The 205883-nt window shown below is 41.5% G+C and overlaps 11 protein-coding genes, 1 long non-coding RNA gene and 1 other non-coding gene across 28 annotated transcripts; 8 read left to right on the top strand and 5 right to left on the bottom strand.

Moving 5' to 3' along the window:
• Positions 1–23287: 23287 nt before the first annotated feature.
• On the bottom strand, positions 23288–24804 carry foxq2 (forkhead box Q2). The gene is made up of 2 exons (XM_075484536.1): positions 24337–24804; positions 23288–23653 (listed from the first exon to the last, which is right to left on the bottom strand). Exons 1-2 carry the CDS (start codon positions 24802–24804, stop codon positions 23288–23290), a joined length of 834 nt encoding a protein of 277 aa, XP_075340651.1.
• Positions 24805–31141: 6337 nt separating this feature from the next.
• pias4a (protein inhibitor of activated STAT, 4a) lies at positions 31142–38535 on the top strand. The gene is made up of 11 exons (XM_075485168.1): positions 31142–31188; positions 32839–33220; positions 33360–33444; positions 33547–33588; positions 33780–33870; positions 35957–36085; positions 36394–36499; positions 36581–36654; positions 36757–36917; positions 37738–37889; positions 37992–38535. The coding sequence occupies exons 1-11, from the start codon at positions 31162–31164 to the stop codon at positions 38264–38266; spliced, it is 1524 nt and encodes a 507-aa protein (XP_075341283.1). The 5' UTR covers positions 31142–31161; the 3' UTR covers positions 38267–38535.
• Positions 38536–42838: 4303 nt separating this feature from the next.
• On the top strand, positions 42839–56367 carry map2k2a (mitogen-activated protein kinase kinase 2a). Its single transcript, XM_075485167.1, has 11 exons — positions 42839–43718; positions 43984–44194; positions 44959–45105; positions 45256–45333; positions 45752–45803; positions 51252–51376; positions 51962–52175; positions 52366–52430; positions 52514–52575; positions 54416–54461; positions 54561–56367. The coding sequence occupies exons 1-11, from the start codon at positions 43630–43632 to the stop codon at positions 54669–54671; spliced, it is 1200 nt and encodes a 399-aa protein (XP_075341282.1). The 5' UTR covers positions 42839–43629; the 3' UTR covers positions 54672–56367.
• A 3586-nt stretch (positions 56368–59953) lies between these two features.
• zbtb7a (zinc finger and BTB domain containing 7a) lies at positions 59954–81341 on the top strand. Its single transcript, XM_075485166.1, has 4 exons — positions 59954–60098; positions 68925–69488; positions 70381–71261; positions 73221–81341. The coding sequence occupies exons 2-4, from the start codon at positions 69003–69005 to the stop codon at positions 73654–73656; spliced, it is 1803 nt and encodes a 600-aa protein (XP_075341281.1). The 5' UTR covers positions 59954–60098; positions 68925–69002; the 3' UTR covers positions 73657–81341.
• Positions 81342–89345: 8004 nt separating this feature from the next.
• Positions 89346–114745, top strand: tcf3b (transcription factor 3b). Of its 9 annotated transcripts, none has more exons than XM_075485153.1 (21): positions 89346–89857; positions 92691–92787; positions 94530–94602; positions 99229–99302; positions 99985–100057; positions 100603–100643; positions 100875–101007; positions 101383–101429; positions 106984–107083; positions 107198–107298; positions 107394–107517; positions 107661–107719; positions 108086–108161; positions 108352–108413; positions 108614–108811; positions 109495–109603; positions 109760–109907; positions 110129–110182; positions 110736–110977; positions 111065–111216; positions 111305–114745. In XM_075485153.1, exons 2-20 carry the CDS (start codon positions 92713–92715, stop codon positions 111208–111210), a joined length of 1935 nt encoding a protein of 644 aa, XP_075341268.1. In that variant the 5' UTR covers positions 89346–89857; positions 92691–92712; the 3' UTR covers positions 111211–111216; positions 111305–114745. The 9 variants fall into 9 exon arrangements, with proteins under 9 accessions (XP_075341268.1, XP_075341267.1, XP_075341270.1 ...); XM_075485152.1 differs by having other exon boundaries at positions 89347–89857; positions 107201–107298; positions 109492–109603; XM_075485151.1 differs by having other exon boundaries at positions 89349–89857; positions 108617–108811; positions 109492–109603.
• Positions 114746–115081: 336 nt separating this feature from the next.
• LOC142400336 (cytochrome b-c1 complex subunit 10-like) lies at positions 115082–118136 on the top strand. Its single transcript, XM_075485165.1, has 3 exons — positions 115082–115225; positions 116899–117035; positions 117678–118136. Exons 1-2 carry the CDS (start codon positions 115164–115166, stop codon positions 117017–117019), a joined length of 183 nt encoding a protein of 60 aa, XP_075341280.1. The 5' UTR covers positions 115082–115163; the 3' UTR covers positions 117020–117035; positions 117678–118136.
• Positions 118137–118242: 106 nt separating this feature from the next.
• mbd3b (methyl-CpG binding domain protein 3b) lies at positions 118243–125251 on the top strand. Of its 6 annotated transcripts, none has more exons than XM_075485160.1 (8): positions 118305–118333; positions 121032–121097; positions 121687–121846; positions 122191–122328; positions 122517–122607; positions 122717–122894; positions 123625–123780; positions 123974–125251. In XM_075485160.1, exons 1-7 carry the CDS (start codon positions 118320–118322, stop codon positions 123773–123775), a joined length of 798 nt encoding a protein of 265 aa, XP_075341275.1. In that variant the 5' UTR covers positions 118305–118319; the 3' UTR covers positions 123776–123780; positions 123974–125251. The 6 variants fall into 6 exon arrangements, with proteins under 6 accessions (XP_075341276.1, XP_075341275.1, XP_075341274.1 ...); XM_075485159.1 differs by having other exon boundaries at positions 121029–121097; XM_075485161.1 differs by lacking the exon at positions 121032–121097 and having other exon boundaries at positions 118243–118333.
• Positions 125252–125622: 371 nt separating this feature from the next.
• On the top strand, positions 125623–140216 carry LOC142399973 (unconventional myosin-Va). The gene is made up of 31 exons (XM_075484535.1): positions 125623–125649; positions 126297–126407; positions 126771–126939; positions 128105–128249; positions 128320–128476; positions 128581–128724; positions 128860–128941; positions 129048–129155; positions 129231–129343; positions 129444–129712; positions 129814–129895; positions 130761–130901; positions 131063–131194; positions 131318–131401; positions 131512–131628; positions 131724–131821; positions 131923–132009; positions 132216–132530; positions 133697–133853; positions 134039–134278; positions 134361–134570; positions 134686–134779; positions 134895–135043; positions 135128–135271; positions 137684–137761; positions 138025–138114; positions 138213–138345; positions 138430–138727; positions 139141–139315; positions 139423–139503; positions 139591–140216. The coding sequence occupies exons 1-31, from the start codon at positions 125623–125625 to the stop codon at positions 139750–139752; spliced, it is 4392 nt and encodes a 1463-aa protein (XP_075340650.1). The 3' UTR covers positions 139753–140216.
• On the top strand, positions 135757–136406 carry LOC142400332 (uncharacterized). The gene is made up of 3 exons (XR_012772925.1): positions 135757–135829; positions 136149–136254; positions 136327–136406. It is a non-coding gene; the product is annotated as an uncharacterized LOC142400332 (long non-coding RNA).
• unc13a (unc-13 homolog A (C. elegans)) lies at positions 140097–185071 on the bottom strand. The gene is made up of 41 exons (XM_075485146.1): positions 184732–185071; positions 179450–179479; positions 179267–179366; positions 177978–178095; positions 176075–176198; positions 175920–175990; positions 175643–175691; positions 175028–175057; positions 173482–173677; positions 169431–170249; positions 168798–168891; positions 167647–167693; positions 167382–167460; positions 165827–165901; positions 165492–165711; positions 164794–165021; positions 164418–164559; positions 163427–163596; positions 163164–163279; positions 161626–161789; positions 161330–161483; positions 161071–161139; positions 160663–160752; positions 160270–160404; positions 158508–158641; positions 158230–158315; positions 157656–157782; positions 157419–157515; positions 156621–156764; positions 156442–156519; positions 155819–155896; positions 154898–154986; positions 154659–154805; positions 154286–154409; positions 150992–151021; positions 149714–149770; positions 149499–149579; positions 148796–148943; positions 144186–144278; positions 143644–143803; positions 140097–143551 (listed from the first exon to the last, which is right to left on the bottom strand). The coding sequence occupies exons 1-41, from the start codon at positions 184751–184753 to the stop codon at positions 143263–143265; spliced, it is 5304 nt and encodes a 1767-aa protein (XP_075341261.1). The 5' UTR covers positions 184754–185071; the 3' UTR covers positions 140097–143262.
• A 940-nt stretch (positions 185072–186011) lies between these two features.
• hmg20b (high mobility group 20B) lies at positions 186012–190812 on the bottom strand. Of its 3 annotated transcripts, none has more exons than XM_075484321.1 (9): positions 190773–190812; positions 190316–190469; positions 189353–189553; positions 189027–189147; positions 188772–188824; positions 188599–188665; positions 188189–188404; positions 187735–187867; positions 186012–186591 (listed from the first exon to the last, which is right to left on the bottom strand). In XM_075484321.1, the coding sequence occupies exons 2-9, from the start codon at positions 190394–190396 to the stop codon at positions 186579–186581; spliced, it is 885 nt and encodes a 294-aa protein (XP_075340436.1). In that variant the 5' UTR covers positions 190397–190469; positions 190773–190812; the 3' UTR covers positions 186012–186578. The 3 variants fall into 3 exon arrangements, with proteins under 3 accessions (XP_075340436.1, XP_075340438.1, XP_075340437.1); XM_075484323.1 differs by having other exon boundaries at positions 187735–187861; XM_075484322.1 differs by lacking the exon at positions 190773–190812 and adding an exon at positions 190679–190764.
• A 1664-nt stretch (positions 190813–192476) lies between these two features.
• Positions 192477–199732, bottom strand: LOC142400330 (elongation factor 2b-like). The gene is made up of 13 exons (XM_075485145.1): positions 199623–199732; positions 198171–198385; positions 197144–197325; positions 196797–197011; positions 196409–196587; positions 196182–196287; positions 195706–195958; positions 195357–195552; positions 194881–195247; positions 193998–194351; positions 193720–193902; positions 193417–193549; positions 192477–192842 (listed from the first exon to the last, which is right to left on the bottom strand). Exons 1-13 carry the CDS (start codon positions 199623–199625, stop codon positions 192649–192651), a joined length of 2580 nt encoding a protein of 859 aa, XP_075341260.1. The 5' UTR covers positions 199626–199732; the 3' UTR covers positions 192477–192648.
• Positions 196035–196102, bottom strand: LOC142401027 (small nucleolar RNA SNORD37). The gene has a single exon (XR_012773047.1). It is a non-coding gene; the product is annotated as a small nucleolar RNA SNORD37 (small nucleolar RNA).
• Positions 199733–205883: the final 6151 nt, after the last annotated feature.

Raw genomic sequence — 205883 nt, 5'->3', positions numbered from 1 at the left:
ATATTGCCTAGCTATTTCTTTCCGACCCTTTACTGTTAAAGTTAACAAAAGTTAGCCCCCCCCCCCCACACACACACACACACACACACACACTCCTCCAGCAAGAGTTGCTGTATAAATCTGTCGAGCGTTATTTCGTCATAGCCTCTAGGCTTTGACCTCTTTCGCATCTTTGCTCCTTGGATTCAGACCAGGAAAATCAAACTCTCCGCTCACACACCAGCTCTCGCATACGAAGGCTAATGTTTCACGCCTTGCAAACTTCTTGCATGAAACTTGCCGCTCGCTGATGTCAATCCCGCTCAGCCATCCATCAATGTCAGAGTGTGTATGGATCAGGAGATGCATTGATAGGTTGGTGCCTATTGCAGGAGCAGTATGGATGCAATATGGCAGCTCGCGCGGTTAGATGGAGAGATAAGATTCCATTGTAACCGGTCGTGTTTTTTGGGGGGGTTTTTTTGGTGGAAAGCGAGAAATGTAAACAGTTTACAGACTTTTTTCAAGTTTTTATTTTCTTTAGTTATAAAGTGGACACCTTTGAAATAAGCACGTTATAAGTATGCCCCAATGTCCAGCTTGAGTTAGAGGCCACCCGTTGTTATATGTGCGTAATGTTGGAGCCCCCACACAAAAGCCCCCAAACACCCAGAATTGAATCAGCCCGACTCTGATAAGTTTCCCAAATACTATTTATTGCAGTTATTTTTGTTTTACGTTAGTTGCTGTGCACGCGCTCCTTATACTAAATGCGCTTGTGTGCCTGTAAGTTTGCAAAGTGTGTCGCCAGCTATGGCCGGCAGCCCTGTCTTAGTCGCTCTGTAAACTCTGAGCACTGTTACCAAGAGTGAAGCGTTGGCATTTATACCGCGGTGTTATGTAAAAACGACCCAGAACAAAAATACCCAAACAGTCCAGGAAGTGGCATCGCTTATCATTTGCAAATTGCATAAAATAATCCCCTTGACCACTGTTTACTAACTCTTGGGTCACGGCCATCCATAACCTCGCTGATGAATAGTGATGTCGGTGGCCTTGGCACACAGCTCCTCTCCCACAGTGGATGACCCTAAAAACTGTGTCTTCGCTGATTGGCAACAGGGGGATGGTGGCTTTTTGGCTTGTGCCATCAGGAGAACAGCAGTGTCCGCTTGGGTTAATGTCCCTGTATTGATCCCAGCAACCACTGCTATCGAAAATGAATTACCGAAGCCCGCACAGCAGCGAATCCGTCATCTGTGCTCAGCCAGCCGGCCAGAGCAGCTTATTGGTCGCGGTGGTGATGGATGTTAACTTTCATTGCTGGCTCCGTGCTCCTAATTCACCGGGGTTTACAACCCAAAAACAGCGCGTTGGAAAGTTTTGCACTTTCACCCACAACTTCAACACTTCCCATGGCACCAGCCCGTCTCTCGGGGGATTTTGGTATCTGATCGGCCTACATCAGATGGGTCAACATGGGCGTGGGGAACTGATCAAAAGACGTTTGTCAATTTCAAAATCAATCATTTTTTCTCCTCTTTGGTTTTGTTGATGGGATCGTTCATTAGGGAAGCGAAAAATGACATTTGAGTATTTGAATGTATAAAAAATAACAACAAAAACAAAAAGGAAAACAGCTCCCTCCCTCAACACACACACACACACACACACACACACACACACACACACACATAGGCTAATCTATGTATGTGCCTAGAGCTTAGTTTAATTTGTGTTTTAATGTAGTCTACTGTTCTCCGATAGGCTACCTAAATAAGCATATCCTATGGCGAATACAATATAAAATATTAACTGTGTCAATATCTGCGTCGTGAATGGGCGATGGTGCACAGACGTGGTGATTTATTTCATATTAACACCAGCGGCCGAGGAGGTGGCCTTAGCACCACGTTGGCATCGACTTTACACACACACATACACACACGCTTAAAGTGTGATGATTGTAAGCCGCGCGCTTTAACGTGCTTGTTAATAACAGCAAATTATATGCTTAAAAAAAAAAGTTGTAGCATTTCTTTTATTTTTAATGTTGTAGTCTGCGTTGATGAGGGCCAAAGCTTTTGTTTTGTTTTGTTTTTTATCTCAAAGCTGTCGTTTGTTGATCAGTTAATCAGTGCTGAAGAGCGCCGCTCAATGTTTTTTTGGAGTCTCGACGGTGCCAAGAAGTCCACCCAAAGTTCGGTCCGTCCAGTTGTGCGTATGAACTATCTCGGCGGGCATTTTCACGGCCGGAAACGACCGCACAGATTGAGCTCTTTCAGTGTCTGTGCGTCTTTTACTGCAATTAATGTATAGATTTATTTTAATCAATTGTTACTGACTATTATTATTATTATTATTAAATATTTATTTGATCTATTATTATAGTGTTTAAAATGTTCTCTGTAATACAGTAAAACTGGCTTTCCAAGTCATTTTTATGCTGCAACAAATATCTCTCTCTCTCACACACACACACACACACACACACACACACACACACACACACACACATCTCTGATTACAGTTTTCTTCCCTCAAAACTAAAGGAGGAAAAAAGAAAAAAAACGTTTAAAAAATCTTGTATGATCTAATCTGCAGACTGTATCCTAATGAGAGTGTTTTCTGCTGGCTAGCTCTCCGAAGCTTGTCTATTTTCCCAGGAATCACTCGATAGAGACAGACTAATCTTTTCATGACTTCTTGAATGACTCCGTGGCTGATGCATCACGCTTAATGTATTCTAAAGTATATTTACTTGAATCTGGCTATTGGCAAAAGTTAAGTAGCAGTGTTTAGTAATGTCGCATTGATCAAGCCGCTGAGCAAGTCAGCGGGACGGGGGAGCTACGGCTCTCAACCCAATCCACACACACACACACACACACACACACTGCTGTGGCCCTCTTGGAGACAAAACTCCCAACGTCTGCCTTGTTTGTCCTTGGCTCTATATACTTTAAGTAAACAAGCGCGCGCGCGCGCGTGTGTGTGTGTGTTATAGAGATTTACATGACTAGAGGTCCTCAACATTCACAAATACGCGCACAAAACTCATGAAACTCTTAATTTAAAAAGGGGGGCAATGTTGTTGTTTACGCACTCGGTTATGTTTTTTTCCGCCGCATATTCGCAGAGGAAAAGTCTTTTATTTCTTAGTCGCATAGAACTTTTAACTCGTCCAACATTTGCTGCAAAGTTTGAAAAGGCTAAGCCAAATCAATGTTACCCTGCATTTGGAATGTTCCGTATTTGTCCTGTTAAATCTTTAAACGGCAGCCTACTGTTAAACAGCGTGTTACACAGTCGGAGCTCTGCAGCCACATATAAAAGACCCAAATGTTAGGGGAGGAAAAAGAAGAAAAAAAAAGAGGAGTCACTTGCACATTGAATCACTGTTTGTAAAGCGTTTGCCTGCAGTTTGTTAAGGAATTAGTGTGTTGCCATAGATTATTATTTAGGTGCATTTGCATTTGAAAGCGCCTATAGAGGACCATATTGATCAATAGCCCTGGTGCCATATCGATCTATCCGCAGTCTTATCGATTGGCAGGAAGAATTGGACGCACATTTCCTCTCTGCTCTTGGTTTCACTCAAAAATGAAAATCCACTTATTTAGAAACAGAGGCTTACATACATCAGGCCTCTGCGGCCATAAAGGGAAGGGAAAAAATAGAACAACAGGTGCCAAAGCAGGCCCGGCACGCCTTTTCCAAAAAAAAAAAAAAGAACAAACTAATCAATAATCAATGTGGTTCGGTTCTATTTTTTCTTTTTTTTTTTATCTGCGATGAATTTAGTTGAATCAGTCCAATGAAATGCAAAAAATAATCTGCGTTAGTGTTTAAAACAAAAAGGAGTCAACAGACTGCGTGTTTAAAGCTTCCTCTTTTCTTCTTTTTCTTCTTCTTCTTCTTGTAAATGTATCACAGTCTGCACATTCCTGCAATTTTCCAGTGAATCTCTTATCCTTCAAAAAGCTATCCGGGTTCAATTATCCGTCATTTGAGCAAATTGGAAAAAGACAAATGCGCTCGAACAAACGTTTCCGTCCGTCTCTGTTGTGTGATCTATTGCAAAGAGGCGCAATTTGAAACAATCACGCAGAGAAAAAAATATATTTTGTCATAAAGGTCGTGGAGGCTCCGCGGATTTATTTGAATTCTGACAAGCTGTTAGCGGCAGAACCATCAGTCAGGTGTGTTCACATGATGTCACTGCAATCAATAGAGCTACTAATCACAAACACGTTCAATAGACTTTCGATCCGATCGGGCTGGATTACTAAATGTTATACGGATTAACTTCTTACTTCTTCTTTTTATTTATTTATTTATTTATTTATTTTCTCTTCACTTCCAACTTACACTTTAAGGCCCCGGTGAGGCGGTTAGAAGTTAGTTGTGTGGAAAACAATAACAAAAAAGGTCTAAAACCAATAAAATAAAGGCAAATCTAATCTAATCTAAACCTGAATATCGTTACATTTCACCTCATCTCAGTATGTTGTTTACAAAGCAGAAGCCTGTTCTATATACATGCAAAGATTCATCATCATTTACAGGAGGATCAAACAGAGTAGAACAAACAATTCCATAAATAAAACAACAGAAATGAAGAGGCACAGAAATTACATCAAAAGTCAGCCTCAAGCTTGTTCAAAACGAATTAATCTGCAGAGAAGTGTGTGTGTGTGTGTGTGTGTGTGTGTGTATTTTTCTATTGGCTTCCACATTCCTACTGTGTGTCCATATGATTTGGTAATAGATCCGTCATTAAATTGATCAGAAAATAAACTGGCTGCAGATGGAACAGATGCCAATGAACTGACGTGCTGCTGGTTTCACTTTTAATGTTTTACATTCTTGTTACAAACCATAAACTGTCAGCATTTGACTGACCACATAAGTGTGGTGGAACGCTTGTAAGCTTTATGCATATGATATGAATGCAGCTATCTAACTGGAGGCTATTATACAGCAAAATAACTCCTATCTTCCAAACATGTAAACATGCATATGTTGTATAAGGAACATTTCTGGTTCGTTACTTATGTGCACACTGTTTTTTTTCTCCATTTTCTGCGCTTTTAAATTGTGGATTAGAGGGATCATAGTCCATACTGTAGCCTATAGGCCTGAAATATCTATACATTCCCTTTGCTTCCTAGGCTGCAGATTAGAATGATTATAGATTATAATGTGTATGCATTATCTCACAAGCTAGTTAAAAGCATTATTCATTGTTCTTCTCCCACTGCCCTCCTGGTTTTAAACCGCACAGCTTTTTCCCTCTTAAGTACTGCTAACGCTGGATTTATTAGGCTTAAAGAATAGCCGACACATCTTCCTCAAAGGGGATCAGACATTAAGTGTAGATCAAAAGGATAAGGTCTTAAAAACAGAACAATGCTTCGTGCACAAACCTTTTTTCCCCCCACTTATTCCCTCATGCATGTTAATTCAGAGACTGTACATCAAACCACTTTACATTTGTGTTTTGAATTATACTCGTGCATTCACTCACAGCAAGAATTCTCATGCATGACAGAGGGGTTTGCTGAAATACCTGCATTTCATTGTCATAAATCTACCCAAAACTGAATAAGATGAAAAAGTTTTCACAGTAATCCTGCATTTCCAACAGTGAAAGCAGGCGTTGTTGACCTAAAAAGTAGTTCAAATGTGGTGCTTATAAACCAAAATATGCTGGGAGATATAAGTTATTTCTTTCATTCTCTCTTTTTTTCTGTGGAGACTGAAAAGCGGAGGCGTAGTAGCTACATTTAAAGTGCAGGCTCACTCTGCAGTGCTTTTGTATTTTTCACCGAGACGGCTCACTGTATGAAACAGTGACACAGCTTGAGGGAAAGTGATAGACGGCTTGGCTGGATCTGTAACATTCAGACACACAAAACAGAAACAGTGACCTACTAGTCATTCTAGCTCCAACATCAAACAGTTTTTTTTTCCTTTGTTACAACTGAAACAATTTTTTTTCCACCTTTTTTTTAGATCGAATAGTTGGTTTTACATTCCAGTATCTTTTTTTATATTCATCAGCCAAGTTGTAAAAGACCACCTACAAAGCATGAAAGGAAAATATGTATCACTGTATCATAAATGTGGAATCACAACTGGCTTTTGCTCCCCCCTGCTACCCATGTATACCCCCCATTTCTCTTCCACCCAACTACCCACCCTTCCCCTTGTGAAACTCCCACCCTCCACACCCGATAGAGCACCCGTTGCTAAGCGACAGAAGGAGAGAGATGGATTGAGGAGACATAGTCAATCAATTCTACAGAGAGAGGGTGAGAGAGGAAGGGAGGCAGGGGGAGACAGAAAAAAGAAGGGGGGGTGAAGAAAGAGGGAGAGACGAAGAAGGGAAAGAGAGAGGAGAGGAGGGCAGAATGCAGAGTGATTGCAGTCGCATTGAGGCTTCAGTTAGGGCTGAAGACGCTCTTTTGAAACATCTATCTTTGTTAACTGTAGAGTGCCTCTGAAAATAAATCCATCTCTGCAGCTGTCCACCCTTCCATCTTTGTCCAAGTGCTTTGCTTTAATACTTTTATCACCACAAATTACAGTCTGCACAAGCAGCCAGAGTTTAATATTCCCTCACTCAAAAGAGAGTTAATTGTATATTGCAAGCGCTCTTTCTCCCCGGGCTTCCTCTCTTTCTCCATTAGTCATTGCTGCACGCACACGCACGCATTCACACAAACATGCAGATGCCCAGCAATACCACATGCCCCCTGTGTGTGTGTAAGTGTGTGTGTGTGGAGCTGGGTGTTGAGCGCATCGACTGAGTATCGATCCCACCACTCACCTCCCTGCAGTCAGCTCTTGTCCTACATAGCATGCCCTGTCTGATTTCTCCCTTAATGGCTTTTATCCAGCTCCAATCTTTATTTAAACTGAAAAGTAGGAATTAGCACCCACTTCTACCCCAGTCTCTCTTACCTTTTCTTTTCACCATCATTCCGGAGTTAGTATCGGCAACTATCGGTCCATTGACCCGTCTTCCTTCCTCCCCTGGCTATGACTGCCTCCCCTCTTAGAAATGTACAGTACAGCATTTTTTCCCCCATTTCTTCTGGGTTCTTACTGTTCTTTATATGTCTCATATACAATTAATAAGCAGCATGTTGCCTGTGCCGCAACTGATACATACTTCTGATATCGATAAATCTGCCTCGAGCCTTGTTGTTTCATTGAGACTTTGGTCTATTAAATGTCAGAAAATCATGTGAGATGCCCATCTCAAGCGCAAGTTGATGGCTTCAAGTGACTTCCTTTTTGTCATTATTCAACTAACAGTCTAAAATGCAAGTATGTTGAGCATATAAAAGTGTAGGACATGGAAAAGCAGGACAGGTTCATTTTTGCAGGCGTGGGAGCCAAAAAAATCCCTTACATAGTTAAGTGATTATCAAAACTGCTCTTTAATATTGTCTCTGTTATTTTTTTCTAACTGAATATGAGGTTAGGGTAGGTAAACTCTTGTGTAGAAGTTTCATCCTAAAGAGAATTCAATGTAAATGATGAGAATGACTTCCTTTGACTTAAAAACCAATGTGATTTTAGGGTGACACTTGTCTGCTATGTCTGCAGCTCTGGCTCCATGCACACTGTTATTTCTGCATTGTTTGAATTGAATGCCATTAATCAATCATAAACGGAGTCATGAGAGGAGTCAAGTTATTTGGAACATTTATATCCCCACTTTGCATTGTCATAGCAACAGGGCAGACAACTCAGCCATGGAATGAGCTCTGTTTATTCTGCACAGACTACTTTTGATATTGATGGTCTTTCCTTATTGTGATCAGCCAGCCACAGCCTGGGGAGGAACCCGCTGCATGCCATCATCCCTTTCGATTTGATTTGATTTGTTGCACATATGATGGGAGAGACTCTTATCTTGGCCAAGCAGAAACAAGCCATACCAAATAAGACACATCAGACTATCTGTGCTGGCACACACAATAGGGATTAATTGATCTCCTAATACCACATATAAATCAATCCCTTCCTTCCCCCAGTGAGCTCTCTGGCCAATTGGACAGCCCGCTATTTGATCAACAAAGCATCTCCAGCCAATGGGAGGACGGTTGGAGCTTGACTGACAGCGGCACAGGAGCGAGCCCGAAAAGAGAGTAGGGAGAGGGAGTCCATCAGAAAGCCATTGGCAGCAGGAGTGTAAGTGCGGGCTGTGGTGTAGTCTGTGTTGAGTATACAGCAATCCACAGAGAGCACCAACAAGCACAGAGGTGGAGCAAAGCTGCATAAGAAGGCAGAGCGTTGCTGCGATGCTGAGCTATAAGTGCGATTTAGACTTCCACATGCAAACACAGAGAAAGGGAGCACTAATTTTGTAATGATACACGCTGACAAAGACCAATAAAAACAACACTTAACTGTAAAAGAATAGTGAGAGAGCGACATATAAAAATGAGAGTGTGTTTGCTCTTGATCTTAAGGATTACACATCCTCGTAAAATCTCCTGCCAGCCACTCCAAGCTCCATTGCTGGTCAAGACATCAGCCATTTTCTCACTGTTACCCCATCTTATCTCCACCTTCGTTTGATCCATCTCCATTAGACTCTCCCTTATATGGCCCGGCTCTGCTATCATTCTCATTCCTTCACTTCTTTTTGTACCTCTCCCTCCCAATCTTTCTCTCATCAGCACCTTGGCATTTCTGTCATTCCCACAAACACTGCTTTCCTCATACAGCTCATATAATAACAGGCTAAAAATATGCCTTCTTTTTCTTTTTTTTTTCCCGTTCTGGTATTGATTTTGCCCGTAGCATTGTCTATGGAGAGTAAGCAAGGAGAAAGAACTGAGGGCGGGGTAGAAAAATGAAGTAGAAACTACAGGGAAAAGAATTACTTTCTACGGATGTGGTAAGGCTCTCACCTTTCCTATTTTACTTTAAGTGGAAAGCCATACTCTACTTTACCTCTGCACAATACCTTTCAATTAGAAGGTAACTGCATTCAGTTAGGTGCTCTCTTAGCCATTTTCACCTCTCAGCATCACAGAGCACCAACGCATTCACACACTACGCATTGAATAATAACTCACTGAAATTAGAGAAACCTTACCATTGCAAATATGGTCCAGATCAGCTTTTCAGGGAAAATGGTTGGCTCTTTTGGCACTGGTGTGTAATGGGAATGGAGAGAGTTGATCAATAGGCTATTGATCGTAGCCGGCCAGAGTCTGGGGAATTGAGAGTGAGAATAGAGGGGAGTTAGAGTGGGGGTTGGCTCCAGGTTGAATTTTTAAAATGCTCTATTTCAGAGATGACAAATAGTCTATTTGAAAAGGCAGAGACAAAGATGGAGGGAAAGGGAGCATCAGAAGGAGATGGAGAAAGAGTCTTTGCTTGCGTTGCTCTCTGAGCAGAGAACTGAGACCTCCCTGTTTCCCAGAAGTTTCAGGGTTTTAGACGAGAGATGCTGAACTACAAAGACAAAGGGAGCAGGGACTTCTCAGGCTACAGCAGCTTGTGTGTTTTCTGGCTGGAAGAAGAGGAGGGGGGGGGGGGGGGGGCTTATCATAAAAAAAATCCTTCTGCTCTACTGTAGGAGACAGTGTTGAAAAAGCCTGCGGAGAAATGCTTCACATCCAAAATGCTGCAATTGATGCAATCTAGAGTTTTAATTTACATGAATATATATGTTGAATCTGAGTGTCATGGCCACATCTTTACACCTGCTTTTTAAGCCAAGTCAATATCTAAATTCTGATTTCACACCCATATATATCTCACATTTGTTCCACATGTGAGCGAAACATTCAGCATTTTACCGGAGAACGTGAACATCGCCAAACTACGCACCACACACTCACACACCCTTTAAATTCTGTTTCACGTATGTTAAAACCACTTAACAAATACACAGTGTGGTGGGGCCTCCTGCATTTGCTTGGGATAACATCAGGTTGATTATTCACTCAGTTAACAGAGATTTGAAGCACAAAGACTCACAAAGTTTTGCCTGTTTAAAGCATTTGGGGCCGAGACCAAGGTCAAGCTGCAGTAAGCCAGTTACTGCATGAAAAGAGGGCTCTATTTAAAAGGTTATTAACCTTTATTTGGCTAACACAGTGAAGATTTTACACGTCTTCCAAAGGTTGTCCCTCCATAATAATCTAACATGACCATATAAAGCTATGCATGCTACACATACATACGGAGGCTTGTTAACATGGACAAGCATGCATTTTTTCTGCGTTTTTCTCAACTCTGCTGGCAATGGAACACAGTTAGAGCACTAGTCTTTAAACACCCCTGAGAGGAACCTATACCTCAGTAAAAATTCCGTTGTAAATAATGTATTGAATGCAAACTTAAGGTCCACGGGGAGATATGGATAGCCTCATTACTCTTTTAGTTCACTGGCCTTTTGCACAGTCCGCACAGCTCTCAACAATCGACTCCAGAGGCTCCCTCTCTCTGTTTTGATTTAAAGATGCTTTTACCTGCGGATATTGTTGTGGATATAGGTATTGTTTTTTATTTCTTACACACCGCCTTGAGGTTTGAAGGCTGTTAACTCATGCACCCACCCACATGCTCTGCGCCCTGTTGAGGCTGCTGTATGTGCGCGTTAGAGCGTGTGTTATCTGTGCCGGTAGTTGAGGTGAATGTGCGGCCCACGCCTGTGTGCCCTGTCCGGGATGCATTGATCTCGAAGCAGGATGTCAAACATTTTAACGCTGATCTCGTCCTTGTTATTGCCTTGCACAGCCGGGTTGTTAATGCATTAAAAATCATTTGTCCCTATCTTTCCAAACTTATCTCACCTTACTGCCCTGAGCAACACAAGAATACCCCTCCGTTGTAGCTTACACACCACTCCCACCCCCCTCCCTCCAGCCTTTGTCTCTATCCACGTCCCTCCATCCTCTGTCTCAATCAATCTTTACGACACCCGGTTGCATCTCACTAATGTTTCCGGACTTGACCGTATCCCCGTTGAAAAATTCTTAATTAAGCCCGTTCTGTATGTTTACCGTTGGGCAAATTACAATCTGACAGGGCTAATAAAACATTGGCGAGAGAAGGGCGAGAGGACCATGTGCTATGACCCTTACCTCTTTCACCTGTCTCTATCTCCACCTCAGCTTATCTCCCTCCATCCCCACCTCCTCATATCTCCCTATTTTCTACCTCACAGGCTTTCAGGATGAAAAGGAGGGGATGGGAGATAGATATAGTCTTTTTGCAGCAGTTGGTGAGAGTCTTGTATCCATCGCTGTCAGTGTGATGGTTTGCTTTAAATACTCCGTTGCCATTCAACCTACTTGATTCTCATCTCTGATTATTAAGATTCATGAACCTGCCTGCATGTCAACTCTTGCAGATATGAGTCATACATCTGTGTTCACATCAGCATCTTTCTTCATTTAGGTATTGACTCATGTGGTGTTCTCACATTTTGCAATCTATAGCCGCACAGTGTGTGTATTGTAACTCTATTTCTGCACAGTTTTGTCTGGTCACTTGAGAGCAGCCATTTGCTTTATGCAAAAGAGTGATGAAGAGGGAGCATGTCAAGAGGATCGCCTCAGCTGCATGGCTTAGCACTGAGCACTAAGTGGCTCAAAAAAAGCATTACGGAGCCTAGCAGCCACAAATAAAATGACCTTTTAACGCACACGATGTGCAGAACCAATGTGCAAGGAAAACAAATAATGATTCAAACCAAACATTTTTTACAAAGCCTGAGAACCTCTCTGTCCTAGATCGATACTACACTCTTATTCTACACAGGTTTTCAGTATTTAGAATGTTAATACTGTGGCGGTGACAAAAACACTGTACACCAAAACATATTAGAGTGTGTTCTCATTTAGCTGGAAAAACATGAGGAGAAATTGTCAGTGGTGGTGAGAGCACCGCTGGGATATTTGCAAGATGAGATAAGATAAACCTTAGCCATCGCAATTATGGCAAAATCCATCTTGCCAGAGTCCAAGCTATCTGTTTGTGGCTGACAATCAGCATCTTATTTGGGCAGCTAGAGCTGGATTTACGAGTGAGGACGGTTGAACGAGGTGATTTCTTTTCAACAGTTGGCTCCACTGGCAGAACTTTGTTAATCTGATCAGTTGAAGAGCATCTGTGATGGGTCACGGGATAGATACATCCAATCGCATGCTGTTTTCTCAATGTGCCGGCTCTTCCAGACGGTTTGTACCGAGGATTTCCACGAGGGTTCTGAGTAACAAAAGGTAAAGTGACCCCAGAATGTGGAACTAAAATTAAGGCTTTACAAAGCTGTACTTTTGTTAGCATTTTCTGTTGGTTATAAAACCATATGATCTGTATGTAACCTTTAACATTTAAGAATAACATTGTCAAGCCAACACCAGCAGAATTCAGAAGCTATTCACCTTAATATAATGTTATGAGGCAACATGTGTCACATCCATTACAAACAGGGAAGGCCGGTAAGAGTGGTTCTTAGCAGTAATAATGGAAACAGCAATCACATGCTAAACCCATTTCAAGAAAAGTTTTGTAAAATGCAACTAAAATTTATATCCATTATTTCTTTATTCATCACAACCTTTATATAACAGACAAAAGTGCGGAAAAGATTTTCTGGGTTTTCATAAACCAACTTCATTGGGTTAAGCCTGTAACATACTCCAAAAAAAAAGAAAAGAAAGCTGGAATAGATTCGTGTTAACCATTGTGCTACATCCCTGTTATACTTTTTAATTGTTTGGAGACAGAGGATACTGATAGTTACAGTTGAGCAGAGCAATCTGTACTGATCTAGGAGGCCAATCAAACTCACACCCTGTGTATATGAAGCTATGCTGATGCAAGCAACACATATGCCAGGGGCACTGACGCACCCCCACAAGATCACAAATACTGGCTTTTTTTGTTTGTTTGTTTTTAACAGCTTGGTTGGTCTTTCTTGTTTTTGGCCAGTAGAACCTTAATACGGTTTCCAGTTACATTTTTGGATGCAGCAGTGGACTGTGACAACATACTTCTAAAGCTGTGTGGCTACACTGATCATGGCTGCGTGGAAGTTTCTCTTGTGATGCCACCTGAGGGCAACAGTGGTTTCTGTCTTTGGACATTACCCACTGAGATTTCAGAGACTGAAATTACAGAGTGCAACACAATGTAGTGAGCAATAAGCCATCCTTGCTTGAAAAGACATAGCTTTTAATAGCTTTTCTTTTTATACCCAATCCCAACACCCTCACCGGTCACTAGATATTCTGCTGATGGTAGAATCTTCCAGAGAAGTATAACATGCCAATTCTATTAAGTCTTTCTTTGCCACTCTCCCAACTTTTTAGTGTACTGTTGTGTCAAATTCTAGCATCGTTTACATTTTCTAAATACACCCAATTTGGCTGGTGATGACACCGAAAGGGATTTATTTTTGTTATTTGCGTTTTACAAGCTTTTAAGTTTCTATAAACCCCTTATAAAGCATTGATTTTCTCTTTTCTGTCGTGAAACCGTGACGATAGTTTTACTTTTAACCAATGAGTATGACTGCGAGGCTAATGGTTCCAAAAGTTGAGAACAACATTCTGAGTTTAAAATAAAAAAGGGGGATTTAATCATCTACATAATATTATTACAAGATTCAAATGATGTGGAGAAATCTCTGCAACCAAGGGACAAAGATGCAAATCACTGCTAATTGTAATATTTTGGCTTTCAGGTGACACTGTGGAAATCATTGCATGGACTCAGGAACTTCTCTGAAAACCATTGCGAGAACACAGTTTCTACATCTACAAATGCAAAGTGAATTTCTACCATGTAAGACATAAAAAAAGATCTGGGCCTGAGCTAATTTAAGATGGACTGATACAAAATGGTTTGAAAACTTAGAGTTCTGTTTGGAAATTGTGGACGTCACCCTTCGGCTGAAGAGAAGAGGGACTGCACAATCTAATAACAGAACATCATTTGAAATCCAGTATTTATGATGGTAAGTGATCTGCATTAGTGCCATGGTATATGCAACTTGCACATTTGTCAAGACACCATTAATGTAAACAGTATATGCCGATCTTGAAACAACATATGCTGCCAAAACTGTGAATGATCGAATCTGTATATTACAACAGCATGACTTCATATCCAGATGCTGAAATGTCCAGCCTGCAGTCCGGACTTGTAACCTATACGACGAAGGAGGTTCATAACTGTTGAACACCAGAAATCATTTATGAATCAAGAACGGGAGAAAATGTAGCTTCATAAACTACATCAAATGGTCTCCCCAGTTTTCAAATGCTTTTTAAAAAAGAGAGATGACGCAACGCAGTGGTAAACATGACTCTGGCTTGGCTTTTTTTCAACATGTTGCTGACATCAAACTCATTATAAACATTTAAAAAAAAAAATCTCCATTTTATATGGTATGCTGTTTTTAGTTAAAAGCTGGTAAAGCATTGCACTCATCTGAGGCTTGTTTAAGAATTCCTGCTCATAAAGAGCTGTGTTTTTAAGCAGCATTGTGATGATGGGGAAACCCTACATCAGAGCTCAAGAACCAAGTCTCAGATGTCAAACTGTTATTTTAAACAAAGAGGAGCTCTCTCAATGTCAAACCATTGCTAGATGGAGGCTTTATAAAAAGGGCAGTGCATGGAGCTCTAAAACGCTGTGGAAACTGGGTCAGTTGTATACAATGCACGATCAGGCAGACCAAAAGCAGCCACACCATCAGAAGATCAATACATCAAGCTTTGTTTACTGAGAGATAGAAAAACAACTTTATCACAGATACAGAATTTGCTAAAAAAAAAAAGGAGTTCAAGAGTCCAATCAGCAAATGTACTGTCAAAAGAGAGTTCTCTATCAGTAGTTTCAGAGGACAAGTTGTGTCTCTAAACTGCTCATCAGGAGGGTAAACAAACACGTGGTGTGAGCTATAACATACCCGAATTTCACCGTGAATAATTGGGGGGGGAAAAAGTTCTCTTTACTGTTAAATTTAAGTTAAGATCTTTGGGGAAATTAATTTGAAGACCAAAGAGCACCTTAGACTTTCCTCCATAGTCCCCTGATGTCGGCCTCATTTAGCAATTATGGGGCTCTCCCATGACAAAAAAGACAAACATTTCTGACATCCCAACAAACTATTTGGTTCATTTCGGATCGTGTTGGTATAACATGGGTTTTCACGTTTGAATAGAATAGAATAGAATAGAATGCCTTTTATTGTCACTATACAAGTACAATAAGATTAAAAGCATCTCCTTTCTCAGTGCAGACATGAGCATAAAAAAAAATATATAAAAAATATAAAATATAACAATCTTAGACATAAAAAAATCAAATATAGTACAAAAGGGGTGGGGGTAGGTGCACAGAGATATTACTATCAAAAGTGCAGCAGTATACCCACAGAGAAGCAGTCATGTTCATTTGTCGGAGGTTAAACTTTTGACTTTTGGTTTTGCGGCTGACTTTATTTTTGATAAAACATTCTGTATTGAAATTGAAACAAATGCAAAACAGCAGTATCTTCACTTGTAGACCACTTGACCTTTGGACCACACTGTATGTAGATTGAAAGTAAATTATCTGTGCTGATAGCCAATCATATAACACTCCTAAAAACTTTCCTTATACACCATATGTCAAACCTGCCGAATCCAGCTTTATTATACTTTATTAGATCAAAATGAAATCCAATCAGACATGTAAACCGTTTCAGAGCTACACCAAAATGTGCACCTGTGACATGGGGCTTCCTTCAAGGGGTAAAAAGTTTACAAAGGTATGAACAACAAATACTGAGGAGCACAAATGGAATGAAGTGGCCATCATTGAGCACGGTAACTGGTTTTTCAGAGTGAATCAGTGAGATTGAATAGAATAGAAAAATACTTTTTTCATCCCCCAAATGTGGGAATTTCAAATGGATGGACATTTGGACAAGACAAGACCAAAAATTGCAAATCTTGTGTGTTCATGTTGATGTCGCCGACATAGCCTGACTGAAACAGTGGTGTGTGTGTGTGTACGGGAGTGACAATGTATGTCAGTGTGTGTTCTGTCGTCTGTATGTTACACTGCAGCACCTGACAGGTGCAAAACCCTGTGGGATGGCGCTGTTGTGTCTTACACTTGGCTGCACATTTACAGCACATCTGAGGTGTAACAAATCCATCCATGACTGCCAGAACCTTTCAGAGAGCTTCTGTGCCTGTGAACAACACATCTTCAGGTTTCCTCACCTCAGAGCTGATGTGCGTCTGACACAAAGACACGCACAGATGAAATGTACCTTCTCACACAAGTGTGTGACTTGAGGCGGGAAGTTATTTGTTAAGAAGAAAAAAAAAAAGTGTCCAAGAATCAGCAAGGTGTGTGTCTGTGTCTCTGTGGCGTCTTTAGAGCGTTTAATCAGAGGAGAGGTTGAGGAGAGTGCCAGAGTGAAGAGTCCTTGAGCCCTCTCTCTTTCTGTGTTGACACCTCTTAACCTCAGTCTATCATCTCTCACATTCACACACTCCACTTCTATTGACACTCGCTACCCTGCAGCTCTCCAAAGACCCGAGGAGAATCCACTACAGTGATTGTCTGTGCGAGGGGAGCCTGCAGAGACAAGGGGGATTATATAATGCACAGGCATAAAGAACCATAAGTGATCGGATTTAGCGGCTGTTTGACTTCTTTTCTTGACAATCCTCAATGGGCAAAAGAGGAAAAAGATCACAGAGGGAATGACATCTGAAGGATTTGAACCTGTCTTTCAGGCCTTGAAAAGAAAAAAAAGAAAAAAAAACCTGAATCCTCAATATGCATCAATTTGTAAATGAATTTCTCCTTCCGTGTTTTTGTCACACCAGGAAGGGCATTGGATCTGTGTCCACCACTGTCACTGGCCAGTGTAAGTGGGGTCAGGAGCTCAGGGTCAACTGAGAAGAGGTCAAAGGTTGTAGAGCAGTGGGTCTTGTTAAAATACCTTTTAGCCTCCTTCAGGGATATTATGTAATGGCTCTGGGAATAAGTTAGGCTCCAGGTTGGCTGTATTGTGGTGGAAGTCAGTGATATATGCGATCTACTTTATGCCAGATGTATATTCATTACCCTTTTTAAAAAATCAGAATGCAATGCAAGCGCCGGAAGGTCAAGAGGGCTCACATGTAAGACGTCACATTTATGTGTTTTTTTCAAGTATCTTTGCTTTGGAGGAGGTATCTTCTAAGGAAAACCCCTTTGAGGGTTCTCAGCTTTGTCTGGAGGGCCTTTTTTTTCTGTCACAAATTAAAATCTTTAAGAGGTCCTTATGCAAAACAGGCCTTTTTTTCTTCAGGGTTACAAGCGAAGGCTCACCCTATGAGGTTAGGGTAAAACTGGGTTGTGCTGATCAATATATTGGAGTCATTTGAATATCGATACAATGAGAGCACTGTCTTCAATCTTAATTTTTAATAAGGTGATAATAAGTGTATTAATTTTCATAACTTTTGTTCAATAACCTTGAGATATGAGCGATGGTGGCCCATTTTGCACAGCGAATATGCATCTCCCTCTTCTGTGTTGCCATTGATCAGTCCTACACCGTTTCTCTCCCCCCTCGCTTTGTCCTCCAGACTCCTTCCCCTCACACCCTTGCACTGTAAAATTCATCCTTATTCTCCGCTTCAGCAACCTAACTGTGCGCACTACCTTTTATCAGTCCAGAACTGTTAAATTAATAAATTGATATTGACGAGCTATCAGCCGTGGGGATAAATTATTTGGGAGCAGAAGGCGAGGGTCACATGACTTTTAGTACCCACGATTCTGTAATTATTCCCCATGAGAAGAATCGTGGTGTGGTGCATTGCCCTTCCCCCTCTGAAATGAACCGACATGCATACACACGCACACACTATCACATGAAGAACTATAAATTTCCTCACATACAGTAGATTGCAGGGGCCATGGGAATACTCACGATCATTACTACTATCATAACCGTCATGATACAGGATGTTAGCCTGCTGCTGATTGCATTTTATCATTACAATTTGCACAAAACTGAGCTGGGAAACCAGGAGCCTGTAGAAGATGTAGCACTGAATGCAAATTATACTATATTGAGCCTTGCATTGCCGTGAGCATTGAGCAGGCTACCTGCTGAAGTACAATATAAAACAGCAGGATGAAGCCCCTGCAGCTGATGGTCTCATCTCGGTAACAAATACAAATAAGAGGTGCAAACTAGATGGGAGGTGAGCCCTGCAGATGAAAGCGGCAGCGAGCATGTCAGAGTGCCAATCATGAGAGTGTTCTTGTTGCCCTCCGGCCATCGCTGACCTTTTGGCCCTGGCCAAGGCCTAAATGTCAGAGGTCACCAATCAGGGTCATCGGGGATCACTGCAAGACCCTGGCCAGGGATGCATTGCCATGGCAACACTCACTATAAGAGAAGAGATGGGGGTGTTATGCATTCTGTATCCTAACATCATGCACATGGATACACACGTATACACATCAAGTTGAGCATCACTTGCAGCTGTTTTTGGACAAGATCCAAAGGCATGAACACTGAGAAAACTGACTGGTTTGTCACATCCTCACCAACCCCTTCAAGGTTGATGGGTCCCCGAACGTTGAGCAGGTAGATTCTGTTTATGAAACAATAAAAAAAAAGTGCGGCACCACATATGCAACTGGCACCGCTGAGAGCGAAAAGGTGAAGGATTATTTTGCTTTTTTTTCCGCTGCATCAAGAGCGCTGACCATTTTGGAAACAGTTATTAAGTCTCTCATTTAGACTTTTGATGAGGCTAAATATGAATGTTTCAAATCTGAGTCTGAGTCTGAAAACTGGCCAAACTGCCTGATCGATGGAGGGCAATGGTTGTTCAGTTACGACTAACAGGTGTTAAGCTGTTACTGACTGAATTTGTATGTTTTTTCAGGCGGAAACTGAGAAAAAAAATAGCCTAAGGGGTTATAGACTTATGGACCTATTTTATCTGCTATGCACATGTCTGCCTTACAGCTCCATTTCAAGGGTCCATGTCAGTGCGGATCTCAAGTAGGACGATCCATTTGGAAATTATTTTTATGAATGAAAATAGAGCAAAAAATGTATATTCATAGCCAGTTCAGATTAGGACTTCTGCTCATTTAGAATAAATGTTTTATGCTCAACCAGAGGCCACGCCACAATATCCAACACACTATATTTTAACCTGAAAGCGTGATCATGGGGTAATAGTTTAATTAATTGGCCAAGTAACTGTAATGATAAAAGTTTTCCATTCACTTGAGTTGAATGGTAGAAAACGCTGCTGAAAATATTCGCTTGCACCTTGCGTCATCTAGTGGTGGAATCACGCTTCCTCCTCCTCCCCCTTCTCTTCTTCTTCCTCGATGCTGCCGCTCGGTGCGGAGAAAGAAGAGGAAAAAAACCCCACTAGTCTGCTTTTGTCCCCGGGGAGCTCCGGTCGATGCCTCGTCCCACCATATGTCTGATCGCAGCTGCCAATCAACAGGTCAACGCGACCCCGGGGAGGCAGAAACTGGTGGGGAGAGATCAAACAGTGGACCTCGGGGATGACAGATGCAGATGAAAAAAAGGAAGAAGAAAAAAAGGCAATGAAACATTGCTTCAAAGGTGGCAACGGTGCACTGGGAGGCAAATTATTGTTAACAGTAATCTGCAGAATAGCGCCTCGCATTCTGATCGATTGACTATTACGGAGCCTTTGAAGCCGAGGTAACGCCAGGCTATTGTTCATAGTGGGACCCAACCAGAAAATAGTGGCTGGTTTTGGTTCAACTGTGGCGCTTCTTAAGCCTTAAATACTACTTGCCTCTATGCAATCATGCTTTCTAATAGACCTGCAATTTGGGCTCCGCCAGCCCTCAGGCCTATTGAAAGTTGCTCATCTGCAGCCGCATCACGACGAAACTTCTGAGACAAATAATTAAATGTAGTAATGTAATGTAGTCCTGCTAACACTACCCAGTTCTACAGTTCAGCTCAGCCTGTTTTACAGAGAAGCATTTTAATAGCAATATTTTTTTTTCTTAGAAAGGTACTCAGAACCCTGTCAGCATTGCAGAACATTTATCGTAAAATTTGTTTTATTTTTTTCTCGGACAAATGAATTTCTAAAAACATATATATAGATATATAAATATATATAGATAGAAAATTAGTGAAGGACTTGAACGTTTGAACTGGCATTATTTCTGCTGGGTAGCCCCCAGAACTCAAGGAGATCTCATTTCTTAAAGGGTTTAAAGTGTTTTTTTAATGTTTAAACTAGGTACAAAATCCTTTTTTTCTCATTTTGTTCAAGCTTTCAGGTTTGTTTCTTCTTGAGTTGAGATCATAAATTGTGAAAAACTGGCCCGACTTAATGTGACATTAGTCAATGTGTTGAATTAATGAGTCATTTAGACAAAATCAAGGACAGTGCAGGGATACTACAGTGAGTTATTCCCTTCGACTAATTAACTGAGCTGAATGGTCATTCAAAATGTAATTCGTATCACACACAGCACACACATACAACAGAGGTTACAAACTGAAATCCAAGATCCACCTTCACCCAAATCAAAGCAAAATCCCCTCTTTCAAGTGTCCCTCTTTCATCTGTTTACACATACAGGTTCAGGCTGTGCTATCTGTTGTCTGTGGCGTCTCCTCTCAGATCACAGAGTTACATGCAAGTTAAAGGGAATCAGCTTTGGAATGCTGCTGTAAATGTGGTGTATTAAAACATGGCCATAATGTTTCATCGGCAACTCAGCAGGACTGATCTTCTTAGCTCACTCTCTGCTAATCAGCAAAAAATCTTTTGGGCTTTAATCTACGGCCCCCCAGCACCCCTCCACCCATCTCATTAGATTAACAAAATAACACGCACGTATGAATGCACACACACACAGACACACAGCTCTTGACCTCAATCTGATTCCCCTTAAAAACAAAAAACAAAAAAAACAAAAAAAAGGTGGCAAGTTATAATTTGGTGTGATCGGGATGTTGTTTGTGATGTTTCAAGACGAAAACACTCAAAACATTTGCTCAAGTGCCTTTGTATCACCCCAAGTGCACATCACTTACCAGCTCATATCCTTAACATTTTTCTATTTGAATAACTATGTTTAGTGTGTGTTTGCCTTTGCAGAAAAATGACCATGTGTGTGAATTGGGCACCACGGAGGTGTTTGTACGCCTGTGTGTGTGCGTGTGAGTGTGTGTGTGTACAGCAAACATATGCAACCAAATTAAAGCCGTAAAGCTGGTGAATTGAAGAGGATTTCACGCAGAGACCTGTTCATGGGAATTAAGCAAATTAGGTCTTCAATTAGCCGCTGACATTGAATAGGAAGATTTGGCGAACAAAAATTAATTAGATGGATTTGTCATTGTTCTAATGAACATCACCAAATACTAAGTGTTGTTAATAACACCTGCTCTCTCTGCCTTTATCCCTCTGACATATTGTTTGTCTATTCAGAATCTAATTTAATGTCAAATACTCCCTTATTCAAATATTCAATAATTTGCAAATAAGAAGCCCACATGAGCTGAGACAAACAAACTTCAGAAAAGTCAATGTATGATCTAATCCTCTTAGGCTGCAGCACTGTGGATGTAAATGCCAACCTTTCCAAGTCAGAGAGGAATTTCACTATTGATGTAGAGGCAGATAGGTGTGGATTTCCGCTTTCAAAAAATATCAGGCACTAAAGGCAAAAACAATATTTTTCCAAGCACTGGTCAGTTTTTAGATTTTTGCATCCATAACATCTTCTGTCGGAGCAAATTTGAAGCTTGTAAATAGAGGATTCCAATAGAAATTTGTAGAATCTTACAGCTTGTGTCTTTAGAGGATGTTTTGGAAAAATTTGTTGAACTGTTGGGCCAGAAATCTGCACTTCAGTAGCACTTACATACACCAAAGCCTCCATTTTTGGTCCCTTTCTTCTTTTGATGACTCTGTTCATATTTAATTCGGACCTTGATCTATGGAATATTCTATTCCTTTTTCAAAAAATTGGGTAAATTGATTTTTTTTGTATTGGTTATCGGCAATATTCATCGGTCCAATGGAATGATTAAAATAAAAACAGAGAAATCAAAATCTGTGAAAAACTTTGACTCTAATATGTCCATATAGCAAAAAAGGAGTTTTGAAGCAGCCTTTAATTGGTGCTTAGATTTCAGTTTTTGGGATGGGATCGACTTTGATGCACATCTAGCAACATGGTATCAAACTAAATGCAAGAGAACCTATAATATAAAAAATAATTGTCTTAATTATTTGGGAAATTTTCATGAGGATTTCTATCTATTAAACATTTATTCCTTTCTACCTGTACTGCCTCCCCTTAAACAGTTCCATTTATAGATATTGATAATGTTTCTGCTTCCATACTGTACTCACTGACTCTGGCTGTTTGTTTATATCGTTTCAACAAATAAGTTGAACCTATCAGTTATATTTATGCATATCCTTTAAAAGCCCTCCCACCCCTCTCCAATAAATCAGTGCTTCCTTCCCTCCCTCTCTCCCTGCCCCCTTCCCTTTCCTCTACTCCCTTCATCTTGGACCACCCGTGGTCCCCCTCTTTCTGCAGCAGCGACTGCAGATTACACAGTGTGATAAGCTTCCTATTTCTTGATACTATTTGGGATTGCTGAGATTATCTGGCCTCATTTCCATAGGAGTCCTCTTTGGAAAGCCCAATTTAGTCTCTTAAAGCACAAGATTTTGCATCCCGACAGATTTGATTAATTAGCATCTAACACCGGGTGGTATTTTAGCAGTGGGCTCACTTTTAGCTAAATCTGCACACATGGGCAAGCCCCCACACACATCTTTGTCCAAGTGTCTTCGTGAGGACTTTATGCTGACATAATCCATACCTTAGACACTTACCCTAACTTACAAGTGAATCCTTCACCCCAACCCAATTCTCAACTGTACAAAAATCTACTGTAGAATTGATGCAGATGATGAAGAAAAACAACACACATAGTGTTAGATTCAGTATTTTTGTGAGATTGTGACAAAATCTTCAAAAAACATTCAGAATACAAAAGAAAGATGTGCATCAGCGTTAAAAGATTCATACATTTTATTGTATTTAATCACTAAAAGTCCTGAGTTGAGAAAGAATGTAATGTCATTCTGACCAAATCAACTACAGTTTTAATGTCACCTAATGATACAGTGATAAAAAAAAAAATTAAAAAAAAGATTATCAAACAGAAATTCTTGTTCAGAACTCTAAGTATTTTTATACCTTAGCGATACAAACACATTCAGGGCACAGAGGCATTTAAGCTCAGGTGGAGCCCCACTTGTGGCTGAATGCTGGACCATGGCCAGTAGAGTCTGGGCATCAAGCAGGAGAGTGCCGGGACCTGAGGACAGCACCAACAGGTTGTTCTGTTGGGGATTGTGATGGGATGGTAGGAGGAGGTCAGGGAGCGAAGGCGGAGTTGTCCTGCCATCCTGCGTACCCTCCGCCGCGCCCTCCGACATTGGTAGTCCCCTTTAGAAAAGTCTTGATAGTTTGCTGGGTGAATTGCCCAATAGTGGCCTTTACCGTTGTCACTTCGGCCTGCTTTGATGAAGCAGTCGTTGAGGGACAAGTTGTGGCGCACGCTGTTCCTCCAGTTTTTATCCTGTTGGAGCGATTAAAGACAATAGGTCAGGTTAAGACAAAAGTCTAAAGGCAAACAATGGGTGTCACCAACTGAAAATTAACCTAACAGGCCGCTAAGTGTTATTGATCACCTTCAGGATGTTCTGTTGTGGGCATCGGGCACCGTTATGTGCTATGAGTGCATATGATCGCAGTAAAACACGACACTCTGAATTACCTTTTTAGCATGTCAACCAGTGATCTGCTTTAATCCACCAGGCTACATCCAATCTGTTGTAGCACCTGGTGAAGGCAGAGGCAGTTTGCGACCTAGCAACAGGATTACTTTATTCGTGAATTTGCCAACAAGGAGATCATCTACTGCCCCTGTGAGCTCCTAAGAGCCCAAACAGATTACCTGAGCCAACCAGGTTGCTTCGCCTCAGAAAACGGTTGCTACGAATTCTCCACGTTTACGCCTTTGCGCAAACATGCTTTGTCATTTTCTGTCCAATGACTGGCCTAACCGAATTTCCATCAATAGAACATGCTTCATTTCGTAGATCCCCCAGACACAAATCATTCCTCTGTATTGTTAATCGTGCTTCACATCATCACTTAATTTGAACTTCTTTCTTCCTTCATACCCACAATAAAGCTTTCGATTTTACATGTGAATTTCTTGCTGCCATATAAACAGAGTAAGACAAGGCATGTACGTACCTTACTCTTGAAGTAAGGGTAGTGGTCCATGATCCACTGGTAGATGTCACATAGCAGCAGTTTCTTCTCCTCAGACGCCAGAATTGCCTTGGAAATGAGAGCTATGTAAGAGTGGTTGGGTTTGTTCGTAGATTTTTCTAGACTGCTGCTTGTTGTGGTGGTGGTCACTTCTTCCACCTCCTCCCCTCGTTGCTCTTCATCCCCCTCTTCTTTACTGGCTTTGCTATTTTCAGTCTCTGCTTCTGACTGCTGTTGACCATTCCCCTGTTTCTCACGGTTGATCCTCACCTTTTCGAGTTTAGGATTCTGATGATTTTGCACGTTGTTCTCTGTCTGCTCTGCCGCATGGCTTTCTGTTGCTTCTTCCTTAGAACCTTTGACTCTATTGAACAGAAGGTAGTCAATAGTGAAACTCAGTCCCAGTCTGTCTCTGCTTCCATTGCAGCTGCTTCTGCTCTCCGTCGTCATTTCTGCATTAAGATATTTCAGACTCATTGCAGAGCTTTGTTTGGTTCCACGCTGAAAATGCCTCTTCCAAAAGTCTTCTTAGAATTGTGACAAAGTGGTTCCCAGCATGGCTTTTTTCCTTTAAAAATAGGACCCTTAATCAAACTAATGCCTCAATGCCACTTGACTCTCGCCGAAATCTTACTGTTTACACGATCACAGATAAGATGAGCCTCTAAACTGTTGTTAACCTTGACACGCTCACGTCTGACACAATCACAACCTGTGGAAATGACGTCAGACTTCAAGGCTAAATATGGCCACTTTGTTTGTCGAAAAATTTGTCGTTAGATGTGGGGTTTTTTTCTCTCTCTGGTAGACCTGCTGCTAACAACCTCTCTCTAGGTATCCAACAGCCTTTTTTCCTGAATCAAAGAATTGTGCTTCACGGTTCTGAAGGTGTCTATTTATAAGACCGTGAATTTATCCCTTCACAGAAAGGGGCAAAGAAGGCACAGCGGAGGTCCAGGTAGGGGGTCTCAATTGAGGCGGATTATTTTTTATTAACCTAAGCAAATCTTTGTAATTACGGGAGATTAAACACTGAAGATTTAGTAAGACATGGTGTGCCAAGGATGAATGTTATAGAATCAAAGACCTTTTAGATGCCGAAGTTAGCCTGTTTAGGATGCTGTCCAAAGAATTACTTCAGCTACCATAGAGCATAATTAATGGGTCAAGTTCAGTGACTGGGAGTTCATTCGTGCCACTTTATCGAAGAGAGCACAATAGTATTTTGCTGGCACAAAGAGTTAAAAGCAAACATTGTGACTCATTAAGATTGCTAAATTTCCTGTTTTTGTCAAGCACCTTTTGTAATTCAAATCTCAGGGTTACCTTCATTACAGATTTTACCAACAAGATATCATTGTAAAGATGTTGTTTGTTTGTTTGTTTGTTTTGCATTAGCAATAAGATAATGGGCATTTTTCATTTGCAACACAGACATTTGTTTTTGTTTTTTTCACCTACCCAAAGATAATTGGGGATATAACTACTTGTTAAAATAAACAGCTTTTAATTCTACTACATGAGTCTTTGATTCTGTGTGATATTTTACTGTTGATTTACTTGAAAAACGCTGATTTTATGCCCCCCCGTTATAATGTTACAGCACCCTAAATGACCAAAATTCTTTCAATCAAACTTTAGCGAAAAATTCAGTATCTTTTACAGATTTTGAAATGAAATAATAACAGCAGTTACTTATATCTCTTCAATTCTAAACACCAAAGACTCCACTGTCCCTTTTTAATGATCACTTTATACTGTTTAGAATATTTAACTGTAATAGAGTAAACTTCTTTATGTTAAAGTGTAGAGATCAGAAATTTACAACTCAAAATCTTTTAATGGTAATTCTGCATGGTGCCAGAAGTTGAGGATGTCTCTTTAAATAAAGATATTTAACTATGGAATTAAAGCCATTGTTCTTCATCTGCTTTTAAACTGAAATGTTTAAATTGTTCTTTAAATCATTTTACCACAGTACCTACATATTATCTATCTGGTCTAGAAAGCACTTGTTTGAATCTGTGTCACACTTGTGTGCATGAAATGTTTAAATCCAAGATGTCACTTCATAGATTAAGTGCATCAGTTTCAAAACAATGTTCCAAATACACTATTTATTTGTCTCTCTTATGTTCTGAAGTCTCTTAGCTCTGAAACAAATAAAAGTCTGATTTTAATTGTGACTGTGTCCAAGCAACCTTTACTGATCGACTTATTAACTGTGTAGTTGTGGAGATGTCAAGAACCCCCAAATTACATATAATTGACCCACACCATGTGCATTGTGTATTCACTCGCCGTGTACAATAGCACAGCGTCTAGATAGATCCGCTTTGTTCAGTCAGTTTAATAGAGGAGGTGAATTAAATCACGTTCAGTTCAAATCATGGTCCATGTTGCCCTCTTCTGTTTAAATAATGGAACAAGAAATGTATGCACAACGCAGAGCACTACTATTTGCTACCTTGTAAGCTCTTTCATTATCTTGTATTTTTTATGTAGGCTTTTATTACGGTGGCCGGGACCCGCCATTGCTGCAAATAAAAGTAACGGTGCAAACAAAAACAAACTCTACTGCAAATAAAAGAAACGCAGCGGCAAAGAAAAGAAACACTGACACGGCAAATAAAAAAGAAACGCCGCTGCAAATAAAAGAGACGCTGTAAATAAAAAGAAACGCCGCTGCAAATAAAAGAGGCTGCAATACAAATAAAAAGAGCCACAACGGAAGTGGATAATCGGGGACTGCTTTTGCCGATGCACCTGTCACGTGTCAGGAGAAGTAACTTTGAAGAAGAAACTAGGTGTAATCACTGGGAAACGAATGAGAAAGTAAGTGCAAATGTTAGTGTTTAATGTCGCTACGTGTGCTTTTTGTGTTATTTGGTTAGACTTTGTAGCCCCAAGTTTAAAATTTAACTGGAGGATGCTCGTGTGTTGTTATCTTCGGTTAAAACGGAGAGACCACTAACAAGAGGAGAATCGAATTCGGTAACTTTACTCTAATATGCAGCAAAACACAGATATTATGTAGGCTACCACCACACGCTCTCACTCTAGAGCAGTGTCTATCCCAGGCAAAAACAACTAAAAAGTAACAACCATGGATGTAATATGGTAACAACAGGTACTGACAGCCCGGAACGAAAACACATCCGAGTGGAAACAACTGACGGCTACATACTTCCGGCAGCTTATTACTGTCGTTGTTGTTGTTATTATTGTTGTCGTTTTTGTTGTTGTTGTTTTTATCATTAATAATCATGCTAACAATAATCTAAGGCTCCAGTAACAATAGCTATTTGGATGAATGTGAAGTTGAAGCTCTGTGGGGTGGCCAGGGACTTTTGAGAAGGTACCATAATGTCAGATTGAGGTACAGAGAGTCCGGAACAAAAACACATCCGGGTGGAAACAACTGACGGCTAAAATGTTAATGCAATTGAAGTCCAAAGCAACCTAATGATACTTGATTTTTTTTGTTGCAGATCATAATGTACTGTCCTATTTGTGGACACCACCAGCCTTCGAAACCACTGTTTTGTTGTTCATGTGGCAAGGGCATCAAATTCCTGCGTGATGTTGATGACAAACCTGGCACAAGTGAGGGTAATGTTTCTTTTCTTTTTTTTTTTAAATAGGTTTAGGTAATGTACACTCTATATACTTTATGAGTATGGGTGAGAACACTGTATGTCTCTCTGTTCTTTCTTATTGACGATTGATTGGATTCTTATTTGAAGCAGAGGCTCCTGGAAAAAGTGCACTGGAGTCATTTCAGACTTTCCGGAGTCTAAAACAGAAGGAGAGACAAGCGTGTGTCAAAAAGAAAAAAGCACCAGCAAAAGACAACCTGAAGGTTGTGAAGGTAACTTACAGACAGACAGTTCATTCTGTCATGTATTTATAGTGTCACTGATCTAGTTAAGTCGCCATTTCAATGTTTCTATGTAGATTTCAGTAGGCCTTATGCGGCTGAAAGATGGTGGACTTAATCCTGTAAGAGGAACAGTACTTCCCCTTTTGGTGCGACCAGAGTCGGATGCTGGTGAATTGCAGAGAGCTGCTGAGCTAAAAATGAAGGCCTTTCACAGCAACTTACTTGGTGGCCCCTATGTACTGCTCTACCCTGACGGTGCAAAGATAAGCAATATACCAGGAACAGAAGTACCTTTCACTTTGAAAGAGTACAAGGAGGCATTGGGAAAGGCCTACCAACGCATCACACTGTACATTTGTACAGCTGAAGATTTCTCTACGTCTTGTAAGTAATTGTGAAAGAATTGCCAACCAACAAGAGCTTTTTAAAATTATTTATTTGTCAAGAAAAGTTGTCTGTTGTTCTGAGTAGTCTAAAATCATCTTATATCTGTTCTTGTATTTCACAGCTCAGGAAACTAACTCTGAATCCAACTCATCAGATTCAGAGGTGATCATCATGGATCCAAACTCTGCAGAATTCAATGCAGCTGACACATTACTGAGTGCTACATTTGTTGTGTCTTACATTGCTAATATAAATTTTGTCTGAAAGTGATAATGTTTCTAGATTTTACATAGAAGCCATATTTTCGCGATGAAACATGCTAAAATAGCATTTTAAATTATGGTTAATGTTGCAGTGTCCTGGCCTACACATATTTTACAAATGTAAGAAAATAACTTTATTTAGTGCAGATCCCTGCAAAGTCATGTTTTTCACTGAAAGTCATAATGTGAGTGATCTTTCCCTGTGTCGCAAATCACACACACTATCAGGCAGAATAATAGAATTCAATATTTGTGTTCAAATTTGTTCAGCTCTAGTTCTGTCGATCAGATTTGAAGTGCTCACTGACATATTGTTTTTAACTTCCAGATATGGGAACCTACAGATGGAGAGTCAGACACTGATTCAGCAGCTCCGGTAATTGTGGCTCCTAAACATATTCTATCGTTTACACTTAGCCTTGTCTGAAAATATGTCACACAATCAATGTCTTAAACTACATAAAACACTGTGTCACACTGACCTTGACAATGACTTAAAATACTTTAACATTCCAATTATTTCCAGAGTGTCTTACAGGACAAGGATGCAGAGACCCAAAGATAAGCTATGATCTTGGGTTAAACTAAGTGTCAAATATTAGAGAAAGCACTACACATGAGGGAAGACTTTATTGGGAATTTTAATTTTTATAATCAAAATGTTACAAAATGTTTTCAAGTGCATTCAAGTACAGAAATTTTTGAGCACCACATTTTTTTCATTTTTTTTTTTACAGCACCACACTCACACAATGATGGGTAGAAATCAATAACAATAAATAAGGTGACTCCAGGAGGTGATATCCTCCCCCCCATACACCCGACGATGGCAGTGTCGTCTTATTAGTAAATTATATAACTTAATCCAATATACCATAAGGAAAACCCTTTCATACTCACCTTTGAGGTACGTGATACATTGCCTCTGGTTTACCAGATGGGCACCTGGATTGGTGAACAGGACGAATGGTGTGAGTATTCCAGTACAGCTTGTATTCATCCAGCTCTTTCTGCAGGACTCCCAGGAAGCAGTATCGTACCAACTTTTTGTGTGCAGGGCTGCCATTGAAAAGATGCCTCTCTCTCAAGTCACTAAACAGATCCCTCCAAAATTGGCTCCTAGATAGAAAACACAGATTTTACTCATCCAGGTCATCATTCTTCAAGAGGACATAGGATTTGAGAAATAATATAAATGCATACAGCAAATACAATAATCCAGGGTCAAGTAAAACATAAATGAATTAAAAGTGACAATAATCCATTAATGAAAAATAGGAGGCAACGTTTAAATTTAATTATAAAAAAAAGCAGAAATAAATGTTAGTCTGTACTTTTAAGTTGTGATTTGGTTGTGCATTTATAACCCACAAACAGGTGTTTAAGCAGCTAAAGTACCAGAATCTTACTTTTGCTTTATAACTTTTAATTGTAGATAATGTGAAGCATAAATAACCTTTCCCAGGAACCACCAAAGCTTTACTTTTACTAAAATGTATTGAGATTTCACGTCCAAAATTAAGCCCAAAGGAAACACACTACTTTATTACATGATACTGCAATTTCCTCAATTGATTTTTCTGTTTCCATGAGGCTTTTCTTTGCCCAGATATCAGGTGCTGTTACAAAAGCAGGGCTGGATCATCGGGGGGATTGTACATTTTCCTTGACACATTTTTTTTCAAATTCCCATTCAAGATGATAAAACGTGATAGTTGTGTTTTAGAGAGCATTCGGTTCCCATGCACTTTTGACGTGGAGTTGCGTGTATTTGCGATTATTTAATCAGACGTTTAAACTTAATTGTGAACATATCACAAACAAAGCGTTACCTTAACATCGGACGGCTGGGTGCAGAACCTGAAACGGAGTTTTTGCTTGAAGTGGATTTAAACGGACCATCCGACCTAATCCACTTGACACCCCATACTTTACATTCACGTTGAATTTAAACGGTCTTTAAGACATGGGGTCAAAATATCTCAAGATTATAAAACTGACAAGTGATTCTTTTCAAATTACCGTCACACGTGGTTTCATTAGTGAACACTGAGGCCTATTAAAGAAAGCAGACCTGTCTCTGAGTATTTTTTTAAAAGGTATACTGTATCTTTAAAATATGATAGCTCCTCCTATTTTGAACGTCCAGATTTCGTTGCTGATGGAGATTTCGCGCTGATTGGCTAAGATTGCACGTCAATCAAAGCCGTCTTAGTGTTTCATTGGTGAAAGACTAGCCGTCATTTCTGACTCTCGCGGTACTGCTGCACGAAGATGGCGGCCGAACTGGTGGAAGCGATGGTAGGTAGAGCTTGGATGGCTTTTGCTTGATGTGAGACGGGCGCGGGAGTGTGAGTTGAAAGTCACACCGGTTGTGGGATAACTGGAGGTGGTATATACGTATTGTTAAGAGTATATACCCCTACAAATGTGGTGTATTGTAAACACGACGAAACGAACTAGCCTGTAAGGCTAATGTAGCTACCCTGCTAGTTAATGTTAACCAGGAAAGTGCGTTGCTTCAGCTAGCATCATGCTCTGAAGGAAGACAGAAAATGAATGATGCCACTCTACAAGCATCTGGGTGTTTGCTGCTAGCACACCTCCTGGTGTGTCACCATTTGACGCTATTTCGCTGACAATTATATATGTCTTTAGTTAGCCGCTTTGTTTTTGAAGCTGTGCACCTGTCAAAATGTTCATTAGCCATTATTGAGTACCGACAGTCCAGCCTGAAAAGAGGCTAGCCTGCTGATAGCGCTATGGCCATGTTCAACAGACTGAAAAGACGTAAGTGATACTGACTTTATGGCACAGTTCGTTCATCAGAAGACGAATGATAAACATAGAGCTTGTTGTGCAGATTTGATCTGGATACAACACAGTTATCTACTGATGTCCAAGTGAACACAAGCAGACAAAGTAGAGGCAAGTCAAAGGTTCAGGATTTTCCAGCCACAATAACATTTGGTGTTTGGCATGCGCTCAACTTTACTGCTCCCTTTTAAACTTAAACCCTCAGGCAGTGCTGTTTTTTCAAAAAAAAAAAAAGTATTTTGTTTTATTTCATTGTCTGGTGTGAAGATGAATAGATAGATCCTTTATTGATCCCGAGGGAAATGGAAGGGTCAGCTGCTTTATGTACCTTTTGTGGCCTGCTTTTACATGAACTACTCCACTTACTCTAGAAGTATTGTATTAAGGTTGTGCCTTTGTATAGATAAACATTGATAACTGCGCATTTAGGGTACTTTTTCAAGAATCATTATAAGTGTTTACTTATCATTCGATTGTGTCGACTACACTTTCACTGTTTTCAGGCTATAAACATCTGTGCTTGTTCGTCTTCCGTGTATATTTTGGCTGTTAGCTGCATACAAACCGGTTAATCGTTATCGCAGTACTGATGCAGCTAAATGACATTAGTGATTGCTCAGGACTTAGTTGACATGTGGGCTGTTGTGAGTGTCGACTGTTACATGTAAATAGGGCTGTCATAATCATGAAACATTTTTTTGTTTGCTTGAAATACCACATCTCTGTGAGGTTTAAGTTAATGGTATACGTATAGTCCAACAAATTGCTTCATCCAAGGCTTATCTTTGTTATCTGGCTCAATACCAGAATCTGCCTATATGTGGTGTTTTGCCTAGCAGCAAGAGTATGATCGGATGCGGAAATTAAAACCCCTCAAGAGAAAGACTTGGTGTTGTTTAATTTCATTATTTAAAATCCCTTAACTGCCGTCTCAATCAGCTATAGAAAATCCAAGTAATCTAAACAAGTAACTCTGTAGCAATTTAGGGCTTTGCATTTCAGTTGAGCATCTGTACCACAGTTGAGATAAAGCAGTTGAAAACACGTGGGCTTGTTGGTTCGGTCGTCATGTAGTTCTCCACATTACCTTACTTTATTGTCTCTGCGATGCTTTTTGTCTCGTCTTCCCTCTAGAACATGGTCAAAAGTTTCCGGGTCTCAGACCTGCAGACACTGCTAGCCTCAATGGGTCGCAGTAAAAGTGGGCTGAAGCAGGACCTTGTGGGGCGTGCATTGAGGCTGGTGCAGACCGAGTACAGCCCAGAACTGCTCAAGAATGTCAGGCAACTTTATGAGTCACGATTTCCCAAAACCTCTGGTTGGCTGGCGGCGCGGCGTCCAGAAGGTGTCCCAGTTGCATACTCATCCCTCAGCTCCTCCCCCACTGCCACCTCTCAGGGCGCAGACTACCTCAACGGCATTTCCAAACCGCTCCCCGCACCTGCAGCAGAGATCAAGCTGGTCCCACTGCCCTTCTACCAAACTCTAGAGACACTGCTGCCACCAACAGAGCTAAGTGAGTCTGGACCATTTGTTGGTTCTTTGCTCTTGTTTTTAGATTTAGTAAAAATGGTTATTTTGCTGCTCTTTGTGTTGTTTTTATCATGGTTTTTTTTCCTGCAATTTATTCCATTGTTTTTATCTTTTTTAAACAGTTGCCCAGAACAATGAGAAACTGCAGGACAGTCAATGCATCTTTGAATTAACACCGACCCAAGCAGACCAGATCAGAAATGCAAGGTGAATTTCAAAATGACAAGATCTGCATTTTTCATTCATCCTCTTTTTATTTACATTTTTTATATCGATGCTTATTTAATTTGTGACTGTTTACGTTCTTAGTGAGCTTCGTCCAGGAATCAGGTCAATCCAAGTGGTTCTTAGGTAAGTATCCGGATATTTCTCAATCCTGTTGTCTGGAATGTTGTGATGCTGTCTGTGACCTTGATAACATTTTCTCTTACACACACACACACAGAAGGAAGGAAAAAGTAGTTTCATTCACACTTATTCTCCATTGGCCAATTGGTCATTTATTTGGTGCCATGCTTTTTCTTTCTAATCCCTCTGTACAGAATCTGCTACTCAGACTCCATCGGTGTTCAGGAGGACCAGTATCCTCCCAACATTGCTGTCAAAGTCAACCAGTCCTACTGTCATGTGCCGGTGAGTTGATTCACTCAGATATGTGCCACACTTTCAGATTATAGACTAGACTAAAACTTTGTTCATTTTTCTGTTGTCAAAGAGTTTCCTCAGTCAAGAGGTACACAGTTCGCTCATCCGGAAGAGCATACACATTATGTATTAAAGAGGAGTCTGTGACACTATGGCCCAGGGTTAACTCCAACCTTTGGCCTTTGCTGGATGTTACACCAAACTTGCCTGCCTGCCTTAAACAGGCTCTATGTAATATAAAGCCCACAAATAAGTAATTTAGTGTCATTTAGTGCATAGCCACTTCTCCTGTATGAAAATCAAAGAGGGGCTGAAGAATTCTCCAGTTGCCTCTTCACACGTGTACTTCACATCAGGTGCTGGGTTGTTGTCCCTAATGTAGATCTGTGTAGAATAAGGCAAGAGAAAAGATAACCAAGTTCACACAGATGTTGGTTTGTTAACGTGAATGTATCAACAAACTAGCAAGACTTGTTTGCAGAAAGGTTTTTGTTTTTTTTTCCAGCTGGTAGTCGCTCCGAGGCTTACAAACTGTTGTGGTGGGAAGCCTAAACATCCACACAAAGGTTTGCTTTGTTTTGTTCACAAGGAGTGTTGTCAACAAATCAAACCTGAAAGACAGCAGTTTAAAAATCAATGTTGTGAAAACAGGAAAGGGAATTGGGTAGTTTCTTGTGTTTTAAAAGGTTGCTATTGAAGGCAACCACACACTTTTGATGTCAGTTTCCCACCAACACGAGCGTTCTTCAGTTAAACCGTGTTGCTTGATGGCCTTTGGTTTCTGTGGCAAATCTCCATGACTTGTTTGGGGAGAAAAAATAAAGATAACAAAATTACTCTGAGCCATTAATAAACATTAATAAACACTTATTTAGCTGTCTTATTACAGATTTACTTATTAATGCAGACAGTAATCTAATTCATTCCTTTTTAAATATACAAGAGCTTCTTCTCACTTTGTCAGATATTCCATTTTCTGCTTTTTGCTTGAAGTTTTGGACTGATGTTGGAGTGATGGCCAGCTAAAATAAACTGATGATATGACAGCAGGCTCTGAAGCCCTTTTCTCAAATATCTTGTACTGTTATGTCACCGCCTCTTTACACTGTCATCACTCGCCTTTATTCGTTCGTGCTGTGCAAACATAGGCTGTCTCAGTTTTTGCGGGCTGATAGCACACTGGCGTCGCAGTATTGGGGATTTGACCATTGGTGACTGGTGCATTATGTTCTACTGGGCCAGCTCTTGCCTACACAGCTGTAGATTTGGCTTTGTGGCAACTACATCTGGTGGCTCTGTTGTGCATCAACTTTGCCCCTTAATTCCATCTCTGTTCCCTGCAGTTGGACCAGTAAAGCGCAGCAGTCCTCCATTAAACAGGCTTCCAGGAACGGAGTTAAAGACTTTATATTCGACTGGTTTCCGACGAACAACTGAGAAAATATTGAGTGTCAATAGTATGGTTATAACTAAACATCCTGCAGGTAGACTTACAAATTATACTCTTATATATGTGTAACTAAAAAGGATTCCTGCAGAAAGGCTGAGGAGTCCACATACGAAATGACCTGTTCACCTTGCATTCGAATGTCAAAATAAACACTGGACAGATGAGAACAAGAATTTTCAAACTCCTGCAAGGCTTCTTTTGTTTGACATGAAAAAAAGGAGAATAGCTGGTCATTGTTACAACTGAGTGACCTCAGGGTCAACTTGCCATGCATCCATGGACAATCAATGGGGCAAAAAAAATAAAATAAAAAAATTTCCACCACCCATCGAAATAAAAGCGCCTCGTATACTGATCGGTAGTCTCTGTTCTTCTTGCACTTAACTTGCACGCCTACACAAAATTCCCCATGGCTCTCTGTGAGCCACAGAAAAGATAAGAGCTGCCGGATGCCTGCTGGGAAAATAAGACTTCCCTCTTGAGGGGGATTTGAAACCCCATCAGTATTATTGAAAAAAGTTTCGATTGTGGGTAAATCGGGTATGTCGTTTTGGATGTGTTTAAGGTCATTTCTGTTTCTGAGTATTTGACTCGATGTTTAACATTTCCATTGTGTGCTTACAGGGATATTACCCCTCTAATAAGCCTGGCGTGGAACCCCGTCGTCCTTGCCGCCCTGTAAACATCACTCCTTGGTTGCATCTCTCCAATATCACCAACAGAGTCACCGTCACCTGGGGAAACTTTGGCAAGGTCAGAGACAGAATCATCTCATAGCTGTATCTTAGGGCAAGGCGTGTGTTAAAACTCTTCAGTGTGTTGACTTGCAATTCTGTTATGCCGTTGGAAGACTGAAATATTGGATTGTGGACTGAGGAAGATTGCTTAAAGGTTGAGAGAAATCACGTGGAAGGGTTTGCACAAAATTTAAAAAATCTCACGTAAACTATGACTTGATTTAAAAAGGTTGCAGTTTTAGAATTAAAACTATTGATGCTCAGTTTCTGACGGCTACCTTTTTGAAAATTAAAGCTCAAAACGTGTGAATACTTTTCTTTCAGCGCTATTCTGTGGCCGTATATTTAGTGAGAGTCTTCACTGCAGCAGATCTCTTCAACCAGCTGAAGCTCTGCTCTGTTGAGAGCGCGGAACGCTGTCGCGAACGCAGTAAGTGAAGCTTTTAACACCTAACGTTCCAGTTGGTGCGTTCAGGGCTCTGATTTGTGTTTTCTTACAATTTATCCACAGTCCAAGACAAACTTCGTTTTGATCCGGAGAGCGAAATTGCGACTACGGGCCTCAGAGTTTCTCTCATCTGTCCAGTGAGTCTGTCTGCAGAAATCTACAAACCTCATATGTTTAGAAGTGAAGAATTCAAAATGACCGATGTTTTAATGCTACATCCTGTACCTCTCATGTCCCAGCTGGTGAAGATGCGGCTCGGTGTACCGTGCCGAGTTCTGACTTGTGCCCATCTTCAGTGTTTCGACGCAGTCTTCTTCCTCCAGATGAATGAGAAGAAGCCCACATGGACTTGCCCCGTCTGTGACAAACCCGCACCATTTGAGCTGCTCACAATCGATGGGTAAGGAGACGTGCTCTGACTCGCCCTGCTTCTGTAACACAATCTCACTTTTTTTTTTTTTGTAATTTGTAATTTGTAATTTCATATAACCGCGTGCTGTAACTTTTTATAATCAAAACGACACAGATGCCTTCAGAGCTTTTTATAAACCACACACCAAACTATTGTAGTTTAATTTTAAAAGGCTTTAATGTCATGTAAAGAGTTTTGTTGCAGCTGTACCTCGCAGTCCAAGACTTCTGATCCTGTAAATGACTTTGTTTGTTGGTTATTCAGTCTCCATGTTATAACGGTGTTATAATGTGGTGAACCATGTAATCATACACCTTGAGAGCTCAACATGTTTTGCAAAGTTGAGACCTTTAATCTGTCAGAAGTGTTTGTAGGTTCTCTCTATTCCTTCTTTTAGCCATTACATCACTTAAAAATAAAAAAAAACTATGAAGTGAGCTGCCTGAAAAATCTGTGATGGACTGTATTTATCCACAACAATTTAGGCTTTTAAGTTCCTTTCCATTCTAAGCTCTTATGCCTTCAGTTGGACTCTCTTACTTTTCTAAAGAATGACATTTTCTCTACATAGGAAACAAGAAAGAATAGCCGTCTTTATCCCAATTGCCTTCATAGAGCTTTACTAACAGTTATTATTCCATTGCACGTTCATGGATAGTTGTAGAAGCGTTCTGTGAGTGAATACAGTCTGCAGGCAGCAGGAGTAAGAAAAGCAAAGAATTTGAACTCGTGCTGACTTCTGCTTGTGAGCTGTATTCGAGGGATATCTGCTTTGTGATGTGTCTCTTACCTCCACTGTGTATTTCAGGCTGTTATCTGAGATTCTGAAAGAGACGAGTGAGGAGATTGAGGAGATCGAGTACTTAACAGACGGTTCCTGGCAACCCATCAGCGATGACAAGGAGCGGGATAAAGAAAGAGAACGCAGTCACACACCCGAGTACCGTGTTGTTGATATATGTGAGTGTTCAAACCCTGTCAGTGGTACCCTCTTCTGAGGAGGAGGTGCAGTTGTACTTTACTTTTGGCGATCATGTTCTAAAATGAGTTGTCCTTGAACAGGCATTCCTGAAGCAAATGGTCATTCACCGGCCCACAGCAGCACCAGCCTGTCGGGCAAATCTGGTAGCGGCTCTGTTGGGATGTCTGGAGTCACAGGAGGACCTGCGGCGGCACCGGGAGCAGGTGTAGTGGTAGATCTGACTCTGGACTCCTCCTCTGAGGAGGAAGGGGGCGGGGCTGGAGGGGACAGCGAGGACACAGAGGACAGCGCCGACAGTCCTGCCCCCAAGAGGGGCCGATACAACTACGACAAAGACCTGGTCACTGCGTACTGACCCCGCAGCTCTGTCCCCTCATAGACTGACACGCAGAGACAGAGAGGCAGGGGGCTTAAAACTTGAGGACAGGAACACGGTAATCCACTAGATGCAACAAACCCTCCCTTATGCCCAAACATCAGAGCCTTTTAGCAGCTCTGGCTTAAATCCAGACAAAACAAACACATACTCAAACCTGCTCTGTCAATGAATCTGAAGTATAGAGTGATGAGGATTCCTCTTTTTACTGTACACCACTGGAAGCAGCTTTTTTTTTTTTTTTTTTTTTTTTTTTTTTTTTTTTTTGGGGGGGGGGGGCAATTGTCACCTTACAGAGAGTATCTATACTGTCCTGCCTCTGCTAAGGAGGCTGAATGGGTTGAGCACCCCACCACCACCACAACCACCACCCTTGCTACTCTCTTTCCAGACTATTCCTCTCCATCCCTCTTTGTATAGACTTGAAATGACAGGCTCTTTTAGCCACGGGCGCTCATTGTTTGCATCAGAGCTTTGTCACGTTAGTGATGAAACAGGCAGATTGAAAAATGGAGGCTCCTCAGTAGTTTTTGGTCGAAGGTGAAAAACAACAAATGAAATGGCCTGAAAAGATTGGAAGGACAGAGATACCTGGAATGTAATGGAAATTCTACAATTCTATTGTTTTCTTTTATTCAAAGCTTGAAAGGTGTTTTTTTTTTTTTTTTTTTCAGGATTTCACCCTCTTAATTATGAAACGGCAGAACACGTCGGCGTGTGACGCCTTCCATTTTTATTTTGTCCTTGGATAAAAAGCACCTACCTCAGTCATAAAAACTTTGCAGACTGACCAGGGAGTAGCTTTGAAAGAAGTGGAGGACAGAAGAATTGACAAGTCTTGAAGCCAATTTTACACTGGAGATTGTTTTCCTACGTTTTTTTTTTTTTAATACATTTTAATTTCATTTGTTCCATTCATCTGTGTTCCCTCTGCAGCAACAACATGTCTGAAGGATAGTTAGTTTGCGGATTACCAGGTTAAGTGTAAATGATGTCAGCAAGGGAGGAAACGTGGCCACTCTGTAAGACATTACTGAAATTATTAAAGATTTATCAGGGGTTGATAAATCCATGTGGACATAACCGATCACAATTACTATATGGCTCCTGTGCCAAGGCAGACATTTTAAAAAAATCCCCTTCCAGGAGATGGTTATGAGGTCGTGGTACCTGTTTTTCTTTGTTGTTTGTTTGTTTGTTTGTTTGTTTGTTTGTTTTTCTTTACTTTTAAGCAGAGGAAATTGGGGCCCATTGTTTAAAGGCTAACTAAACTGGCCAGTAGGTGAAAACTCGGTAGGAGTTTTACTCGATTCGTGATTTTTGAGGAATGAACGGAGCAGGATTCAGAAATGCTGTTAATCCTTTTACACTGCGTTACAGTATCCTCATTTGAGAGAGTCGTATTTATTTAATTGCTTCACATTCTCTTAACAGTTGTTTGTGGTAGTGTACATAACATTTGGCTGCAGCTCCGTAACTGTTGATTGCAGACATCAGGGCACCCCTGCTGCTGAGCGTTGGCATGTAACTGATCCAGGCTCACGGCTCTGCTGTTAGTGAATGCTGCTTTTCTTCTCCTCTGAATGGCTCCAACCTGGGTCAGAGCACCATTCAGAGTGTGTTTTTTTTTTTCTTCTTTTTTTTTTTTGGCTGCAGTAGGTTCAACACAGCTGACACAAAGAAACGTAATGAAGTGTCGGTAAGTGCAACCCCATCGAATTTAAAGTCACTGATTTGATTACAAATGGGCCGGTTTGGAACAAGCAGACGTGCTTTGTCCAGGAATCGCTCTCAGCTAACTCTCGGCGTAGAAAAGGTCGTATCTATTCGCTGGTATTGAGTCGAACTTTAATTGGTCCACGCTGTAGGTTAGTAACTCGTATTCCTCCCCACTTGAAATATCATTGTAAGTATGCGATGGATGCTCTTGATTAGAAATGCCGGCTTCGGATTCGTTTCACGATTAAAAACGTGTTGCTAGAGCTTCCAGCACTTTCCTTTTGATACTTTCAGATGTTGATTTATTTGAGAAAAAAAAAACCTTTGTGTAGTAAGTAGAAATCAAGGATCCGAAAAAACAACAGCCCTGCTCCACTTTTAGAAAGCATGATGGGTTATAACGCAGAGGAATTCTGTACGGTATGCTTTCCGTGCATCATCCCCTCGTTACGGTTGGATCAGAAAAGATTCTGGTTTTCCTTTTTTCGCCTCGTGTACAAGGGAATGACATTTACTCATCAATCTAGGCCTTCTCGCATAAGTACATCCTGGGACACAGCTCATGATTGGAAAAAACAGATGGAGTTGAATCACGTCTACCGTTTTTCTCCCTTCCTTTGATATGTATAAATCGATACAAATAACGGTTTGAGAATCCACACAAAACTGATGGGACTTGACCTGTCAAAACCTGATTAAAACCTTCTATATAAGGAGCTTTGAAGCAAAAATAGGTGTAAAGAACTCTAGTGATTGCCTCTAACAAGGCAGTTTGAATTTGGAAAAAAATGACACGATATTTTTTTTTTTTTTTTTCCGCTATGTTTAGATTGATCATTATCTGAGTGGGTCTAACCTTTTCATTGCCTTGTGGCTAAAGATGAGGCGGTGCAGGTTGCTACTGTGGAACTGAGCCAGATACATTTGCAGGTAGGTTTGGGAGCTAGCGAGAGCTAAGAGTCTGGTCTTTGTTTTGTTTTTGTTTTTTGTTATTTTTTTGTAGTGACATCTCTTATGATAATGCATAAGGTAGCATGGGCAGAGGCTTACAATCCATGATGTACATGTTTTGTTTGTTGTGGTTTTTTTTTTACATGTTCATATTAAAAGACAATAAAATTTAAATAATATTTTATTAAGCCTTCAATTGCCTCCAGTTGTTCTTGTAGGCAAATGGACAATAAGAAGCTGTTGAGGGCAACGGCACTGGAACGCTGATGCCACTGAGAACTGGGAGGACTGCTCAAAGTGTGGATTGTCATGTCCTGTACCGAACGCTGAGATCTGGGGACGCATTTGATGCCTGTTGAGGATGAAACTGTAAAATTTGAAATGATCGTATTCTAACAACTGTTATTGACGTGTTGAAATAATTAAAATCGGTTCTTAAAAACCTGCCTGCTCGTGTATTTTTTTTTTTTTTTTTTTTTAAATGTGAAATTGGTCAGTCTTTGGTTTTACACCACTCTCCAGTCAGAGTGGCTACTTTCTCTGTCACTTATTGTCTTGTGTCAGGATGATGGAACACACCCATTTGTCACAGTGATCACTGTCTTGCTATTAATAGCATCAAATTTCAAGAGAGGCGTAATTGTTATTTTCACTTTGGGCAAAAATGTTTGAAATACTGAGACGAGCACACTCGAAACCGCTTTAAGAAAAGTTATGTGAATAACACCTGTAAAATTGTCTTAGAAAAAGCTTAATTGAACAAGGATATCAGCAAATGGATTGTTTTGTAGAAAGATTTGTAAAAATAGAATTGAGGCAGCAAGTCTTAACCTTTCAGTGATCAGTGTAATAGTCTGGGGGACAGATTTTGCCGGTCCAAAATTTCTCCATCTGCAGCCTTTTCTATACAGAAAATGTGTTTGCAAAGCACTCTGGATTAGTTGGCAGACATTTGTGTATAAAACTGAGATCGATTTGATATTTATTTTGGTCTTCTGAGTTTTTGCCAGAAAAAAAAAAAAAGGCCACGACACGTTCAACAAATGCAGTGTAATGCAAAGCGTTAATGCTTTGTATTATAAGCTACAGAACAATTACACTTTGAAAACTCTAAATTTGATTTCAGGAAATATCCGAACAAGTTTAAACTTTTTATTTTGTTGCGATCAAATTTTCCAACAGAAATATTTCAGAGGATACAATATTATTAGAATGGATTCCCAAAGAAAGATAGTTGGCCCAAGATGTAAGAACGTGTCATGGGAGAACACAGCGAAAATATTGATGATAATAATAGTAATACTACAATAATGTATATATATATATATATATATAAAATAACAAAATAAGAGTAAAAATAAAATAACATACATATACAGACATATATTGACAAGACAAGAGGAACTTTATATCTTGAAGCATTAGATGAGGTGAGAGAGCTAGTGGGAAAAACAATTTACAGCATGTTTTTTAAAGAGTAGAGGTGCTACGCCAGGTGTCAAGGGTGCTATCATTAGCACCATTAATCCAAGCTGTTGAAAGCTCCACGTATATGACGTCCAAAAAAGAGAGAGAGTCATCGACTGGGTGCTCAGAGAATGAGGTGCCTTCCAGCGGGTTGCAGTCATTTTCAGTCCAGCAAAGATGACTCGCTTTTTGAGTTTACGAACAAGTTTAATTTAAATGCTTTGTGTTTTTATTTTATAAAACTATTTTTTATTTTTATAAATTAATGGTACTTCACACTGGTTCTGTACTGTTAAAGATCTTCAGTTCCCTCTGGTCGCCAGTGGGTGGCAGTAACGTACCTTGCTGCGTGTGCATCAACTGACATTAAATGCATAAAGCTGCAGAGAGTGGCTCAAACGGTTGGTTGAACTGGGCTTGCACATCGTTAAAAAGAAAAAAAGAAAAGTTTACCGGAGCTGTTATAAACAACACACGTCGTACATCCCTCGTGGGATTTATTTTATTTGACATATCTCGTATGAACTTGGCTGACAGTTTCAGTCTCGCGCTATTTATGCAGGGCTCATACTCCCTGTGGGTGTCGTACAGGTTTGGTGCTGTATGTGCTGCAGGCAGCTGTAGTTTCCTGTATTGAGGCTCCAGCGGTCAGTAGCAAGCCCTGTGCATTTCAGAGCCTCGCGCACTGAGCTGAAACACGGAAAGATTACTGTTCGGACCCTGTAGGGATTTTAGCAGTCAGTCTCCTGGTGTAGCTGCCGGTAAAACCGAGGCGCACAGTGGACTTGTAGAAGCTGAGAGGCGAGCGGGCTGCAGCACAGACTGAGAGACGCAGAGCACGATTTTTTTTTCTAGGAGCTAGCACTAGCTACTAGCTGCTAGGTGGCTAATGGGAAGCAGCAGCAGGTAGATAACCCAGAAGAAGCCGGATAAAAGAAACGTGTTTATTTAAAATATATTAGAAAAAAAGACTTTTAAAGGGCTTATTGGCATGATACCTTTGACCAAATTGGCAAACTGACATGCTACCGAAAGTACATTAACTTTGCTAACGCTAGCTAGCATCCTTCCCTAGCCACCTGAAGCGAATCCTGTTGCTTTTACAGACTGACTTTAGAACAAGGAACAGGTTAGACCAGCAGCTGCCCAGCTCTCTGCAGAAAAGTGTTTTATTGGGAAAGTCTGTGAGGCTAGGTGTTGTTATAATGGCTCCCAAAAGAAGACCCGTTCCCCTGAACATTACGCCCATTGGCGAGGGACAGGCCACCTCCAATACCATCGATGCGGCATCTGAGTAAGTACCACTACTGTAAGTTTAAAATAAGTTGTGCTCGTGTTACACAAGTAAACTTTATCCAGAGGGGACTGCACAAAATGGTGTTCACGAGGATTATAGCCCAACAATTGAGAAGATTCTTTTCGTGTATGTTCATGCATCATGTTGTTCCATCCGTCATTGCTGTGTTTTGGACCCCAAGGCTGTTGCAGAATAACCAGTGTTTCATCTCCCTCCGCCTGTGTACTTACCTTTATTTATACAAATGTCTCCTCCTTCAAAGAGCCAACCTCGAGGCCTTACAAAAGAAGCTGGGTGAGTTGGACCTGGATGAACAACAGAGGAAACGACTGGAAGCCTTTCTTACCCAGAAAGCTCAGGTCGGGGAGTTGAAAGATGAAGATTTTGACCCTATATGTGAGCTCGGTGCCGGAAACGGTGGAGTGGTCAACAAGGTCCGCCATAAACCTTCGGGTTTGGTCATGGCTCGAAAGGTGAAGCTTGATGGTTTTTGCACTTGACCAACATGCATGAGGCTCCTTTAACTCATCAGCAGGAACCATGTATTGCACAAAAATATGGAAACAGAAGAGGTTCATTTTAATCTATTAAATATATAATGTGAGCTTTAAGTTATCTGAAAACAACATCTAACTAAAAACAGTAGTAGCTGTTGTTGTAGCTAATACATATTACTTTTTTTATTTTTTGCTTTTGTGATGAGTAAGAAAACTGATGATGGAGAAATAGCACATATATCTCGAGGTCATGACTGCAAATGTGGCAGAGTCATATTGGGTTTATTTTCCTACTGTAGGGTGTCTGGCCTCATGTTGAAAATAATTAAACGTAAAGCTACATATGTAACAATGAAAACCCCCACCCCCCCCAAAAAAAACAAAAACTTGCCTGAGCAGTCGATTTGATGATCACACTCTGCTGCAGCAACTCAAGCAAGCTCAGGCTTGAGGCTCTCGAGTGTTAGCATGTGCTTCAACATGTCAGTTGGGTTTTTCTTCCCTAGAAATTGTTGAGATGCTGAGAAACGACTTGGAAATATGGGAACTTGCTTTTTTTCTCGTAAATTGTCATGAGACATCTTCAATGCAGATTGATCAGTGTGTGTGCTGACATTGCTAATACTAGTCATAATCTAGTTTGGCTTGACGCTGTTTCTTAACTTTTTCATTCATCCGTGACCCCAAATTGAACAGCGTTTCACTTTTCTTTTTTTTTTTTTAACCTTTTTCCTCCTCAGTTGATCCACCTGGAAATAAAGCCTGCCATCAGAAACCAGATCATCAGAGAGCTGCAGGTGCTGCATGAATGCAACTCTCCCTACATTGTGGGATTCTATGGAGCTTTTTACAGTGATGGAGAGATCAGCATCTGTATGGAGCACATGGTAAGAGACACAAACAGCCATTAATGGGATTGGGAATAAGTGTTTTAATAACAAGAAAAGAATCTTATACAGCTGTGAAAAGCATGTATTCTCAACAAGCAATGTGTAGTTTATCATCAGTCCTATAAAGTCACTTTTTGTTCTCTACAGGATGGCGGATCATTGGACCAGGTCCTTAAGGAAGCCAGAAGAATCCCAGAAGATATCCTTGGAAATGTTAGCATAGCTGTATGTACATTATTCATGTTTCATGAATATTATTATTATTTTTTTTTTGTACATTTTAAAACTCTCAAAGTTTAGTTTTACCAGAGATTTTTTTTAAGTATTGTTTCAAGTATTTTAAACGTCGTTGCTGAATTAGGTGCTCCTGCAAAGATTTCTGCTTAACATTTGAGATTAATATATTGCTGCATTTGCATTGCACAGTGTGGGTGTGTGAGCCAATGTGAGCTGTCCAGTCATGCAGTAGGACTCGCCTTATCTTGCGCCCTTTACTCTTGCATTATGTTTAAAGTGTAATTGTGGAATCACCAGAATGTTAATTATTTATTGTTATCAGTACAAGAGAAAGCCTCTTGTGTGTGTGGACTCTACGTTGTGCCTTGTGTGAACTTGTTTTAAATGTTGTGTCTCTGGTTTTCAGGTGTTGAGGGGATTAGCTTATCTGCGGGAGAAGCACCAGATTATGCACAGAGGTAAGAACACTCTCTGGTCTCAGGCTGTGTTTGGTATCACTCACAAGCCTATCTAGTCTTTATAGGGAGCTAACGGAGAGACGGGGATATATGGCTGCTGATGTATTTCGGACACTACTGGAACGCAGCAGTCCTTCATAATTAATTTGTCCGATTTTCAGTACCATCAACAAACGCCAGCAGGGTGGGTATGTGCCAAATCTGAGGTGATGGACCAACACAAGTTTGGTGTTTTTGATCGAGTGCATGTTGGAATTGGCTTTTTTTTTTTTTTTTTTTTTTTTTGACACAAACCTGTACGCACCTCTGACGTTTTTTTTTTTTTCTTTTTTTTACTCCGTCCACCTAGCAAGCAAGGAGTGGGCGGCTGTAGCTCAGGAGGAAGAGCAGTCGCCCACCAATCGGAAGGTCGGTGGTTCGACTCCGGCTTCCTCAGGCTACATTTCGAAGTGTCCTTGGGCAAGACACTGAACCCCACGTTGTGTGTGTATAGACATAGACGTGCTGTATGAGTGTGTGTGAATGGGTGAATGTGGCATGTAGTTAGAAGCTCTTTGAGTGGTCAGCTAGACTAGAAAAGCGCTATACAAGTACAGTCCATTTACCATAAATGCATTTTAGGCCTCAACATACAAACTTTGAATTAAAGTTACAAGTGGTTCCAGAAAACACAGAATGAGGTGTTAATATTCTTGTGCGAACACATACGCTAAGTTGACATTAGGTGAATGGCGGATGGTGGACTTGAAGGAGAAATGAAGGCTTGTGACACAAACAATCGACTTGAAGGGTGTTGAGTGTACGAAGCAGTTGAGGAGGAGGCTTTTTGAGGAATTGTTGGTGGACTTGAAGGAGAAGGAATTTGCGGGTACGCATCATCAGTAGTGTACCTCTGGGTCATGGGGTGTTTCGGCCTTAACACTATACACCCTCTCCAGAGGCGGCCAGCTTCAGGGTGATCAGTCCTGAGCTTGCGTCCCAAGCCCAATTAGCCTGTTGGCAGACATCTCAGGGCACTATGCATGGCAGGGGCGTCCAGTTCCCTGAGTCAGGCCTAGGCTGGCTGACCGCATACCTCGTGCTGCACTACTTGGGGGCCCAACTGGGGTTGTTCCTCTTCAGGCAAAGCCATTGGCTGCTCCTTTCGGCTGCCTCTGATGCGTCTTTGACAGCTGTGTTTGCAGGCTCTGGCCCCTAAGTCCCATGTCCCTCAGAAGTTTGGTGGCAGATTTTCCCACAAAGCCTCTGCACCCAACCTCCACTGGGCGGACTTCGGTATTCCAGCCTTGATGTCGAGCTTCTGCAGCCAACTCGGAATACCGCAGGTGTTTCCGCTCGTATGCCTCCTCTATGGAGTCCTCCCAGGGTACAGTGAGCTCGACCATGTATACCTTCTTTAGGGAGGGTGACCAGAGCACCAGATCAGGCCTCAAGGTGGTAGTGGCGATCTCTGATGGGAAAACCAGCTGTTTGCCAACATCTGCCAGCATCTTCCAGTCGTGTGCTGGGCACAGCTGGCTCCTCTCTGATGGTTTAGAGTTACTCCTGGCAGCTGTGGCCCCTTCACGGACAAAGGCAGTTCCCCATGAGGTTTTAGATGTTGGCAGCGGTAGGGAATTGATGCTGGATCGTTTTCCCTCCAGTGTGGAAGCAAGGCTCTTCAAAACTTGATTGTGGCGCCAAGTGTACCGTCGCTGGGTGAGGCTGGTTTTGCACCCTGTGAGTATGTGTCGGAGGGAGGCTGGCTTGGCGCACAGGACGCACGTAGGGTCTTCACCAAAACACTGATGGAGATTAGTTGGAGATGGAAGGACAGTGAAAAGCAATTGGATATGTCAGAACTAAATAACAGTTTGTAAACAACCGTCTTCAGTGCCACGGTGGCCCAGTTGTTGTAGCTTGCGTGTAGGTATTTGAAAAATGAGCTACACTACAGCATATCCCAGGAATGTTTATGGTTAGGACTGAACAATTACGGTATTGGTAATTTACATTTCCCTCAAACTTCTTTCTGCAGCGTTTTATGTCGGTGCAAAAGGAAACTAAACTGGAGATCAGTTAGTTGCTAGCAGAATTACTTGCTTGTGATGATACGCATTCATACTTTAACACAAATTTACTGTTTTGAGACATTAATATTTTAGTAGGTCTGTTAAATCTAACGAGAAATGCTTTTGCAGGGAATGATATAAAAAAAAAACAGGGTGATGTGTATTCACCATGTATGGCCTTTTGAGTCCATTATCCATGAGCACAAAGAGCAACATTTGTGGTTGCACTCTTAAGTGGTATTTTATGACATTTGCAGCCTCCGTAGCATTAATGCAATCTAAATACTTTTATCGCTTGCTGGGGGAAGCATGATGATTCCCAATCCTTCTAATAGTAGTGAAGTTTTGTCGAGACAACCAGCAGCAGTTCTGATCATGTTACATTACATTTGGGTGGTAAAAAGTCATTAAAAAGAATAAAAATTACCCTGCTCTTCTCTGGTCACTTCTTAATGGAACTCTTGTTACTTGGACAATTGGTGCAAAAACACCGACTCCAGTTCTGTGACACAAACCATTTGACGCGTCAGGTTAGCGCATTTTAAGTAATTACACACACTGGATTGATTCCAGTGTTCCTCTGGCCTTTTTTCATTCAGGTTCATATAAACTTTCTTCGTTTGTTTTCCTAGATATGCTCTGTTTCGACTTTTATTTACCGCGCTCACCACAATGCAAGCTATCATGTGGGAGTGTTGCCATGTTCCTGATCAAAGACGTTTGTAGCATATTACAGCTTTGCATTCAAACTAAATCACAAGTCACACCTCGGTGAAGTCGAAGGCCGGGAGGTTTTTCCACAACACACCAGCGAGGAGTCATGGGTGTGCTGTTTTGAGAAGCCCTGTTGAAGGGAGCGGTCAGACGGGCATGGTGCAGGACTGTGAAGTTTGACTGTGCTTCAGGGTCAGTGGTACTCCAGGATGGAGTTGTCTGAGCACAGGCGGTAATTACAGCCTCTCAGATGTGATTATAGAGCAGCCGCGCCCTGTTGACCCCTCCCTCTGTGTCTCCCTCCATCGTTCTCCCACTCTTTTATGCCTCTTTTTTTCTCAGTTACTCTTCGTATGTCCTTGGTCAGTAGAAGAAGGGGGCGGTGGTGTTACACACACCACAGAGGACAGATTAAAGGGCTCAGCCTTTCTTTTTTCCTTTTTTTTTTTTTTTTTTTTTTTTGAAGGATGTTTTTTGGTGATAAATGTGGTATGTGGAGGACTGGGCTTCTCTATAACAGAGGCTCAACAAAAGCAGTGGGGGTGGGGGCTGTTGTGTGTGTCACCTGCAGCTCTCATGGTCGGCTGTAGTCTTGCTCTGAACAATTCTGTTGTATGCAAAAAGTGTTTTATGTAACCTCCAGTACGGTTGTTTTTGGCTTAAAGGCGGGGTAGGGGATCTTTTTCTGGAACATTTTTTTACGTATTGCTTGAAATACTCTTCACACCCTCATTGCAACCAATTAATTAAAAGTTTTGACACAAATATGAAAAGTTTTAGTGGCCTCTAGAACGTACAATCTAGGAAAAACAGTATCCAATCATTGTGAACGGACCGTTCACAATGATTGGATTCTGATGCCGTCTATCAAACTGCAATCTGCTCCTCCCTCCCCCTCCTTCCCCCTGTGCACGTACCCTGCTCCGTGAACGAAGCTTGGCAGGAAGCTAAACTAGAGCCAGCTTGACTAGCACCTAGCATTATTAAACGTATAGTTAGCATAAACTAAATACTAAATACGACAACGATCGATGCTTGCTGTCAGAACAGCGCTTGTGCACCTTCGTGCGCGTTCATGTACTCTAGAGGCGTGCCTTCGGGGGGAAAGTGAAGAAAAGGGTTGGGACTTTTTACCTGTGTATTTTCAAAATGCAGCTTCGCTGGACTCAAAATCCAGGATCTCCTACCCTACCTTTAAATGGGAAAAACATTGCATCATTTGGACATAGTCGCATGTAATCTCATTCATGTACATATCTCCACTAGTTGTTCCGTACAGGAGCTGAAACAGTATTGTGGAAATGTTTTGGGCCCTTTGGATGTTTAGATTCTTACCCGTTACATATTGCCACCAGGGAAGCATCTGATTGGTCCCCAATGCATTTGTAGCATGGAATTTCAGTTCACAAAAAAAAAAAAAGAGGAAATATTGCTCAGTATCCAAGATGGATGAACAACAGCCCTGCCAAGCACCTCAAAATTATGTATCCACTATGTACTCTACTTACATGTGCATGTAAAATTATGCACTTTTATCAGGTTGTCCTAAAAAAAAAAAAAAAAGATAGTTGTTTACTAATTAATACGAAACTTAGTATTTTTCATTGGATATGAGTTTGCTACAGCATCGCCACCAGTCTCGCCATCTTCGCCGAGCTCCTGCAGTTGCCCGAACTTCCAGCCCTGCTGCAGGCAGACGGGCTCACAGCTCCGCTCCTTCATTAACAGCTAAAAACATGAACACAACAAACGCAGAGCTGGCTGCCGTTGCGGCATACAACTTACTTGAAATGGTTTTTTATTGTTCTCATGACAACGTGGTCGGAAACAGTTAAAACTGCGCAGCTTGTAGTCTGCCTGCGTCTGTCCTGCGAACTGCCGAATGCTCCCACTTCACCCTTTGAAATATGTCGTATTTTCCAGGTAAATGATCGTTCAGGCTCTTTTGTGATGCAAAAATTAAGATGGGGAATCCAGCCTTTTGGCTGAGAGGTGAAACGTGTTCATGATCCAAGAAGAAGTCCAGTTGTCCTTATTCAAGCTCTTATGATTACCATAATTGGGAATCTTCATCAACGTCTTTTGCAGACTTCACCTCAAACAAAAAACGAGACTCATGGAAGCACTGAACAGCATGACACCTAAAATCCACTGATAAACTGCATCACTTCTCAGCTTTCCTTTTAAAATACAACACGAGTTTGGTCATTTCTGTAAGTTGTCTGTTTATGACCAAATGGTTTATTTCATTGCTATTGTTTACAATCAGGAGAACCAGAACTGCGAAGGGAAAATGTGGAGGTGGAGGACTTTTTGTTAAAAGCATTTTATGCCTCTCGAATTGTCATTTTTTCCTCTGTGCAAGTATTTTCCTTGTTATTGGTAGCAGCCACTGTCAACACAAGCCAACATGCATCTTGGAGAACTTGGCGCAGCTTATATGAAGTTAGGCGCTAAAAACTATTCATAGCAATATTTTTAATTACAGCCTGTTTTACTGGCTAAATGTTTGGCACGGCACTGTGGTATATTACCAGAAAAGTTGCAAGATGTTTGATTGCTGCTTCTTTAGTTATGTCACCTCCCTTGCACTGCTCAGTTTTTTGTGTTTTTTTTTCTCAGTAGAGTATGAAAGTGCGAGTTTTAAGTGTCTCTTGTTTGTTTGTCTCCCCCTGCCATATAGACGTGAAGCCCTCCAACATCCTGGTCAACTCTCGTGGGGAGATCAAGCTGTGCGACTTTGGTGTGAGCGGCCAGCTCATAGATTCCATGGCCAACTCCTTTGTTGGAACGCGCTCCTACATGTCTGTGAGTCAGCACTGCAACGCCTGCGCCCCCACCCCTTTTCCTCTGGCCCTATCCCCACTTTCCTTCTTCACTCCTCTCACATGGCTCTTGTTCACTGGTTCTGCCCTCCGCCTTCCTTTCCTCTGCCCCTCCCTTACTCAACCTGCCAAGAAGCGAGGGCTGTGCCCAGGAAAGGGCTCTTTGGCAGTTAGGGAGACAACTGTTCTTGCGTTCTCGTTATTCTATCTCCCCAATCTTAAACACCTGGTGGATACAGTGCCACAAGCTGCTTCTTTCTCATCCTTTAAAGCATCGCTGGAGTAGAGGTCCTTTCCCCGAGATTGTAATTCTTAACACGCCCATACACGCACACACCTGTCCTTGTTCACCCTTCTGACTAAATCTGCTCTTCCTTTCCTGCCAAACCTCTTTATTCTGTCCTCTTGCCCTAACCACACCTCACCTCTCCATAACCCCCCCCCTTCCTCTCCCCTTCCCACTTCTCTCCTCTACTTCCTGTGCTTTTTTTTCCCGCACACACTCTCGCCTTCCAGCATCTTGGCTCTACCTGCTTTCTCTCTGATGTATTTGTGTGTTTCTCAACAGCCGGAGAGACTGCAGGGCACTCACTACTCAGTTCAGTCTGACGTATGGAGCATGGGGCTGTCCCTGGTGGAGCTGGCGATTGGCCGCTACCCCATCCCCCCACCAGACGCCAAAGAGCTGGAAGCCATCTTCGGACGTGCCGTTATGGATGGGGCTGAGGGAGAGCCTCACACCAACATGCAGAGACCTAGACCACCTGGCAGGCCTGTTAGCGGTATGAAATGCAAAAGAATCGGATGCAGAGTTAGCAGTAACGATTTTTTTTTTTTTATTCAAATCAGGTTTGGAAGATAAAAGCCTACACACTTGATTGAATAAAAAATTTTTAAAAAAAAGCTTGTCTTACATCTGATTTACAGTAATGTTAATTAAAATGATGTCTGTTATATGCAAATTCACCACAGGACATGGGATGGACAGTCGACCTGCCATGGCCATCTTTGAGCTTTTGGACTACATTGTGAATGAGGTTAGAGAAATAACTGGTTTGGAAATATTAACACTTACTTTCAGTTCTATTTCTGATGTTTGATTCTTGCTTCTCTTCCTCAGCCCCCACCGAAACTGCCGCACGGTGTCTTCACCAGTGACTTCCAGGACTTTGTGACAAAATGGTGAGGAATCCATAGTTCTCCGGCCTGCTCTTAAAATCTGAGTAAAACGGAAATAAATGATTTCCCTTCTGAGTCCGTCACGTCACAGAAAAGTATGCGAAGCGTTTTTCCGACCTGATAGACAGATCTCGGGTCAGCTCACGTGAGCCACACTAATGGGTCAAACTGAGCTTGTTTTAACCAAAGCAAACTCTCAGACGTCAAATCATGAACACATACTGACGATATTAGATATTTCAGTCCCCGTCAAGCTTTGTTGCCAATGTTGTCAGATGGTGCAGCTGCATTGTCAAGTCCTGTAGATAATTCGAGCCTCGGTGCAGCGTGACCACATCAGCGATGGAAGGAGAGACTCAGGACTGCAGTCACAGCATTGCATCCGTCCATTCCAACGGTCTCCAGTTTGGAAAACTAACAAATGAAAAAGGAGCCAGGTGTTGGCCCCAGTTTATCCACCAACCAGTTGCTGCTGAAACTTTTAGTCTTGGAATCGGTGTGCAGCCTAAAGGCTGATTTATGCTTCAGACGCAAAGCCTCTGACGCTTGGACGCAGAGCCTCTGCGATCGTCAAAATCTTGACCACTCCCCCACGCAGAGGCTCTGCGCGCGTTGTCATGCACCTCAGAAAAATCCTGACTACGCGACAGATGCACGCAGACCACCAACGGAAGTGCACAGACAAAAGCGGCTGTGAATGGTCCTCGGTGTGCCTTTCCGGTTGTCTGTGTGGCTTCCTCCTTTGCATTTTCGCCAACTCCAATAAAAGAAGCTGTTCTTCTTCGATGTCGAGCAACTCCAGATCCATATCTTGCATACACTTTTTTTTTTTTTTGAAAAATAAACACTTCCGCCAGCGCCCCCGAAGTTCTCGTCACTGCCCACCGAAATTCTCGCGAGGGGAAACTGCTGTGCGTCCAGAGAAATTCCAGACCGAGGTTGCAGAACCATAACATGAAAAGTGGTTCGCGACCAGAGCAAAGCAACACGTCAAGACGATAGACGCAGAACTATAATCCGCCCTTGAATCTACGATGTGCACTCCAGGGATTGGGTGCCCGTAAAATTTCATAATGACCACGGTACATGTGGTTAACCTGCTCCTTTAATTCACCGGCTGCAAATCTGAATGTCTCAACTGGTGTGTCGCCAGATCTGCGATGGTACCCCATTTCAGCCTTTAGTTTTTTAACTAAATGAGTTAATTTATTTATTTTTCACATATTACTTAAGTGGACAGTCCAAGTTCTGCAATATCTGGCATCCAGGCAATACTCCTGTTGAGTCAAGGAAGACCTGTTAGTTAGCTTGCAGCTAATCTGAAGCTAATCCACTCTAGCGGAGTAGCTTTTATTTGTAACACTGTATCAGTACAATTATACAGCTTTTTGCTAGTCTTTTATACTCAGTTCCTCTGTGTTCTAGAAGTGTACAGAAAATTGCTGAAAATCAGTTTAACAGCCCAACACAATTTAGAAAAAACGGTTTAGTCTTTTAACATGTTTTAAGTAACTATTGTCTAACATCTTTCCATCCAAATCTCTGAATTTGCTTCCCTCATGTAAAACAAAATGGCATCATTCTGAATATAACATGCTTCAAATTTCCACAAGACTAAGGTGCATGTAGTGGACTTCCCAACTACTTTGGATGTTACAAAATCCTCTTGTTTGCACTGTTTGTAAACCTAGAAGTGAGCTTATTCCATGCATATGTTTTACTGTACACTGAAAGTAAAACGATCAAGTAACAATGAGTAAAATACTTTCTTTATAGTGGATATGAATATCAACAAGAGAAATGGATGTTTGATTCATATGTTTGGTTTCCTCTGTGTCTGCAGTTTGATTAAAAACCCAGCTGAGAGGGCAGATCTGAAGATGCTTATGGTGGGTAACTGAACAATTTGCTTGAACCGAGCAAATTTATTTGTTGAACCAACATTGACGGTACTTCCATTGCAAACACAAGTTTCCTTGTGGTTTCAGAGTCACACGTTCATCAAGCGAGCAGAAGTGGAAGGAGTGGACTTTGCCGGCTGGTTGTGCAGAACGATGGGCCTCAACCAGCCCAGCACTCCCACCCGCACCACTGAGTGATGCCTCCCCTTGCGCCCTCAGCACTGCCCTCACACATACATATACTTTGCGTACACAAGCCACACCACACTTTCTGGCACTTTTTCCATCTTGCTCTTGGGTAAAATGGTTTTGGCTTCCCTTTCATTTATTTCTTCACCAGCAGCAGGGCCCATTTAGTCATTGTATCGTAAGACCGCAGCTCCACCACAACAGTGTCTCGAGCAGCCACAGCTCATGTTTTCACACTGGTACAGAAAATGTAAAGCACTGAAGGGCTGCCACTGTGTCAGCAGAACATGCATTGACAAACTTGTTTTGTATTGTTGAATATTCTGTGTTTATCTTTTCTATAGTGATGGTTGGTTGTGGCTTGTGGGGTCTTTTATTAACCTGCTGAAGAGATTTGTCAGGCGGTAAATGAGAGGGAAATCTGAGCGCATTACTTATTCGCAAACTCTGTATAGGTTTACTGGAGGTGAGTGCAACTATTTTGATTGAAAAGCAATTTTGTCTGAATTATTCATGCTAAAATGGTCTTGGCAGAGACCTCTCAATCTCCTCCAGTACGATACTGTAGTTCGCGAGTGGAGTGCAGGACAAACGTTTAAGAAGTCGCGTTTACTTTTTGGCAAATCAGCGATCACTCTGAAGATGATTTTGTGTAAAGTATCGCAAACCAAAGGGGACACTCGTGGCTACTAAAGTTTGTCAATGGTTGGTCTTTTTGAATTCCTGAGCAGTATATCGGTGTACTTTTGAACGTTCTAAGTTTTCATTCAGTGATCTGCATACCGGTTGTGTTGACATGCTTGTTTTCTTTTTCCAGCGTACATTTGAATTCACGTCTTGCGCTGTATGTCTCACATGAGGAGGAGGAGGAGGCATATCCTGTGGAGGCCTAATATATGCTAGAATGTCTTTGACATTGAGAAAACAATGATCAAAATGTATTCATGGGATGATATAGCATGGTTTATTATCTCTCTAATACTGTATGTGTATTTTATTTCCCGAGATCACGATGGGGGGGGGCGTAAGCTGGTGTTTTTATCAAGCCTGAATATCTGCGATGTCGATATGAATTTTCAATCACGTTGACTTTTTGACTTTTTTTTTTTTTCCCTCTCTCTCTTTTTCTTGTTGTTCTGTACTTTCTCCTAAAGCGTATTTGGTTATATTTTCATCGTACTGCTACGTGTGGCGCTCCAAGCTATTTCTTGGAACACAAGCAACCTTAGGGGGCTTGCTTGTGGAAAAAGACTTTGGTTCAAATACTGTTTAAACTCCCTTCCATGGGATTTAACCCAATTAATTTTGGTGAAAAATGCGGACTCAAAGTGAAATGTCAGATCTGCCAAAAGGTACAAAGAGTCCGACTGAACATTTTAACCCAGGTCAGTGTTGGTCACATGGTGGTGGTGTTACCTGCTAGCCTGCCGTCTTGCTAGAGCCCTTGTATTCTCTCTGCTTATGGCTGCCCTTTCTTATTCCCTCCCCTCCGAAATGTGCATTCGTTAAAAGCAAATGGATGCGTTGTCACTTGTATGTGTACAAAGCTATATACAAAAACAGGAGTACTATTTTGCAGTCTTAATATACAAATTTTTGATTTATGTAAAAGACAAGGAGAAGAGTCATTTTATGATAATATAAAATGTGTTGGATATGGTTATGTGTATAAAAAAAATTTAAATAAAACTTATTTGTGAACGTATTGCTCTCCCCACCAGTATGAATCCATACAGTTTGCAGATCTTCTGTGAAACTTCAGTTGAGTCCACCGTGTTTGAATCATTGATGTTGTCAACACTGCTATAACTTTTGTTCAGCCTGGCTTGTGAGGTCTTCTGCTTTTTGTTTTTAACCAGGAATTTGGGGGTTAAAGCCAGGAGGATTTACCCTAAAACCCTCGAGTAACATACAGTCATTCCAGTATTTTTATACCAAATTTGGTCAATCTTTGTGTAATCTTAGGAAAAAAAAAAAAAAGCCTCGAGTATTCAGACATTTGGAAAAACAAAAGTGAAACAAACTTGGAACAGGGAAATATGCCCGTTACAGTTAACAATCGAACAAGAGAAACAAAGCATCCCAAATGGATCATCAACTTGTAGCTTGGGCCGTGTATGATTTCAGACAGCAAGCGTCAGTGAGCATGTCGGCGGAGTGTCCGCGTGGAGCCCACAGGTGCTAAAAGACGATACACCTTGGACAGGTGGCCATCACAGACGAACATGCATATTCGGTCATTTCTCAAGTTTTCAGGGTTCGGTCGAAATCCTCTGGGAGCAGTGCGCTCGTGATATTAGATTTGGTAACATCCTGACTATGCGCTTGGATTACGAGTGTGCAACCTTCTTGTGTTACAATTTAAAGACTATTGACGAAAAGTTTATTCCGTTTCCTGCCAACTGAAAAGATGTTAACAATGCGCTCGTGGATACTCGTCTGTGATTGGCGGATGTTCAACTGACCGGCGTGGTCCCAACGCACCACTCAACTCATTAGCGCTTGTAACCATAACAACTAATAGCGCCAGTCAGCTAACATTAAATTAACGTTGCTGGCACATTTTAGAGGCAAATAACAGCTGAAAACTCCGTATACCTAAAGAGGGTGAGTAGAGTTCTTAATGCTTTTTAAATCCATTTATTTTAATTTCCTGTCTCTGTACGCGTTATGCTACACTGAGAACACGAGGCAGGCTTGATTTTTACATTTAATTTACAATCGAGACACTTTATGGACACACTTATTGGGGTGCATTTTAATTGTGTTTTCCCATCCTTTTGTTATTTGGCTCTTGCAGTCAACACATTGCCGAATAAATGAGTTGAATTTTGGTCTGCTACAATAAAATTAAAGTGTCATTCACACGAGTTTTTTTTTTTTTTTTTAGTTATAAAAAAGTGTTCACTTTGACCTGGTCAACCATAGTATGCTCCCTGACTTTAGTCAACACCTTTGGCAGAATATTCTTCAGATCCAGGAGGATCAGTTGGGTCATCAGATTATGACCCATAGTGAATAGTTAAAATACTGAGACTGAAAAGTCTCGGTGAAGGGAGGTACATGCAAATTCACGTTGACATGTTCCCTTGTAAGTAGTACATACATAGAGCCAAAGAGGGTTGTGCTTAGAAACAAAACATTCTGTCTGAGTGTCAGGGTTGAGTATTATTACACATTTACAACCACGAGCACTTATTTCTCGCTGCTGACACATAGGTAGGCCAGCAGTTGTATACACATCTGCACACTCATACTAGATATATCAACCATTTGTTAGGGGGTAATGTGGCCGTGTCTTTACGGGGATTGTTGTCTACTGTCTTCTCTTTCGGTTAGAATTAATCAAAACCATCATTCAGACAGTAATGACAAATGCAGATCACATGTGGGACGTCTGGCAGGGAAGTGGACCAGTTCAAATTGGGCTGAAAGGCGACATTGCTATAAAAATATCTGACATCATCTCAGACAGCCTCCCACCGAAAAACAACTCATTTGGACTTTGGATAATTTGGTAAAACTGAAGAGAAGGCACCCTGTAATGTTATGTAGTTCATGAAAACATATGTAGTTTGAAGTCTTCATGTCACTCAAGCACAGCTTACCCACCTGCATCCTCTTCATTTAGCTTTGCAGATTATAGCAACTGCGGACATCAGAAGTCCACACAATGGAGTTCAAGTGCTTTTCTGAGAACCTAAGTAAAAGAAACCCCATTGTGCCTCTGCAGAGACAGAGCTGAACAGCGCCCTCTAGGCAGACAATGTGTCACCGCCTGTTCCTGCTAAACAGCCCTCCATTCCCATGCATGAAGGCAGGCCAGTGTCAAGATCTGCTGCACCATGGGACTGCTGTGGCTACCTGCGAGACTGAAGTCAGAGGCTAAGTGTGTACAAGCAGCAACATTCTGCAAAGCATATCTTCAAATGTATAATTGAAACATTGCTGAAAAGTGCAGACAGGCGGTGAATTGCACAGCATTGGTTCATATGACTGTGAAAAACAGTCACTTGCAAAAAATTGCAATTTATCTGTGAATAGTGTTTGTATAGCTTTGAATTAAATAATAACACTTAATGATTATTTCATATTTATTATTTACATTTGATCAAATGCTTAATTCAAGTTACTTGTGTAACTTGAGGGATTGTGTTTCTTGCGTTGCTTTCGTTTTAAATGCACGACCACACTGAGGATTTCGCTCTTCTAATGCAAGATGAGCCTACGACTCAAAATGTTCGTCTTCAGGAGGCAGTGTAAGTAAAAAAGGAAGCGAAGTCCATTAACCATGCGTCAGCATTAAAAAGGAAACTATTTTACTGTCAGAAAAACAGTAAAACCTCAAAGAAAAAAGTAGAATAAAAAAAAAACAGACATGCAGGCATACATTTCTAAAGATGAGTTATTCAGTGTTCTGCAAATGTTTCTTAAAATTGCTTTTGGTGTAACTACAAATATATATTTTTTCCAACGTAATCTGATTGATTTAAATGACTTATTGTTGTAATCTGATTACCTGACACAGATTATATGTAATCTGTTTCTGCCAAACCGTGGTGGTGGTGCAACTTAACTATCAAATAAATCTTGCTTTCCACCCCCCCCCCCCCCCCTCCTCCTCCTCCATGGTACAATGGCTGGCTCACAGTCACTGTGGGGGCGTACGGATGGGCAGTTGGAAGTGGCGCAACATCAAGTGTACTGTAAATTTGCACATAGGAACTTGCCATTCCCCACAGTGGGTAAGGAACTTTTCGATTGAGTAATGTCCTCACCTGTTGGAGCTTGGCAGGTATTGTGAAGAGAGAAGTTGCGGAGCCAGACTGTGTTCTTGGGGGTTGCTGGCAGCCCCTACTGTATGTGCTGGAATGTGCCAAGACTTGCTTTTTGGGGTGGGACACCATGACCTCAGGCAATAGGATGGGTGGGTGCGACTTTCATAGAAAAAGGAAAGAAGTAGCGAGAGATGAGGCGGGTGAGGAAAGACAATACTTACAACTCCGTTTAGCTTTTAAGCATACGTACCAGTGTGTCCATATGGAGGAATGACAGTCACTGAAACTGCAGAGTGGGCAGACATGGGTTAATCATTTGTGTCATATCTGATACAGTTTTTGACTTTTACAGCCGTCCACTTTATGGTGCAAAGAAATTTCCACTTTACTTTTGCTTCACAGGGGGAGGAGGGGGAGAGGCAAAGGGTGAACGCTGTGTCTTTAAGAGAGAGAGTGTGAGTGTGTGTGGGAGAGAGAAAGGGAGGGACCTCTTTGCCCTCCAGAAACCAGGAAGGGAATTGAGTTGATCTGCTGCTGCTTGGTTAGCGCATACGGGGCTTTAAGCTGCACAACAGTGAGAGGGAGATAGAGAGCTCCGGAGAGGAGGAGAGGAGAGGGCTGAGCTAACCCACAACAAGCACCACCACGGCCATCGCAGGTGAGCTAAATGCACCCTGTCATCCCCCCTCTGTCTGCCCTGGGCCTGTCGAACACAGGGGGAGCAGGGCAGAAGAGGACAGGAGAGAGGGAGGAATGAGGGAGGGGGCCAGAAAGGAGAGCAGGGTGGGGGGGTTGGCCGGAGAGGAGAGGTGGGTCGCAGCAGTCCCTAGTCAAGGTTCCTCTTTTTTTTTTTGAAATTCTTCTTAAAGTACTTCCTCTGTACAGCTTCTTTCCCTCTGGGGAATCTTAAGATAAAGTTTATTTGATGTTTTCAAGGCATTAACTTTTCAGGCAGGTGGAAGCACTTACAGGAGGTGGGGGCAGGAGTGGAGGGGTTCTTGAGAGAGAGGGGGGGTGGAGGGGTGTACTGAACGAAGAGAAGGAGGAACAAAAAATAATTATATTGATACAAGGCACATGCAATGACAACAACTTTTCGGGACAGCAGTGACAGAAAGGCTCAGTACGGGGAATGTTGTGTTCTGTGTGCGCAGGGCATGTTGTGGTGGTATTATACTATTTAGAATGGAAATAAGTCAATTTAGGTCAGGAGTTTTAAGTATGTCTGAATTGTCTCAAGAGTGTAAGCTGAGGAAGGACTCTGTGTGTAATGTTTCAGTACTCCTGAAACAGTTGAAGCTAAATGTATTTTGTTTTGGTTTTTTTCCTAGCGAAGCTTTGCCCTGTTTGATGGCTGGTCTGTACTTTAATACCTGGCAGCCTGCTAGCAACATACTGTAGTGTATAATTCAGTCCTGAGTGCTTACGTTAGAGCTGACTTCGAGATAGTGGGGGTGGTAAGGGCAGAAAGAGTTGGGACTCGTAGTCCACAGTGGGGGCTGTAAACCAGGTCACATGGGGTTTCAGAACTCTGTATCCCAGAGTGCCTTGCCCTCGGCCATCCAGGAAAGGGAACAGCCGCCAGCCTATCCCAACGAGGAGGTGTGGTGAGTGAGTTGCAGACCGGCCAATGAGAGGAGGGGATGCGGAGCTGAGTTGTGGGCTGAAAATAGATGGGGGTAGGGTGGCGGTGGTGGTAGATGGGATGGGATGGGATAGGATGGGGGGGTAGGTGTTTGTGTGGGATCAGGCAAGGGCTTGCCTGCATGACTAGGGCCACTCACAAGTTTCCTGTCTGGTAATGCTCTAGCCCTGCCCAGAGACATAGGCAGCAGAGCTGGCCGGCAGGCACAGGGAGGCAGATAGAGCCCGCTAAACATTTACTGCCTATTTGGTAAGCACATACACACACTGTGTCTTTAGACTGTGACTGAGAGACAGACTGGGGAAAAAAAAAAAATACCACTGCATGTTGTTGGTAAAGGAGGGTCTTGATAGAGTTCAGAGTTCTTGACCCAGTTGCAAATAAAAGAGGGAATGACAAATAGGTCAGTGCAGATGGTAAGGTGCTGCATGAAACACTGCTCAGTGAAACGCCCACTGTGTTGAAGTTTTTCTTCACATTATGAAAACTTTCTTTTTTAACTCTGGAAATTCAGGCTAATTGTGCTTTTGCGTTTTCTTTCAGTGGTTTAGTCTACTGTGATTAAGGGGCATTGTTGCTATTACTAGTTGTGTGAGAAGATGGAGACATCTGCACATCCTGTGCTGTTGCTTTTTTCAGGGCATTAAAATGACACCACGAAAACCACCAAATCGGATAGTTTGCTAGACTGTGGCAGACGAACCATGCTTGTAGCTGACAGGATACAGGTGGGGTGCTGAGTAATAGTTTGAGACAACTCACTTAGTGACATCTCTTCTTAACAAGGAGGAGAATATGTGACACATCTTGCGAATGCCCCAGTTCACTGGTAGCCCCAGCTAAGTCCATGCAATGGTAAAATAAAACTTTAGCTCTGGTAACTTTGTGCACCACTCAGCTTATTCGCATGCAGATTGATTGAAGTTTTTTGTAGCTACGCACACCACGGTCAATCTTATGACAACTTTTCCTTTGGGGTGCTCACCCCCCATCCTCAACAGCATCTTGCAGAAAGCAGATAGTGATCTCGCCTTCCATGTAAAACGCTTGTTGTTTGGCTCATCGTTTAAAGACTTCACAGCAGCCCTGACTGCACTCCTCGATAACCAGATGCATATTTTTTTTGGCTTTGCATACTTGTTAAACTCGTTTTTTAAACGTGCGGGCACAGAGAGGGTAAAAGAAGAGCACAGTACATGAAGACGCCCAAATGCTGGGAAAGTGTTCACAATGCTACTCAGAAGGAGGCAAGAGATGAAGTTATTCCTTTTTTTTTTTTTTAAATCAGTTCAGTGTCACAAAGTATATGAGCTACAGTAAAGATTGTCTGCTACATGTGCTACACTCTTAGCCCTTTCTTATGTGCCACTATGAAAGAAAAAAAACAGTAATTTCAACTACATTCCAGCAAGAGGTTAAACTAGGACGCCATATGTGTTTGTGTGAGTGTGTTTGTGTGCGCACATGCGTACACGTCAGTGTTACCAACAATAGACTCCAGTGGAATTGCAGGGGACTTCAGTGGCTGTGGGCAGGTCCAAGACACCACCCATCAATTTGGCGGTGAGGCTGAATACAGTTTGATATTCCTGTATGTTTGTGCCTACACCACTATGGCCTGAAACTAGCAGGTTCAGGCAGCCTGAGAGGACAGGTTTCGTTATGTCGCCGTGGCAGTTTGAGGCTTTATTTTGGGTTTAAAAGATGGCTGTATACAATGTATTACATGTAGCTGTCAGATTATGCTTGCTCATAGTTTTTTTTTATGTGGTTAAATGATCTATTGTGGCTCACGCGGTGGAATTCGGTTGTATTTCGTAGCAAACAGCGGTGCTGTGCTGCTGTTCTACACACAAATGTGCATATAGGTTGTAACATTTTCTTACAGTTTGAATCATTTCATCAGCCTCTTCCTTAGTGAATGCAGCTTCACTTCCCCCTAATGTTTGGTTCCCCTGGTCAGCTGCTTAGTATACCACAGCTTCCAGCCTGGCTAGACAGACAGACCCCTCTCTGTTGTTTTTCTGTTGTTGTGCTGAAGACTAGGGGGAGTAAAGGGGCTTCTTCTGTTCCCTTCTGGGACATTTATTATGGAGAGGCCAACACAACCTGATCAAATTAGAGTAGGAGAGTGAGGTCTGGGATGTTTTTCAGAGAAGGAATAAAACTTGAAATACAGGTCATTGAGGTTTTTCCAGGGTATTGGTGGGAAAAAAAACATTGATTAGTATAAAACAGTGGGATTTGCGGGAGTATTTTATTGTTACAAAATAACAACAAATGTTTATTGTTATATTGACATGAAGTATTATAGCGCAAAGCTCCTTTTAATTTAGAAGAAAGGCAAACCAGTCAGTGACTTGATATGTGACCAATTTGACAGGCTACGTTTCTGTGAAGTGACTGGGTCTGCAGTGAAACAAAAGAGAAGATGGGTGGGTTTGCGTTGAAGGGTGGCAAACAGGGGAAGGTGGGTGGGTCGACGCAGCTTTGCGTCCTCAGCAGTGGAAAGGGGAAGTGGGTGATGTGGTGGATACTATGCTGTGCAGTCTAAGACAGAGATGGAGCAATGATGAGATGAGAGCGACAGATGAGAGGAAGGGGGGGTGAGGTGGGTGGATGGGGGTCAGACAGTAGGGACAGAGAGATCGAGCAAGCAGAGAGCTGGTCATCTGATAACAGAGCGGGTTCTGTTACACGCCTGCCACAGACTCACAGGAAGTCCTCTTTCCCTGCTGGACTGCGCATGCACAGAGTGGGGCAGCTGGGCCACACTGGGCTGCAGACTGACCAACTGGCGAGCTGTTTTGTTATACTTCCTGGTTGGTAACATGTGCTAACTGATTCAACCAAATAGTCAACTGGGCACTAAAATGTAACTGTAATAAAATAAAGGAGGAAAATGAAGTAGTTTAGAAGTTAAAGCTTAATGTATATATATTTTTTTAAAAAGGTGATAAGGCTGAAATCATGTGTATACGTGGAGTTACCACAGAAGCAGGAACACGCATATTTTCTTTGCATCGTGTACATATGGACGAGAAAATGTGAGAGTAAATGTAATTACAAGCAACATCACATCAAACCAGAGCCAGAAATGACTATTAAAGTTGCCAAAGCAGTAATTTACTTATGTTGTTGATTCCAGTGTTTTTGTTTATATTCTTCTGCACTTTTCATGTTTGCAAGCTTATGTCCATAAAGAGGCTCTGAAAGTTATACTAAAATTCTCAAACAGATTGAGAACTTTTCTTAGTTGCAGCAGCAGCTGTCTGGTGGCACAGAACATACTGTAAGAACACCATAAACCCCCCCAGCCAGTTTCCTCAAATTAAACTTTGCCCAACCAGAGGGCCTTTCCTCTTACTGTGGCAGGTTACACCAGGTACCTGAAGGAGATGTCGTGAGTTTATCATTGACATCTGAGCTGGATTCCTTGGCCGCCATGTGCTCAGGAGTTATGAGTGAGCATGTAAGTAAGCTTAACGCCCTGCCTCGCCCACTACCTTTTCTCTGGCTTTGTGTCTGTGTTTTGGCAGCACTTCCTGGTTAGTTTCTAGTGAAAGCTGCCAGGGCTAGACCAGCCCTTGCAACTTTAGTTTTATCAGTCACTTGCCCTCTTCCTGCTTCACTCCCAATATGTCCAATCAGGTTTCCTTCCACTACTGGCGGCAATGAGTCACTGAGCCGTGGCACTTAGTCAAAATCCACATTTCCGAAGAACTGCCACCCCCCTCCCCATTTTACTTATCTTCAAATATCCTCTCGGTCCAACCTTGAACCTACTTGACCTGAGCAAGATGATTCTCTTGCAACCAGTGGCGAGCTTGTTGCCAGAGAAAAACAGTTGAGTTACTTTGTGAGATGAAGACGAGGGAGGAAAGAGAAATAATAAAGAGATTGTTATGCAAGCATAGACGAGATCAGAGGGCCCAAAAATTCTTTTACTTTTATTTTGAGGTTTTATTCAGTTCTGGTGTTGGTGTTAATGTATTTGCTAGCATATGAGTTACTGAATGCATGAAGTAACATTTATTTCTTGTAAACGTTGTAAGCTGATAACACTTGACAAGGTGTTTGTTTTAGAATCAACAACTGCTCTGTGTTCATTGACTGCTCCACTAACAGGTCAGGGAATGGTGATCCAGGTATATTTGCTGTCTTAGTTCTCTTAAAGTTGGTCTTTGCATAGGCAAATCGCACATTTTCTTGCTTTTAAGTTTAAGGAGTTAGAAAGTGAAAGATGTGTAATGGTTATAAAGGACACAGGGAGATGGAATCTTTGCTTTAGAATTCTGTCACTTCAAAGGGTGCTTTTCAAGGTAAGTTCAGATTGTTATCTGTTCTGAAAAAGAATCTTAATAATCCATTTATTTCCTTGTCGAGGAAACATCTGAGGTTATACAGGGTTAACACGGTTTGCTCTGTTGTATTTAGGTATGACTGGTATGTGTTAGGCAAAGATAGAGATACTTTGAGAGTGGAAATTCTGGAGACGTTCCTTAGATGATACATGTTAGCCAAAATAAAAACGACTCTTACTAATTCCCACCACATCCCGTTGTCCTGCTCTACTCTGTGAATGACGAGCGAGTTTGGTATAACTGTCTCAGCAGATGTCGACACGTGCTCTGTGTGGTCAGCCGAAATAACTGCAAAACAGAAAGTGCTTTTACACGAGACCGTTGATCCTATGTATGGGAAGGGGCAGAGGGACGTTGAAGGTGATGCGGGCGGAGAAGGGATAGGTCGGCCCTGTGTTAAAGCAGTTTGACTTGCAAAGCAGGCCTGGGCGCTCATGGACTGAGCATTGAGAGAAGGCCTTTTCCTGAAAGTGGAACGCCACAGACACGGACAACTGCAGTACTGCTTTGTGCTGGGCTGCCGGCCTTGTCACCCACAAGCATGAATTAGTGATAAGGAATGTTTCAAGCCAAGAGGAGGTGTCAGGATCAGGTTTGTGGCACTGTGTTTCCTTATTCCTAGTGTTCTTTGCAAGTTTATTTAGGGACAGGTGGCTCCTGTATGCAGTGTAGTCCCTCCATGCTTCATTGGCACTGAAACAAGTTGTGTATGTGCGCATGTTGATGCATGTGTGTTTGTGTGTTTTATCTCCTCTCAGCTCAGAGTCTTTACCCCACAAAGCCGTAACCCAGGGTCAGCTGTGTACGCTAGGGGATGGTGTGCAACGCAAGCTTGCAGTAATGCCTGCTCCCATGCAGGTGCTGTAGAGCTTCGTGTTAAAGAAAAGCAGGTTGGCTCGGGTCTGCATGGCCTGACAGAGATCTGTTTCCACCTGTGAAGGACATGACCGGTAGCCATGTGGCCGCCCTGTCTCTTGCTGTTCCTTCCTTCTCACTCTGCTCTCCCTGACTCCCGTGTCATCTCTCTTTGTCTTTGCCCTCATCTCCCCTCCCCTCCCTCAACGTATTCAGATGAGAGGTTGGGTAATAAAATTTGCACTTGCCATGCCTGACAGTCTGTTCTCAGGAGAGCTTTGTAAAAGTCTTTGGCAGTGTTTTCAAGACGTTTTTTTTTTTTTTGTGGTTAGTTGCCTGACAAAACTGAGTTAAGAGAAATGTGGAACAATTAGACATTTCACTGTGAAATAAAACAGCTGTGTATTTGCGTTACCATGGTTAGTCGAACGTGCAGGCTTATATCTGTATGTTGTCTCCATTGTAACATTTGGCTGAATAAAAATATTCTCTGACCCATTTAGTGAAGGATGAGAAGCTGAAACAAACATCTGCTCCACTCTCCTGCTTGCCTAATGGCAGAGGTCAGGGTAAACCTAACTCTGACCTGTGGGCAAATATGACATGTTGCCATATCGCAGGTGCAGAGACGGATAGGCACTTCTTTGTAAAGGGCAGAACAAAGCACAGCATTGGAGAAAAGAAGGAAAAGAAAGATGTTAACGCCGTTGAACAAAAGAGGAGGGGCAGCCAGGTTAGGCAGGTTTGGTGGTGGGTTGTCACGCACAAACATACCAAGGAAGATTGATCTGAAGGAGTGTTTCGAATCTTGTCGAGAGCAACACATTTAACGCATCCCTGCAGTGTTGCCCCCTGCTGGGTCTGCCTGGCAGATGGAGAAGGGGGGAGGAGAGTTGGACAGTGGGGATGTCCCATATGTGTTTATGTGCGTGTGTGCTTTATTGATGTTTCTGTATTCATTTGTGTGGGAGTGTTCTGATAGACAAATTGAGGATGGCTTGTTCTAGCGAAACCCCCCTCCCACTCCGAAGGGCTTCAGTCGATCATTTTAATCCCACCACCACCACACATACACACGTGAGCGAGGGGACAGGACTTTTCTGAAACTTGGCACACAGGACAGGGTGGGGTAACCAGCTCAGACCAGATTGACAACCTCCCTTTTTAATACTGTTCCCTTGCAGCTTGTTGCGTGTCCTCTTCCTCCTCCTGTGGAGTTTTTCCACAGGGTCTGCTCTGGCAACCCCCCCACCCTCTCCTCTCCCCCCTTGTTCCTCCACCTCCCTTGCTTCTCTCCCTGGTTTTCAACTGACACAAAGTGCCTAGGCTGCTCAGCCCAGCTCCCAGCATGCACTCTGATCCCCACAGCCCTCTGCTTATCTTTCCTCCACGACCTCTTACTTGATTTCTTGCACAAGTGCATGAACACACCCATCAATGTATTCATGTATACAAGGAAACAGGCACCCAGACACCTGCACACACATATGTGTATATAGTACATAAATATCTTCACACAATGATTAACCTTCTTGTTATATTTTTGCCTGGCTAAAAGCCTGAGCAAATGCATGGTGTGAGCTATTTATTCAGAAACTAATTTATTACACTTTATCTTTCTGTAACTCCTGCTGTATCAGTCGACCTGTTTTAAAATAAATTCTGAGCAGTTGTGATGTGCAGAACTGTGGTGTTACCATATGGCTTTTTTCCACTTACCTAAGACACTGTCTCAAGGCTCTTGAGTCCAGCTGAAAGGAGTCAAATGCAAAATATTCACTGTGAAGTTCAGTTGCAGGTCAGACACACAGATGAAATTAAGCTACTTTCTTACAAGGCAAACTGGGCCTTTTATTTTTTTGTTTTTCCTTTTTTTTTTTTTTAAAGGAACATGTGATAAAGGGTTTTGTTATGGATGGTTTGGTTATGAAAGTATATATTTTCATCAGAAATGTCAGAAGTTTTTTGTAAATTAGAACAGCAGAAGTTTTTGCATTGCCAAGAAATAGAGGATTAATGACAAAGATTCATTTATGGACTGAAATCACCACATTGTATAGCTGGATGGAGGTCATAAGGGTGTAGTAGTCACAAATATAGATGGGAAATTATGTTCATATCAGACCAATTATCAGTATTCATCAATCACCTGCATGCTGTATGTGTAATATTATACAGCTGTTGTCATAAATCTTTTTTATTGTCATTGCAGTTTTGAAGATGTTGCCAAAATAACATTTTTGAATATATTTCTTGCATGTTTCTTCAAAGCTCATTGTCCAGCTACTTTTATCTGATGACTCATAGATACTATTTGGTAATCATCCTGATATGTTCCAACTTTGTGTAAATGTTTGCAATTTTTTCCAGAGATACTTATTCTGCCACAGAGAGCTAGAATCTGTGCGCTTACACTACCTTCCACATGCTTCATATTTTATTTTTCAATTGTGACCTACATGAAATTTAGTTTACTTTGCATACTGGTACATATTTCAGAGACAGTAAATCAATATTCCCTTCTCTTACTGTACCCACATAAAAAAAAATATATATGAACTGATGTGTTATTGATCCTTTCCTTGTCTCCTTTCCCTTTCTTCAACTATTCTCCCCTCAGAAAGGCAGACGGACAGACGGCAGGACGGATACACGGGTGGGGGCTGTGCTAGGCGGCTCGGCGGCAGGCTGGTGGAAGATGTCGTCAGGAGCCGGCGGGAGGGGCGGAAGGAGACTCAGGGGGACAGCGAGTGGTGGAGGAGGGGGAGGGAGAGGAGGGGCAGGAGAGGCAGAAGAAGGCCCTGTGGGGATCCCTTTCCCTGAACACAGCGCAGACGTCCTGGGAAGCCTGAACAAGCAGCGGCTCAGTGGGCTGCTGTGTGACGTGCTCCTGGTTACCCAGGACCGGGAGTTCCCAGCTCACCGCTCTGTCCTGGCATCCTGCAGCTCCTACTTCCACAAGCTCTTCACTTCAGGGGCCGCCGCCGACCAACAGAACATCTACAACATCGACTTTGTGGCGGCAGAGGTGCTGGGAGCTTTGCTGGACTTTGCCTACACAGCCACATTGACAGTCAGTCACAGCAGCGTGGCTGACATCCTTGCTGCTGCACGCCTCCTGGAAATCTCACCCGTCCAGGATGTCTGTACACACCTGCTGGACACCAAAGTGCTCTCCCCGCCGGTAAAACACTATTAAAAAGCTATCAACACGCGTTAATAGTTTATTTGCAGCATGAACAATCCTGAATCTGAACAATCTGAACATGGGAACTCTGAGTAGATGTTTTGTTGAACTGGATTGATAATGTTCCTCTGGCTTATTCATAATAAAAATGGGGTATACAGTCATCGTGCCATCCACCTCATTAAATAGTCAGCATACCCAGGCTTACATCATGGCCTTTATCAGTGTCTCTCACTATGCCAAACACACACCCACAGCTCGGGTTAAGTTCAACACTTACTCATGCTGAGCCAACAGCATTTGTGGAGAGACAGCATGCTCTTTCACAGACCAAAGACACAGCAACTCGCAGCTCCTCTTCAACACAATCAAGCATAGCTGTGATATGCTGTGTCCGAATACATAATACCAGATATCATGTGATAATCACTCGTCAGGCTCTAATATCACAGTTCATAGTCCCACTGGGTCAATTTGTCCAGTTATCTGTTGTTACATTTAATCAAACACACCATTTTCTACAAGTTAGGGAATGTACCAGTGAAAATATTACATAGGCCTCTTTTGTATAAATTGTCATGTGTTTTGCTAATTATTTATTTTTTTCTAATTATACATGCCTATATCCATGAGCCTAGTGGCCCCTTCGGTGCACACACAGGATACTGTAATTGTGATCTGTCCGTGCTGAAAGGCCTTACAGTTGGACATGAACGTCTCTCTGAGTTAGCCTTCCTTAGCTGATGAGTTTGGCTCATTTTTATTTTTTATCATGTTTTTTCCTCTTTTCTACTTTGAGACTGTTTGTTACTTTCTGTTTTTTGTTCATCCTTTCGTTACTCTGAACCCCTCTCACTCACTTTCTTTGTTCACTGTTATTTTTCTCCAGGCGGGTAGTGAGCGAAAAGATGGAGATGAAGATGCAGAGAGTAAAGGCAGAGGAGGCAAGGAGCAGGGGAACCGGGTGCGGGCCCGGGAGTATCTGGAGTACTTCCAGAGAGGGGCACACTGGAGCAGCAGCTGCAGCACGCCGGAGCTCAGGGACCTGCCCACACACCTGCACTTTAATCATGGTAATGGGAGCGCCCCTAGCAACGGGGCTCCTGCTGGCCCCGGTGAGTACTACTCCCCTCTGGCACTTGCCTTGTCCCAGCCCCAAGCACAAGAACCAGAGGAGGAGGATGAGGATGAAGAGGAAGATGAGGACGGAGAGGCGGTGCAGGGCAACGGAGCATTCCTGGGGTCGTCGTACTACCCTTCATCTCAAAACGGTCACTTCTACCTCCCCTCTGAGTCCCGGCAAGGGCAGGACACAGAAGGGGAGGATGGCTGTAGGGAGGTGATGGTGAGGGAGAGGGGTTCAGCCAGTGCCCTCCTACAGCAAATGATGGACTCCATCGAGAGGCAGAAGGAGCGCGCTACAACCGGAGAGGAACAGGGAGATGGGGACGATCCCGACATGGAATTTTACTTGAATTATTTTAGCAGCACACAGCATGAGGATGCAGCTTCTGCTGCTGTAACACAGGGAGTGCCGTCGCCATGGTTATCACGAGGCAGTACAGGCCAAAACAGAGGAGGAGGAGAGAGGGGGGTTGGCGAGAGAGGCAGCGGGGGTGGAGGAGAGAGGAAGATGCGCTCTAAGGCCTTCCAGAAGTGCCCCATATGCTCGAAGGTCATTCAAGGTGCAGGCAAGCTACCCCGCCACATCAGAACGCACACAGGAGAGAAACCCTATGAATGCGCCATCTGCAAAGTGCGCTTTACCAGGTAAGCCCATTTGATGAAGGGACTACCTCATGTCACATGTACTAACAATCTTGGACCTGGCAGTGTAGGCAACCTGCCCAGCAGTGAGAAACACCACAAAGCCAAGTACTGGAGTATTAGCACTAACCACCTTAGCTGTGCATTAGAGGCAGGGGAGTTTGTTTCCAAATCTTTACCTTGTTCATGGACTGACTGCTCACTAACCAGATTTGTATTTTATTTTATCAATTCCACATTGTTGTCAAGTGCCTAGTCATAATGACATGTTGAATGATTCTACTCTGAGAAAGGGGGCCTGATTGTTATAAAATTCAGTTTTATGCTGACAGCCCACATGGCAAAGTCCTGGAATCTTAACATAGGGGTCCTATAAAAGAAGGCTGTGCCATGGTAGTGTTATCTAGTAGACAGCTGCCATAAAGTGCTGTGTTCTGATACAGAGGGGGATTGCAGGCCCTAGATGGTGCTTTGTGCTCCAATACAGTAATGTGAACTTTTGATCTGTGATTATGTTGATTATTGCCCACAGCGGAGTATCTACACCACCCTATCCTTTCTCTGTGTCACTCCTTTACCATTCGAATGAAATCTGCCATGTGTCACTTAGAAACCACAAAAATGTGGCTTGCCATCATATGAGGACTTTGGTGCACACCGTTTCCTCGTATTCAGTCGTCTTTCCCTTTCCCTGAAATCATCCCTTTAATTAATTGATTAGTTGGATTTTCTGGAAATAGATACAATAGTCTTGAAATATACAGAAACCTTATTTCATCATGGCGGGTAGGGAAGACCAATCCAAATTAACCCTCCAGCTAAATTTGGCCCGTCGTGGGAAGGGGGCATTGTAATCTTAATCCTGTTTGATCAGGGTTAAGGGTTCGCCTTGCACAGTAAGAAATCACTCCTGTCCTTTAAATAATTCACGTCTGTCAGTGTGCCACGTTGTTCCGAGTCTTCAGTCTGAGCATATGTGTGTTTCTCTTCACCTACACACATGCTCCTTTGTTATTTTTCATATCTGGAGCACTGTTTGCACAGACCAGCGAGGGTTGCTTGTGTGGCAGCTAATCCACTTACATGACAACTTACATGGCATGTGTGTGTTCAAATGAAGTTGTCTAAACTACACTTGTTTGTTTAGGAGCCCTCTGCCCTCGTTTTAGAAAGGTTAGATGATTTAAGAGCTCGGAAGCTAGAGAGATAGTAAGGGCTCAAAGGGGGGAGGGAAGGACAAGAGTCAGATGAAGGCCAAGGTGGCCTGATAAAGTTTAGTGGGCGACTTCAAGTTAAAGATTTTCCAGAAAGTAATAAGATTAGGTATGTAACATTTTGATATAACCATAATGTAATTGTTGTTGAACTCGAGATCAGCGTTCCTTAAATGTGACCCATCCTCATCCACATAAAATGTATCCACGTTACAACAGTCAAAATGTGGCTCTGAGAGATCAAACTAAGCTTCCGAATTGACTGTGTTTTCCACACTGATTTATATTTCGGCACTTCTCGGCAATAGACTCAAAAGTTTGTTGACCTGTCAGTTATTATCCTGTTGTCCTCGCATGAAGGTTAACAGAAATAGTAAAAATGCCAACTGACACGGCGAACATTGAGCTTTCGTGTCGCTCCACCATTGTGCTCGTGTGTACAGTCACATAGATAAAAATATAAAGTTTATGGCCTCACCTCGGTTGGACCCGTTACCATCACAGAATTGGAGGAGATCCAAGAGATGACTGTTAATAGGAAATTAAATCAGCCAAAGCGCATTAAATTGAACGCTGTATGTGAGAAAATTAATTTAATTATATATTCGTTTGTGATGTAGCGAATGATTTCCTATTAAGTGATAAAGATGTGAATGTGTATAGTCCGATAATAGGAATTTGAACCTCAAGTGCATTTGAATTTTTTTTTGTCTGTATTCTCATTCAATGTTTATTTTTCTCTCTCAAGACAGGACAAGCTCAAGGTTCATATGCGGAAGCATACAGGAGAGAAGCCTTACCTGTGTACACAATGTGGAGCTGCCTTTGCTCACAACTACGACCTGAAGAACCACATGCGTGTACACACTGGCCTGCGCCCCTATCAGTGCTCAAGCTGCTTTAAGACTTTTGTGCGCTCGGATCACCTGCACCGCCACCTCAAGAAGGACGGCTGCAACGGCATCCCCTCCCGCCGTGGCAGAAAACCTCGGGTGAGAGAGCCAGGGCTCCTGGAGGCCCCCCAAGGCCTGCTGAGCCCCGGCTCCGACACCGGGCCAGAGCCTCGTACCATCAGGGGAAGGCGACGCTCTGAGGCGTCCCCAGCAAGCGAGCTGGAGGGTGCCGCTGGAGCACTTGCACACAGTCCTCAGCTGCAGGAGCTAGCAGGGGAGGCAGGGCCCTGAGACTGCAGGCTCCACAAGAACACTGCTGGACACCCCAGTCACTCTGCATGGCCTGTGAGACAGGCCAGCAAACAGAGGAGAAAAAACATGCAAAGGCAATTTAGAAAACAAAAAAAAAAAGACGAAACAACTAACTATTCCTCTATAAACCAAATCAGGGTGTCACAAAAATCTAATCTTTATATTTCTTTCTCCTTTTACTTTAGGAAACAGAGTAGTCTTGCAAGCACTTGAGTTGGTTTATTTGTTAAAGAGCAAAGAACGCTTCAAATCACACACCCATGACATCCACTTTCTGGGCCATTTCTTTCTTTGTAATAGGGGTTTTATACATTGGCATATGAGCTTAGGCAAATGTATGATAGATACAAAGAAACTGAGCAACTATGCAGTTGATTTAAGATTTTTATTGGTTTTGTCCTCACAGCCTTCAAGCTCTTAGAAAGGTGACTGTCATGCACCTTCTGGCTGCTGTACGGGTGAAGCGAGGACAAATCCTCCCAGTGATTTAAAAAAAAAAAGAAAAAAAAAGACTTTTTCTATTCTTTTGCAGGTCTGAAATGTACAGTTACCATAGAAACAAAATTGCCGCAATATGGTATATGCAAGGAAAACTCACCACAGTTTTGATGCAACAGTTTTTCTTCTATAAATGTTCCAGAAAGAATCAGGCAAGGGTTTGATTGAAGTGTTACTTACTCTAAAAAAAAAAAAACTAAAAAAAACTGCATTTTAAAAATCTATAGTTTGTCTTTTTGAAAAACAAATTCTTGTCGAGTCAAATCCAGTTTAATGGGGGCTCGCCATTCGCAGGATTAGGGAATACGAGGGGTGGAGGGTTTGTGTTTTTGAAGCACTACCATTGTCAATGTATCTGTTGGCTTTACTACGTTGCCTCTTATCCCTCACAACCCTGCAATGTCAGCATTTTTTGTTTTTCCTTTTGATTTGTCTTAATTCTTTTTATTTTTTGGTTCCATTTTGTTGACTGCTTTGGGTACTTGACACTTTATAATTGTATACATGTGTATATATATATATAACAGGTGGTGATGTGACATTGGCCCCCTCTTGCTGAGGTGTACTTACCAATCACATTTTTTCCTATTAGGCTTGATGTCATATTTCTCACAGAGTGAAGCTTGTGGGTGAATGAAAAAAAAAACAAAAAACTGTGTGAATGTTTGATGAGAAAAGAAAAACCATTTAGTCAACCCATCTGTCCTAAACTTAACACTTGATATGTACAGTTCCTGCCCAAAGGATTAGGATGTCGAATGAATGAATGTGCTTAACTTTGTGCAGTTTTTCGGAATCTGTCCTTGTGCGACAAGGCGCGGGTAGCATTTAACCAACCGCAGGTTAAAGGACTGGCAGGGAGCGAGAGTGACAAAGAGTACGAAGAAGAGATAGATGAGCACCTTTTTTCTATGTTTGCACAGCTTTACTAAAGATATCCAACAGAGCTAGTGAGGGGTATATTTAAAGGTAGTGGGTTGGTGTCGGGGAGGGAATGAAAGGCGGTTTATGTATCATTGTTATTCCATTCATTTTGCCCAAGGGACCACACAACCATAAGGCAACCTGTATGATGAAGAGAGCAATAAATACCTGTCCAAGTTGAGAGGCCAAATAGGAGTGCAGCTGCAGCTGGTTGATGGGGGAGGGGAACAAGGGAAGGGGAGGGGGATCTCACAATGTCTGTTGCATTCCAAAAAAAATAATCTCCCCCAGCTCAGCCACGTTTCCAGGCAGGAGGGGATCAAATCAGGCCTTTACTCTCCCTCTCTCTGCCTCCGTAGTCCTCTAATGCCCCCGAACCCGCCTGGAGGGGATATTATTATATTAGAGCTTGGTGTTACTGTGTGGAGGACGCCTGGTGCTGGCAGTTTACCGTGGGAGTGTGTTTACATGTACATGTGCTTTGCGTGCATGCGTGCGTGTGTGTGTGTGTGTGTGTGTGTGACAGCCAGGGTCCCTCTGGCCACATCATCATTGTGTGAGTCAGCCACAGCCTGTTCAAACATGCACCCTGAGCTGCCAGCCCCTAGTGCACTTTCTCTGTCTCACACACACACACACACACACACACACACGCTTGGTCCAGGTATCCTGTAGAGAAGTGGAACACATCAGAGCACAAGTATCAGTCTGAAAATTGTCAGTGATTCCATCGATTTTGGGTTTGTTAGTCTTAAAAAAAACAAAAACAAGCTGTCTTACTCCAAATCCAGCTTGTTTTGTTGTGTTTGTTTGTTTGTTTGTTTGTTTGTTCCACATTATCACAACAAGCCTTTGAGTCTGGGTGGTATGCACATGATCCCCCTCCTCGCCCACTTAGTTAATTCCATGGTAGTGCTGTCAGTCTTATTACACCTTGATTGGTAAGAGGCAGGTTGTGAATGCACTTTGTTACTGGGGAGGGTAGTTTTGTCATGAAACGGGTACTTTGAAACAAATCGGTTGTAAATGAGATCAGTCCTTTTTTTTCCTGTCTTTGTTGTTGAAGTTAAGCTCGTTTTTCAGCTTCAAAAACAAAACATGGTCCAATAAAAAAACAAAAATGCAAAAAAAAAAAAAAATGCAAAGGATCAAACCAGGATGTTATACAAGTTTAGATCGCCACAAAATAATCTTGGCAGGTTCATTTACACACATTTGGTTTTTTAAAAAGACTAATCCATGTAACTGAATGCACTTGAAGTTAGCAGTTAGTGATTGTCTTCATGTCTTAATGTAAAGTTGGGGGACAAAAAGGAGCAGGTAGACGCAGAAGAAAAAGAAGAAGAAGAAGAAGAAGAAGAAGGGGCAGTTTGTGTGTGTCTGTATGTGTGCATGCATGCTTTTCATTTTTGTGTGCGTGTGCACAAGCATGCACTGCTGGCTCGCAGGCTGCAGGGCTTCAGGACAACCCTGGATAAACAAACTTTGCGTCTACTCCATCTGTTCGCCAGCTACTCTCAAAACTATGTGTGTTCTCAGAGGAACCACAGTGATAATAGGTCCACGGTACCACAGAAGCAAAAATGCCATATTGTAAAAGAACACATTGGAAAGTTGCCCGCTTACTTTGCAGCCCTTTTGATGTCGCTTCTCAAAGCTCTTTGTTTACCCTTCTCGGTCATTGTCAGGGGTTGGCTACGTCTCGGGAGTTTGAGTTTCTATTTTTGCTTCTTCGTTACAGTAACGGCCGAGGTTGCTGTTGCACGTTTTTTTTGCTCCCACGTGCAGACCAGTGTAGGCTGGGTGATCTAACGTCTGACTGGTTTGTGATCTTTATGAGCAGTGGTACTCGGCGTGGACTGTTTCAACCCACTTTTTCTTGGTGTGGCAGAATTTTCTACCTGACAAAGAGTGTGAGCCATCTTCATTGGACCTTAAATGTTTCCCCAAATGTTGTCTGTTGATTAACCAAAGTTTTTTTGTTCTTCTTCTTCTTAGTCCACTGTAGACAAGAGCTGTTGAAAGTATGTCTGTTATTTAGCCAGTGTGGGCCTCCTTGACTAAGCCACACACAGATGCCCTCCTCTTGAATACATATGCAGAGAAATGTGTGGAATGATACGGATATTTACTTGAGTTTGCGTCCTCTCACTATTAGTATCTTTGTGGAGAATAGAATCCGAGGTTTAAGGAGGCGTAGCTTTATCTGTCTGTCTACATTTGTTTTTTCTTAAAATAACATGTTGTGCTACAGCTGTTTTTTTTTGTTTTTTTTTCTCCAATTTTTCATGGCTGTAAGTGTGTGTGTGCGAGTTTGTGTGTTTGCAAGTGTGCGTCTGTTGGGGGTCATGGTTTTGGGATGCTGTGCCAGGAGGGTGGGGTAAAAGGGTGCTTGGGTGGGGTTATGGATAAAAAGCCTGATAGCACTGGAAATGGTGCTTTAGCTGAGAGAGCAACAGTTTGCACTAATGTTAAAATGTCCTCGTCCTGCTTATGGGAGAAGGACAGGAGACCTCAGAAAGGCCTGCGAGTTTCCATGAGCACAGAGCTGTGTGGTCAACACTCAATGGTCTCATAAAGAGTCCATCCAAGCCCTCCTTTACAATAATCATGTACAGTATATTAGATATACAGACATCCAGAAACAACAAATACCAAAGCAGAAAAATTAAAAGGCTTTTATTCACATCACTGGGCATTTTAAGCTACCAATCTTATGTTTGATTACCAGAGTTTTATTGTTTAATCTGACGACTGTTGAAGAGATTCCCGGTGTAGAAATCCTTTTCATCATTCTTTCCATTTTAAGAGATATTGCAAATAAACAACATTTAGACAAACGGTGAAGCTTATCTGCAAACATTTCAGTTTTTGTGATCCGATGGCTGAGATGTTCCGTGTCAAGGCGACAGAGATACTGTCACTGATTCTTTTTTTACGTTAAAGATGAGAGTTATGCCATACATTCAGACTGCTGGCTGGTAACTATTGTGTAAGAACAGCTTTGAGCTGAAAGGCTGTTCGTGATTTGGATCTTTGTCGAACTGCTTAACTTCCAGTTTACTTTCTTAGAAGGTTAAATGATCTCAAATTGAAACGGACTGTTACTTTGTGGCCTTGTCCGGGTGGCGCTATGCTTGTCATGTTACATGTTTCCTGACTGTCGTATTGTGCAGTGTGGGGCTGAGGACAGTGCAGCGTCAAGGGCATCAGTGTGCCTTAGGAATTGGAAAAGCTCATTGCTTTTTGTCAAATTATTTTTACTGGAAACATTTTTGCTGCATTTCTGATTTGGATTGATGGAATTAGCTTTCTTAAACAAATGAGCTGTGTCTCTTATCACCCTCCATGGCTCCACAACTGGTTTGTCTCCAGCCTCAGCCCCAGACTAAGGTTACTCTGACACAGGCTACACTGAAGCAGTCTCCGAACTTGACTGCAAATGTTTTTGTTTTTTTCCCCCCCAAATTGACCTCGACATGTTATTTTTCCTGCACTGTTATCAAATATCCTTGCTGAATCTATCTGAGAAAGCCGCAAAACAAAGAGTGAGATACCACGGTAATTGTAATAATCAAACAAAGCTGGATTGGGTGACTGTTATTATGGCAGCAGGAATGGACTGCTTGCTTTGCTTCATCATTTCGCTGCACACCTGATTTCTTGTGCCGTTTTCCATCAGGCTGTTGAGCCACAGCAAGCCGAGCACAGCATATGCAGTACGGCACTATGCGCAGCGTGGCTCTGGCACTTCCACAGGCAGCCCTGGGTCCTTCAGAGAGGCAGGCTTCTGTCTGTTGGCTGCTCGGAGCCAAGAGAGGACAGTTTGCACTTGGAGTCTTGCTCAGTCTCTGGGGGGACAAAGGTTGGCATACAGGCAGGAGGATTAAACACGGGTGGTTGGGGAAGGCTGAGTGTTGTTTTCAGGGATGCATTTAGGAAGCCCGGCTGATGGACTGTTTGCTGAGCAATGGTTCAATGTTGGTTCGCCAAACTAGGAATTGCATAGCCACAATAAGAAATGTAATTCAAAGGAGGTTACCACGGATTTCCGTAAATGCAACGAAGAGACTGTTGCTGATCTCTTCTGTTATTAAGTACTACTCAGGTGGAAAATACACTGCTATGCATTGGGTTTAAGTATCTGCTCAGTTTATGGTGTCTGCCTCTGTGTTATGTCTGTCTTTTCCTGTCCGGTTCGTACCAATATTTAACAAAATAGCCCCTCCAAAAAAAAAAAAAAAAACGACGCAAACATTTCCATTGTTGTAAGGTGGCTTTGGCCAACCTTTTTCTCCACCTGTTATTGATCCAGTGAATTGTTTGTCGGAGGAAAAGAAGCCACTTGGGAGTCTTATTCAGAGGGTAATGGTTTTGAGAGGGATGGGAAAAGCACAGGGGGAAGGGTTGTATGGTCTCTTACTCCCATCGCTCTCCCCCTCTCTCAAGTCAAGTCTCCATCTTTGCTGCAGACTGGCCTTTGATCAGAGATCATACACCCCTCGCAGGGGAGCTGACGAGAGGGAGCGGATGAGCTACAGAGGATGAGACACTCAGTTTATAGTCACCTGAAACCAATTTTAGGATACATTCCACAATTTCATACTGTGATTCCCACTTTTTTTTCGGCACGTGCAAAGAATGCGAGTCTGAGGCTGCGAGAGGAAACGGTCCACATTTTGGTTTGTCCAGCCTCACTATCCCTCTAATGTGTGAAAGACAGGCATGTTGACGGACAGCTCAAAGGGTCCCCCAGCGTATCGCTATAAAACTGCCTTTTTTTCAGCTTCTGCGATTGTAACAAAAGCACTTTGCGAAAAGGCCATCCTGAATATTTTTGTCCGCTTTTATTTTTTGTCTTTTGTTTCTTTCTTTTTTTTCGTCCCAGTCAATGTTCTTTTGTTTCTGGTTTTTCAGTGCTGGTGATTATTTAAATGCAAAAAAGAAATAAATAAGAATTATGTTTATCATTGAAACACAAAAAGAAAGAAAACTTGAATATTTGGTATCTACGATGAAGTTGACTCATGCTGCCACCTCATCTGGACAAAAACAAACCCATCTCTGTCATACTACCATCATAACTGTTATGCAGCCCACTGCATAGTCACACAATGGTGGTGGGGGTGTACAGGACGAACCCCCTTTTCTGCTCATTGTCTTAGATCTTGTTTAGAGAAAAGTCATTTTGATTTTCTTCAAAAACAAACTTGTATAACAGTTGCAAAGCTTTCTGAGAAGGCTGCCTGTGCTGAATGTTAAACATGCAGTGTTTGTATGTGCTGCGGATTCTCTGAATTCACACCCCGACCGTGTGGGGAACGGCTGGATCTGGTATCCATACAGAGCTTAAATGATTATGAAATGACCGTAGCTTACAGTCGCAAATCAGTGCAGAAATGTCTTTTGGCCTTAACGTCCATGACAAATAAATCATGACAGCGGTAGAGTAATACTGATCATTGTAGGCGCTTCAGTAAATGGTTTAACTTGGGAGAAAAGAAACAGGCTACTATTTATAGATTAAGAGGTAACTGTGATTATTATAAATTATTAAATTTAGAGATTCTTTTTTTCTTCCCTGGTAAACAGTTTTAGAATGGCAGAATGTGACCCAGTTGTTAAATCTGGACATTTAGATCTACACTGCTTCACATAAGGCAAACAAACTGCTGACCTACATGTTTCCCTCTTTCTGTATTTTTCAACCTATTTCTTGTTGCTGAGCTGTCCACATCCCTCTCTGTGTATCACAAATGTATCCAAGTGGCAGAATACTAGCTCACTACTCAGTGAATGGACTGCAGCCATACCGTGTAACATACTGTAAATGGATGTTTATACCTACAGAGGGCAGCAGACTGTTTTCCCCTTACGTGAGTCAGTGTGGATATTTAAATAACCCTTATTTTTGAAAAGTTGAATATTTCTTTGCATAGTTTTTTTTTTCTTCCTTTTGTTGGTCTGTATCGTTTGGAAGCTGCAGGGGTTAAAATTGGTGATTTTTGTTTTCAGAGAATTTGCACTTTTATGGCTATGGAAAGTAATAGTATTGTATATGAGACCACTAAATCCACGCAGTCTAAACCATATAATTCCATTTTGTGTCCTTTTGTTTGTCCCTTTTTTTTTTTGTTGTTTTGTTTTGTTTTTTTTAAATATATCCAAAAATGTCTGGCATCTGGTTGTCTGGTTTAAAGAATATAAAAAAAAATCTTTCTATTAAAAAAAATGGTTGCAAAGTTTTGTGTGGATCTTTGTTTCTTAACATAGTTTGAGTGGTCTTTGCGACCTTTTTGAGCCGTGACACCCCCACAATGATCCCGTTACTGGCCGCGACCCCAATTAGAGACTTCCTGACGCACTCTGTCACCTATTCTTGAAATAAATTATACAATATTGCCCAAAATGTATCAGTTTACATGATATTCAAACCTTTTTTTATTTCTCAACAATGTCGTGACCCCCAGAAATTGTCTTGTACCCCCTGTGTTGTAGTTCTAGTGTTCACCGTGTTGCATTACTGTGTCAAATAAGCTCATAAACTGCAGAATTACAAGAGTGGCTGACATAACAAAGCCCCTTTCATCACAGTAACATCAACACCACCAAATCAAACCCCCCAAAAAAACCAACACGATATAAGCTTTACAAAGGTATGTAATCCTTTAGAGCAGTATTGTTACTCTTGGGGATTACATGATTTTGATGAGTTTTTGTTTTCTGGACTCGGACATGAGCTCCCTTTTTTAAGAAAAAAAAAAAAAAAACAGTTTTCTAGATTAACCAGAAGATGGCAGTATTATCTCTGCTATAATCCTTTGAGGAGGCAGGAATCCCGTCTCTTGCATTCACCCAATTCAACTGTTTATCGAGCCTGACAGCACGACGTGTGCATTTCTCTGTCATGCGTGTTCATTAACACTGACGTTCAAAATCATACCTCGGGAGAACCAAAAATATAGGTAAATAAATAAAGCGCAGTACAGGCGATTAAGAATTTTCATCACTGTGTTTTGGCCCAGTCTATAGTTGGATCTGATGAGCTTTGGTTTGGTTTCAAAAGATACTTGTGTGGAGGTGAGGCCACCTATGCTGCCTCCGGACTTCTTCTGATTCGCAGTCCGGAGGCAGACTACAACCACAGGCTTGTTGTCACCCTGTCTTCCTGTTTGTCTCAGCCTGCTCCCCTGAGGCGATCCAGCGGGGTGACAGAGGTCATAGAATAGCTCATTAACCCCACCCCAACAGCCCACACATTGCTGCAGTCTTCAGGCCTTGCCTGCACACACACACATTTTATAATGCTCCACTAATAGCGGCTAAGTCGACTTAAGCCCGCTCTGTATGAGTATGCTTTCAGTGCTGCAGCATGAGAAATACATGCGTCTTTCATGTAGCATTGCTCGTCCTGATAAGTGGGGAATGCTGTCATTTTGATTGTTTGCATGAAAAACAGCCACTTTGACTTTTTCTTATTGTAGAACCGACTTTCAACACTTAATATGTGACAAAACCACACTGAGCTGAAGATGGTTTATCCAGCCATCTTGAGCCTGTTGTCCAGATGTTTTTGGGCTCCAGGTCATTAATTGTTATGTTTAGAAGGTGTCTAAAAACACAGTGGGATATGGTGTTATTTTCCATGTTCAGACACCATTGTTGCAGTCAAAACATATTGGATAAGAGGAGGAGCAGCAGCACTTCGGGGGCCAGGAGATGCCTGGGAGCTGTTGTCTGGCCTCTCTTGTGATATTATTCCCTCAGTCTGTGCATGTTTGCATGCACAGAATTTGTGCGCGTGTACACATGCATGTGCAACTATTTCTGCTTGCATGTTGTGCACATGAGCGAGCATCATTAGCATGCACACTAAACGAGCCTCTCGATTCCCGAGCGTTTGGAGACGGGCTGCCATAAGAAGGGGAAAAAAAAAAAGGCAACACTCACATTTTAGCCTAAGCTTCACCATCACATACCCTTCTCCTGGGATATAAAATGCCCCTGCCTCTGCACGCCGTGGGACATGAGTTTCATCCAAACTAGCTGCCGTCCTCAATAAAGCCCACGTGAGCAATCTCTGCAGTATAGATTTCCAGTCTCTCTCGAGGTATATTTTGCTCAGATCAGGTGCTTAAATTGCTCAATATGACAACAATTAGGGAGTGTGGAAGACATGTGTTCTTTCTTATGCTGATAAGGGACATTGACCCTTAACCTGTGCACCCCTGTCGTCCCCCTCACCACCACACCCCATCCGTCCCATATGCCCCCAGCCAACACAACACCCCCCCCCCCCACACACACACACACACACACACACACACACACACACACACACACACACACACCTCACCCTGTTCCTCACTCTGTCCAGCTCCCATCAGGAGAGATCGAGGGGGGATTGGACAGACTTGGAGCCTTGCCTCTGGCCATCTCTCCTCCTCCCCAGAGAGCTGAGGACTGAGGTGCCTTTAAACCACTGCGGCAAAAACCCTACCAAAACCCTGCAGTCATTAATATGCAAAAATGCAAATGAGTAGGTAATTAAGAACCGGAGCTCTCTGGAGGCTCTTTGATTGCTAATGAATTCTAATCTGCAAAGAAAGGGGGGAGGGGAGGAGAAAAAGAGATGAAAGAAATAGAGAAAACAACGAAAAAGAGAAGCTTCAACCTGCGTTTTTTCATAACCATAAGTTTTCATATCTGATTTCCCTTCCCACCTGAGAGCTATAATCTAAATAATTAGCTCAGGTAACAGACACAGCTATCTGATAATAGCAATGCAGCTTGAGAATATTTCGGGAATTTTCAAATGTGTGATGAACTACCGTCAAAACATTGCATTTGACGATGTATTTGTTGTTTGTTTTTTTTCCAAGCAAACCCCTCGAAAAAAGAAGATTACACAGATGATGCGAGTATCAATAGGCAGAAATCTGCTTGCAGTGGACACATTGGAGTCACCTTGTAGATATAGCTAATTAGATGAGAACATGACAGGCATTCAGACACTTCTGACCAGCAGCTATCAAAGAAAATAAAAGGTCAGATATCTCAACAGTGTGTTCTTTGCTGCAATAGCAGCTGTGAGCTGAAGTAAAGGAGATGTCATTTCATCACTTTTGTGAGCCATAACACATCCCCACTTCCACTCTAACTCATTCACCCTGTCACTCTCTCGCACACACACATGCACACGCATGCACACACTGCTGTTATTGTTGTTGCACTGCTCCCACGACACCAACAATCTCCGCTTCCCTCCCCCACACAGGCTCGCATCTATCTCCCTTTCACTCCCTCTCTTTCCCCTCCTGTCCTGGGCAGCCCTGACATGCCTACTTCAATTGATTTAGAGTCAATTCAGCCTCTGATCTGATTGTTATCATGTGACTTTTCGCACACCTCCCTCTCGATATATGACTACTGTATTATTTTCAGAGTGGAGCAGGAGATTTTTTTTTCCACAGAGGTAGCCATACTCCTCTCTTCTTTCCACTTTCCCTGTTTGCTTGCGACTATCTGAGTCTTATTCATTTCATATTTCCAACTTCCTTTTCATCTCTTGAACCCTCCCTAAAAAAATAAATAAAAATAAAATCTACCTCAACCATAGTCCCCAATCTGCTTTTTTTCCACACCTCTACTGCCGGGTGGTGGGTGTCTCAATTGTCCAGCTTTGTAAACAGGAAGCCGGTGTTCTGTTCAGCGTACCTGAAGCGTGGGTGGTAGAACAAGGGTACCCATACAACTGCACAATAATGGGAATCCAAGATGGTAGGGAGGGGTCCCATAAAATCACCAGAGAGAACAGAGGAAGGCAGGAAAGTCATTGTCAAATGAGAGCAGACAGAAGCCAAAAAACATTGTTGATTCAGCTTTTCCTTTAGTAAATAGATTGTTGATTTGCTTTTGTGTTTGTTTGTCTGTCTGTACTGGATCCTCTCTAGAACTGTGGTGTATGGGAGGATTAATGTCACGGACAATCCCTCAAACTCATTTTCTTTTGAACCGTGGAGCTTGGTGGGAATTACAGTTTGAGGATAAGGGAGAAGGACACTGCATTTTCCACAGACAATGGTCCCATTTGTGATGAAGTGAAATCTTGGTTTGTCGTGTTCCTTGTTTGAATTCAGATGTGCTCTTCTAACTTGTTCCAAAACAATTGGTGTGTTTCGCTTATGTTGTCCAACTACCGCTGAGCAGGGATAGCATAACCTTGTGGGTTATTGTCCTCTTTAAAAATCACCCTCCCCACACCTCCCTGTTGTTTAACATGTTGGAATTCTGTGTGAGTTTTGGTATTTTCCTGCCAGGCAAGCTGTAATAGGGAGAAGAAGCTGGACGGGAGTCAGTTTATCACGAGCACAGAGAGCACAACAGATAGATTCCCCCTGTCTCCTCCCCTTCAGCACAGATAGACTCGGAGCATGGGCACTCAGCCAACACTATCAATCTATCCGCTCCTACCCTCGGCCTCTAACTCTTATTGGAGGACAGCTTCCAAAGGGGCAAGAAAGCATGAATCATAGCCCGGCTATGAGAAGCTGTTACGCCTCTAAATACATGTGTTGTGGCTGAAAATCACTCGCCATTAATGACAGTCTGGCAAGTGATTGTCGCAGCCCTGTAACAAAGTTGCAGCATTTAGGAGGGGCTGAGGCTCCACAGGGAGAGGGATTGTTGGTCTTGGCCTAGTTTTCTTGTCTGATCAGAAACCTGTGCACCTCTGCCCTTCCCCCACCCAAACCTAAGCCTCTACTATTACAAGCTGAGAGGGGCTCTGTGTGGAGCGAGGTGAGCAGCTTGCCTCACCACTGAGCTCAGTGTGCGTCGTGCGTGCCGCCTATATAGTGCATTTACAGGCTTATCCTTGTGTGTGATATAACCCGGTGATGTGTTCTAGCCTGCATGACAGGCTTCCTACGAACTATAGCAGCTATCAGACTGCTATTTGACAGGAGGTATGAGCTGCCACATTCAAAGGTTGCCTATGTCATGATAATACGCTATGATGCAGGATTTCCTCCTTTGTTTGCTCTCTGCCAAGCGTTTGTTGATTTAAAAAATAGATCCAAAGAGGATTACGCAATTAGTGCACGTTATTACAGATCATCACAGGCAGTTGTTTCTTTTTGAGAAATTATGTAATTCAACATACATGTACATAGACAGAATATTTTAGAAGTATGCACAAATATATGACCGTTTAGTACCAATGTGCCAAACATATGCTAATTATCCGTGTGCATCTGTTATTAATTACAGATATGAAGCTGGGAATGGCTCGAAGAAATCGTCAAGGGCCCGTGTGACACCACTGCTACCAATTCAGCCTTTAAGCATCCATTGTACTGTGAATGTATTTCAAGATTATAAATGACATATTTGTGCATTTGTTTAGTCCTTCCTGCATGATGACGCCACGTGCTTTGAGGTTACCACGTGACAGATTAGCCATAGTTACTGTGAAGAGTAAAATGCAATTTGAGCATAAAATGGAGCTTTTAGGGGTCACTATCTGTTCTTTTATGTCCAAGACAATTGTAAGACAAACTAAATAGTGGATGGCAGCGCTATAATGTTGACATATTCCAGGCGGAACCAGTTATTTTGTAACAGCTGAATATAAAATTGGATTTCTCAGTATCAGGAAGAACACATTAAATCAGCTCTTGGCTTAGCTTAAAGCAGAAAGTGGTGCCATCCCACTGTAAATCACTTACATATAAAATGTGTATGACGTTAACGGTCCGAGAGAAGATAATTTTTCAAAACACATTTCATATGTCGCATTGTCCAATCCTCAGCCGCCTGTTCAACAATTTGTCTCTGTTCAGCCATGTGTCACCGTTGGATGCAGTGTCTTCACTAAGGTGAAGATCCTCGGTCTATATGTTTTTTCAGGTCTTTTTCTTCCGGCCCCCTCCCTCTCTTCAGACTGGCTGCCCTTGTACATGCTCTCCATGTCAGACCCAGCTGTTACTACAAACTACTTGGAGAGCTTACAAGCCTCATTGCAAATACTGACAACAGCACTATTCTTACTCAAGGCCTAACGTCGATTGGAAAAAGCAAGAATATGAGAGATTCTTCTGACTCTTCTGACAAGATGTTCGTTTCCCTGAACAGATGTTTCCATCTGTTCAAATCTCATCTTTTGGTAAATACATTCCAAGATACAGAGATTCTATATAGGTGTTGCCAGACAAAAAAAACTCAAGATGACCATCTGTTGATCATTGACATTACTTTTTTTTTTCTTCTCTCTTCTTCTTCTTGTCTGTACGTCTGTGAGTGGCATACCTGTGCACGTATGTGTAACCAAATGTGAATGTGTGCATGGTATGTTTGTGAAGGTATTTATGGCCCATATGTGCGTTTGTTCCTCGCTGTAACCCCATTACATTCCTAAGACGGTCCACAAAACTAATTAATGTTCTGTGCCAAGGCTTTTCTTTCACCCACGGGACACTCAATGGATTATTTACCTATATGTCCTATTGACAACAAATCCCCCTTCCCGTGCTTTAAGGCTTCAGGGTGGATAATAACACTAAGACGCTGTGTATAATTTGCATTTGCCATGTCTTACACTGATAGAGCTCACACCCGAAGCATGGGCATCTTGCCCATACTGCAACTCACATGATAGCCTACTAGAGTTGCTTCAGCTTTTATAAAAGTTGATAAGCGATGACTCTGTGTTGAGAAAAAAAAAGGAAGTGTTTTCTGTGCTTGAATTTCTTTTTATCTATTTTTTTTATATAATTGCTCTTTGTGTTTCTCGATAATATTACCCAGAAGGTATGTGTATATGTTATGGTAACTAGACGGGAAAACAGAGAAGGGTCATCTAAACTTCCCTCCTCTTTGACAAGGTTTGCCCTCAGGTTAAATACAACAGCTGTCTAACACCTACATACACTTTTAAAATGCAAGGATATTGTGTGCTTTCAGGTGAGTGCAACAACACCGGGAGAGTGTTGTGCAGGTTGAATAAAGGCACAGTAACATATTTAAGAGGGTCATCTAAACTTTTTCCATTTTAAGCGTGGCGTCATAATCATGATTGCTGAACCGCATGTTAATTTCTAACATAAATCTAATGGCCTTGTGCACCTCATAAAATGAGAAATTTAATATTGCAGGCAAATTCATGCAGTGTGTCCTCACTGCTTGAACTGTTTTCCCTGAACTATTTCTCTTGCCCATCTTCTCTGTGATCCTATACTCTGCCCTCCCTCTTCTCCATTCTGCTATGGAGAAGGCAGTTACTAGGGGTATGTTGGTCTTATGTTTGCCAGTTCATTCCCAAACGAACAGAGTAAATGAAAGGCAACACAGAAACTGGAATAAAAATAATTGTTATTATTATTATTGTTCATTCACATTTATAATGTATTTATTTGCTGTTAATGTGACATACATCTGCTGTTTAATGCATTCCCATTTTTTTTTTTTTTTTGCTATTATATGGTATTAAGAATATTTTGAGCCTGGGGACTTTTGGTCTGACAAAACGAGCATTTAATTTTTTAAACTCTTTTCTGAAAGTTAACTATACTTTATTATTATTTCATTGGTAGCGACAAGTTTGTATTAATGATGGAGGTTTTTTTTTCCTGAACAGTCTCTGGAAATGTCAAGGCAATAAGGAAAAAGAAGTGTTTCTTTTCGCATTAATTCGTGTATAAAGAAATAAACAACTAACTAACAGAAGAACTAACGAGCTAAATAAACAAATAACGAAAAATACCCATTCTATAACGTACTCTTGTAATGATATAAACAAATAGCTAGAACTTGAGCTAATATCACATACCGCACAGCAAAACATATGATAAAATAAATAAATTATGTTTTATCTACTAATTGCTGCTGTTGCTTTTCTCAAAACAAATAAAAGTAATAAAACGAACGACAAGTTGGGAATTTTACTCTTGTGAAAAAAATGACAAGAAGACATACCAACCCAGATAATAAAATGATGTCAGCGGGCATGTTGGAGCCCCCCTAAGCCAGCCTCCCAGAGCACACAGGGAAAGTGAGCGTCATGAAGAAGGAGGAACTACATTGGATTTCCTGCTTTATATTGGCTTTCGTTGCTGTCAATCGACCTTTTCTACGTTCCTATTGGTTGAGGCCTTTCGCATTTATCGTGCCATCTCGTCAAGCTGCTGCTGTGTAATCGCAGGTAACTTTCTGACTGTAGCCTTCCGCTGCACGACCTAGCGCTCATAGCGCTCATGCATTTTGAAGCCTGTTCATACAGTACTCAATACCCACGGTCAGAAGCAGATATTTTTGTTTCTTCGAATATCGGAAGGCGTTAAAGTAGCATTTTTTTCTCAAGAAAAACACCACGTCTCTCAAAGGCGTTTGAAATCGGACACCACTGGCGTTGAGGCCCTCACTTTAGCGCGGAGGGATACGTTGTTGCGTCTGACAATGTGGACGGAGGTGGTGAAGATGTCTACGAGAAGAATGAAATCATCTCAGTTGTAACAACAAAAACGGAAGACGCGAGATTAGTTACTATAATAGAATTGTTTGCACACAGACTTGTTACATTGAAGCAAACACGTGGGCGCTGCGTGAAAAGCAGGCTTCCCCGGACAAAAGGAAGGCATCTACTGTGCTCCAATGCGTTTCATGCAGTGAGGTCGAAATTCTCTTGAAGTTTTATGTTTTTCCCCTCGCGAGTCTCCGCTTTTCTTCTTACTGTTGGATATCAGACACTTGGAGAGGAGAGGTAAAAACACACTCGCACACTTCACGTTTCGGGGGAAGTTGCATGAATTCGATTGGTTTCATTGACACACATTTTGACGCTTGCAATTGTCGAAAAGTTTTCGGGAATGTGCGGTTAAAGCGGGGGATGTAAGTTTTTGTCTGGTTTGAGGTGGCGAGCCAAGTGTGTGTTGGTCTCCGCATCGACCACGGAGAGGAGGAAATTACTCCTTTGTTCTGCAAAAAGGCTCCATTAACGTTAAATGTTAGTGCCGCCTAACAAGCCTCGGTTTGTTTTTCACCGTGTGTCTCCGCCGCTAGCTTGAAGCCAGCAAGTGAATATATTAAATCTTAACGTTGTGTAATGTTGGCGAGCATTTTAGCTAAACTTTGTGAGGACGACCTGCGTGTATTTTCCGTACAGACGTGAAGCAAACTTTCCATAAATCCCCCATTGGTGGCCCTTAAAACGTTACTTTATGGAAGTGTCTGGGCCACCAGTTAGACTTATTTTATTGCACATTTGGCAGGAAATTCCTCATGCTCCAACCCCCACCGTCTCCTCCGCAGAACTCCCTCATAATGCACGACTTGAACCCTAATAATATGTGAAAGACTGGGTTCAGAGTTTGCTGTTCAAGTTTGGAGACTCGCTCCTTTTCTGGACGGTCTCGGCCGTTGCACTTGCTTTGCACGGGGAAGACACAACTATAGATTATGCTTTTTGTTGGTGTTGAGGATGATGTCAACATAGTTAAAAATAAATAGAGAATGGGTTAGTTGTCAGCAATAGCTTGGCCCTGAATGTGGTGAATAGCCTCTATCACGGTGCCCTACATGGTTACTGACCCTGTTGTTAACAGTTTGACCCAAAGTGTTTATTTGGGCTTTATCTATATGGGGGTTTATTTTTGTAAAACATATTTACTTACCACGCAGATTTGAAGCAACAGTTGAAACTGTATTTTCTTTCGGCACTTGTTTTCCAGTAGTAGCGTTGAGATGAACACTTTCCAATCATCATCATGTTGGTTTTTTTTTAGTTTTTTTTTTTTTTTAGTTTTTCTCCTGTTTTATTTAAATGATTAAGAGCGGATACAACATGTGCATACACACACACACTACTTTTCTTTTACATTGCCAGTGGTATCATCAGCCACAGCCATTCTCAAAATGACTTATTCCACAGATGTTCAAAATGCACTGACACAGGCATCTGAAACTCCAGTTTCTTCTCCTGAATGTATGTCAAACATTGGGATTTAGGTGTAAGGCGTCTGTTACGGCTGCGGTTTGTTTTACTAGAAGTGGAGACTCTTTTGTGGGGAATGACCTGTCTTCTCTGCCTTTTGTGGGGTGACAAAGGCCCCCCTAATCTGCCCGCTTCAAATATTGATCCAGCAGTTGCTGAAGATGCCATTTTGTTACATAAAGCTCCTCTGTGTGCTCTGCTCCATTAAACTCATGGGTAGATGATGTTTTTTTTTTTTGTTGTTGTTGGGAATGGTAAGTTTATGTCAGTGGTATGTGTGGCCTGTGGTGTCCTTCATAGGTCATCTTATCATAAAGTTTGGGATAGCAATGATAGTTATGTTGGTAGTCTATTTACAACTTGGACCATGTTTTGAATGTACTTCCTGATACTAAAGTTAACTTAGTTTCACTTGCCTGAGTTGACTAGAATTGGACTGTAATGTTTTTAACCCTTTTAGGTGGAGAATGATTTATTACTTTGTTTGCTTTTTACGTAGTTTCAAATTGGCACTATTATTTCTTAAAATAAATCTAAATGCTTTGACTTCCCTGTGCTTTAGTGCTTGTGTGTTCACTAAGAAATGCATCTGTTTTGTTTCTTTCTGTCTGTTTCCTATCGCATCAGTCTATGCAAGTTCTGAATTACAAAAGAGGCTGTAAAAGCACACCACCTGTTGGTGTCCAAGTGCCTCTATTCTTCCACTAGCTCCCTGTGAGGCTTGCAGAACCACCGCTCAGCATCAGACAGCGGCCTTGGGCTTGCACTGGAATGCAAAACGCTGGGTAAATCCAGTATTCGTGCTCACTGTGTCTTTTGACAAGCTCCTTTCTGAGTTGACATATGGTAATTCGTTAATGACGTGTTTGCATACAGTCATTAGCTCTGCCTTTCACCCCCATTTCCTTGGGCTAACAATAGTCCCAATTATGTCTGTAATTGTACGAGTATTACATTCTCTTTTATGTAGCAATGATCGACATATGGTTGTGTTAGTTGCCAGGGTTGCGTAAAATGAAAGACAATTTTTAAGTCATTAGTTGGTTGTGATTTGACTAAAGGCAGAGTATTCATCAATTGGTGGCATGTCTTCCTCTGCCTGGATGGCAAGGCTGTGTCTCAGAGGAAAATAGCATTTCCAAGTATACGGGTGTGTTGTTTTTAGCAGCAATGTGTTGTTCTATCCCTCATCTGTCCATAATTCAGCCTTGTGGTAATTTGAGGTGTATTGTTTGGCCTGCTGACAGACATGTTTTCTACCTCTCAAACAACATTTGCGTATGACTTTCCTGCACAATTTTATGAGCAGGTAGAGAAAAAAATCTGACTAATTAGGCATGAGAAACTTTAATTTTTCTTTAAAGAACAATGCAGACATGCTGCTGTTGCACCCTGGCATAGGTATCTAATGGAAAACAAAGAACCTTTTTTCTTTTTAAACGTGAATCTTCTCATGGGTTACAATAAGAGGTGTGATGTAGCAGATGTAGTTTCAATCATTAGTTACCATCATCATCTTTTTTATTATTTTTAAGTAACATGTGACTTCTCGTTGTGCTTGCCAGTACAATTAAAATCCTGTATTTGCAAATTTCTCTCGTAGGGTTTATTAGAGACTGAAGGGTATGAACGAACAGCAGCAAAGAATGGCTGCAGTGGGAACTGACAAGGAACTCAACGACCTCCTGGATTTCAGTGCGGTAAGAGAGTGGGAGAGCAGTCTGGGTGGTTCTGGGTGGCAGTGGTGCTGTAAGTGGGTGGCTTTGCGATACAGGTCTGTATGTGCAGCAGAAAGATGGAGGTCTGACTAGAAGAAGGGGGTAAGGGGCAAGGGAAGTAGCTTAATCTCTCAATCTGAAGACATTTTGTTGTTTAAACTCAAAATGTTTACATTCCTGGCAATCGGAGGCAGTGCTCATTATGTTGAGGTGTAACGAGTAAGGTGCTGCTATACCTCAGGGTGACAGGTGAAAATGAATTCAGGCTTCAAATATAGGTTACTCAATTATGTAGACGACGCAGGGATGCGGGGCCCTGAGGAAGAGGATCATGGTACAATCGACCAGCATCCGATATAAAATGTAAATAGTGAATCAGAAACAACTGCAGGCAATGGTAGAAGAAAAAAAATCACCAATGTTTGTTAACAGGATCTTCGGAGAAAATATGATGCTGTGTGAACTGGGCTGAGCAGACAGCCTCTGCATTTGTTTTTGTCATGTTTTTAATCTTTAGTAAGACATTTTCAGTTGTTTTCAGAGTGTTTCTCTTGACATTATCTTCAAAGTGGATAGAGGTGTTCTGTTCAGCTTTTTGTTTACCTGCGTTATATTTTGTTGTGAAGGCTTCGGCAGCTTCCTGCCGACATAGCCCCAGTGGAGCTGCGTTAGTCTTCCATCCGAATAAACTGAAAAGCTGGTATGCTGAAATTGCCAGCTCTGGATTATTATTTGTTGTTCAACATACAATTTTTAAATTGATAAGGAATATTGGTCGGCACGTTTTAGTAAATTTATTCCCAGCTGTATACATTTGCAAGAGAAATTGACCTTAATATGAGTGTTACTCAGCGTTGTGGAGCAAGACTATTGGGTAAAAGTCTGTTATAGTTACTTGCACAATGATTAGTGAGTATTGGTCTTATTAACCCATGAAAAGTAAAACATTTCTTGATGTGAAAGGGGTTTGTGGGAGGCTCTCATAGATAGCTCAGTTTGTTAGAAGAGCTCAGGTTGACCAGCTGCCAGTTTATATCACAAATGTTCAGTTTAAATGCACCATTGATAATTGAGTGGAAAACCCTTGATCATTTGGCTAATGAAATTCTTCCTACTAGTTTAATTGATGGCTGGTCACAAAATGGCATGCGGAATAAAAAGAAACCAAACATGATTGTAGGAAATGCAGTAAAATGTGTTTGAAGCAAAGATGGCTTCTACTCGGTTGATTGACAGATTGTGTTATAGTGTCCTAGTTACAAAAATCTCAGTATCGGTGAACGGTGCCACATAGCAGACATGGTGACTACACCATAGCCTCGTGGTAAAGCCCACAGTGGCTCATGACATCATCGTTAATTCAAGTATTGAATACTGAGTTTCGATATGTCTGAACAGTCTAATTGTGAAATTCTTTGCATCTGGTTTGGGTTGACAGTGTAATTGCAGAAAAAAAATCTATATTTATGTGATTCTTTATATCATTATGCTTCTCTTTATGTTGGTTATTCAAGGTGATATCAACTTTTCTTTTTCTTTTTTTAATTAACGAATAGTTTAGATCTTACTTTAGACATATTCAGAATTGAAATGTCTTAAAGGAATTAACACGAACACAACTGAACGACATGTGTGTCATGTTTGTTAATGGTGGAAATGGGATGTGTGAAGTGTGCCATCCCTGCCTTTGTTAGTTATGGTACCCCTATGCTTTTGTCTTGTAGATGTTCGCGCCTCCAGTAGCCAATGGGAAAAACAGGACAATGACACTGGCCAGCACTCATTTTGGTGGATCAGGTAAGCTTTTTAAGCCTAATCTCAGCACATGTATGTACTTTAGGTCGTAGCCTCTCTAGGTTATCTGTACTGTGGTATTTGTTTTCCGATGTGATCTTTAAATGTACTTAACTGTGGCTGCTTGTGTAGGCAAATTAGGATAAACAAATATAATAATTTCAAGATCATCTAGGGTCTTTAACTGTGAAGCTGAATGCAAAACAGATCAAGCACTTGAAAGGTTATCTCACCAAATTCAGACGCATTTCTTTTTCTTTTTCTTTTAAACTTTGTCATTTTTTTTGCTCTGGTTTTGAGATTTCTGTCATTGTCTGGAACAACAGGGGTGCAGAGGGCTCCACAGAATTGGATTTGTAAACACTTGATAATAGTTTATGAGAAGCAACACTCTGGATAATCCAGACTGGTAAAGACATTTTTATTTAAAAAAAAAAATTAATCATTTTTTGTAGCATTCTGAGCAGCTTCAAGAGGATTTACATTTATTGACCTGCTACAACTCGCTTCAGTCCTGTTTAGCTGTTTCTTTAGACTTTACTTCTCATTTTAAAGTGCAAAATAGCTGCACATAACACACTTGAGCACCTGAAGGCTCTGAATGAGCATTTCTCTCTTCCTGAAGGTTATTAGTAAGTCGTGTTACTTTCGTTCCTCTATCACCCTTCCAACCTGGCGTGTGAAATCGAGTCACACTCCCAAGCGTTCCCCAGAGTGAGAACTTGGCCACTGAGGAACAAAGGCAAAGAAGGGGGCTTATGGACTTGAAATGACTCCCCCACCCTGAAGTGTAAAATACTCCTCCCCCAACACGGCACAGGGCTCTTACCCCCACTGATCTGCAGGAAATGGCTCGGGTCTGAGACAATGTCCCTCACCCCCAGCTCACAGCCTCTTAAACTGGCCCAGCATGCAGTGAGTGGCCAAAGTGGAAGAGAGAGCTTGTTGAATAGAGGGATCAGTCTGTGGAAGGCTAGATTCTGTTTGTTTCTATTACAGCAGGCAATTACTAAGCAGTGAGGAGTTAATTCCTCCCCCTCCTTGTGTCCTAAAGTGTGGCCCTCGGTCATTGACACCCATTATAATGTGATACTTAAAGCTGTCAACTTTAACTTTGGGAGAGCCTGCAGGTACTCTTTAATAGAACCAGAGTCTAAATGCTAACATGTGCACACTCCAGCCAAAAAATGTCTTTATCATAACACTGAAGGTGAAAAGAATACCGTTACTTGAGGAAGAAGATTATAAGCTTCAGGATGCATTTCTGTGGTAAAATGGGTGCAAATGTGTGTTTTATTTATTTATTAATTATTTTTGGAAACACTACCTAAAATATGCTCCTGCTCAAAGTGATATATCACTTGAAGCCGTGATACCTATTTATAGTAGAAATGACAATCGAACAACAATGTCCATCTTTGACGTCATGTAGGGAGCTGGTATATTCAGGAACCCAACAGCGCGGGAACGGTAGCAAGCAGCCTAGTGGCCCACCAGACCACCTCTATTCATCAACACAAAAGTGCTCAGAGGGGTGCTAATTGCATTAGGCGTCCTTCTCCTTTCCTCAGTGGCCGGAGAGCGCACGTGTGCTCGTGTGTGTGTGTGTGTGTGTGTGTGTGTGTGTGTGTGTGTGTGTGTGTGTGTGTGTGTGTGTGCTGGGAAGTGTGTGTCAAGTAGAATGAAGAGGATAGGCAAGGAAAAGAGTATTGGCAAGATGTGTGGGATGTCTGAGAAGTAGGGGAGGCAGAGTGTGACGGTGTGTGGTGGGAGTTGGCCAAGCCCACAAGCCTTCAGGCAGGCGTCCCCTCTGTCACCTCTGCAGCTGCTGGCAACGTCTCCAACCCCCTTTACAAACACACTAACACAGGAGTACATGGGACGCGACAGGCTCGCTTCTTGTAGATCACAACAAACACTGAATTTACACATGTGGTCTCTTTTGGTGGCTAACTTAATCGCTCTGCTTTGAACTTTTGCCCACTCACTTGTTCGTTTGCATCATTGTCATGTCATTCTCTGGGCATTGGTTAGAAAAAATCTAAACCCTCGGAAAGAGGGAATCTGAAAGGCGAATGGCTTCCTTCTTCAGCTAAATTAGATATTTTCAGACCCTGCAGCCGTTAGAAAGCTTTTGTAGCTCAGAAAATAAATGTTTTTCCGGGCTTTGGATGTGAGGCAGTATTTGTCTTGCCATGTGAGTACATTGACACAAGCCTGAAATCTGGAGAACCTGTTGTATTAATGCCAACGCCGAATTTTACATTAATGTATCATTTGTAAATATTCCAGGGTGTTCGTAGTATTTGGATTATTTGTTAACAATTTGCTTGATGAAACATTAGATGTTTAAGTTACAAGTGGCATAATTTCTCACAAATGGTGCTGATGAATGTGGACAATTATTGTAATATATAAATAATTTGTTACAATACCCTATTTATTTATGATGAAATCGTCGTAAACCTCTTTTCTACATCTACCGGAAGCCAGAGCAGAAAACCGTTTAAAGAACTTACGGTGTTGTGTTAGCATAGATATGCTAGTATCGCATTGACTGGTTCTTATGGCATGACACATGAGTTGATGGCTGATATTTACAGTATGAAAGCTCGAGTTTTTCTGAGTATTATCTTGACATCAAAACAGCCATAATAATAAAATGCTTAGCTATGAAATAAGAATGAAACAAAGCCAAGATCAGGATGATATTTTTTCTTTTTCTCAGAATTCAGATTGTTTAGATGGAGTTGATCAATACGATGAGGTGGTTGAAAACGTGGTGCTAAATGTATTTTTGCCGGTCAGAATAATTGATGTAGATGTACTTTGTGACCTACTTTGAAAAGAGCGTTACTTGCTTTTACAGCTAAACTTTAAAATGTTCTTAACTACTTGTGTAAGATTATTAACATACTCTACATAGAAATATCTTTGAGGTAGAGGCATGTGTTGTATGTGACTCCCAAGGATGCAATATACAAAATATTACTTTGTAAAGCCTTTGGTGACAGTGATCTTATCTTTGATTTGACATGTGACAGCAGATTAACAACAATAGGAAGATCTCGCTTAGTTGGGGCTCTCGTAGGCGTCAGCGTCACCTCTGCAGCTCGCCACCTTGTTTTAATTGCTTTCGAGTTAATTACTCCAGTAAGTGTGAAACAATGTTGTCAGACTTCCCCTGCACAGCCGATGCTTTCACTCTATCCTCTGCACCCCTGTTGGCCAAATGGAGGCATCATTGGTGGATGACTGACGCTTAGAAAATAGCTGTGAAAAAGAAGTTGCTTGTTTACCTCGCAGGCCAACACAGTGCAGGTTATTGTTGACAGAGATAATGAGATTTCCTGAGCTGCTTAATACTTTTTGTTCAATTAGGTGTGGTCTACGTGCAAATTTGTGGAAGCGGAAGAATGTTATGCTAGAGGCGATGGGCTCTTTGACATCTCTCCTCTTAAGTGGATACTCATCTTGCTAATTTGGTATTACTGTATTTCTCCGGGCACTCAGCTTTTTTTTTTTTTTTTTACTGAAATGTCTCCATACTATGTCTGTCATCCTTATTTAGCTGTGAGCTTGTCAACAGTGTCCTGTGCCATTGGACATGGTTGACGGTGGTGCATCGTTTTATTAGAGCTGTGGCTTTTCAGTGGGGCTGATCTGACAGTGGGCAAGGCTGATCTTTTGAGGTCCCCTCTCCTCCCTCCTTGCATGATTCTCCATGCCACTGGCATCAGCTCCATAGATCACGGCTGTCGCAGCGTGTGTAGGTGCTTGCACCGCTCTGTTAGTCTCATCGCTCATTCTCACTCGTCAGCCAGGCTGCTGATCTCACCCAGACCTCTCTCACTCTCGTTCTCCTCTCTCTCGTCTCCTTGCTTTCTCCTTCCACTTGCTCACTCGGTTGCTTTCTCACACACATTTTTTTAATTAGGCAGAATCAAAGGCGAAATATGAATATTCATAAGGAAACTGCATTAATATGCACAATTATGCAAATCAGCATGCAATTAAGCCTTGTGTCTCCAGAGAGCCTGGATAGCATTAGTGCATTAGACAGGGAGAAGGGGATGATGGGGGTATTTTGGAGTTTTCTGCTCCACTAGTCTTTGGCTGTGTTTTCTTTGTGCCACACATCAGTTCTTTCTCTACCTAAATCATAGAGGTTCTGTTTTAGGCTATATTCATTTTGTTTTAGTTTATTTGTTTGTGCCAGATTCACTGAATATAATTCAAACGTGGCTTCGATGACGTTTTTAACCTCATGGATTGCATTAAGAGGTAAATTGTTAATTTTCTGCAATTCGGTAACCATAATGAACCCTAATGGGAACATTGCACAGCATTTCATACATGTTTTCTCCATTAACGGTTTAACATGGCAATGGGCCATGAAGAGAAACATCTTTGATCAATAGTGTCTCTGTGTTGGTCCATTTTGTTACCCTGACTGATTCTCTTGACCTCAATACTGAAGCATTTCTACAGATCTGCAGAGCCATTCATATGTTTTACTTTGGAGATGGCTGATCTTCTATCATTTAGTTCAACTTGTGTTTTGATTATTTCTGCTTCGTCAGACTAACGTACTGTCCTTACCTACCTGTCATTCTTGCCTATGTACAGCGATAGATGAACGCAGCGGCTCTGGGTCTTGGGCTCCCACAGATCAGAACAGCCCCTCATTCAGCCAAGGACGGGTAAGATCTAAACACACATACACTTGAGCTCTTTAGCTGCACTTGATTTTAAGTCTGCAGATCTAAGGAGTGACACCAGATGCCACGTTATTGTCATTCACACTCACATATTCAGTTCATCATGCTGCCAGAGCTGAAAACGCATATCCTCTCTCCCCCAAACACCACAGCAGCTTAGTGCTTTTTCCTGCCGTGAGCCTTATTTGATTTGAAGTGCTAGTTTTTACTTTCTACCTAATAACCTTGGCCCAGGATCCTGCATTGGCAAGCTTTCTTGTAGCTTAGAACCTCTGTTGAAGCCCAGTCGTAATTGCAGATTCACATCTACCGTAACGGTCTTGGCACAACTTTGTGTAAATACAAGGAACAGGGGGGTGAAAAAGATGCAGAAAGCTTTGATTACCACAAGTTGATAATTAAGAAAGTCGTTTTGAATCCCCCGAGCTGATGCAGATTTGTTTGGCATGGATCCTGTCAGACAGAAAAGCAAAGGGAGGGTAACCACAAAGCCATATAGGAGAACTGACAAGATGGAGATGGCTTATGTGTAATTTTTGTGAGTTGCTGCTGCTCTCGTGTGTTTACTTAATGTTAGTCTCTCCATGTTGTATCTATTTTCTTTTCTTTTTTTACATGTCTTTTGTGAGTTGGTCATGTTTTGTTTGTACCGTTGTTTCTTCAGGGTTACGGAGAAGGATCCCACTTCAGTGAACATGAAGGCTTGTCTTCTCCGTTCATCAGTTCAGGGATTGCTGGTATGTTCTTTAACTGTATTTTATCTTTAGATAATCTGAGCATGTTAGTGTTTATTTTTTACCACTTAGCTGGTATGAGCTTTAAAAATGAGAAATTGAACATAATGTAGATGTTGCATGCTTTTTCCTACTCTACATTTAAAACGGCTATGTTGATAATGTCTGACTTGACTGCGTGCTTCGTTATGACCACAGATTTTGTTTTCTGGATGGAAAAATGTGTTTGTGTGCCTACTATATATATATATATATATATATATATATATATATATATACATATATTATTATTATATGTGTGTGTGCTCATTCGTTGAGTGTTGGGGATGTTAGGGCGCTCAAGCAGAAACCCTCCCTCGGGTTTTGTCTAGCGGGCGGCTTTATGCAGCTGGGCGTACTGAGAAAGGGGAGGGCCTCTCTGGACTTTTCGCACTGATGAAAACCTACTTTTCATTTGTTTTAACATACATCATCGCATCTTAATATGTGTGAACAACCAGTGTTTATCGTACACTAATGCTCAAGCAACCGTCAATTTCACCTTGCAGGTAAAAACGAGAGGCCGCCGTATCCTCCCTTTGGAAGCCAGGTATGTTGCCACAATGCTCATTCCTCGCATTTCACTGCGAGGTTACACTTGTGAAAGCTAAAATCAAGTTATGTGCTGCTGTGAAGGAAGCCATCTTCTCAGTTCTCTTTTTAGGCACTTTGAATTTACAACGGTTTTAGTTTCTTAGAAGAGAAGTTATTGTTTTTATGCTATGCTTTCCCACGCCCCTGCATGTATAATTAGTCAAACATTGTGTTTGTTTGTGTCTAGCCTGGTTTTCTTCCAAGTGACATAGCGATGCCCAGCCCAGATGCCATGTCTCCCTCTGCGCTGAAGTCTGGGTCTCAGTTTTATCCGTCATACCCCAACAACCCCAGGAGAAGGCCGCCTGATGGAAACTTAGGTAAAAGACATCAACATATTGTGTCATCCGCCTTTATCGGTTTGTTACTCGTTTGGTCTATGCTACATCAAAAATTATCAAAGACCAATTTCCATTAGCCAAGCTGATTTCTTAAAATTGTTCTCATTGCTCATGCAACAAGTGGATGTCTTAGTTTTTGTATCAAATGTGGTCAGTTACACTGTTCAGTACACATACAAACATTCTGCTCTGCATATGAAATTGGAGCAAGAACACAATTAAACTGCACCTGAACCAGCAGAATATTTGCAAATGTGTCTTTGCACAGTCACATGTGTTTATTTGTCATTTAATCTTTTATTTATTTATTTGCCCGTCTTTCACATTTTCTGTCTCTCCATCGCCTGTACATAGACACCCAGCCAAAGAAGATTCGGAAACCCCCTGGCCTGCCGTCCTCGGTGAGAGCTTAATTCTGCTCATCTTCACAGCTCACAGCCTGCCTCCTTTCTGCCTCTGTGTCTCTCTTTCTCTGCTGCTTTCCCCATTCTGCTTGAGCAGTTCTGTGACAGACAGGGGTAAAGACCCTCTGCTCAGGAAGACTCTCAGGGAGCTGACAGTTGGGCAACTCAGGCCCCAGTAAACATCATCACTATGGTTGTTGCTACAGTCAAGTGGTCTCAAGTGATGTTTGGGGTTGACTGTCATGTAGACAAGCAATTTAGTAGGAGTTTGGGGTACTTTGTCAAGTCTGTAAACGTATATTCTTAAGTGACCAAATTTGAATGAAACATTGTGTGAGAACATGGAGAATTAAGGTGTGTTACCCACTATAATGCATGAATGTCAGTTTAGTTCTGAAGGTGGTTCCTTTCTTTAAAAGATTTTTCCCAAGTTTGTGAATGGACACGTTGTTTTACCTTGGAGTCTCGCATATCTTTTATAGAATCTCATTTGGCTAAAGTGAAATTTTTCAAAAACAATCTGTAATTTCCATCATTTACTTCTCAAAACAATCTCAAGCTGTATCGAAATAAAGCCCATGGCGTACATTAGATCCCCAACGCTGGTCCAAGCAGTATGGAGTCTCTCATAGTGCTAGCATTTACTGGACCAAGCAATTTGACAGTGGGCCCAGAGTTTCAAGCAGCTGATATGAGCATGATGGCAGCAACACATACCTGGAAATGCTAGTCATCATAGTTGCATGCATGGTCCATTCAAGTGGGCCACTGTCCCTGTCCCAGTATACATGCATAGGAGCTAAATCTAGTGATAGACTGAAGTATGTCTGGCGCTGTGGCCTTTTGGACAGTTTGAGAAAAAGTTCAAGACATTCTGCCACTTTTAACTTTCTCTGTGGGAGACCATCTTACACCAAGGTACAGCTGAATTCATTGTCTTTAAAAGTTGATTTTCTTAAATGATGTTGCAGTTATAAAATCAGGGTTTTATTAGAGCAGAGTTGCAGTCTGGACTTATTTAAGCCATTACAAGTTTACGAATGGCCTAATTTTTAATAGCTGTCTGAAAGTTTAACCAAAGTAATGTGTGAACGAGAGCATTTTTATTCGGGATTCGGCTGTATTTAGCTACTTTTACTGTCTTTACAAAAATACAGGCTGCAGTGATGGATTCCCAACCACATTGTCTGATGCATTAGTCCGGTTTTGAGAAGCTCTATTTTGGTTGGACTAAGCTGTTCTCTCTCTTTTTTTTTTTTTTTTTTTTTTTGGGAGTAGCAAAATAATTTTTTTACATTTTTTTCCCTTTTATCTCGTTATGAAAGTGTGCTTGCTGTCTAACCTTTTAAATGTACAGTGTATGTTAAAGGGACTACACAAAGCATTGAATAAGACTCCAGACTCTACTTCGAAGTGGGATTCTTGTGTGCTGATCATCAGTCACCCAAAGATCATAGATGAACCTTAGACTGATCGATTTGAATAATGCATAAAACAATACCAGCATCTTTTAATGTTCTAGTTTTAAAAAGGGTTAATACTATGAGCCAGGTTACTGCTTTATTTGTAAGATGGCAAACATGATTATTTTAAGTCTGAGAGTGAGTAGTTGCCTCTGTTATTGTTGCTATTCAAGTTCAGTCTTGATGCATTAGCTGCCACTGGATCATCACTATGAAATATTGCCATTGCTCAAACATTGTCTATAACCTTCGCCTCATGCTACTGTTGTGCTCAGATAACACAAGTGACCTCAAAGATTAACTGGCTATGAAACCTTTACATCTTCACACTTGTGGCTTCCTCATTTCGCTACATCTCTTCAAGCCTCACAGAAGTAACACAAGCACAGGAAATCAAAATTAAAACAGTCATTTACCATTTCTAGCTGTCTTTGCCCAGTAATTTCATCAACCTAGTAGAAGTTAAACAAATCTTGATTCAAGTTTTAGCAAGTTTGAAATACAGAATTAACTTATATTTGTGCTGATGAGTTTTTGTTTTTGTTTTAAGCACATGGATTCAAGGGGTTTATATGGACGATGAGGTCCACATTAGAGCTGTGGCTGTGATTTTTGCAGGTGATTTAGTTAAGAGTTCCGAGTGTTGTATTCTTCGAGTAATGGAACTTCTGTAGCTGATTGCATTGATTAGTCGTGTGCTTATCATATTGACTCTATGGTCAGGATGTACTTTAATCAGAGTTGAACTTCATGAACTCTGCCTCCTCTGATTTCTTGTTGGTTTGGAAAGTTAAGCAGTCGTTGAAGACGCTGCTGCCGTCCTCCACCTGTGTGTGTTGTCATTTTGAAGTGGCTGCTGAAACCTGTGTGTGTAGACACACTTAATCTTAGTGACTACATCGCAGAGATTGAGTGTGAACACACACTCTCTGGCCGAGGCCCTGTCTTTTTCACTGTCTGAACCTCAGCCCTTCCCTGCAGTGTGAACGATGCCTGTGTGGTTTTAGTGCGAATGATGAGACGTCTGTGTGTGAACCCCCCTCCCCCACCTCACCCAGTCCTCTGCCTACACTTCACCACATGATGGCCTGGGTGGGCCTCCCCCTGTGAGTGACCCAGTTGTGAGGCGCAGTGCTTGTGAGGCCTCTTAGCCCCGTGTCTGAGCCCAGATTAATGACTGCCGATGATGATACTGTGGTCTTTCCTCCCTCCCACACTCCCTTCTAGCTTTTCTTTACCAAATTTATTTTCCCTTGTCTACTTTTTGTTACTTAAATCATGGTGCTCGAAATGAGGAAATGGACAAATGCAATCTGCTACATAAAAACTTAATTTCCCATCTCTGATTTATGATCCCACTGCTACCTGTGATCAAGATGGTTGCCCTAACCCCATGAACCCTCACCTCCACTTATGTTCATCAAACCAAAAAAAAACGAAACATGCACTGGCTTCTCTTCAGTCCTATGAATGTCCTATTGACTGCCCACAAACCCTTGTGGTTGAATATGAGCGCTTGGAGGTTAGTTTGATGTTAATCTTCATCTACTCCCCACCTCTTGCCACATCAGGTTTTTCTAGCGTAGGGACCTTTACACAGTCATAACCTGTATTACATTAAACCTCTATTAGATGAGGATTTTACCATAGAAATCCCATTCTTCTTGAGAATACAATTATCCTGCAGCAGTAGTCATTGTGTGGTTCTGTGTTCCCATCTCGAGCAGCACGACATTGTTCCCCATGAAAGAACAACTCAAAGCCTATTGTTAAATGAAGCCATCTCCATCATGTTTTCCCCTGAATTAACCGTGATCATTTTAAATCCCCTGTTTCCTTCACACTCCCCTGGCCGTATCAAGCTTTGTTTAAGTCATTTAGATTACCTTCTACTGTCCCCCCTAACACCCCTTATCTCCCTACCCATTTCATATATCATCAAGGCCTTCACCCACCCTCCTACCCCCCAAATCCTCCCCCCTTGCCCCTTTACCTCCCCCTACCCACTGCAGTCTCTCCCCCTCTGCCTCTCTTTCCGTCTCTCTTGCTGACTAGATCCCAGCCCCCATCCCTCTCTCTGTCTCCCTCTCCTCGTTCCCTCTCCTCAGCCCAGCTGCCTGTGGAGTTGGATGCGGTCCAGGAACAGGCAGATGGCTCTGTAATTAGAAGTGCATCTCTCCATTCCCTTTCCACTTCTCCCTGTTAAATCAAATTACAGAAAAAATCCCTTTTCTGGATTAGCATTCTTTGCAGCATAGCCTCCATTCTCTCTCCTTCTCTATCTGCCATGTAGTACAGAGGAAGGGAGGAAAAGGAGGAGTGAGTGGGGTGTGATAGTGTCTGGAAACTGAGGGCTTCTCATGTCCATCTTCAGGCTGTGTATTTTGAGTCCTAGAATCCAATTCTGCCACCACTATTTTGAAAGTATGTCTGAACTCTAGTCTCTCATGTAGACTTGAATCACAGCTGTTCATTGTCACACTTTTGATTATCTATCGATGCCATATAGAATATGACGGTGCCAGTTTGTGGACATTGTGATTGGATTGTGTATGAAAGGGTGTGTTGGCTCACTGAATGCATGGTATGTGTGCGAGCTGATACTGAGCATGTTATAGGGAGGGGCTGCAAGCCAGGCAGTGCGTTGTCACTGGGGTCTTAGGAGCTAGAGGAAGTGCTCACTGTGCACTGGGATTCAAGCCGTCGCTGTGCCCAGCATGCCATGGCCACTGTGTTCTCCTCTACAGGCAAGGAGCCGGCCTTCCTCCCACACCACCAGAAGTCTCCCTCTTGCCATCTTGTGGATACTTAAAGCTAGTGTAAATAAATATTTTTTTCCATAGCTATACTAAAATGAGTTGGTTCAACAGATAAGGTGAGAAATATGTTGATAAATGAGGTAGCGCTCTACTGTTCAACTGAATTTCTCATTATATTTGGATCTATGTGACATATATTTGTTTGTTCTTTTTGTAATCCCAGAATTTTGCAGCGTCAGTGTCACTGTTAAAACCACCTACCTCATATCGTGTTGGCTCCCCCTCTTGTTTCACCAAAACATGGACGTGGGACCACTGTAGGTGTTCATAAAAAAAAACTTGTTCTGATAGATTGTGTTAATGCTGGGTTGAATTTGGGTCTGGATGGTTTAGAGGCTAGCTGAATTTCATTGGCTCCTTGTCGTTTCCCGTTGAACTGCTCCTGGGTGAATTTTCTAATGTGGTGAGGTGCTTTTTTTTCCTGCTGACTGAAGTTCTTGCTAATGGGTAGTTTTAGTGTACAACAGTAAGCACATGACGGTGGAAAAAAAGACAAATACACTTCAGTCCGTCCAAAACTGGAATTTCAAAATGCATGTAAATACGTTAGTCTGACTGAAATTGTACGAAATTGAGCTTTTCAAACCCGCACTCACTAATCCAGTTGTCTTGGTTGCAGATCAAATCCATCCTGCATGTATCAGCTAGACTCAAATTGGCGTAGGTGCTCATCACATCTTCAAACTTTACTATTCTTTATTTATTTATTTTAATTTTACTAAAACGGTAAAGTGTATATTAGCTAAACTATGCAGTTTACAGTATGTCCAGTGAACTATATATTGATACATATGTTCACGTATTTTTTCAGTATATCTTATCAGACAGCTAAACTTCTGTGGTTGACAATCAGCCTATCATGCCTACATGTCATGTCATGGTCACTTAAAGTGTAACTGTAGTGTCATCTGATTAAAATCACCATTCAAGTAACTTAAAGACAAGGCCAGAGAAGTGAGTTCAGTTATACTTGCATGGCAAGATAATCGCTTGATTTTGCTTCATCGCATGTATACTGCAACAATCCAGTTAAATGGCCCTGTTGACTGTAGCTTGACTCAACCGTGCCTGTACATGTGTTATGTGGGTGGTATGATGGGTGGCACATAGTTGTGACCGCATATTTTCCAGTAGAACATTGTATTGTAATGACAGGATCAATGCTGCTCACCTTATTGGTTTCTGATGGTCCAGCTGTGTACGTAGTTGTGTGAACAAGCTATTGCAAAAATATCGGTTGAACTGATTGTTGCCTGTGTGTTTGTTTAGGTATATGCTTCCACATCTGGTGATGAGTTTTCCAGGGACAATGCAGGGTACCCCGGTGCCAAACCTGGCGCTGTGTACCCAGGCTCTTTCTACATGCAAGGTAACTTCTCACCAAATCTCACCTGAATACATTTAGTCTTGTAATTCTTTTTGAGAAACCTTTATTTATTTATTTTTTTCCCCATACTTTCAAACGTGCTTCCACTTTCCTCAGAAGACCCCTGGTCATCTTCTGGCTACTCTGCCATGCTTGGCAACTCTCCTCACATCGGACAGCCAGGCTCCTTCCCTGCGATCAACCCACAGGACAGAATGGTGAGTAGAAATGGCCAGAATCCAATCTTCACTTTTCAGTTTGCGGTTTTTCTCTGAGATTTGTACCTTATGAAGCTGCTTGTATCCCTTTTCAGAAGCATCACACCCTTCCTCTGTCCCCACAGAACTATCCTCTGCATGGCAGCGAAGTAAACGGCTTCCACTCAGCCCCCACAACCTACAACCACACACCCACCATCAACGGAGAAAGCATCATGGGTAAGAGCCCTTTTAACTGAGGTTATTGCAAAAGTATTTGCAAGCATCTGTCACTGATTCAACAACTGCAGTCATTTTGTTTTTTATTTTCCTCCAGATTATCAGCTCATCTGACTCACTTTATGTATATTTTGTCTCTGCAGCCAACAGAGGCACCACAGCAAGCAGTTCAGGAGATGAGATTGGGAAAGCTCTTGCCTCAGTGAGTTTTTTTTAAGTCTTTCTTTGCATTCACACTAAGCAGTAAAACATCTATGATGGCTTTCCAAGGATTTTTTTCAATCAGACGGTATAAATCTCGCATGATGGCAGATTGTTCTTAAGAAAATAATTAAATTGATGATCAGCAGATCTCCTTAGTGAATATTTAGAAAAGTCTCTGGAATATTTTCAAACAAACCAAAAAAACAACAATTCTTGACACCTTAGACTAATTGAGGAAGTTGTCATTTTAAGCCATATTGTCCACTACTTGTTTGAACCCAGCAGTAAAACACCAAATAGCTTTGGTCTGTTGAACGATGCGTTTTACTTTACATAGTGTTTTTTTTTTTTTTTTTTTTTCCAGATTTACCCATCGGACCACAACAGTAATAATTTCTCCTCGGCTCCTTCTACACCTGGATCTCCTCAGGCCATTGCTGGTACGGTTAATGTCTCATGTAGACATTATACAAATGCAAGACTCCTAATTTGCTTTTGGTGTTGAACTCGTACAGTTGAACTGATCCTCTGCATTCTTAATGTTGTCACAAAAATGTGTCTGCAGCTCCATCTGCTGTTTAAGTAATCGAAGAATGAGCTGTTAACACAATTCAACATTTCTCTCTGCAGGAGCTCAGTCTCAGTGGCAAAGACCCACCACACCCAACTATGAAGGGCAACCACATGCACTGGTGGGTTGAAATCTTTTTCTGCTACATCTGAGATGATTCAAAGTTACCCATGTGCTATTATTCCTCTAGTCTTTGTATGATGTTGTGCCCAACAGTGTTAAAATCTATTGTTTGGATTAAGATAATTTTTTTTCTTGTGCATCTCTGGCTTGGACTTGTGTTATATTGATGTTTAGCTCATGTTTCATGTATTAATGAAGCAGAGTAAAATGGAGGACCGCTTGGAAGAGGCCATCCATGTGCTCCGTAGCCATGCTGTGGGCCAGAGCCCTGCCTTAGAGGGGGCTCACGCTGACATGCACAACCTGCTGTCCTCAGTACACAACGGGAGCCTCGGAGGCCTCTCTCCAGCCTTTCCCAATGCCAGCCTTGCCCTCAGCAACCGGCATCCTGCTATGGTGAGTCACCTGCTCTCTCTGAGTTAGGGCTTTTGATTGTGTAACACAAAGCAAGCGAGTGTTCATTTGTACTTAAACTTTTTGAAAGTAGTTTTGTCATTATGGTTTCTCTGTGAATAAATGCTCAGCAGATCAGCCATTTCTGAGGAAGCTGTGTCAGAATTAAGGTTTAAATGATGTGCGTTACAAGTTAAAGGTTAAGGATAAAGAGAACTTTAGTCTGTGTTGTAATTTTAGTTGTTCAACAAATAACCCTTTTAATGAATTAGATTAAATTGAATGCCCCCAAACAAAAAAGCTTTTAGTTAAAAGACAATATAAATGGTATGAAAAAAAGAATAAAAAAATTTAGGTGGCATTGATTAGGATGTTACTTCCCGTTAAACATGCCCTCATCAGTGCCATCTGCTGGCTAAAAGTTATATTGAAGGAAAATAAATTCAATTTAAATGTATTGTATATATTTTTTTTTAAATGTAAACCAATTCCACAAATTTATTACCAAGCAGCCTCTCTGCTTTGTTATGAAAGTATGTGATTGTTTTCATTCATGTACATACTCGCATTGTTTGCATGCTTGATCAATACATTTTGTGTGGTGAGCGTTTGCAGTGTGGTTCTTAGTCGAGCAGTTTCTCCGTCCTTGTAGGATTTGTGACATGGTTCTCTAACTTTATCAGCAGGGAAGTAAACATGAGGAACCCACAGGCCTCCCTCCCAGCAGCACTCTACTGCATGGTCATCATGCATCTGGATCCACACCGTCAGGTGGCCAGCCAGAAGGCTTTACAAGTATGTTTGACTGTGATTGTGTTTTATTTGCAGTTGCTCTCGACATATATATATTTGAACTTAGCTCTCCACATTATCATTCCTGTCCCAGTCTGAAATAAAAAAAATCTTTAGTCTATTAGAATGAGATGTTTCCATTTGCTTGTTTATCTCTAGGTCTCCCTGGAGGATTGGCCCGCTCCACACACTCCTCCAGCAGCTCAGACATCAAAAGAGAAGACAAAGAGGATGATGAAAACTCATCTAATGCAGACAAGTCGGATGACGAAAAGAAGGAATCCAAGGCAGCACGCAATCGAGCAAGGTAATGTGCTTACTGGGTCTTCTACTTGTAATTGTTCCGATGACAAACTTAAGCAGCTTTACCGAACTGTATAATTCAAATGCAAACGATTTTATAGCTGTTGGTCACTTTCAAAAAAGAAACAAAGGACTCTTGATTCCTTTGTTTCCCACTGATCATTCAGGCTATTTTGGGTGATTTAACAATTTAAAAATCCACCTCCCTTCATGTCACGTTTTCAGAAAGGAGGCGTTGACCCTCCAGATGTTCTCTGGCCTATCAGACCAGAAAGATGAGTAAGTTTCTCCAATAGGGAATCCTTTTCTAGTGCTTTGTTGGCTCTTGCCAGCTTTCACTCAAAGCACATAAATGAAATTTCCCCTTTGATTGGCAGGCTGTTGATGAAATGATATTTGGAACCTAATTTTCAGTCTCCCACAGTTGACATTTCTGCACATTTATTTCCCTTTGAATCTCTCAATTTAAACTTGAAATGTGTTTTCGTCTGTAAATAATTAGGGTAAAACCGTTCTGGGGACAACATTTCAATAGTAAATGATACAGCACACAAAAGCTTTTAATCACAAAGGATTTGGGGACAAGAAGGTGAAAGCTCAATCATCACAGATGTGCGCACAAAGCACAGAATAGCACTAAAGGAGAACTTATCCAGCTTGATATAGTTATCTGAGGTGGGAGATTCTGCTTCTAGATAGGATCCATTATTTCCTATAGCATAGTATTAACTTCTCACAGATCTCACTCAAAGTGCAGTCATTTAGTACAAAAAGTTCATTTTTGTAGTGACAAAGTTGCAATGTTCTTCACCACTTCCTCTCTGTCTGTAAGTAGTCAGGACCTCGAGGAGGATGATGAGGACCTTCCCCCCGAAGTGAAGATGGAGCGTGAAAGGGAACGGAGAGTGGCCAACAATGCCCGTGAGCGTCTCAGAGTACGGGACATCAACGAGGCGTTTAAAGAGCTCGGGAGGATGTGTCAGCTGCACCTCAGCCATGACAAACCACAGACCAAACTTCTCATCCTTCACCAAGCGGTCAACGTCATCCTTAATTTAGAACAACAAGTCAGAGGTAAGTCTACAGGCAGAATGTTTATGGTGGGAGGTGAGCTTTTTTTCCCCCCTTTCATACTGAGAATCTCTGCTTTTTCTTTGTCAGAGCGCAACCTCAACCCCAAGGCAGCATGTTTAAAACGGCGGGAGGAGGAGAAGGTGTCTGGGGTGGTGGGAGAAGCACCCATGCAGCTCTCAGGAGGCCACCCTAGCATGGGAGGAGATGGCCACAATCCAGTTGGCCACATGTAACACCAGGTAGGCCTTAAAGTAACAGATTTGACCAAGTTTTTTTCCCTTCTGTTTAAGTATGGCTGCATAATGTTTTGATCCTTCCTTTTTACAGATCTGGTGGTGTTTCCCTGGCTGTCAGAGGATGTGGCCTTAACAGATTTCTTCCACCCATTATTCTCAGTGTGTGTGTGTGTGTGTGTGTGTGTATGTGGACATGTCTGTGTATTGTCCATTCAAGTTTCAAGATGCACGTTCACACACTTGTACACACATGCATACTGCCAAAACTGACACAGCCTGTTTGTCGCACTCCCAACCATGACTACAAGCGCAAATGTGAAGAACTTTTTTTTTTTTTTTTTTTTTTTTTTTTTTTTTTTAAATTTTACTTTTGCTTTGTTTTATACATGTAATATTTTTATTTTCATTTTGGTTTCCACATGATGATTGAACGCCAGAGTACTTTTTGTCCTACCACTCTTTTGGGACTACACACACTGCCAAGAGGTGCTCTGGTGGAGGGAAAAAAGAAAAAAAAAGGAGACCTAAACAAACACAAATTAAATCAAGGATTTGTGCCTAATTGTTACATGTTTTCTATTTGACATTTAAGCAAATTGCTTTACATTTGAGGAACATTTGTGAGGGATTGCTTATGTGTATGAGCAATTATTTTTAATGTATGTCATTCCCAGCGTGATGGTACAGTCTTACATATGTTATGTAACCAACCCCATAGTTGAAGTTGAATTGTCAAAATTCAGTGACTTTTCCTCAAGCGTGCGGACGGTGGTGGAAAGGCCAATCATGGTTTTGACAGTTAAAACACAGCTTACCTGAGAAATGGGAACTCTGATCTAGAGCCAGTCTCTGACTCAGGCCCGGTCTCATCCCACACGGCATCTGGAGACTTGGAATCAAAGACTTCTTCCTTGAAACTTATGAATTATCCAAGTTGTAGAATTTGTCAGCAAAACAAAACTGTTCTTCCTCTTTGTTGACGAAGAATTCTAGTGTTACTCCAGGGGCCCTTGTTATACATCCAGGTTTTTGTACTACTTTATGTACTAAAGCATACTTGGACAAGACAAAGCACAGTTGTATAGATTAAGGCTGGAGCAGAAGTGTTGACCTGTATCGCATTTGAGTCCCGGAAAGTCTTGTATAAAAAAAAAAAGAAGCCATTTGAATCACTTGCAAGTGATCGGCACCAAGTAGTGCTGATACTTTTTTTTTTTTTTTTTTTTTTTTTTCTTTCTTCTAAATGGTTTACTGACAGTGCCAGCAGACTTAACAGCTTAAGTCTTTCCCCTTTATCGATGCTCTATGAAAGACACAAATCTGGGTTCCTTTTTAAAGGAGGGATCTCATCAGCCGCAGTTGTTAAAGCAGACGAGCCTTTGTGTTATTGAGGCTTTCTTTTCCGAAATGAGCATTCCCACTGAATTGCAGCCCCTCACCTTCCTCCTGAGTTAAGCGTGTTTTCACCTTTCTTACAGAGAGAAGCGTGACGTGTAAATTCACTTCATACATTATTCTGTTTCATTTTTCAAAATTAAATATATATAAAAAAATATATATATTTTGTTAGTCTATACATTGTAGATTTTTTTTTTTTTCTTTTTTTTTTTTTTTTACATAAATGGCAATATTAGTTTGAAGTTTAGAGTGTATTGTAGATGAGCTGTATAAGGGGATATTTGACATTTAAATAACGTTCAGAGGTTAATTCAAAATCAAACTGGGATGACAAGAAAAGGATCGACAGATGATAAATAAAAGTGTTTGGTATATCCTTTTTTTATTCCGGTTGTAGTTGTAAGACGCACCATCGGATTACCCAGATGAACTCCAGCTTTCCATTTGGGACAAAGTTTGTGCCACTGAGGTGGTCTTGCCTTCGCAAAAAAGGCGTGGGGAAGGGATTTTGTCTCAAACAGTAGTTATTATGCAACTGGTTTTTGAATGTAGCTACCATACAAATGTGGATCGCCTTCATATTCTAAGTTGTGTTCCCGGGTTTTGTCAGCACAGTGTAGTAAGTTTCTTTTCACATATTTTTATTTTATTTTTTTCCTACGTCTGCCCCTCAACAAAGTGGCTCTCGGTGCACAGATCACCATCAGGTTTCGTGCATACTCGGATGTTGGAGGCAGACGTCTGTATTTGGGATTAAGGTAATGGATAATATGGAGAACAAAAAACAGTGTTATTGTGATGTTTATTCCCGAGTCATGTTGTGAATGGTTTCTTTTTACCAACATGTAATCACAAATGGGAGGTAGAGTATTTTGTGTGTTTAATTTCTACAAAAAAAAAAGAAAAAAAAAAGATGAAGAAAAAAGACCTATACAAATCAATAGTGTGGCCTTTTCATTCTCAAGACTTAAGATGTCATGATGGGAGAGTGATACCTTATCAGTGCCTGAAACTTGTATTTTTCATTTAAGACAGTTTTATTTTGTGAACCATATCATTTCATTTATCATGGAGATTAAAGAGGTACTTGTTCATTCCCCCACCCTTCCTTCTCCTAATGCTTTTTCAATTTTGAGGAAGAAGTTTAAATGGTATAAAAGAGATTTTCTTTCAGTGTATCTAGTTAAATAAATAAATGTTACGTAGATCTTGTTTAGTTCTTTCCTTTTTTTCCTCCTTAATTATTCAACTGGATTATGTTGTCCAAACTGCTGTTTGACTCACCTGATTTGACTGGGTTTCAAGAGAGGCTGCTTTTGGGCTCCGATTGTCAGCGTTTGATGCATATGAACATTTTTCAGTATGTGTTGCTTTGGTTTCAGTGTAGGGAGTGAGTTTTATTTCCCACGGTGAGATTTTTTATTTTATTTTATTTTTTTTTAAATTTGTGTATATATCAGATCACAAGCCCTTTGCTGCAGTGACTTTCGATATATTTAGTCATTAGTTCTCTTTGTTGGGCCCGACCTTCAGGCTTCCTGCTCTTTGGTAGCACTGACAGTGACTTTGGGCAAAGTTCTAATCACATCTTTCCAAAGAGCTGTATTGGAAATTTTGTCTACTTCTACAAAATCAGTGGGTGAACTAAATATTGTTGGTTTATTTTAAGGGAAATCTGACTAAATGTCATTTAGTAATCTGTGATCCAAGTAGTCTACAAATGACAAATTATGTATTCACAGGAATTTAATTTCTTGGCTTAAGTCTGACAGACCGTTTGATCACTTCAGGAGCTTGTAAAGATTTCAGCTGATGGACTTTGACTTCCTTCAGTAATAGACAGCAGTGATTTAAAAACTTGCTTCCAAGAGTTTTGTCATATCTTTGTGGAGCTTAAAAAAAAAAAAAAAGGTGTGAGACCACTGAGTGTTAAATACATTCACACTTACAGACACACTTGTAATCTTGGGGTGAGGACAATGTTGACTCATCCTGGGTCCTCATAGTGCCTCACTAAATCTGTCTCTCTCATATATATACATATATATATATATATATATATGTATATAGTTGAGAACTGTCCTGTATATAACAGTAATGTAGCAATAAATGTGCCATTTTTAATAACAGATTATACCTTTTCCAATGTCTGGCTTTTGAATATTGTATACATAAAAGCAAAAATAAAAGAAACCGTTGTAATAAAGGGTTTATTGTAGTGCGGGAAATCAATTTCTTTCCAATTTTGCATTTAGTAAAGCTTTTTGAATATGCAAAGAAAGGCGTGTGATATTTATTTAAAAAAAAAAAAATCTCATAGTAATAATGTCGTAGCTGGATGATTGCTAAGAGTGGAGCGTCCAGATTGTTTCAAACTGCGTCGTGTCTACTGACCTGTTAAGTGGTGGCCTGAGACAATCCCGAGCTAACCTGGATGTTCTCGCCGTCGGTTATTTTTAACAGGCATTAGAAGAGACAACCCAAGGTAGGGGTCCTTAACAGCCATCAACTTCGAAACATTTCATGTTGTCAAGAGCTACGAGAAGGTCAGAATGGTCCAGAAAATACTCAATAAATTCGTCGGCGCGAAGTACATTACTATTCTAAGGACGTGGTAAGTTGAAATAATAATAGGTTGAGTTCTGGGATTAATTTTGAGTGTTTTTATCATGTTTGTTGGGCTGTCAACGTCTGTGTCCTGTGTGACCCGCTTTGCTTACAAGCTAACTTTAGCTTCGCCTGTACGTTCATTTCTAACTCTGCCGTTCGTCTCAGTCTTATTATTTTTTTATTAGTGGAGAAGGGAAATGACCAGAGGGACCCTGCAAAGATGTAAAGAATTGGATGTTATTGGCTTTAAAGTAAATCATATCGAACTTTCTAGACTTCTTAGCCCTCGCCGAGCACAGATTTGTTTGCCCTTTGGAAGATGGTAAAGCTGATTAACCTCGTACTTGCTGGATTATGCACATTCGTAACTAATATACAAATTTGAATTGTAATAACTCAGTCCAACATTGGAAATGTTACAAGTATTATCTCCCAAATGTATTTAAAACCATTAAAAAATAACTCATTACGTTTTAAATGACTTAGAGTCTGAAATTGGATTTGATTGAAATGAAGCTAATCTAAAATCTTCTGTTTTTAATTCACTCCAATATATTGAAGTTGAGCTTGTCCTCATCCTCATAACGGAGTTATTCCACGTCCTCTTGGCTGGAAATGTAAATTACCAAGTCACGACTCTTTGCGACTTTTTTTTTTTTTTTTTTTTTTTTTTTTTTCTTTATAAGCAGCCTACACGCCAATATCAGTTAAACTTATTCCTGCAACGTCAACATTCCCGCTAAATAAATGCGTCAATACCCACAAACAGAGCCGCCACCAGGTCTAAACTGCAGTAGAAACTGTTAAAACTCTCCATTTTGATCAAAAATTTGTTTTATCTTACCCTTTCCTTGTTCTCAAAGTAATTATTTAATATTAGTGCCCATCATTGAAACACGAGCTCTTCATTTGTTCCACCAATACACAGAATTTCTCGAATCCATTAAACGCGCTTTGAATTTTGTTCATTCCCAAATTTCGTTGATTTATATTTTTAATCCAACTCTCTGGCGCCCCCCTTTGGCGGGCAGAGACCTCAGGTCGAGAACCACTGCTGCAGACCAAATGATTTTTATATTTGAAAGTATAATCAGTGGATACAGCAGGTATGCCAATATTGTACATTCCTTGTTTTTTTTTTTTATGATCCTTCATTTGAAAACAACTAACTGAAGATAAAATGTCAAATAAGTCCCATATTTGTGGTTGTTTAATTAATTAGAAGCTTGTAGTACAAGTAACTACATTTGACTTAAGCACAGAACTTGGATTCATCTAACTCATTACATGTGTTTGTCACACAGCGTTATTAGTAGTGTTCAGAGTGTGCTTGAATGGTTATGTTTTATTTTATTTCCTTACTTTATTCAATTGATTTAAATGTGTCTTATATATATATATATATATATATTCACAAGCATACTTTCATTTATAAGTCTCCATAAACCTACTTGTATTATTTTTATTTTTTATTTTTTTTTATTAGAAATTCAAATTGACAGTCTTACGTTTCCACCACTGTTCTTGTGGTGTTGTTTTTTTTTACCCACCACACCACCTCGTTCCCTTAATAGAGAGGAATAATCCTCCTAAGTTGCAGATGATTTACAGTGTTTTTGCATTTGTGTGCTAAAGATTCTGTCTCACTTCGGGATCCCATTGTTTCCTTCCATCTAGGGTACCAAATATGGTTGCATGGGGAACAGTTGGCGGCGTGGCGCTCATTCACTTCACAGACTGGCGGTTAATTCTAGACTATGTGCCATACGTTAGAGGAAAGTTCAAGACGGATGAGTAAAGGAAAACTTATGAATGTGAGTCACTTGTCATTGTACTCCCCAGAATGTGTAGCCGAGCCTTCCCCCACACGCTTTTTCTTGCATTGTTCAGTTGCATGGCTCCTGAGCTTTAGTCCCACCCATTTAGCTCAGAGGCGGTGCAGGTGTGCGTAGACCACATTAGGTGCCTCTGCTGAACATCAGGTAAAAAGTTCACATCACTTTGCTCACATCTGGCAGTTTTCTGAAACTCCACATGTGTCTGCAGAGGTTGAAAATAAAAAAAATAACCACTGATCACTTGTCACCGCTGATGCTCTGGGCTTTTGTTTGAAAATATATTAAAAGTTTAAACGTGTTCGTTTTTTTTTGTTTTTTTTTTGTAACAGAGAAACATTTTATATTTAAAAAGAAAAGGGTTTTAAAATGTCTCTTTTTTTTTTCTACTTTGTACATATGACTTTTTGATATGACAATATTTTTGGTCACGCCAGTTCGTTTTTATTGGCATTACATTTTACTAAAATGCTAACACTGCAACATAAATTTCCAGATAACATCCACGATGTCGTCAGACAGAAGTGATGTGGTGCTTTTTTTCAATTTTTTTTTCTCCCACACACATTAGACATGTTTATATGCATTTTGCTAATGAATGGGCTATGTGTCTGTCTGCAGGACCACAGCGTGGGGATGGGCACATGGGTGGATTGCTTTCACAGCACAGGCTTAAGTGGGATGCTCTCTCAACAATCAGTCACTGAGGACTCGTTAAGAGTTTGGACTTCAGAATGCACTCTGTAAAAAAAAAATAATAATAATAAATGAATAAAAATAAAAAGCTGTTTTTGATGTTACAAGATGTGAATAAATCTTTATTTTATCCTAATGTGTCCAAGTATTCTGTAAATTTTTCAGCTATTAAAATGTTTTGATTAAACTGCATGGTGAGAGGTTTGTATGTATTTGATTGATCACATGCTGTCCCGTTTGTTTGCACAGACATTTTTAAACAGCGGAATATGCTTCAGATCCAATCTTTAACCACAAAAGTACTGTGAAATGTTCTGAAATGTTGATGTACAATATCTGGCTATGTGACTGAAAATACCTGCTTAATAAAAGTTATTCTCTGAAGTCTCGTGAAGTCCATGCAGACCTGTGGTGTGCCGGCACCGTGCGCATTTTATGAGGTTCACTGCGAAATTTGCGTGCATAATGTCTTTCATTTCTAACATCGGAGGGGGAGGGGACTGAAAGAGGAGAGGGGAGAAGGGATTTAACACAGCAAGAGGCACAAAGCGAGATAGTGTCCTCAAGATGGATAAAAACGAGTAAGTACATCATTTTAATGGATAATACAACCGCAAACGAGGGGTCTTAACTATGGCGTTTGATGCTCGATACGTCGTATTCGTCAAAAATTTGGAAAGTGTGTTTTTCATCGATTAGTCAAATGCATTTGCAGTCTCGTTGACTACAAATAGCGCTACTGTAGTCTTTATGCAGGACGTACGTCAACCTCTTTAGCATCATCTAGGTTAGATTTTCTTGTCATGTACTGCTACGTTCAGTTAAACCTGGACTGTACTGCGGCGATACTGTGGTATTTCGAGGGGGGGGGGGGGGGGGGGTGTAGCCATACAAGTGGGTGCAATCGTTTCTATACGGGTCATTTTATAGCGTACATAAAGCTTTATTAAACGCATGACATGCTTCTGGAATAAGGCGCGTTGGAGCGACAAGAACTACTTTGTTCATTGATAAAAGCCGGCTCCAAGTCTGAATGACAACGGTCGTCATTGTGGTGAAACGGCTCTCCGGTCTCACGAACCTTACGTAATAACTTGCGCATTTTAGTTTATACGTGACAAATGAAGGTGTTCATTCACTGCATCTGTCAGATTGGCTCGTTCAGCAGCGCTGATGGGTGCTGTCACTACCGCTTCGTGATTACGGTCTACTTGTTGTCAAATTTATGTTCCCCATAGGTTAACATTGCTGTGTCGTCGGCCACGAGCGTTCAGACAGAACAGGAAATCCAGTTCCCTGGTGATTTCAAAATAAAAGTCCGACTACCAAAACTAATCTAAGTAACTTGCATTGCTCAAGCACTTGTGGTATATTCTTGATCCCTTGACTCGTCGCGTCACAGGTCCAATCCCAACCACTGCCTTTGACCCGGACCCTCCAGTGTGCATGGATAAGGTGCCCCTTTTACTTTTTTTTAAATCTAGGAGTCGTGGTCATGTAGCCATCCTGAGGTCCCCTTTTTTGAAGGGCTAGATGACCACTACTGCTAAAAGTAGGGGTGTCACTTAATCCATACAGAATGGAGGGGTAGGTCCATTGTGAGGAACTGGGGTTGAGTCTTAGTCCTCCTCACCAAAGATGTGACCAGAAAAAGCGAGGTGACAAACATTTGTAAAATTAAGATGTTGCTGCTTTAGATCTGTCGGAAAATGTAATTTAGATATGCTTTTCTTGCAGCCCGTAACTGTATTTTCTTTCTTTCATTTGTAACATTTCTGATTCAAACTATAGACTTTACTTCAAAGCTCGTTATATTACTTTACAAACTGGTAAAAGTTGACCTTGAGTGTGGTTTCTATTGCCAAACTATTCTTCGTGAGGTCGAAAGTAAATCGCTGTCTTTTAAGAACAATGGTTGAAGTCTTGATCCAGCAGTCATAAATCCTCTATAACTTCATGATTTTTCTAACAACGTTAATTTTGAAGTTTGTAAGGAAAGAAAAAAACAAAACACTCATGCTTTTAAAATTTTATGTATTCACTTCCAGTGCATTCAACAATTTAGGTGCCGCTAGGTCCAAAAACCAGGCTCACTCAGAGCTGCCATCTAGCCCACTGAATTCATAGGTAGTCCAGTCCCTGGGATTACGGCGCACAGCAAAAGCAATGCCGAGCAGGAAGCCCGGGCATTTGGGGAACTGACCAGAAGCTCACCTGGTGCGTAAATCACTAGCTCTGGGAGTGCTGAACATGCTGAGTCACAGGTCTGAGACCATTTTAACCTAATTTGATTACAACTCTGGTAGTGCTATAAAGAAGTTGAAATTGAATAAAACCTTGGAAATATAAAGGGGGGGGAAAGTCTTATTAGAATGTGGAAATGGAGAGGGTAAATGTATAATAAATATATCTATATTTTTATTATTTTAGTAGTTTATTAAGTAACTCCATGATAAACATGGTTGATGGCGGGACAAACCTATGTTTATATTCTGAAGTCGGAATTCCCATCCTTCCTGTCTCTTTCCGTATGCCTCGCGGTGTCTTTACGTAGCCGCGCTGCCCCATTTTCCTTGCGGATGTAGCCGTCGTGCCATAACGAGACGTGCAGGTAGTAATGCGGCTAAGCTCCGCGGCGGAGCGATCTGCGCGACGACAAAGAGAGGTGATGTTGTTCGCTGGGAGATCCCATTACAGGGGACGCACGTTTTAAAATGGTCGAAACAAAAGCGTAAGAGGCGATAGGCCTGTCATCCAAACAATCGACACATTTTCCTAAAGTCCTATCTGGTTATTTGCAGTAACTTTTAGCGGATTCATTGGCTACTTGCGTGGGAAATGGAGAAGAAAAGGTGGGATTGCACTGCTCTCCCCAAAGGCTGGAAAATGGAAGAAGTGACCAGAAAGTCGGGTTTGTCAGCTGGAAAAAGCGATGTCTATTATTTTAGGTACTAAACGAACCGAGCTTGCAATACCGTACAGTTGCACGATACACAGACCTCGCGGGCGGAAACAGACAGGAGTATGATCAGGCGGACGGTGGTTGTTATAAAGTTTGGGATGGGAAGGGGAGGGGGGGGGTCTGTTTGCGGTAGGGCAACGAGGCCAGCAGGCCACCTCCTCTCGCAGTTGTAGACGGAGTTCGTCAAGTCTCGCAGGCTAGGGGTAGCAGCCTGTCACAGCCTTCTGATTAATGCAACCCTGTGTAATCTCAGTCAATACTCTTTTTATTTCCCACTGAAGTGAACCAACAACGCCAGATTTGTTTTCATTTAGCAGAGCAGAAGAACAAGATGAGGAACAGAGGCAAGAGAGGGGGGAGGCGGGTCGGTTGTATAGTTTGTGGTAGGCTAACTGTATCTCTATCATACTGGTGTTAACTGTGGTGTGTGACGTAAAGATACGTTTGCATGAGCTGCTAGCACGAATCCACCCACAGTTGTGCCTTTTGTTGACCATCGCTCAGGCTAAAGATGCTGCTCCCTCAAAAGGAGCTACAATGTTTCCACTATCGAAACATTTGGTAAAGCGTCAGTTTTGCCATGTTTACATTGTGGTCACTACTTTGTGGAGGTCAATCTCAGTGCTGTGTATGACGTGTATTTCCTGTAATGTTTTCCCAAGACGTGTGCAGCTTTTGATAGATGGCAGCGCTTTTGGTTGAGTGTTCATGAAAGAGTGCATCCATTTCACAAAGTGCTGTGGTGTGATGTCAGTGTCATCGCTCTCCTTTTCCTCTATGCTTTTGACTTGTTGCACGCTGTGGTCCGTGTTTTTCACATGTCTGCCTTGTTGAAGTGTGACATGTTTGACTTGTTGTGTCCTGCTGTCGTCTCAGTTTTATGGTCGTCGTCACTTTGTGTTGACAGCAGATTACTTTGAATTTAAAAGGTACTAATACCCTGTTTTCTCATGTCTCCATCTGCCCTGTCAGTCCATCTGGGAAGAAGTTTCGGAGCAAGCCTCAGCTGGCCCGTTACCTCGGTAACCAGATGGACCTCAGCTCCTTTGATTTTCGCACGGGGAAGATGCTGATGAGCAAGCTGAACAAGAACCGGCAGAGATTGCGATATGATAACAACAACCAGAACAAGGTGAGACCAACTATAGCATGTTGTTCACATGAAGATTACCATAAAGTGTGTTGTCGTAGTTAAGACGGCGCTCTTATCTTCTCGATCTCCAGATGAAAGTCTCATTTTTGTAGCTTGCAAAGCCTCTTGGAAACATCTATAACTTGGCTAGATGCATTTCATCTGCACACAACGTATCAATATGTGTTAAAACAGTTTCTGTCAAAACTTGTTGGCGCTCTTTTCTCTAAAGCACTGACACCGGCCTCTGAAATCTTGCGTGTTTACCATCCGAAAGCTTCCCTGAGAAACGCTTCTCAGTGGTCTCATCCTCTTTTTTTTTTTTTTCTGTTCATGTTTCAAAGGGCAAACCTGACTTGAACACATCCCTCCCAGTCAGGCAGACGGCCTCCATCTTTAAGCAGCCAGTTACCAAGGTTACAAACCATCCCAACAACAAAGTGAAGACGGATCCCCAGAAAGCTGTTGATCAACCCAGACAGGTGAACTTTTTATTGCCGACACGACGCTGTGCAAACCAGAAAAGCGGGTTTCTGATGGTGTCACCAGGAGTGTTCGATTTCAAATGTTAAACGGGCCACGCTGTTTCTGTCAAACTGGCCAAACCAGACTTTAGCCTGAGTATGTTGGCGGCAGATTTGTTTTTGACATTATGTCCTTCTGGTCACAGCTGTTTTGGGAGAAGAAACTCAGCGGTCTTAATGCTTATGACATCGCAGAAGAGCTGGTGAAAACGATGGAGCTCCCGAAAGGCCTGCAAGGTAAAGTAGCGGGGCGTTGGCTCGAGTGGCATTTTGAGAGCTCTTAAAATGACGGTATGGCAGCCACAAACCGTGAAAATGTCCGACGACGTCTCTGCTCCTCCCGCAGGCGTAGGTCCAGGCTGCACGGACAAAACCCTCCTGTCCGCGATAGCGAGCGCTCTCCACACCAGCGCCGCTCCGATCACCGGGCAGCTGTCTGCAGCCGTGGAAAAGAACCCGGGAGTCTGGCTCAACACCGCGCAGCCGCTGTGCAAGGCCTTCATAGTCACGGATGAGGACATCAGGTGGGCCCTCACAGAGCAGCTGCCGCACGGTGACCACAGTCATGTCTGTAGTAATAGTTCTACAACTACAAGCTGCTTCTTAGGCAGGGTAACCGTGGCAACAAGCCATTTTTATGGTTCTTTTGAACCACCCTGAAAGAAACCTTTGGCTTTTACTAAAACCTTCTATGTTATAAAGTTGCGACATGTTGAATTGAGCCGGCATTGTCCCGTCTTCTCGCTCTGCAGTACATTATAGAGTTGTGGATAAACTTTGTCAGGTAGTTTATTTAGATTTCTTTCTGAAGGGAAGAAATTTACGGCACACAGGCCTTGCACACTACAGATAAGGAAACGGTTAATTGCCTGTGACGCTGGGCTCTGAAATTAATTTCCTGTTTAAACATTTGGATTGGTTGATATTAGAGCAGAATTTCCCAATGTGTTTGCCAGAAAAACAGCCACAAGTAACAAATCTGCCTTCAGTTATAAACAGGAAATAACAGCTCAGGCAGTGGGAATAATGGTGTTGTACTTTCATACATCTAAACACAATAGGATTTGTATAAGAACTAAGAGTTGGAACCAAATTCTAAGTGACCTTGTTAACGGGGGATCATTTTTGCTGGAATTTCCACAGTCCACAACAAGTGACCATGGCTGCGAAAGCACGTCATGTCATGGCTTCAGTTTCCGCTGAAGGCAGCTGTAACTGCCAGCTGTAACCACTTCCTGTTGCGTTTCTGTGCAGGAAACAGGAGGAGCTTGTGTACAGTGTGAGGAAAAGGCTGGAGGAGGCGCTCATGGCTGACATGCTGGCCCACGTCGAGGAGGCCGCCGCCAATGAAGGAGAGCCTCTGAAGGAGGAGGGCAACGGCAGCGAAGACATGGAGAGCGTATAGCACAGGTGGGCGGAGTCATTAAAGAGGAGTCAAGCCTGGGACGCAGTGTGGATGCTGAAGGAAAAACTGTCATGGGGATCTAAATCTCCCCATAACCCAAAACTCTTGCCAGAATGTTGGACATCTGGTCCATATCACAGCATTTAAAAGAACTGCAGAATAAATCTGACCTTATTGCTGATTTGTCTTCTCTTGTAGGTTTTGTCAAAACCCAAACGGGTTTGTTCAACGCCTGCTCACGAGACCGTGAACAGTAGGAACCCTATTCCAGTCCGGCCCTAAAGAACTGCCCCCCCCCCCCCCAACCACCACCACCTCCTGGTATCTGCATCCAACTTATCCATCCGTCATCCTAAACCCGACTCACTCCAGTACAACCTCAACAGGACGGGACTCCTTCATCGTATTTGAGCCCACGTGATTTTTATTAAAATGAGGAAACTAAAACAAAGAATTAAAAACAAACAGAAGAAAAAGAAGAAGAGACACAAATGAACTTTCAGATGTAAAAAGTGATTTGCGTACAGTGTGTCGAATTCAGTGTTCAGCATTGAGTGTATTTTTTACTAAAAGGTTCTGAATGGGTTTGAATTTGTTATTTTCTTTGCGATAATCCTGTCGAATCCAAACATTTATTGTTCGCAGAAAGTCCGTTTGGTAACTTTTCAGTCCTGGGCAGATGGGGAGTGAATGTTTTTTGTACTTTTGGCCTCTCTCTCTCTCTGGAAACCACACAGTGTGCTCCATGAGCAACTCAACACGGCAGACGCAGATCTACTTTTCTATACCAATGTGACGTGGGACCCACCTGCGGGCGGCTGATGCTGCTGATGTGGAAGGTGTAGTCTGAAAGCTTGTGTGTCTGCTGGAGTTGACAAAGAGTTTTTAAAGTAATCATCATCTACGTCAGCGGTATTGTCTGAGTCGCACTCGGCATTGACCAAAGAGAGGACATGTCATTTTAAAGGCTTTTACATGTGCATATTTGCCCGGTTTTGAACATGCGGGAGGCAGCGGAGGCCAGTGGGAGAAAAATGACTTGAAACCTCTTTTTGTTGTTCACCTATCGTTGTTTTTTTGTTTGTTTTTTTTCACCATCATTCTAGGTGCTTAGTGATGTTACAAGACATTGCTTTTGTCCATTTTTGTAAAAAAAAAAATAATTATTAATATTATTATTATTATTTTTTTTACATGTCAATGTTGCCACACACATGCTGCCTCCTCTTAAACCAACGCACAAAACTGGTGACAGCAAATTACTGTTAGTTTTAATCCTTCATCTGTTAACTGAGAAAGATTTATTCTGTTGGTTTTTATTATTGTTTTTTTTTTTGTTTTTTTTATATCCCTGTTGGATGAACAGTGAATAAAGCATCCAGCTGTAATCATGAAATCCCCCTCACAACATCAGCAGGCTGATTGCTGAAATGAAATTGATTGTTACTTATTAAAATGTGTCAGTATGTCACAGAATGTGCTCGTTGTTTTTCTATGTATAAGGCTGATTAATAAAGGTCTGCATTCTCAGTGGGAAATGTGTAAAAAAAAAAAGAAAAAACCTGCATTTGGCTGTCCATAATAAACCCCTAAGACATATTGACACAGAGCAGCCCTGAGTGGGTGTGACCGTTTGAACTGTGCCCATCCAGTTGGGGCATCCTCCCGCAGATTAACAGTTAACCTAACCGCGTCTTTATTTGAGTCTGGACAAAGTGCAAAATGCTGTCAGTTGGATAGAAGGCGGCTCTGCAGAGAAGAGAATACCGGTTGTCCTCCTCAGAGGAACATAAAGACCTTACCTGGGCTGAAGTTCTGAAATGGTGTCTTCATATATGATCTAAAACATGACAACTCTGGAATTATACACAAAGGTAAGAAACATATATATATATGTATATACATATATATATATATACAGTATGTATGTATGTTTTTTTTTTTTTGTGTCCTTTAAGAAAATGTATTTAGGGTAAAAGAACGATGTGCCTGTATATCTCCTACATATGAAGTTTTTCCAGGTAAGGAAATTGACGCGATCTGTTTCAGGCCTCAAAGTTACTTTGTTGCCGACAAATTCGTTACTGGACGTGAAAAGTCTGCCAAGACTTAAATCCTTATTTCTCAAAGCTTGGAGGTGTCGAATTTAGTTGTCAAAGTACCTACTGAATGTTTGCTGAAGGAAGAAACTTATTCCGTATGTTCATTTCTAAAAGAATAGCTGCTGGTTGATAATGGCTAATCCATGCAGGGCATTCAAAGAAGAGGATGACCAGTGTTAATTTTTAACACCGTTTAGAAGCACTTTATGCTGATGGGTGACAAATGTCTTGACCGGGTGGGGCCAGGAAGTGTGACATCTGAACAGTGTTTGACACTAAATAAAGTGTCCTGAGATGAAAGTTGTTTTTTCCTCCTAGATTTAGTTTTTTTTTCAACATTGTGTCTACATCCTTTACTTCCCACTTACCTTGACACAGTGGTGTAGATGCCTACCTGTAACAGTATGCTCCTTTGTTAGGGGGCAAGCGTGTGGGTCCCTGACCCAGATGCCGTCTGGGCCTCAGCCCAGCTCCTGCAGGACTACAGGCCTGGAGAGAAACAGCTACTGCTGCAGCTTGCTGAGGGAAATGTGAGACACACACTTCATACACCACATAGCTCACAGATAAATATGAACGCTCAAGCTTTTTCTTTTGATTTGTTCATTTTCATATGAAGATGAAGTGTACTTGCCTGTAATCCTTTTTGAATATGTTTCTATAATTCTGAAACTATTGCTGGTCAGAGCTGGCGCTTGTCTTGGCCAGGGCTCCCATTAAAAAGAGATTTTCAATCTAAAGAGTTTCACATACTGAAAAATAACGGGTAAATGATGATAGCAATCATAGAAGCTTACTTGCCTTCGGAAAATGGCATTGTGAAACTCATATTCTCAGTAAATATAGATATATTTGCTTCATTGAACACCTCTGACTTCAACTACCACTGACAGGAGGTCCATTACCCTGTGGGGTGCCCATCTGATCTCCCACCGTTGGGGAACCCAGACATCCTGGAGGGCGAGAATGACCTGACGGCCCTCAGCTTTCTCCATGAGCCTGCTGTGCTGCACAACCTCCGGGTTCGATTTCTGGACTACAGCAGCATCTACACATACTGCGGTGAGCAAAGAAGAGATGAAAGCAGACCACAGAGGGAGAGATAAAGAAAGCTGATGTGTAGACACGGATGCAGCAAACTAGACGGCTACTGTTTGCTTCTGTTTGCATGATAACAACACATAAAGTCCACAAGTCAGAGGCTCAAAGGTTGAGACAAGAAGACGACTCCCTCACTGCCACGCTTTATAAAACTAGTTTAAGATTTACAGTCATTCAAAGATTTTATGTCAGGACTTTAAAAAAAAAATTAAAAAAAATAAAATCATCTGGTCCTCATCAGGTCTCAAAATGAGGTAAACACAACCTCAGACGAACAATTGTATAAAAAGTGAATTACAGCCCATAATTCTGTCCCACACATTGTCTTGTTGCATGACCCAGTGTCAGCCAAGTTTCAGCTGTCAGACAGATGTCCTCACATCTGACTCTTAATTACTTTGGGACACAGAGGAATTCATGGTGGACTCAATGACTGCAAGGTGTCCAGGTCCTGTAGATGCAAAACAAGCACAAATCATCAGCCCTCCACCATCTATGTTTTACAGATGGTATGAGGTATTTCTGCTGATATGCTGTGTTTTATTTATTTATTTTTTTTATTATGCTGTGCATTATGGACAAATATCTCCACTGTGGTCTCACATGTCTGAATGATAATGTTCCAGAAGGCTTGTGCTTTGCTCAGATGCAACTTTACAAACATGCCAAGTTGTTTTTAGAGAGAAGAGGCTCTTGAAATCCATTCCAAACAAGCCATATTAGTTTATTAGTGTATGTAAAACAATAGAACTGACAAAGGAAGCACTTTATTTTTCACAGGACTGTAATTGCACATTACCTGCTTTCAAGAAGATTTGTAGTTTTTTGTTCATTTTTTACACTTCTGAAAACAGGGTTCGAGCATTTTGTGATGCAACCTGTTCATCTGTGGATATTCATTAATTTATTAATTTTAGTTTTACTGAAAGCAGAGTGAAGGATTGAAGATGGAACTGCACTAATCTGCACTAAGATTTTGTCATGAACACTATTGGTTCTGCGATTTCAAAGTTTTATCTATATTTCATCTATATTTTCTGTTTGTTTTAAAAGATTATGCTGCTATGATCTGTCTTCAACGTCAAGGCTCCAGTAGTTAGATTACTTACTTTACATGTCCCTCCAGGTATTGTGTTAGTGGCCATCAATCCCTACGAACAGCTGCCTATATATGGGGAGGAGGTCATAGATGCTTACAGCGGTCAGGATATGACCGACATGGAGCCTCACATCTTTTCTGTGGCAGAAGAAGCCTACCGCACCATGACCAGGTGAGGAGGTGATCTCATGACAGCCTGTTCTCTATGCGGCTCTCGATAGTAACCCTATCTGTGTGTCCAGGGAAGAGAAAAACCAGTCTATTATCATCAGTGGGGAGTCAGGCTCGGGGAAAACCGTCTCAGCCAAATTCACCATGCGGTACTTCGCTGTGGTCGGAGGAGCAGCACAGCAGACCAGCGTGGAGGAGAAGGTCCTGGCCTCCAACCCCATCATGGAGGTGAAGGACTAAGGTTTTTTTTCTCCCTGGTATGTTTTTTTTTTCTTTTTTGTAAAAGTTACAAACAAAATCATATTCTTTTTTTTTGTTGTTGTTGTCTGCAGTCCATAGGGAATGCTAAAACCACTCGAAATGACAACAGTAGTCGGTTTGGGAAGTACATTGAGATCGGCTTCGGCAGGAAGGGGGACATCATTGGGGCAAACATGAGGACATATCTGCTGGAGAAGTCAAGGGTCGTCTTTCAGGTGAGCTTTTCCCCCACTGCTGCCTCCTGGAAAAAATCCTCTTCTAATTAGTCTAAAATTGGAACGTTTTCCCCTTGCATTCGTCATGCAAATGTTCACGAATGCTCCCACTTTCTGCATATTTGTGTGTGTCAGGCATCAGCAGAGAGAAACTACCACATCTTCTACCAGCTGTGTGCCTCAAGAGAACTGCCTGAAATGAGATCACTTAAACTGGGTGAGACACAGTCACACTGACTCCTTCGGCCTGTTACTAAAAGACTATTACGTGAACGTCCACACTGCTCCCAGTCTAGGAGTGATGTGTGTGTGGTTGCTTACAGATGCTCCTGAGCATTTCCGCTACACTAACCAGGGAGGGGAGATGCAGATACCCGGCACTGATGATATGACAGACCTGGAGCGTTCTCGCAATGCTTTAACCACTCTTGGTAAACTGAGTCTGGACCCGCACACTCACGGAATAAAAAAGTAGAAGAATTTTATTTATCTTTTTGTTATTGCAGGCGTACAGCCTGACCAGCAGATGGAGCTTTTTAGGATCCTCTCAGCGGTTTTGCACCTGGGAAACGTCAACATTCAAGCCAGTGGGAGAAGTTCAGACCGGAGTTACATTGATGTAACAAATATTCTGCTTTTGTTTCTCTTAAGTTTCCTTAAAATAGCAAAGTAGTCATAATCCTCTTCTTTTTTTTTTTAAATTTCTCATCCTTCCTCAGGCGGAGGACCGCTCTCTGGCTGTCTTCTCCAAGCTGTTGGGAGTTGAGGGATCTCAGATGGCCCACTGGCTGTGCCATCGCAGACTTGCTATAGGAGGGGAAATGTTGGTGAAGCCTATGTCCGGTCAGCAGGCCCTAGAAGCCAGAGATGCACTTGCTAAACACATCTACGGCCAGCTGTTTACGTGGACAGTCCAGAGGCTCAACTCAGCCCTGCGGGCACAGAGGGCACAGGCCAAATCCTTTATAGGGGTGTTAGATATCTATGGGTGAGCAACTGAACTGTTGATTGTGGTAATGTGCACTGTGGGGTTGATATCTTTTTGGTGCATCTTCAAAATGAATTGACAAGTGTTTTCTCTCGGAGCAGATTTGAGACGTTTGAGCGCAACAGTTTCGAGCAGTTCTGTATAAATTATGCCAATGAAAAACTGCAGCAGCAGTTCAACAGGGTGAGTTATGTGACAAACCGTTTCGCTCCGTGTTTCGGGCAGTCTGTGTGTTTGTGTCGTGTGTGTCAGAGCTATTCTGTCTTGTTAAGTTCTACCTAACGTAACAATTTTTTAAAATCTAAATTCAGCGCTATGACTTCTGTGCTTTGTTGTCAAGAGTGTTTAAAAAAACACGTTTAATGATTACAATATAAATGCTAGTGTAATTATGGTAATAGTTTCTGTTCAGGAGGTCATTGAGCTGCCTCTTGCACAATGAAAGCTGGGATGATATATGACAACTACTATATTCACATTTATAATACAGGAGCTGCGCAGTGTTTATGTTAATACCAAATTTTGTGACTTTGTTAAAAAAAAAAAGGACCTTATCGTTCTATTACTGTCACTTCACCCTGACATCAGTAGAAAGACAGTAAATTCGTAATGATAAAGCAAGTTTCACTGTGCCTGAATGAAAACAACCAATCAGAGGGAGGAAGTCTCAACACATGGCCAATCACTGATACTTTTAGAGTTCCCAAGGTTACTATCCTGTTCATACTTGACAGTTTCTTCTGCAGAGAAGACCTTTAGGGGCAGAGCTGAAGCCCGGCAGAAAGGGAGAGTTGCATTTGTTCATATTTTCAGAAAACGTCGGTCCGTATCAGAACTAGAGAATAGACAAGATGTTTAAATCACATCTTTTGCTCAGAGGGCTGTGATGTGTGCCATCAGGTCAGGGTATATACCAGTCAGTATTCTAACAAATGGTAAATACTAAATACAAAGTGCATGCATGGCACAGATTTTCACCCGGAGACGGTTGCATTAAATTTTGTCTCGGTTTTTAACATTTAAACGTGTGTTTTGTGTTCGTTTGAAGCACGTGTTCCACTTGGAGCAGGAGGAGTACGTCCGGGAGGAGCTAGCGTGGAACAGGATTGAATTCAGTGACAATCAGCAGTGTATAACGCTCATAGAGGGACAACTGGGCATGTTTGACCTGTTAGACGAGGAGTGCAGGGTCAGTCCCTCTTTTTCCTCATCAATATATTTCATTTCATCTATCTTTTTGTCTGTTTATCGTTTCTGTTTAATTTTTTTTTGCATATTCACAAACTTATGAAACTGATGATCTGCAAAGCTTTAGTGTCTATTATGATTGCTACTCTGTGAATGATCCAGATGCCAAAGGGTACAGATGAAAGCTGGGTCCGCAAGTTGTACGACCAACACCTGACCAGCAAGCCCCATCCTCATTTTCGAAAACCTCGCATGTCCAACAGCGCCTTCATCGTTCTGCACTTTGCTGACACAGTTAGTGACAAGCTGCTGCATCTCTTATTTGGCTCTCCTTAGTTAGTTTACAACTATATGAAAGTGACTTGTAATTCCTTTCAGTGTGTCTGCTTGAACAGAAAGTTTTCCCCCTTAAATCAGGTGCAATATGAATGCGTTGGATTTTTAGACAAGAATCGAGACACAGTCTTCGAGGAGCTCATTAACATTCTCAAAGCAAGTCAGGTAGATATATGCTGAATAAGAAGCTCTCACATTCCCACATGATTTGTATAAAGTGAGCAGTGTGTCACCGACGTGTGTGTATGTGTGTGTGTGTGTGTGTGTGTCGTCAGTCTGAGCTGGTGGCTGAGTTGTTCCACCAGCAGGGAAATGGGCCTTCTGTAGCCAATGGAAGCGTTCGCTCAGGGAAAAGAGCCACCAGAGAACATAAACTGACTGTTGGCGTCCAGGTGAGATGTTTGTTCTTTCTTCCTTTGCTCACCGTTGTTTGATTCAGTTTCATCAAGTCTCACACTCATGGTGGCTTTGCCTCTGTGCCTGTCAGTTTCGTCAGTCCTTACAGATGTTAATGGACACTCTCAACAGCACCACCCCTCACTACGTCCGATGTATTAAACCTAACGACCTAAAAGAGCCTTTTATGTGAGTCCTCACTGGGCTTTCCCTCACAGCTATGCGTGTTTTAGAAGGTGTGTTTTAGCATTGTGCACACTTAACAATAAATCCCATCCTCTGCTACTAAGGTTTGATCCTAAGAGGACAGTCCAGCAGCTGAGAGCTTGTGGGGTGCTGGAGACCATTCGTATCAGCGCAGCAGGTTATCCATCCCGGTACTGTGCATTACCTTAGCCATACATCTAACTCTCTAACAGACTTTTCATTATCAGCTGAAGAATGTAGCTTCCTGACAAACAGATGAAGGATGATATCAGAAGTTAAAAGTCAGATGACCAACTTTCATGTTTCAAATGATAAGAGACTTAAAGAGTGCTAAAGTTTTTCTTGGAGATTCAAGTTGTTTAATCTATGTTTCCAGATGGACGTATGAGGAGTTCTTCAGCAGGTATCGTGTTCTGCTCAGAGGGCCTCAGAACCAGCTGCCGGCCCAGGCCAGACAGGCCCTGCCTCACATCATCCCGGACCCCGACCAGTACTGCTTTGGAAAGACCAAAGTGTTCTTCCGGGCAGGTCAAGTGGCTCTTCTGGAGAGGCTGAGGGCCGAGAGGCTGCGTGTGGCTGCTGTGATCATCCAAAGTCACGTCAAAGGATGGCTGGCACGGCTCAGATACACCAGGATCTTCTGGGCTGCTGTCACCATACAGAGATACAGCAGAGGAACTCTGGCCAGACGGTGAGGACAGATTTTTATCTCTGTCTATATATATCACAGCTTAATTTAAAAATGTTCTGTATTTCTGCATAATATTATTGCTCCACCAGATAAAGAAAGCAAAGGTGCACATACTTTGCGGCTTACAGGCTGAATTATTTTCCTATCTAAATTGACGACCAATCAGGATGTGTGTGTGTCTTTTTTTATATCTAATTTCATTTTTTTGTTTATCTACTTTTAGAACCAGTGATAAAATCTGGTAATAGTTTTAGTCGTATTTTTACAGAGATTTAGAAGATTCTAAAAGGTTTACAATCTTACAAGTACCACAGCACGGCTTTACAAATCTGTATACTGGTAATGTGTCATTTCAACGGTTTGTTTTTCAGACTGGATCTTATCGTGATTTATTTACTATGTCTAACTGGCAATGACTAATGTTTTGATTCAGCTAAACACTGGAAGCTAGAACAATAGTGTCCACTTTGTGAATTTTTTTTGGTACATCCTCAGTTCCATGAAAATTGAGATGCGTGTAAAATTGAAATTATAACGAAATGGGAGATTTTACAAATCTCATAAATCAATATTGCACAGTATTCACAATACAGCATAGGAAACATTTCAAATTACAGCAACACACCAGGTAAGTAATATGATAAATATTACTTACCTGGTGTGTAAAGGTATAAAGAGAGCACCTTAGAGAGGCAGAATCTCTCAGAGCTCAAGATGGGCAGAGGTTCAGCAATCTGCAAAAAACTACTTCTGCAAATTGTGGAATTGCCAACACAGAATATCCTATCATGTACAATACATAATATCAAAAGGTTCAAAGAATCTGGACACATCTCTGTGAACAAGAGACATCAACCAAGGATGTCTATGGACTGTTGTTAACAGAAGAGGGGGATGTTACACGGTGGTAAACATGCCGCTAACCCACGTTATTGGGAAACTGTTGTTGTAGAATGTTTTTTGGAAAAAGTTGTCAATGTTCTCGTGTGAATATATTGATTTATGGGTTAGGGTTAGGTCATTGCATTCTGTTTTTCTGCACCTTTTTAAAAAAGCTCTCACCATATTTGGAATCGGTGGCTGTATTTTGTGAGAACTTCATCGTTTTACATCAGAAACTAACATGCTGGACTAAACCTGAGGAAATCTTCTTCATGTGGCTGCAGGCTGGCTTTGACGCTGCGCTACACTAAGGCTGCCTTAGTGATCCAGAAGACCTTCCGTATGGCAGTGGTCAGACAAATGTTCGTCATGATCCGACAGGCCACCCTCACCATTCAGGCCTTCACCAGGGGCACACTGGCACGCCGCAGATACAGACAGGTCAGCATTCAATGCCAGCATTTTCAAACGGTTTGCCTGCGTGAGTTGATCCTTGAGAAATTAAAAGCAGAGGGTGTTTTTACTCTCTTTTTTGTTGTTGTTGAAAGTGCTCTGATGTGATAAGACCGAATGCACATATGCTGAATCGATTCGAGGTGCTAAGTCCACATTTTTTCGCCCCTCAGTTGGTGGCGGAGAGGGCTGCTGTGATGCTCCAGGCGAGAGTGCGTGGGTGGTTGGCGAAGCGGGAGTACAGGCGGGTGCGCTCGGCTGTGGTGTTCACGCAGTGCTGCGTGCGCCGCAGGGCCGCAAGGAGGGAGTTGCTGAAACTAAAGACTGAGGCCCGCTCAGTGGAGAGGTACAGAGAGCTCAACAAGGGCATGGAAGTCAAACTGATGCAGCTTCAGCTGAGAGCGGACCAGGAGGTGGGTGAGGGTTGTAGATGGACTCAATTCTGAAATCCGCATTTTAGTTTTGCATCATAAAGCCGTTTTTGTCTTCGTCCAGGCGAGGGAGAGTGCTGCTTTGAGAGAGACCCTGAACGCAGAACGAGAGGCTGCAACTGCTGAGCGGGAGGCTCTGAGGGCGATGACACAGAAACTGGAGAGCCAGAAACAGGAGAAGCCTCCGCCTTGTCCTGTTATCAGTGAGAAGGAGGCGGAGGAAAGGAGGAGAGCTGAGGAGAAGGCTACCCAGGAGATCCTCAGACTCACACAAGCAAGTTCACCAACCTGAGATACATGATGCATTGTTCTGCACTCATCCGTCATTTAGATTTTTTAGATTTTTCAAATATTTAACCTGCTGATCTTTCCGTGTGTCTTTATTGAAGGAATTGCAGGCTCTGCAGAAAGAGAAGGACAATGTTTACAAAGAGAAAGAGGATCTTTCTGCTCGCTTGCTCGAGCAAGAAGAAACACAAAAGGGTTGGCCTCCACTTTGCCATCAGACTGTACGATTCTCCTTGCCAATTTGATTCTTTGTCACATTTTGTGTCTTGTCTCTTTTTTTTCTCCCGCATGTGTGTCCTTGCGTGTGCAGAGTGTGTGCATCAGGCTGTGTCGCAGTCCAGTGCAACTCTTCGGGCAGAGCTGGATGAGGAGAAGACCAAGTATCAGGGACTCCTGAGGGAGTTCACCAGATTGGAGCAGAGATATGACAACCTCAGGGAGATGAGTCTGCTCACTGAGGTCTATAACAGATGCACCTAAACACGGTTTTGCCCTAAAACTGCTGCTTGTTTGCTTCATGTCTTCTTCCTCTTTGCTGCGCAGCGCACCAAGGGCCACAGAAGGAGTGACTCCGCCCAGAGCCTGAGCTTGGAGCCGCTCTCTCCCTCCCCGACTGCACTGTCACCCCAGTCTCTCACCCCGCTCTCGTGGTCACCCTTTGCATCTGCTTTTCCTTCCCCGGAGGAGGTGCGCAGAGTCAGCGTGACGTCTCCCTGTCTGGAGAAGAGATTCTCAGCTTGGAACTCCGAAACAACATTGGTGAGTAAACATAAGGACTGGAATAAAATTTTTTTAAAACCCCTCTTTTCTTAAAAGTTCTGCACAGGGCATTTCATGAAGACGCATGAACCTAACACCGCATTAAGGTGCATTACACCGCATCGTGTTTGCAATGACAGGACCAGCTGATGGAGAGGATGGATGTGGCCAAAGACCCGGCAGTGAAGATGAAAGCAGAAGACTTGGAATGTGCTTACGATGCTGTGCGAGTGGCCAACAAGTCAGTCTGTCACCACTTACTCATTCACACGTGTCGGTGTACTACTTTTTGTTCATGATTGAGAATTTGTGCAAAACCTCCCCAGTCTTCCTGTTTTCATCTGTCCTGCTGTCTGAGCCAGGTTTCTGGAGAGCCAGCTGCGGAAGCAGCACAGTCAGCGGGAGGAGGAACTGGAGGCTCTGAGGTGTCAGCTGGGTCAGCTGGGTCGAGCCAGCTCTCCTTCTTCCTCTGCTGCACAGACACAGGTGTAGATTTATTGAAGTTACCAAATACTCATGCCATGTTGTCACAGCCTGCGTTAACCAATCTCTTGTGATTTTTTTTATTTTTATTAATATTTTCATGATACAGCATGTTCTTATACTGAGCGTAATGCTCCCACTTACCTTAAAAATGACCAAATCTCAGTGTGTTCCTCTCAAGCAGGGGCAATGTGGTTCTGTATTTTGTTCATTGTTAAACCTGGAAGTTTTGAAAACTCGTTTGACTTTTCACCGTCTGAGAACACTGACCACACTATGATATGAGACTAAAGTCTACAATGGAAACACCTTTTCTCAAAAGGAACTCCAGAAGCTGCTTGAGGCCAGAGAGCACGAGTGTGTGCGGCTGAGGAGGGAGCTGAAGGAGCTGAGAAACACTGCGTCACTCAGACGACTCCTGACACAAGGTGAGGTTTCAGCTCCAACCGTTCATGCAGTCGCGTTCGTGTTGAGGTACTTACTCTTTCTTGTTTTCCCAGCACCTTTGACCTCAGAGGCCTCCTGTCCACATCAGCCAAAGCCAGCAGCAGTTACCGGTTTGCTGGAATGTAGGAAAAGAGATGAAACCAAACTCATCAAGAACCTCATCACAGGTGAGACTTGTCTTATTGAAGGGAATCGAGGGATGTGTCCTGTTAGCTGCTGTTTGCCGTTAGTTAGGTTTGCGAGAAGAAAACACTGAAGCTTTATTTGTTTATTAGTTGGGCCTCTTGTAGAAAGAAATATTTGAACATGCTCTTACAGTTGATGCATTGTATTCAAGGTTGTGCTGAATGCGATATATCAGGAAAAAAAAATCACAAAACATTTCGCAACACAACATCATTGGAGGAAAAAAACAAAATGGCATTTGAGAAAGTTAAATGTTTTGAAATGTAATGTGTTCTTTTTGGGTTTGTTTTCTGAAAGTTTTCAGATCTTATTTCTGAACGCTGGAATTTGTGAAATAAACAGTTTGTTGCCTTTTTTTGTTAGAAAATTAACACATTTCTACACTGTAGCCCGTGAGTTGTTGACAGTAACACTTTGTAGGCTAAACAGGTATTATGAATTCCCACAAATGTCGCTTGAATTGTACAATAGGGTTTTTGTTTTTTAATTTGGTCACTTTCGGGGTCCCAGCTATCTACTCGATATGTTTCAGAGATATACACCAACCAGGACACTAAGATCAGTAGAGAAGAATTTGCTGGTAATTCCAAAAGTTAACACGAAGTGTGGAGAGGCAGCTCTTAGTCACTATGCTGCTAAGCGCTGGAACCAGCTCCCAGAAATTGTCAAAAATGCACCCACCATTAACATTTTTAAATCAAGACTAAAGACAGAGCTGTTCTCCGAGGCCTTCACATAACAGCATTTAATCCCTTTTCTTTAAAAGCAAATGATCTGTTTTAATGTCTTAAGGTTTTTTTCTTTTGTGATTCATGTTGATAAGTTTGAATCTTTCTTATTCTAATTATTTAATGTTTTTACCTTGGTGTTTTAAGTTTTTTAATTCTCTTTTGTTACGTTTATTCTTCTTATTCTTTTTCCTTTTTTAATGTGAAGCACATTGAATTGCACTTGTGTCTGAAATGCGCTATATAAATAAACTTGACTTGACTTGACTTGACTTTTGATGCACTCCTGGAATCACCATCTATTGTTGTAGCCTCATCACTTAGGATGAGGATGTTGCAACTGACTCCTCTGTACTGTTGCTAACAAATCTGACCCGGCCTTGTCGACTCTGCCACGGCTGCTCTCGCTGTCTGCGCTTCAGACATCCGTGTTGACAGCGCGCTGTCTCTGCCTCCCGGTCTGCCTGCCAGCGTGCTCTTCCTTTGTGTCCGTCAGGTCGACTGCAGAGGAGACCAAGCCCGTGCTCGCTCGCTCTGCAGCGCTGCTGTCACCGCCATGAAGGCCGCTCTGAAGGTAACCTTACCTCTGAACCCTCCACATGCGCCATATGCTTGAAGTTTAGTGCACGAGGGCAGTTCACATCATGTCAGGCAGATTGCCACAAACAAGAAGACATCAGCAACTAACTTTGAAACACTTCTCAGTGATTGTGTCCTCCTTGCTGTGCTCATTCTCAACAGTCTGGCTCACAGATACACAGTTTTCTTTGAATATCTACCATATCGGTGTAACTTTATTTAATGTGACTATCTTTCTCATCTCATCTTTCTCCGCAGAAACATGCTAATGATGTAGAGATGACGGCTCTGTGGCTGAAAAACATCTGTCTGTTGCACGACCTGCTGACCCAGCACTCCCCAAAACGGGTAGCACGAACCGTCTTCTATTAATTTGTATTTTCAGCCACTCTCAACATGTAGCCCCGGAAAGGCAGAGAGCGATGACTCTTTACTTTTCTTTTCAGGCTCTTGACTCGGATGAACAGGTTCCACTTACCGCCGACCTGAGCGACTTGATCCGCACCCTGAGTGACCTCTGTATCCAGGCCTACCAGCAGCTCCTCTCCATCACTGAGACACGTCTACAAAACATCATAGGTACCTCTACAGCGGCCACGATACCGATGCCGCTTAAGCTCTCCCCTCCATGGCTCCTTATATCTTCCTCCTTCTCATCCCCAGTCCCTGCCCTGCTGGAGAGCGAAACCATCGCGGGTCTGTCGAGCTCGGGGGTGAAGCTGGGAGTGTCCAGGAAGCGAGCGGGCTCTGACCCCAGGCCTGTGGGAGGGGATGCTCCCACTATGGCGTCTGTGCTGAGGGAGCTCGGAGCCCTTCACACCGCCCTGACCCGCCAGCTGGTGCCCCAGAGTCTGATAGAGCAGGCCTTCCGCAAGCTCACCTACCTCATCTGTGCGAGTGCTCTCAACAACCTGCTGCTGAGGAAAGACGTGTGCTCCTGGAGTCGTGGCATTCAAATACGGTAGAAAACATTACACAGATAAATATGCACAGAAGCAATAACTTCAACTTTGATATCTTAGATAATTTGTCATCATTTTCTTTGATGCCTGTTGAATAAGATGGAAACAGTTTGCTCTCACCTTGTTTGATTTGTGTCTCCATTGAGAATAGTTGTGTGGATCTACCAGAAAAAAAATCCAAATTTACATCATATTGCACAGTTAATTCCCTTACTGTCACATTTTACCTTCATACTGTTTCGCCACAAATAGCTTAATCTAAATCAAAGATGTATAATTAATTGGAACCTCTCAAAGTAAGTTTTTCCAAATGGGGCTGATTAAGCAGAGTTAATAATACTCTTTCCCTCTCCTTTATGTGCTGTTGTGCACATTTTTATTCATGTGAAACCCTCCTTGTCTTGTCTCTTAGCTACAACGTCAGCCTGCTGGAAGAGTGGCTGCGGAGCCGAGGTGTGCAAGCAGGGGGCGCTGTGGCCACACTGGAGCCCCTCATCCAGGCAGTTCAGCTGCTGCAGGTGGGGAAAAAGACCGAGGCGGACGCAAAGGCCATCGTTCAGACCTGCACTGCCCTCTCCAGCCAAAAGGTGGGTCTGTTGATCTATTTTGGGTTGTCCTCGCAAGAAATTAGGCGTTGAGCAATCTGACTTGATGTGTTCAATTGCCCGTCAGTGTCTTTACTTTTGTTCCACAGATTGTGAAGATTTTGACCCTCTACACTCCACACAGTGATCTCGATGAAAGGGTCACTCTGAATTTCATCCGTACCGTCCAGGTACTGTCTGTAGCTGTGAGGTTTGACTTGTTCATTCATTTTGAATAGTGTCACAGTGTCAGTGGTCTCTATCTTTAATGTCCTCAGGCGCTTCTGAAAGGCCGCTCTGACAAGCATCCTCCCCAGCTCCTGATGGACCTGAGGAGAGTGTTCCCCGTCACATTCCCTGACCTGCCTCCGCCCATCCTCACCGCTGAGGAGCTCGTCATCCCAGACTCTCTCAAGATCTCCTTCCTGCGCAAGGCTTAAAAAAAAGTAGAAGCAAATGCATACTGATTGTGCAAATTTATCTCCTATCCTATGGAATTTAAATAACTCCCACAAGCTGTTGTGAATGAAATTATTTTCTGATTCTTGGTAGCACAAATGTTTTGAAATAAACGGCTTATCAGCAGATTAGTCTGAAGGTACAGAGGTAGTACAGAAGGGTGCAGGCTCTGTCTACAATGCACATGTAAGGAATCCTAACGGAGCGCGGGGATGTAGATAACTTATTCTAGAAAAAGGTAGAGAAGACTGGAATAAAAAGTGGTAATGAAATTCAAGACTGCAGCTTCATTTCTGACAGACGAGAGAAGACACGAAGCTCCTTTTTCATGTTTTATTGGAAGCAGAAACACAGTGAGACTGCAGTCTCAGGAACCTCAACCCCCAGTAAGAACACCCAGAATAAAAAAAAAAAAAGAAAGAGGAAAAAAAATTAGAAACATTTCTGTATAAAAAAAATCCTCATGCGAGTACTTTGTACCACTACACGTCATCATTAATACATATTTATATATTCACAAACATTTGAAAAATAGAAAACAATAATGAAAAAAAATATCAAAATAAAGTTGACAACAATTGGCAGTTAACATCAAATAAGTATGCGTGCTGGCACAAAACATTTTTTCTTTTTATGTTTTTCGTTGTTCCCATCATGCACCGTTTCTGGAAGTACACGACTGGCGCCGCTGCGTGGCCTGGTCAGCTGGACAGAGCGGGACGGATCATGCGTGCCTGTCCGCCTGTGTGCTTTTCTTTGTGCTTCATCTACTTTTGCCCTCAACTTCTGAGCGCGTTCCTGTTCCATGCAACATCCTGATGGCCCAACACGCAAAATGAGCCTCCTCGAACTAAAGCATCATTGTCAACGGCAGTAAATAAAGAGTTTCGTGGCATTTCCAGCTATGCGACGGCAGTGTACCCGTTTGTCAGAGTTATTAAAAGTCCTCTCTCAATCAAAGACCGTGTTCGCATCGGAGAGTTACATAACATGTTTACATTAGTTTTCATTTGTTGTTTGCACGATATAAGAATGATATATGATGCCACGGTGAAAGTCAGAGAACTGGCAGATTACTTACTTGGCTCATAATCAGACCAATTAAGTGGATACATATGGCTTGTTATTCATCTCAAATGTGTACACGGCCCTCCTATGTCTTTCAGTAAGTAGCTACATGTCCAGATTGGGCACCCACTTGACGGAATAACCACCTGCCCAGTCATTCGGCACAAAATTCAAGTCTACAAAAGAGCAGCAAACTTCACTTCACACAGTCCGACGTGTGTTTGTCTTATCTGAGCTATTTACAAACAATCGATCCCTGTTCCGGATAACTTTCCTCCCATAAACTCATTTCAGCCTCTCGTCAACTCCACTACAGATTTGATATTTGGCCCATTAAGACACACAGCATTCACCACATATCAGACAAACACTTGTGCTGATATAATTAGAATAATAATCCACCATGTAAACATTATAAGACTGCTTCAAAAATGACTCATCTACATAGAATTTATAGATAAGATGCATAGAGTTCAGTTCTTACACCTTGTTCAAATGAAGGGGAGGGGAAATAGAAAAAAAAAATCACCCTGTTATTTTTACACTTTGCCTCTTTTTAAGTCTGTGAAATCCCAATCAACAATATTATTTCCTTTGCTTGATTCTTTTTTTTTGTTTCCGAGCATGCCGGCCTCGTACAGACGATGCAGCAATCTCAGCAGAAGTGGCACTAAGAGACATGCAAGATGGCAAATAGTCAATCTAAAACATTTAGTTTCACATGAAAGTGGCTGTAGGTTGAATTGAACTGTTTTGATGATTTTAAACAATGAGTAATTCCTTTAAACTCTTCGAAAAATGGCTGAGAGACAAAAGAAGAACAAATAGAAATGTGTTATTACAGGCACAGCAAAGACCCTGTGCTTCTAAATCTCACTGCATTTCTGCCCTCTTTTAAATGTCAGAGCCGGACCTGTGGCGGTCTGGATCTGCAGCCCTTTAGCAGAGGTTCCACTTCCCAATCTGGATTTAGGGACGCAGCAACCTGCAGCTGGATCTTAAAGAGACCACAGGTGCTGGATCACAGGAGATTTGTGCAGGTTGTGTGGGTTTGTAACCCCTGACCTCAGAGGACGTCGCTTTGCAAAACGTTTCTCAAGACACGTTTTTAATCAACCTATACATCAGGGTTTCATTTGGCAATTACGTGTTGTTGTTTTTTTGTGCTAAGAGGAGGTGACAGTTAATTTCCTCTTCTATAATGCACTGCTGACCCAACCATGATAGGGCTGCAAGGATCCTTGCAGTGACACACACTCACACACACACACACGAAGAACCAACCAAACAAAATGTATAGATAGAAGTTTTGGCCTCGCAAGAGTAAACAAAACTTTTCAAAACAAAAAGAAGTCTGATCCGCTTGCGATGGCTTCTTTCTGTGATTTAACTCTCAGGTAACAGGCAACACGGGCGGCTACATGAGGTCGACATCAGAACATATTACAAAACACACATAGTGCTCACACACACTCGCTCATTCTCACACGTATACATCTAAACATATCCAGATGAACCGCAGTGCTTGTAGGTGTGTTTTCGTCAGATTCATCTTATTTATACAGTCATAGTACACAATCACACTTACAAGGGTTAACAAGACAGAAGGCATTGAGGGTGTCAGGCAGTGTGCTGTGTTTACAGGGTAGACGGACAGAAAGACAGACAAAGGACAATCTTTCAAGTACCACACGTCCATCTAGTAATCCTGTATATTTTAACATGTCCTTCATATTTTATATATATATGATATATATATAGAATTATTAAATACAAATATAATCTAGAAGAAGGAAGTAAATAATCTCAAACTATTAAATAAATAGTGCTTTGATCCCAGTATGTGTTTCCCCCACCCGATATCTGGAATGTTTGAGGCTTCGCAGCCATTCTTGCTGTTTATGGACAGTTGGTCCCGTTGTGCTTGGGGCTGGTCTTGGCATATATCAGCGATTATCTGTTGGCACTTGCGGTCCCTTCTCTTAGTGGGCACAAACCAGGGAAAGGGGCGAGAAGAAGGTGAAAGTACAGGGGAAGGCAGGAGAAGTTAAAAAGGCAGAGAAAAGTGGGAGAGAAAGCCAAAATATTAAAGGCTACAAGATATTACCCTGACCTGTCAAATGAGGTGTGTGTGTATGTATGTATGTGTGTATGTTTGTCTCCTCTATGAATAGAGGGAAGTAGAAATATGCTCCATGATTAAACTCAACATAGACATTGTTGCTTTTCTTAATAAAAGTGTGTGATGCTTTGCTTTGCACTGTCCTATCCACTCAAATAAAGGTATTTACAGCATTGGGTTTGTAGCGACTGTTGTGTTATCTGTGCTTTTACAACACTAGGTTTTCCAGGCAGGGACAGGGCAGTAGGCGGCGATGTGTGACTGAGCTTCAGACGGGACATTTTGAATTCTGCTTTGCCTCTTAGCTGCGGCCCTCCTCTGCAGAGCGCTGATCCGACTTGAGCTTGACGAACTCCTTGGCCACATCGTCGTTGTTGCGCTGGGAGAGGATGCGCAGGACAGTGAGGCCCGTCTCGTCCATGTGGATGCGTTTACCCAGCGGCAGCCAGCAGGCGACGCTGCCCTTTGAGGCCAAGTCCTTCAGCTGCAGGACGGCCATGCCCACCGTGCGGTCCTCTCGGGCAAAGCAGTAGTCCTTCACACACACCTGCAACTCGTAGCACTCGGGACCCACCTCATTGCTCAGGGGGCTACAGAGCAGGCGGGAGGAACCAGAGTTACACAAGCATCTCCACATCACACACTCCTACCAGAACCTCCGTCATTATCACCAGCTACTCACAAGGTGAAGGTTTCATTGTATTTGGGAGCCCAGCTGTTGTTTTTCGACTTGGTGGCGTACTTTCTCTTCTTGTCGCTCAGGTGAGGGCCGATGATATAGACCTCCACAAATGGCCGGAAAATTCCCTGCGTCTGCCACCTCAGGTCGTTGGCAGCCACCACTGAGGCAGAGAGGGAAAGGAGACGAGAGGAAGAGGAGGGACAGTGAGTGGGAAGGTGTGGGTGACTGTGAGAGAGAGACTTGTGGAGAAAATGTGCGACACTGGAGTGATAAGAAGGAGTGAATGAACAGGACAATACTGCCTCTCAGTGCTCATATTCAGCTTCTTGGCTAGAGGAGGAACATACAATTATCATGCAACTTTTTGCTAGGTCATTCGTTCATTTAGAAGTTTTAAGTTTGCCCAGTTATGGTGGAGGTGACCGTTTGAAAGCTGTGGAAAAGATCAGCATGACTTGAATCTTTGAAACTATTACTCCCAGTGTCAAGTTGACTTCCTGTCTTAGCTTCCGGAAAGAGGATAAAATGGTCTTTGCCTTTACCTTTGACTGTGACTTTGTGCTCTCCAGTGTTTGGATGAGTGAAAATCTCCACATGGATGGACACCTCTCCCACAGCGTCATCCACACCGGAGCCTGGAGAATGAGGGTTACATTACTACCTTGTATTCACATATACATAAGACCAAGGAACATTCGTGCTCTAATCACAGACCAAACATTAACAGATGCCACTGTGCTCCCGATTCTACCTTCTCCTCCACATTTTGATACAAACACAAAGTTACGGACCAATTCCATTTCAGTTTCACACACTGAACATTGAAAAGGGTTTGGCCCTTTCTTTATAATCTACCAGGAGGAATTAAGGCACAGCACAGTGACCTGTTTGTGCACATGTTGTGGTCTGGAAGTGGAGAATCGTTCAAAGCTGCTATGAGTGGGCATAGATTTTTAACATGCTTTACGTTTAGACATTCAAGCTCTACAGCTACAATTCAGTGAACAGTTTCACTTATTTATGTCATACATTGTTTCATCAGAATTGTTTCATTCAGCAACACATCCTACATTATGATGAGCACTTGACTTAAAGCAGCAGCCTCTGAACGCATTCAGCAGCTGAGAGAAAATGTGCTGAATTGAGCACGGAAGGTCATTTGTGCCCACTCATAGATGCATTGTGTTTAAGGATGCAGAGAAGAAGACAGGAGATAAGCTGGAGTAGCTCAACTGACTGTGTGTGTGTGTGTGTGTGTGTTGCCCCCCCCCCCCCCCCCCTTCCCGACAAAGATCATGTCAGGGCATGCTCAGATGGATACAGACAGGTAGAGATTCATCCATTCTTGGTAAAGACTTATCCAAGCATGGTAAGAGGCGGGCGGGCGGGCGGGGTCAAGACAAAGGAGGGCAGTCTGCTCTCAGATCTGTTGGTGAGGAGCAGCACTGCTGATGCCCTTGTTAAAAGGGCATCAGAACCGAATCTAACACCCTTCTCACTGAATAGAATAGATGGTTAATCCTCTTCCTAGAGGACTCAAATCTGGACTTGGGAACAACCTCAGGTCTGTGGTGTCCTTGGCTCAAAAACCTCTGTCTGCAGGACTGTTTTAGGACGACGATGATGACCTTTTTCAGTGGCTGTAATCAGGCTTTTGTCTGGGAGGGAGACGGGGGACAAATCTTTTCCTTGTGTGGTTCTGTGCGGCATGTGAACAAGTGGTTTTTATCCACATAGAAATGCAGAGTGACAGATGGACATTAATCTTTAATGTTTTAATTAGTGTCTTCACTCTGTGAACGGTGTCTTTGTGGCGACCACCAGAGGCATGTGTGCGCCTGTGTTTTTAACCAGCCGCCCACTAAACAAGGTGTCTGTGGGAGTTAGACGGCTGAGTGTTCCTGGCGTGCAGCTCTCTGCATCTCTCTAGGGAGCCTTATCGGATTGTTGGTCTAGCTGCCAACAGGACCAAAAGGAGCAGCAGTTCTCCATCTGGCCCCGTCTACTCTGTGGAGGATGACTATGGAAGATGAGAGAGAAACTCCGGTGGCTTAAAAAATTGCCGCATTTTCTTCTCTAACAAACACAGCAATCAGAGGTGCACAAATTGCAGATCTTCACCAGAATAGATGTCAAATCTCAGACTCGTCTCGCCACATTCAGACACTACTTCCACTTATTTCAGTTACCATTAATCTTGCTCATATCTTGCAGTCTGACAGTCGTCCCTGCCATTGTTAAATAGTCCTTCAACCGCATACGAGTTCATACTGTGCTTTGCTCCTTCATCCTGCACTAATAATCCACTCTGTGGTGGAAATAAACTGTGAAATCAGTTTATTTGCTTCCTCGTTACAGTCAAGGACATTCTGTTTCTGGCAGGAAAGCTGGAGGCACACGGATTTGTTTTCTACATATACAAGCTGGAAGACTGCAAAAAAAACAGCGATGATTTGTACATTATCTAAATCCTGTACTGGATTTAAAAAAGTCCTACACAGTATGTCAAAGTTTTAAACTGAGAAACTGAGCTTTTTAAAAATATATATCCCGATTTTTAACTTTGAAGCCAGCAACATGTTTTGAATGACTTGGGGCATGTTTAACAGTGTTCCATCACCTCTTCTTTGAATTACGCTCTGAAAGGGTTTATAAACTATCCCAACATTTGATTGAAACATGTTGGCATCAGCTTTAAACTGAGTATATTAAAAAAAAACAAAAAAAAAACATTTTTCCCAACAGGCTACATAACTGTTAAATGTAACCACTATATAGTGTTAAAGGTTGAAGCTGAAATATTTCTCCTAAAAGTATCTGGAGGATACAATTGGACTGGGGAAATCTAGGCATCACAAGTCATGACTACAAATTCAAATTTGAATTCATTTTAATCCTGGTGGAATGAATCAGTCTTCTGTCGCTTTATGCTCCAATCTGTCTGTCATATGATCCAAGAAAGAGAAGTTCAGATGAGCAACTAAAAACCCCGGGTTGGCTGAGCTTTTTTGATGAATTTTTTTGGAGAATTTAAAAAAAAGATTAAACTTGAATAATGGGCATCTAAATTTCAGTAGAGGTTATTTTTCAAAAGTAGTTATTTATCATTGTGTCTCTTTCCTTCCCATATCCCTTCCTTTCTGGCCTCTTTCCACAAGAGAACAACACAACTTGGAGTGTGAAAGACTCACTTCGAACTCCTTTACTGGCGGGTCAACCATTTCACCCTCAGCTGTCCGTCTGAGAGGACTTTCGACTTTTTACGAACTTGTGTTGCATCAAATAACCGTCAAAGCTTTAAAAGGGACACCCAAACACTAAGGTGGATGCTTCCAGCTCCAGCACTGCCTGTGCCTTTACGAGAAACAGTCAAATCTTTTTATCCTGATCGAAAATGACACATCAGACCACCTGACCTGAGGCATTATTTCTGATTGACTCAGTCTGTGAAGCTGGGATGAGTTGAGCACCCTCTCTCATCACTGCTGTGGGGAGGGAGCTGTGTGGGTGTTTCTTTTCTGTTTGTGTGCGATTATACAGCAGGCGAGAGCAGGGAGCCCTCCCAGACAAAACGAGACAACGGTCATCAGCCTCTTGATAATAACTCTACTCCTTGTCATGAGTACTTTTTTTAAAATTTCCAATTACAGTGGGAGGGGCAGCTATGCTGAAGAAAGGGGATTTCCTCTGTGGTCCTCGCTGGAGACAGAAAATACACTCAGTGCTTCTGCTTCTATGACCTTTAGGGAAGTCTCCGTCAGTCACATTGCTCTGCACAGTCACTCATTTGTTCACATGTACGCACACATAGACACACACTGGCTTTGCCCTCCGGCATCTCTTGTTCACATCATGCTGCATCAGAATTCTTTCACACTTTAATGCATTTCCATTATTTCTATCTGATGTCTGCTTATCATGCTTAAGCGTCTGCTCATACATACTGTCCATGGCGTATGTATTCTGTGCAGCTCTGTGCATACAGACATCAGTGTGTACATCTCATGCATGACTCTTTAAAGTTCTTACTGCTGTAATGGGCATGTTTTGTGCATTTGCGTGTGTTTGTGTGTGCAAAAAGACAGAGGTAAAGAGAAAATGTGAGAAAAACGAGTGCGTTCAGTTGGTGGATTGCATTAGTCTGTTGGGATGAGTTCGAGCAGGCAGGGGGGAGGGGTTCAGGATGCATATGGGGGTTGAAGGGTGGAAGGTGGAGGGAGCTGGGCTTTGGTTTGGAGACTTTCTGGTAGTCCTGGTTGTCTCAGGCCCTCACAGCCTGAGTGCCACATACCCTTTTCTGGGTAAACATCCTCACTAGTGGTGAATCTCACCCCCTTCCCGTCGAACACTGGCCCACAGACGGGACAGGAGGAGGGAGTGGACGGAGAAAGGAGAGACATGTAGAAACATGAAGTTTGCAGAAATTGAATTTAAGAGTTACAGAGTGGGAAAAAAAACAGACCAACATGTAGAAACATTTACCCTGTAGTTGTTCCAGCCCAGTTGATTTAGTCTTTTTCCTTTAGCAGGAATGCAATGGTGGCCTTCCAGCATGCAAAATTTCACACAGACCTATTGCTGTAAAACGCTCCTATGTATCCTTCAAAGGCCGCATGGCATTTTGCCTTATTAAATTTTAAACGTTCATCCACTGAAATGGCGTCCCTCCCAGCGAAGCTCAGGGACGGTGTGTCGGCATCAGTGCTTCCACAAAGATGACGGCTTTTATGTAGATATTTAATGATGGGACCAACAGAATCAAAGTGTGAGAGAAAAGAGGGGGTGGGTATCTATTTTTCTCACAGCAAGTAGCTGTCGGATCATGCAAAGACTAGTCTCGATGTTTTCACAGGCTGGCTACCAGGAGACTTTGCATTTTAGAGAAAACATAGAAAATACTGTGCTGCCTCACTTTCTGCGCCACAAAGCACGAGAGACACGCAGGACATAGAACTCATCGTTTGGGAAATCTTAACATCAACAGAGGACTGAGAGTGCAAAGCGCAGAAACAGAAATACAGTGACCTAAATCAAAGAATAACGCAACGTAAGAAGTTAAGCTCAAACGAAGCAAATAAACATACTGGAAAGAAAAGACAACAAAGAGAAAGTCAGAGGGAGCAGTGTGAGAGAAAGTAAAGCATTAGATTACCTTGTGCATTCTGTGACTGTACAAAAGTCTTAATCAGTTTGTCAGTGGCCTGCGTGTAGAGGGACAGCGCATAGTGGAGAGACAGGAGGTCAGGACTCTTCTCCAGGAAGGTCTTCTTCAGACCCACACCACCAGCATGGAAGTATTGCTAAAATACAAAAAGGCAGACAAACAAGGAGAGAAGAGCTGTTTACCTACATCTGACTGCTGTAAGCTATTGTACTGTTGGGTCTATTTTTCAGGAATCCCACTGTTAATTTCAATAATCAATTAATCTATTCAACTAGTCAATTGGCAGAAAAATTGGATTCATTTGGGAGTTTTTCATAATTTTAACAAGCCAATCTAACATTTTGTGTGCCCAGGCTCCAACAAGTGCAGCTTCTCTTTGTTTGAACTATTTACTATTGGTTGGGTATGTTTTTACATCCCCCGGCATTTCTTGCTGTTTACTGATTTACAGAGCATCTTATCAATAAATAACTGAAAAGTAATTTTCAAATAATTCCAGTTGGTTAGCCGTCGTAGGCACAGTACATGGCAGCGAGTTGAAATTGATCTGACAAAATTTCCAACTTGCCTTTCGTTCCTTATTTCATTCACTCTATATAATGATTTATAAATGTATTCTATATTTCTTACAATTTGCTCTGTATATCAAATGTGCTACTAAATGTAATGTGATGTGAAAACATTCCCCTACCTTGATGGTATCCAGAGCCAGCTCGATCACAGCACATTGCTTGGGGGTTAGTGCTTTGGCCTCCTCACGAACCATGTGCTCCTAAAGATTACAGCAGCAGAGGCACAAAGCAAAAATGACCAATGTGTATGTTCAATGTTCATTAAGTGGTTAGACGCTCAGTCTGAAGCATGGGAGCCTGACTCAGAGCATAACTGCGTAGAAACATACAATACCTTCAGCTTGGACAGCTGACCGAGCTCTTTGGCGGCGTTAAAGATGAGCTGTGTGCCCTGGAAGAGACGGAAAGAGAGGAGGAGGAAGAAGAGAGATAGGCAAGAACAGAGAGAAAAGAATTGTTATTATCATGGCTGAAAAGGGCAGCACTATACGGCTTAGTGTCACACAGAGGACGGCAACATTTCTGACAAACACACACACTCATAAACAGTCACTAAGCCACTTTACAGATGTCATGGTACTTTTCCTTCAAGTGCTGCTATCACACCTTCTGTTTTATTCATTCCATAAAATCACACTCTGCAGCACAAATACACACAAACAGTACAAAGAGAAGGGAAAGTGGCTCAGCTCGGAGCGAGGGAAGGAACGTAGATGCAATCGTGTACTAAAGAACAAACACATATGCATGCACGCACGCACGCGCACGCGCACACACACACACACACACACACACACACACACACACACACACACACACACACACACACACACACACACACACACACACACACATTCACCTGCAGCAGCTATACAGTTACACTGAGGTGTGTGAAGGGATTTACTGGAGTTTAAGCCTAATGCAATACTCTGGTAAGAGAATCTATCTGTAAGTGCTGCAGACGGCACTTAAAATCTCCTTCTTTTTTTTCTTACAGACTTTGACTTAAGATAGACAGTTTCATATTCCACTCAATGGAGCTTCAACAGACTGTAGCTTTAATGTTCCCACAAAAAAAAGTATACACATTTAAAATAATTCTGACATTTCCAAGGAATCAATGCTTTTTCAGGTAATGTAAAAGTAATGCAGCCTTCCTCCACTGCTGTACTCAGGTAGATGGTTAAAAACGTATGCCTCTACAGACATGTAGCCTTTTGCTTGCTTGCAGCCTAGCATTAAGTTCAGCTTTTCTGATTTGACTGTGATGTTACTTGCTGCTCAGGAACACTTTTTCATAACAGCCAGTCCTAAAACAAAAGGGATGACGATTTAAAATCCAAATCAAATTCACCTAATGTCAAACTTCTTCCCTGGTGGTCCGCAGTGTACGCATGTTTTAATCTGTGTTATTGTGTAACTTGTAGTTGAACTAGGAGCGAAGGTATTTTTATAGCATGCAAACAGTACCACTGAATGTTGCATGAAAGCAGAAGTGGGGAAAAAACAGTCAATATTTCCACTGCTTTGTCTGACTGAGAGACAGAGACACAGAAGGAAGACGTAGAGGAGAGAGACAAGACACATTGATCTAAAGGGGTTTAGTCCTTACATCACTGTGAGAAGCACTCTTCAGCCTCCCCTGGAAAGAGAGCATGTGGTTAATACTTGAAGCAGCGGCCACTCCCTGGTGTCTGAACTCACTCTCACTGGCCAGGTAAGAGTGTGCAACAAAACGTGCATGTGTTGCTTTGCCAAATGTTTGCAAAAAAGACATTCGTCACTGCCAGAAATGTCACCTTTTTCCAGTCAATTAATGATTTTGCTCTCCACAACAAAATGTGTATTTTGCATCTCAAAAGGCACACAAATATGTTTGACAAATTACTGGCTGGCAAAGCAGAATAGAGACATGATGACAAGAGTAATAGGATGCATGCAAATATGCAGATGACATATTTGCTTTTTCTGCGGTAAAGGTCCTTTTTCATGATGCATAGATAATCTATGATACAAAAAGGGGTTGAAATTCTGTGGTCGGATTGGAGCCAGGTTGCTTGCATTTAGCTATGCATTTATTTTTGAAAAAAAAAAAACTTGATTATTTTAAAGTTTATTGAAAGTTTAAATAGTAATCAAACCTTTTTGGAAGTACCAGAGTAACTTACATCTATGTTAATTAAAGCACATTAAAAATGAGCTTGCTGTTCGCATATGTTAGCATAACCTAGCTTTATGGCTGCAGTTAGACCGACATTGGTCCCGTGTGAACAAACAAAAAAACCTGCACATGTATTTGAACACTAAAGACAAAAGAATAAACTTTAGAAGTATAGGTAAGCAGGTACCTTTAAAGCTATGCACTTATGCAAGATTGCTGCCCCCCCCTTTCAAGTTTTTATGCAAAGCTAGATTTAGCTCCATATTTTAGTGCACAGACATGAGAGCTTTGCCAAACTATTTCTGTTTCTCTTGGCAAGGGTTGGCAAAAACATTCAAACTCTGTAACACGCTTTTCAGCGCTATGAGATGACTTCTGTCCAAGGTGCCCTTTGGTTAACCTGAAACCGTTATGATGTTTGATAAAAAAAAAAGGCAACAGCATTTTAGATCATGTCTGAAAAACAAAATCCTGATTATCATATTTTAGAAAAAAACCTTCCTATGTGTCACTATATTCTTACTGTAGTGGGTGCACCAGTTACAATATACTACAGGTCAGAATAAATATATTGAGAATTCAAAGCTAAAATGAGTTGTGCTGTTACATCCTGAAGGTGTAAAGAAAAGTTTGAATCAAACTGAAAGGTGAGGAAGAGGTTTCATATTCCAGTTTTAAGACAGTATGAACATTTTAACACATAACACTGAATAAAGGTTGTTTTACCAACAGCAACCTAAACCGATAAACAGCCTAATATAAAAAGTAACATTCGGTGCATCAGGACAGAGTATAATAGTAAGAATACTCATTGTTACGACAGAACATGAAACCAAACCAGGACAGACCAACAGGACAGGTCTGAGGAGACATACAGTGCAGTACAGTGTTGCACAGTATACTGAGAGAGGACTGCGGTGTTGAAATAGATCAGATGCAAGCAACAAACCCACAGTTACGGGTAGGAGGGCAGGACAGAGCTCAAACAGGTAGGAAAAGTGAGGACAGTGTAGGAAGAGGATTAGAGGGGGCAAAAGAGACGGACTGGAGGTGGGTTAGGACACCGGATACCAAGCCCTAGAGATCAGAGTCACCCCACCAGAGTCCCAGTAACAGGACACAATGCATGAGAAGAAACAAGGCAACACCAGACGCAAAAGAGGAGTACCACTTCCTGTTTGAGGAGAGGAAGAAGAGACAGCAGAAAAGGGGGCACTGGTTGGTGAACATCGCTGAAGGGGGTGTGGGACCTATCAGAACGAGTTAGGAATGCACCATGCTTCTGTCGGAGGAGAGATGGGACAGATCAGAGAGCTGGGGTTGTGAGAAAGGGGAGTATGTGGGGAACAAAACAGGGGAAGAACAGGGGCAGCCACATATAGCAGAGAATCGACCACCGTGGACTGACAGACAGACAGACACGCAGGAGTGCTGTACTTACAATCATCTGTGGAGGGAGAGCGGTGGGAGCAGGATGTAATAGTAATCACAACAACAACAACAACCAGAGAGAAGGGTCAGTCAAGCTGCAAAGAGCCGCACATCAATCAAAAACACAAGTTCGGACCCCAGGGCTGGAGCCACATGGTCCAATTGACACCTGACTGGAGCCTTGACTGAGTGCAGGTAGAGAACTGAGCGGGCAGCCAAAACTAACGTAGTCTACTGCAGCGAAATCTGTCTTACATAAAAAAATGTATATTTCAAAATTTCACACGAACTTCAATTAAAGTAATTATCCCAGAAACAAACATATGACTACGTTGTTCATGATTTCGTTTTACTGTTTTATCTTGTTTTCTTTCTTTTCTCTTTTCTGGAAAGGCTGCCCTCCTGGACCGAAGCAGTAGTTGTACTACTGCAAAGTACTGTGCATGATAAATAGAGATTTCACTTTATTAGCAGTGATATGAGGCTCTTTAGATAATAACCAAACATAAATAACATGTATATAAAAAACAAAACAAAAAAACAAAAGAAACACAAGAGGCTGCTTTCCATAATGTATGAGTCTTTTGGAAAGTGGGCCAGATCCTCCAGGCAAGGAAATCTCTGCCAATCTGTTGTGAGTTACTCATAAAGCAGGAATCTCTCCAAATAATTGTTGTCTGACATACTGGAGAGCAGCCATGAACTGATGTTAGAATGATATGGTGCAATCCTTTTTTTTTTCTTTTGCTTTATTCTAAAGGGTTTCACCTTTGATTGCTTGAATGAATGAAGGAACTGGGGGGCAATGTTGAATATGTTGACTGTCGGGGCTCAGAAGAGAATCAGATGGCATGTCAATGTTAAGTACAAGCGGTGTGACCCTTGTTTACTGTATACAAGGGCCACTTTAACTACAACACACACAAAATGTCTGCCTTTATATTCGCTTTCCCTGTTTGCCCCCTCCTGCTCCCTCTTTGTTTGATGCTGCCTTGGTAGTTTGTGCATGTGTAGGCTTATGTGTGCTACATGGTTTGTATGCCGTCTGCTTTATGCTGTGGTTCTGTTCATAGAAACATTTAGTCTGAAAATGCTTGCTGGATAGTGATCCAAATGTTTAATGTCTGCATATGCATATTTATCCAATTTAAAAACCCTAAATAGGTGTTGGTGTTTGCGCAAGTGAAATAATTATCAATAGCTGGCTGTTTATATTGTCTGCATCTGTATACATACAATACACATGTATATATACATATATATATGTATTTAAGACTCTGTTCATGCACCAATAATTGTGCGTTGTGCTCTCACCGTTTGGTCTGTGAGTGGCGGCAGGACGATGGTCTTCTCCATGGTGTTCATCACCAGCTTCCACAGCTCCTTCAACACACGTTTCAGCACCGTCTTCTCACAGATCTTAGCAAACAAAGTCAGGCTGACAGAAGGAGGGGGATACAACAAAAAACGAAGAGATATACCCAAGAATGGCTTGTGAGAACAGCACAAAAACTCAGAGTTTTGCTTTTCTGACTTTCCAAGCAGCTTGAATGTTGTCGGATAATACTTGGTCTGGCACAATCCACACGTCCATTAAATCAAGTAGAAATTTCTCTCAAAAGTACGAGAGTTGCCGTGTGTGGATCGCTCATCTTTTACGATCAATTCAAATGCCATATTGCCTTACTTGCTGTCCAGAAACTCCATGATTGGCTGCAGGACATTGTCGGCATCTTGGGCCACACTGCTGGCATTTCCTACATTTGACGTTCCCTTCACTTGAGCCAAGATGTCTCCCATCTGCTTCACATTCTCCTCAATATGAGGCTGGAAACTATACAGGAGAAGATGCAGCTCCTCATGATTCATGTACTGCAAATACGTAGTGCGCAGAGTGTGTTTATGTATGAGCAAGTGAGTTTCTACCTGACAGCAAAGACCCTGCTCAAATCGTCCATGACGTTGTTGAGCTTAACCTGCAGATCTTTCAGGAAATCACTGGCTTCCACACAGAGCTAAATTACAAACACGAAAACACACACACACACACAAACATATTTGGATTGCTCAAATTCTTAAATACTGTCCAAAAATGTAGCAAGAAGCAGTTGTAGGGAACATGCAGTTCAGCAAGGCACAGTCAAAGAGTTTGAAAAATCCATCTGAATAAGTTTATATCAGTTTAGGTGGCGGTTGTAAAAATATTCTGACCTTTGAAATATTTTCACACTTTGTCACAAAATCCAACATGTTGCATCGATAGACTAATGTGACTGTGACTGGAGTTGGTACGTCTCTGCTCTGCGACATGGCACATTTTTACCAGAACCAACAATTACTTCTTTAAAGCAAACAAAGAAAAGAAAGAAAAGAAAGTAAAGAAAACGATTTTTTTTCTTATCACGGCACCCCCTGACGGTCAAATGTGTTTTTTCCGTGCTCCCTCAAAATAGGATTCCAAGGAAAGCCCCGAACACGGCTACTTTGTTAATTTCACCTTGTCTGGATATCTGACCATTAAACTGCCGCTCCTGTACATTCTGACCATTCACAGCGCAGTTACACTGATTTTGTGCCATTTTCCATCATCCATATAATATGTGAAACATTTCTGCAACAGAGGTACATGTACAGATGTGAGACTCACCTGCTTTGGGTATAAACTAGCATAAGTTCTTCTCAACTTAATTTGTTGGCTCAGTCATTATGGTTAAAGCTAGCTAAAAACGGTTTCTGTGGGATCTCAGTTCCAATGCAAATCCCAGGTCTATGTACAAACTTAGCTGGTGACAAATATGGACAACAAATATGGACAGCTTTTTTGTAATTAAATACAGAATCACTCACGTCTTTTCCACCCATGGCCTCAAACATCTTCTCCAACTGAACCCTCAACTGTTGGATGTTGTTAATCAGAATGCAGGGCTGAGAATAAGAAGACATTCGAAAAACTCAGAGTGCTTTTAAAACATTTCAGAGAGACCTGTTTATGCACACAACCACTGATAAAACTAAAGAAATCATCACACTTGGAGGATGTTCATTCAGTTTTGTTATATTGTTAAAACAAAACAAACAAACAGAATTTTTTTTTTTAATTCAATAACAGAACATTCTGGCTTTGTAAAACATACCTGAAAATTCTAAGAAAATTGTTGCATTTTTCTTTCTATTTTTTTTTTTTTTAATTCCTTTTCCGAGATCGGGTAAAGGAAAAGATTCAGATCAGATTCAGCCAATTGTGAGGAAAAATGATGGAATAACCATAGAATTTGCATTTCTGAAACAAATACCTGCACAAGTCTAAATATGCGCATGAGTGAGCATGAGTAAAAGATGTTGGCCGCTGAAGGAAATGAGCACCGTCCAAGTGTCGTGATACCATCTTTTTTGTACATTTGAAACAGTGTTTTGCTAAATCAATCACAAGAGACTGGAAGGCACATATAGAGGTTCACCGTGCCACTCACCACTTTCTCCATGGAGACGTAGTTGGCAAACAACTTGGAGATAATATCACCATAGGACAGAAGGACATTGCTGATGGTCTGGAGAAAAGAGCAAAAGAGGAGCATATGGATATCTCTTCGCTGTATCTTGACTTAAGCAGTGATGATCAAGCTTCTAATTACAACGTCACTAAACCTACCTTGGCAAATCGCTTCATGTAGTTTCCTACAATCTGCGGGTCTGGACACTCTAACTTCCTGATGATCTCAAAGCTCTGGTTGAGCTGGGAAAACACGTCCACCACCGAACAGGAAAAAAGAGCATGTTCTGATGTGACCTGGAACTGCAGGGCAGAAAACATGTACAGGGAGATTAAACTCAGGGGGAAATACAGGGGATAAGCTTAAGAAAGGGTTAACTTTAGAAGAGAGACATGAGTTTGGGTAGCAGGTGAGAGTCTGGGATTCAATAAAGGTGAGCAAAACATGACCTTTGTCTAACTAAGACCATGTAGACAGACCATGTCAGACTGTTGGATGGGATTCCAGTGACAGGTGGGAGCTCCTGTCTGTCTCCTTGTAATAGGCTCCTGGTTAGCATCTGGTCCCAAATTGGCAAGAGGTGAGTGTGTAGGTGCAACTCAGAGGAGTCTGGGTAATGAGGTAAGGACTCAAACTCAAGACTCTAGAATAAGGCCATTAATTCCCAATGTCCTTCTGTAGAAGGGTCATCTTCCTCTTTAAGCTCACGCATATCGTTTTTAAACAGTCCAGGTCTGTAATGCTGCCGAGTGTGCTTCTACTGACTGACTGAAGCAGGCAGGAGAAGTCAAGCGGGTGTGTGGGAGGCAGAGCAGTGGGGAGGACAAAACTTTGGGTGACAACTATGAGTTAGACAGAGGAGGCACAAAAGGATGGATTACAGTAATTCTGCCTGAGCAAAAACAGCGCTTCCAGAGCACTGAGGGGCAGATAAGGAAAACGCTGGAAACTTTTACCCCATCTTTTTTGTCTCTTTCCAAAGCACCGTGCAGAAAGTCACGGGAGACTTCCTCGTTTTCGTCCAGCCACTGGATGACAAATGGCTCAAACCACCTGCAGAGATCAGCAGTTTATATATCAGCAAATGCCAAAATGGCTAAATATGTCTTTTAAAAAAAAAATTTTTTTTGACTTCTTCATTTTCTGTTTTCTAGATTTGTGAGTGTGTCTTTGCAAAACAAGATGCTACTCACGCAGGATATTCAGGCACTCTGCTCTTGAAGAAGGGCAAATCTTTGCAATATTCGTTGTACAGCCACTTCACCTTGAAATGCAGGTTCATGTAATCTGCACTCTTGCACAAGCGGTTTTTTTCATGTTCTTAAGAAAAAGAAAGAGAAGAATATAACGCACATAAATCCATGAAGAGCAATTTTTTCAACTAGTTTTGATGAAAATATGTCCAATGCAAGTTGTGTGATGATGTACATGGAATAACTTGAGATTAACTGTAGATCTTTGCAAGATCTATGGGATATTTTATTCAGTACACAAAACAGGTTTTTTACTGACGATATCAGCATAGATTAACTCATAGGAAGCCCCACGAATGTCAATGAACACTACATCTATGCTCTACTACATACAGTGAGTACTTAAAAGTAACACCGTAGAAATCAAACTAAACTAACTGCATTATACGGTGTTGTTTTTTAAAAAACTTTTCATGGTTATTAAGTGCATGCAGTTCTTAAATGACAACATATTTGAGAACATGAACATCCGTATAACAAGCCCTCTTAGTTCAGAAGACTGATTTTCACTCACCTTCCATTGCGTACTTCATATCCTGAGCAAACAGGTTCCACATTACTTCAGCACTGATTTTTCCCACATTGAGCTCCTGGGGAAATCTTGATGGAAAAGGAGAATATAAATGAAACTGAGCAAGTGGATGAAAGCCTGAGCGTGCGGTTTTAGAGGTACTAACAGAAATTGTGAAAAATTGCATGACCTGAACGTGTCATAAACAGGACCTTTGGTTAAATGCGAAAGGTTTTAGGATACAATCATGAGACAGGTGTAAAGAAAACATTGCTACATACTGATTTAGGCAGGGAGTGTAAGAGTTCTTGTCCTCCTCGATGATAGAGACAATAAGTGTGATTAGTTTGGACCAGAAGTCCAGATTCTTGATGCTGGGTCCCTGCTCCTCTGGAGGTACAGCACCCTGCTTGGCCTGGAATAAACATAACCACAGTCACTATGGAATTTAACCCTTTTTTTTTACTTTTTTGGGGAAAATATTTGCATGCTTTCCACTTCTTTCCTATTTGTAAGACATGCTAAGAAGAAGGAAATCTTGAAAAATCATTAAGGAAAATTGGTTTTCGCTCGACAGATTTCTTTTTCCCCGCATGGAACAGGCTGCAAGATGACGACACCATGATTCATCAGGCTAAACTTATGAAAGAGTGGTTCAGGGAGCATGAAACATTATTTCCACACATGAATTGGCCACCACAGAGTTCAAACCTTGACCTCATTGAGAACAGCCTTCAAGACACAACGCAATATAGCTGTATTTGTGAGGTACCTACTTTGCTTTACCTAGAAAGTATTCAGCTGTATTTTCTGTACTGCAGACCAACTCCCTACTTATTATATGTGCGGATGAATTCTTGTTGTGGTATGGTTGTTTGAATTTTCTCTACCAGCTTCTTTAACGTCATGATATAGTCCATCAAAGTTAAAGAAAAATGTTTAAGAAAAGACATCCGAGTTACTTTTTTGACAATTCCCCTGCACCACATGTCTGAGAGCCTTTCGTTTGTTTAGCTTCCCTGTCAGACTTTTTTAATTCCCTGTACGGTTTTATTGAAGTTATTTTATCTAATTTGACCTTCTGGAGTTTAGATTCTCCATCATGGTTCTGTCGTGAAACAACAACAATCTCCAATACTGAATGAGATAATCAGTGAATCAAATAATTCAACGAGAAATGTTGTTAATTAAAAAACTAATACAAAGTAATCATTTACAGTGACACGAACAGCTTTAATCAGACCCAGAATGACTTCTTCGAATAAGTTGAAAATTTGCTGTTAGACAAAAAAAGCTGCAGGGATTGAAGAGTGAAGAATGATCTTGCAGACATAGCCATGACTCAGCTAAACATTGCTACATCCCTCGGGATGAAATGTCTTATTCAAAAGGGGAAAATGATTGTCTGAAATCCAAAGGGGAGTCTGAAGGGGTTGGTGCTTTAATGAAGGCTTCTAACTCTGCTGAAATTTACTGCAGGAATGATGGATGGCAGAGCCTGACCTTCCCGGACTGCAAAGATGATGAGAACTCACCGCACATGCATTCGTGTACAGGCCTAAGAAGATACTCTACTAGCGAGGACTAATTTTTCTGTTCTTTGGGTTTGAGGCTAAACCTCCGGGTCAACTTATAAATCAGTAATTCAGAGACACTACACCAATCTGGAACTAAAGAAAATGTTGACAAATTTACTGTAAAACAGCACACTGACAGGAATTTGTAGTTATCGTCCTGAAAAATCTTCCTCCAAATGTTAAAAACGTGTTTGCAATGGCTTTAATTGAATAAATTTATGTATATTATTTGTTACTGTGCCAGCTGTTGTGTCTTTTTTCTGTAACATTATTGTGTCTTTTTCTGTTAAAAAAAAAAACCAACAAAGAAACAAAACAGGCTTTAGTGCTTGCATCCATCCATACATACATATATTTAGTGCTTGCCATTTACTTTTATGTTTTGGCAAGGACACAAACAGAGATGCGCACAGACACACATCTAAACACACATTCAGTCCCTGCTGCTGCTGCTGGTTCTTCTTACCGGGTCTGTTTGGTACTCGCGACTGTAGAGCTCATGACAGTTATTAAAGATGTACTCATAGGTGGAGTTGAGGCAGGCTTTAACGCAGTCCTTCACCACCTGACTGGCTCTTGGTGGAGACTGGAGTTCTTGGACCTGAATGCACAAATACAAGGAGACAAAACACAGATGATACAGAAAATTATTTAAAAGGAGACATTTTAGTTATTGAAATTGAGTACTATTTCAAGTAGGAAATCTTATTAATACTGTTTTTTATTTTCTGTAAGAGTCAAATTTTGAGGAAATGACCAATCAAGTTCGATATATATCGTGCGTGGAACACAGGGCACTAAATGTCGAAAACTAACGAAAAATAAAACTGACAGATGAGGAAAGAGGAAGAGACTGTACCTTCATTCTGAAGAAGGTAATACTGGTCAGGAGGTCTACGGTGGACTTGAGGTCCTGCAGCCTCTCAGGACTGCTGGCTGGGAAGTTGTTCTACAGTGAGATGAAAGAAAAATATCATTATACAGTGAGCCACGACACATGACTTCACATCCACCCTTGTCCCGTGTGTCCATGGACAAGATCCAGCACGGTCAGACAATCTCCACCACCTTGTCTTACTGTGTGGGTGTGCAGAGTTTCTTGAGTGTGTTTGTGTGTGTTTGAGAGGAGAAGAAACTTCTAAATAACATATCAGCCTGTTTTGTTAATAGTGTTTCTCACAAAGGGAGATCTATAAGAACAACAACAACAAAAAAGAAATAGGGAGGTTAATGTGAGTGTGCACGGTGAGATAAAAAGCAATCTTACTCGGTACATGGACAAGTCGATCCTCAGAGAGTTGTGCAGCTGATCTAAAAGCTTCACGAATCGCTCTTTCTGTGGGTCATAACGACACATCGTTCAGTCAGTTATTCAAAAATAACAGACAATCTCCACTGCTTGATATCAAAGTTCAGGTTATTTAGCAACAAGACAAGAAGAAAACACATTTAATGACTAAGCCTCTTCATTATAGATCTGTTGAATGAATGTTGTGATTCTCCTAAATGTATCGGCAGTGCCTCACCCCGAAATTCGAAGCAGCAAAGCGGTCAGATGCAGATACATTGTTGGTTGCCTGAGTGGTGTGTGCGTAGTAGGCATTGATGTTGGCCAGCAGGGTGCTCATCACAGCGGGCACTCCCGGGCACATGTACTTAGATGACAAGCAGGCAAAGTGGCTGCAAATGAGGGACAAACATGTAAGCAAATATATGGATATTAGTAAATGAAAGCAACTAGCACTAAACTCAAGCACGCTGGGTACTGTCCAAACAGCGACACAATGAGTGTGAGTTTTTTCTTTTTTTAGATGCAACATACGTCATGGCCTGGTAGATGGACTCCACTCCATAGCGCATGGCAAACTCATCTACAATCTCCTGGGGAGTCTCCTCAAAGTAGACTTTCCATGCATCATCCCCTTTAGCATCAGGGATCTTGACCACACCATTATTCTGGATATCAGTCACATAATGGAAGAGGTTCTGCAGTAGAGAAAAACAGACCAGAGATGAGAGAGGGGAAGGCGGGAAGGAGAGAAGAAATGCAGAGAAATCGAAAGCAAAACAAACATAAAAGACAAAAATATAGAATAAAAGTTTAAGACTACATTTTTTTTGTATCTTGTTCAGTTATAATCACATTTTTAAAAATAAAAAAAATATAAATTGCACAAAGACCTCATTACAAACTCTCAGCCCATAGTGCCTGTTGCCCGTGCTACATGAAAAGCCATAAAACTACGTTACGAGACCAACACAAGTCATTGTCTCGGCCATAAAACATTACACCAGTATAAAACACTCTGAGTGGGGTTATGGGCACTTATGTGGAGCAATAAGAGAGGGCATTTGTCAGTTAAGGTTCAGCTAATATGCTCTGTGGAGTCTGTGGAGTAATGAGCCGAGGTAATGACTCCATACAAATCTGTGATTGGTCTACAATCAATCAGCAGTTTTCTGCACCAACCCGGAGCAGAAATGTGTCTGATGTCTTTGCTGTTGGAAGTGGTACTTATCTTTGTAGAGTAAAGCAAACGTCACAGAGTATTAACTTGGAATGGATCAATTATGGAAATAACCAACTGTGAGGTAAATCAGCCTGTTCACCATGGCTCATTTGGTAAACTGAGCAAAGAATGCACTGAGGGGACGGAAAAGGGTCTAGTAAGGGTTTTCTTACCGTCAGGGAACAGCTTTGGTTCTCATTCATACACCAGCTCTGCGCATTTCGACCCAAAAATGAGTCGGGTCAGAACATGAAATATTGTTCCCCCGTGAGAATCGGATGCCAGTTGGATTTGAATGAAAACAATGGTACTGACATGAAGAGCGGGCTTGTGAGTTAAACAGCAAGGAAGTGTGTTGCTAACTCATCTGAAGAAACCAATCTTTTAGCTTCTACTTTTGACTTATATTTAGTTATATGCTGAACTGGTGTGCAAAGCAGAACCAAACCGGTTCCCTTGTGTGAGATGTAACAGACCGCGAAGTCGCAAAGAGACTCAAAGCTGCTCAGTGCTGTTCATACTTGTATGCAGAGAGAATAAAGTCATAATACTGTTACACCGCAGATTGACTCTTTATGTTGGAGTGCAGACAAAAGTATTAGCATTGAAACCCCTTCAAAGGTCTCTTTCAAAATGAAAATCGTCATCAGAATCATCATAGTGTCATAGCCTAACAGGCTGTGAATGACTTTATAGTTTGAATTTTTACATCTTGTGCAACTATGGCCTTATTGTGAAAGCCTTACAAGAGAAGATTGAGATATAAGTGGTGCTTATGTTTTACCTCAAAGCCATATTCAAGTATAAATTTTTAAAAATGAAAAGATACATACAGAAAAACTGAGAGTACCTCATGCAGACAGGTGTACTGAACATGATACGGGGCGACCGTCTCCTCTCCTTTGATCTCTACGCTAATGTGCATGCGGATAGCCCCAGAGACAGCTGACTTGTCTGTACGTTTGTCTGTGGAAAGCACAAAACACATGGCAACATGGTCACTAAGCTAGCCAAATTGTTTTTAATCACAAACGTTAACATTAAGTGATCAAGGCAATGAGGAGCTGTGGGAATATTACACTGTGAACAATGAGGAATAAAAGATCAACGGACCCAGATTGTACCAGACGTCCATTTCTCCACTCAGAGTGCGGACCTCAATGATGGTTTGCCCGAGAAAGTCGTCAGACTCTCGCTTGAACTTCTGTTTCACGCGAGACTTAATGTCATCGTCTTCATCCCACACTCGCACCTTGATGCGGTCTGAGGAGTTGTGACATTCACTGAGTAGACGGAACGAGAAAGTGAGTCACGGTAACCAAATACAGACAGTTACACTTGCAATTAGACAAGCTAAGCAAATTGATTATGCTCATAATATACACAGTATACACGCACACAGAAAAACTGCCATACACAAATCTAAAGACGTTAACTTAATCAAGTTATAAAACATATATCACAAAAACAAGTGTTGCAGACAAAAAATTAGTCAGTTTGCTGCAACAGTTGACAGAAAATCAGCTGATTTATAAGTTAACGCTAGCCTGGGAAATCCCATGCTGCTTTGCGCTCGTGGACGCGTCAGCCAGGCTAAGTTAACGCACTTATTTGATGAAAAATATCTTTATTTGGTTCTCGAACATTTGGATGTTCTGCTTTTTTTTTTTTACAGTTTTGAAATACTGTAGACCAAAAACTTCTTTAGATTCTGGTTTATTGAATTTGACTTATAAGAAAAAATAAGCAAGTTATTAAGTCGGCTGGCGCTGTGCTGGGGGCTGCTCTGGAGCCCCTGGAGCTGATTATGCAAAGAAAAATGTCGCAAAAGCTAAATACCGTCTACAGTACAAAGTGGTCCAGCGACAAAGCGTGTTAAATCAGAGGCTTCTTGAGTCATCAAAGAACATTACATGAGGTCTTCCTGCCCACAGCAATAATTCTACTCAATGAGTTATTCAAAATGACTCTTGATGAAAACCTGTTTCCTGCAAAGTCCCATTTTTAGGAACAATAAAGTATCATTAAATTGAATTCAAAAAATGTTCCCCAGCCCTGACTTTTACATATTTTACTTTTTTCTCTCCAGAACAATGGGACTTACAAATTAAACATTTCCTCCCAGACTGGGTTGAGGTTACCATAGATGGTCTTGGTCCGCTTTTTTGTTTTTCCCACCTGGACAGTCACATAAGGATCACTGGAACCAGTTTTATCCTTGGCTTGTAGACCCTGAGCACACAACACTGGGAAGATGGAAAAAAATAAGCAAGTGGATGTCAGTGGATACAAACAGATGCCCCAAACTCATCTGACTTTTCGCTTTACTACTTTATTAAACACCACTTGTGTTACTTGCGTTCAGATGACTGTTTGTCTCATTTTATAGACCATACTATTACCTCTGATGGTAATACTCAACATGCTAGCCAGCTCCCTTCAAATCTACTGTACCGAGCCAAAAGTGACTCTCCTCTCACCTGTGATGCTGATCTTGGCCGACCATTTTGAGGTTCCATCGAGCACACTCTGTTTGATCTGCTTCATGTAGGTGACATGGGTGGACTTGAGGATAGTGAACACTTCCTGAATGAGCTCAAAGATCTCGGGTTTGTTCCTCTCACGGATCTTCATACGGTCCTTAAGGACCATGATGATGTTCTGGGTTCGGTCCTCAGCACCGTGTTTGGAGCTCTTCTCTGCTGCTCCTGGTTAGCAAGAAAACCAAGACAAAAAACGCAAAGATTGGATATAAAAAAGAAATAGATATCATATCATATGAGATGCATTTGACAGAAGTGGGAAATTTCAAAATTCAACTGAGAATACATTTGTTGAAAATATAGGACTATAAATCAATTTATAGCTTAAGCTCAAGGTTTGAGGGGGAAGCATGTGTAGGTGATACAAAAATTATATCGATTTTGGTGAATTAGAGGTAAACAGACCTAAAATGTGATACGTGTTTACTTCATCACACTTCGTAAGATGAGAAAATCAAGACTATTCTCAAAAGCCTGCACAGGGTTTTAACACAGAAAACATGAAAAACATGAAAAACAAAAAAACAGGTCAGGCTCTAGAAAACTAAAATTGAACCTTGAAGAAATGCAAATTCTTCCTTTTTAGAGCAGTTTCTTATTGAAGTCGAAAAAGTGTTTCCGAACACTTCTCTTACTTTGAAGGCAGTCGGCATTGAGCAGGTCTTGGCACTTTTCGTGGCACTTCACTCCGCATTCAGTACAGCGCATGCCTTGGCGAGCAATACCCCACAGCAGACCCTCACACTCATAGCAGTAAGTGGGAGTGGTGGCTGTCCACACCTCAAAGTTGTGCGGTGTGGTGCAGGAGATAGGATATATGAGGGCCTGGAGAGTCTTCTTATAGACATGACTCTTCTACAAAGGTACAGAAAAGATTAGTTCAAGACCAGCACATTGATGCTGTACATTCAGGATGAATGACTTTTGACATTATGGGGAAACACTTGAAATAATGAAAGTGACAACTGACCAGTTCTTCATTATGCAGGGTGCTTGACGTCAGGGCTGAAGTGATGCCTGCCTTCCTGGAGTTCTGGACCAAGGACTGAGTGAAAGTATTGGAAAAGTTAGTTCCTCTCTGCTCCAAAATTTAGTATAATTAGATATTTAGTCAAATATATTAGTAGTACTAACTGTATTCCTGTGTATATGTCTTACCGCTGAACAAATACAAAGCTCTTAGTTACTCTAACATAAAATCTGAAACCTGATTGTTCAACAAAGTATAAGTAACTCATCCCTACACCCTCAAAACGTACAGCAAATGTTTCTACAGCAAAAAAAATACTCACCATAGCCTGTCACGGTGAGGAGGGTAGAGAGATTTCATATTAGAAAAGGTAAAAAGAGAAGAATTGTTAAAAAATAGTCAATGATTTCATCTTGAATAAATCAAATAAGATCTGTGTTTAAAGAGTGAGCATCACAAGCATGAAATAATCAAGAGGATCAAACGTTGGAAGGCTGCAGTCAGATGCAGAGACTTGAAGATCAGGGAAGACTCAAAGAACTCACCACCTCAATCAGACTCGATTGTTTGATACCTGAATTAAATAAGACTTGCTGCTCATTCAGCGAGCACACAGCTCTGTTCAATAAATCACCTGACACACTTTGACAAATCATCAGTGTGTGTGTTTGTGTGAAAGCCAGAGACTGTGAGAGGGAAATAAAGCAGGTGCACCTGCCTGTGTCTGCCTGTCACAGTGTACTGGATGATTATTAATTAATGGAGACAGTCATTCAAGCTAATTAATGTGTGTGCTTGGATTGGATGTGTTTAGGGAAATGGCACACCAAGCTTTTCCTGGCAGTTGATATTGAGAATCGGAGTTTGGTTTGTTCCCTTTTCACAGAGCACTTTTGCATTAAAGTAATGGTTTGACATTTTGAGTTTTTTTTTTTTTTTTTTTTTTTTTGCCTTTATGGCACAGATTAGAAAAGAAGTTTGAAGCCAAATTTCATCTAACAGCCTTAATCTTTTTTAATCCTCTTTTCAAAAGGTGAAACCACTAATTTCCTTGAAAATAAAAGTTTTGTGGTTCCTTCAAGTCTTTTTTTCTGAGAAGAAGAATTTTACTCCATCTTTAGTCATGTGTTCATATTTTAGTATATTTTGAGCTTCTTTTCATATTAACTGAGCAGTAGTATAAGATACACAAAGAAAGGGTTCGTGCAGAGAATTTGTGTCTTTCACAGTCACATTTCTAAAGAATAGGTGTAATCAAAGGTCTAGCAGACAACAACATTGAATAGACTAACGGCCAGTGGCCTCTCAGCCTTGGTGATCACTCTGTCAGACTTTAGTCACCAATATGTTGGATATCAGTTAAATGGATGGATTAGAGTGGGCTGCAGCAAGAAGAGAAGGGGAAACTTGGAATAGTGGAAGCAGGCAATAAGAAGGTGAACAAAGGTAGCTTTTATATATGACAGCACTGACTGCAGAGCTAAGAGAGAAATGGGACTGGGGAAATGTGAGACACTTCGGCAAGGGAACATAAAAAAAATGAATGTAGACTCACCAGATCTCTGACCAGAGGCATAGCTTTCCTCTTCCTGAGGTCTGGCATGCTGTCGATGCTGTACAGAGCACCACCCATGCTGGACAAAAAAAACAAAAAAAACCAAACAAAACCACCCCATACACATTACATCAGCTTTATTTCCAGCTACAGTTGTCAATTAAAATCTAGACAAAACAAATCAATGTCACAATGGGATTGCCTTTTGTTTGGTAAGTTATAGATTTTCAATAGCTGTGGTGGTGTCAGCACCATGGTTACTTACCCTGCTGATAAAAGCAGAGAGGCAATGCCAACACTTTCTCCTCGGGCCTGAGGGGAAACAGGGGGATGAAATGGAAAAAGGCAGAAGAGGCAGGTACCATTAGAGCACTAGCTGGAAAAATGGGAAGCATACTTTATTACATTATCGTAGTTAATGCTTTTATTTGGCCTTTTTATTGACCACAAAGTCAAGAGATACTGAATGGTGTTCCTTAGCGAAAAAAAGCTTGAGTGCATGTCAAGTTTCAAGGTGTAAGCTGTTCTGAGAATTTATTATAAACAGCAGAGATTACAGGTGTAAAACAGTGGTAGAAGAGTAGCATGAAAATAGGTGGAGACAAAGAGAGTGGAATAACCTAGTTGTGTCTTTTGTAAAGAGTATTTTGGTAATTATTTGCAGTGGATAGTGAGTGTTTTTAGCAATGTAGGAGCAAAAAAAAAAAAAGATTAGGGCCAGATGGCTATCCATGTAATCACTCCCCTAATTCTATCTACTCTGTTACTGAAAGACATGTTCTTTGTCTGCTTGCCTTTTCAAAGACTGACACACAGCGCTGGTAACAGCATCACACTGACGCACAGAAATAGTCCTGATTGAAATGAATGGCAGGATTTGAAATTGATAGACGTACAGCAACCTCGTATGTGCCTCTTGGCTTCCCATAAATATCTCTGTGCCGAACAGGATACACACAACAGCAATTAGAGCGATTAACACACTATTGGCCACACCCACCTGAGTGTCTTTCTCCAGCCATGGGTAATCAGAATGGACTACATGCAAATCGCTACGAGGATGGCAAACGACTGAAAAGAAAATAATGAAATGGCAAAAACAAAACAAAGGGGTAAACAGAAACTATAATAAACACGAGACAATATAATCCACAGCAGAGACTAAAAACCGGGAAAAACAGCAGACAGGAACAAAAAAGAAATTAAACTAGTAAATTTGAATAATTTATAAAAACACAGCAACATTACGACATGCAGGATCGATGCAACACGTCATTGAGATCAAGTAGTCATGGGTTGAAGAGAAGCAACAGCAGGGATGACATTCTGTATTACCCACCCAGGCATTCTCCTGGCTGGTAGGGAAGCAAGCCCCCAACACAATAATACACTGAGACCCACATGCTCAAGCTGTACCTCTTGTAACTGAAGTCGCACTCTGCTGAATAGCCTAAGCCAGTTGGCCTTTGCTCTGGCAGGACCTGGCTCCATCATTTCCCTCTTTGGGAAGCTGAAACAAGGTTTGAGGTAGAATTTTTTTTAGAAAAGCTACTAGAGGGTACCGTAGTTATTTGATCAATTTGGAAGTTTAGCTCTAAGCATTAGCATTCTAATTAGTAAATGTGTGAATGCTAACACAATAAAGCAATATGGTGAGCATGTTATTACTTCTAATTATGGACATGTCGACACTGTCACTGTGAGAATGTTAGAAAACTGGTAGTTGGACTCAGCTGTGCCTCACACAGCTGCTGGCATGGCTGCAGATGCTGAGTCCTTTGGTTGCTTCATTTAAGTGTCACTAGTTGAACTACCATTGGTAAGCATCAGCTAAAGCATATATATATATATATATATATATATATATATATATATATATATATATATATATATATATATATATATATATATATATATATATACATATACATTGTAAATAGCATAAAGTGCAAACCTAAACCTAAAAAGTTACACCAAGATGTTGACAGTGTGGAAAATTATACTTGTTTTTTCATGTGTTGCGAGGACAATTGTGTAACCAGCATTCACCTTGCAACAGGAGGCTCCTCTGCTTTCTCCGCAGAAACTGGTAGCACAGTCTCTGTTCCCGGAGGCTGCTCGAGTGGGCGAGGTTCCTCCAGAGGCACCTCACATTTGGGTTCAGGCTCCACAGTTTTGGTGTCCAGAACTGGGACCTGTGGTGTAGATGTTGCTGTTGGGGGGGATGTTGTAGTGACAGACAGATCGTGCAGTGAGGGTGCAAATGGAGGCTTGGTGGAATCTGCAGCGATGGGGGGCAACGTGCTGTCTTGACAGGCAGGAGGTAGTTCAGGAGCTGTGCTGGGGAACTGGAGCTGATTATGGGCATGCTGCTGTTGCTGATGCAATGATGCCTGCTTCTCCAAAGGTGGTCTAGTGGAAGACAGACCATCAGAGAGGGGCATTAGGGTGGGTGCAGTGCTTGAGGGTGTTGGGGTGTAAGGTGGCTCCTGATCTTCACTTTTCTTGCCGTCCAGTGGATAGAAATTTTCATCTTCATATGGCATCTCCTCCTCATCTTCGTAGTTGTACTCTCCCTCCTCAGCATATATTTCTCCTTCCGCTTCGTCATACAGTGCACCTTCTTCCCCTCCATCTTTGAGGGAGCCTCCCTCGTCACTGTAGACGCCTTGGTTTTCCTCACCATCCCAACCTGGGGAGTCTTCTTTTCCGTAGCTGACGGAGGAGTGGCAGGAGTGGTAGGAATCGTTTTCATCATAGAATTCTGAACCTCGCAGGCTTTCACCATCCTCAGGAACAAACTCCTCACTGAGCTGAGAGCTGCCTCGGCTCAACTCGCCTGACGAGGCATAACGACTGTCTGTGGGACTAAAGCGAGTGGGAGAGAGAGACATGTTAGATAAACACACCAATACAGACTTCAAATTAAATTACCAGGGACCCCCCCATTTGCACAATAAGGAGTTTGGGTGTGACTGTTAAGGAACTTATGCTGGGCCAGGGAGGGAGACCAAAATGAAGACTTAAAGCTGCGGTCGGCAACTTTTTTTTAGTCATATTAGCTTGAACTGTCATGGGATTCTGGAAGTAGAATATTAAATAGGCTGTTTAGGAAAAATAACGAATTCTGTAGCTCCCTCTGAAGCCTGTAATCATGCTTGCAAAAACCGAGCGCTCCCGGCTGTTTTTAACCAATCAAGTTAGGGTGGAGGAATCCTACCTGTCAATCACAGCTTGTGCACACGCTGCTGAGCGTGAGTCTGCCCCAGCTTGTGTGCGCTCACACTGGTGTGAACTCACGTGCACAACCTCGTCCACAGAGGGGGAGGGGTTTGGGGGGCGATTCGGAGCTTGTTAGAGGTTGGGGGAGGGATCTGAAAGTTGTGTCAGTACGAATTTTCCGACTTTAGACTCGCAATTTTGAAAACCTGCCGACGGCAGCTTTAAAACCAAATAATAGGTAACTTAGAAGATTGGCTTTAGGTTTGATGTACATCTACATAGGAGAAAAGGAAATCTTTTTAGTAACGGGAAAGGTTTTTATGGATACTACATTAACTCACGTGCTAATTCACACAGAAAGCTCTGGCATACAAAAGCACTCTTGTTAGCAAAACCATAAGACATTTCTCCAAAATGGAAGAACTGAGCAGATCAAAAGGGGTGAACCTTGAGAAGATTTTTGCAGATATATATGTGAATGACTTTTACTCACAATAATCAATGAGGCAGCTAGACACTGGGACAGACCATGAGTCGTAGAGAGAGTTGAAACACACTGAAAAGTGACCTCTAAAATACACCCAGACAAGCACTCACATTTCATCGTTTTGTCTCTATTGATTACAGTCATGATGGTTTAATAACACACAGTGCAGGAGCAGTAAAGGAGAGAACTATGTTATAGCTTTGGGCTGTGAGCCAGAGGGAATAATATTGATGAATGGACACATAAACACTCAATCACAACACTCCAGTTTCATTTTGAATTCATCACCTGTCTCGCAATTGCTCTCTCATTTAACACAGACTGACACAGACTGTGACAAAATGCTTGCATAATGATAATGTCTCAATACACGTGTGACCTCTTTCCTCCCTAAAAATAAAAAATCATGATGAAATGAACATGAAAATGAACGCAATCTGCCTTGGCCTTTCTGCTAAGGTGGTGTTACTGAGCTGACAGCCTCCTGCTGCTTCATAAGTGGGAATTAAGTGTGTATAATTGCCAAGTGTGGAACACCCAGAACAAGACAGGGCTCTTCTTAAAGTCTCACATCTAGGGTGAGGCTGTAATAACAAGCTGTCATGACAACAGACGCGTACAGACTCACAAAGGCGGTTCCACCAACTCCAACCAACAATTAACCTCTCTGTCTCCGACTGTTACAAAACAACACGCACGCACGCACGCGCACGTATCCTGTCAATCGATCACCCACACACATAAACAGAACACTGCACAGAACTTCAAACAATGGAGGGGATGAGTATGACACATTATTTGTGGTAGGCACTGTAACTGATTCTTCACCAGTAACACAGCAGGGATAGTTGCAGGACCAGTCATTTTCTATGGAAAATATATAGAATATACATGTACAAAGATAGGGTAAGAGCGCATGCATGCAAGCACAGTGAGCGAGGAGGACGGGACAAGTCCACCACTGACGTCACAGCGAGACGGAGTCACAGGCCGGAGCAGGAAGAAGAAGAGGAGAGGAGAACTTGCAGAGGAGGCACAGAGACCCACCTATCGGACAGCGAGTGCCTACTGTCTAGAGAATACTGACGACTGGTGCGTCGGCTCGACCCTGAGCCTGAGTCGATATCGCTGCGCCCGTTGGTGGCGGAGTCTAAACTATCATAGTGTCTGGTAAGAGGAGCAGGGAGGGAGGTAGGGAGGAGGGGAGAGGTGGGAGAGGAGCATCAGTAGAGCTCAGTGCAAATCTTTGAAAGAATTATCTAAACAAACTGAGCCTCTGACCTGCCTGGCAAAGGTTTGGTTCACAATTCTGTTTTGTAACAATAGTCAGGTGTCCAAATGCGCAGGTGGGGCTTTCTGTTATCACTCGTCATGGTCTTTCTGACTACCAACAGATCCATTCCTGAGTAATCCACAGTCCTTTCTCCAAAGTTAATATGAGGCAGTAGTATGAGTTATTCAATTCAAGTGGTATATTTATGTCAAGGTAAAACAAAATCTCATCTTCTATGTTCTCCCTCAAGAAAACACAAATGCAGTGTAAAGTAAAAGATTTTCTACATCAAAAGACTGTACATGCTAGATATCCACTCAAATATTCTTATGAGATGTTTGAAATTTTGTTCAGACGAGTACAGTTGAGCTAAAAACGGAAAGTAGATTTTTTTCCCCCCACATCGTATGCACTGGCAGCGAGTGATAACAGCAAACAGAACCTGTTTAAATTGTGAACACATCCTTTAGGCTTCTGCACAAAGACCTCTCAGTGAGGCTGAGCTCTTAAAGCGTTATTTACCCCATCTAACTCTTACCAAAAGAAAAAAGGTCAGCTTCTCTGAGAAATTCTTGAGTTTTGATTCTCTGTCGCCTTGATAACATTTCTAAAAATGTCCCCAGTAACCGCTGTGTCCAGAAAGTCATTTGTTTTCTGCACAAGTTGTGAAGAAGGAATCATATGGGGTTTCTGATGCTCACACATGCACACGAAGATGCAAGCACGCACACATACACACGCTTTCACACAGAAAAGATAACCACAAAGGCCCACTCCACACATGACCTGTATACAAGAACTTTGTGCCCCAGGGTGCTTGTATACACTGAGGCCTGGGTTATTCTCTAGAGGCGAGCACAGTGGGACATGTTACTGTGTACAACACAGTGAAACAAAACAAGGCCACAGTGGCTCTGTTGTGTAAGAATTCCAATGGGATTTATTCATTAAGGAATATCTTGTTTAGGATGGGGAGCGTGATCAAAAACAGACTTCATTCATCTTCACAACCCCTACAGTGCATATATGATCAATTAAGACTTGTAAAAAAAAGTAATCCACCCTTCTTCAGTCTCCATTGTGTCTACAGTAAACAGTGGCTGGAGCCCACATGTTACCTCATAGCTCTGTGATCGTAGTCCACCTCATGGACGTCGTCGCTGTAAGAGTTTATGTAGTGTTGTTGTCTCATGGGGTACTGGTGCATGGAAGCATTGGGCTGGGAAGTTGTGTAGTAAGGAGGCGGGATGCTGTTACTGGTCTCACTGCGGTAGTCGCTGTCCCTGTCATCAACAGCACTGTCTGGGTCCTCGTCTGTTCACACAAACACAGTGGGAGGCAGAGACAGAATAAGGCGGGAGATAAGGACAGGGTGATCAAAATTGTCCATTGAGAGGAGTCACTGCTGATAATTAAAGGCATAGTGTCTGATCCTATCCTACTGCTCTTTTTGTCGGATGTGTTGACGTTCTCTTTACATCCTGAGAGCTATCAATGAATTTCCATGAAAAAAATGTTTTTCTCGTTCTTCGGTCTATCACAGGCATGTGAAAAGGTCAGCCAATCATTGCACTGGGCTGAATGAAATGAGTGGACGGCTGTTTGCTTTCCCTCTTGTGCGTACTTTGTCTATTGTGCATGTTGTGCATTAATAGCAGGTCACCTAAGTCTACAGATCGCAGCAGGGACGGGGAGCGAAAGCAGCTAGAAGCCATCAGACAGCACATTAATGGCAGAGAACTTAAAACTTCCACAACAAGCAACCCTGAAGAAGGCAAGAAAAGGAAGGCTGCAATAGAAAAGGCTACAACTAATAAAATCTGGGAAAGGAGAGAGGTCAAACCAGATTTAATCTAAAGATAACTTTTCAACGATGACAACGATTCTGGGAATCACAGGGCCAAAGAGCTGAAACTATGTTGTCTGCTGTACAGGTAATGCTTTGGTTTGTTTTTTTAGGGGAATTTGTGGTTTTTATTACTACACAACTAGCTTAGCTATGTAGCTACATTGGGTGTTAGTCAATGACTGCATTTACCATGGTTTCTGGTGTTGACCAAAGGGTAAGTCACTGCTGTTTTTGGAGGGAGCTCTGAGGGCAGGGAGTTTTTTGGCTGTTTGGTTTCAAAATCTACCATTGGCAATATACAGCCCACTGCAGCTTTAATCTTTTTGTTTTGAGTTTAAATTAATACAAACCAAGATGACTAACGTGTTAATTGAATCTTCTCTCAGACTATGAGCCAGACAGTCTATGGAAAACTTAAGCAATTGGGGTGTTAATAAGCTAATATTAAATGTATATGTCTATGGGTGTGCGCAAATATCTTTGTTATTCACTTGGAATTTCTCAGTTTAAGATTTGTGTAGATGGTGTTCTCCAAGCAGAAATGAATAATGAACGTAAGAATATGTGCACTTGTAAATAATGTAATGTAAATATATGTAACTGTAAATATATAATACAAATGAACTGTTATTGTTTTGAATTCCATTTTACAAAAAAGAAAAGAAAGGTAAAAAATGTGGATGTGCAGAGGATATTGTTTCATGGCAGCTAATGATCTCTGAGGAAAAATGTATAAGGAGATTATTACTTTGAGGCATGGACAATACAAACAGAACTACTCAAGTCATTCGCGGAAGTGCATGAAAGAAACCTACTCTGCTGATCTCCCCACAGACTCCAATTACCTGCAAAGAAATAAAGAGAAGGAGAGAAAAAAGCGTTTGGCCACAAATTAAACACATTATCAGTCAACAAAGTCAGCTAAACAATTGATGGAGATTTGTTACCCTGGCAATGATCATCTTATGGTGTAGTTGTGTAACTGTTATCAGAAAATACATATACTGTATGGTGTCAACTTTGTACAAAAAAAAAAGAATCAGAGCACCAACCAAAGCCTCTGTAAGCAGACTGATCGTTAACACACTTGTCCACCTGTTCTCTGTGTCACCAGACCAAGACACAGACAGGGGAGCGCATGTCTGACACCCAGCGTAAGTCAGTTCACATTCATCATACAACTATCAACTATAAGTCATTTTAGTGTTGAGGCTGGCATGCCTTCATGATTAATCACATCGGCTTCCCTCGCTCCCCCTCTGTCCATCCTCTCCTTCATCTGTTAGACTTGTATCTACCTCATCCCGTTTTCAATGAGTCAAGGTGACAGAGCAGAGGGAGTGCGGAGAGTACAAAGAAAAGGCACGAGAGGGACATAGCAGGTGTCGGCACAGGAGGAGGGGGGTGCACAAGAGGCTGGTGACACTCACAGCACTGCGTGGTCGGTGCATGAAGTGGTCGCTCCTGTTCTTCCTGATACTGAGAATGAAAAATGAAAAACAACAAACATATTAGGAAAATAAAATCCCATTTTTAATACGGTAGCTGCAGAGAGGAACTAGAGTGGGAAAATGTCAAAAGGAGGTGTAAAAAGAACAAAATTGGAAATGGATTATTGAAGAATATTCTATAAGCAAGATGGAATAAAAAGGTGAAGTAGTACTGTACATGAGACACAAAGTGAGCTGATTTCACAACAGGTCTTACATCTTGATCTCTCATTGCATTGAGCTGTTCAAGTTTCTTGGCCCAGTATCTGGCCTCCTCCTCTGGAATGTCTGCAGAACAACAGAAACAATTCAAAAATAGAATGGAGATACAAAAAGACTTAAAATGGATAGAACTATAATAAAAGGGCAAACCTAATGGCAGTTCAAAGCGGGTGTCGAGGAGAAGCCTGTGAAAGGTCGGGTCTTTGGTTCCACAGATCTCATTTTCAGCCATGATCACATTCGAGTCCAGAGTCAGCCACTGACCTGGGCCCTCCTGAAAGAGACAGGGGAAGAGATGGAGAATTATGACTGCACCAACAGTGTGCCTTTTATTTGATGTCTGTAATTGATACTCTGACTATAATTATGTAAATGGTCGTCCACAGTGTCCATCCATTCGTTTTCTCCCACTTTATCCTGTTCAGGGTTATAAGAGGGCGCGAGGCTCTCAAGACGGGTCGCAAGTCCATCACAGAGCCAACACAGAGATAAATCAGATTAACAACCATGCACTATGTCAATAGAGAATTTAAAGGCAATGTCACACATTGGTTAGTTTAGACACCATATTGTATTCCCGCTTGGTAAATGTGTTTCTATGCATAAACAATAAGATCAACTTCTAAAATTCTACTACTTTCTACTCCTCCTCAAAACCAAATTATTTATATATCTGTCTACTTTCAAAACAAACAAACAAAAAAAACCCTGTTTCAAATGAGTTTCAAGATCAAAACATATTTTGTGAGGGGTCAGATCTCAGCACATCCTGCATTCAGTAGCCCAACTCAATTTTCCCAGGTCACAAAAATGTTCTCACTTCTTTTTCTTTCTGCGTTTCTTCCCTTCTCCACTAGATTTGACTAGTTTTTAGGCAAACTATATAAAAACTGGCAAAAACCTACAAACATGTACTTCAATATTTGGAATAAAACTATCAAACTGATGATTATCAGATGATGGGAAAAAAAAAAAACACCTCATGACCCAAAGCTGTCATTTATCAATGATTTCACTAAAGACTACAACAACAGGAAGAGTGCAGAATCCCAAATTCATCAAATCCTTTTAGAGGGGAGTACTTCATTTTTCACTGAGAGAAATGTCTTAAGGATACAGCCAACCACAGAGCTTTTCATAGTGAGGAAATGACACAAATGGCCAAATCAAGGCACCCCATCTAAATAAAGCTGATGATAAAAGTGATGTGAAGGTACAAAGTGGGACTCGATGAAATTAGTCAAAGATTTGTGGCAATCAGTGTCTTTAAAGAATTTTCATGAAATATCTAACATGATGAATTAGTTTGATATCAAATGAACATATTTAAACTTTTATGCTGTTAGAAATTTGTAAAAATTCATACAAAACATGTAGTTCTTTAAACTTTAATGGTACCAAGAGCTGAGACTTTAATTCAGTCATTATTGTTAATCTATTGTTATTTTGCAAATTGAATTTAAATGACAGAACTTGGGGAATACCAATTTGTAACCGTCCAAATGTCCTTAATCTGTACTGTCTACAGGCACATCTGTAAAAGATTTACTTAAGATTGGAAATACTGATCTCTCTCCATTTAATCAATTTTTCCCAGAAGTGTATATTTCTCTTACATTAACACACGGTGTATTGAGACAGATCCACACATAACAACTAGAATCCACCTCCAACACGAAGGATGCCTCACCATTAGGTGAAAATCCCCAATAGTTACAATATATGACTTATAACAAGCTCTACAGTCACATTAGATTGGCTATAATTTGGGAAATAATAAGTTGATAAATAAACATATAAACAACAATATGATCGGAATACAATACAGAGCTAACAGTAAGAACCTTTGACATAATCTTGTCCCTTCAATTAAGATAAAACTGAAGCTCAAAGCACTTACAATTATATTTAAAGCAACAAGCAAATAAAAGCAAAGAGATTCATAATCTATATGTTGCTTGACAAAAATGCAATAATTATCAATGAGGCCGGGTTACTGGTGTGCATGTGCAGTAACCATAGCCGATGAAAGCTAAAGTGGGAGCCAGAGTACCTCATTGGATTGCCGTATGCTGCGCAGGGGGATCCATAAGGTGCCCACCATGGTGTCCCAGATCAGCCCTTTGTTCCACATCTCCACTGTGAGACCCAGATCCAGGCGGTTTATTTCGCTGCTCGGCAGAAAGAGGAAATAGCGGGATGCGAAATTAGAGAAATAAGTTGGTGAAAATGCGAATAGAAGAGACATGGTTTTCGGCTGGAATACAGTCTATGCCATCAGGAGTGCCATTTAAATCTGGTGATGGATATGCACCATGATTCAATCTGCTGAGGGAAATGAGTCATTCAGCATGAAGAGTAGGTGATTGTCAACAAGGATGTTGGCAAGATATAAGAGGCAGCAGAGATATGACAACAGCAGAGACTGTTTCTGCACAGCAGACAACTCAAAGCCTTCATTTTCCACCAAGCAGCACTCATATACAACATACACACCTTATGTCTATCTGTAACAATGTTTGTGCACCTATGTCCATTGGCTTTAATCAATTAAATTTGAACGTAACTTATGGCTTTGATGTGAAAGTGTATTCTCAGTCTGCTGTGAAGCTGAGGAAGTATTCAGTCGGAATGCAGAGCTCCTCTTTGAGATGTTTATGAGGAGTAGAGGAACGGAGCCAGAAGCTGAAAGAGTACGGGATTTAAAGAGAAGTGCAGCTCTTTAAAGTCTATCCTACCAATACATCTGTATCAGATTGGCACAGCTGCTAAACAAGAAAGAACTCTCAATAGTTTTGTGCAAAATTTCAGTTTTGTTGAAGGTCTGGAGCTATAAGAAAACTTGGTGTGAACCACCGCAAAGTTTAACAGAGAGTGTTATATCATCCCTTTGTTCCTCAAAGGGATAGAGGCTGAATGGAAGCAAGAGGCCAAAAATAACTCAGGAAATAAGGAAAAATAAATGTCACAGCTGACCCTGCTGCCCTGAGCTGCACAACATCTGTGTACTGTAGACTGTAGAACTGAGTCCCTGAGGGGACACCTCTTTTCATGTGAAATAACAGCATCTTATTACTTACTGAATGACAATGGCTTAAAAACTAATTGTATGATTATTTGGGTAAATCTAGACTTCTTATTATCGAGCAATGTGAAATGTATCATGCTTTTATACTCCCTTTGTTAAGACTGAAAATAAATGGTTGCCTTAGAAAGACAAGCAACAAGTCAAAGGACTCCTAAATAAGAGGTCTTTACAGGTGGATTTACAGATCATGTGAGGGGCTAAACGAGGATACAGAAATAAAGGGTGCAGAGGCTGAAAGAAGTGGAGGTACTCACAACATGAAGTCCTGCTCCCAGCATGGTTGGCTGCCGCGCACAGCGATTGTTGTGCTCTTAACATTCTGCACCTTCAAGGTCACGTATGTGTTAAATTTCTCTGTAAAAGTAAAAATACAAACATCACAGTCTGTTGTCACGGCTTGGTTCAATAAATGGATATATTCACTGGTCACAGCTCACCTTGGGGTCCATCCAGCTTGGCTTTCTTCACTGCAGACAAATTGGAAAAACAAAGAAGACATTATTTAATTTGTCTTGGCAGATTTCAAAGAGTTTCAGAATTTCATAGAAGTAAGCTGAATGTTTTTCTCTGTCCCATGTCATAAAATATGCCTAACTTATAACCCAGCCAGGCCTGTGCCTCTAGCTCGCAGGCTTGGTAGTATGATTGGCTGGTGATCTGGCACCTCAATTTGAAAGACTGCATCCGTTCTGCAGGAGACATCAGAGTCACTAAGTGTCTTTTTGGAGGACGGATGGACAGTTAGTAAATGTGAAGTTAAAAGGTGACACAAAAGAGGAGAGGGACCACATGCCCTGTCATCTGTGAATGGTTGATATGTGTGTATTCCTTCAAACTTGTAAATAGGAGTTGATGGATTGAAAGATTGAGCAGCGCTGCCATTTGTCTAACACAATGAACAAGGCAAAGCTGAGATGCCGCTGCCATTCCCTCAACACAGATTCCTCTGGAGGGACCACACCAACGTTTTAAATCCACAGTGATGTCAAAAGCTCATTCATTATTCATTTGATCTTGCACCCTGATGCCTACCATCTCTATGTTTGGCTTTGAGGTATTAATATGCAGAGCGCTGGTGTTTAATTCCTACCGATTGCCTCTTTTTTATTGATTTAAGGAATGAAATACAGGGAAAAGCATCACCACGAAGAGATCTTAAAGGACATTAACGTCATGCAATTGAAAAATCTTTCAACATGAGTGAATGACTGTAGGGAAACTGTTACAATACACGGCTTACAGCCTAACTGTTAGGAATGGATGAAGAAATAAAAACCTGCGTATAACTCAGTAAACAAATGCTTAAAAATGAGGAATGGAAGAAATGATGATGCAGCAACACATTCTGAGTAATTTCCTTCGTCTGTGACAGCAGAGTTGGGACGATAATCATTGTGGACAAATTTGCTTCTAATAATAGCATAACCCCAGCAAACCCCCCAGGAGGATGCCCATCTCTTAAATACCACTCCGATTCACGAGGCAGGTGCCGGAGTGGGTGGTGAAGCATGTGCTTCTTTGCCAACTTCAAAATAAAATCCCCTTCTCGATATGTTAGCTTTAGATAAAGCAGTCCCGCCAAAGGGGTGAGAAGGGTTCATTTCCATGGAAGCACTGGACATACATTCAACAATCACCCATTCCAGGCGGCAACTGACAGATGCACGTCGGCTGCCTGCTTGCCCACCCTCACATAGAGTTTCCTTTCCTCACCCAGTCATCGGTCCTCCCTTCCCCTCTCACTTAATCACTCACTCCTACAAGCTGCCCCCTGCCATGTGGCGAGTGTGCACGTGCACTCCCTTTCTATCTCTTTCACTTGTGCTCCATTAATCTCTCTATGGAGCCGGATGCAGGCAGCGTGAGCTGCATCCCCAACACTAAAAATAACCACTTCAGTGTGACAGGGCTGGAGGGGGGGTGCTGGAAAGAGGGGAGACGGATGTGTGTGTGTGTGTTTGTGGGGGGGGGGTTCTTGCTCAAAGGCATAAACCAGCATTGCTGCAGTTACAGCACAGAGGAAAGATTGAAGGGGAGTAGGTAAAAAAACAACAAAAAAAACAGTGTTGCATATTTTCTGCACAGCCTCAACAGAATATTTTGAGCTGATGCCACAGCAATTGTAGGATCTCAGTTTCTCTTTTCTCCCTGAGGAACACTGAACAAGTACAATCACTCATGCAGGGAAGCTAAAGGGGCTTTTTATTTCTTGAGATTTTCCAATCAAAAGCTTCCAAAGAGGCCACACTTAAGAGCAATTACAGACACCAGCAACCAGATAAACCTGTAACCATGCTGAAGAAATGCAGAGGAAAAATGTTTTAAAAAGAGAAATGGTTCGTACGGACAATTAAGTAATTAAGTCACCGAGACTTTAATATGCATCACTGTGTGCTGTGTCAAAATTCATGCAAAATGCAGAGCGCCAAGTACAATACGTCAATGCATCACTGATCTTTTCACGCAAAATATAAATAGCTCTTCTCTAATGATCGATCACACATGGAAACAGTGTTAAAAGAAGGTAACGCTCTTGCCTCCATGTTATAATTTCCAAATATGTGGACTGGCATCTTGCAATAGGGTGACAGTGAGAAAGGTTGCCAGATTTGAGTAGGCTTACTCAGATTCAGTGACACAGTCCATCATTTCACAGGTTACAACTAACAACAGGAGCATTAGAAGCAGAGTATAAACATCTCTGAGCAGGTAATGCTACATGCTGCTGCTGCAGCAGAGGGTGAACAGCTACATTCTTCATGCTCTTCATCCTGTTTATCTCTCCATTCCTATCACAGCTACCATGAAAATATATGGAACTGATACCAGCACAGCGGCAGGCCTATTACAGGGCCTATTAAGAGGCTAATGAAAAAAAATGCCAACAGAGACCTACAATATCACTTTGCAATGCTTACGAAGCTACAGGGCAAATCTCAGTTCTGATGTCTGTGTGATTAGCTCCAGTGCTGAAGTCAACAAAATCTTTTTGACCTCTTTTTGGAAAATTCCTTTTTAATCGATTCTTCACTTTTTGCTGGTAAAACTGGCATTGTGCTCTTAAAGAGTCTCATGTCAGGAACTCTGCCTGAACTTGACCAAAATGTTCAGCGGGCGCAGAAAAAGGGAAATGGCACAAATGTGATATTTGTTTTAAGCTTTGTCGTTATCATAATTGGCAACTATTGCCAATTATTGCCAATTTTTATAGCACTCGATCAGTCCCATCAGTCCTATACATCAGCTTAAAGCAATATAAGAATATTCCTCTTGAGAGAACAGTTTTAACTCTGGGATGTTTGTGGGTTTTCTCACGTGAACTGTTCGATTTAGATGACAACACAACATTTCAATTGACTTACGGCAAGGCTTTGACTTGGCATTACCTTTCTTCTTCTTTAATCATTCTATGACAGAATGATGAGTGCTTGGGACCATCCTGCTGCACGGCCTAATCTCTACTGAGATTCAGCTCAAATGCAGCAAGTCAGGCCCAAACCATGATACTACCACCACCACGTTTCACACATAGGATAAACTTTGTGTTGGAATAAAGAGTTTTCCCTCCTCTTCTCATAATGTTTACCATTTTAATAAAAAAAAATGTTCTAGTTTAGTCTTATTTGTTCACAAATTATGTTGCTAGCTGCCTTCTGGCTAGTCTACATGATTGTTAGGAAGCTGTATTTGGGCAGAAATATTCTTTTTTGGAGTGCAATGTTTTTTTTTCTAACTGCCCTGCAATGCAGGACACACAGTTGAGCGGTGATCAGCACCGTCCCCTCGCAGCAAAATGGTATGGTTCTGGATAGAGCTTCCATGTTCTGTATGCGTGGGTTCCCACCAGGTACTCCATCTTCTTCCCATAGCACTAAAACATGTATTCCAGATTAATTGGTGGTCTTACATTGACCCTAGGAGGGATTTGAGCATGTATGATTGCTTGTCTCTGTGCTGACCCTGTAATGGACTGATGGGTTGAATCATTTATGGAAAATGGATGGATGCCCTGTAATGTTGTTCAGTGGTCTCCTGATGGTGTCCTCATTAATCTTTCCATTTAGATGCTCAAATTCTTTAATAGATCCCTGCCTGTTCTTTAGGTAAAGCAGGGTGCTCCCTCAGACCCATTCAATGGAATATCATTTCACCATAAAATTGACAGTTGATCCTTGGTTTTTACATATTTTTACCAATCACATACATGTAGTATTGGAGATCAATAAATAAATGACCATTTTCCCCCTAATCCGTTTAGGTAGTTTCTCCCGATCAAGCACAACATCATATTCATGCAGAATATCAGAAAATGCCCCCCCCCCCAAAAAAAAAAATCAAGCTCTATGTCAGCAACTTCTGGGGAAAACAAAACCAAAACAAAAAAAAACAAACAAGGCTGATTTCTACATACATTTCTAATTACAGAATAATTGTCAACGATAACTTCTGATTTCTGAGAGGTAGTGTGAAAAACTTAAAATACTCTTCTGATTTGGGGGTGACCTTTCTATCCCACTGAGACTTTCTAAATGTATGTTTCACTCAAATACTTCACAAACTGTTATAACTAATGGTTCCCAAAGTGGCATTTAGCATCGTCCAGTACTTCCATGCCAGGATATTTAAAAGCATCCATCTGTTCCCATCTTGGCACTATTCGGATTAGTTCGAGTTAAATATGACTCCAAAACAGTTTGATTTGGTTGAGTTCAGTTTTTGTGTACAGAGGTCTTCTGTTCTTTATCGACAGATCAATATACACTTTACTGAAAAGAAAACCAGGCACAAAAAACAACTACGGCATGTCTTTGACGCTCCTGACCACGGTCTAATTTCCCTGTAAATGAACACTTGTTGCGGCCGTAACTCAATTATAACTACATTGTATTTAATTCAATATATTTTCAATCACCCTCAGTCTTAAGAGACTGGACCTCTTGTGGGTCCAGTTTTACTGACTTCTCAGTAGACAAACATCAGACACGCTTCAAAAACCTCCTCAAAAAAAAATATAAGCACAGTTACAGTAGTTAGATCACAGTGCAATCATTAATGGATAATCTAGCCCTACTCAAAGACAGAACAAGTTGAGATTTTGTTGCCCATTCAAAAGCGGATGTAAAAATATTGCACGAGTCACGTGGTTTTTTGACGTTTTTTTTTTTTCCCTCCCATTTTTTTTCCACTAAAAGAAAAAAAACAGAGATATAATATGTCCACGGGCATAATTTAAATGAAACTATCTTCCTCCACATAAGAACAATCTGGGAGTGGGTTACATCTAGCTTTACTATATCTGTTTGACAGAGCCTTCCAGGAGCGTACAACTACTCCATAAATCGATCCGGTTTGTAGCAGTGCCAGGTTTTGTATAAATGAACCTGAGCTGTCATCAGATATAGTAAAGCAGCAGTATTACCACGTGAATTATCGCTCGCAATAGACGAAAGAGCACTACAAAACGTGTAAAAAATAAACACAAACGTGACGTGAACATTTTGATTTGTTGAAGGGATCTGCATGGTAGCACATTTCCCCCAACGATCCTTGTGGATGATCCCTATTCTAAAAAATGTTGATGTTAGATTTTTAGTAATCTCAGGTGATTCCCAAAAGCTGTACAGATACTAACATAAGCGGTTTTAAATATTCATACCTGCAGGTAAATTAAACTGACAGTCAGTCTTGCCAAAACAGGAACTGTTAGTTTATCTCTTACCTCCAACACAAAGTAATGACATTTCTGTCGTGCTCCTTTAGTCCAGTGTCCAGCTTCTTTACCGGTTTCTTCACTGGCTGAGCTAATCTGTGCAATATACAGGCGAGGGATGGACGGCTGGGCAGGAGACAGAGAAGCTTGCCGTCGCTGGTTAGCGGGACCAGACACGAATGGGTTCGTGACACGCGACGAAAACGACCGTCTTCACGCTCGGAGAGTCCACGCCAGCCTCGTAGTCCTTCCCGTCTTCTTTTGTGGCGTGTCTGACAGTATTTGAGACTCTTCACCCCCCTTCGTTCTCAGCTCTCCGGTCCCCAACACACAGCCATCTTGTTCAGCTTCAGCACCACCAGCTGCGTGGCCAGCTCCTGGCAGTGACGTCAGAGCGCGTGGTGATTGTGTGGGAGGCTCAAGCGCCACATTATTAGCTTCTCTCTTCATATTTTCCAAAAATAATAAGCAAACATATATTTACAACTCACGTTTAGCACACACCAGCACGCTTAAAACCTAAAGATATTAAGCAAAAGGAAACTCGGGATAATGATTTTTCAACTTTTGCTTAATGGAAACGCTGAAACTCTAACGCAGGATGGTTATTTACCAATGAATGGCTTGAAGGACATTTAAGGTTGTCGATGGACGGAGTTGCTCTTAGTATACTTTTTCAGCTGGATTTAAAGTATATAAAATGTAAATAGAGTCAGTAACAAAACTCCAAATGTGTGCTCTCAATTGCAGGTTCAGTTGTGTGACAGGCTGTGATATTGATAATCATAACCAACAAATATATCATGATTGTGTTCATTTTATAAGCAGCACAAGTGTCAGATTCTACATCTTTTTCAAAAGATGCAGGGGTTTTTCAGCAGGAAGCTAAAGATGATATGCATACCTTTGGCATAACACAGGAAAGGCAAAACAGGTCAGTCGTTCAAAATTCCACTAATTTGAGCCTCCCTGAAGCAAAATCTCTCACTAGACCCAGTATCAGCCTGTAAACTAATACAAACCGACAAATTGGTTCAAAATCTGAAAGGGTTGGAAAAGTCAGTCCTGACTCAAGGATGGACCAATAGCTCCCCCTGCTGGTAGTCTGATTTAACCTAAATCACACCAAGGCAAAAATCTTACCCTCTGTGAGTTTTAGCTGCTGGGCTTGACGAGTTGTTTAGTGATGCGATTTAAAGTTGAGGATGATTATTTCAACTACGTGCTTCTTAATGATAAAGAAAAAAGTAAAATGGTAAACATAACGCTTTGGCTGGAAAGGGTATGTTCAACATGGTTTAATGAACATTTGTAAAAATACAAACATAATGCGCAGGAATATAATGTTCTGACAACATTTGAAACAGCTTGTCCATCCCACAGCCTGGTAACAGCAATGTAAATTCAAACATTAATACTGCAACATTTAATTCTACCCCTATATAATAGCATTATTGTGTTGGATCTGTGGGCGACTGCTGACAAAAAGCTACACAATGAGGTACGGGTCAATCCGAATTTACTAAATTGGGACAGTTTAAAAAGAGAAAAAAAAAAAAAAAAAAAAAAAAAATCACATCAAATCTGATTAAATTCTTGAGCCGTTTAAAATCCTTAACAATAACAAGTGAACAATAAAACATGTGCAGAAGTACATGTATCTTATAGAACACACATATCCATGAAAGATAAAGAAAATGCAGACGCGGACTGTGTGTTTTGAAGTGTTTGTATTGTCTTCTTTGCTGATCTTACCACACCCATGTGCTCTGCAGAATGGCACTGACTTGGGCTAATACCAACAGCCATTTCTAGTCTCTATGACGTGAGAGTCCGTGGGTCTGTCTGGAGTCTCCTCATAACTTCTCACTGGCAAGGAATGAAAGCATGCAATTAGAGAAAAGGCAACACTCGGAAACACATTCCGACAGAGCAGTCTCTGTATAGTGGAAAAAAAGTTTTCACAACAGAGAGCAGTGAGATGACATTTATAGCCCTAATAAGCTGTTTTGCACTGCTGTGATTTTTTAACCCAATGTGAACCCCCGTGTAGAGATTTTAAAGATGCAATATAAGGATCGTTGGGGGAACTCTAACATTTGCATTGTTAGAGTTCACACGCTCCAATTAAATGGCAGCCAGTGAATGTTGACCATTACGCAGACACAGACATGGTCTTTGACACTTGAAATGAGAAGAATACATGAATAATGTGAGGAATTAGGCTGAGTAAAAGCAGCATTTGACCGTAAATGAAAAAGGCTTATTTGCCTTCTTAATGGCAACACTGGTGTCACTCTCATGTTTGTGCAATAAATGACAAAACGTCAAAAACTTCACAAATTAACACAATATATACTTTCTTATGCAGACATAAACTAAACCAGCTAGCCAACTTTTATAGGTACCTTGATATCTGTCACACAAACTTGTGTCTACAGAGAAAGGGTCGTCAGGGCAAGAGCAGTAGCTTCAATGCCACCTGTGTCCCAAGTGAATGTGTTCAGGCATAGTTTTGACTTGTTGTTGAGTTGTAGTCACCCATGTTAAAGCAGTGCTCAGTGTGCAAAACACAGTTAACAGTTATTCCATACAGAAAATTAGGAAAATATATTCGAGTCTTAAAAAATGCACTTTCGGTTTGATCCCATGCACCTTATGGCATGTTGCGAGAGAAAAGCACTGGCTGTTATTGTGCCTTGATATGGTATTTGTTGTAATTTGGCACTATGCAAAGTAAACTGAATTGAATATAACTGAATTATGCCCTTGTAATCCATTTGTTTCCATCTCCAAACTCTTGGAAAGATGAAATGTTTTAACCCAGTTCAGAGGCTATAACCTCAAGACTGAAAGGGTTACTGCGTACACATCCAATCCTACAGGACAGGTGAAGGGGGAGATTCACTGAAAGAATATGAAAGCAGGGAATCCCTCTGCTGTATGAAAGCGCCCAGTATTAGATCTAAACATTTCTACTCTATGGAATTATGTCATAGACGTAATAGTTACCTTTCGATATGAGAGAGAACCTCGTAAAGTTGACTGGCCAGGGCACGGTGTTTATGGGGGTTCCCCTCAATCACTCCACTGAGACGACTGAGGTATGAGTCAAGGTTTCCAAAAGATGCCGTCTCACCTGTACCTGTCAAAGGGAAAAATAAAGAATAATACAAAAAAAACATGCAAGTCTTTAAATATCGTTATTTTCGCTTCTCATGGAAAAATATTACACATTTAAGCTGGGATATAGCAGTGCCTGTGACTAGTTTCTATGAATATATACTCATTGCAGTTCCACTTAATAACTAAATGCGACTATGTCACTTTAAAAGGCGAACACGATTAATGCATTTATAACTAGAGATTAAATGGACTGATCCTCACATGAAAAAAACCCATAAACAGGAATTCCAGATCATAACATATGATCATGTTAATCATTTCCTTTCAAATCAATTCGCACCTGGCAGTGGAACTGATGAGAGACTGTTGACCAATGTGTGTTTAATGGCCAGCAAGTGTTGGTGAAGAGCCTGTGTGCGCTTCTCGTCTTGCCCCAGTTCGGCCTCCAGACGCTCTTTAGCACTATTCATGTCCTTAATGTGCCGCTGTAGCACTGCGTTCTGCTCTTCAAACTCTATGTTGGCCTTCCGAAGCCGTCGCAACTCAGCCTCTCGTGCTGAAGGCACAAAGATGGACATAAGATGGGGTTCGACAGCAGTACAAAATTAATCTCTTTGTGTGCTTTTATACAAATCAAACAACAGCTCTAAGATGGCTAAACATTAGTGCCCAACTTTGTTGAACAAACTGTGCTGGGTTTTTTTATACGAAAAACAATAGAACGCTTGTTTCTCTCTCAGTTTCTGTTACCTTTGTTCTGATCGAGGAACTCCTCTGTGAAAATGGGGATGTCAAATCTGCTTGAGAGGTCAGCAGTCTAAAACAGACACATTCTGAAAAAATGACATCCTGCCTCTCCACAAATTCAAGTGAAAGTAACACGGCTGAAGATAAAAGCTTAATATACTGGTGGTGTCACAAACCTTTGCAAAAGATGCTCCTGAACCGGAACTGACTATGACTGAGGGAGTGTCCTCTGAGGGAGACAAAATATGAACGATAAGCATCTCACGTGGCACAGTGTAATGCAAAACAACAAAGGGCTTTGAAGTGGTTAAGCAGTGAATATTTCAGTTGCAATAAACCAAAAGAACAAAAAAAAAACACAAAAAAAAAACACAGAGCAAAACCACACATAAGTGAACGGGTCAGCCTAAAGATGTGGTAAACTGGGGCACCTTTTTTGATTCTCTTGTCGTGTATCTTGGCACTGCTGATCTGATAGGCCTCAGTTTGCTGATACTCCTTCAGTTCCTGGGCGTACTGCATTTTCTCTCGCTCCGCCTCTTCGAGATAGCGCTGCAAGAATACAAACAATGTTGCGATACCTAACTGAAGGTCAAGTGTAGCCCATTTTACAGCCAAAAGAAATGTGTGAGTAAACAATTTTCCAGAACACTTTGACCATGCAGCGTCATTGTTAAAAACTGAGTTCTCAGTACAGATTGTGTCGAGTAAAAAATGTGCACATAGAAAACTGTCAGGAAAAAAAACAACAAACTACCTTTTTGTCAGTTGGGGCTAATCGTGTCCACTCTGCTCCGAGTCTTTTGGTGATTTCTGGAAAAGGTAAGTCGGGGTATCGGGCCCTCATGTGTTCTCTTCGTTCATTGAGAAAGCGGACATATCCTGTCACTGGCGCCTTTGGACCATTTGGTAGCACCTTTTTTCTTTTCTTTCCCTTTGGCCAGCCTCTCTTCTTTGGCTGCACAGAGGACAAACAACACTCTGAGAAAGGCAGAGGCTGCACACTCATTGGTGCTTCTCTTTCCCCCAGACAACTCAGTACTAATAGGGTTTGCAAGGGAGTTTTTATTTTGACTATTATTTCAAATCAGCAATTTCATTTTCACTAACCTAAATGCTAATATTAACCCTCAAACATAAACACAAATCCAAATTATTGCCTGCGTTTTTAACATTTTTGTCTTTAAAAAAAAAAACAAAAAAACAACCAACAACCCCACATAAGGGATTTTTGAGTATTTTGAATTCTTTGTTAACTAATCAACTTATTGTTGAGCCCACGCTGATCCTGATAAAAATGACTATGACAAATTCTAAATTTTCTTAATGGTTACAGTGGTTTTACATGCCGTCTCTGTTTTGCAGTTTATACTCATGCTGAACTGCAAACCATGATGGAAAAAATATCTCCTCTATTTGCACTGCATTTCTTTTTTGACTCAGTGACTTTTATTTTTGTTATTTTGCTTTTAATGATTAATCAAACTATTTAGATGTTGACATTAAAGGCATATATGCACAGTCGACTGTGCCAGTTGATTGAAACGTTACACAACACGATATAAGTGTGAGTTTCCTTTAGCTTACTGATTTTGTGCCTAATAGAATGGGTGTATCAGTGCATAGCAACTTCGTCCACCTTGTTTCTCCGAGTAAGAAAACAAAATTTAAGCGCTTGAAAAAGAAATAGTTTACCCTGGTCAGATGCAGCAGTACCCACCTCTTCTTGTGGCTGGTCCATTGAATGTGAAGCTCTTAGCTGCTGCGATGCATCACTCTGCTCTTGTTTGATTCCCCCCATGATCTCCTTGCATGCAACTGACTATATGCGTGAAAAGGAGTGTTTATTCGTGGGAAGAAGTCTGTGGGAGAAGCTGCACAAAAAGATGAGAGAAACCGTAAGAAGAATAGGACTCAATAACCAGCAGAGACGCCGCTTTTTAAGCTAACTTGACTGCTAACAGTTAGTGGCTACATTAACTGGTCTGTGTTACAAAAACACGCACGAACAAACACAACGGACAAAAATCACACAAAAAAAGGTAACTGTCCACCAATAAGATTAAAAAAAATGCTTTCATACATTAAATAAAATGAATCCACAAAGGGGCCTCGGTATTTTACTTCTGGAGTAATAGATAATAAGTATACTTTTTGTATAAACGTTTATTTCTCACCCGATGAGTCCCACGACCAAACAGGAAGAGAAGAATGCCAGCGAGCTGATTGGTTGATAGAAAGACTGATGATTGGTTGGTTGGAAAAAACCTACCCAGCCCCTCCCCGCGCTACTAAAACCAGTATATACCAGACTTTTAACGCGGAGTACTAAATATATACGGTAAATGCAAATATCTAGAAAGTCTAATCAGCTTTACAGAAGGGGTCCTTCTCATTTTCATCGTTGTGGAACTGAAGTATGGAAATACAGTACTTAAGGGGCTAGCACTTGTGTTAAATTCCCGTCTCCAAAATTACTCGGGGTATATTTTGTTTTTACAAAAACACTAAATTTGATTTCTTTCAAAAGTGTTTGTACTCTAGTATTTATTTAAAAGTACTGCTGTTTGTCTCCAAATATTTTAAGATGAGCATGTGTTTTGTTATCCTAGTAAAATGAATGCACAAGAAGTTAAGAAATTCTTAATCTGTAGGCTATAACTGATTTTAAGGTAATTTTTTCCCCCGAATGAAAACAGTAACATGATATTCCCTGTCACACATTGGTTGTATCAATGTGTATAATTAAATTAATTACAAAAGATACAATGCAAGATGAATTCAAAGCAATTCCTTCAGTTTAAATTGATACATTTATTTAGTATGTGGCTCTTTTTCCTGTTCCTCTTTATCACAATGTAGACCTTTCTTTATCAACCACTGTATCTCTTCAGATTAACTGTAGGTAAAAATTCATTCAATTTTTAATCTTTTTGTTTTTGATAAAGCAAAGCATTTTGACAGGTAATGAGGATGGGACCCAAAGATCCTGCAAATGTAACAAGGCTTCTGGTTAAATGTATAATAGAATAGAATAATACTTTATTTTAAATACATATATATAAATATATAGGCCAACTGCATAAATCCCTTAATGGACCAAGATTGCACTCTGACTACAGATCAATGTCCAAGGCTTTTAAAGTCAAAACATTGTGGTATAGAGTGAAAATTCTGCAATAAGAAAAAAAAAAAAAAATAAATCTTTTATAAGATATTTTCCTTACAAATTCCTGACATTACCATTTTTCCCCTCATTTGGTGAACAGAACTCACTATCTCCCTCCACCAATCTTGTTTCTGCTTAGCAACGCCCACTTTCAATATTGGTATAATTAAGCCATACACTTATAGATCCGATGTAGTCATCACGTTCAGTTAAAAATATACATATTCAGTCATGTAGGAAGGCATAATACAATATAGTATGCACATAGAAGTACAAGTTATGTATTCACTCTCTCAGCGCTACACAATTTAGGCGATGCAAATTCCAACACCTGGGCCAAATCTGTGCCATTGATCAGTGCTGCACTTACTGGCCATTCAGCTGCAACAAGCAACCAAAGAAAGGCAAGCACCTCATCCTGTGCTACTACTGCCCATCTCCACCTTGCCTGTACTAGAGTAGTAGTACACAAGTAATCCGAATGAATCGGTGCTTCTTCCAAATAATAAACATGGCCACCTGACCTCACCTTTCTTAGGCGCTCAATGCTGCTCTGTAGAGAGAAAATCCAGAGCCATTGCAGTAGTGGCTAATGCAAAAGCAACATTATAATAGACATGATTAAAAAGAAATTAAGTATTTTTTCACCACGGGGTATTTGGGCAAGTACAACACACAATCATCACCATGAAGGAAAACAAATACCTGATGCTTGAGTTTTTATTTTCTTTTATTTATCGTTTACAATTTTTGTGGTCATTTATGTTATTATGGTTGATCCTTTTGGCAAACATTAGTGCTCACTATGCTCTGTACAATCCGGTCCCACAAGATAAAACTTAAATTTGATGGAATGAGAAAAGGGTAATGTTGGGTCCAGGCTTTTACAATTTGTCCAGGTAGTTGTCCAAAGCTGGAACACCTTCTTTGAGACCCTTGCGTTTACGTGTATCAACGATCACTATGCCAGGCTTGCTTGTAGGTTCCAGTGGGTTTCCAGGGAGGATCTGCCAATGATCGAACACGCACTGTGGGAAGGCCTGGCCACCAGTGTTGGAACGAAGGTCAGCTGTGAAGCCTGTTAAAAGATGGGAGACAACTTTTTAAAACCTGCTTAGCTAGAGTCCAACTACAATATGGGTATGAGGGTCAAAGTAGTGGCAAAAAAGTCACAAATGTAAAAGGAAGCATTTGCTCCGCTGTCAATATGAAGAGGGTGCGATGACGGCATAGATATTCTTCAGTTGCATACATCACAGCTCTAGTGTTCTCACTCCAAAGAACCAATATCAATTCATCTGTAACATCAAGTATTTTCACTTCCACCCACCTTAAAGAGATTTATTGCTTTTAGCGTTAGTTATCCTTGGTGGTAAGAGAAATTACTAGATCATTACAGGCATCATTAGACTGGTACTTTTTCCAAAATAAACACCTATAAAATAGTACAGGCCTAATGACAGTCTCCATTTTCCTGGTAGACTGAATATTATAAACCTAATGTGTCAACAACCGCAGTCTAATGTAGAAATGCTGACTTGTATCTACATCATCTAATCAGACAAAGTTGTAGATTCTTACAAAGTAAAATGAAGCTATACCTACAAGACAAACAAGATTATTTGTTTGCTCTTTTTGTTAGGGGGACTTACCAAATGACTCCATGACAGGCAGGTAGGCTTTGATGACATACATAGGTGTGCCCAAGACCCTGGACTCCTCAAACACATGTCCACGCCTCCTGGTCAACACACCGTAGATTCCACCCATTGCAGTTTCAGGACACTGCAAAGAAATCACAATATCGTTAGAAATACTGCTTCAATTTTTTTTTGTTTAAACGAATGATTTAAAAACAATTAAAGTAACATTGACAAAACTTGAAAATTTAACAAAAGAAATTTGTGTGCAATACAACTAGACAGAATGCAGGCTACATTTCCCATGACACTGACCTGAATCTCCACCAGGTAGACTGGTTCCATGATTCTGGGCTCAGCTGTAAGCTCACAAGCATACAGAGCTCTGCGGGCTGTGGGAATAATCTGACCACCACCACGGTGGATAGCATCTGTGTGCAGGGTCACATCATGGACCTCAAAGCGGACGCCACGCATGTTCTCTTCGCAGAGGACTCCCTATATAAAAAAGAAAGATTTGTAAATGACAGCTACATGTACTGATCACCTAGTATAAAATCAACTCAACTCTCATACAAATCTGTGGACCTTACCTCCTTGACTGCCCACTGGAATCCAGCAACAACACTATCCTTGATCTCATTAAGGTACTGCACTCCCTTGGTAACATCTACCAGCAGGTTGGGGCCATTTCCATCAGGTCCGAAGCACCAGATCTTTCTGGCCTCACCGACGTCCCACTCGTACTTATCGGCAAGGTAACGGGCGCGGGCCTTGAGCTCCTGCCGAGCGGTAACATCACCCTTATCTATGTCTTCTGCCAGGCCATCTTCACAGGGACGGGCCTTCATGAACAGACGGTTGTGCTTGTTGGGCGACTTTGACAGACACAAGACACTTGACTCTTCGCTGACTGTCTCTCTGTAGGACACCACTGGATCAGATTTCTTTAAAAAGGAAAGAAAAAAAAGTTTTATTGCAGTATTGTTTATATGGACTTTAAAATGACATCTTAAAAGTCTTGATTTCCATAATGTATTGAGCTTAGCAGCATAAATTAACTTAAGGTAGGGTAGGAGATCCTAGATTTTGAGTCCAGCGAAGCTGCATTTCAACCCCTTTCTTCAGACTCCCCAAACCACGCCTCAAGAGTACATGAGCGCGCAATGCTTGTTCACGAGCACAAAGGTGCATGAGCACTGTTCTGACAGCAAGCACCGATTGGTTTGGCTAACTTTTTCTCATGGCGGATTCACAGGTAAGAAAATACCTTTCAACATCATAATGAACCTAACTAACGAATATGATTATCATTTCAAGTTACATTTATGTGTCTATCTTCATTGTGTCAAAACTTTTAATTAATTGGTTGCAATGGGGGTGTGAAGAGTATTTCAAGCAATATGTAAAAAAATGCTCCAGAAAAAGAACCCCTACCCCACCTTTAAGTTTACTAAAGTAATTCAAATGTATCACCTTGATTGGAATGCAAGCATGATCTTCTTCCAAATCTTTCAGACAGATCTCCAGATGCAGTTCTCCAGCTCCAGCAACAATGTGCTCTCCAGACTCTTCAATGATGCACTGCACCATAGGATCAGACTTCGACAGACGCTTCAAACCCTCGACGAGCTTGGGCAGATCTGCAGGGTTCTTTGCCTCCACAGCGACTCTTACCACAGGGCTGACACTGAACTTCATCACTTTCATGTTGTGCGCTTGTTCAAAGGTGGTGATTGTTCCCGTCTTGACAAGGTACTGGTCCACTCCAACAAGACCCACGATGTTGCCACAAGGCACATCTTCAATGGGCTCAACATAACGACCCATCATCAAAATGGTCCTGCAGAGAACAATATTGTTAAATATTATTAGGACAATTCAGATGTGAAAAAAAAAAAAAAAAACAATCCCTCTCACATGTGCTGAACAGGGCAGATATTAAATCTAACCTCTGAATGGGCTTCAAGTAGAGATCGTCCTTCTTTCCGGGGACAAAGTTTGGTCCCATGATGCGCACCTTCAGGCCAGTGGACACAGACCCAGAAAAGACACGTCCAAAAGCATAGAAGCGACCCTTGTCACTGGTGGGGACCATCTTAGAGATGTACATCATAAGTGGAGCCTTGGAGTCACAGTTCTTAATACCTGGGAACCAATCATAATCAATTGCATTAGAACAAAACCAAACAAACCAAAAAGCCATATGCCATTTTGTCAAGTGTCATCACAAGCAACAGATAACATGAACATGCTGAACACCATTATCCTTTCACTTAAAATTCAAGTTTGGCTTCATACCCATGGCAGCTTCATCATCTCCAGGTCCTTCATAGAGCAGCTCACAACGGTACTTCTGGGCAGTGACTGGGGAAGGCAGGTGAATGGTGATCATTTGCAGGAGGGCTTCTCCGGCAGGCAGCCAGCGACGCATAACTGCCTTCAGGAGAGGTTTGCCCTCCTTATCCTTGTCTTCGGTATCCAACTTGATGTCCATCTTCTGGATCAGCTTGGCAGTTTCCTCCTTCTTGAAGTTCATGATGGCATCAAACACCTACAAGAAAATTTCAAACTTGTGTTATACAATTTAATACATGCCAGGCCATGAGAAAATGATGCATTATGCACCTGCTCAGGCTGAAGCTTATCATCACCAATTAGTCAGGTCAAAGTGAAGAATAGTTGAGTCATCATTTGCAGGCATACATTTTCTTTTCTTTCTTAAATTTATTAAAACTAAATGAGTTAAATAACTCAATTTCAAATGATCTTGGTACCTTGAAGATGGGGTCCAGGATAAGAGCACAGAAGGTGCGAGGGAATTTTTTGCCATCAGCACCATTTTGAGACTTGACGAACTTTCCATTTTCAGTGTCGTAGAACCTAGAATAAACAGCGTTTATGTTAAGCAATACACAAATGGTTACATCAGTAACAGCAGATAGGTACTTCCACGATATACAGCAATCACTCGTGTTTTAAATAGTAGAACACCATGTTTTACCTGCTACCCCACAGCTTTTTCATCATGTCCTCCACCTTTTTGCAGCGCTCTTCTGCTGTCATCTGGGTGTTGCCTTTGGCAGCGAACTTGGCTGCATACATCTCAGCAAACTGCTTCAGGGTGAAAGCCCAGCCATGGAGCCCAGAACCAAAGCCAACAGTACCAATAACTGGATCAATCTAGTGGAGATGAAACCACAACATCAGAATATGTAAACCAAGTTTAAATACACTTACTGAAAACTAATAAGCATTGCAACCACTACCAACATAAAAATAATCACAAGTTAAATTTTAAGTTTGAAACATAGAAGCTTCAAGTCAACTTGAAGGTTAGACTTCCAGTATTTGCAAGTTGGCAGCAACAAAGTGTTCTGGTAGCAACTTACCATGATGTTACCCATTGGTCCATTGGTTTCATCCTCTCCATAAGTGCAGATGATGACATTGACCGACTCAACAATACGCTGGAATGTCTGGTAAAGGTCCTCAGGTTCAAGCTGCAACTCCAGCAAGGCACGGTCCATCTTGTTCATCATCAGGACTGGCTTGATACGCTCACAGATGGCCTGACGGAGCACGGTCTCAGTTTGCACACACACACCTGGTACACAAACACATATGATACAACCCATGTTCAATTGTGAATCTTACTTTGCATACGCAACATAATGGTAAACCTGAAACAGAGCAAAGCTGCCTACTTAAAACAGCTAAAAGCGATGTGTGCGCTCACCAGACACGCAGTCGACAACCACCAAGGCTCCATCAGTGACACGGAGAGCAGCAGTCACTTCTGAGGAGAAGTCAACGTGCCCTGGTGAGTCGATCAGGTTGATCAAGAAACCGGAACCATCCCTGCTCTGCTTGATGAAGGCCAAGTCGTTTTCCCCCAGCTCATAGTACATGGAGATAGCGCTGCAAGATAAGAACAAAACAAACAAAACAAGTTGTTAAATCTAATGATGTTAAAAAGGTAATATCTACTTTTTACCCTAATCTTGGTGACCATGTCCAAATATGTATTCAGCACAACTTGTTTTTGGATATTATGAATGTTATAATAAAAAGGTCAGGGACACAAACATGTTACCAAAAATCATGATTTCACTTGTGTCCAAGACTCACGTCCATCTTGAAAAATTCAGGCTTTCATCCAATTACAAGTATCAATTTTGAGCTGCCTTAGGGCTCCTCTTCATGTGGTAACTCAGTACAGACCAAAGTCAAGAATGCATCCACAATATCAATAGAATATGAAAATCCAGGATTACATGGATCAACTACACAACTCAGACGAGTTTCAATATTGTCGGACAGTTTGTTTGACAGTTAAAGTGTAGACATGTCCACTGAGTAGGATAAGCTTAGCTTCATATTACAATTATGACGTACACAATAATTAGCTGGAAAGGAACATGTATACACATTCTCAGGACTTGTGTAAACTCCTCTGGAAGCATAAATTCACATTTGAACGTTTTAAACCCCTCAGGACAAGAGACTCCTAAAACAATCTTAGGCAACAGATTTATTCAAATAAACAGTTTTGACAAGTTTGAAGGAATCATAACAAAAACATGGCAATTAAAAAAAACAAACAAACATCTGAAAGAGATTCTGCATTTGAACTGCTCATCAAGTGTCTTTATCTTCAAACCGATTTGTGGACAAATGAAAACTGGACAAGTGTTCACGCGTAAAAACAATTAACCGTTTAGTGGCAGCAGTATGACTTATCTTAAGAATACTAATATACTTACGTTGACTTGATGGTAATGCAGCGTTCTTGTTCATCTTTGCGCGTGTCCGTGAAACGTGTCTCTCCAGCACGAGCTGAGGCAATGATGCCAGCTTTGGACACCAGTGAATCCGTCAAAGTTGACTTTCCATGGTCTACGTGCGCAATCACAGACATGTTACGAATGTTGTCTTTTTTGTCCATGATGGTACGGATCTGGTCTACGGTAAAGTTCACCTGAGAGAACAAAGTGAAATTAGAACATCCAAAACAAAATAAACAAACCCTATTTGCTATTTTCTCTCAGCTTAAGTTGAAATTAAAGGTCCACCCTTCACGATTACTCATACTATCCTATAGATGGACATGACTCGACAAGGTATTTAACACTTACAGAAAACAGACATGTGTTATTATAAAATTGTTCACTCCAATTCTGTCGAATTTAGATGCAGACCCTAGAAGAACACCACAACTAAAAAGGCACTTCCTTAGCACCCCTTTCCAATAAAAAGCAGCAGAGAGGTAAACAATTTTGAGTAACAGGGTAAAAAATACATAAATTGTAAATGACGCCATTCATTTTAGTACGAGTGAGCAGGGGTCAACTCTTGTTTCGTGACATCTGGTCCCTAAGTCCTCTGCAATTGTTGCCGACGCAGGTTAAACTGAAACGCTCTGCGGATCTACCCTGGGCGTTGGGAATCCGCTATAGCCAAAGATGACGACATCACCGTATACCACAAGACTTGAAATTTAACAACCTTAAAAAAATTTCACATGCTCCTAGATCGTGACTCCATTCCCCTTACGTAAGCGACAGCATATGGGGGGGAAACTTGGTTAAAAACACCGATTCCAATCAGTGACAACCGGCACAACATGTCGGCATGAATAGGCCACGTGTACAGACTTTAAAACTATGCTAAATGCTAACACTGGCGAACCCAATATACCGGCAAGTTTATCTTCAAACCAAACACAGCGCCAAAAGGACAGTTTTTTAATTTTTCTCGTTCTATTACAGGTATGTTAACGGGATGCCAATCTCGTTCTTGTTCCACTACGTCAATAACAAAACGAAAGAAATGTTGTAAGACAATAGCTAACGTTAGCAAAAGAACCCAACACTGTAAAAATCAAACACATACATAGCAACTGATGTTAGTCACTACGAACTTCACCTGACTCGCTCAACATACTGCCAACATTGTACCGAATGCTTTTAATTGAGTAAAATTCAAAGAATAAGCCTCGACAACAGATCAGAAACGCTTTATGCAAGACTTTGGGCCCCCACCAGGTTAGCGGCGCAGTTAACAAAATGGTTGCCATTTTGATTTGAACAAATCATCGAATATTAAAGTCTCTACCTATTCTTTCAAAACTCATGAGAAAACTTTAATATTAGCGGAGAAGATGTCTCGCATATTCAACTTTTCAAGGATATGTCAGAGAAATAATACAGACTTACCATTTTGACGGATGGTTTTGGATTCTCTTGATGGAGAAAAGAGACAAGAAATACGCTGAAATTTTACGCTGCCCACCTCACGAAGGCACAGGCAGGGAAGAGGCAGCTGACGTCAGAAAATCGGGATTTATATTCCGTGCGTCAGCCTTGTGCGTCATCACGTACTGATGTTACCTAAATTCACGCTGTAGCGGTGGTCAACAAGAGCGTCAGAGGACAACTGTCCACAAACGGGTGTTCAGTTGATAATGATACCAAGGACTCATCAAAGTTTAAGTCGGTGACTAATTTTTATAATGCTAAACAACATTATGGACAACAGCAGTAAACCAGCAGTATGCCAATCAATAATTGCTCTTTTCCCATTGCACATTATTCTTGATAACTGTTTAAGAAAGTTGTTCTACAAGTGAGCAGTACACAAAGGAGTACAGAATTCTTTGAAAAGTGCAACCTTTACTGACACAGAGCACATTTAGCTTGAATATAAGCATATTAGCTTGTGCATACACTAAGCGACACTGTCTGTAAATGTCCACGTCATCAGCCAGATCGTCAGTATGGATGTTTAGTTATTTGGTGGTTCTTATTTGACTCTAGGGTGTATGAATGTGCAATGAGTTCTTTTCTGGTGAGGTATCGGCCCCATCTGATGTTCCCGTACATCCGGGTGTCTTCCAGGTAGCTGCCCTAAACGCATAAATCTGCCTTTCAAGGTTCACCAGCTTCTCAGCGAGGTCCTGTTTCCCCTTCAGTCCGCCAGCTGCCGGCGGGTGTTCGCGATCTGCGGCGGGGTCACCTTCGCGTGCTGGCTCAAGGCCCCAGCACCCCCTGATACACTGAATAGGATAAAGATGGAATGATATGCTGTAATAGCTGATGAGCTGTTATAATTAAGTAAGTGCTCATTATCAAAACTCATCTTTTCAATAAACAGTAGCACTTTAGAGTCATACTTTGCCAGCTAAATGTAAATAAAAAGAAACATAACCTACTTGTGTGGATCATTTGTGAGCTTGAGCTATTAATGAATTGTAACCACCTGATATTACTTTGTATTTTTTGCTTAAGTGAGTCACCTTCTCACAAATCCATGCTTTCTGTGTTTGAACAAAATTCCTTTCAACACCAAAACATTACTCCACAGACGGCCAGTAATCACTACAGGCATTTACATCTTAATCAAACTTATTGACGATGGCTATAGTTGTGGACATCATCACCCAGTATTATATACTGTATCCCGCTGTATATATCTTTATAGAGTTGGCATTATGGCAACTGTATATATCTTAATAAAGTTGGCATTCAACTTAAGGAAAGCATTGACTGTAAAGACGAATTAAACCACAAGGCTGGGCACTGTAAAAGTTAAATGTAAATGTTTAATTTACACTGGATTTTTCATCACACTGTAACCCAAACATGTAATCTTTTGTGAGCAGTGGATGGAAAAAACATTATTATTTCTTACTCATATTCTTGTGGGCCAGATATTTTGCTTTACTGAAAAGAGATCATTCATGTCATGCAGTTTAATTATTTTTCCAGTAGATGGCACTACAGTTCCAGCATTCAACTTTTAAAAAACAACTTATTATAGTATACTGTGCATGCATAAGGAACATTTTAGTAACTCTTTCCAGTAGTTACCCAACAAAGTCAAAGTCAAATTTATTTGTATAGCACATTTCATGTACAAAACAGTTGAAAGTGCTTTACATAAAATAAAAGCATTAGAAATACATAAAAGAATACAAAGAGAAACAAATTAGATAATTAAAATTAATTTAAAAACAAGCAACAGTCCAGATAAATTAAAAGATAGCGTGCACATTTCATGCATAGACACAGACACAGAAATGTTTTTAACCTGGATTTAAAAATGTCTACATTTGGTGAAAGTTTAATCTCCACTGGCAGTTTGTTCCACTTGTTTGCAGCATAACAGCTAAATGCTGCTGCTTCTCCATGTTTAGTCTGGACTCTGGACTGGACCAGCTGACCTGAGTCCTTGGCTCTAAGAGCTCTGCTGGGTTTATATTCTCTGAACATATCACAGATGTATTTTGGGCCTAAACCGTTCTGGGATTTGTAAACCATCAGCAGGCTTTTAAAATCTATTCTGTGACTGACTGGAAGCCAGTGTAAAGATTTTAAAACTGGTGTGATGTGTTCAGATCTCTTAGTCCGGGTTAAAACTCCAGCAGCAGCGTTCTGGATGAGCTGCAGATGTTTAATGCTCTTTTTGGGAAGTCCAGTTAAAAGAGCGTTACAGTAATCAAGTCTACTGGAGATGAATGCATTGATTAGTTTCTCCTGGTCTTTTTTGGAGAGAAAACCTTTAATTCTGTTGATGTTTCTGAGATGGTAAAAAGCTGCCTTGGTGAATGCTTTGATGTGGCTGCTGAAAGTCAGATCTGAGTCTATCAACACTCCGAGGTTACGAACTTGGTCAGTGATTGTAAGGGCCTGAGTCTCAAGATATTTACCAACGCTGAGCCTCTTCTCTTTGCTACCAAACAGAAAAGTAGTTATCTTGAACTCACCTACAAGAGCCTAAATCTATAAATTAATATGGCTTTTTCTAAGGGATGGATAGAGAGAGGGAGAGCAGGTCATTATTATGTTATTTATTCCATTTTTGCTGGTGAGCCAAACAGCTGGAGTATCTGGTAATGTGATAGAGCATTGGTCTTCATAAAGATCATAATCTTATTATATGCTGTGGACGTCTACTTGTATTAAGATGCTCAAAGAAAGTGTCTTCCAGAAACTGGCAGTGGGTTTCAGAGTTCATTTTCAGTCAATCTGAAGTCCTAACAGGTCAAACTAGTTCCTCCTTTGTTTAGTCTAGTTGACCGCTAAAAAAGCTTTTATACATGGCCTGGCATGTTTTAGTACAAGCCGCTGCTACCCATCCACACAACACTTCTCAGTCTATGCAGTATTACAGGCTACGCATTCTCTGTCACACATTGTCATCAGAGGTCTTGAGGAGCAGGGGATCAAACCACCGACCTCCTGATGGGCAGACAAGTGCTTTTTCACCAGCAGCCGCCCCATGTCTCTGAGCAGCTTGACAGCTTTGGGGGCACTAAGTGCAGTCCTGGAACATGTACTGAAATTTCTCTCAGTCTTCTGCAGTTAGAGTCTTCCAAACATTTAACTGTCGAGTGGTCACACTTCAATAGTTCAGTTATTTCAGGAGCATTGCATCTGTCTTAGGGGCATTAGGCCATTTTTCACTAGTCTCAATTAAATACCCCCCCCCTTTTTTTTTGGATATTTCTCAGCTGAGAAAAAAAAACAGCTGCCTAATAATTATGCACACCTTTATATAATGTGTTAATAACTTTGGGCCATGCTCAAAAGGTCAGAATACTCTTTTTTGGCATATAGTGTGTATCATGAATAAATTGCAACTTGGAGGAAAATTCACATCTTTATATCTGGTCATATCATTGTCTTTAAACCTCAACATAGCTGCATTGTTGTACCATGTTTTTACGAGTATTTGTGTTCAAACATGGTTTATTATAAGAATACTGTACGATGTATACAAGTCAGTCAAATATATATATGAATATTTTATAAAAAGAGCTGTTAGATTCAGACGTACACACTTCTTTACTTTTACGTGGAACTCCATTTGTAGCTGAAATATTATATATGTAATGCCTGTGTCTCTCCGAGCTGTGATTGCTGTGGGTGTTAACTGCCAGCAGACCTGTGACCAAGAGACGATCCTGCGCCATTCATAAATGGAGTAATAAAAGAAAAAAAATATTTATGGGGATTTTTCTCCCAAACGATATACTGAGGAGTAAAAAAAAAACATTTTGGTAAAAATAAGTGGATGAAAGCATTGTGGATTTAATGGACACACTAGTCCCCAAATAAACCAGGTTGCATATTAATCTTTTGCTGATTTTGATAACCTTTTCAATCTGTGAGGTTTTTAAGCCTGCCACAAATAAGCTGAAAGAGGGAGACAACAGGACAAGCCACAAGTGCTATCAACTTTCCTATATACCTTTAATTTGTGTTTGTTTTAAACTCTCACTGGCAATGAGCAAGTAAAACATAAATGATTGTTCAAAAATATTCTTTGTATTTCACACTGTGTGAGGAAGTGGAAAGGTTTCCTGGGGAGATGGCTGGCTCAGAGTTCAGACCTTTGAAGCAAATAGAGAGCTACGTTAGTACTGTGTGAAAGGTCTTTAGCCACCCTTTATTTCTTCATATAGGTCTACTTTGACCTCTTTGCTAAGTTATGTGTGGATGCAACATTGCTTCATTCCTCACGTGAGGTGCCTTTTTTTATGCTTGAATGATTCATAGGTCAGTGTTGTGTGTCTTAACAAATAAAACATCCGTGTTGCTGCAGCTTTTCTGCTGTGACCTTAATATTAATCACACCACTGGTAAATACCATCTGAAGTAGGATGTTCCCAACAGGATAAACAAGCTGGACTGCTCCTGAAGTCAGTTCTCCTATTTGAACATTTGGAGGAACCAAACAGGCTCTGACCTCAAAATCCAGTATGGCTGCCTAGAACATAAAAGTTGGTGATGGCTGCAGTAATAATCTGTTTATAGGCACTTTTATCAGTTTGTGTCTCTGTGAATCAATTGCACACATAGTACTGTCAAAACTTAATCAGTGACCATGTTGCAACAGTGTTTGTACGCAGATCATTATCAGCTTGCAAGGTTAGAAATAGCTTGTCAGTCAGTGATTTTCCTGTTTGCAACTGCAACTTGGGTGTGATGTCATTCTCAGCTCCGAGTTCCAAATTGGGAGGTTAATGGGACAGTGCATAACATCCTCTAAAGATGGTATGCACATAATGTAATCCGACAGGTCACTGTGCTCTATTGTGTCAGGTTATGCCCCACTGAATGGCAAAAAAAAAAACAGCAGTCTCAATGGCCACTGTCTGTTAGATTGGCTCGAAAACACAGAAAATATTGCTAAAATGGAGAAAAGCTGTTGTGCAGTCAAATGCACCAACAGATTTGGAAAGAAGTCAAAGAAGTTTCCTTTGTACATGCTTACAAAAAGTCAAGAGAGAAGGGTCAAATACATTACTGTAATTCCTTGAGACAACTGGATTCCACGCTTGTAAATGTGTATTTATAGTGAACACTTTATTTTGCAGTCATTATTTTAGGCTTCAATATTTTGACAAACCTTCATAGACATTTTACATCCCTCATTAATAATCTTTGTAAACGTGAAATTTTTTTCATTTGATGGGAAAAAAAAAACATGAGTAGCAGCGCTGCTTTTGGTCTGCGTTGTGGACAAGGGCTGGATGTCTGGGAAGCATGACAACTTCACAGCAACCTTTTTGCATGTATTCTGAAAATGTTTTATCAAATCAAATAAAACTTTATTTATAAAGCACTTTTCATACATTAAAATGTAGCACAAAGTGCTATACATGTTTAAAAGCAGCCCCCATCCCCACCCCACCCTGCCCCACCCCAGCACATACACACAAACAGACATATGCACACACACACATATGTATATATATAAATAAAATAAAATAAAATAAAATAAATGTGAAAGGGAATTTATAATAAAAAGTCTTCCAGTCTGCCTTTTTAAAAAAGAAAATTACTGATCACCAGGTTTATAAGTTAGAAATTCAGGAGGTGAACAGGAAATAGATTATTCCACATTGTTATTTAATCCATACTTAGTTTTCATTACAGTAATTTGAATGAAATATAAACTGTACGGACGTGTCCATATTCAACCAGGATGCTGACTGGGGTCTTTGTCATCTTAATTTATCTGACAAATCCCACTGTGAAGTAAAAAACTGTCAATATTTCAGGCTTTGCTTTGGGATTTTTCCCAATGTACAAAGAGACAAGTATGAAAAACAGGAGACCTAATTTCTGGCCAGATGATGATATTCACGCTCCACAAATTCCAAAGGGGAGAATTGAAAGTTTAACATGGACACACAAGAACGAAACCCACACAGTAAACTGAGCAAATTTGACAGTGTTAATTACCTGTGAAGACAGAAAGAAATGTGTGTAAAATGTTTATCATTTACCACATCTGATCCACTTGGCTACCCTTTTACTGTTGCGCTCATTTTCTGGAGCACTCACGCAAAATGACAGGCAGGCAGCTGACTAATTATCTATGGATTGAAATGACAGCAAATTTCTAACAAAGCATGATTTCTGCTGCAGCTGCTGTCTCTGGCATTGTTGAAATCCCACAATGTCAAG

The sequence above is a fragment of the Odontesthes bonariensis genome, chromosome 15, assembly GCF_027942865.1.
Source record: "Odontesthes bonariensis isolate fOdoBon6 chromosome 15, fOdoBon6.hap1, whole genome shotgun sequence".
NCBI lineage: Eukaryota > Metazoa > Chordata > Actinopteri > Atheriniformes > Atherinopsidae > Odontesthes > Odontesthes bonariensis.
The sequence above is the reverse complement of the archived record's forward strand: the minus strand, read 5'-3'. Positions and strand labels throughout refer to the sequence as shown.

Coding starts and splice junctions, on each gene's coding strand:
- foxq2 (XM_075484536.1), bottom strand. CDS start 24,804: ATGACGACGGAGAGCAGAAGCAGCTGCAATGGAAGCAGAGACAGACTG. Junction 23,654..24,336: donor ACCCTTACTTCAAGAGTAAG/GTACGTACATGC, acceptor TCGCTCCAACAG/GATAAAAACTGGAGGAACAG.
- pias4a (XM_075485168.1), top strand. CDS start 31,162: ATGGCGGCCGAACTGGTGGAAGCGATG. Junction 33,445..33,546: donor GACCAGATCAGAAATGCAAG/GTGAATTTCAAA, acceptor TTACGTTCTTAG/TGAGCTTCGTCCAGGAATCA. Junction 36,500..36,580: donor GGAACGCTGTCGCGAACGCA/GTAAGTGAAGCT, acceptor ATTTATCCACAG/TCCAAGACAAACTTCGTTTT.
- map2k2a (XM_075485167.1), top strand. CDS start 43,630: ATGGCTCCCAAAAGAAGACCCGTTCCCCTGAACATTACGCCCATTGGC. Junction 45,106..45,255: donor GCATCTGTATGGAGCACATG/GTAAGAGACACA, acceptor TGTTCTCTACAG/GATGGCGGATCATTGGACCA. Junction 45,334..45,751: donor TTGGAAATGTTAGCATAGCT/GTATGTACATTA, acceptor TCTGGTTTTCAG/GTGTTGAGGGGATTAGCTTA.
- zbtb7a (XM_075485166.1), top strand. CDS start 69,003: ATGTCGTCAGGAGCCGGCGGGAGGGGCGGAAGGAGACTCAGGGGGACA. Junction 69,489..70,380: donor CCAAAGTGCTCTCCCCGCCG/GTAAAACACTAT, acceptor ATTTTTCTCCAG/GCGGGTAGTGAGCGAAAAGA. Junction 71,262..73,220: donor TGCAAAGTGCGCTTTACCAG/GTAAGCCCATTT, acceptor TTCTCTCTCAAG/ACAGGACAAGCTCAAGGTTC.
- tcf3b (XM_075485149.1), top strand. CDS start 92,713: ATGAACGAACAGCAGCAAAGAATGGCTGCAGTGGGAACTGACAAGGAA. Junction 100,644..100,874: donor ATCCTCCCTTTGGAAGCCAG/GTATGTTGCCAC, acceptor GTTTGTGTCTAG/CCTGGTTTTCTTCCAAGTGA. Junction 101,008..101,382: donor GCCGCCTGATGGAAACTTAG/GTAAAAGACATC, acceptor GCCTGTACATAG/ACACCCAGCCAAAGAAGATT.
- LOC142400336 (XM_075485165.1), top strand. CDS start 115,164: ATGGTCCAGAAAATACTCAATAAATTCGTCGGCGCGAAGTACATTACT. Junction 115,226..116,898: donor ATTACTATTCTAAGGACGTG/GTAAGTTGAAAT, acceptor CCTTCCATCTAG/GGTACCAAATATGGTTGCAT.
- mbd3b (XM_075485158.1), top strand. CDS start 120,591: ATGGAGAAGAAAAGGTGGGATTGCACTGCTCTCCCCAAAGGCTGGAAA. Junction 121,847..122,190: donor ATAACAACAACCAGAACAAG/GTGAGACCAACT, acceptor CATGTTTCAAAG/GGCAAACCTGACTTGAACAC. Junction 122,329..122,516: donor CTGTTGATCAACCCAGACAG/GTGAACTTTTTA, acceptor TTCTGGTCACAG/CTGTTTTGGGAGAAGAAACT.
- LOC142399973 (XM_075484535.1), top strand. CDS start 125,623: ATGACAACTCTGGAATTATACACAAAG. Junction 128,250..128,319: donor GCCTACCGCACCATGACCAG/GTGAGGAGGTGA, acceptor CTGTGTGTCCAG/GGAAGAGAAAAACCAGTCTA. Junction 129,896..130,760: donor TGCAGCAGCAGTTCAACAGG/GTGAGTTATGTG, acceptor GTTCGTTTGAAG/CACGTGTTCCACTTGGAGCA.
- unc13a (XM_075485146.1), bottom strand. CDS start 184,753: ATGTCATTACTTTGTGTTGGAG. Junction 176,199..177,977: donor GCATACGGCAATCCAATGAG/GTACTCTGGCTC, acceptor TGTCTCTTTCAG/GAGGGCCCAGGTCAGTGGCT. Junction 154,806..154,897: donor AGCAGGGTCTTTGCTGTCAG/GTAGAAACTCAC, acceptor TCTCCTGTATAG/TTTCCAGCCTCATATTGAGG.
- hmg20b (XM_075484321.1), bottom strand. CDS start 190,396: ATGGGGGGAATCAAACAAGAGCAGAGTGATGCATCGCAGCAGCTAAGA. Junction 188,666..188,771: donor CAGGAGCATCTTTTGCAAAG/GTTTGTGACACC, acceptor TGTCTGTTTTAG/ACTGCTGACCTCTCAAGCAG. Junction 187,868..188,188: donor CTCATCAGTTCCACTGCCAG/GTGCGAATTGAT, acceptor TCCCTTTGACAG/GTACAGGTGAGACGGCATCT.
- LOC142400330 (XM_075485145.1), bottom strand. Junction 195,248..195,356: donor TACTTGAAGCCCATTCAGAG/GTTAGATTTAAT, acceptor TGTTCTCTGCAG/GACCATTTTGATGATGGGTC. Junction 193,903..193,997: donor TCCAGTGGGCAGTCAAGGAG/GTAAGGTCCACA, acceptor TTTTTTATATAG/GGAGTCCTCTGCGAAGAGAA.